The sequence below is a fragment of the Drosophila busckii genome, unplaced genomic scaffold (genome assembly GCF_011750605.1).
Source record: "Drosophila busckii strain San Diego stock center, stock number 13000-0081.31 unplaced genomic scaffold, ASM1175060v1 hic_scaffold_35, whole genome shotgun sequence".
NCBI classification, from domain to species: domain Eukaryota; kingdom Metazoa; phylum Arthropoda; class Insecta; order Diptera; family Drosophilidae; genus Drosophila; species Drosophila busckii.
This window is the reverse complement of record NW_022872745.1, coordinates 1-275,782: the sequence shown is the minus strand read 5'-3', so window position 1 is coordinate 275,782 and position 275,782 is coordinate 1. Positions and strand designations below refer to the sequence as shown.

The following is a 275,782-nucleotide window of genomic DNA, read 5'->3' as shown; positions in this document are numbered from 1 at the left end:
GGACGACAAGAGCCGTGGACCGTCAGAGGAAGAATCTGCGGTCTGAACAACAAGAATATACAGGTAATAGCAGACTGTCGCGAGACAAAATCAAGAGCTTGCATCTTGATAAATAAAAACATAAGCTTCTTATGTCTCTCTGAATTCCTCAGTAAAGACCTGGTAGCAGTGCAACTCACTGTCGGGCCGAGTTTGAGAAAACTGGTGGTAGCATCAGCCTACTTCCCGGGAGAAGATGCGGAGGCACCACCACCTGAGGATCAGGCTCTGGTGGACCACTGCAGGAGAAGAAAACTGCCACTATTGCTGGGGTGCGATGCCAACGCACACAGCACAACGTGGGGCAGCATAGATGATAATATCAGGGGTGAGTACCTTCTCAATTATAGTCTGAACCGACGTTCGCTACTAAGAGCAGAGCAGAGGTCCTGGACCTAACGATAGGCAACAGTGGACTTTCCGGGCTTATTCAAAACTAGAGAGTATCCCAGGAGCCGTCAATGTCGGACCATAGAATTATTCTATTCGACATTGAGGAGGGCTTAGCCTTCAATAGTAAGATAAGGAACCCGAGAAGAACTTATTGGCTGGCGTTTCAGGAAACTCTCGATCTAAATTTGAAGAGGCTCAGAGTAAACTCTAGAGTGGGTTCAAACAGTGAGTTAGAAAGTCTAACAAACGATTTAAATGAGATAATAGCAGACGCATACCATGAAAGTTGTCCAGAGAGGGCAGTGACCTCAAGAAAGAACAACCCTTGGTGGAGTCAGGAACTTGAGAAGCTGAGAAAAGAAGTTAGGAAACTGTTTAACACAGCAAAGAAGAATGAGAGCAGCTGGGATCACTACACTACCAAGCTTACAGTTTACAATAAAGAAATAAGGAAGAGCAAGCGAGCCCACTTTCGCAAGTTCTGCACCGTGTAGTGCGCTGTCACAAAGAAAAGAAAAAAAAAATTTTTTTTAATTTCTTTTAGACCAAGGAAAGAGTCGAGCGCAGCTCCCAATTTATTAGGTATATACATACATAGAATTGTAAATATATAAAAGCTTTCATGCTTGTAAAGAGATGAGCTTTTAAGCTTGCGCATCGCTGAGCGTCGTTCTATCCGTCACTCGCGCACGAACTGCACTTAAGAGAAAGGTTCGCGTGCAGTGACCCCGACAAAGAAAGCGCGCGAAATTTTTCGAAGACTTTGGCGCTAAGCAGGCGTTACTTTGGTCTGTTGCTAGGCAGAGCCAGCGAAAGAAAAAGCTCTTGCCAAGAAGAAAGGAAGAAAGTATTAGGTGGACAGATCAGTATCTAATTGGAGTCAGTAAAAGTGAGTCGCGTTGCGCAAGTTCGCATTTGCGAACAAAACAGTGACTTACTCAAAATTTTATAAAAAAAAAAAACAAAAAAAAAATATATAATTTACACCAACGCGCAAGTACTATCGCTAAAGAATATGCGGTTCGTTAAAGTAAACGCGAGTGAAGCCGTAAAAATGTTATAGACCTTGGGCACTTTAGCCGTTTTTGTTTCGCTAAGCGCAAAGAAAAAAAAACAATTACGAGAAAATTAAGAACCGACTCCAGGCGGAGACTTGCGACCAACATCCAACATACGCTAAACTCACCGTAGCAGCCATACAACAATAGAAACAACGCCCGCAGATCTTCAAGTGCAGCATTTCTAAAGTACAACTATAACCGACTCACCTAACCCAGCCTTCACCCCGAACCAGCGCCGCAGGCAGATCAAAATGAACAATTAAATAATTTATTCGCCAACCGAAGCGAAAACTATGTAACCTATGAGCTATAAAAAACCAGACAAAAAAATGAAACTCCATAAGGCAAACGGCCAATAATCAAAGAAAAAAAAAAATTAAAATTTTTTAAGAAAAATAAAACTGTAACAAATCTAATATCCTAGTTCTAATTAATTATAGTTCTTAATAATTTAAGAGAAAAAAAAAAAAAGAAAAAAATTATTTAACAATGTAAAATAACTAATAAATTTCCTTTTTTTTTTTGGCATGCAAAAGGAATAGCCATACATAGATATAGGATTATTATAAATTTTTTTCACAGCTAGATCTCATCCATTCCTCGCATCGCTGAGCTCAACGACCGCCTGGAGGAATTCAAAGAAAATGCTGTAAAAAAAATGTTCAAAAAAATTAATAACTTAATCTAAGGCCTTAAGCCTATATCTTATCCTGAATACACTATCTATATATGCGTGTGTGCAAAAGCCAAACCTTTATAATATTGACAACAGAACACATGCCTCTCTTTTTAATTTCATAAATTTTTGTCCATACTTAATAATGTTAAATTTTACTAAATTTTATAAATGCCAATATATTTTTTTTGTTAAAAATGAAATTATTAAATTTAAGTGTGAAATCTAAGGCCATGAATTAATTGTCTAATTATTGTTGGAGTCATGTTGTCCGCGGATGGTCAATTGTCAGTTGTGAATAGTTGCATATGTCCGTTTGCGTTGCCCAAGTCCGCACGCGAAATTTTAATAAGATATTAATTACAAGTCAGAGTAAGCGTCTCAGTGGCATTGAATTTGTTCCCACCCCATATTGCCGACCACTTTTGAGCCGGAGCTACCGCGTGCGCCTTTGACCGACGCAACCCAGAGCAGCTCGCAAGACTAAAACGTAAGAGGCATTCAAGAACTCTGCCTAAAGAAATCAGACGGTACATTCACGGAGAATGAGGTAGAGAAGGCTAGACTTCTACTCCTTACACATTTTCCCATGAGCATAGTACTGAATGAGAGGGGGAACCAGACTGGACTGCAGCCAGAAGGCCAAACTGGAAAATAGCCTCAGAAATAGTAAAAGATCATAGGATACGGTGGGGAATTGGCACCTTCATGCCATATAAGGTTCCGGGCGTAGACGGGATATCACCGATACATCTACAAAAAGGACTGGAGCTGCTAATGCCGTATCTTATTAGATTATTTAGGGGCAGTATAGCACTAGGGCATATACCTAGTGCCTGGAGAGTAGCCAGAGTTATCTTCCTTCCAAAGGTTGGGAAGAAAGACCCCTTTCAACCCAAATCCTTTCGGCCAATAAGTCTGACCTCTTTCCTACTTAAAACCCTTGAGAATGTGGTGGACAACTACATGAGGCTTACGTACTTAGTAGACTGTCCATTACATAAGAGCCAACATGCATACAGAGCAGGCAGATCTACTGAATCAGCGCTAGTAGAGCTCACGAGCTCTCTCAATAGGTCAGTGAAGGCTAAAGAGATTGCTTTCGGTGCCTTCATGGACATAGAGGGGGCTTTCGACAACACGGCTCATGACGTAGTAGTGAGAGCACTGACCAAAAGAAAGGTAGATAAAAGACTTGTGATGTAGCTAGAACGCTTACTAGACTCCAGGATAGCAGAGGTAACACTGGGTACTTTAACAGTCAGAGCCCAAACTACAAGGGGATGCCCACAAGGAGCTGTTCTATCACCACTCATGTGGAGCATAGTAGTTGACGAGCTTCTTGAAACTCTTACAGACAAAGGGTTTGAATGCCAAGGCTATGCCGACGACATTACCTTTGTCTGCAAGGGCAAATATGAGCACACGTTATGTGAAAGGGTCATGCTGGGACTAAAACTAAGCGTGGGATGGTGCAAAAGCGTGGGGCCGAACATAAACTCAGCGAAAACCACTATAGTTGCTTTCACCAATAGATATAAACTAGAATCCCTGAAACCAATTAAAATCGGAGATGCGACAATACAGCTTTCAAACGAGGTCAAGTATCTAGGGGTAATACTAGATAGTAGGCTAAAGTGGAAACGCCAATTAGAAAATTCTACCAGGAAGGCAACCATGGCTCAAATGAGCTGTAGAGCTCCTTCTGGCAAGAACTGGGGTCTCTCCCCTAAGATACTCATGTGGATGTATGTACGTCCAATTATTAGCTACGGTGCTGTAGTATGGGCTGAGCAAACAAAACAGGTATGTGCGAAAAGGTCTCTGAGCAAACTTCAGAGACTGGCCTGCACGTGCATATCGGGCGCAATGCGCACATGCCCGTCCACAGCATTGGACGTGATACTTGGGTTGCCACCACTGCACATCTACATAAAGCAGTGTGCGAAAAGAGCAAGCTTTAGAATCTAGGGAAGTGTGCAAGTATGGGAGGAGGGGAACACCTCTACTCTCATAGCACAACTCCCTCAAGACGTAACAGATACCAAATATAGTTTCACTAGATTCTTTAACACTGAAATAAGTAATAAGACAGAGTAGAAAGGCCTATCTAACACCTATAATGTGAAAACACATGCCATTAGGTGGTAAACAGATGGGTCACTCACGGGAAATGGGGCAGGAGCAGGAGTTTGCGGACCCAAATACAAGTATTACGAGCCGCTAGGAAAATATACAGGCATTTTCCAGCGGAAGTACACGCTATAGACAGATGTACAGCTTTCAACATGGAAAGAGGCTACTTTAACAGGGACATTGCCATCTTCTCGGACAGCAGCAATTAAATCACTGATTGCTCACAAGGTAGTCTCAGGACTAGTATGGCAATGTATAGACTCACTCAACAATTTGGGTAGTACCAACAGGATGACTGTTTACTGGGTCCCTTGCCACGCCGGAATTCCGGGAAATGAAATTGCTGACGTACTAGCCAGGAAGGGAGCAAGCTCTGCTTTCTGGGGACCGGAGCCTTTTTGTGTGCTTGGGACAAGTTATGTCAACAGAAGCATAACTCTAGAAACTCAGCGGGAGAGCGCCAGACACAGTAAAAGACTGTTGGGCGGCTATGACACGAAACGTACCATCGAGTGTCTAAATTTGAGGCCAAAAACCTCTGCTTAGGTATAGTTACAGGGCTTCCTAACGGGACATTGCAGACTGCGCAAGCACCTACACAAGCTAAAAATTGTGGACGATGCCCTTTGCAGACTATGTCTAGAACAGGACGAAAGCTCCTGAGTACCTACTGGAGGAATGTCCGGCGCTCTGCAGAGTCAGATTTAATCAGTTGGCGATCCTTACCCTAGATACAAGACAGATGAGGAACTTGAAACCAGGACAAATTTTGGCATTTCTAATAAAACGGTATTGTTAGAGACATTTAAAAATTTACTTGACCCAAAATCTAACGATTTTTTCTGTCGCGCCCCTGACTGCTATCTCTCGCTGATGAAAATGCATCTTTGCAACATTTGAACTATTTCCCACATTTTAAATTTTTCGGCCATTTTAACATTTTTTTTATAATGATGGAAATTTTGATTACTTCTGGATTTGTCGTTATTTTTTTGCGTTTTTGATACCTTTTTAAATTGTCTTAAATTATTGAAAATTTGTGAAAATTTAAAATGTTTATCTGTTGTAGTTCTTGCAAACCAGACTTACTGGCAGCATATTCCACATCTGAACTGCCAAGCATTGTTGCCGTTTTGGGGTTTTATACCCTAGATTTGGGGTTTTTATTGATTGGTCTGGGGTGAAAATTTTAGAATCTAGGGGGAACAAGCTAATTCAGATTTATTTGAAATTCTTCAGGGTTTTCTAATTATTTCCATATTTTCACGATATTTGCGTCAAAACTCACTTGATGAGCAGACCTGTGAAAAACAAAAAAAAAAAGGGCTGCAGCTATAAATTTGTAAATATTATTTTTTGGGGTTTTTCCTCAAAAAAAAACCCTAAATCTAGGGTTTTTTGTCTAAAAATTTTCGGCAACACTACTGCCAACCACATAATGTATTTTTCATCGTTTTATTAAAATTTCAGATTTTTATTTCTTCTAGTTCGTGAAAGCAAAGGCTAAAATATATAATAGTCTTTGGTGAAAGTAATTTTTATCGAGAGAAAATTCAATTTTCCCGAATTTCCCGACGGAAATTAAAAAATTTGATCCTAGAATAGAAGCAACTTAAATATTTTTGATTGACTTTTGATGAGTATTTCAGCTTTTTAGCTCTTATGAGTTCGGCTGTAGAGCGATCACCCGTCAGTACAAGCTCTTATATATATAGAGATTAAAGAATAACACTAGAATGCGTAACGTTGTTATTAAATGCACCTTTAAATTGTAATACAAAGTTGAAATAATTTGATAGTCACAAATGTAAACTGCGTAAAAAAAATAAAAAAGTTTTCGCTTCAGTTATAAAGTGCTTTAAGGTCCTAAAATCTTATTAGTTTATTTTTTGGCTTTTGTTTATGTGTTCTATCTGGTTTTAAATGAGAAATCGGTGTTAGACACTGTATCTATCTAAGTCGATTAATTTTGATTAATCGATAAAGTAATGTGAATCAAGCAATCTCTAATTTTCTTGGATTGTGACCAAAAACAGTTGTCAAATCAAACGCATAAGATAACACTAAAGCGATTATAAACATGACTGACGTTGCAGAACCACTTACGCTGTCAAGAGGTAAAATGAATACGGATATGTTCTCTGTGCTTTATGTATGTACATAAATTTTATGTGTGTACATATATACATACTCTTACAAATTTACATGTAAGATTACATACATTTTCTTTTCAGATGTAAAACGGTCAATTGAGTTGTTAGAAAAACTCCAGGCTAGCGGCGATTTTCCTACAACTAAACTTGCCGCGTTACAAAAGGTCTTAAATTCGGACTTTTTAAACTCAGTCCGTGAAGTTTATGAACATGTTTACGAAACGGTTGACATTCAAGGATCCCAAGATGTACGTGCATCTGCAACAGCTAAAGCAACCGTTGCAGCCTTTGCAGCCAGTGAGGGGCATGCCCATCCCAGAGTCGTAGAGTTGCCTAAAACAGAAGAAGGCAAGTAGAAAAATACAAATATAAAAAGTTTCAACATTTTTATATATAATTGAAAATAAAACCCACTGCAGGATTGGGCTTTAATGTTATGGGAGGCAAAGAACAAAATTCTCCAATTTATATATCTCGAATAATCCCTGGTGGAGTCGCTGATAGACATGGCGGGTTAAAGAGAGGCGATCAGTTGCTTTCAGTTAATGGCGTCGTATGTTATTTATATGGATTTTCTAGTTCACAATATTCATATATAATATTTATCGATTGTAATACATTATGAAGTCATACTAATTACATTTTCTTTTAGTCTGTCGAGGGGGAGAATCACGAGAGAGCTGTTGAATTACTGAAGCAATCTGTTGGCTCTGTTAAGCTTGTAGTACGCTATACTCCCAAAGTTCTTGAGGAAATGGAAATGCGATTCGACAAACAGCGTACTACTCGTCGACGACAGTAAAACGATCTGAAATAAAGAATAATTAAATGTTCAACAGTAGGAAGAACCCATCATAAGTTCACAATGTAGTTTTTAAAATGTCTAGGAAACTAGTGCTTAAAATATGTTAAATTGTTTCATATACATACATTTCACTATGTAATATTGAACAATTGTTCAAAAATGAAATAGCTACTGAATTTAAATTCGATATATATTTTAATTGTATTTAAAAACGATTTATAGGACAAGAGTGTTTCCTCATTTAAAATACTCGTTTAACTTAGAAAAACACAAAAATCTTGTTATTTAGAACTGTGTATTTATTGAATCCTAAAATGCTAAATAATAAATTCAATCCCCGCATTTATTAACAATCATATTATGTTGTGGGCTGTATATTGTTGCGAAAGAATATCACAACTTTCACACATCATTTTTGTTTATACAAAAAAGCGTATGACGGATATTTTTATAAAAAGTTGAAATTGTATCATTAATAGGGAGGCGAACAGACCCCATGAACATCAAGAAACTGGGTCTATTGAGCCCTGTCCATCTGAATAACCAAAAAAAACACACAACCTTGTAGGGTAAGTTTAGCTTAGTTAAAGACAATAAATTTAGAATTCAAAATGAATTAATGCACCAGTAACCCCCTAAGATACACCAACACAATTAATTCTGTCGTTAAATTCTGGGGAACCATGGTATTTGGAAATATGGTATTACGATTTGCTATGTATACCCTTTTGTAATTTTATGTTCGTCTATCAAATCGACCAGTCCTAATATATGTACTCCTATTTCCAAAGCAAAAGAGTTATGTTTTGCGAATATAAAATCACCGATAATATAAAAATAATTACCAAGAGAAGGTTATAGAAACCCTCCTGAAGTTTTTGTGCTGCGTACCATCCACATACAATTGCACATTCGATATTTTACTCAAGCGATGTGAAACTATCGGATATACAACCGTGTTTATAGAGTAAAACATAAATGCGAAGCAAGACCAAATGTAATTTATGATCATTGTTTCCTTTTGAGAGTTGCTTATAATAACATTTTAAAATTGAAAAAAATAAAAATAATTATAAGTGAATATAAACACATTCAATTTTAAATGAAAGTGGTGTATTTTGAAACATTCATCTTTTGAAGAAAGCTACACAAAAGACATTTGTGCACATACACTTACGTAGTACTTGTCGTCATGGGAAGTATTGAGAAGGCCTGCATTTCTGGATTTCTGTGTCGCTTATGCTCTGAAATGCATAGAACAGTCATTCACATTTATGGAGACCATGGTCAGCGTTTATGCCTAGTGGAAAAAATCAACGGTTACTTACCAATCACAGTAAGTAAATACATACATATGTTTATATGTATGTATAATGTTTAATTATACGTACATATACATGTACATGAATGATTGTGTCCACTCAAAGCTGGTATATTAACACCAACTGCTTTTGTTTTAAGATATCTCCAACAGATCCATTGCCAAAAACCATTTGTAAAACTTGCTTACATCGTGTTGAACAGCATTATATACTATTGATGAGACTCGCACGATTAAGGGAAGAGCGCAAATATAATATGTTAGCGTACAAAAAACGGGACGAAGCGGTAATAAAATAACATATTCTACCTTTAAAGGTTTTGTTTTTTTAATTTTACATCTCTAGGAAAATTCACCGATATCCAGCGTGGAATGCTCCGATGAAGAAGACACAGACTCAACTGGAAACGTTGCACAGACTTTGAATGCAGCGAGAAGGAAATCTACGCGTAATAACTTAAAAAAGGAAACATCTACAGTTAGCAATAGAAATAATTTAGACCAGACAGATACACGTAATAGTCAGAATATTAATAATATATCTAATACCCAAAGCTCTACTGGACAGGCGTCAGAGGAATACTCGCAAATGGCATAAGACGTACAATTAAGATAGTCTATGCTTAATTAATGAAACGCCGATTTCGTACGTATTGATAACATAATATACTTATACTTTACGGTAACTTTAAAATCCAATTGTTAATGGATAGTAAATTCTTAGATGGTACATTCAAATATAATTTTGAGATTATGTGTAGGTTGGGCATATGAATTTTATTGTGGCAATCATAGTTTTATTTTTATTTCTTTGGTTGACTCCGTCGTGGTATGGGGCTTATAGTATTCTCTATGACTACACACTTGATCATTAAGATTGCTTGGTTCGAAATTTTTTTATAGAATAGAAGTAGTATTTGTTGCTATATAGTCATTGTATTGTTTTTAAAATTTGTTGATTTTGTTCAGATTTAGAATTCAAGAAACCTTCCGATAAAAACAGTGTCTTTCCTCATCTTTTGAAGATTTTAATTTTTTCATAGTAAGTTATTTATTGTTGTTATCGTTGGTCTCACAAACATACGTAGTTTGCGAAAATTAAATTAAACTGGTGGTGTTGAGCCAAAAGGTTTCGACTCTGTCACTCATTTGGAAATAGTACCAAGTGAAAAAAACAAGTTTTCGAGATGTGATTTAGAGTATATATGTCTATTAATTCAATTATTCATTTTAATGTATCAAACTTTTAATATAAATATACAAATATAGAGCAAATCCGACTTCTACGAACACTCCTCTTGGCTTTTTCGAACACAACGTGCGACTTTGCGCTTAAAATCAGTGTAGGACTCCCTCCATTCCTTTGCTGCATCTACATTTGCTGGAGACTCATCGTTAGGATCTGCTAGCATTGATATCACAGATATCAAAATAGTTTCCACCGTGTGAACCGGCAACCAACGCTCTGATGCTTTCTCATAGCCCCACTTATCATCTCCTGGTTCATGCAGAATAGAAATGCACACATCACCATTCTTTTCAATATTTGGATGCCAAATTTCTGTAACGAACTTCATCCGAGGGGGACGCAACGGGTACTCTTTGGGAAAATATAAATGCGCTTTGAAGAAACCGCCTTCACTGTAAATATTTATAATTATAATTTTAAACATACATTAGTATAACATTTAATAAAGTATGATCTCTAATGTATAAGTAAAAGCGTCTTTATAAATCAATTATGTATTAATATCTTATTATCCGAGAAGACATGTTAACTTATTTAAATTTGAATTTTTCCTGATTAATGGCATAATTTAATGCATATAAAATGATGAAAACAAAAGTTTAAGGTTAATTTTTTGGATATTACCATGAGAAAACAAAATAATATGTATTTAATTTATATCTGGAATACAATCCTAAATAATTCGATTTTATATCTTTGGATTTACACTTTAATTGCAAGTGTGTTTCATATAAAAGGCAAATCCTACATACAAATATGAAGTATACATAGGAACAATTAACGATTTATACTTATAAACAAGAATTTAAGATGTAGAAAACCTACTAAAGTGTATCTGGCGGTCCAATTATTAGCACTTCCCAACGAAAAATATCATTTTCGTCGATTAATCCAGCGGAGAATCCTTCTACTGGGTTCTTATTAAGTTCTGAAATAAAGAAATCAATTTTATTAAAACATTTTAAATTTTGTAATAATAATAAATAATTAATAGACAATCGACCAACACCTCCAAATTTTATGTATATTGAATCTTTAATAATATGGTTTATGGCACTTGATTTCACATAATTCAGATCAAGACAAATTAGACCGATCTGATCAAATGAAAACCAAACATATCCTTAAATATATAACATTAGAGTGAAACTTGCATAGATTTGTTTCTTATTTTTTTGAATTACAAAATTAAAAATCAAAGTATTCCTGAAAGAGAACTGAATGTTTCTAATATTTCATATATCTGAATACATAACGCTCATTTACTGGAATTGTGACATAAGTCACGATTTTTGAATTAATGATTCAGAAATATGAGTTATATATTATATATATATTTTTGAGTTAATAATTCAGAAATATGCGTTATATTATATATATATGTATGTTTTATATGTTCTGCAAAAATTTCATCAACCTATCTTCAATAAACAAAGCATGAGAAGAGTTTGAATTTCATTGCTTTCCTGAATGACAAGCGCCACTTAAAAACGTTATAGCAACATGCCATTACATATATGTACATATACATACATATCTATTTTGTAGTAGATATGAACATATTTTATAAATATTATACATATCAGCGCCCATTGATATCTAATGCTTACAATTTAAGTTAAACTCAAATTTGATTACTTTCAGAGCATTGGCTATGACTCATGAGGGGACAAAACGCATTTATCACAGACGAAAACCAAAAACGTCAATTACTTTAAAACATAATCTCAGTGATACATATGAATGTATATACATACATACATCCATATGCACATACAGAAAAATGCTTACAGAGTGCATATATTTATGTTTTTATTTAAACTTAATTTGCAGCGAATCAAATAAATAAATTCTTATATATATATAGAATATTTAGTATATATCTGTATGCATACAAATATATTGAACCATATTTCATAAATTTCGTGTCATCGACATGTGGTTTATCACATGCATACATTCATATGTACATATGTATGTACAACTTACATATGTATACCCATTATAAATATGTTTTTCTAATCGTAAATAAGTACATAAAATAGACATGTTGATGCGTACATAATATTGTCTGCTAATCATATACATGTACATATAAATTTTCATATTATAAGTACACTTTCTTATGTACATATCTACATGCATACATATGTACATGCAGTGTACATGTGGAACATCCATACATACCTGCTAATTGTTTCTTCAATAGCAATGAAGATTGTAGCTCGGACATTTCAAGTAGATTTCTATATTTTATTTAAATAATGCACTCCTAGATTACACAAATTAACAAATTTAACTCTTTAGCTCTGCCTCTTATGAAGATTTATATATGTATATATTAGCTAGTATGAAAGCCGACAATATACTTTTTTCATTCTTTACAGAGCGCTTTACACTATACAACACTAATAGTGCTGCCAGATTAGCTTATTTCAGGCTAGATCTAGCATATTTACAAATGGAATAGCTTTGATCATATGCATATGTATATAGCGTGTAGCCAGTTTAGCAATTAAATTTCTATATCGCAAATTTTCATAAAAATCTTCAGAAATCTTTTTAATAGTCTTTTAGCAAGTTTTAGCATTTGTAAATGTACTCATATTAACTCATTTTATAAGGAAAACAAGGTCGCAGACAACTTAAGCCGTATACATTGATTTTCATTTTTTCTGACAACTTTTAAAACATTTTAAGCATTTTTTTTCTCAATATTTAGCAATTTTTGGTTAGGAGATTCTGGCAGGACTGGTTCATTCGACGAAATATTTTATAGGTGTGTAATAGCTGAAAAAAAATTATTATCAATTATTTCGCAATGATTGGCTAAAAAGTATTAAGTTTATGGAACATTATTTTAGTTTATTACTACTCAGAACTTACAATTTACAATACACCAAACAATACAATAAAACATTATACCAAATTCCCATTCAACAAGGATTGCTCTCAGTCTGTTGAGTTTACAACACTTCACAAGCATTTCACCATATTCAACAAATACCCCATCGAGAGAAGGTTGCTCTAAAACTGTAGAGAAGTTGCTTTTAAACTGTCAGGGTCTTTAGAGATCCAGTGCTCCTATTTCTTATCAGATTTGCAAACTGTAATAGATATTTAAAATAAATCGTTTTCCGCATTTATTTTCAAACATCTCTTTTTTCTATATATAAATGCATACAATGAATCCAATTTTAAAGCTACTAATCTTAATTTGTGAAACCTAATTACAAAATCAAAAAAAATTATAAAATATTGTTAATGTGTAAACACAATTCTTCAAGATATACAGACATTGTATTACGAAGGTATTATTTTCGTTTCTTTATAGTTTAGACTGTAATAACAATAAATTCGGTGATATGCATTTATTAATAAAACGTTTTATTTCTTAAAATATCAACATTGGTGGTAGGAGAGATTTGGCAACTGTACAGATTTAAAAAGGCGATTATAGTCACAATACAAAAAATTATACATGTTCTTGCTTTTGGAATATGAATTTAGAAAAACTGTAATTTTATTTTATAGGAGATTATTAAATTTTTAATGAAAATACCATACTCAAAAATTGCTCATAGTGAATTGTAATAACTCCATCCATGTCTGTATCGTGTTGCCTGAAGGCCGTGGTTAGGGTCTGTAATTACACAGAGTCAAAATTAATTTATTTATGAATTTCCTATTAACGGACGTTCTTAGTTCTTAACTATTGCCTAAATGAGATACATATGTATACTCACATAAAGAACAATACAGCATTGTATGAAATCATCGAAGAGAATCGTGCCTCTACCAAAACGGTCAAATTTTCTCAGTAGGACCTCTACCAGATGGTCCGACAAACGATAACCAAACGATGATAGAGCGGTTTTCAGTTCTTGCTTGTCTATATTGCCGGAATTGTCTCGATCGAATGAACGAAAACAATTTTGCCAATCTGTTACATATTTCCATAACGCTCCAAAGTCTTGGAATGAAACTGTTCCCCTATTTTCGCGATCAAACATTCCAATCATTAATCTGACTGTCTCGGGATTGAAAGCCGACCATGTGCCATTGGAAAGGGCCACTTGAAGTTCATCTGCAGAAATATGTCCGCTTCTATCCTTATCAACCCTAAAAAAAAAAATTAAATTTTTAATATCTGTAAATGATTTACATTAATATGAGTTGTGTATATAAAGTAAACATACCTTTGAAACACGTCCCACAAAAATTGCTGGTCTGGCATTCCACTTTGTTGATATGCCATTAAATAGAATTATTACTAGGAAAAACTTATAGAAACAACTTTGTCGTAAACAATTGATTAAACAAACAATCAGCAAATAGTCATTACAACTTGTGACTCATTAATTGTATTAGAGATGACTATTGTTCTTATCGACTTTTCGATAAAGTAAGCCTGTAGTTTAGAATGTATTTGTGAGTGGAAATAAAAAAATAATTGAATGTTGCTATTTAATGTTATTATTTTGTATAATAACACCTTTGCGTAAAAATCTCAATATTGTTAATAAGTAAAAATAGGATACTCAATAAAACCAATTCTTTGAACTAGCTCATAATAGTTAGCCCATAGAGATGGAACATTAGATGTAAAAAAAAAAATTGTAAATAGATAAGCCCATACAATTGACAACATAACAAAATTATTCGACGATAGTTTGAAGATTTTCTTTAATTATATTTTTACTATTAACGTGAAAATACTATATGTATTTAAATGTATATGTTTATAAATTTTTTTCAAAATTTCAAGCCTTGCACATTCGATTTAAGAAAGTTTTCAATTATAATAATTGATTATTTTTCATAACGGTCAAAGCATCGATGATGGCCCAGAAAACATCGATGGTTCCTATATTTTGTAATAGAGCTGGAAAATCATCGATGTTTACATACATCGATGATTCGATGTTTTTCAGAAAAACATAGATGTATCGATACGTCGATTTTTTAGGGTGTATTTTTGAAAAATGCATTTTACTCCATATCATAATAATATGATATATAAATATCAATACCACAAATAAATCAAATGTGTAAAAGTTCTTTATAAAAAATTAACTTTATTTGAGATCCATAGTTTTGTTTTTATTTCTTGAAAATTCGAAAACTACTCTGTCGTTCAGCATAAAATAATACCATTAAATCACAATTAGGTTAGGTTAAACCTGTAGGCCACCTTACAGTGGTGACCAATTTTGGTCCTTAGTGTCGCCAGAGACTGTCACGGAGCGTTTAGGTGTTGCTCAGTTCGTTTAATATGTTGACGCTTTATGCAAACTTAAGCAGCGAGCAAACTTAATGCAAACTCTATTACTTAATACGAATAAATCACATTAATAATAACAATAAGAGCGGCAAGAAACTAAATATTTGTACAAAACCTAGATATATTTAAAAGAAATCAATGCTTTGTATAGATTTTATGGAAAATGAATAGCAGCCTATATTAGTTTGAAATCTTAATTTAATTTATAATTTACTTTTAAGTGCTGTAACTAAATGCTTGCAATTTTATTTAGCTTTTCTGGCTTAATTTTTTCTGTTTTTATATATTAATTTTCCAACTCACCAGCATAGCAATATTAAGCATAACAACTTCATCATCCTCCCGACGACCCTCGGACATATGCTCCTGCCAAACCAATGGATGACTTGGCGTTGTAGACACTGTATTATTATCGTTGACGCTTTTTGCAAACCTAAGCAGCGAGCACGGTTGCTGCTTTTAGGTTGGGGATCTCGTATTTGTTTAAGTATTTTATGCGCGTTCTTGCAAGTGCCGGACACTTGCACAGCAGGTGCTCTAGGGTTTCCCTGATCCCTGGCTCATTACATTTTCTGCAGCTGTCCTCTTCTATCAGGCCCAGTTTCTTCGCGTGAGACGGAGACGCTGATAGACAATGTCCCGTTAGTATCCCCATCAGAAGCCTACACTCTTTTCGTTGAAGTTGTATTAGGAATCTGGTGAATTTATCATTCCCAGAGTAGCACATTATTCTTGCCGTCTTACAGTTAGTTGTGCTGTTCCACCTTAGTTCTGTTTCGGTTGTTGCTTTACTCTCCATATCGCTATATATAGATCTTAGCAGCGGTCTGATTTGGTCCTCAATATTTCTTTGTCTTGTTCCGCTTTTGGCAAGAGCATCAACCGTCTCGTTGCCTTCTATGCCTTGATGGCTTGGTATCCAGTAGATACACACTTTCTTTGATACATTTAGTTTGTCTATCGCTTCCTTGCAAGCCATGACATTTCGGGATGAGATGTGTGCTGCTTGGAGTGATTTAATAGCAGCTTGGCTGTCTACAAAGAAGTTTATTAAACCTCGTGTTGACCTTAGCTGCTGTTGAATCGCTTCTGCGGCTTTCCTTATAGCGAATATCCGCCTGAAATATGCCACAGTAATCAGGTAGTTTGTGCGAGAGCTTAATCTCCGGTTCGCGACAGTAACTCCAGCTGACAACTGATACCACTTGGAGCGTGTGTAAAGCGTTGGTGCGAGTATTGGGTGAGACCATCAGCACCTCATTAGTCCAGCATACGTAGGGATACTTTTAAGTTGACGCGGGAGTTATATAATGTGTTATCTTTCGGAGCCATTGCCCGATTGAGCTGTGCCCGAAGGGCTGTATTTTTATGTTACCCGTCGCATTTAGGCGTTGCGCTGCCCTTTTTGATGTTAGGCGGCCCCGCTATGCAGACTAATACCTGCCGCTTTACGTTCTCCATTGTTTTTAGAAATGTTTAATTTTGGGTGGCTTCCACCAGACTAGTATGCCATGGAGCAGAATCGGCCTCACTACAGAGATGTAGATCCAGTGTGTAAGTCGGGATGATAGGCCCCATGTGCTACCTAACATCCTTTGTGATGTATAGAGCGCCACAGTAGCCTTTTTCACAATGTCTTCCACATTAGACCTCCATGTAAGTTTCGATTCCAATATTACTCCTAGGTATTTTACCTGTTTGTACGGTATTAGTTGTATGTTTTTTATTTTTGGCGGAATCCATCTGGGAACTTTATACTTCTTAGTGAAAAGAACCAGTTCAGATTTGACAGCATTGATGTCAAGGTCAGCTCATGTCATCCGTATAGGCAGTTATCTTGGGTGCTTTCCTGTCAAAGTTGTTTATTATTTCGTCCACTACCATGTTCCATAATAGGGGCGACAGGACACCCCCTTGTGGTGTTCCTCTGTGCGCCTTCTTGGTCATGATTGCTGGACCCCATTCCGCTTGAATTCTTCTGCAGCTCAACAGGTTTTTGATCCACGAGTTCACCGCTGGGTTTACCGAGTTGGCCTCTGGGCCTCTCATTATGGCTTCTGTTGAATGCGCCCGATATGTCCATAAACGCGCCCATCGCATAATCCTTGTGGTACAGTGCTTTCTCAATGGTACTGACCACTGAGTGCAGCACCGTGTCCACTGATTTCCCTTTGGTGTAAGCGTGTTGGTTTGGGTAAAGTTTGAACCTTTCCGAATTCTTAATGTGAATCTCAATGAGTTTCTCGAGTATTTTTAACATGAACGAGGTGAGGCTAATTGGCCTGAAGCCCTTCGGTTGCCCGTGGTTACATTTGCCTGCTTTTGGCAGAATATAACTCGTCCATATGCCGTCACTTGTTTTAAGTTGCCATTGGATTGCCGGTTGCTTCGATAAGAGCTTTCTGAGCCTTGCTGTCTCTGAGACCTTCTCTATGCTTGCACAGAAGGTTCTCCAGCAGCTTCTATTTGCTTTCGTTACTTCTTTTTTGAATTGTCGTACTCTATTTTTGTATTCGTCCCAAACTCTTTCTTCGTCTGCCTGTTTGGCGAGATTGAAGAGACCATGGTGGTTTACCATTTCGTTTATGCCTCGATGGTCTGCATGCGGCCTTATATGCCTCCAGTATTTTGCCCCCTAGAGTCTCCACCGTCCTCTCCAGGCAGCTTACCGATGCAATTTTTGGGCACTCTGCTAGACTAATTTTAATTTTTATTCTGAATTTTTCCCAATCGGTATTCCGAGGGTTTCTGTATAGAGCTTAAGGCTTGTTGTCATTCTATTTGAATGCGAATTGTATGTATTTATGGTCAGAGAATTAGGGTCTTTGGAGTACTCTCCATTCTGTGACTTTTACTTTCTTACCTGAGCTTACTGTTAAGTCTAGTACGTTAGAGGATGTTGGGCCCACATACGTAGGTTCATCCCCTACGTTCTCTATACCTACATTAGTCTCTAGTAAGAATTCTAATAGCGACTCGCCTCTCACGTTGGTGTCACTACTTACCCAGATGCCATGGTGTGCATGTGCCCACGATGAGCACTTGTTCTTTCTCTTTGTCTCGTGTACCAGCCGCCAAAGTTCATCCGTTGATGCTGGTTTGTCGTGTGCTAGATAGCCCGGGGCCAGCACCAAATGCTTGTCCTTGTCACCCTCTAGCGCCACGACCGTTAGATCGGCAGTGCTTTAATTGGACATAAGGTAAGCGTAGATACCCTTCCTAACAAGGATGGCTGTTCTAGTTCTGCTTACCGTTGTCGGGTAGTACGTATTAAAGTTACTAAAGCTTAGCCCGGAGTCTACATCTGCGGACTCTTCCTCCAAGGTGAGTAGGAGCTCCGCCGATGCCAGCTTACTTTTATGTAGGTTTAGCTAGATTACCTTCATTTTCTAAAGGTATATCCAGCTCGGATGTGACCTCACCCACGGTATGGTCAGCATCCTCATCGTCTTCCTCGTCTTGCTCCGACTCTGCACTGGATGATGCATTGTCGTGCATGTCTAGGTTGTCGATTGACTCGATCGTTAGACCGAAGTCTTGCTTAACCTCCTCTTTTTCGAGCGTGTTTTTGTTATTGTCCTTCGGATGACGCTTCTTTAGGCGAAGGTACACGCTACCAACGTCCCAAGCCATCTTGCCAAACCTTGGATAGAGAATGTCATCCGCAGCCTTGTTGATCTGGATGATCATCTGCTGTCCCTCGCTTGTTGGCTTGGGCATATGCAGGACCTTCCAATCAGCCGTAGGCACATCAGGATTCTGCCATCTTAGTAGTTTGAGCGTCTGTTCCGTCGGCATCACCCTCGGGAACAGTACTTTTGCCTTCGGCACGGATGGAATATCAGGCCTATCCACGACCTCCAGCTTGGCACCTTCCCATGTGGCTGCCATCTTCGATACCGCCTCGGTGACCCACTTCAAAGTGTGGTCATCCTTAACTCCATGGTAACAGCCAGCCCCATCAAAGGGTGAGGCGGTACCCTGCTCCATTGTCGCCAGCAGAGCGTCCAGAAGGCCTGACTCGACCCTCTGCCACTGTTCTGCTGACATCTTGCCTTCTGGCTCACTCCTATCAATGAGTGCCACGATCAGATGTCGTTTGGCCACCTCACTGGCGGTTGGCTTCCTCTTCTTCGTCGGTAGTTTCTGGCGTTTGCCCAAGGGCGCACCCGCCTTCTCCGACTCAGTAGAGTGTTACCGTTTACCGGCTAACTCGTCCACATTCTGTGAGCTACCGCCTTCTGCGGGTCGTTGCCATGGTATTGCTGCGCTATCTTTCTGGCTCTCGGCAATTATGGACTCGGCCCAGGCCAGTTGGCTCTTCTCTGCTGGGGAGATGATACCACTGTTCTTGAGCCGGTCCCTAATCTTGAGAGCTGTTCGGTATTTAGCTTTGGCCTTTAGGCCGTCTTTAGTCTTTATGGGCCTGTCCTTGCAAGAGGAAACAGAACCCGTTGAGCAGCCTGAGTCTGTATCGACGGCAGCGCTACGTTGTAGTTTGGCATAGCTGTACAACTATCAAGGCCTGCTCCAACCATGGTAGAGGTGTGGCCGCTGGCGACACGCAGAGAGGATTGCTCCTCCCCGTGCCTGCCGGTGGTAGCAGCCACTGCTTCCACCGACTTTTGAACTGACATCCCAGTTCGAGTTTCTTCCTTCTGTACGTACATGTTGATTGTTTGTTTGTCAGGGAATCACCCATAGCGTTTTAGGCTTACCGCCAGGCACCTCCAACCATGGTCTAGTCTCAGCGCCCCTAATGTACCCGAAGGCCATTAGGGTACGCTGTTACTAAACCTCAGCTAGACACCGCAGTGTCCGGGTGCATCGCGAAGGTTGCTAAGTTGCCCTTTGCTATAGGGCACTACGGTGCCCATTGCCCAGCCGGCACCCTCGTGGAGGGTTCTGTTGGAAATTGAAACAAAAATAAATAACAACATCGAGTTATATTACAAAAAAGAAAAGAAAAAAAGCGACATACCCAAAGGGAAAATATCCAATCATTTATGATTAGAAATAATAGCATGACATTTTTTGGTTTTAGCGAGCTTCGCTTTTCGCTAACAACAAGTCCTGCTTTGCTAAACATCCTCTCACTTTCAGTAGAGGTGGTCGGTACCAGAGAACGGCACACCCCTATAAACACAAGCGTACTACCATGGTAGTACTGCCACACAAGAGCGAAATTGTGGCTGAGAGTCTCAACTTGAGACCACAAGACTTGTGCGTAGAAGTAAATCACACAAAAAAGGTCCAAAAGTTTCTTGTATGTTTTCTGCGTGCTTCTGTTTCGCTACCTGCTGTCGCGTCGGCGTCACTGCCAATGCAGACAGAGCGAGAAAGCAAGTGATATTGTTTATGCCAGCCGATCGCATCGCGGACATTTCCTTTGCGCTTGCTTCGTTGTGGCTGAAAGCACAATGGACCTTTTCTTGGGTGTCTCTGTGTGTTTTGTGCGTCGCTTGTGCGCCGCACACACAATTTTTTGTTGTGTCTGTGTGCGTATAATTTGTCCCGTGTTTGTCTGTGTGCGCGTATTGGTCTCGCACTTGTTTTTTTGTGTGTGATACCATTGTGCTTAAAAAGTGCCACAATTGCCGTTCTCTGGTCGGTACGCAAAAGTATGTATTTCAAAATGCATGTTTTGAATTCCAATATAATTAGGTTAGGTTGCCACACAGGTAACAGCATACTAATTTAACAAGAAATACATATCTGTATAAATTGGAATTTTATAATTTTATAAAAAAAATCTATTGAATGTGGTGTCATTTGATATAAAAATTTGATAGAAAAAAATTTGTTTAGCTTACCAAGATTTTCGATACATCGCCGATATTTTTTCGAGCTCTATTTTGTAAGCATCGATGTCTTACTAGATGATTACCCACCTCTAACAACTACCGCCTTTTTTTAATGGTATTTGATTATATTTGGTAGAGCTGCAAAACCATCGATAGTGGGAACATCGATGTTTTCAATTTCGATGTTTTAAAACCTTGATACATCGCTGAAACATCGAAAAAAAATAGTACACTTTCAATCTGATATTAAAGCTGCATTTTTTAACAATAAAAAATATATAACAAAAAAAGTTTACATTTTAGATCGATTCTAAATTTGTCCATTTTTCCAAATTTCTTGGATGCAAAGAGTGATACAAAGTGATGGAGTAATTTTAAAAAAAATTCGCGCGCGCTATTTGCCTTAAAATTAAAACCATGATGTTTTGTTTGAATGTAATTTATATGTTTGATGCGCTTTTCTTGCGTTTGCCAATAGGAATCGTAATCTTAATCGTTACCTGATATGCATGATATATCATCATCAGCGGCAGCAGGTACAGAAGCAGACGAGGACGCGGAAGCTAAAGATGAGGCAGCAGCAGAAGTCGAAAATGATGCAGACACGTTCGGTCACACTGCACCGAAACATCGATGTTGAAAACAAAACATCGATGTATCGGAAAAATCTGAAAACATCGATACTATCGAAATCACCATCGATGTTTTTGCAGCTCTAATATTTGGTATTCATAGCAAATACATTGCTTCAGATAAGTGCAAAATGGGTTGTTTTGGATAAGTAAAACATGATTCGTTATAAATACGACTTTAACTTCTACCCATTGAGCTGCGAGCTCTTTAACCCGGAAAGAAATGGCTTTACTACAAAAAAAAATGGTAAATACAACAAGAAGAGTTTTTAATATTTAAATAAATAATATGAGCCTTATAGCGGCATTTTCATATATGTCTCCTCGGCCTAGTGGCACTCACAACAATTTTTTACATATTGCATTCTCGTTCACTATTGAAGATGGATAATAGACATAACATGTAAGCATTAAAAATATAAAATTATAGTACCCCGAAATAAAATTTACATTTATCTAGGGAGTATCGTAAAACCCCGATACATATGGTTGTGGTCGCCTGTGGTCAACGAGTCCAGGAGACTTTAGTTATGATTAAATCTGCTATTCTCTTCAATTATTATCAAGAATATTTGAAGTTTTCAGTATTTACCGAGGAGCACTTAATGGACGAATTCAGCGAAAAATTATCGGACTGGCGTGACCTTTTTCCGCAAATGTTTGAGTTCGAACTCTTACGTCTAAGATTTCCCAATCAAAGTGAGGCGGAATGGAGAAATCTTTTCAAACCATGTGCAGCACAACGATTATTTTTACCGGTAAGCAATATTTTTGAATATATATTTAACCCTTGGATGAGCGGTAAGGTCCCTGAGGATTTCGATTTTCAAATAAAGATTACTCCTAGTTCGGCCAAGAAAAGGTATATTTCAATTAAAGTTTTGCGCATCTTTTAATACTATGAAAATCGGTGCATTAATTGCGCTATAACTACTAATTTTTTTCTCGTATATCAGTGGGAACGGCTCTGGGTGCCTTTTCGATTTTCAAATGACGATAACTGCTAGTTCTACCAAGAAAAGCTACCAATGGCTGAACATCTATTCCATAATTATAGGCTTGTTCGTCTTTTAAGATAAATACGAAGAAAATCAGTGCACTGGTCTAGAAACTTTCCTTTATATTACCAAAAAAAAAACCCCACCGGACGACATCAACAGTTACAAGTTTGCTCCCTAAAAAAAATTATTTATGTAATAAACAGGTTGTTTTCCCTTCGTTTTGCGTAGAATGCTTTGAGTAAAATTAATTTTTAATTTGTCAATTTTTTTTTAAATGCACGTAAAGGTCACTAGAGACCTTACCGCTGAAATAAGGGGTAACATGTTACTGCTAACACGAGGGTCAATTGAGTTAATTCTATTAAATGCAAATCCTCATTTTTAAAGTCGTTGCTGACAAATGTGGATTCATTGCTTTATGTTGATACGGACATTTTATTTTTATCTCCAATTACTGATGTGTGGCAGTTCTTAAACAAATTTAATGAGAGTCAAATTGCTGCACTTGCGCCGGAGCATGAAAGCGAAAACATTGGATGGTATAATCGCTTTGCACGCCATCCGTTTTATGGTCCACTTGGAGTTAATTCTGGAGTAATGCTTATGAATCTTACTCGAATGAGACAATTTAATTGGGAGCAACATATATTGCCTATATATAAAGAGTACAAGCTACGTATTACCTGGGGTGACCAGGATATTATAAATATACTTTTCTATTACCATCCTGACAAGTTATATTTAATGCCATGCGAATATAATTATCGTCCTGATCACTGCATGTACATGAGTATTTGCAATATATCTCATTCTGGGGTAAAATTAATTCATGGTAACAGAGGATATTTCCATTCTAATAAGCAACCTCTTTTTAGGGAATTATATAAAGCTATAGAAACTTATCAATTCGGCTCAAGTATTTACGAAAATTTTTTATTGCCCTTACGCTTGGCATTAAGTGATAAATTAGTAAATGATTCTAGTTGCGGTAAGATATCTAAAGATGTTATTATTATAGCAAACCGTATTTTTGGTAATAAATTTTAAAGTTTTAAGACAAAAGTTTTTACTATTTTATTCTACCATTGCAAATTTTATTGGAGGACAGTTGAAAAAACTGCAAATGGTGCAGAATAATCGGCATCACACCATGGTTCCCTGGATCGGCCTTATATGGCTTATGGACAAGGATCTAAGGTAAAAAGGGTTTGTGGACTGACATTTTGCAGGCTGTGGGTTAGTCCGTAACCTGTATCAGAAATTTGACGGTATCACTATGCAAGCGGAGGAATGGGCCCACTCAACCCTGTCATCCGCAAATCTCAACTATGAATAAAAAGCTCCACCATCTAAACACTTATTTAGCAGACGCCCCTCGATGCCTTCATCGAGGTTATCCTAGTTTATGGAAGTACTGTCATAAGTAAAAAGGGGAATTGCTGATTGGATTCGTTAAACTTAAAAAGCTTATTCTGTGTAACACATTTTACACAACATTCATTAACATCAACCTGTAATTCTTTTATTGTAGAAAACTTGAATGTATCCACATTCTGCTTCTTCTAGGACGATAGGATAGTATTCGAAGTAAGATTGTAAGTAAGATCTAATGAGAATGAAGTGGGTTGAGAAATCAACCCAAAAAGTCATTAATGTGCTGTGTAGAGCCTTCTCAAAACCTGTCCTATAAACTGACCCTCAAAGCTAAGGCGAATCGTGACTTACCTTTTGCGAATATCTGACCACCATGAAGCGTACCGGCGAAGATCCGACCAAAACTTTCAATTCAAATTCACAGTGTTGATGCTGATAAAGGTTGTACTACCATCTTCACCATTAGTGGCGAATTCAAGGGTGGGATGTATAGGGCGAGCAGAGGCCTTACCGATAAAATAGTAACTACAGAGAAAATAATCTTTGTTATAAAGTAACTGTACCCCTACAAATTTCTAGACCGGATGGCATAACTGTCGACCGTTTTTCTTCTTGCGCTCTCGTTGCGAGCACAACCGAAAAAGGTCATACTCTCCCGCTCTGAACAAGAGACTCTTGCTGTCTTCATTTATGTTTTCTGTTGAGCTCTTTTCGTTGTTTTTAAAAAACAGCAAAAACATACATATATATTATGTGTTAAGCTTTATAACTAGTAAGGCGTTCAGATTTTCTGCACTAATCGAACTTCTTCGTTCACTTAATATAAAGTGTAGGGCTGAGAATGCCCGTTCGACGGAAACTTGCGTTGCAGGTGTGGCCAGGACAACCTGCGCTAGTACACTTATATTAGGAAACTTAAGCTGCAAGTCATTAAAAAATTCCAATATATTTGAATTTAATGGCAGGCGACCAAATGTAACGTCGTTTTCGATGTCAGCATAAATTTTTACAAGTTTTGCAGAAATAAGATATTTTTTGCTTTCTGACACTGTCTGAAAATCGTCCAAAAATGCCGAGAGCAGCGACTTCTCTTCAGATATGGATGTGACGAGAATGAAGAGTCAAACATCTCTTCACGCACAGGAGTTTCGACCTATGGAACATTTCGTTTTTGTGCCTTAAATAATAAAACAATAATAAGTATAAAATATTTTATGAGTTTTAGTTTAGTACAAGTATTAGTTTTTGACGAAGACAATTTTAATTATTAACATAGTTTCTCAAAATTACAACATAAACAAAACAGGACCCAATTTTCAAACATTCTACGACATACAGCTTACTTGTTTTAACTCAAATAAACGAAAAGCTATTTTTTTTAAATTAGCCTTTGCTATCGATTTCTGAATGTTCGTCAGCATACAATTTACCCGAGGATCCATGTAAATCGCTGCCAACATTGCTTAATTTTCTAACAATTTGCTTTCTCTTATTTGTCAATGTGCCCATAGTTTTTTTTAATCAAATTGTGGCTATTCTCGCATTTCAATTTTAGTTGCATCCATTCTACAAAGAACTCACTATAAACTAAATTTTTGTCTTGTACCTTTAGGGTTGCCTGGTATGTATAACTGAAAGCGTCAATGTACATTTCGATCCAATCACAATCGACATCTACACAAATAAGACTGCGTAGCCAGGAAATCCTTTAAGTCCATTAATTTTTTAGCCTTAAATAGGTTGAATTCCACCAAGTAGCAACGTCGAGCAATGGTATGTTTCTTTGGTTCTCAATTAAAATACGTCTGCATAGATTTTATAAATAGTATGTATATATATCAGAAAACGGCATGACTGTATCCACCCCTTAAATTACCATGTTACTTACATAGTACTACCCACACAAGCAGCCGAAATTGCGACTGTTTCTGTTTTTCATAAGCCTAAGGGCTGTCTGCAGTGGCAGCCGCACCAACGCGACAGCAGGTAGCGAAAGTTATATAATGCTGCTGTCGCGTCGGCGCGGCTGCCAGTGCAGACAGCCCTATGTAAATTAAATTTTTACCTGTAGATTTGATCTAGTGATATTCCATAATCATCTAAGATTTCTAGAATTTTCTTCTTCATTTATATTCCAGTGTGAGATTCCCAGAGCTCAATCATGCCTAAAGTCTTTACAATAATCTCGGTTTTAACCAAGGTTGAGTGGATCTTTTGCAAATATATTCCTAGAATGGCTTTATCCATTCTCGTGGCAACATCGATTTTCAGCGACACCTGCGTTGCCTTCACAAGAGCCCTTATGTTTTCTTTGACAGACTGCTCTTTGACTGATATAAAATTCATAATATTTCGAGATGTTACAGGGTTCATGCCAAGTGCATTGTATATTGGATCCATTATTTCTTTGAACCCTTCACTGTCTAGAAATATAAATGGTTTGCCGTCCGTGGTTACTATTCTAATCAAAGAAGAAACAATTGCTTCTTCGCTTGTTTGATACGATATTCTTCGTTTTTCTCCACATTTAGTTAATGTTGAATATCCAGCATTGTTCCACTCATTAAAAATATCCATATGTTTAGTAGTTAAATGCCGTCTTAAGTTTGTTAAATGATTGCCGGACAATTTAATACCGCAAATACTACAAACTGATTTATTCTCTTCCAAATTAAATTTGAAGAATTGGTGCACTTTTTTATTTAAATCTCTTCCTATTTTGCACAACAAATATTTTTTACAACTTCACACGCTCAATTCACGATCGCAATTAATATTGTATTTCGACTGCAAAACAGGCGTTTAAGGATTTGCTTGCCTATGCGTGTGAATGTATGTATACCAATACATACGCAAAAGACCTTTTGCTTCACTGAACTGAAAAAAACGGTTTCGCTCTCAGCGCGAGCGTGCTCATTCAAAAATCCATAAATCGGTTGCTCTTTGAGTCTTTTCGTAAAGAGTCAGGAAAATACAGTTATTTGCAGACAACGAGAAACGGTCGACAGTTATTTGCGAGCTCTGCATATGACCGATAACCGTATGCAAATACCTCGTTTTATAAATCTTATGGGATTGTCTGGCTCACTTTGTTTTGCAGATCAAGAATATAATTTATGAAGTCTGCCACGTATTTTCTGCCTGTTACATACATTGCTCAATTTTATCTTACTATTCCATTTTTCATAAAATATGTCGAAGTGTATAAAAGGCACACTCATGATGTCCTCGACGTATGCTGATTCAGAGCTATCGAATAAAGAGTTATTTACATTTCAAGTTTCCATATATAAGGTGCTGCTGACTCAGCGGGTTGCGCTTGCTGACCATGCAAACGTGGCTGCTGACGCTACAGCGAAAACGTACTGTTTTGTTTGTTTGTGAGTGCGTGAATGCATGCTCAAGTAACTTAAAACGGTACTACCTAGGCAATTGGCGTAAGTCTTACGCCGTAAGAACAAACAAACCTTTGAAACACCCTGTATACATTAACAATGATTTAAGGATTATCTACTTTAACAATCAGTCGATGAACCGACATGGTTAGGAATATTATCGATACATCGATTACGCAATTATTGTATGTATATCGATACATTGCAAAACTTTTAAAGTTAATTTATATTTGAGCTTTCAATTTAAAACTTGATAATTAAAATAATTTGTATACCACAATTATATTTCATTTAGAAGGATATATGCATATTTATGCATGTTTACAGTGAAATCCAAATATATTTACAAATATGTACTCGACTATGGTTGGCTCCAAATTATTTCTAGGAATTAGAGCTTTAAAGCTAAAATTGTTAGCTTTGCATTTACTTATGGTATAAAGCTTAACTAGCATATGAGATTCCTTTTAGTCTGTGTTTAGATTGACTCGTGCAGCTTGTTTTGTAGTATATGCTATTTCATAAAATATAAAGAGCATACCGAACATGTACATGTATGTATTTAGTTAGAGTAAAGACATAAACACAATGTAAATAAATAAAAACACTATTAAGCGGCTTTTAGTATTATGTTTGTACACACGTACTGTGCACTTGAACGTGTGTTTGTTTGTATACATACATACATATATATTTGTGATTACAAACGAGTTTTCATATACACATGTACATGCATACATTTGTATGTATGTATGTAGTTATTACAAGAAATGCTCTTTGTGTGCTTTAATACAATATCCTTGTTATTGACATGTAGGAGTTATGCTTAAAATCAAAAGTCTTGTTATAGAGTTTAATTTTCAAACATAATCTTGGGTCAGTTTGGACATACTATGTAGTATGTAAATATGTATGTATGCCATATGTTTGTATTTACATGCATACATAAATACCTTAATGTGTGTTAAAATATCTGGTACATATATACATACATATGTGAGCTTATGAGTGCGCGTGTGTGCATTCTCCAACATCTATGTATGTATGTACATATGTACATATGTAAATGCAAAAAATCTGATATGTAGGTTTTTCTGTATTAAAAATAGACAAAACAATTACTTTGCTGTATTAATGGTGACCAAGGTTTGGAGTGTCAGATGGTCATTATACACATAAATACATACATATTTATTTATTTTGAAACATATTATTTTCTGATAATTTTGCATTTCCTAATGAAAAACTTTCCAATTTCTTTTGGTAGTTAGCTGAATTATAAATAAAATAAATTAAAATTAGAAAATCTGCACCCTGTCTGAATAAAATATAAAGAAAGTTATATTTTTCAATAAGAGTAGGGTGCCATAAAAATGTGTATGCCAAAAGTTTTTAATTTTGTTAAGTAAATATGAAATTATTTTTGCAAAATGAAATATTAAATATTAGGATAACTAGGTTTAGTTAACTACGGTTAGTTTTTAAACATTTTCCTCCAAATTTTAAATGGTTTGTTGATAATTACAGAAATACACGACAATTATTTAACTAGCAGTAAATATACTACTGGTCACAAAAACCGACCAATTTAGATATATTTTTTTTTAATTTGTCTTAACATATTCATCTTTAATTTAATTTAACATTCATCTTTAAGATGAATATAGTTTTAACTTTAGTTATACAAAATTTCATATGTATGTTTTTTTTTTCTAACAAAAAAAGAGATAGGAGGATAATATCATAATTGATAAAGTGCTCACCGGAATTTTTATACACTTTGACATTTTTGTAAAAAATGGAAAAGGGTATTAAGTTGCTCAAATGTAATTAACAGGGAGAAGGAGGCGTGGCAAACCCCATAAAGTATATATATTGTTGATCGCCTCGACGAGCTGAGTCGATATACGCGCATGCCCGCCTGTCCGCGTCTGTATGAGTGCGTCCTCAGCAACTAAAAGAGCAGAGCACCAAATTTGTATGTAGGTGCTCCTATATCCCAGCTAAATCGCTGTTATGTGTGTATGTGGTCGCCTCCCTCTCCCCGAAAAATCGAAAAAACGAATACATATAAGGCAGTACAAAAATCTTAAAAATCTTAAATAAATTGCACAATTGCCTAGTCATGTTTTCGACCGACTTGTAAAATTTCAGTACGATCGGATAAATAACTTAGCAATTATTTACATTTCATTATTTAAAATAGACAGCGGGGTGCACGTGCTGACGCGCCATTCAAGCGTCGCTGCCGACGCAGAGGCGCCGTCGCTGCTGACGCTACAGCGAAAACGAGCTGTGACGCGTTAGCTGTTTTGTGTGTGTGTTTGTGAGTGCTTGCGTGTGTTTGCTGCGATACCCTAGTCAAAGTGTATTTAAATGTTGGTGGCGCCCAACTTTGTCCACTTGTTTTAAATTCTAATTAATAATATTAAAAAAATATTACTTAATTCAATTCTGATTAATATTTTTAAAACATTACTTAATTCAATTCATTTTCATTTGAAATAAATGCATTCGCTTAAGAGACAGTAATAAAAAATATTCTACTTTATGGAAATTACTATTTAAAAAAATGAAGCAAGCTGCTTGTAAAAATGATTCTGCCAACTCTACAAATACGCAATTTGAAATTTCTATGGAATAATATCAAATTAATCAGACCTTATTTTTGAGACTTTGCAACTAGAACTAATCACCATAAAATAATTTTAATATACATATGTATGTATGTACATATGTATAATTTGGAATTTTTCGTTGAAGAAGCAGAAAGATACAAAAGGAAACGGTGAACCACACTGTTGCCAAAATAATTAAATATGTGCATTATGTTGTTGCATACTAGTATACATAGTATACATATGAACAATGTACAATATGAATGCATACTTTTTATTGCATTTATGACTTTAAGTGAACATACATACATACATATAATATTGTGTGCGCTATAATAATAATAATATGTATGTATGTATATACATAGTATATAAATATAAATACATCAGTGAATAATGTGACTGAGATTGTAAATCTGACAGTGAATGCATGCGATAATATAAGTTTGCTTAAAGTTGCCTGCTAATCAATATTTGTATCAACCGCTAAAGTTACCCACATTTGAGTATTTTTGTATACACTTTAATTTTTTTTAAGTTAGTCGATATAGCAATGTCCGAATGTCTGTCTGGACGTATAAGCAACAGGATCTGAGCAACTACAAGAGATAGAGCAACTAAATTTGGTATGCAACTGCTTCTATACCCGATGCAAAATGATTTTAGTTTACTTTTTTATTTCCTCCCTCCTAAAGATCTACGCTCACAATATTATACGAAAAAATCTGAAAAAAAGTCTAACGATGGTGATAGATCGAATAAATAATATAGACATACATATTAACATTTATATTTTTTATTTAGACAATGAGGTGCGCTTGCTGACGCGCCATACAAACGAAAATGAGCTGTGATGCGTTATCTGTTTTCTGTGTACATGTGTTTGGGAGTACGTGTGTGTGTTTGCTGCGACAAACTTTAATGCGCTTATGTACTTGTTTTTTTTTTTTTTTTTTTTGAGGTGGGTGTTTTTGGAATCTAATATATACATATATGTATGTACATATGTATATACTATGTTCTCAAAACAAAAACAAAAAAAGTTGAAAAATACACGTTTTTACGTCGAGCGTTGGACTAATTCAATATCAAATTTACTGTTATTAAACTTTAACATATACATATGCATACATACATATGTCTTTTGGGTTGCGTGACTTTTAAAACGTTTAGTCACTGAATGACAAACGAAAATAATACAAAAGCTACATTTGTGTTTATAAGGGTGTTTATGGTAAGTACTTCTGAAGAAAGGAATATGGTAAAAAATGTCTATAAAATTAGGATGAAAAGATTTTAAAGTTAAAGTAACAGTCCATTTTTGTTATCTTCTCTGTTTCACAAGATCATAGGTATTACATACATATGAATACATGTATATGTACGTACATGTATATTCATGAAATAATAAGTGATTCCTTTTGGCATTTTGATAACGTATTGTATATAGTAAAATTACATACATATGTATAATATTGAAGTACCTTCCCGACGCACAGTGTTGCTAATGTCTAATACATCTTACAAAAATAAGCTCCATACCACAAACAAATTTTTTTTGTGCTTAATATCCATAATAGCTATGATTTTTATATAAAAAACTTTTTTTTTAATATAAAAAGCAGCCGGAATAATACAACGCGTTTTTAATTTTTCGAAAAGAGATGCACTGTGCGTCGAGCAAACGGTGGAAGGAATAGTTGATAATACCCATACATATACATACATACATACATAAGTACGAAGGTATTGTTTTTTTTTTTTATTGTATATGTACATATTGAAACTGTTCTTGAAGCTTAGTGATTTACAAACAAAATTTAGTTGACGTCAATAGTTTATAGACGACAATTTTACACAGACAGTTGCTCAGATTAATCTATAGCGATGAGAACTATATCGCGTACTGTGTTTGTAATATTACTTTCAGTATGCCTAGCATCTGTAGGAAATACCCTGCACAAGGAAAATTTTCGAATTCTGACTGAATCGGAACAGCGTCTACCCAGCGAACTGATGACAGAAATAATAAAACTTGTTACTGGCGATGGTTTTCTGACTCGGTTCTTCAATTTACTAAGTGATATAACATACGCGGTAGCTCGCATTGACCAGGTCAATGCTGTATATTCGATCCATAGCATAGCTGTAGAGCAGATGGAACTTGTAAATAAAAGAATTTCCGATATTAATAATAGTGTTGAAGGTGCTTTGGAGTATATTGATAAAAGTCTCACGGACTACTTGATAGACAAGAGCATTTTGAAATCAATATTAAAAAATAACAGCCCGGCTATAAAGACTGGAACACTAAATGGTGCGTGTCATGTTGTGGATAGCCTTATCAAAATATGTATTATAGAATTGCAGAATTGCTGTAACATTACCTTGAAACCAAACTTATCTTTATGCGAAAGTATACGACCCTTAATAGCTACTGGTATTCAGTATATATTCAATATTTCACAAACTCTTAATCGATTAAAGTTGTGTTTAAAGAGCAATAGACATGGTACGGGTTGTGTTCAAACCGCCTACAATGACTTTCTCAATCTGCTTAAGGGCTTGGATCAGATAATGAGTAAAATTACACGGTTGATGCACTTAAGAATCCTATATTCGAGATGCTGCATTTCCTTGGCATTAGTGGAAATAAATTAAGGTGTTAATATTTAATCACGAAGTAAAATTATAGAGCGTCTTGTATATGATCCGATTTTATTTAAATAAATAGCAATTGTTTTCAACACTTGCATCTTTAATCCTTAATACAAAACAATGTTGTTGAAACATGACTTTAAACTTGATTGCATTTGATTGTGTGGAAAATTATCTGGTAAACATTTGGGTTCATTTGTTACATCATCAAAAGCTTCTGTATAAATTTGAGTGCCACGCCGAGTGAGCCTGTAAGCCGATACACGCCCATGCTTAATTCTAATGTCATAAAATATTTTTAACTCATCAATCTTGTTAAGCAACGGCTGGAAGTCTTGTTCAGCATCCTTTAAAAATGTACACCGTATTTCGTAATTACCAAAAAGAAGACAGTTAAAAATCCGTTGGATCCTAAACTCAAGCTGCTGAATAATATATTTTCCAGTCATCTCAGTCATAGCAAATACGTCGTACGCGGTCGTAAGCTCACTTCCGGCTGCGCACTTAAAAATTTGTGCAGAATAAAACTGCAAGAATTCCATATACTCTTTACAGCAGGTAGCATCTCCTTTGAAATTCCATTTGTCCAGCACAAATTGTTGAACGTCGGCATATTGTACAAAAGCCTTCTGAGTGGCGATGAAAGCATTTTGCGTGTACTCTAAGGCTTCGTCCAAAATCTCTGAGAATGTTATGTGAAAAAATTCCATTTCCTCAAAATAATTTGTTAACAATAACTTAACTGAAGTGGGCAGTGATGATGGAATCTGACGAAGCTTTAGCAAAAGCGTGCTACTGCAATTTTTCGATACTTCAAAATATTGCTCGGAGTCACGGGCTAATGCATTTGCTATATCCGCTGTCGCATAGAAGAACTCTGGCAGTTCGTATAGTTTTTTCATTTGACTTAGCGTACTCTTATAGTTTCCATCAACATCGCCAAGAACTTTAGATGTTGTGAGATTTTTCTGAAGATTTTCAAGAAAACTTCTAAGTTGATTATGCAACGATTGTTTCGACTGATCTGCCAATCTCATAGCATTGTAAAAGTCTGATGGTATATATTCGCTGCTAGTTGAACGACTTTGATGCCATTTATCGAGGCCAGTAAAGTGTCTGCTAACATATTCATAAGACGGTAAACATTGAAGAGTCAAAAGAGCAGCAATCAACGAAAATGTATTTTGTCTCCAGAGCCACATGATTTATATTTTTTATGCCAACTAAATTCGAATAGTCAATTAACACATCTTTAGGAAGCTTGGTAAAGTATTTGACACAGTCGAATATGCAAAGTAATACAGAATGACAGAACACAGATGTGGTTGTCTTTTTGTTGCTCAAATACAAAAATCGAAAGATCTAAAATTAGCACAACAATTTTTTTTTCTCAAATTTGTATATTCCCTCCGATACCCAATAAAATAAAAAAAGCCGTTGGAAAGTATTATTAAATAAAGTCTTTGATTTTTAAAGTAAATTCTCAAATTTTTAGATACAGTTAGTTTAGTTCTATAAAATATTTTAACTATTCTCAGCTTGTTTAGGGTATAATTTTATAAACTGTTCTCAGTTTATTTTTGTTTCTTAAATCTATATATGAATGGTACAGAAAACAAGTGGACAAACTTAAGTTGGGCGCCACCAACTTTTAGATACACTTTGACTAGGGCATCGCAGCAAACACACGCATCCACTCATGAACACATACACACAAATCAGCGGACGCGTCACAGCTGGTCGCAACGACGGCGCCGCTGCATCGGCAGTGACGTTTGTATGGCGCGTCAGCACGTGCACCCCGGTGTCTACATTGAAAATTTAAATGTAAATAATTCCTAAGTTATTTATCCGATCGTTCTGAAATTTTTACAATCGGTCGAAACTTTTTTACTGCCTTATATCGTTTTTTTTTTCGAAATGCGGGGAGGGGCAGGAAATTAAAGAAAGAAAAGATAAAAGCGTAGTGTCCTGGATATAGGAGCACCTACATACATACCACATTTGGTTGCTCTAGCTCTAGCTTATAGTTGCACTCATACAGACGGACGTACAAACAGACGGACATGGCTATATCGACTCAGTTTGTCAAGAAATGCCCTGTTACATACATTTGCACAACTTCATGATGCCCTTTTTTCATTTTTTTCAAAAATGCCAAAGTGTATAAAAATATATACATATAACATAAATGGTGCAGTGTGAGAGTATAAAATTAATTTTCCAATATTGAGTACAATGCTTATTTTTTCTCTATACACTAGAAAAAAAAGATATAAGTACTACTCAAACAGACGGTAATTCGGCTTTAAATGTTGGTAGCAGCTTCTAAAAATGTTCAAGCTACCAAAGAAACATCGAAATACTTATACATATATTTCTTTAATATTTTTAGAAAGCATTTTAACGACAACTATGAGTTTATTGGATGTTTATCACAATGTCGGAATTGAATATATTATCAACACCCACAAGCAAAGATGCATGCAATGGGAAAGTTTTAGAGAATGCAGATGAAGATGCATATAAGGAACATAAACTTAAAGTCAATAAGGGAAACCCTTATCAAATAAGCTGTGATGATGATAACGATGTTATCGTTGTTGAAATAATAAGTGGTTGTGAAGGGATTGATGCGAATAATTCAATTTCAATATTGGATAGTAATTTAGGAAAATTGCATATAGACACGATCCATTCTGACGACACATGTAAATCCAAATACAATGGTAGTCTACAGAGTAATGAATGCATTCTGGACGGCTTTCAAAAATCATTTTTAAACCAACATTCACACAATTTTCAAAAATCACAATCACTAGATTTATATGATGAAGGCGGTGCAGTCTTTAACTTAGATCAGCATGTACATGATCGGTTACCAAGTATAAATGAGCAACGCATTGCGGATTGTAAATTAAATGCAGATAACTATGTAGTTTCCGAGCCAATTAAACAATCTGACTACGTTCATAAGCCAAACGGAAAAGTTATCCAACGTTCAATGACTCGTCCAAATATACCATCTACAATATTCCAAGCTCCTGACGCCCGGCCCATTTATCCAAATGTGCCTTATAGCCCATATGGTAGTCCATATAGCAGTCCTCAATTTAATCGACGTCGAGCTCCACTACGTGAATCTCGTCGAATTTCTATTGATAAATCAGGAAGCTTTCTTCAACTCAACCAGTACAAGTTGATGGATAAAATAGGACAAGTATATAAACCATTCCACATATTTCAATGGTAAATTCATATATATTTATTTGTAAAAATAGGGCTCTTATGGACTTGTGAAGCTGGCCTATTCTGAAGAAGATTCTACACATTATGCTATGAAAATTCTATCCAAAAAGCGATTGATAAGACAAGCTGCTCTAATGAGACGTGGACCCAAACAGACAACGTCTCCCTTAGATCGTGTTTATAGGGAAATTGCCGTTTTAAAAAAGCTCGATCACCCTAATGTTGTGAAACTTGTTGAAGTATTAGATGATCCACAAGAAGATTCGCTTTATATGGTATTTGAATTGGTTAAAAAAGGGGAAGTACTTAGTATACCAACTGATAAACCTTTGTCAGAAGAACGAGCATGGAATGTTTTTCGGGATTGTCTGCTGGGACTTGAATATTGTAAGACCTAACAATCCACTATTTGGGAACATAGCTTAGTTTTATTTTCTTAAAACAGTGCACTATCAAAAAATAATACATGCTGACCTGAAACCTGGCAATTTGTTATTGACCGAGTGTGGACGTGTAAAAATTGCAGATTTGGGAGTTTGCAATGAGTTCCTTGGAGAAGATGCAATGATGAGCAATGGGTCAACCGCTGGGACTCCTGCATTTCGAGCACCTGAAACACTTGTTTTGGGAAAGGTAAAAGTATCAGTGAAACAATTTTATCTATAGGTCATGGTCGTAATGTGACTTTTCTAAACATTTTTTCCCCCATAAACGTATTAACCACTAGCTGGATTACCAAGTAATGCTTTTATAAAAAAAAAAAACTGAAAAATAACATTAAAATCTCATTTTCATTTAAAAAATACAAAATAAGACTTATTAAGCTAGAACTATATATTCGAAAATATTGTCTGATTAAAATTTATCCATCAAGCCTGTATAAAATATTGGTAAACACAGCCCTCTATACAACTATTTGCTTCCGTAGAACTGTTTGCCTACTATTAAGCATAAAGCAGATGTCAAAAGTTTACATTATATTTGAAAAAATATTTTTAAAAGTTTTAGGGATAAGTAATATGAACGGAAAAAATTATGAAATTTTCTATTTCCTTTAAATATTTGTAGAATGTATATTGTGGTCGAGCAGCTGATATCTGGGCATTGGGAGCAACATTGTACTCTTTGATTTACGGAAATGTACCATTCGTTGCCAATTCGATACCTTTGCTATATGAAAAAATCCAAAACGAACCAGTCGTCTTTCCAGCTACACATGAAATTAGCGAGGAATTGAGATACTGTGTACTTCAAATGCTAGAAAAGGATGCATCCCGTCGAATAACATTGCCACAACTAAAGGTAAATTGAATGAAAATGTGTTACGAGCATAACAAAACATGCCATTTTTCGTAATTATAGATGAACAAGTGGGTTATTGGGAATGGAAGTTATCCTCTGCCAAATGTAGATGAGAATTGTTGCTTAGTACAAGTTGACGATGATGACATAAATTCGGTTGTACGTAGCATACCGAAGCTCGATACGCTGATACTGATTAAAACGATGTTGAAAAACCATTCGTTTGGAAACCCTTTTCTTAGAGCCATTTCTGGAAAAGTGCCGCAGCCTGGTGGCTCGCGGTTGGAGAAATTTGTTAAGGCCGGAAGGTCAAATTCAGCGCCTGGATCATATCATGTTCCTTTAAATAGGTATAGGTATATACATTGAAGCTCTGAAGCAAAAATACTTTCAACCCTATTTACTTGCAGGCAGTCATCTATAGACATTGGACTCCCGTCGTTAACTGAACATTGTGCAAATCAGAATAATGAAGATGTATAATTATATAGTATGAGTAAAAAAATGTAACTTTCTAACAAGTTACCGGCAAAACAAGTTAATTCTAATAATAGTAATCAGCTAGTGTTTTAAATAAGAATATATCCAAAAATAAATACATACTAATTTGCTTTGTTATTGCTTCAAAAAAACTCTTGATACAAATATGTGGATCCTCCAAATAAATAATGTCGGAATTAATTTGCGTAATTTTATTTTATTTCATATACATATGTTAAGACAGATGTTTGTATTCTATACATAGATATTCAAAGAAGTCCCATAATATTTATAATATAGTTTTATTTTAACATATTCTTATTATACATACATAATCAAGAGGTTAGTTTATTTCTTCATATGCAAATTTCAAATAATTCTTATAAATAAAAAAAAATAAGTGCAATTCTATTACATATTGAATATTATATTTATTTAAGGAACGGCAGATATTTTGTTAATAATGCTTATTAATTTAGTTTAAGATTTAGAATGATATTCATTTTTGCATATTATTATTAAGAATACAAATTTTCTTATTCAAAAAGGCTAGTAAAATTTATCTTGTCAAATGGCCGTATAATGCCCTACGTGGTCATTCGACAAAATGGCACATCTTAAATACAAATATTATAGAAAAGAAAAAGAAACAACATTTGTAAATGTTGACCTTAATTAATTAATTAATATTGTAATGTAGTATTCCATACATTTTTTACGCCTGGATTCTTTACTATAGACGCTGCAGGTTTTTGGTTACGCCAATTTTAAGAAAATCTACCTATATATTGAATTTTATTTTACTATCAGAGAGCTAAAAAAAAAAAATTAGAATGTTTTTTTTTTATTTGGATATTTTAGATAAATTTATCTTGAGTTGTTTTGTGTAATCTATATAAAAAGAAAATGTTTCATATTAAATAAATAAATAAATGGACCAATCAATAAATTTGATATAGTTTTTATACAAGTACGTTGTGCAGGATAATTAGTTTTAGTTGTTTTTTTCTGGAACTTAACAATTTAACCTCTAAAGGCAAAAAAAACTTAGAACAAGTTTATAAGATACCATAGGTATGACATTACTTTTTTGTGATAAAAAAAAAAATTAATTACTTAGTTAAGCTCATGCCTTTTCTATTATATCTTAATACACGTAGTTTAGATAACTTAAAGTCAAAAGCAAGTAAACATTGTTATTATATTATCTATAGTAAATATATAATGTATTGTAAAAGTACAAGATTTATCTACAAACAAATGATTAAATGGCTTCAATTAAATGGTAATTAATAAGTTGTCATCATGCAGTTAAATGATAAGTTATGTGCCAAGTAATACACGAAAAAACAAAGACTTAAGGTGCAAATGAAAAGTACATTATATAAGATAATTATTGGATTCACTTATGACGAGATGTTTACTTTTAGATAATTTAATTCAACATTCTAGTACTACTCGTTGTATACTATTTATAAATTTGATTTGGGACCACTTTAAATTATTTTAAGTTTCTAGTGGCAATATCATTTAAGGAAGTAAGTTATGGGATATTAGATATAAATCTAAAATTACAGCACATGCAATCATGTATTTTACTAAATGTATTTAAATCCGTTCATTGCATTGGCGGTACACCATTTTGTAACCATCTATTTATGTCACAATATTGGCACAAATTAATTTAAATAAAAATTTCCATTTAAAAGCATTTATAACAGATAATTAATATTTCATTACAAAAAGTGTATATTAGGGCGGGTCGATTTGTTCGGGTGAGAATGAAGGTAAGAAAAAATTGTACCAACATTGCACCAAAAAACATGCTTAAAGGGTTTTCATTTTAATGTTATAAATGTTTTAATTCATGATTTTCAATTAAACAAAATCTCTAAGTTAAATCTATTACACTTTGCCATATTGTCATGTGAAGAAATAAAATCAATAAGGGTATTCACGAAGTGTTGTATCGTTGCAAAATACATACATATATTGTTTGCCACACTGTTGATGTGAGCACCAGAGAACGGCAAGAGTGCACACACCCCTAAAAACACAACGGGTACACCATGGTAGTACTGCCACACACAAGCGAAATTGTAGATGAGACCACAATGCAACTAATGCAATGCAGAAAAAATTATCTGAGCAGCTTTTTGTGCGCAGGCAATTCTTTCCCGAAGCGAAACACAAGAAAAAGTTCAAAATATTTTTTGTATGTTTTCTGCGTGCTTCTGTTTCGCTACCTGCTGTCGCGTCGGCGTCGCTGTGTGATATTGTTTCTCGCTTATGCTTTCATGCCAGCCGAACGGGTGTTTTGTGCGCTGCTTGTGCGCCGCACACACAATTTTTTGTTGTGTCTGTGTGCGTATATTGTTTCGTGTTGTCATTGTGCTTAAAAAGTGCCCACAAATTTGCGCTCTCTGGTGAAACACCTGAGAACGCTATGAGTGTACCCAACCCCTAAAATCACCATGTTACTTACATGGTAGTTACCCACCACAGCAGCCGAATTTGCGTTGTTGCTGACCAACATATTTCGTAAGCCTTACAAGCCTTTTGATGTGACGAAACACAAAAAAAAAAGTCAATAAGAATTTTTTGGGCTTGCCTAATATGCGCGACTCTTTCTTTCTCTTTCGCTACCTGCTGTTGCGTTCTCTGTATGTAAAGCAGACAGAGCGAGACAGCAAGCGAGATTTTTTTCTCGCTTATTCTTATATTTCTGCCGATCGTATTTTGTGAGCGCGCACATTTTCTTTTGCCCTTATTTTTCGGCACTGCAAGTACCCAGGCTTGTCTTGTGTATATGAGTAAAAAGCTTATGCATCTGTTTTGCTTGCGCGTGTATTTACCCACACCCATGATTTCCCAATGCCACCATAGTGTCAAAAAAGTGCCACCCCTGCCGTTCTCTGGTGAGCACCCCATTTTGTAAGATGTAGACGAAAAATTGTTGGGAAGTTAAACTTGACAGCTACTACTTTGAGTTTGTTATTGTGAGATTAAAGATGCCCTGTAATAGTGTGAAAGCGTCCATTTTTGAATGGCGAGCAGTTCATGATATTAATTTAATAATTGAATGCAAAAGGCAGTCTTTTTATGATGTAAACTTTGCAACTCATAAATACAATTTTAACTTATTTTATTTTATAAATTTCAATTTTAATCTTTTGTACCTATGGTAATCACAGAAGTTGAAACAGCTCATACCCTAATAAGGCTATCATCACTAAGCAAGAAATATATAGAGGCGTCAAACAGCAAAAAAAGTGCTATCAACCAAACGACTGAGCCTGGAACCCCAGAGCAGCCGAACGGAATGTCTAGAACCCCAGAGTGCGTTCGGCTGTTTCGAGTTCGAAGCGTTCGTTCGAAAGCAAGCACAACAATAAAGCTAAGTACCCAAACACTCAAAAAGAAGAGCGCAGTCCGCTACCTTGTATTATTCTACCATGCTCTGGGGTTTCAGGCTCAGTCGTTTGGTTGATAGCACTTTTTTGCTGTTTGACGCCTCTATATATTTCTTGCTTAGTGCTTCCATGCTGCCGGAAAATATATACATAGCTAGTTGGCTTTGATTTAACGTTCGAATTATTCTCTTTAAAGCACTAAATAACAGAAAAATACCAACAATTTTAGTATTTTTTTTTTACTTTTACAAAGCTGAGCGTTAACAATGACTTTAGTAGTCAAGGTCTGGGGTCTTGTTTGCTTTGCAAGTCACATTTCCATACAAATGTTGTTCGAGTAGGCTTACACTTTTACAACCATACAACACTTTCGTTAATACACTAAATTTAAATTTCTGTATCAATGGTGCAATTCTTTATTGCCATTCCAAATGTAGCCGAGTTAAGCTCTTAAACTTGACTTCAGCCAATATCCGTGGCACTCCCTAATACTTAAGTCTTTCATTCAGAGCTGGAACGCAACTAATTAGGCAAATTATTCAGGTATTATAAGCAGTTGCTGGCCTTGGAGACCTGGTAGGGATCGGTACATCTACATTAATTCAATAACGATTAGATTAATTGATTCGAAACTTTAATAAGTTAAAAACCTAATTGTATCGAATCGTTCAGAAAAAGTAGGATTGAGCTATTCATTTAAGTGAACGCACGATTTATATATGTACGTCCAAGGTTATTGTAGTATTCAGTTATTAATTGTTCAGTCTCATTATCGTTTCTCATATAATTTTTTATTTAAATCACTGCTTATTTTTTTATTTTTCAAATATGAATTTTCGAATAAATGAATGAACAATAATGAAACTGAACAATTAACGAAAATACTGCACTTAATTCTTCAATTTATATACGATGAACAACTTTATTAGATTTATTCTGCCAAGACTACTATCGATAGCTATCCACTTCTAATTTATCAGATATCCATCCCTTCGATACCACATGAAAAGTAAAATGTAGAAATTGCCGCAGACAAATAAAATCTTATTTATCGATTTGTTTGTACAATTAGTATATTTTGAGTTCTTTAACACTAGTTGGTAGTACTGATAAGAAGAACCGATAAATTAAAATTAGCGACGTTGGGCTTTGGATTATCGGGCAGCGGCTCTATCCCCCTTCTAACGGGGTTTTGTTTGTTGCAAGGTGCCGAATTGGTCATTCAGAAAAGGAATTGTTTAATAATATTGATTCTAGAGTATCTTAGACAATAAGTATGGGTAAGTTTGCTTTATTTGGCGCACATAAAAGTATCACATATTTGAAAATTTGTTATCATGGGCGTGCTTTATTAAATGCGCACAATAAATGTTAATGTACATATGTTCTTAAATATGGGGATACCAACTACAAACGGAGGGCGTAATTTATTTTTATAATAAAAATGATTATGTATTTAAAGGAGGCAATGATGGTGGTTCCATAAAAAAGTTAGAAAAGCATTTGGAGCTTTTAAAGGCGGAATACATAAAACTACAGCGAAGTTATGTTGACCTGGAACGCAAGTATGACGAGGCAACTGCATCATCAGGTGATATCGAAGCATCTGGAGAAAATAGAAGTTTCGTGTCACGACTTGCATTAACTGCAGCAACGCTATATGGCCGCTCAATATATTCAGATCTTAACATACGCACCACCGCCAACGGGAAAACATTGCCGGCACACAAATTTGTATTACATGCTCGTTCTGAGAAATGGAGAGACGTCGAGTTAAAAAGCTCAGATGAATTAGATTGGAGTGATTTAGACGAAGATATTGCCACAGCTTTATTACGCTGGATATACACAGATATAGTTGATTTGCAGCACGATAAGCTAACGTTAGAGTTGCTGCGAGTGGCTCATCGTTTCAACTTACCTGCCCTTCTCGGTCTTTGTGAGAGAGCGCTTGTGACTTCAGTTGGTGTGCGATCAAGCGTAAGATTCTACTGTGTTGCCGAAGAGGTCGGAGCGGCTACACTTCTTGAATATTGCTCTGGCCTAATATCTATGCATTGGGATGAATTGACGGCTCAAGACTTTGAGCACATGTCCGGCCCGCTGCTGTTTAAAATGCTTAAGAATAAAACAAAATATCCACTGCATGAGGCTGTCCGACTGTTGCGGGAAGATGTCGTATTCTTGTGCCTTGTTGAAAACGACACAATGGTGAGTACCCAACATTTATATAATTTAAGTACGTATACCTAATAGCTATTTTATATTACAAATGAAACTAGCATTCAACACGATTAACGCCTCACATATTAAAACATATCTTAAATAATTAATTTGTTTATATTTTAAATATCACAAAATTGGTTTGCAATATTGAAGCTAATTGATATTAAGATCAAAGTAGCTTTTTTTTTAAATTACCATAATGCTATCAAAAATTAACATAAATGAATGACGTATAAAATTAGTATCATTATTAACATGTATTTGTTTAGATGCGATAGGTTTGATGAATTGCATAAATCACCACGACAGTAGCAATGCACATTTGTTGAACCTGCCAGGTTGTTCACTTTAATTTCATTACAACCTTCACTATAAACCTCCTGAACAAGATGTTCTTGTTCCCATTGTCTATTACGAAATACCTGAAAATTGTATAGTATTATGCATTGTCAAGTCAGATAAATCTTTTAGATATTAGTTTTATGTTACCTGAGTAGTGTTCTTCTGCTGTGCACAACCTCTTGTAATGGCTTCTTGTTTTTGTCCATTCTGAAGATGTAAGGTAGAAATGGTTTTCAAACACATTGTTGAGTATGGACACTCCACCATATAGAGAGATGATTCCTGATCGAATTTGGAGCATAATGGCGTAACGATTGTTGTATTAATAACAAAATATTTTTCCACAGTAACCGAGCATTTGTAACATCTTAAAACGTCTGCACAATTACCTGATAACTCAAATAAAATAGTAGACCACCATTAATAATTTGAAGCCAAAATCAAAATTAAATAATGGCTTTACAGAACGCACGCATAGATACATGCATATGTAATTACAACATACATAACTTATGCATGTAGCGAAAGCTTGACTTTAATATTTATATAATGTTATGTTATATATAAATGTTCTTATGTACCATCTCATTTAAAATTGGATTCTTTAACTAAAAAGGAAACAATTATGTGAAGTGAGATTATTGAATTTACAACGAATATTAATTATTATTATTATAGTTTCATTATATTGTTTGGCTTAACTTAACGCTTAAAACACGCTATACAATATGTATGTATGCTTTTTATCAGCAAAACATGCATTCGTAAGATTTATGAACATTAATATCAACAATAAAATTTTCTTCAAAATTTGATTTTGACAAACCTAATATAATGCTAAAAGCAAAGAATATGGTACTCTGTATCAAGTAATAAAAGCTTCCAGGTTTCTTTCGCCAGTCCATCTTTATAAATTCTTTTGTAGTATACGTTAAATGATTTCTTCTTACATTATATTCAGCACATATGGATGCAATATCTCATCAGAAGTCTATAAATAAAAGCAAAAATTCTTTAGAAACACCTATAATATATAATAATATAATATAGAATATATCATATGAATGAATTTTTATATTTATAAAATAAAAATAAACAAAATGAGACAAACAAGAAAACATACAATCGCCGCTAATGGAGAAAGTTCTCATTTTTGTTCATTATGGGTGCATGTATCTATGTACATACACATACATTCGTACATACGGATATGTACAAACATACATACATATGTATATTGGAGAATATTTAACCACATTTATATTTACATGTACATAAAACACAACATACGCCCATATGCACAGATGTATGTATACATACTAATGTTTAAATTATCAGCTTGCATATGTAAAAACTTATAGTCAATATACAATCTATGTATGTACGTTTTTTTTAATGTATGTATATGTGTATCTATGTATGCTAAGCATGCATACATATGTACAAAGATGTATTCAGGCTAATTTATTATTTCACCCTTAAATTGTTGCAAATTCAAACTGTACAAATTTGGTGCCTTAAGTGATTTCAAAAGGTAGCAAGTATAATAGGCAATAAATATTTTTAAAGCACGCAGCAAGTGTTTGCTCGCACCGTAAAAGACGAACTGGCAATCAAAAACGAGAAAGTCATTCTACAGGGTCCGCAACAAAAAATAAATAAATCTCACATCCAGGGCTGCACAATCGATTGTTGTACTACATATGTATGTATATGTATGTGGGTGACTAATCTTAACGTTAAAATTTAAAACTGTTAAATAATAAAATTAAAAATTACTATTATTACGATTCCTAAAAAATAACTAGATGAATATTTAGTACAATTTTCACTAGTTTTTTCATTAGGGCAAAACCATTAAAACATTACTACGACAATTTAGGTGTCTCTACAATTTTGCTAATGTGACATTTTCAATTTCTTAAAGTTACCCGATTTGGTTGATAGCTTGTCGGAGTGTGGACATCTGCCTTTGCAAATAGCATTATCGGCGAAACATATACAGATTGCCCAAACCCTTGTGAAAAACGGATGTGCTAACATAAACGCATATGACGCCGATGTAAGTATCAGGACCGGATTAAGGTTCAATTGATGGTATAATTTACTTAATTTTAAATAGGGATCAACGCTTCTAATAGATGCCGTTAGAAGAAATGATCATTTTGCTGCAGATTTTTTATTAAATCACAACTGTTTGGTTGATCTACTATCCAGGTATGAAAAATGTATACTTTACATTGTACATATCGTTTATATAAAGATATTAGTACGAATTTAAAGTGGCAAAAAACATATGCCAAAATATTAATTCATTTTGATAAAATGTGAAACTTTTATCTCTTCATTAGCACTATAATTGGTGCTAAGGTTGATTTTGAACCTTTGCCGTTTTCTAGGTAACTGATCAATATCTTTTTAATTTAATTTGCAAATAACTTGAACTCAATAATAGCATTTTTTCACTGTTGCAAAGCTATAATTTACCGTAATTTGCAATTAAATCGCCCCTTTTGCATTTTTCTTATACGGGAATTACCATACAAATCTCAGTAGATTTTAACAAAACCGTAGATGAAACCGAACTTATAAAGATTTATTTTGTTGGTGTATTTAGTCCGAGTAAACGCACAAAACGAGATTGACAAAAAAGAGTTGTTACAAAAAGATGTCCTTAAATGTATTTATTCTGTTTCTTTAGATGATTCTGTATTGTTTTTTATATTTCATCGATCGGAATTTAAAAATAATTTTTTATCGTTTCTAATTTGAATGCAATAAATTTAAATTTTGTGCGACCAAAAAACAATTAAATTGCATGGCAACCCCGTTACGGTATCAGCTGTTTAAAACATTTGATCTTGTGGCTGTGAATATCAAACATCAATTATTTGTATATGTAAAAAAAAAAATAGGAATACAAATTTCTGACATTGATAGATAGATAGTTTTTTCTTTTTATCAGAAAGTACACGAAAAATTGTGATTTGCAAAAGCACAAAAGTTAAATAGGCTGATACCGTAACAGGGCCACTTAAATGATTTTGGCTACAATATTTAAATTTTTTGCATTCAAATTAGAAGCGATAAATTTAAAAAATATTATAAAATTTGCATGCATGCATTAAAAAAAGCGATATATAATTTAACAAAGTAACACGATACCTATTATTTTAACCAGCACTGTGTATTTAATGATTAATGTTGCTAATTCATAAAGGCCATCATCCGATACTGCACTGCATATTGTGTGCAATTATGGAAAGGAAGAGCGGAATAAGGATGCACTGAATAATATGATCGAAATTGGCCGTAAAATATTAGATCGTAATCCCGATGTAAACATTCAAAATTTGCAAGGTCAGACACCTCTGCACATTGCAATAATGTCTCAAAACGCAACTATGGTCAATTTGTTGCTAGATCTGAAAAATATTAATATTAATCTCCGCACAACAAGTGAGAAATGTCCGCTGGAGTTGAGCCTAACCATAGTTGGGGAACATAATTTTCAATTGGCGTCAAAGCTCTTGAAACTAGGATCGAACCCTAATCCTTTAAAGAACGACACAAACAATAATCTGTTGCAGGTCCTTGCTTTGGCAGGCACAGATTTTGAAGATGCTGCAATATTTTTAGCTGATTTTGCTAACGTGGACCATCTAAACAATAGTGGGTTAACCGCCCTGCATATCGCTGCTCGGAAGAATATGCCAAACTTAGTGGCTAAGCTACTTAAAGTCGGCGCATCGTCCAGTATACAGACGAATGTAGCTGACCTTAAGTCACCACTACACATGGCGGTCGAGACGAATGCCTTGGAAGCAATTCAAACATTTGCCAACTTTTGCAAGGAAAATATTGAGTCGGTAGATTTTAACAGCAAGGATATTAACGGAAATTCACCACTTAGCCTTTGCTTAGCCTTGAATAATGTTGAACTGGCGCCCATACTAATCGCAGGAGGAGCGGATGTTAACGACAGAAACGGCCAGGATCTGACTTTGCTGCACCAGGCCATATTGAATGGAGACAATAAAACGGCTGTATTTTTGTTGGATCACGGAGCCGAGATAAACGCAGTGACAGGTAAGAAGTGATTAAGGCAGGAGTCCTAATTAGAAAGTTGAAAAAATCGGTTTGTTTTTATACACTTTGACATTTTTGTAAAAAATGGAAAAATGGTATTATGAAGTTGCTCAAATGTATGTAACAGGGAGAAGGAGGCGTGGCAGACCCCATAAAGTATATATATTTTTGATCAGCTCGACGAGCTGAGTCGATATAGCCATGTCCGTCCGTCCGTCTGTATGAGTGCGTGTTTCTCAGCAACTATAAGAGCTAGAGCAACCAAATTTGGTATGTAGGTGCTTCTATATCCAGGACACTACGCTTTTATTTTTATTTTTTTTATTTCCTCCCCCCTCCCCCGCAAATCGAAAAAAACGATATAAGGCAGTACAAAAAATCTTTAAAAATCTTGAAATAAATCACAAAATTGCCTAAGTCATGTTTTCCTACCGATTGGTTATGTTTTCAGCACGATCGGATAAATAACTTAGGAATTATTATATAATTAGCAATTTTGCACGTGTTAGACAGCGCCAAACAAACGTTCGCTGCTGACGCTACAGCGAAAACCGAGCTGTGACGCGTTAGCTGTTTTGTGAGAATGTGGTTGTGAGTGCATGCATGTGTCTGCTGGGATGCCCTAGTCAAAGTGTAGCTAAAAGTTGGTGGCGCCCAACTTTAACCTGTCCACTTGTTTTGCTTTAAATTGTTGCTGAAATAATTAAGAATGCCCACAAAAAGTTTCACTGTAAAGTAAATAATTCCTATGTTACTTGCCCGATCGTTCTGAAATTAGCATCTGTCAAAAACATGACAAGGCGTATTTGTAATTTATTTCAGATTTTTTTTACTTTTTTATTGCTTAATATTGTGGGTGTAATATATTTTTTTTCGATTTGTGGGGGAGGGGAAATAAAAAAAATAAAATAAAAGCGTTTGGGCTAAGGTATAGGAGTTGCTGAGAAACAGTCGCTTATACATAGACAGACGAACGGAGTGACGGACATGGCTACATCGACTCAGTGTGTCTTGCTGATGAAGAATATATATACTTTACGGGGTCTGCCACATCTCCTTCTTCCTGTTACATACATTTGCACAACTTCAAGATACCCTTTTCCATTTTTTTACAAAAATGTTTGAGGCGCACTTTCTCCGCTTTAATTTTTAACATTTTTACTGAAACTGCGTTAAAAAAACTACTAACTTTTGGAAATTTATTTTAGCTCATATTGCTGGAAATTATTTAATCTTCTATATGCACCTAAAAAATTTCAAAAATTATAATTTTAATAAAATTAAATTGTTGGTTCAAAAACAACATTTCCAACATTTTCCAATTTTAAAAATTTTGAAATTTTTTAGGTTTATATTGAAGAATATAATAATATATAAGAAACGCTAATTTTTAATAATAATAATCCAGTACCAAGTTTTGATTTTGGATAAGAATTGCGACCTGTATCGTGTACGCAAAAGGGCAACCTCGGCGACGTGTCCCTCTGCAAGTGTGCGTGTGCATTCAATACAATCTGATACGATTGGAAAAATAACTTAGGAATTATTCAGATTCTAATTTGCAATATAGACAGTGGGTGCGCTTGCTGACGCGCCATACAAACGTTTCGCTGCGGACGCTATAGCGAAAGCGATCTGTGACGCGTCCGCTGCTATCTTCGTGCGTGTGTTTGTTACAATGCGCCCAACTTTAATTTGTCCGCTCGTTAGGCTTTCTAATTGGGTCTCCCCCCTAAAACACTTTGATTTAAATAATATGCACATCATTACAAAAACCATATTTATATACAATTTGATTGAGAATAAAATGGACGTTACACAAATTTTAGTTTAAATAAACAATTTAATGTTTCTTTTAAATGATTATAAGTACAAATGAATTAATTGCCAATCAATACATTTCATAACTAATACACTTATTTAATCAAAAGATTGGAAAATTTTGAATTAAATCCAAAATGTAAATTAAAATCTAAATTTTGTTTAACTGAAATACGCAAATGTTATTGACGGCTGACAGAATAAATTTGTATTGATGCTTGGTTTTGTTTTACAGGCAAACAAAAGTCTGCCTTGCAACTGGCTATAGACTGTCATCTCCCTAAGGTCGTAGATGCGCTGTGTATCAAAGGAGTATCTTTTAGTGTGCTCGATAATAACGGGGAACCCCCATTGTGGTTGGCCTTAGAGCTGGGGTTCGAGGATGTGGCACAGATTCTAGTTCGCCATGGGGTTGACGCCGATTGCTGGGGCCCAGGTCCTGAGGGTTGTCAACAAACCATATTGCACCGAGCAATTGATGAAAACAAAGAGTTAACAGCCATGTTTCTCGTTCGCAACCAATGTGATTTGGACACACCCAGACAACCAGGACCAAATGGAGAGGGAGGCGATGAGTCACGCGATAAGGCTTCCCCACTACATCTATGCTGTCAGTGGGGACTTACCAAAGTTGTGCAAGCTCTTATTGATCATGGCGCCAATGTAAACGCTTTGGACGCAGATAACAAAACACCCGTGCATATTGCTATTGAAAATCAACACGAAGATATTATAAACATTCTGCTTTGCCATCCTGGCATTAATTTAAAATTGCGCGACAAATCTGGTCAGACGCCTTTTGCCACTTCATTGGCCATACGAAATCACAAATCTGCCGAGCGTATATTGGAAAGATTACCGAATGCAGCCGAGCTAATGGATCAGCGTGGGCGCAACTTTCTCCACGTTGCAATCATGAAAGATGATCTAGAAAGTGTGCTTTTCTTGTTAGCCATACAAGTGGATGTTAATTCACGTGTTCATGACGCGTATCAATCAACGCCGTTGCACCTGGCAGCTTCGTCCAAAACTGAAATGATCATACGTAATTTGATTTTAGCTGGTGCCCGAGTTAATGAAAGAGACGCTGTGCAAAAAATGCCCCTGCACATGGCTATTGAGCGGGGAAATCTTGCAGCTGTCTCTGCCTTGATCCAAAATCATGCCGATTTTGATGCATCAGATGCCGATGGAAATAACGCTTTACATCTTGCCGTCCATGTCGGTCAGTTGGCGATTGTACGAGAGCTCTTGACCGAATCGCGTGTAAATGCTGAAGCTACAAACAATAAAGGTCGTAATCCTTTGCACGAGCTGTGTCGTCTTGCAGATGATAACACTGGTGCTGCAATTTGTGAGCTCTTCCTTGAATGCATGCCAAAGTATCCCATCAATTTCACCGACATGGACGGTAACACGCCTCTATTACTTTCATTTATGCGAGGACAGGCTCCACTCTGCAAGGTTTTGCTGAAAGCCGGAGCTTGTCTTGGTTCTCAGAACCGCGATGGCATAACTATTTTTAATTATAAACTGGCTACGAATCAGTTGCTTAACAATTTGTTAGATCAGTTACCAAAGGAGTCCCCATGGGCGGAAGCGGAATTGTGCCAAGAGTGTAACTCGAAATTTTCGCTGACCATGCGAAAACACCATTGGTGAGCTATACAGATAACGGTACAAAATATTTTCATATACACAAATCTATTTTTATCCCCATTAGTCGGCATTGCGGTCGTGCTCTATGCTCTAAGTGTTCAAGTAATGAGATGCCAATAATAAAATTCGGCATTAATAAACCAGTGCGAGTTTGTAAAGTCTGCTTCGATGTTCTTCTTGGAGGAAATGAAAACGGTTCTTTAACATAATGGTCGCCATCGCAATCGTTTAATTTTATTTAGTTAATGCATTATATCTAATATATATATATGCATGTTCAATCCAATCCAATGGTTAAATTTTTCAGATTTCCAAATATTATAATATACACGATTCCATATAACAGTGTAAAGTGAATTGTATATATATGTATATCAATCTTCTTATTTAATACCGTGATTAAGGAATGTTTTTTTCGTATGCCTTATAACATTAATTATAATGCCTATAAGCGGTAACTCAAGGGCAAAAATTGCCTTTATCGAACACAACCAATCCATTGTATATTACTAAAAAGAATATAGCTAGCTAAATCTTGTAATAAATGACGTTTTTGAGTTAGCTAAATTGCTCGTAAATTAAATTTTTAAAAATTGTGGAAATTGACCACCTTTAAAAATGTGTTTTATTTGCAAGTTATCATATTATAATAATGCAAAATCGCTTAGTCTTTTTATGCTAAAATTGTAAATTTATCATTTTTTTTAGACAAATTTTCTAGTAACGTCATAAATAAAAGCTCGTTTTTAAAATTGTATAGTAAGTTACAAGTAAGAAGAATTTTTTTTTAATTTCTAATCAATGTTTACTCAAACCGTTGCGGTATTTTACATGTGTTACGAATATAATTCTAAACTACTTGAGTTTGGGGAAAAGGCTGTGGGCCACACAGTGATCCAATTCGGCAACATAGTCGAATAGCTCCTCCATACAATTTTCAGTTGTCTTGGAGCGACTATTAACACGATCGTTACATTCTTGGTATTTATTATACAAGGATTCTATATGGCCCTTAGTTTGGCATTTCTCCTAAAAATACAAACACAATCCATATGCATTATTTGATAAAATACACATTATAAAATGATTTTGAATTTTGACCTACCCTTAGAGCAGTCTGGGGATCAACAAGCTCAGCTTCCTCATCATCGGCCCTAACTACGGGAAAGTGAAGTGACGACCAGAATGGCATTTTAATGTCTAAAAATTCAAAGAAAACGAGAATTTTCCTGGTTGTTATGTACATATGAAAAAATGATAGCAGGCTACCAAAGTTTTATACGGTAGCTTTGATGGTAGACTTAAAATTAAATTAAATAAGAAAAATAAGTTTTCAATTACAGTTGTTGCGGTAATACACTATCGAGAAACAACAAATTAAAATTTACTTCTAAATAAAACCTCTCGTGGATTTCAGCTGTGATGCAACACCGATAGACAAAATATAGAGTAACCATACAGAAATCGATATAGCGTTGCCATACTGATGTATTCTATCAACATTGATGACAATTATTATTTTCTCAAAGAGGGGCGCAAATAAAATCGCAATACATCGATACATCTATCTTGCATCTCTAATTTGTTGCTGATGATACTTTGCAAAGTTGCGAGGCCTCGTTTTTCTGTGTATTTTTTTATTGGCCTGCTGCGTTTCTAACTGATGTGTTATTATTACTTTATACTTTAAATAGCATCTAATGGCTCATAAATATTATGAAATTACTATCAATTCCATGAGGATCACAGAATCCATTTCCGTACGAAGAAAGTCAAAATAGAATTGTTTTTATTCGGTCTTCATTGTTGTGTGCCCGCCGTGACAGTCAGCCGCCGTCTTTAACTACCACAAATTGCATATGTATGTAAGTATGTCTGTGTCCAAGTAATCAAAGCTAGTTAAGATGTGCTTTTGTTTAAAAATATGTGTTCGTGCCTAAAATTTTTTTGGTTTTGTGTAACAAAATATAAACAAACACAATTGAACTTGGAATTATCGTTGCTTAAATAATCGTTTCTTATTATTAACAGACACTACACTAAACGTAGTTAACACAAGGCTTATGGATAATAACAGTAGCAGCTACTTTAACGGCAATGATATGTCGGAAGATCAGGCACAAATCACGATGCAGGGTTTTCGTGACGGAAATGTGTCTCATTCGTTAACACAAGCAAAAATACGAAACTTTAAATTATTAGCGGATCCCCAGCTTTTAAAATGTGGCTCAAAACTGTATCGTTACGATGGTGTTGTTACCGGAGATTCCACCTATCCCATGATTACTCCTAGAGATCCACGTAACCCCCTAATTCGTATTCGGGCTAAACCTGTTGAACCCCTGTTGTTGGTTGTACCTCGGTAAGAAATATTAATAATATTCAACTACATATGCACTTACTAAAGAAATTTTAAATAGATTTGTGATTGATTCCGACTATGTGGGTCAGCCACCGGCCATCGAAGTAACTGTGGTAAATCTCAACGACAACATCGATAAGCAGTTCCTCACCAGCCTATTGGACAAATGTGGACCCACCGATGAAATAAATATTTATCATCACCCCTTGACAAATAAACATTTAGGAGTAGCTCGTATTGTCTTTGAGAGCACCAAGGGGGCGCGACAATTTGTGGAAAAATATAATCAAAAATCAGTGATGGGAAAGGTATGCTAATCCACACTAAAGCTTAGATCTATACATAATTTAACTTTGTTCAATTTAATATATAGATTTTAAATGTGTTTTGCGACCCTTTTGGTACCGTTCTAAAAAAAACAATTGAAAACCTTACAAATCCTGCTCAGCCAAGGCTTACTATCGCATCTGCATCGGTTTCAACACCAACGCTAGCTCCAACAAATGAATATATGCTTGAGTATGTGGAAAAAGGTGACATGAATCGATCATCTATTGCTGGATACAATTCATATCAAACAAGTGCCATATATGGGGAAATTGATTGCGATCGAAATAGAGATCGCGAACGAGAGAGAAATGGCGATCGCGATCGTGGGCGGAACTCTATGGAAAGAGGCTATGAACGAGATCGTGGAGTACGTAACAAATACTCTTTATCTCGTCATGGACGTCATTACTACTCGTCACGTGAAAAAAGCTTAGAATCTAACAGAGATCGATTGTATTCAAAAGAAAGGGAGCGAGCGCCGAGGTCGTACGATTACTCACGTACTAAAGGACGGGATAAATTTCATGAGCGGAATAGATCGAAGGATGGCTCAAGAGATCGCGTGAGAGATAGGAGAGACCATCGATTGACTTCTCCAAAAGAACGTGACTTTCGAGAGCGAGATCGTGATCGATCGATTGAAACTGAACGAAAAGAACGTGGTAAGCACGAGAAGCGTTATATGAGTAAAGAATGCTCCGACTCTGAAGCTTTTAAGAGCCAACAATATTATGCTGGATCCGGATCTTCGGATAATTATGGCTACAATCACTATAAGAGCTATAGCATGCCTGACAACATTCAGCCATGGCCAAGCTCACATAGACGCTGGCCGGGACCACAGCAATCAGAAACACATCCCGCACTGCCACCACTTCCGCCTCCTGAAGAGGAAGAAAATTGGGATGATCCTCAGCCACCAGTGCCAATATTTAATGCAACAGATAAGTCATATGTTACTGATAACTTAAAGCCCCCGTCCCCAAAGTTATCTATGAATAGTAACAATAACGTTGAAACTAATGTCGAAGATAATACAGAAAATGTTGATTTAGATACGCGTATTGCCTTGATATTTAAGGGAAAGACATTCGGCAACGCTCCGCCATTTCTTCAAATGGAAAGCAGTGATTCTGAAACTGAGAAGCCAAAGGGCGAGGACGTAAGGGAGACTGTTGAGGTACAGATTGATTCCAATAGCTCGTCAAACAACAAGCAAACAACTATTTCTGCTTTCAAGCAACATGGCACAAGTGATATATCCAGTGATGATGATATATTAGAGAAAAAGGAAACTGAGAAAACGGAAGCAAATGATAACGATGATAATATGTCCTTGTCTAGTTTATCGTCACATGAAGAATCAACGAAAGTACCAGCACCAAGTCTGTCAGATCAACTTGCACCAAAAATTATGTTTACCGGTTATACGGATCCGCAATCTTTGCAGCAAAGCAACTATTATTATCAGCACTCCTATGGCTACGGCCACTATCCTACGGCAATAGGACCGGATTCTAGTTTAACCGCATATATGCAATCGTCATATTTGTCGGGTGTTGTAACTACCGATTTTAATCAGTATGCCCAAACCTATGGTTACCAGAATACGCAATCCGACCAAAATGATGAAATTAAACAGAATGTAAAAAAAGTGATGAATTTTATTGTGGAAGAGCTGAAGCAAATATTGAAACGGGATGTCAACAAGCGTATGATTGAAATGACTGCGTTTAAAAACTTCGAGGCCTGGTGGGATGAGCAATCAAATAAGGCGCGATCTAAGCAATTATCTTCCACAATAGATAATATTGCTGTAAACAACAATGCGTCTGTTGACAAACGTGTTGTCAGTCAAGAAAAGCCTCCTGATATAAATACGCCTGTTAATATACAAAGAGAGATTTCCGATTTTTCCGGATTCTCCAGTATAGGAATAAGAAATGCAATGCCCAAATTGCCATCATTTCGACGGGTACCCAAGCATCCTAGTCCCATTCCCAATAAACTGGAGAGGGATCTTAGCGATCAAGAAGAAATGGTACAGCGATCTGATTCCGAAAAGGAAGATTCCAATCTGGACGGTAATGATGATCAAAGCTCAAAGCGCGCCACTTTGCAAAGGGAATCGGATAAGATTCGAATTGCAACAAATAATGTTCGTATGAAAAGAAAAGGAAGTGCTTCAAGTTTCTTTTCATCCTCATCATCATCCGGTTCTACAAGTAGTGAAGGTGAAAATGAAACCGAGGAGGTTGCCGAAGGAGATGGTGATGAAAATGAGCGAAGTAGTGACGATGAAAGCTTTGCTGAAGATATGCAATTAAATGAACGAAATATATTATCTAAAAAGCGTAAGCGTGGCTCAAAAATTACTGAACGTCACGTATATTCCGACTCTGAGGATGACACTAAATCGGTAAATCAAATATCCGTGTGCAAGCGCAGTCGAATGAAGAAAATTGATATATACTCAGATACAGACGAAGATGATAATCGCAAACCAATAGCGAAGTCATTAATGAGACTTGAGCAAAACGTTAAGAACGTTAGCGTTAACCTAATTTCGTCTATACCTTCTGACCTCGAAGACATTAGCAAAGACAGTTGTTTTGATATTGATGACGCCGATGTACACTCTAAGCTCGTGTCCTTATCAAAGATGGATAAAAAAATGGAGATTGAGTCACGCAGATCACGTACACCAATTCCTCCTCCAGATTACCATGAAGAAACTTTGCAGAAAATCGACAATGAAAACACAAAAAAATCGCACTTTGAGTATGATCGCATTTATAGCGATTCTGAGGAAGAGCGAGAATATCAAGAGAAGAGGCGCAGAAACACCGAGTATATGGCTCAGATAGAGCGCGAGTTTTTAGAAGAGCAACAGAAAAACGCAGAGCAGCAAGATGGCACTTCCAAAATAAATCTCAAATTTGAGATAGAAAAAATATCCAGTTTCGAAATGCCCGATACACCCGACACTTCCAAGCTACCACTAACACCAGGGGTTCGTCTTTTGAGCGACTGTGTGGATGAGCTGAAATTTTCAAAACAGCATGTTCACGATTCAGATGTTTCAAGTAGTAGGCACACAATAAAAAACGAAGGAACTGAAAGTTTTTCATATAATACTACGACATTGATTGTTCAGTCGGAAGCGGGAAAAAATTCGGAAGCATCTAAAACCACTGAGTCTAAGATATATCAAAAAATTGACGCATGTGTCAGCAGTTTAGCCCAAACCAGTGCTCAATTAAATAATAATAGAGCTGTTAATGGAAAGCAGTCACCTGCTTCCTCTGACAGCTCATCTAGTCAAGCCTCCCAAGCTAGTCAAGTGGCACTTGAGCATTGTTATTCATTGCCGCCTCAAGCGCAGGGATCTGGTAATGCTCCAACGGAGTCGAAAATTAACATTGATTGTACACAGATCGCAAGGCCAGGCCCAGGCAGGCCTCGCAAGGACTCTGTGCGCGCTCAAAGGAAGAAGAAGGACTTTGCTGGGCAACAGTCGAATAAAAAAATAAAAATAGAATCATTGAAAGATTCCCTGGCCTTACTAGCTCGCGAAACTTGCAACTTTGTTCCATGTGAGATGTTCAATGCGAGAGATCAAAGTGAAGAAATGGTTATTTTGTACACATTCCTCACTAAGGGCATTGATCTGGAAGACATCAAGTATATAAAAGCAAGCTATACAGAGCATTTGCAAAAGGAGCCTTATGCGTAAGTTTCTTTAATTTATTGATTTTCTCATATAAAAAATACAAAAATACAAAATTCTTGTTTCAGTATGTTTTTAAACAATACTCATTGGGTAAATCACTGTACGACGGACAGAGCCTTTTGGCCAACGCCACCTAAAAAGCGGCGCAGGGATGACGAGCTTATGCGCCATAAAACTGGCTGCGCTCGTACGGAAGGCTTTTACAAGTTGGATGTACGGGAAAAGGCAAAACATAAATATCACCATACTAAAGTTAACTCGGATGATGCTCAAAACGCAGACCGCTGCGAGGAACCCACTGCGTTAACAAATCATCACCACAATAAGCTTATATCCAAAATGCAAGGCATTTCTCGTGAGGCACGCTCGAATCAGCGTCGCTTGCTGACGGCCTTTGGGTCAATGGGTGAGTCGGAGCTTTTAAAATTCAATCAACTCAAGTTTCGCAAGAAGCAATTGAAGTTTGCAAAGTCGGCCATACACGATTGGGGACTATTTGCCATGGAGCCAATCGCAGCAGATGAAATGGTTATTGAGTATGTTGGTCAAATGATTCGGCCTGTTGTTGCCGATTTAAGAGAAACAAAATATGAAGCAATTGGAATCGGTAGCTCATACTTATTTCGTATTGATATGGAAACAATTATCGACGCTACGAAATGTGGAAATTTGGCAAGATTTATTAATCATAGCTGCAATGTAAGTAACTCTTTTAAGTAATTCACAACCCTCAACTAAATTATTAATTTACCAATTTTTTACAGCCTAATTGTTATGCCAAAGTCATTACCATAGAGTCCGAGAAGAAAATCGTTATATATTCAAAACAACCCATTGGAGTTAATGAAGAAATAACATATGACTATAAATTTCCTTTAGAAGACGAAAAGATACCATGTCTTTGTGGAGCTCAAGGGTGTAGGGGTACACTTAATTAAAACTAATAGGATATTGCTAATAATAAGTTAGTTTAAAGATTAATGATCACTCTTTACTTACACTATATGAAATAAGAATACACGCTTATATAAAAAATATTTAGTTCTGCTCTTATATCTAATTAGAACATTTTTAGTGTTAAGTAATAATAACTAAGTTTATAGCGTATCTACAAATAACAAACTTGTATTAGAGTATTCATTTCAACATTATTTTTATATTTTATATCCAAATTTTTGAAAGGAATACATAAAAATTAACTTAAAATGTAAATTTATTCTTCCATTTTACTTTTTTTGATTTTCACATTTATATCATTTCGGATATTGTATTATTGGCTTACTAATTATTTAGACCTATAGTCTATAAATAAATATGGATTGTGTAAAATAAAGAAGATTGTTATAGTATGAAATAAAATGCTTTTTTTTATACATGTTTTCTAGATATTTTGATTTTCTTCAATATATCTAGAAAACTACTTAGTCAATCTTGATAAAATTTTACACATATCATCAAGATATCCTAATCACATGGTTCATTATGAAGTTGTGGAAATGTATGTAACATGGAGGTGGCGTGGCAGTCCCCATAAAGTATATATATTCTTGATCAGCAAGACTGAGGCAATATAGTCCTCTCTGTCTGTATGAGTACTTGTTTCTCAGCAACTATAAGAGCTAGATCAACCAAATTTTGTCTATAGGTGCTCCTATACCCGTGCTAAATCGCTTTAATTTTACTTTATTTCCTCCCTCCCTCAGAAATTGAAAAAAACGATATTAAGCAATTAAAAACTATTTAAAAATCTGAAAAAAAAAAATCATAAAACCTCTTTTGAACGATGCCGAAAATTTCAAAAAGTTTTAATTTTTCAATATAGACAGCGGGGTGCGATGGCTGACGCGCCATAGAAACGTCGCTGTCGATGCAGTCGACGGCGTTGGTGCTGACGCTACAGCGAAAACGAGCTGTGGCGCGTTAGCTGCTTTGTGTAAATGTATTTGTGAGTGTGCTTGGTGCGATGCCCGAGTCAAACTGTATATAAAAGTTGATTGCGCCCAACTTCAATGCATCCAATTGTTTAAGATTAAGGTATGATTTAAATTACATATTTGATTTTTACTTGGGCGTATATTAATTTTTGAATAGTATAATTATGTTTTTTTATTCCTTAAATATTTAAAGGAAACGCGTTTATGCTTATAATGCGTAATAATATATATTCATATATGTACATATACAAAGATATTTTATATTAATTTAAGACCATGGATGCCGGTTTCGTACTTAAAATTATTTAATATTTTTTGTAAGCATTGTGATCTAATCTATTATTTATCAGCATTGTTCATGTCCAATTGTGCTTGAGCAATGTCACCCAGAGCATTTTGTATCTTTTCCAGCAACAGCTCTCCTCTTTGAACCACATGTTCAAGTTGTTCGGCTGTTTCCTGGTTTTCAATTTCTAGCCGCTTAAGGCTCGAATTCTGCAGCTCTATGGAGCTGTCTTCATTTGGTAATGATTCGATTAATGTTTCAATATCCTTGGCACAGCGTGCAATGAGTTGTGCAAAAAGTTGAGCATAGTCCTCTTGAGGCGGGTTTTGAACTGGTGTTTGAGAACCTGTTCTGTCAAAGTTTGGAAACTTACTTGGGTAGGAGGTTTGCTGAATCACACCAATTGCATTGCAAAAGTGCTCCGCTTGCTAATCATATTGAATAAAAACCATTAAAAGTAATATTAGTTTTTAGACTAGATTTATGTTTTTTATACATACCTGATTTACAGTATCCTGTAGTTGAGTTAACCTATCGGCCATTGTTTACTGTATGTTAAATATTGTTCATAAACTCACCCTATGCTGCGCTTATGAATTTAATTTGTAGAAATGTGTTTCTTGACTTGGGAAACTTATTTACCTTGCCTGGTTATTAACAAATGTCATCCTGTATATTATCGGTACGTGGGCTCGATATGTTACGGTACATGTCGAACTTAAATATCGATAAGTTTAAATTTGAATTACTTTGTGTCACATTATATATTGTGAATATATTTTGATATTTTTAATATTTATTATTTATTTATCATTTTATATATGTTTTTATATTTTCATGAAAATCATGTAAATAAAGAAAGTACTAAATTTCTTAAGACTGCGTTCCATGACCATTCTCAACATACAATACGATTTAAAATGTTAATGAAGTTTACCGACCAGTCTCAGTCAACCGATGTCGCTCTTCAGCGAAATTTCTCCAAACCTGTTGACCAACTTAAAAGCCGAAAAAAATATTTGTAGCTGGATTACTCCAATGTTTTGGTTTCGACTATCTTCAGTAATCATTTGAGACTGGTGAGAAGAACGTGTAATTAAATTTTTTGGAGAAAAGTGACAATTTAGTTAGAGCAAAATTAACTCTGGTGAAAGGCTTATTTCTTACTCACAGCTTAACATAAAGCCACCTAATTTTAATTTAAGATTTATTTTTTCGGAACTAAGGAATGCCACACTTTACATAGACGAGTAAAGAAGTTAAGAGATCATATTATCTAATTTATATGGAAGGCTATGGGTGTATGTACATACACACGTACATCGCTTGCAACAGTTTGTATATTGTATTTAATAATGTAATACTAAATTTAAGCAATACCTTTACTGTACTCTATGTGTGTAGGTATTTGCAACAAAAAAGTAAATTTTAAATACTGAATAAATATGGAAATGCTGAATATATAATTTAAGTACATAAGTACATATATACATAAATGTATATGTTCACACATGTACATAGGTACATACATACGTATGTACATACACCTCAACAGTTTTTTACGAATGCGTAGGGGAAAGTTTAGCTTAGAAACCGTTTTATCTAATGTATTGGTGTTTTATTTAAAAAAAAATGTACATTAATTTGCATTTTATTCGATCGGATATTTTAATTGTGTTGAGTCAAACAACTTCCATAAAAAGGATTTATTATCTCACCTCTTCCCTTAAACAAAATTGAAATCATTTGGACTGGTTCCTGAGTTTCAAAATAAACCAGTTTTGTTCATGTGCCTTATGTCCAAAAAAAAAAAAAATATGTACATACATATATACATACATACATACATACGTACCATGGGGGATCACACAGAATTATTAACTAGAAGAGGTAGGGATGGGTTGATTGTTTGTATGTCTTTCATAAAAATAAGATTTCAATCTAATACCTAAACTTTCCCAAATGATATTCGTTGATAAAGCTTTTGAGTGTAATAAACATAAAAACAAACAAGACTTATCCATTCTTGAAAAGCATGTACATATGTACGTATATGTGTATGTATGTACATAAATGTATGTGTATGGATAATCTTAAGATTTTTGCACAAAAATTTGTATTTGTCTTGTATTAGACATTTTTTGTAATTTGCTATAAATTTCAGGTGATGAATCGCCGAAATTTTATTTATAGATCATATTCATGCCTACTTTTGGTTATCTGCGTATTGAATTTTATTTATAACTGTGAGGCACATGGAAGACTTATAGAACCTCCGAGCAGAGCGTCGGCTTGGAGATATGGTTTTCAAACTCCGCCGGACTATAATGACCACGAGCTTTATTGTGGTGGATTCACGCGACAATGGAAAAAAAATGGTGGCAAATGTGGAGAGTGTGGTGATGCCTGGGATTTACCTGCGCCGCGACCACATGAAAATGGTGGGCAATGGGGTCAAGGAGTTGTAGTCCGCACTTATTTGCCTGGGACTGAAATGACAATTCGCGTGGAGCTGACTGCCAGTCACATGGGGTAATGTGATAATCTTAATAATCGCTTACGATGTAATGCAATTTTTTCTTTAAAGATATTTTGAATTTAGACTATGCCCAACTCCAAGTGGTAAACAAGCATGCCTTGACGAACACGTTTTACCTATAATGAGCGGCTCTCCCTCGCAACCAGGTGCAAATGATTTAGATACTCGATTCTACCCACGCAATGGCAGTCGGATTTATGAAATGAAAGCTCGTTTACCAGGTACAGATAAGACCAAGCACAGACCATTGAGTTTTTGCTACAATTACTAAAACATTAAACTGCTCATGTATGTATGTATTTTCCTTCCCTTGTTAGATATGTTATGCAACCAATGTGTGCTTCAGTGGCGTTATGTAGCTGGTAATAATTGGGGCATGTGCGATGACGGTAACGGCGCTGTTGGCTGCGGACCCCAAGAGGAGTTCCGGTCGTGTTCGGATATCGCCTTAACAACCGAAGCTCGTCTGCCTATTCGCCCTATGCGGCCCACTCAACGCATTTCTACCACAACTATAAGTACAAGTACCAAGTCTGATTACGTGGAAGTTAATGAGAATATTGAAGATATGAGCTTGATAATTTGCTTGATTAGCCTACTGTTATTACTACTGTTCGCTGGTATTGGATTATTACTTTACGTTAAATCAAACCCTGCTAAGCTCAGCGCCTTAAGGATCTTAGTGTTGCAGAAATGTCGTAAAAAGACACTTAATTCGCCTTTAGTAAATACAGCACATAATAATAAATCTTTTAAGCCTTTTGTTACCATTTATGATATTGAAAAAAGTACTGTCGATAATGTTAGTCCGTTGACTGATTTTCCCACAGTCCCACCCGTTCCTCCTCCCAGAACTAAGCGCGATTCTCGTACTAGGGAAGTGTCTAAACTAGATCGTTGAAATTCTTAGTATTCTTTCTTTCAACGAAAGCTGAAAATAATTGTAAGGCGTTTTTACTCGAACAAATTTTTTTTATGTTACTTTACGCATATATTATACAAAAGTTAAAATAATGATTATGAAAGTGTTCATTTACAACTGTATTGCTTAGAATAGAGGAGGGCAAGCCCTTGCTCTAATCCGACCTCTGGTTTAGAAATAAGTAAAATATATATTTATCTATGTGATATCAATACACAAATATTTATTCTATCCAAGATTTGTCATTACTTTGTATTTCCAAATAAAAAGATACATACCTGGAATTTTAAATTGTCTTGCATCATCTAGGCTGGACGTATGTAGACAGACTTTTTTAATGGGTGGAGTGGGCTGACACCGACAAAACCAAAATCAAATCATAATACACACAGCAAATACTGTGAGATCTCAAGTTACTGTGCCTTTTTCAGCGGATCACTTTTTGTAACCATTGATATTTTTATAAAAAAAAGTTAAGTATATCATGAAGTTGAGGAAGTGTATATTATTAATTATATTATATGTCAGCAAGACAAACTCAGTCGATATAGCCATGTCCGTCCGTCTGTCTAAATGTTTGAGCGACTGTTTCTCAGCAACTATAAGAGCTAGAGCAAGCAAAAATTAATGTAGGTGCTCCTATACTCAAACCCAAGCTCTTTTAATTTCATTTTTTTATTTCTTACCCCCCAAATCGAAAAAAAACTGTGTACACACACAATATTAAGCCATGTGTTAAAAAATGTGAAATAAATCACAAATACGCTTTGTAATGTTTGCGACCGATGCCGATTTCATAACGATTTGATAAATAACTTAGGAATTATTTACTTTTCAAGAAAGACAGCGGGGTGCACTTGCAACGCGTCATACAATCGTCGCTGCCGACACATTCACAATTGCTGTTGACGCTACACCGAAAACGAGCTGTGACGCGTAGGCTGTTTTATATGTATGTGTTTTTGAGTGCATGCGTGTGATTGCTGCGATGTTCTAGTCATAGTGTATATAAAAGTTGGTTGCGTCCAACTTTAATTTTTCCAGTTGTTCTGTGTTCGTTCACATACTGTGACATACATATGTATAGACAAACAGCCGGACAGGTCTAAATCGACTCAATTTGTGTTCCTGCTGCACAGCTTTATATGTTATATAAATGATAAGGTTAACAACAAGTTACTTTAATAATACAGAAACAAATTGTGTACATATATGTATGTATATTTTTTATTAAAAATCATAAGGGTACCTAAAATTTTTAAAAAATGATTTTTGTAAATAAGAGTTTTATTCCATTTTGCAATGTGATTTGTTCAAAGAAAGTACTTTATGGGCAAATGATATGATTGCCGATGCCGGTTGCATAGAAGATAGATCGCAAAAGATGTGGCACTGGTTATCCTTCGACCCCGAAAGTGGTCGTGCAATAAAGGCAAATATTGATTTTTTGACAGCGCGCTGCAGTCCTTCATCAGTGGCATTCACACTCCAAAGATTGTTGTTGGGGTCTATACCAAAGTGGGAGATATTAATAGCTGGATAGTGGCGTCGAAAAAATCTCGTGCGGGTATTATCGGTTAAGGTGATTCCCTCTCTCGATATTTTTAAATGCACTTCCAATGGCACCAGTCGCTTGGGGTCTAAATACATTTCTAAAACCGCTTTACGCACTGCATTGTTGCCAGTGAGCGACTCCATATCGCACTGATACAGGTAGAGAACATTGCAGGCAGCACCCTGGACAAGCAACTGCCGCTGCTTGGAGAGTAATTCTTGATTATGTCTTGAACATACAAGATCTTGAGTAGGCAATTTAAGAGTACATGGTAGAGCCATTTCATTAATTGAATGCTCATATACAAAAGCGGAGAGGGAAGTGAAAATGGGCTCATTCGTGCACCCTTTAAGGCGAACGCCTTGTGTTGTTGGCTCTAAGAGAAAATGTCGCACCAACTGATCTCCATAACCAGCTCCGGAAACCATGTTTGGTGGAGCCTTAGCCACGCGCAAGACCAAGCCAAACGCATCTCGATAAGTGGTTGAGCTTCGAATTAGAAATGTACCAGGTTCCATATGGCGTAATAGGCAAACCGCTTCCTCCCGCGACATATTAGGCTTGTACCAAAGATCCAGAGAGTCGTTTGCAAATTTCTCTAAATGAGGGTCAACATCCACTGTACCATTGCTGAGCTCATTAGCTAAGGTATTCAAAGGACTTTGAACTGGATACGGGCTAAAGCACCGTTCTGAGTCAATAGCCTTTTGTTGAAAAGGGAAAGTGGGCGTTTTTGAACGTGTTTTTTTCTCTACAATAATATCTTGACTTGCAATTCTGTCTGGGGAGTATACCTGTATAATGGGTGCGTCGTGCACTCTTAAATTTTCTACACCCGTATCAGCGAAGTCAATAGAATCAATGTGCTTAACATTCTCAATACCAAAAAGTGCAGGGTCTAGTATTCTGTGAAGCTCATCCAAATCTTGTTGAATTGCCTCGTTCTGTGCCATCTTCCTTGTGATGTCATTTCTTTCCTCCAAGGCCTGTTCCCTACGCTCCATAAGCATGTCCTCAAATTCTTGACGAGTGGGAGTTTTCCGCAGTACCGGACACGGGGCTGACACAATGGGCCGCGTTTTTTTAGAAATCAAATTATTAATCGCCTGAATATTTTGGATAGTATTTTCGACTGCTGTTTCTATTCGTCCATTAACTGGATTTAATTTACTAGTGGGCAAGCCAGCAGGAATATTTCCATACGTGAATGGGAGTGCATTTTCACGTGCATGATATGGAATATTCTCTGCATCTGAGTCTGAACTTCCAAGTTGATCAACACATACATCCCCATTCATTGGGATAGATGGAGCCACCGCGTCCATTGAAAACCAACTTTTTCAAATTAGAAGATTCTATTTATAATTTGCTGTAGCGTCTTTCTATCTATTCTATACGTATGTAGATGTGTACATACATATTTAAATATATATATAGAATATTGCTAAATAATGCGCCTGTTCCGTCGAGAAGAGAATACGTGTGATATGAACAAAAACTAACTCGTGACTAACGACAAGAACTACAAGTTTGACATTTTGGTTCATTTTTATACACTTTGACATTTTTATACAAAATTTAAAAGGGTATCATGAAGTTTGCAGATGTATGTAACAGGGAGAAAAAGCTGTGGTACACTCCATAAAGTATATGTATTGTTGATCAGCAAGAAGAACTGAATCGATAGGTCTTGTCCGTCTTGTCAGATAGACATTTGCCCATCTGTATGAGAAATATTAACTCAGTGACTATTACAGCTAGAGCAAGCAGAATTGCTATTATGGTTCTCCTACAGCAACCAACGTTTATATATATATACCCAAACGCTTTTATTTTATTTTTTTTATTTCCTGCCCTCCTTCCCAGCAATTCGAAAACTAAACGGATTACACCCACAATATTAAGCAATTAAAAAAATATTTAAAAGTCTGAATCTAATATCACAAATACGCTTTGTCATGATTTTGATCGATGTCGAAAATTTCAGAACGATCGGATAAATAACTTTGGAATTATTAACATTAACTATTTTCAATGTAGACAGCAAGGTGCACGTGCTGACGCTACAGCGAAAACGAGCTGTGACGCGTTGGCTGTTTGTGCATGTGTTTGCTGCGATACCCCAGTCAAAGTGTATCAAAAAGTTGGCTTCGGCCAACTTTAATGGTTCTTGTTTATTTAAATTACAGTAGCTATAGAACATATGTAGATATGAACATATGGTATGTACATATGAACATATGTATGTAGTACATACAGATATACATATGAAGTTGTACACCATTTAAACCCATTAAAGCGCTTCAATTTTCTTAATACACTATGTTTATACATGTACATATGTACATGTATGTATGTATGTCTAAATGCGAATTGGATATGCTAAATTACGATTATATTGAAGTACTTTTTTGTAATCAGTCTTACAGTCTTTTTTACAGTAAATGTAAATGTTTCAGACAAAAGCATAAGTGTAAATTAAAGTTTGTAAATTGTTGCGCATACTCTTATGAAATATTTGTATTTATGTAGTATGTATATATTTTGCAAAGATCTTTCCAAATATTAAAAAGTGGACAAATTAATTGGGCGCAACTAACTTCTACTATATAAACTTTGACTGGACACATACACACAAAACAGCCAACAGATCGTTTTCGGTGTAGCGTTAACAGCATCTGTAGCTGTGTCGGCAGCGAAGTTTGTATGGCGCGTCGAAAGTGCACCCCGCTGTCTATATTAAAAATTGAAATGTAAATAATTCCTACTTTTCAACATCGGTCAAAAGCACGACAAGCGTATTTTTTTATGATTTATTTCAGATTTCGAAATATTTTTAATTGCTTAATATTGTGTGTGTTATGTTTTTTCGATTTGCGGGGGATAGGCGAGGAGATAAAAAATAAATAAAATAAAAGCGTTTGAGTTTGGGTATATGACCACATACAAAATTTGGTGACTCCAGCTCTTATAGTTCCTGAGAAACAGTTGTTCAAAAATTCAGAGAGACGGGCGGACAGACGGACATGGGCATATGGATTCAGTTTGTCTAGCTGATCAAGAATATATATACTGAGTTGGGTTTGCCACACCTCCTTCTCTCTGTTACATACATTTTCACAGCTTCATGGTACCCTTTTCTATTTTTTACAAAAATGTCAATGCGCATAAAAAAATTACGATTTATTTGCTTCGCCTTTGCAGTCATGCAGCGTCATGCAGATATCGAAATAAATGAAAAAAGACAAGGCTCACAACAAATTTGATGTTCTTTTTTCGTGTATGCTCACATATCCGTCTTATTCTTAAAGGATATTTCGCACGAGGCACCAAAATGACTAGCAAGCAACCTTGACATTTACAAATCAGAGCACACAAACGTCAATTTTAGATTGGTAACATTAAAAAAATTTAACAATGTAAAATGAAGATAAAGGTATGTATGTATTATCCATTTTGAATAGTATTGTTCTAGTTCTAGTTTTTTAGTTGTGTATGCGTGTATTGCTTATGTGGATTTGTGTAAAAAAATTTTTATTCGTTCTCTTACTTTTCGTAGAGTGTAACTAACAAGCTGAGGTCTTTACTGAGAAAATATAATAACGTACGTTTGTTCCTATAAGTATCGTAATTGACCGTGCAGTAATAGTCTGTCCCTGTCTTTCCCCCTTTTCGAGAAAAACTCACATGTTGCTGGCGAATTTTTTATCGAAAATTGTTGAAAATTTGTACTATGTGAGCGGTGACTTGGCCTTTTCCAACAATAAAAATTATAAAAATTGAAATTGGAAAAAAAAAAATACAAAATTCTAAAATATTCAAAATAAACTTCATGCAAAATTTTAAGTCCCTAGCTTTATTAGTAGACTTTATGCCAAATAAATCGACTTTGGGACTTTGGGTTGAAAACATCTGTGTGATTTTTTTGATTTTCAAACCAACGTAAAATGCTTTATGTATGCATTTTGATATTTTTCAAATTTAATTTTAATATTATAAAAGTTTATTGAATCTGTCAGTCAATGTCAAAATCATGTCGATTCAAACAGATATCACCCATATATACAGTTGTGTATTTTATATGTAAAATTTATGAGCACAGCTTATTTCAACTTGGGAGTTGGCCCCAAGTTTTATGTGCTTGTTTTAAGTTTAAACGATTTACCATTTTCTCGATCGCGCCGAAAATATTACCCGGTTGGATAAACCTTGGTATCGGTAATTATCTTTCTATGGTCTCAATTGTGAGGTGATTGTGCAATTCGAGCTTCGGACATGCCAACCAGATCCGATTCGGCGCAAGGGGAATTTCTGGAACTGCTGACCAAATGCCAAATTTAGTCAATTAAAATGAAATTGTTCACAGAATATATGTAAGTCAAAAAAATTTCAATACCCAACCTATTTAATTATTATATGTTTACCACATGCGTAGTGTGTTTTCGATTTTAACAATATATTGCAAAATTTATATTTGTATTAACATACAAAGCAGAGAACGGCAAGGTTGGCACTTTTTTGACACCATGGTGGCATACACAAATCATGGGTGTGGATAAATACGCGCGCAAGCAAAACAGAGGCATAAACCTTTACTCATATACACAAGACAAGTCTGGGTACTTGCAAGTGCCGAAAAATAAGGGAAAAAGAAAACACGCAAAATGCGATCGGCAGGCATATAAGCATAAGCGAGAAAAAAAATCTCGCTTGCTGTCTCGCTCTGTCTCCACTGGCAGCCGCGCCGACGCAACAGCAGGTAGCGAAAGAGACGCACACATTAGGCGAGCAAAAAATTGAATGACCTTTTTTTTGTGTTTCCTCACATTCATTTTCGGGCCTTTTGGTTTACCCACGCAAAAGGCTTGTAAAGGCTTATGAAAATATTGTCGGGCAGCAACAGCCGCAAATTCGGCTGCTTGTACGGGTAGTACCATGTAACATGGTGATTTTAGGGGTGGGTACACTTATGCCGTTCTCTGATACAAAGCTCTTTTATTATTCTTTTTTTGTCAGGTCAGGTTTACGCAATTGTTATATTTTACGCATGTATATACATACGGATATCGGTCATTATATTCCAAACCCAATCAGCAATATATAATACAATTGAGATAACATATATGTATTGCTATTTGACAGGTTCATTTGACGATCCTGTTATTCCAGATATTAGCTTTTTGGTGAATTTACGGAGCTCTAGTGGATCCTCATTATTGAAATCATCCATAACTGCTTGCATTTGCTCCTTAAGTCCATCCGCTATCAAGGTTGTTATTCGATCCTTGAATAAATTGGTAATTGGGCTTAAAATAAGGCCAGTCAATTCTCGAATTACTCTAGCTTGATCCAATTGCACCTGAATATGGCTGTTATCCGAGAGAACTAATTTATATATTGTTGTTTACAATAAGTCAATATAAAATCACCTGAATTCAATTATTCGAAAATCGTGTAGATGTAGCCTTGAATTAATTACGTTAACTGCTAGCTCAGCATAAACGATTGTGTCCTCTAAGGACCCAATTACTTTTCCAAATCCTTCGATTGCCATTAGCTTCAGCATGAAATTGTACTCAAACTACAAAGAAAAATATTTAGCCCATGAATCAATCAAAGGAATACCATACTCACTTGAAGTTTGTTGATATTTAAATAGAATCGACTTAAAAATGATTTTCCCACATATGTCATAAAGGCATCGTTGTACCGTTGTATACCCGATAAATTGTACACAATACCATTTTTCAGATATAGGCCGGCCTCATAGGAAATAAACAATGGCCTCTACGAAACAAATATGTTATATAATGCTTTGTAATGAAAAACAAGCTTACAATAGAAATGCTCTCTTTCATATCTGGAAGATCCATTTGCCCAACACCTAATTTTTGAAGATGTAAAAGCACCATGGGAGTTACCACATCAACTTCTGCATTTATATTCGTCCATCCAACTTCCTCCTCTTCAAAGCCACTTGAATTATCGGTACTATTACTTACATCGCGTTGAATTCTTTTAATAATAAGTTTTGTATCTTAGTAATTATTAATGCTATTAATCACTTATTTACCTTATGAATATAAAATTCTACCGTCTTGTTCATAATTTTTCGAACACAACCAAGTTACAAAAAGAAAGTTTTTAATACATTTTGACATGCTTATACAAAAATGGAAAAGGATATCATGAAGGCATGCAAATGTAACAGTATGAGCAAATATTACTCAGAAACTGTAAGACTAGGTTACCAAATTCCAAATTAGATCGCCTTCGCCCCATATTTGCATGCTATAGCTTTTATAGTTGTTGAGATTCTGTTGGTCAGACATCCAGATGGACGTGGCTATATCGACTCAGTTTGTCTTGATGATCAAGAAAATACATATATACTGTAGGGAGTCTGCCACGTCTTGTACTCCCTATTGAAATTACATTTGCACAACTTCATAATACGAACACATTCTGTGACGTGTAAATGAGAATTCGTTTTAAGATTGTGTCAAATTGTCGTTTACTTATTGATTAAATACACGTAATAAACGCTTTATTCTTTTATACAGCAAATATTATTTTGTTTTTCTCAGGATACAATACTTATATGAGATATTTTAAATTTCGAAATTAAATTTAATAATAAATATAAATAATTAATTACTGCATTCACTCTGCCGCTACTAGTTGTTTCTGTTGCCGCAAATACGTAAATGCAATTGGCGTAAACCTCTAGTAGGTATGTATGTACTGTATTGTTATGAACATTTATGAATTACTCACATTGTTTAAAATGGACTTTAAGCTTTAACAATAGAACGCTTTTAATAAGCATCCAGTACAATTAGCGATGAATAGAATTACTGTTTATTAACTTTGTAACTAAGATGGATACGTAAATATCTTAAAAAGAGGTCCTTGGACATACATACTTGCTTCTTAAATACCTGTGGGATAATTCCTGTTTAGCTCCGATGATTTCACCTGATACGATTAATAATATGGCTATAAAGCTACACAATTTAACACACTTGTTTAAAAACATTTTTCATGGTTTGTATCAACGATAATTTTTAATAATTGGCTTCAAAGTGTATTCACTGTTTAGATGCAATTATAATATCGAAAGTAAATTGGCATATTTTCAGTTTGATCAAAGGGTGCCGTAATATTTACATTGGTATGTCATTATAACATCTATGTTTGTTTATACATGTATACAATCTACACATCTCCTGTATTCAAAGGCACACACGAAATATACATACATACATATACAATTATTTAGGTGTCTCTGAAAATATATGAAGATAGACGCTTTAATCATTCAATTTGATTTCATGACACGATTTGCGATTATTTGTAAACCAAATAATTGCTCATATTATATTTGTATATATGAATTTTAAATTATATATGCGAGATATGTAGCTTAAATATTTATAATTCGGCTTAAAAGCCGGGACTATTCTACTCATAAATTCACATCGCGATCACAAAATTGCAATTCAATTATACATAAGCTGGAGAGTGATAGCTTCCTATTAAGCTATTACGTCAAATGTGCCTCTTAAACAATTGAGCTTTTATAAACCCGCGATATAACAACCTGAGACGTATTCGTGGGAGCGGTTGAAATCCAACTAATTACGACTATTGCGACACAAACAGCCACCAGACTAAGTCTCGATAAATACTTCTCGCATTACAGCCTTGATCTTGTTAAGCTTTTGTGGGGTGCAATATTAAGCAAAGCTAACACATAGTCAATTGCTCTAACTTTGTTTAAATACCTTTTAATTTTGTTGTGCTATACGACAATTTTATAATTTTTTTTTTTAAATAATAGAAATATAATGAATATCTTTAACAAAAATGCTTAAAACTCGTTCGTGATATATTAATTACAATAGAAGCTATAAATGAGTTCATGCACTCGGTAAAGTATATTTTAATAATGAGAGATGTCGTGTACAACTTTACAACGAAGATGTATTTGCACTTGTAATAAAACTAAATTTAGATGTTACAGAAGTTTTGTATGTGTTGACTTAGATAAAAGTAAGCAATTTGGAAAAAAAAATATTTTTCATATTCATGAATACTAACAATTTTGCAGCGTGCATTTTTATTACCGTCCTGAATTTTAGTGATACGCCTTTAACTTCTGTATATACAATTTTCTTTTCCGACAAAGAGCAGATCAGTGCAATAGTATAGAAAAATTTTAATTTAATGAATAACTATAAAATTCAAATATTTAACTTAACACATGCTTGCGAGCTTGGAGATATCGATTACCTATCATAATCTTTGAAAAAGGTGTGATCGCAATTTAACAGCTATGATTCTAAGTCAATCAAATATACAATATAAAAACTATTATGCTATTTTATTTGATTAAACTTCGCTAGTTATTGCATTGTTCATTGCGTTTTAAATAAGTATGATTCAATTTACAAATTGCTCCAATAATTGAAACTAAATTAATTTGCACTGCATAAGTGGGATGTTTTTACAAGGTATTAACAAAATTCGGCTGGTTTTAGTTTTCATGTTTTATTTCATGTTGCTATGAACTAGAACTAGAACCTAAAAAATTAACGTTGTTGTAGTTGCTGTTTAGTTGGCCCCCTGCGATATGGGATCGATCTTGACATCGGGGAACTTGAACTCAGGAAATTTCAGCATGTCTGTCTTGCCATCGCTTCCGAATTGTTTGGCTACACGCTCTAGCTCGTTTTTCATCTCACGTTCGATTTCTGGATTAGAGTCAACAAGCTTGCCACCGCTGCGGGACAAAAAGTTTAGGATTGAATAGCTCGAATAAGAGTTTATTTGTAACTTACGTGCTTTTCTGTTTATACTCGCGTACCTTGTCTAAGAAAAGTTGCTGGATGGGATCTGAAGCCTTGTTCAGTGTTGGCGAAACAATAGCAATATTACGACGGGCCTCAGTGCGAAGCACACGCACACCAGATAAAATAGACTGTGACAGCATCTGAATTATAAATACATTAACATTAGTTAAGAGTTCTGAATTAGATTTGGTAACCTTAAAAAGGTTATGTAACACTCGTTTAGAAACTTGAGAAACTCATATGCAATGAAAAACATTGATATGATTACCGAGCTCTGCTCAAAATGAAGTATTTTTTTCGGTTTAACAATTAGATTTACCTTGTTTTCTTTTCAAAGTACCCAAAATAAAGGCTACTTGCTTGTGTGGAAAATTGTCAAGATTTCAACTAGTGATGTGAAAAACTATCGATGCATCGAACATCGATGTGTTTTTTGCGATTTTTTCCCGATGTTTTCCGATGTTTTTATTGATATCGATGTTAAGCGATGCATCGATGTTTTGCAAAAAATCGACTGTTGAATTTCACTATTATCGTGTAGCAGCATGGTGTCACGACAACCTTCAATATTTCAAAGCTTTCAAAATCTAACGGATTTCGGACCAGACGGCCAAAGAACCAAAAAAAATTAATGAAGCTATCATATATGTGATAGCAAAAGATGTGCAGCCATTTTCAGTGGTTGATATTTATGTTATGTTAGTTATGTTGATACACAAATATGGTTTGAAAATAATACTAATTTTATTTTAAAATAAAAAGTAAACTTTTGCAAAACCAAATAAAAAAAAACTAATTTTATTAAACTAACAAACAAAAATTTAAAAAAAAAACGGTAGGGTTTTAAAACATGTGACATACATCGATGCATCGAAGTTTTGGTCCGATGCATCAACCCAACATCGATGTTTAATTTTTAAATTTCGATGCTCATAGACATCGATGTTTCTACTAAAATTTACATCACTAATTTCAACAATGTGACCGTGTACCTAAAATAAATATACCGCAATAAACTACTGCTGCAAATATATTAACCCACTATCACTTAGGTTTTTAGAAACATCGATAATTTTTTTTATATATTAAAATTATCGGAGCTGCTAAAGGAATCTCGAAAGATTTTGGATCAAACAGATTTCAGATATCTATAATAGAGCCGTAATTGACACAGAACGCTAGTATGGAGACTTGTCAGCTTATTGCTTAAAGAGTTGCTACCACACAAAAATATGTCCTTAAATGTATTTCTTATTTAAGTAATATTTTCAAAGTTAGTTAACCGCATAAGCGGTTTCAACTAAATTAACTTAATTTATCTAGAGGGCCTGCTGACAAAACGATTGACGATTAAACTCAAAGCAAGCACCAATTTAAAAAGAGTTGTGCTAATTAATTTTAATGTTCATGGGAGCCTTTGTTTTCTGCATCGAGATGATTTTAAACTCTGACAGATACAAAGTGTAGTCGATTTAAATTAGAGGTTTGTTTAATTAAAATCATGAATTGCAGCATTCTTAATTCTCTGACTAAGGGTTGGAGATTTTAAAATCATATCGAACAGGGCTAAAAGTATTATTATTATTTTGTGCTTTGTTTGCAGATTTATTTAATCATCACCAATTAAGATAGACCTTAGTATAGAAATTAGACCTACATTTATAATTTTTTTCTAACCACGTTTGCAATGCACCACAATGCTTGATCATCAACATCCAGATTTATTGCAAATGTTTTAAGTTTGTTTTATAGCTTAAAATGTATCGAAATTGTTGGTCTTAATTCAATAATAATTAGATTGAAACTCAATAAACAATTTTTTTTTAAATATTTTTTGATATTATTGAAGTTTTTTCTTGAAAACATCGAAAACTTCGATAATCTGAAACATCGATGCTATTGCAGAATTACTACATACATTAAATATAGTATTATGTTGATATAAGAGAAGCAATGATAAATATCTTAAAATACTGTTATCCAAAAGTATTCATTGATTTCATCTTATTATAATACTTAATTTTAGTTATTAATTTTTAGTATTTATTGTATAAAGAAATCATTCAACGATACGTTATTTCGATATGTCTTTCGATATCACCGCTTATTCCACGTCAAACGTATGCTAGCTGAAAATATAATTTAATTTTAAAACAAAAGTAAAAGAGCTATTTACAGTCAAAATGGTAAGTTTGCTACAAGAAATTGATACAGAGCATGAGGATATGGTGCACCATGCTGCACTGGACTTTTATGGGCTGTTATTGGCCACTTGCTCCTCTGATGGGAGCGTCCGTATTTTTCACTCGCGTAAAAACAATAATAAGGCGCTCGCGGAGCTAAAAGGGCACCAGGGGCCGGTATGGCAAGTAGCATGGGCACATCCGAAGTTTGGGAACATATTGGCTTCGTGCTCGTATGATCGCAAAGTAATTATTTGGAAATCAACTTCACCCAGAGATTGGACTAAATTGTGAGTGTCATGTTTATGCTTGTGTGTGTTTTCTTACACATGTGTATGTCTAAGCTGCCGCATTCGTTATCTGTAGCTAAAGCGGCAACTTTGGTACATAGCATAATTCAAATAATTGTTGGACCTCTTCATTTTTAGATATGAATACAGTAATCATGATTCCTCAGTAAACTCAGTGGGGTTTGCTCCCGCAGATTATGGACTTGTGCTCGCATGCGCCAGTTCAGATGGTTCCGTTTCGGTGCTAACTTGCAACACTGAGTATGGGGTTTGGGATGCTAAGAAAATACCAAATGCACATACCATTGGTGTGAATGCAATTTCTTGGTGTCCGGCACAGGCTCCGGATGCAGCTTTTGATCAGCGTACCAGTATACGAAATGTGGCTGTGAAACGCTTGGTAAGCGGAGGTTGCGATAATCTTGTTAAGATTTGGCGTGAAGATAATGATCGCTGGGTTGAGGAACAACGACTCGAAGCACATTCCGATTGGGTGCGGGATGTAGCTTGGGCACCATCAATTGGTCTGCCACGTTTGCAGATTGCTACAGCGTCACAGGATCGTCATGTAATCATTTGGAGCAGCAATTCTGACTTGTCGCAATGGAAACCGATTATATTGCACACGTTCGATGATGCTGTGTGGAGTATTTCCTGGTCAACTACAGGAAATATATTGGCTGTTACTGGGGGAGATAACAATGTAACCCTATGGAAAGAGAACAGCGAGAGTCAATGGATCCGCATAAATTACGAGTCAGGTACTGCTCTTCAAGTTAAACAGCTTCATCATTTACATCCACAACACCAGCAACAACAACCGCCACACCCGACTCAGTCATCGGACTCTGAGCAAAGCTCGAACCTATCGAATTCGAACTTATCAAACTCTCAACTTTCAAACTAAATTAATTGATATAAAAATGTATGTAAAAATTGTTCAAATATTTAAAAAAAAATATATTCCGTACATTTTATAGGAATTATACAAAAATAAACAAACAATTCTTAAATTTAAATTATTGCTTATTGCAATAATATTCTTGAGTCCGCAAACCTCGAAGGCTTACGGAAATTTAATGTTATGCTAATTATCAAGGAATCGTTTTCAAACCTGGTACATAGTTAGTAAAAAACGTTGATATCTACTTCTTGAGTGACAAGCTCAATTGTAATAAAAGCAAAAAGCCCTCTACGAGCAATAATTGGATTTACATATTACATTTGGCCCACGTAATTGAAAGTTTTCCAATCTAAATTCACTTCAATTTATAAAATGTCACTCAATTGTCAGACCTAATCAGTTCACTACACTTGAACACTTTAACTAATTAGAATAAACACTAATTATATGTGTACGGTACATACATATACATATAGTATTTAATATTTGTAAAAAGCCGTTAGTTTTTGGCTGGGCGTATTTAATTAATGCGGTTACGATGGGTTAGGTTGACATTAAACCTCATACAATTGGTCGTCTGCACGTCACTTACCTAAAAAAGTTATCGTTCAGAACCTACATAGGCATACCATTTTCAAGAATTGGAAGCATGCTGGGTCTTGTGCAAAGCAATAAGCAACGGTGATGTCATGGATTGCGTGCATGTACACCGTCATAAACTCAATGAAACCCACCAAAACAAAAATCAAGTTGTTTTTTTTTAGTCAATATATACATTCTAAACGTACTCGTGACCCGTAATCATCGCAGCTTAATCGTGTTCTGGACTCTCCCGTACACCACCTGCTGTGAGTTTTCCTGACCATTTTGTATACTGACCGCATTGTTTTGAATTGTTGCGAAAGTTTTCTTGGTATGTAACGTTGATTTTTTTATTTGTTGCCGAATTTCTGTTTTAGATTTTGATATGTATGCATAAAGCTTTTGCTCTCGATTATGCGTAAATTTGCATACTCGTGGACATCAAGGAGGCCTATGACGACCCTATGTGTAGTTCGGTGAAAGGTCAAGTCGTGTTATTCATGACGTGAATATATATATATATATATAGTTTTTATTATATCATTATAATCTATACTTAATAATTTAATGCGTTCTTCAATTTCCTTTTCTAGCGTTAAAGATTTTGAATTGAAGTATTTTTGAATTTCTTTACAATATTGGAAAATTATAAGTTTATTCTTTATTCAGGGTTTCCAATATGATGTGTTATTTTAAATAGCCCACTATTTCGGTAGATGTCTTTTTTAAAGCTGTAGCTTTCTTTGCATTTAGCAACTAGAAACTGGCGTAGGTATTGAAATTATACAAATCTATCTATCTTTCATATAAATAATATAAAATAAAACAGTTTGTCTTGACGGGCCTTACAGAGGAACCCATAAAAGCTAAAGAGCTGAAATTATCACCGAAATTGTTCCAACGGGAAATCCTTAATTAGAAAAATTGAGTTATTTGTCTCTCAAACAAATTATAATTACGAACGCCAAGAAATAAAAATCTGAATTGTTTATTAAATTTCTATGAAAATGTATCTATTCAGTTCAAAATACCGCCGGTATTGAGTTCTGTTAAAAAAATGTGTTAAAAACATCCCCATTTATAAATAAATAGACATCCAATTCACTATCTTAAATGAATCTTGTTTAGGTAGCAAACAAATATTTATTTGAACTGTAAATATTTATTTCAACTATGTACCACAGTGAAAACTGGGTTCCATAAACACCACAATTGTGCGAAAATATATTATATGGAAAACAGCCATGGATAGCTTTATGCCATTGGCCAAATGGCCAAGAGACAAGGATATGTCGTAATGCATGCAATTGTTGCTTTGGCTCTGGTCTTGCGATGGCAATACTAGAAGCCACGACAATAAGCTTGCATGTTAAAGTCAAGTGAAGGCAATTATGGCAGACGATAATATGAAATTAAAGGACGTAAATTGGCATTCACTCAAAGTTTAATGGACACTGGTGCATGGGTTACAAATCCTAAATCCGCAATCCGCATGCCCACCTTTTCCAGAGATTTCGTTATAAAAGATATTACTTATGTATAAGTTATAAGCAAAATAAAGAAGCATATTCTAGAAAAGTTATAAGTTAAAGCTTTGAGTACAGTTGTGCTGCGATACAAATCATCAGTTAAGAATGTATGTATACACAAGCATATATATGCTTATCATGGCGGACAAAGTGTGGATGAAGAAATTGCTATTTAATTACTGGGCGTAATTTCAGAAGCCCGTCACATTTGCAAAGTTCGTGATTTTTCTATATAATTTTCTTAGTATTTGGCCTACAACATTTATCAATAATGTCAAAATGGAAATGTGTTTATACTATGTATAATGTAAATATGTTTTTATTTACAGACCGAAATGTACAATTTATTCGGTTCATGAAGCTTTACTTGGCTATAGTGTATCCAGGTAGTTAATAAAGAATGCCATGCAAGCGTTTATACCTTTTTGGAGATTTTAATTTGACAGTGCTCAATATACAGTTGCACAATATAGTTAACAAACATTTCTATATTTTGTTCATCTTTACAGAGTAAAGCTTTATTTCATAATATAATAATTTCTAATCACTGGTATTCTACATACCATATTTGTAAGAATGTTGCATATTTTTAGAATTAGTCATTTATGTATTTTGATTCGTGTGTGTGCAAAATTAATTACACTGGGCACAGAAATAAATACAAGAGAAAATGGAATTTAAATAAATATTTTACTATACGTTTTGTTAGGGATAAATACTTAATGATCAAAACGATTGCTTATATCAAATTCATGCAATGATATGGGGAGCGTAGGTTGAATTGTTTATAATAATTTATCAGAAATTAAGTACCAATTTGTTTAGTAATATTATTTTCATGCTTGACCATCAAATTATAAGTATACTGTTAATGTTACTGGGTGAATTCTTTATTCTAAGCGAAAACGTTCGTTAGCCATTGCTCGATATGCAAATGGTCTTTTACAAAATTGGCAATTTTAACTGGGCGTGTAATGCAACCTTCAAGCAGAGCTGCCGCTACAAAAGCAACAAGCGCCCACTCAAGTCAAACGTAATAAGGAGTACCCGAAAAACAACAAGCGCAAAACACTTTTCGTCTGTACAAACACATACATGTATATACGTATATATGTAGTACACCCATACTTACGCGAATAAATATTACATATGTATGTACATACATACATATGTATGAATGTGCCCGGTCGTTCTTTCAGAAAATGTTGTGTTTGCTCATGTTGTAGTGCGTGCTAATACTACACTTTATTGTTGTGCTTCTTGCTTTAGAAAAGGTGATGGTTTGGTATGTGATATGGGGTAGTTTGTGTGGTGCGAGTTGCATTCGTATTAGTCAGAAGTTCCAAAACTAGGCTATGCTATGGGTTCTAATGAGCTTACTATTATTGTTATACACACAGGGCTTTTAGTAGAAAGACGAGGACGCGACGAGGACGCCACGACTGGAACGCCAAAACAATAAAAATTTGCACGAAGGTAAAGGTGAAACCTAAAGAAAAGCAAAGCAAAAAATTCATCTTTTAAAAAAAGTTACGCGAATTCACTAAAAGTGCGTTTTTAGATTAATATACTCACCTAATTATAATTCTGAGAATAACAAATTTACTTTTGTAAATTTATAAAGCCTAACGTATTTACACTTTCAAAGACTTAGCAATACTCGAATTTAATTTACAAATAAAACCTTTGCGGAAAGAAAGAGTATTCAAAGATCATACTAATGGTTTTCGCTTGTCTTACTGAATAAGAGGGAGCGGCTCTTTCCCATAGGCCTGGAGACTTTTGTGAGCTAGGCTGTAAGTAGCCTAGCATGCCGTTGAAAACTTAAGCTACGTGTTCGCCAGTAAATTCATCATTTGCATTCTGAACGTTGTAGTGAATGGTTCGTTGTTAGATTGGCTCAAAGCCAAGACCTAGACATTATACACGATTGGCATCCAAATCTAAAAAGTGTATTCAAAAGTTTATAATTAAATTTAGCTTAGAAGGGTTCTAAATTAATTTACTGCAGAGTAGTTTTCGTCGCGTTCTTATTATTTTTCGCATAAGACTTTACCCGTTGGGTAAATTCAAAAACAGTGCGTGAGAGTGTACGGGATATATATATCGTATAATTAGCACAAGCAGCTTATATAACTCTCGATTTCACACTCCCAAAGAAAGCTCACGAAATGCAGCCCTTGAAGCGATTCACACAATGTGGCAGCCTGACCATGCTCTTTGGGGTTTTTATAATACTCTTTGGTGTTAGCTCGACGGCATTGACCACATTTGGCAAGACCAATAATCAGCCACCACCCACACAGGGACCTATCAGTAAGTGAATATAGAGTTTGCTCTATATCTAGAAAATAATGCCTTTCTATAAAAAAAAACTACTAACTTTAACCAAATAAAATTAATCAACAAAAATTTCAAAAGAAGGAGATAGAGAAGCTAACTCGATAATCTACGCAACAAAAAGTTTAGTTTATTCATAACCAAGCTGAGGCTATTGGCTCAAACAAATGGTAAATCAAAAATTGATCAAACAAGTCAGTCAAATACAATGACAACAATACTAATGTGCAATAAAGTTGGTAAGCATATAAAACGATAAAATGAAATTATCTGCAAATCACGTGCATTATCAGCTATTTAGATATTCAGAGTGGGCGGTACTATGGATATACTAAGCATGAATTGATTACTGGTGGTGTCTTAACGAAAGATGGTTTCAGAATACTAATTACAGCTAATCAGATAAACAATAAGAGATTATGTATATATGTACATACCTTTTTAGCTATATTTTTTATTTCCGTTTAACTTACAGTCAAGGGTCGTGAATGCAACACCCATGACGATTGCTCGGCAATAGACCGCACCAGTTGTGTAAAAGATCCCAACGACTATAAATTGCGTTGTCTATGCGGAGATGACTCGCCTCCCTCCAATGGACTCTGCCCAGATGTGCTGAAAGGTAAGGCCAAGCATAATTTCGTAAAAGAGCTTTTTAGTGGAACAGAGCATCTAGAAATAGAACAGTCTTGGCTGCAAGCTGTAAGCTAATTGCAAGACGGACAATCTAATACATTTATTATTTAAAAGTGCTGCTTTCTTGGCACCTTTTTGCTTGACAGTGTCCCTTAAGCGCTCAGCGCCTCAAATGAGAATTAAACAAAGCATGCATACATGCCAATATGTATATACACAGGTATAAATATTCACATGTATATTTTATGCATACATAATATGCATATGTATACATACATATGTATGTAGCGTTATTATCAGCATATTTTTGTATTTATTTAGTTTCTGCACTCATTTAAGATTCTCACCTTCATGCACAATATGCTGGGTTTAATAGTAGTTTGGGGTTTTTGTAGGAGCCTGACATTATTGAGTACTAGATGCGGTGGGAAAGGCAACTTAAGACCACATTTGTTCTTTATTCGTAGTAGCGTAATGTTAAATTTATTGCCAATGTCGTGACTGGAACAGGCAACGCTAAGAATCGCCGCAGTGCCCCTTTCTGACATGCACAACACATGGTCGTATTTCTTTCATACATTCCTACTTTTACATTATATGTACTTTGCGTCATAGCTTCTGAAACAGAAGATAAATCTTTTTAATGAATTGTAATCCTAAGTCTTGTTTTTCCTGAAAGGTCTGCGCCACAAGTGCAACAGCAACAACGATTGCGAAGATGGTATGGTCTGTCAATTCGAGAGTAATAATCGTACAACTGGCGTATCTAAATTTATGTCGAGTAAAACTAAATTGTGTCTCTGTGACAATGATAATGGATATGTTGAGGACATTCTGCACGATATATGCAGTGGGGGTAAGTTGAGCCAAATTCAATAAAAGACAATTACAAAAGAATTTTTTTATTACAGCAAATCAGCTAATGTTGGTGAATATTTTCATTTCTGTAAGCTCACTGCTGGCTCCATTCATTTATTCTGTCCTGATGAGTATGCGGAAAATTTTCTAATTTTTTCTGGCCGCCATTATGATCAATTCAATCACTTTAACGTATAATCAATATATGGATTAATTCTAAACTCTTAACTCCTTCTAATCCATCCAACGTGCCTCAATAAAGCTTAAAATATTTTTAAAGTGATTATATTTTACTATCAAAAATACTTTATTAATACAATATTTTATCGCTATTAAAATACAAGTACATAAAATGACCGTTGCAAACGTATTTAGTGCAAATACCATTGAAATGAATATACATATGTATATATGTATGTATTTACATATAAGTTTCACCAATACCACCGTCAAATTTATTCGCTTCTCACACAAAGTCGCGTTATAATAGTAAATTACCTAAATGGGTTTTAAATGATTCACTAAAGTTAGTATGTAATCTCAAAAATAAAGTAAGCAATTGTTTCTTCGAATGCAACTTGATTAAATTAGGCACATAATTTAAAATTTTTAGTAGTCCATCCATGACACTCACATTAGCAAAACTTACTCTGTTTTATTCTTAAATAAAATACTCTTATAATGTTAGTTAAACAATATTAATATTTTACCATTAATTACATTTTATTAAATAAATGTTTAAATAAGAAAATGACTTTTAATACGTTGCATTGCGGTGAAAAGCAAGCTCATGTACATATATTTCGATTGTGTGTGGCAGTACTACCATGGTATAATCTTTCTTTATTTACGATCTGTCCCGTTGGACAATTATTAAATTTTTATAACAATCTTGGCTGTTTAATTATTGCATGTCTGATTTTGTTTATGTGTTGGTTGGGCGTTGAGGTTATGGGTTGATAGGTTAGTTGGGTGGAGTGGCGGTGGTTGTGGGAGGAGGTGGTGGTGGGTGGGCTGAACCAGCATCCTCGTTCCTATTGCAGATCCAGTGGGTGGACCCTCTTTAGCCGTCAGGTTGTGAGACTGTTGTCCAGTAAGCTGAGCGCCAGTGTGTTGGGGTGGTTGTGAAGCCTGGAGGTGTAACTTGTGCTTGCCTTGCTGATCTCCTCATGGACCCAGGCGACTCCAAGCCGCTTGTGAATTTCGGCATCGGTGATAACTCGCAGCGCTTTGTATTGAAATGTTTGTATTACGCTTTGATTTTCGTTGCAGGCGGTACCCCATAGCTGTATGCCATATGTCCAGTTTAATGTACATATATGCAGTTGGCTATGATGATACGGTAATGGTCGTTGTCATATTTCAGGAAAAATTGCTCTATTTTTTTATTAGGGGAAAGAAAAATTTTAAATAAAAATAATAATCCGCCCAACGTGGGGCTCGAACCCACGACCCTGAGATTAAGAGTCTCATGCTCTACCGACTAGAGCAGCCGGGCAATTGATTTCGTTTGCAAAATACCAGCAGAAACTGAACGTCGGAAAATGTCAATAATGACATTGCTTTAATACTGTTGTTAATTTTATCATATCAATACATTTGAATACATTTGTTACTACACTACTGTACAATTCTGTAAAGCCAGATTTGAGTGCATTCATGCAGATGTCTAATTTGTAATGACAAGGAGAATAGCATTAAATAAAAAACTGGCTGCTTGCTTTTATTAACTGTAAAAGATGTGTTTGCGTGTAAGATAACAACTTTCGCAAAACCTTTTTTATTTAGAGAGCGGGAGAGGAAGCTACCAAAGCTTCTGCCCACAACGATAGACTTTAAAAAAGCTCAGCTCTATTCAACTCAAGCTCTACTAACTGTGTTGAATCAATCGCTCAACTGTGCCGTTGACATAAAACAAATTTCTATAATTGTGTATTTACCCCCTAACCTTCATTGCAAGTGCAAGTAAGTAGCGCACAAACCGTGAGTATGTTTAAAAGCCGATAAAAAATTTATACGAAACATATTAACAATAATAAACATTTATATAAATTATGTTTACTTTGCGCGTCCAATAAAGCAAACAATAGATAAACAATAAAGTTCCGCGAATACTCATCAAAAATTTTGCACATTTAGATTCTACTAACAATAAGTAGCTCAAACAAAGTTATAACAAGTGGACAGGTTAAAGTTGGGCGCCACCAACATTTAAATACATTTTGACTAGGGTATCGCAACAACACACGCATGCACTCACAAACCCATACACACAAAACAGCTAACGCGTCACAGCTCGTTTTCGCTGTAGCGTCAGCAGCGACGCCACCGCTACGTCGGCAGCGACGTTTCTATGGCGCGTCAGCACGTGCACCCCGCTGTCTATATTGAAAATTGAAATGTGAATAATTCCAAGTTAAGTTATTTCTCCGATCGTTTTGAAACATGACTAGGTTAATCGGTCGAAAAGCATGACTAGGCAATTTTTGTGATTTATTTCAGATTTTTAAAGATTTTTGTACTGCCTTATATATTTTTTTTTCGATTTGCGGGGGAGGAAATAAAAAAAAATAAAATAAAAGCGTTCGGGTTTGGATATAGGAGCACCTATATAACCAATTTGGTTTGCTCAGCTTATAGTTGCTGAGAAACAGTTGCTCAAAAATTCAGACGGACAGACGTGACATGGCTATATCGACTCAGTCGTCGAGCTGATCAAGAATATATATACTTTATGGGGTCTGCCACGCCTCCTTCTCCCCTGTTACATACATTTAGAACTTCATGATATCTTTTTCCATTTTTTACAAAAATGTCAAAGTGTATAAAAACACGAAACATACTTATGAATGTATGTAGATATGTATATACATATAAACTTCCGGTTTGAACGACACAGTATAAAATGAAAGTCGGATCCAGGCTTACATTAGTAGGTAAAATATTTCATATAAACTGTGTACAAAGCAAAAAAGAGCATTGGAACTTTTGGCCCATGAGATCATTTACAATGACAATTGTCACAACAAAGTAGTAGTAGTCATAAAATGTATTATATGGAAACGTGCAAACAAGTTAGTTGTATATTAAATTAAAATGGTTGGGGGAAAAAATACCACAACCATTTTTCCCCCCGGGGAAATTTAACAAAACCCTTATGGTTTTTTTTTTTATTGGTTTTTAAAATTTTAAACGGCCCCCTGCGCCATAGTTTATGCGTGCAATGTTTAAATGTAAGCATGTATTATATATATATATATAATATAATATATATAATATATATTTATATCATATATATATATAATATATATATATATATCTTTATAATATTTAATTACCAGTAGATAATGAAAATGAAAGTAAAAATTAAATTGTTGAAAACCAAGGCATTTGTTATTCGGCTTAATTGTTCTTCTAACATTATTTTCTTCACTTTGAGATCTCAAATTGCAACTGTTTATTTGGAAGGGCACTCTGACGGTTTTGACAAAAACAAAACCTTAGTTTCAATATGCAAAATATTAGCTTACTTTTTATATATTATAAGGACTCAATTTAGGTGCCGGTGGTAAATAAATGTTTTTTTTTGTGAAAAAAAAAGAAGATGCATAAAATTGTAAAGATTGTTAGTTGTATTGATATTGATAGTTAAATTAAAAGTAATAACAGTGAAATAAATCATTTACTTTTACTTAGTGTCTTGCACAATGAAGAAAAAACCAGCATTGGATCATGTTTATTTAAATGATGCCTTTCAGTGTTCAACGATAAACATCAATTTAAATCTTCCAGAAGAAGAAAGTGTGGAAGGATGTTCAAAAGGATCCAAGGAGTTTATATGTAAGTTTCGGAATATTAACAATTTAATGAATTAACAGTGCTATTTTATTATTGCTGGTGGAATTGTGTCCCAAAATTATATTGTATATATATAATTTTAATTTTAATTAATTACAATCAGGTATTAAAGAAAATGAAATGATAAAATAAAAATAAACTATAGTATGATATTTAAATATTATTGCAATAAAATTATTAAAAATAATTTAAGATAATTGGTATTATAATTATTGTTTTTAAATTATTATATTATATACTATAACGTCATCTGTATTTACATTTAGATTTATATTTTCACTGTATGTACATATATTGTGATACTATGACTTCAAATCGACTCCAAAATCACTACATGCATAAATACATATGTTATGAAATGACTTCCTTGGAAGTAATTTTATTTGGACATGTACATACATACATATGTACATAAGATCCTTAAAAATTAATGTATTTTTTCTCAGCTCTTTTGCCAAATTTTTTGAATCAGCAACATTTCGGCTGAGTGCTTGAAGAACATTTAATTTGCATAATTTGTTGGTATATTTGTGTATATTTTCACATTGAAATATATTATATTTAAAAGATAAAACGACCAATACTAATTTTGGTACCTATCTGATAAATATGGTGAAATTAACAATATCCGAGGACGCACGTGTTAGATTTTATATTAAAATTGATAGAGATATTTCCCAAACGATTACACCAATCTTGACAATTAAATATGTAATCGTTACAAAGGTAAATAATTGTAGTTTCGACAACAATACTAGGTAATGATTACATGCAAGTAGCAAAAGCGTGTGTGGGAGTAGCAAAAACGTGTGTAGTACAGAGAACGGCAAGAGTGCACACCCCCCTAAAAACACAACGCGTACACCATGGTAGTACTGTCACACACAATCGAAATTGTGGATGAGACCACAATGCAATTACTTGTGCGTAGAAAAAATGATCTGAGCAGCATTTTGTGCGCAGGCAATTCTTTCCCGAAGCAAAACACAAGAAAAAGGTCAAAATATTTTTTGTATGTTTTCTGCTCGTTTCTGTTTCGCTACCTGCTGTCGAGTCGGCGTCGCTGTCAATGCAGACAGAGCGAGACAGCAAGCGAGATTATTTCTCTCTTATGCTTTTAACAGCCGATCGCATTTTGTGAGCGCGCACATTTTCCTTTAGCCTTGTCTTTCGGGACTTTGCTGGTACCCATGCCTTATCTTGTGTATGTGAGTATCAGAGAACGGCAATTGTGGCACTTTTTAAGCACATGGGCTACACACAAAAATCAAGTGCGAGACCATACGCGCACAATGACACTCGGGAAATATGCACAACGGAACACCCAAAAATTGATGGGCGGCGCCAAGCAGCGGGCACCAAAACACCGAGAGATCCGCGAAAGGTCGCTGTGTTTTTACCCAACAACGAAGCAATGCGCAAAGGAAATGTCCGCGAGTTCGATCGGCTAGCATATAAGCATAAGCACAATATCGCTTGCTGTCTCGCTCGGTCTGCATTGGCAGCGACGGCGACGCGACAGCAGGTAGCGAAACAGAAGCACGCAAAATATTTTGACACTTTTCTTGTGTTTTGCTTCGGGAAGAATTGCCTGCGCACAAAATGCTGCTGAAATTATTTTTTATACGCACAAGTAATTGCATTGTGGTCTGATCCACAAATTCGCTTGTGTGTGGCAGTACTACCATGGTGTACGCGTTGTGTTTTTAGTGGTGCGTGCACTCATGCCGTTCTCTGGTGAGTATGCGCTTTTGCCCCTGTGTTCTGTGAGCGCGTATGTATGTAAAAAAATGCCACCCCTACCATTCTCTGATATCGACTCTGCTTGTCTTGCTGATGCAGAATATACATACATGCATATGTATATGTATGTACACTTTCTGGGGCTTGACACGCTGATCTCTGCTTGTACATATGTACATACATACATTTACATATATGCATAACTTTATGATGTCCTTTTCCATATTTTATAAAAATGCCAAAGTGCATTAAAATTAGCATTAGTTTACAAATAATTGATTATATTTTTATTTACAATTTTACTTACATATACATAAGTGACGGAAGAGGGGAAAAAGATCAAACCAAAGCAGCAATTTACCCTTCCAGATTGTTCGAAAAATGTACTGCGGAGCGGTTACCGACGCATCTTCAATAGAAAGACACTTGAAAAAAGATTGCCCATCTTAACATGGCTGCCTAAATATAGTATTGAGGATGCAACGAGCGATCTGATAGCAGGAATCAGTGTTGGATTAACGGTTATACCGCAGGCATTAGCATATGCCGCAATTGCCGGACTGCCAGTGGCGGTAAATTTATCAAACGTGTATAGAAATTTATTGTACCATTTTCTTCATTACTTTAGTTTGGATTATATTCATCGTTTCTGGGGTGCTTTGTGTACATATTTCTGGGCAGCTGTAAGGACGTTTCGCTTGGTCCTTCAGCAATAATTGCGCTACTAACGTATCAGGTAACGCAGGGCTCCTGGCAAAAATCCGTTCTACTTTGTTTTCTCTGCGGGGTTGTAGAGTTGACTATGGGGCTTTTAGGTCTAGGATTTATTATTGAGTTTGTTTCGTGTCCGGTTGCCTCAGGATTTACCTCAGCCGTTTCGCTAATTATTCTCACCTCACAAATTCAGAGCGTGCTGGGCATAATAGCCAATGGCAATACATTTGTTGAGAGCTGGACGCAAATCATTAAAAACATACAGCATACCCAACTTTGTGATGCTGTGCTCGGCGTCACCTGCATTGCCCTATTACTGATAATGCGCATGTTGTCAAATTACTATATTGGAGTGGACCAAGCGGACCAAATGACAAGCCGTCGCCGTCTTGCTAATAAGGTTATTTGGACTGTTGGCACAGCACGTAATGCCATACTCGTCATTGGATGTTGCATAATGAGTTATTTGATGCATAGCGAGGAGCATGGCACTCCATTTCGCGTAGTTGGCGTTATTCCTCCTGGTCTGCCCAGCATACAATGGCCGCCTACATCGATAAGCATTGAGCAAGCCATCGACGGCAAGCCTCATGGATTTATAGACATTGTTTGCAGCATGGTGTCTGCACTGTTTGTTATACCGTTGATATCGCTTATGGAAAGTATTGCCATTGCCAAGGCTTTTGGTGAGTTTTCTGCTATCCCTTTCCACAACAAAATTTTATCTTTTTTTAAATTGGACAGCTAGTGGCAGACCAATCGATGCCTCGCAAGAGCTTATTGCCTTGGGCACAGCCAATATCGCTAATTCATTTGTGCAGGGATTTCCAGGTACCGGAGCGTTAAGTCGGGGTGCTGTGAATAACGCCAGCGGTGTACGCACTCCTCTCAGCAATATCTACTCGGGCACTCTAGTTATGATTGCCCTTTTGTTCCTCACACCTTATTTTTATTTTATACCACGAGCTACACTGGCGGCCGTCATTATATCGGCAGTAGTTTTCATGATTGAAATCAAAGTCATCAAGACCATCTGGAGAGCAAAAAGTAAGACTGCTTTTTATTTTTTTTACTATTTTTTTAATCGTTCTCGGGTCAGTACAACCGGACATATACATATTATTTAAAGACACTTTTTACAAGATGACTTATTACTAATACATATCTCAAACACAGCCGAAACAAGTCGACGCATTGAAGTTGGACGCAACCAACTTTTATATACACTTTGAAAAGAGCATCGCAGCAAACACACGCACTCACAAACACATTCACACAAAGATCCAACGCGTTACGCGTCGTTTTCGCTTTAGCGTCAGCAGCGACGTTGCCGCCTGCGTCGGCAGCCATGATTGTATGGCGCGTCAGCAAGCGCACCGTGCTGTGAAAATTAGAATGTGAATAATTCCTAAGTTATTTATCCGATCGTTCTGAAATTTGCGATCGGCCAAAAGCATATTTATATTTGTTAATTCAGATTTTTAAATATTTTATAATTGCTTAATATTGTGGCTGTAATCTTTTTTTTCGATTTGCCGGGGAGGGGGACGAAATAAAACAAAAGAATTAAAAGCGATATGTCCCGGGTAAAGGAGCACATACCAAGCTTGGTTGCTTTAGCTTTTATAGTTGCTGAGAAACACGCACTTATACAAACGGACATGGTTATATCCATTCAGTTTGTCTTGCTGATCAAGAATATATATAATTTGTGGGGTCTGACACGCCACCTTCTCCCTGTTACATACATTGGCACAACTTCATAATACCCTTATCCATTTTTGTTTACAAAAATGTCAAGGTGTATACAAACATATGGAAAAATGTATTTTAAACTAGTGTAATGAATAATTACACATGTTGATAATATGTATGTTTCAACTGTATTTTAGAAAGTGATCTTCTGCCCGGCATTGGCACATTTTTGGCTTGTCTGGTGCTACCACTGGAATTTGGAATCCTGATTGGAATCTGTATCAATGTTGTATTTATTCTTTACAATGTGGCACGCCCCAAACTTAGCACAGAACTTTTTACCACGCAGTCGGGAGTGAAGTATTTGATGATTACGCCTGATCGCTGTCTAATTTTTCCCTCAGTTGAATACGTACGGAACTTTGTAAACAAACTGTCCATTCGGCAAAATCTACCCGTTGTTATCGATGCGTCCCATGTGTACGGCGCAGATTTTACCACGGCCACTGTTATAAACTCTCTCATTCGTGATTTTAGTCAGCGAGAGCAGCTTTTGGTTTTCTACAATTTAAGACCGAGTATTTGTGCGCTCTTCGAGCATGTGTCGGTATCCCAGTTTACGGTATACTATCAGATAGAGCAGCTCGAAATTTTTCTAAAGAACGTTTAATGCACATTAAGATATATCGACAGATATTGTGTAGAAGCAAAGAGAATAGAACACCCACAGGTCAACGACTCCTAATTTATTTATATATTCAATACAATTATTTTCCGTTTAATAAGTTGAAACTAACTATGTATATCCCATGCTTACACCTGACTGCCTATTTTTCTCTTAGGCCTGTTTAATTTTTAGAGCATGTAACTTTAAGTCCTTGTCAATGTTTTAATCATTTAATGAGGCTTAGTTGAAATAAAGTTGTTGTTTATTTAATGTTATTAACCAGGCATACACAATAATTACGAAAGGCTTTAATAGTTTTGAGGAATTGTCGACAATAGGTAGAAGGCGGCATGGAAACCAGAGTGCCCACACCCCTAAAAACATAAGCGTACCACCACATACAAGCGAAATTGTGGTTGAGACCACAAGACAATTACTTGTGCGTAAAAAAAAATCCTGAGCAGCTTATTGTGCGTAGCAATACTTTCCCGAAGCAAGCACACGAAAAGGTCCAAAACATTTCGTGTAGTTTTCTGCGTGCTTCGGTTTCCACTACCTGCTGTCGCGTCGGCGTGCTGTCAATGCAGACAAGATTTTTTCTCGCTTATGCTTATGCCAGCCGATCGCAATTTGGGTTTGCGAACATTTGCATCGTTGTGGTTGAAAGCACAACAGACATTTTTTTGTGTCTCTCTGGGTGTTTTTTCCGTTGCGCCGCACACACAATGTTTTGTTGTGTCTGTGGGCGTATATTGCCCCGTGTTTTCTGTGTGCGCGTATGGTCTCGCACTTGTTTTTTGTGTGTGCTTAAAAAGTGCCACAAGTCTATTGGAAACTTCAACAAGTATATGCATATATTTAAGAGTACCCTTAGAGTAGCTCATAATAATACAAAATTTTAAACACATATTATACTAATTAGGGGTGCCACTAAAATCTTAAGAGATTTTTAAATTTATAAAATAAAAAACGCAGGTGACACACAACGAACAGAGATTTAAATCTCACCCAGTGAATAATTAAATAAGCAACATTAAGATATGAAACAACAATATAATATATAACACCAAAAAATATCGACAAATCTAACAGCTATTTATAAATACAAAAATTATCTAAAATTTCAAAAGGTAAGTATTAAAAGCACACCTTAAAAATGTCAAAGTGTATAAAAAGTAACAGTTGTCGTAAATATTGATGCATTTTTAACAAAATTTAACTAGAATGCAACAAGAGTATTAATCTGTAATTTCGACCATTGCCACTGAAAAGAATTCGCTATACCAAAATTTCCCACTAAATTAAAAAGTGCTTGCAATATAAATTGTAAGTTTGTATGCATACAAATGCATTCTATAAACACGTGCACAATTACTAAAATTGATTTATGGTTTATAACAGTCAATATTTTGAAATTTATTTAATGCAATAACTCAAACTGATATAGAACGCAAAGACTTTTTATTTAGAGATAGATTTCAAAGCGGACTGAGTTTTTAATGCAAAAAAACTGGGGGTAAGAAATATGTATGGGTATGTAATGTGTGCATTGCTTTTATTATATGAACAAGTAAATACATTCAGTTGACATAAGTATATGTAGCTCACAATACATCGGTTTAGGTGTCTTGCAGTGGAGTTATGTAGTTTTCTAGTTTAACCAAACACTGCGCCGTCTGTAGAACGTCTTCAATTTTACCTACTCCCAAGTCTTTTTCTATATACCAAGGACCAGCACATATATGCAAGTTTGATGGTTTTGACTTGCAAGATGCGGAATTTTGCATGGAATGTTTTAGGCGTTATCTCATATCACTAAGCATACAACACATGCTTTATTATATTATTTTATTATCTAGGAAAGAAATATTTAAATAGCAATAAATAATTAATTATCATAAAATAATGTTTGCAACGAGTATACATCAACATGCACATGCGCTTCACTTGCATTTTTTTTTTATTAAAAAGTGTAAAATATATTTCAATATATTTAATTTGACCTGCTCAAGTAATAAAATATTGCGCTGACCTGTTGCTGAACTTAGAAAAATTCAATATACCCTACATACCCTAGAAGCGGTCAGCGGCAGAAAATATAAAAATTGAATTTTTGAAGTTCTTGGGCTTGCAAACAGAAGCACACACATACGGACGCATACATACAAATGGGTTCTTATTGCAACTGGCCACTCTCACACACGATCGCTTATGAGTGCGCTGGCAGCTGTTGCTTCACACACATGCTCTAAGGCATGCACGCATACATAGAAAGAATATGAGCGCGCTGCGCAGCGCACCCACCCTCATGCGTTGAAAGCCTCTTAGGCAATGAACTGTGCAACACTGCATTGATTTCGGCAAAGAGTGTTCGGGTCGCGAACTCAGCACGAAAGTTCACGAAGTTTGCCTGGGGCTCAATCGTCGAGAAATTTTATGCAGCCACTTTTTAGTCGATTTGACGCCTCTATGTGTTGTATGCTTAGTGCTCATATACTTTTAAACCATATCGCCATAAAAGAGCAATGAATGTCTTATAAAGTATTACTTTATGGTCCTGGGACAGCTTTTTGCTTGCTAGGAGTCATCTTATTTTGCTGATCCAGGTTTTGAGGGTGGCTATAATATTGAACACATAGTTAGCAAAAGTAAGACGCTTGTCCAAGAGTATTCCCAGGTACTTAAAGCTGAAGTGACTCTTGAAAAGGTGACTTTGCAAAAAGACATCTGGACAGAGGCTCACTCGCAGATCATAGGAAAGGAGATCCTTTGGTTATTCGATGGGTATCGTAGATCCAGTGGGGATATCATGCGTAGAGTGGGCCCTAGCACACTGCCCTTTGGTACACCAACTTGTATAGTCTTCACATTGGAGTCCGCACCACCGTAAACAAACGGTATGGGAATACCCAAAGTAGTTGGGGCGGCAGAAGTGGCGTAATCTTAACTTAACCAAAATCTATTGAATGCCAGTCTTATATCCAAATACTTCCAAAATTCAATTTACAAACCTATTAAGCTGCTCGAATGTTCCGTAAAACTTACGAAATCCAATTTTGTCGTTAATATTTTCCAGCCGAAGTAGGCGGACTTAAAAGGCAACGCTCGAAAAGTTTGTCTGATTGGTCTATATGAGTCAAGTGATGATGGACTTTTGCTAGACTTATGTATCAAACTCATTCTTGCTTTTTTCCAAGGTTTCAGGACATAGCGCAATCTAAGAACAGCGTTAAACATTAGGACAAGATACATTAAAGGTTTAACTGGCATAGTTTTGAGTGTGAATTTATCTAAGACGTCTTTGACCGAAGCTATTCTAGCTTTAAGCTGTTTAATGTGGGTGTTAACTTCCACAATTGTAATGGGTTCTACCGGGGGCTTAATATATTCTCTAGCTCCTCCGTAAATGCCTCGGTTCTTTCTTTTGGGGATCTGGGCCACGGTCCATTAGGCTTTCTAATTTGGAATTTCGGGCTTATATTTTTTAAACAGATTCCACAATGACGTCAATTTCCTTCCGTCTGTGTGACATCTTGTGACTTGATAACAGGAACGGAATGGTGATCAAAGAAAAGCTTATTCTTTGTCGTTATGTTGAGATGTTGTGGACACAGTCCATTATAAATATATATATATATTTATATATATAATATAAATATATATATGTGTCCACAACATCTCAACATAACGACAAAGTATAAGCTTTTCTGCAGGAAGTGTGATGCATGACCTGTTGCAAGAATTTAAACAGAGGAGCCTTGCACGGTATCCTGTAGGCAGCTGCCCCTCGCGCCGCTTCAAAAACTTCCCAAACGTCCGTTTTTAACATTAAAATCGCCGCCAATAATGAATTTGTTTGCCAGATTGGGGCACATTTGCTTGAGAAATTGATTCGTCTCCTGCATCTCCTTAGACATGCATTGTAGAATATCAACTTTTTCTGTTAGGGCTTCAATCGCCAACCCAATCCTTGACCGTTTGGCTTCTGGAAATTGCTCTTCTTGGGTCGAGGTCATTAAGATACTTGTAGCTGAAAAGCATTTGCTCTGATTTGGACTGGTGTTCCGAGCCGAATAATTTTCTCCATAAAATATGTTTCTTTGTACCAAGGTTGCTGGTACAAAGTCTTGCTTTTTCGAAGATTTACTAATGTGTTTTGTAACGTGGATTTTTGGACTTCGTTCATCAGTTTTGGGTTTACATATATATGCGACAATCCTTGGACCAAGCTGCACGTATACGTATTTGTAGTATGACCGAAACTTTGTGACAGAAGATTGCAGCAAGATTTTTCTAGGGTATCTACTGAAACTCTTTGGCGCCTAATTACGCTGACTTTGAGTGCCTTCTTGTTATGAGAATCCAAGGCCACCTTAATGAAGTAGAAATTGTTGGGTCTCAGTTCATCCACATCTTTTCCTAATTCTTTCCGTGTTATCTTTTTGGCAGGAGGTTTAAGCAAATGGTTGCGGACATTGCAAATGATTGCCAGATTGCGGACATTGTTCACGTCCTCAATAGTCATAGGGGCGTTTTTTGCCATTTGCTCGGTCTGCGTCAGGTCAGCCAACTCCTCAGCGTGTGATATTTCAGCATCAGTTGGGTCATACTCTTCCAGTATTCTCTCCAGTATTTCTCTGAGGACAGATCATTAACTGTGGCTTCTCCAAGAGATGACTTGTTCTTGGTATAAGGGTGCTTTTGATGTCTCACTACTTCTTTTAGTCTTCATTATTGGAAGTTTACTATTCAGATAGAGGTCATAGCGATGGCGATCACCCATCTTAGGGAAAGATGTTACACTATATTATTGTAAAAATACAAAAATTCAAGTATGTTAAATATTACAGTTAATATATGCCTTGAAATAAAATGAATTGCGATGATAGTTTATATGTATATGGCATGAGATATGTACACTGTACATATAATTTCTGTCCGTTATTTTTTTTTCCATTTTCGTGAGACCGTTCAGATATTAATAAATTGTTAACCGACTAGTCTATCTAACGGGGACGCAGCCGCCTCTCGATAAGTCGATAGACAGACTTTCTCATACAAAATAGATGATTTAACATGCATAAAACTTCATTAATATCGATATTGCAAAGTATTTAAATCTGGCAATTGTTTCGTGGAAAGCTATCGATAGTTCCAGCCATATGCATATACCTCTTTATGCCACAGGTATTTGTGAAAACATCGTTCACAGAACTGAATCGTTGTTCTTATTCGCAAACTTTTTTTTATTTTGTTCTTAGTTCAATCGTATATAAATATATATTGTACATACGTAATTATAAGGCACAAAAGACGTTTAAAGGAACATAAGAAATAGTTGGCATTCGGTACTAAAAACAAGGATATAGAACGCTTTAGTTCAATTACTTATGTGAGTAGTTCAAGCTTATTCCTTCGTTCATTCGTGAATTACGACCTACTTATCAATGCTGGGCCAGCTCTATTTTAGTGATGTAAGTTTGGGTCGAAACTTCGATGTCGATGTTCATCGATGTTTGCAAAATGATAAATCGATGTTGTGTGAAACATTGGCTAGAAACTTCGATGCATCGATGTTTTCAACTAATTGTTATATTTCGTTAATTCAATTTTTAGAATTTTAATTTTGTTATTGAGATATATGGATAAATTAAATAAAAACTTATTAAGACTACAAGAATAAATGCTTTCTTAGTATTTTCTTTTTGATTTTTTTATTGAGTGGTTAAACTATATCAACTCATGATTTTTTCCATAGTCTTGTGGTCAGTGAGTTAATAATTAAATAATAATCAGAGCTCCCAAAATATGCTCAACCAAAATTTCACAAGCTGTCTGCTCACTGAAATAACAGGGAAATATTATACAGACTCGCTCACTCTCTGAACAGAACACTTCAAACTGATTTCACTCGTGTTTTATGTTGATCAGTGAGAGAACACACGAAGCGCTCTTGCGACAACAGTTTGAAAGGGAAATTTTTGCTCGGCGCTCTTCAACTGAGCCTCGGCAAGTGAGCAAAAACGACTTGCGTTCAAGCACAAAGTGTCTTTTCTGTTGTTGCTTCATTAGTGCTTTGTTGTTGCTTTATTTCATGATAGGCAATGCGTGAAAGGGTGAGAGAGATAGAAATGGTCACTTGCTGGGACGTTAATGCGTAGGAATATACATATCAGAGAACGGCAGTGTGAGTGTGCCCACCCCCCGACAATTTTGCATAAGCCTTTACAAGCCTTTTGCTTGGATAAACACAAAGTCCCAAAAATGTATGTGAAAAAACGCAAAATAAGGGCTGTCTGTACTGGCACCCGCGCTGACGCGACAGCGGGTAGCGAAAATTATATAATTTTTTATACTAATGCAAGCGCGCAACACACATAAATGCGCAAAAGGACACCTCACGATTAAAAAGTGTCTAAGTGATGCGCGTACATTATAGAGAGCGACAAGACACTCTCACTGATTGAGCAAAGAGCACGCTGAGTAAAAACAGGGTTGAAGAGTCTTTTTGATCCCGTTTTCAATTCTGTCTGCGAGCAACAGTTCTTTTTGGGACTTTTTGCAAAAAGCGACCACTTCTTGCGAGCTCTGATAATAATAGAACAATAAATGCTTAGCAGTCTGTTTCATTAAATACCACAGTCCGCTATATTTCTAAAGCTTTAAGCAATAGAAATTTGTGTCGCAACGCTAGAATTATGTACCGCAGGCCCTTCAACATGTTTATCCATTTTATGAAGAGACCACAGGTGCTCCTTCATGTGGGTGGTGTTTCCCGCAGTCTTCAAAATTTTGGCGCAGATGTTGCATTTTGCTGTATTACCGTTAACTTTTGTGAAGTGCTTCCAGCAAAAGCTTGTCTTTGTTGTTATTCTGGAATAAATACATTTGTAATTGCAAATAACTATAGTTATATATATGGTTTTCACATTATACTTACTTTGTCATTGCAAACACATGGTAAATTAAAGCAAAACCGGGAATTGTCAGTGTGGCACATTGTGAAATTCGACGCCTGATGTTGTGTCAAACATTGATGTATCGGCAAGCATCGGTATGACACACAACATCGAAAAGCATTGCTCAAAAATTTTCGATGATCGATGCATCGATGTTTTTTTACATCACTACTCATTTTTCGACAGTGTGCCTCTGAATTGTGGAGGCAGGTATATTGCACGTTTTTTTTTTTAGTTTGTACCGCGTTTATTCAGCAGCAATAGTTAAATGAAACGATTATCTGAGGAACGTACCAAAATTCTCTTTGAGAAGCTGGCCAAATAGTAAGCATAACAATAACCATCTTGTATCATTTAAGAACAAAAATAATTTTAGCATCGGTACAAATGTGCAACAGTTGATTGACAGACCTGATGGAACATATTGCTTTCGAGAGCATCGGGATAGGATTTATTATGTTTCTGAGCGCATATTAAAGCTGAGCGAGTGCTTTGGTTACAAGCAACTTGTCTGTGTGGGCACATGCTTTGGCAAGTTCTCTAAGACCGACAAACTTAAGTTCCACATTACGGCGCTTTACTACTTAGCACCCTATGCCCAATACAAGGTTTGGGTGAAGCCGTCCTTTGAACAACAGTATCTGTATGGTAATCACATACCGAAGTCTGGATTGGGTCGTATCACGGAGAATGCAGGGCAATATCAGGGCGTTGTGGTATTCTCCATGAATGATTTGGCGTTAGGCTTTGGTGTGCTCGCACGTTCCACGACAGAGTGCAAGTCGGCGGATCCTCTAAGCACAGTTTGCTTTCACCAGTCTGACATTGGAGAGTATATTCGCGCAGAGGATACGCTATTTTAGTTTTTATATATACATATTTTGTAGCTTTTATTCATTTATAAATAAGGCATTAATAATAAAAGCATTCTTATCGGTTTGTGTGTTTCCGATAAAAAGCTTAATCGTGAATCGAACTAGCTATCGACCAATAATATTGCATTGTTAGGGCTACATTAATTTTATCGCTGCCTTGGAAAAAAGCGATACTACAATTCTAATACAATAGAGGCGGCTTATAAAGGCCCTTAAAATGACAAAGTTGGGGCAGATTGAAGCGGCAATGATTGTAGTCCTTTTGTGGCTGACCGGACATCTCTTAGGTTAGTAGTAAGCGATGCCAACAACGTGTTCAATTTACATCTGACACCCGTAAAAATTGTAACGCTGACTCATTTCAACTCTAACTTTAAAGTTCTTAGTGAGCGGACACGGGATAAGATGTATCAGCCCATTTTGGGTGCAAGTTGTTTTAGAAGACTGAACGGCACACACCAAACTGGATGCTCATGTAAGTGAATAATTAAGCAAAAGTTCGAAAATACAAAAATTATTTGTCGTCTACAGCAACATATTCCGGGTCTGTTGGAGTGCTGCATTTGATCAATGTTCAATCAGATTTAGAATTTCTATTGAGTAACCCCCCAGCACCACCGTATGCACCACTCATACCGCCACATTTGTTCACAAGAGCGAATATGTTACGTTTAAAGGCAGTTGGACCAAGCAATATTTCTGTGGTGCTGCTGATTAATAAACCCGAAAAGATGACTTCATTTTCACATGAGCTCAAATGTCCCAATCAATATAGCGGACTCAAATTGGCTGACAACATTGAGACTTGTGGTGCTAAAAATGAGGCAAATACGTGGAATCGCTGGGGCACGGGCCTTTTGCACGAAGATTTTCCGTTCCCCATATACTATATAGCTGATGGCGAAGAGATTGCCAAGTTGGTTAATTGCTTCGAAAAGTTTAACAATTTTGATTACGAATCCCATGTGTTGCGCAGCTTATGTGCCGTGGAGGTTAAGTCCTTTATGTCAGCGGCTGTTAACACTGAGGTCTGTATGCGCCGTACCAATTTTATCAACAATCTCGGTGGGACTAAGTACTGTGACCCGTTGGAAGGCCGGAATGTGTATGCAACGTTGTATCCACGCAACCCATCGGATCAACTAAATGCAGACGCAGCACGTACAATAAATGCCAATGAGAAGTTTATAATTGTATCTTGCCATCTAGATACCACGAGCATGTTCGATGGTGTGGGTATGTAAAGAGATTATTATATTTAAAATATGGTTATGCATTGGAATGTTTACAGGTCTAGGAGCAGTAGACTCTTTATTGAGCCTGGCCACACTGATTCAAGTGGCTCACATGTTGCACCTGCTGCTGGTTAGAAAAAACAAGCCTGCCATTTCCCAGCGTAATGTGCTCTTTGTTGTATTCAACGGTGAGTCCTATGACTATATTGGCTCTCAGCGGCTTGTTTACGATATGGACCATTTGGATTTTCCCAGTCGGGCCGCTCAAAGCAAACCCATTTCTTTTGAGAATATTGAGTTTCTTTTGGATATTGGCACATTGGATGATGTAGCCAACATTAAGCTACATACGCTAAATACAACACCATTGGCTCAGAAATTGCTGCAACAGCTGAACAGCTATGCCCAAGCTCCACGTTATGGTTTTAATCTAAACATTCAATCAAACGTAGGCTATTCAATACCACCAACATCAGCCCAATCATTCTTGCGCCGGGATGATAAGTTCCCGGCGCTTATCTTGAATGGTGTACCCAGCAATAAATTTTATCACTCAATCTACGATGATCTCTATAATGTGGGCTTTTCGTATGTCAATACAAGTCAGGATTACATGTCGCTCACAGATGTTAATGATATGAAAAGTTTTGCGACGGACTCACTGCAAATGAAGGTGCGCAATATTTCTTCAATTGTCTCCATGGCACTTTACGAAACATTAACGGGTGACCAGTACAAAGATATGATGGTGGCCAATCCGATTTTAACGGACGAGTTCTTTTACTGTTTCCTGCAATCATCTGACTGTCCATTATTTAGGGCAGCATCCCATCCAAAAAGTCCACGTGGCATACCATTGCCACCCATGCGGTAAGAATAAGGATTATAATTAATTTTCTATTGACAAGTTTACATTGAAAATAGATATATAAGTGTGCTGGGCGGCTCACAGGAGTCCTCAGGCTGGACATATCGTCTGCTGGGTTACCTATTATCTTTGCCGCAAAAGACTATTGCCATTGAGAATTGCACACAATTGCCACTTTACTATTTTGCCGGCGTTAATGGATCTGGTGAATGTCGTCTCACCACTCAAAATTATACTACTGCTTTGAGTCCGGCGTTCATTATAGAAGGTGTGTAATGTTTTATATTATAATATATTTATATTTTCATAATCAAATTACAGACTATGATTGGCGATCGGGCCAGTATTCAACGTGGACTGAATCAACATGGTCGCAATTCAGTGCACGAATATTTTTGCGCCCGTCCAATATGCATGAAATTACCACCCTTAGCATCGGCATTGTGGTATTCATCATATCATTTTGTGCGATATACATTATAAGCTCGCGATGGGAGGCGCTCTTTGAGGATGTGCCGGCAAGCAATGCGGCGTAAGTTAATCGTCTAGAATCATGTGCATTTAAGTACTCACATGCATATAGACAATAGACAGCAATATTACGGATTCTCACGTTGTTTTTCTAATAGAACTATCTCTTTTTAGTTTGTTGTATTTCTTTTTTAATTTGTGTTTTTTAATATGTTTTAGATTATTTAATTGATGGTATTAATGCTGGTGCTGTAGCAACATCCACAATAACTTCAACATCATAAACTGTGCATGTCAAATCATTTATTATGTAAATACGAGAAATATTTCACTAGACGAAACAAATTACTAATTGCCAAAATCTTGTGAAACTCTAGAAATTTTAGATTGCCACCTCCAGCTGCCTGCTAGCGCGAAGAAGAAGAGCGTATTCAAAGCAAACTGTTGTATCTAATCTTATAAGTCTAATAAAAGACAATTAATACAAAGATACAACCGCGCGAAAAAAAAAACATTGAAATTGTAGTAACCCCATGATACTCTCTTTTATAACGATTCGCAAATAAATAGTTCATTTTATGTTTAACTCTTAGTATGTAATTAGGCTTTTGTTGTAATACTATAATAAAATAAAAATATGATTGCTCCGAATTGAATTATTGGGCTCTGCTTATAGAATTAATATACATTTACTTTATATTGTACGTACTTATAAATCATACTTTTGAAAATAAAATCTAATAAAATCTATTGTAATTGTTGTCATTCATAAAGATTCAATTAATTCTGTATATGTAGTAAATATTTATAATAGGATGGGTCAATTTGTTCGCGTGAGATACGAGGTAAGAAGCATACCCTAAATTTGTAATCTAAAATAAATTTTAAGATTCTATTTACTAAGAAAGTTTAGGACTATATCAATGAAGTTTTTAAAGCGTATCTTAAATATTTTAGGGTGGTAGTTAGGGGTTATAGCGGTAGTTACCTATCGAAGCTCTGGTCCTTGTATCTCTTGATCGACACTCTCATTGAAGAAGCGGACATAACTTGTATAAGCCACAAATATCTACTTATAAATTAAAACAATTTAAAAGGCCTGTTATAATTAAAAGCTTTTGTTTTTATGTAATGTGAAACAGTTTGCTATTAGGCTTCTCTAAGACTTACTTTTAGACCCATAGTTAAGAAACTCTCCAAGAGGAGAGGTATTCTTAGAAAGCTAGATTCTGAATTTGAAGAATGTTTCTTCGATAAGAAAATCAACAGCCCATTATTATTTAAAGTACTTCCAATTCCTAAATTTTCCTCGGACTCTTTGTAGTAATCATTTTAAAGATTCGAATTTTTAGGGCATTTAGCTCCTAGCCAGCCTTGTCGCTGCAAATTGACGATTGAGTCGGCAATGACGCGACTTGAGGATTTCATATAACCACCGCTGAGGAGCATTACTACAGGAATGCCTAGTGAACGAAACGTGCTAAAGACCAAGCAATCGCGTTCTAATACACCTTCAGGCGTAAGGGATAAGTTGCCTAGCGGATCGCCTGCAAGCACATCCGTACCAGCATTATAAATAATTATATTAGGCTTGAATTCGCTTAGGGCTCTCATCAGGGAACGTTTTAGTTGCTTGAGATAGTAGACGTCTTTGGTAAGGTGATTCAATTCCACAGCACAGCGTATGGTTAGTTTGGCATCGTGATCTCGTGGGTATATGAACGCGTTGTACATATCCAAAATGTATACGTCCTCAACGTTTTTGAAATCCCGCTCGTGCCCATTTCCTTGGTGGGCATCCAGGTCGACAATCATAGCACGCTGAACCTTAGATTGCTCCGCCTCGAATAGGCGCAATATTAATAGGCTGATGTCTGCATAAGGTGAAAAGCCGCCTCCTTTGTAAGAGCAGCAATGATGAAATCCACCGCCTAAGTTTATTGCCCAACCGTACTCCATAGCCAGCTTGCCGGCTAATATTGACCCGGCGGCTTGGTAGCGCATGGGACGCAAATATTTTTTCTGCAGTGTAAAATTAGGAACAAAAACCAAGGCCGGAATCTCCGCAATGGATGCAACATTTATGCTCCACCTGAGCGACTTTAAATACTTGTGAGTGTGCACTTGCAGCAATTGCTCTTTGGTAATCTCAGTAGTCTCGTAGAAATCGCCATTCTCCAGCGATAGCTCTGCACACAATAGCTAAATATAATAACATATTAGCGCAGCTGAAATCTGAATTAATGACAATCACCTGTTGTATATGTTTTCCCTTAGATGAGTCAAATGGATGCAATTTCTCCAGACCAGCAAAGTGTACTGCATAACGCTTAGAGTATACAATGGGCAACTTATTGTCTGCAAAATGATTCTCGTTTTCCATTATCGACCATTTATAACTACTTTTTACGTTTAAAATAACAATTTTAAGTAACTGCAACGTTAATTGTAAAACTCAGCGGTTTTAAAAGTATGTTATTGAAGTTTGAGAGTATCATTCCAGCACATTGACTTTTACATTTTTCAAATTTAAATTTACTGGCGCGTAAAAGGAATGCGCAGAAAAACTTTTCGATTATGAAGCGAATGTAGTTTACGGTAATTATTCAATAAAGGTTTGCCACGACTGTCCTTCAATTGCCAGAAGTTTTGCAACTTGTATGTATGTATTAAGATTTTATCAGCTAAAAGTAAAAGCTATTGATTGTAAACTTACATGTTTTGCAGACATATCAATAGGGGTTTGAAAAACAAACCACTTCACTGATTCAGTGCACGGTGGTGTAGTTAACGAACCTAAGAAAAAAAAAAAAATTACATCTTTCAAAAATTAAAAATAAATCACATTTGTATTACCAACCGTCGTAAGTAAAGAACTCTCGCCGGTCGATGCCAGCCAATATGTCTCTTAACCGAAAGTCGCCTTTCAATGCTGTAGCTTTACCAGCCTCTATTATTGAACTTACCTTACTACATACTTTGTTAAGCGCATGTCCATTGATTTTAAGACTCTTGACGAGCAACAAGTTTAAATTTAGAACTCTGTATATATAGCCCTTACTCACCGACGTTGACCTAAGCTGTATGCCCAATACTACAAACCCATCTGGAGATTTTAAAGCAGCCTTTTGATTTTCATACGCAGCATTCTGATGCAGAATGTGTAATTCGCAGTCTTGCCGGAGTGAGTTAACAACATGTTCGGAGCCTTTATAGCCACTAGAACCCCAATGAAAATGAAGCTGCACAGCCTTATAGACGCATTCCAGCTTGCAGCCACAAACAGCAGGTTGAGTTCCATCGACAGTAGTTGGAATAGGCATAGTTACAGTATGTCCATTGTTCCTCAAAATCAAGGGACCAGATAGTATCTTGTTATAGTTGAGGAAGCTTAGTTTAGGCGCGTCCGACATGATAGCCTATCAAACCTTTAATAAATACATTGAATATGAATCAGTTTATAGAGATTACTCTGTCTTTGTCTAATAGAACTGGCGACTGCTGCTTGCCGTCACGAACACGCCAGTCCTTGCCTTGCTGATCATAGTTGAAGCTCGATATTTTTGTTAATTTTGTCAGCACAAATTTCATTTGTGAATTTTGAGTGAAATATGAAATTTATTTACAAAGCTTTAGATGTTGTTTCTGTGAAGATGAAAGAACAAATGAAACTAACAAGTATTTTAGTTGCCTATGTGAATTTTATTTATCTTTTCAAATAGCTGAAATTCAACTAATTGACGGATCGGTAGTAGACGGTCCTGTTATATACATCCTGCAGACTTCGGTAGTTGTTTATCAAAGGTTGCTGACGAGAGTCTTTCAAGCTCCATAGTTTTTGGATTTGACGATCGCTATAATTGATTGTATCTTTGAATACAGTCCATGTTACGGATTCAGCACAGTCAGGTGTAGTTAATGAACCTGGGGTATTAAATTTCTAAATGAATTTTCCCTATATGTCATCCAAGCTATACTTACCGTTATATGAATAAAATTCTCCTGTAACAATGTTGCCCAGCAGCTGTCCGACAGTCAGAACTCCTTGAATGGTTGCATTCGATTGATATTGGGTAATACGCGGTAATTGATTAAATATCTTGTTCAGTCCGTATTGTGTTGAGAGCGGTCTTCTTGTTGATCTAAACATAACTCCTAGCACTGCCAGACCATCCCAATTCTCACTAGCCTCACTGATACTTCCGTATTTTCTATTTTTATGAACAATATGCATTTCAATATCGTACCGTTCAAAGTTTATGGCATGCTCCGATCCTTTACTCAAGGCAGAGCCCCAATGTAAATGTACACTCTGTGCCTCGAACATACCGGGCAACAATCCTCCAGAAATGGATGCACGCTGCCCACCAATGGTTGCTGGCAATACCAGATTGGCTGATCGTACTCAATATGTTAAATCTATAAGACATTCATATAAAATTCAATAAGTTACCAGTGTGTCCATTATTAACCAGTACTAGAGGCGTCTGAAGTGATCGATCGTAGTTCTTGAATCGAATGCGTGGTATTGAGCTAACAACAGCCTTCAAGTAAATAGGATTAGAAGGAAAGTCTAATGCAATAATTTTTGGTTACTCACATCATCGTAAATAAGATCAATTGGGGATTGTCGATTGCCATCTTTGCATGTACCCTGCCAGTCATCGCCCTGGTGATCATAATTATATTCCCCAGCTTTTACTTCAGCCTTTTCGTCAGCTTTAATATCGTTAAGGTACTCCTCGGTCAATTCTATATGTAATTAAATAGATAATTTTGTGTTTATGTATATTTTATATTTATGATGAGTATTTAAACTAACCAATATACGCGTGCGAACAAGCGCAACCCAGGATTGCCAGCAATAGCAACCTGAACGGAATCGCATCATTGCAATGGTTTAAAAATAACATATTGTGGTGTATTATTTCTGTTTTTGCTTGCGATATGCACCAGGTGGCGTTTGCAGCAAGACTGCATATGCTTAGCGCGATTCGCATTTTATAGATGCATCCAACCTAGAACTCATTAGCCTCCGGGTTGATAAGAGTAACTGGCCTTTCTGCCTCAATTCTCCAGCCAGTTCGCCGGCTTGGCTAAGATTAAAATTTGCATAGTAATTACAAAGAATCTTACAGTTCTTATTGCCTAAACCAGCTCATTTTTCCATCGTAACCAATGTTTTTTTTATTACACGTAGCTGTTATTTCTGGTTTTTCAATAGGCTTTCGCTGTCCAGCGTAACGTATAATTTTAACAAAGTAGACTGGAAGTACTTCGATTGAACAAGAGATTTATTGGTAGCAACAAGTTTCTCCCTTCTTTACTCGAAAATTATCGCACCAAAAGAATTCATAAGTTAAATGTCGAATGTATAAAATAAGCAATATTCAAAATATCAATAAAAAATTTATTATGGTCTCCCATGATCTTTTGTCAAAATGATTTCACGAGATTTTAGCCACACTGTATTATTTTATATGAATTTACCAATTAGCAATTTTTTTTTCAAAAAGGTAAAAGTTGGTCCTGCTGACCGAGAATAAAAGGATTAAACTTCATATAACATATACACACCTACAGCATCTATAGGTACTATAAGGGACAATCACAATTCTAATTATTTTTGTCATGTTTGTATAAGGAACCTTAAGTAACAGTTATGAGTTTGAAAAAATTGTAGCTCAAAAAAGCAGTTTCCCAGCGTAATCGAAAGCAAGCCTAACCTTTTTATCCAGTATAAAAAGAATTTTTTTTTTAATTATCATATTTATATAAACTTTGAAAATAGGTATTAGTTTTTTGATTTTTTTTATAAAAGCTATGCCATAACTATTATATTCAACCTATATTATACAAATTAAAAATAAAAGTTACTCGTGGGCGCTACCATCTTTTATATACACTTTGACTAAGGTATCGCAGCAACCACACGAAATAGCTATGGTTTCACAGCTCGTTGTAACTGAAGCGCCCGCATCGACGCTGCCGTTTACATGGCGAGTGAGCAATAGCACCCGCTGTCTATATAGAAAATTAAAATGTGAATATTTCCTAATCGATCAAAAATCATGACAAAGTTATTGTGTGATTTATTTCAGATATTTTCCGATTTTTCTTGTGGGCTTAAATATTTTTTTTTTAATTTGTGGTGGTGTTGGAATCATATACATAAAATATACGTAGCGAATTGCTTTGAAAATAGGAGACCTTACATTCCAAATTTAGTTTCTCTTATAGTCTCTGAATTGTCGTTTATTTTACAGGCGGACAGGTTGACATGGCTATATCGTCTCAGTTACATATACTCTATACGCCTCCTTCTGCCAGTTACATACATTTGGACAACTTCTTGATACCCTCTTCCAATTTTATATGTCAAAGGTTATATTCATTACGGTATGTTAATGTATTTTACTTTAAGGTGATTTTCAAAATGTAGAAAACAAAAACCATTTAAAAAGTAATTTGTACCAGTAATTTGTGCTGGTATATTCTGATAGCAAATGTAAGAGCCCATTATAAAGTATTTTTCACAATGTTAATTATGATTATTACTATATTTCACAATGGTAATTATGAACCAGTCCCGAAACAAGAAACTTAGATGCAAAGTTCGAGTTTTGATTTTAATTTAAAAAATATAAAATCGCGTTATTTTAAAAAGATACAAACGTACAGGGAATAGTATTGATTTTTTGCGCTATTCTTCTGCTAAATCTAATTTTAACTTGTTAAATTCTCAACTTTACAACTTTTTGAAAAAATTCTTACTTCTCAATTAATGCATTTCAGCAGCTTAATTGTTTCACCTTACCAACATGGTTTTGTGAAACATAAGTCTACTACCACCCATCTACTTGAGTTTTCGTCAATGGTAATCAAAGGTTTTCACAACAAAATGCAGACTGCTGTTATTTATACTGACTTTAGTAAAGCATTTGACTCTGTTAATCACCGTCTTCTAGTTAATAAATTAAGCTTGATTGGACTTCCAAACAATTGTCTGAAATGGATTTCCAATTACTTAACTAACAGAACTCAGAGGGTGATTTTCAAGTCGGCTGTTTCCAAGCCAGTATTCGTAACGTCTGGTGTCCCTCAAGGTAGTCATCTTGGTCCTTTGCTCTTTAACCTATTTATTAACGATCTTCCCTCAGTCATTATGCATTCCAATATTTTGATGTATGCTGATGATTTGAAGCTGTGTCTATCATTTAGAGACATGTCATGCAGTACTTTTTTGCAGACCGATCTTGATTGCTTTTTTAATTGGTGCAAAAATAATTTATTAAAACTTAATTGCTCTAAATGTAAAGTTATTCCATAGACACTCGCCTCACATATCGTGAACTACTACATGGATCAATTGCCTCTCAACAGATTATCGGAGGTTAATGACCTGGGTATTCTCCTTGATAGTAAGCTGAAAGTTTGAAAAACATGTTTCCTTAACTGTCAGTAAGGCAATTCAAGTTCTCGGCTTTATCAAACGATGGGCTAAAGAATTTAATGACCCTTACACAACTAAACTACTTTATATATCTCTTGTTCGACCGATTCTGGAATATGGATCTTGTATTTGGTCTCCACAATTCTCGAACCACCAGATTAGTATTGAATCTGTTCAAAAAAATTTTGTATTATTTGCTTTCGGCTTTAACTGGGTTCCAGGTGTTGATCTACCATCTTACTCTAGTAGACTACTTTTAATTAATCTTCCATCTTTAACTAATCGACGAATCATGCTTGGTGTCATGTTCATGATTAAATTAATTAAAGGGGAATTGATTCTTCATATTTGTGGGTCAACTTAATTTCTCGGTTCCTGTTAGGTATACTCGAATTTTTGTTCTCCTTAACTCTTAACTTTTGCACAACAACTATTTACTGCATGAGCCTCTTCGAGTTCTCTGTGCTGATATAATAAACTTTATTCTGTTATCAACACAAGACCTCAGAGTTTTAATTACTAAGTCGTGTAAACTTAACTACTTAAATGATAACAATTAACTATCAGATCTGATGGGTTTTCCTTTGGGTTTTTCCCCCAATCCTTGCCAAACAAATGTTGGGTCTGTTTAACACTCCCAATATTTAAGGTTTTTAAAAATAAAGATATAATTATAAATTACCTTTATTTTTACCTATTTTGTATATAAATACTCTATAATGTAATTTTTTCTTTTGCTGGTGACTGCTCCTACAAAAATTAAATAAATAAATAAATAAAAAATTTTCTATAAATAAATTTACATGGTTTCAGTAATAGTATTTGAGATCATAACTATATCCCAGTTATCAAAACAAAAAAATTAAAATAATTGAATATAATCTAATGTCGTCAAAAAACTCGGCTACTTTTAAAAAATTGTGGTGATTTCGGATTATATCTGATTTTCGGATTATATCTGATTTTTTGTAATCGTAATATTAAAATAAATTTCACCACTATGAATTTTTTTTTTTTTAAATATATTTAGTGGATTTTTTGTGAATTCTCTCGTAACTTGTCAATTATGCAGTAGCAAGAACGGCTTGTGCCATCGAGGCATCTTTTAAAGACACAGCCCAACAACTTTGTGAACTTTGGTCCAGTACAAGGATTGCCACAAACAAAGGTTCCTGAGCGAACGGCCATTGAGGCATAAGATCCACCTGCAATGATGGCGGATAGAATCATACATTAAGAACCAGAATGAGGACTGTCAGACAGAGGACTTGACCATCACGAGAGGACTGGTCCGCTACAAAGAAAATGGAAAAGATTGGATCAGAATTGGTAATTAATCCAAGAGTAACCTCCTGTGTAAGCGAGGCCAGCTAAATATGGGAATGGGTTAGGGCGATTATTCCCAGAGGGACGGAGGAAGGAGATGCTAGGCCGATCGAAGAAGCTCAAAGTGGTGCAGATTGATTAATTATCACTCCAGACTTCATTCGATCCACATACTGTGGCTTATGAACATGAGAATATAATTACACTGCTCGCAAATCTCTTCCGCAATAAGAACCAAGCAGAGGTTATAGATTTATGAACAACGATTCTTTCACTGTAGATAATTGGCACGTATCCAGCGAAAGCGAAGCAAGTCAATCTGCCTTCCAAGAACACAAAGAGAACGCCTCAGATAAAGTATTTGTAAAACAAATTGTAGAAGGGCCTAAAAGGGCTGGGCAGCATTTTGCGCAGATCTAACCAGTGTCTGGGAAGCGTCCAGACTTCGAGTCAAGAGTGTCTGCAGCTACTCATAAACACAGTTGCTCAAACATGCAGACAGGCAGGCTATATCGACTCAGTTTGTCTTGCTGATCAAGAATATATATACTTTATAGAGTCTACCACGCCCTTCTTCTCCCTGTTACATACACTTGCACAACTTCATAATACCCTTTTCCATTTTTTACAAAAATGTCAAAGTGTATAAATATAAAAGAATTGTCGATGAGTTTCGAACCCGGTCATAAAACAGCCGCACACCTGTCCATCTACGCGAAATTTACTTGATACCGACGTTCAAAACGCGTTTTGTTTTTTGCGGAGAATCTACTGGTAGACCGCAACTCAACTTTTTATTTTGTATATTTTGCTTTATCTTTGGTTAAACTAATGTTTTCTTGTAATTTATTGATTTTTATACACTGTTTTGTGTGTATGTGTTTGTGAGTGCGTGCGTGTGTTTGCTGCGATGCTCGAGTCAAAGTGTATATAAAAGTTGGTTGCACCCAACTATAATTTGTCCACTTGTTTTATTTTATTGTTTTTTTTTTTTGCTTTTATTGCATTAAAAGAAAAATATTTACTTAATGTGCCTTTTAAGAATTTAGATACGTTTCGATAGAAATATAACTGTGCTTATAAAATAATTTGATTTAAGAGTTCGAAAGCAGTATGTATGCTAACATAAATATGTTTTATTTTGCAACAAATAAACATTCATAAATAATAATTTAAAATGAGAGCTTGTTTTTTCTAACCGTAGATATAGTTTTTACTGGTGCGATAAAACACAGGACGATTGTTACGGCGTTGAACTTCACGGTAGTTGTTGCCTATAAAGTTTCCATTGGAATCCAGTAGCTGCCACAACTTGGATGCATCTGCGTAGGATATGGGGAGGGGGTTTGAAAACACTGTCCACGTAACAGCCTCGTTACACTGCGGCGTTGTCAATGATCCTTTATAGGTGTAATATTCTCGTGTGTTTAAATCCCCGAGCAATTGGCCCAGCGTGATTGAGCCCGGTAGCTCCGATGCGGAATTGTAATCAACAACATTTGGAAGCACACCAAAAAGTTTTTTCAATCCAGGAAAAATTCGATTTGGACGCTAAAATTAGGTAATAAATTTATATAATTTTCATCGTAACTATTAATACATAAAATATTCGGTTACCTCTTTGACCTTAAACATTACACCAAGTACGGCAATACCATCAGGATGGTTTAAGGCTTCTGTTACATCGCTGTAACGCCTATTACGATGTACAATATGCATCTCAATGTCAAAACGTCTTCTATTTATTGTATGCTCTGCTCCTGTTGACACGGGGGAACCCCAATGGAAATGTATACCTTCAGCTACATATTCACCTTTAAGAAGACCCCCAGTAATAAAAGGTTTCTGACCGTTTACAGTTTCCGGTATAACCATGTCAGCTGAAGTACATAAATTATATGAGCACTCATAAAAAATAAAAGGCTCAAGCATAAAGTTAAACTTACCAGTGTATCCTTTGTTAACTAAAGTTAATGGTCGTTCTAGTTTGACGTCATAATTCCCAAAAAATATTCGAGGCAGCGGCATAATAAGTGACTTAATAAAAAATAATTAAATATTTAAATTCAAATATGTTAATAGAGAAAGTTTATGATTAGGTTTAAAATGGCGCAGGTCATAATCTAGTTTAGTAGTTTAGTATAATATGTATCATATATGTACATATCATATTAATAATTTAAGATAATCCACAGATGCGTGAAAATTGAAAAGCAGCGCCTGCCTTGATTGTAACGCAAATTGGGCTAGCAACTGAAAGCAATAAAAGTAGAAAAATTATGTAATGTAAATTGGAGCGGTAGGAAGTAATTTCATGTACTATTTCCATCAAGTAGCGTTTATCAAATTAACTGTCAACTCCAGCAGCGGAAACTAAAGCTTATGTCTGCGGCTTTTACGAGACATACATGTATTTATGAAAAGACATGTTGCAATTTTGATTTACTACTAAATGTTTACCTCACAGATCATTGATGTGGGTACTACAGTAGTTTTACTCATGTTATAGAAATTCTTGAAATTCTTATGCACTCGAAAATTATTTGTAATAAGTGCATTTATTTTTTCTTTCTTACACTTTCAACGGACAGTCTAATTGGGCTTTGTCGGAGACCAGTAGCGCATGTTCCTTCCCAGTCTGCTCCATTTTGCTCAAAGTTCCAATCTGAATTCACGCTGCCATCAACATCTGAAATATCATTAAAATGAAGGCTTTAAATTCGTTTATAGAAAATATAATTAAGTTCTTCACCTTTCTTCATTCAATTATATTTTTCTTATTGGCATGTTCAAATACTTATTTTTAATTACCATTAATTTCTGGTTTTTGGTACGCAAGCGGCAATAAAAGAAAGAGTTTTTGAAAAAGATCCGCATGCACCATCTTAACAAGTGTTTAAACCAAACTAATTGAATCAAAAAAATAGTAGTCGCCTGAACTGCTTCGAACACAGCTTTAACCCGACTGAGTGGGCTCAGAAGTCACAGTAAGGTTTTTATAACACTGCTCAGCGGGAATTATTGCGTTGAAGACGAGATCGCTGTTGCTGTATCTGTCTCATGCTGCCAACAAAGCTTCATAATGCCTTTTTCTAATTAGGACATCTGCATTTTTTAACTATCGAAAATACTACAAGATAGATATGAGATCATAGGCTACAAGGGCTTGACAAAAGTTTATTCAACACCCTGTATGTATGGAAATTCTATTATGAATTATATTATTGACATACATACATACTAACTCCAGTTCTAAATTTTATTTGGTTGAATACACAAGGCGTTCCATTGTACGTGCTCTTGGTAATACTATTTAGTAATAAATTACATTTTGTTGGGTACCTATGTTTTTAATATTTTTCTTTTCTCCACATTTGCATATGAGAATCGTTTTTATTCTGCCCCATTCTTATTCTTATGCTAATTTAGACTTACGCTAAGGTAAAACTTTTGGTTTTTTGTGGACTCTTATTATTAATTTTTATTAAATTATTCATACAACTTGTCACTAGCATCGGTTAAGATTAAAGTTAACCGATATTTTTTATAAGCTTCGGTTTTACTTTCTCTAAATGCCTCTCTCATTCTGTTATTAATTATGCTAAATAAGTTAGCGTTACAAGTTACCTTGCCCAAACGATTATAAAAGAATTCTATAATCTTTGCGTACACACAGCATAAGATCAAAGTCAAAATGCTTTGTGTGTTATCTAAACTAGGATGTAGCTCTTAATTGCTTATATTCTCTGAAGATTTGTTATAGCAGAATATTACACCATGATTGATTTATATAAAAGTAGAAAGCCACTGTAAGTTATACTGTAATAAAACATATGTTTATTGCCAATTTTATATGTAAAATTAAGTTGTTCTTTGAACTCTATTCAGTTTCTTTCATTACGGTATATCTCCAATTCTTATGGAAATTTTTGGCATTGACGAAAGCTTTTTACTTTTGATTTTAGGTCCGTAGAAAGTTCAAAGATGAGGGTACCAATACTTGTATATCTAAATATGCATAATTCATCAATTACTGTTGATGTAGTTGATTTGGCTCAACATTTTTTTTCTTATTTCCTAACGGTTCTTATTAATAATTTTATATTAAGATACAACTTTCTTACATATCATACATCTATTCATCTTAGCCGAGTAGATCAAATATCGGCATAATTTGTCAAAAATCACCAACGGCATGTGAAATGAATTCGAATTGGCGATCTATGCTCGCTTCCGCTTCCAACGGCTCATCAATAAAGTGCATCTCCACATGTTCTTGGAAAGCCTTAAAAGAAACTTGGCTAGAGTACAGCTTTCCGCACATAGGGCATGTTTTATCGATAGAATCAGCATTCATTTTATCTTGTATTATACTAAGCCGATGGTCTGGCAGAACAGTTTCTGTTGACAGCCGATCATTTAATATTTCGTGCTCGATGTTAATATTGCTCACGCTGTGATATTTTTTGGGTTCGTTGCTCAGGCTCTCCTCGGTCTCTAAGCTCTTATCAGCCATTTCTGGCTTGTTCGCCGTTTTCTGTGCACAATCAGGACAGGGCTGAAGGACTACAATATAAAAATTTGTTGAATACCATTCAATATAACTCTTTTTTTTTTACCAATGCGCGCCCCAATCTTTGTAATCGCCGAGTTTAATTCCTGTTGCTGTTTCATCGCCTCACGGCGCAGATCCTGCAAACCTTCCATGCAGTGCTTGGCATCAAAGTTGTTATCCGTCTCGCTTACGTTACTTGCGTCGTATACGTTTAGCTCACAGGGATAGCCAATTTTCGCTTTGTTCGTCTCAAAGTCAGCTAGTACTATCTCTTCAAAACTTACGTCTGTAATTACCTTTTGACGCAAGTGTGGATTTGGCGAGTGCTGTGTAAATGTCTTAGAGCGGATTAGGTTCTGATTGGTAGCAATTAAGGGACTGGCGGTACTATTTATTGTATAAACATCTTCTGTTGCATGTGGCTGATCTTTAGATATTTTCGAAAGACTCGACCAAAGTCTACGGTTCTCATCAGACACCATACTGATCTGCTCCAACAGCTGCTCTTTTTGCCGTTGCAGTTCGTCTACTTGTGATTGCAATAATAACACATTATTACTGCCAACAATTGGAACCTGTTTTATATGAGATTCATCTCGCAGTCGTTGGTTCTCCTCTTCCATACTCGACACACGCTGTTGCAGCTGTATACAACGCTCTTTCATTGTTTGCAAAGCTACTTGCAGTGCGTAATTCATCTTGTCACTGGAAGACGCACTCGAGCTGCAGCTGGATGTTGATCTAATAATGGCAGTCTGTGGTTCCATAACGAGCAGCTAAGCACCGAAACAGAAATATGTTAATTGTTCAGATTTGAATAGATTCCTTTTGGACAGCGTAAAAGTTTTTATTTTTCCCAATGACGAATATATATCGATATAGTCAAGAGCGTATATACATACATACATTTTTCGATATACTCTGTTAACGTTGAACGTAGCCTTTTTAAATTTATTTATTAATTTATATTTGGGATTGGTTTTACAGCAAACAGAATACATTTCCTGCAGAATATCCTCAAAGACCTGCGAAATTTGACCAGAGCTTGAATATATTATTAACAGTCGATCAATTTTATCGCTTGTTGATAAACATGGTTGCCTATTATAAAATTTAACAGCTGTGGTAATGCTGCACTTCAGTCTTTTATTTAATTTTTTTTTTAGACGTAAAAGAAAATTACTGCAACATGTATGCACGAATAGTATGAGATGTTATGCAATAAAGCAATCAACGGCTCCCAAAGTATTGTTTTTCGGAACCGACAACTTTTCCCTGCCTAGTTTACAAATGTTACAAAAACAAAATTTGGAAATCGGCGTTGTCACCTCCTTCAAGAGCCCGGCCAACTGTGTGCGAAGCTATGCGGAACATCAAAGACTTCCCCTTTATCGCTGGCCGGTTACAGTGGAACAATGTTTAACGTATGACCTGGGTGTGGTGGTATCCTTTGGTCATATGATACCCTCGTATCTCATAAGTGCTTTTCCAAGCGGTATGATAAATGCCCATGCTAGTCTTTTGCCCCGCTGGCGTGGAGCCGCACCCATAATTTACGCTATTATGGAAGGTGATACGAAAACGGGTGTTTCAATAATGCAGATTCATCCACATCATTTTGATGTTGGTCCCGTAAGTAGAATGCAACCTATTTTAACTAAAATTCCAACCATTTTTTAGTTATTAGCCCAGAGAGAGTTTTCCATTAAACCTGATGTTTATATGCCAGAGCTCCATACAGCACTTTCTCATTTAGGAGCCGATCTGCTTGTGGATACAATAAAGAACTTGTCTGAAAAACTTTTAAATGCTCAACCGCAAGACGACAAGATTGCTACCTACGGTAAATAAAATACGTAAATAATTTTGTATGCAATAACGTTTCCTTTGAATAGCACCCAAAATATCCCCGCATATTGCAGAAATCATCTGGTCAAAACATAGTGCAACGGAGCTGTATGCCCGGCATCGAGCACTATATGGATTTAAGAGCTTAACTACAAGATTTCTTGACAAGCAAGTACAAGTCTTGGATGTAAAACTGCCTGAGCGACCACTTTGTTTATCTATGGAGCCCGGTTGTTTTAGCTATCAGCGCATACGTAAGGCATTAATTATTGGCTGTGCCAAAGACTCACAATTAGAGGTTTCGCGCATTCGTATGGAAGGGAAACGCCCAATGAGTGCGCAAGACTTCAGTAACGGATTTTTTAAACGAACACATATGTTGCAGTTCACGGAAAATAAAAAAGTTGCATGTTGTTGACAAAATAAGTTTATTGGATATAATTGCGATGTTGCCTTAGCCCAAATCGGATGGCTTGACCTCCCTGGCTTCAGATAATTGCTGTGTGGATTTTTGCAACAGGTTCTTTGTAAACCACATTGGGCGCGGCTTTTTCATTTCCACTATGCGTTTTCCTTTAAGTTCGTCAGCAGTTTGGGTTGATTTTTCGCCCTCGTACAACACAACAACATCTTGCTCGGTGGGTTCCAGACTAAGCTGTTCTTGTATTTTCTCCTGCATAAGCTGAGTTTCTTGACGAACTTTCTCGTAGCAGTGAGCTAATAGCAGAAATAATTAGTTATAAAACAATTTTTTTGTAGTATTCCTAGACACAACTTACGACACAATAGTCCCAGCTCGTGGTTATGTCCACAATGCTGGCAGGAACGCAGGTTTGCCTTTATTCTAAGCGGCTTCCAGACATACTCGAGATATCCAAACTTGCGTTTTAAACGCTTTTCCACGCTTCGTCGATGCTTGGGAACAGCCCATAGTATGCCATCATCTACCAAATCCTTTAGACGGAATTTTAAAGAGTCGTGGTTGTTGTGTTGAATTGAAGCATGAGCCAAAGCCGGTGTATGTGCACAATGTGATACAAACAATGTTTCCAGGTGCTTTATAAAGTTTGTAATTGACAGAAACAAATTTCTTGACATTTTTAGCTGAGCACGCACTGTTTACGTAAATGAATGTAGCAAAAAATATCGATATTCCGAGCCCCGTTTAGCAATCGAATCCTATTTAATATCGAAAAATTCATTCAAGTGAAGTTCACAAAAATAATTATATTTTCTGCATGGACTAAATATAAATTTATAATTGAACCAAATTTCAATTATTGCTGTCTGTTCTTAAATTTTTCATTCAGAGATTTCATGGTTTCGATCCGATAACACGATATCTTGGTCAGCTGTAAGCATTGTGAACACTGGATTTTTTTTACTGCCTGGGCATGCACAGCTGTTTGCGCATTATTACGTCAAAACAAAAATTCGTATATTAGGTTGAAATTAAATTAATATTCGCACAAGTTGCAAGACAGCAACAACGATTGATTAACTTTTGAGGATCAATAGAGTGATTTGATAAACGTTGGTGTGTTGGGACTGCCAACGATGCAACAATTGTTTTAACAAGTCGCGACCGACAAGGAAGATTAGAATATCCACAGGTAAGGCTACGTACAGGACATGCCAAGCTGTGCAACAAGTGAATAATAATAGCAAATAAGAGTAATAGCAGACTAATTTTTAACAGTATTCAAAATTTTCAGTCCAACAGCAACGTCAAGTTCAAACTGCATGCTCTCGGATATTTTTGTATTCGGCTGGATTTCGCATTCCAACACGCGAGCAACAACTCACCACAGTGTCGGTTGCGCATACGCATAGAGCTACTTGCGCGGACAGTGGTAATATCGTTTAACACTTTGATAAAGTTGCTGGAGTCGGACACAAGCTGCGCGCTCTGCGATTAGCTAATTGCTGCTTTACGTCTTGTCGTCGTTGTTGCTTCATCAATTCGCGTGCAAGTAATCTTTTATTGAAACAAACTAAGGTTTGATCTTGGCGCGCGCGCTTGTTGTTAAATGTGTGTATTGTCGCCTTAGCAAGCCAAGCAAAATCCTGTGCATAATAAAAATAATAATGCCGGTTTGCGAGACTTAAAAATTTTTCTGAATATAAACAAACTCATCAGGCTTAAAAGAGCTCTGAGGGTAAACTGAAATCACATCCAATTGTTAACAACAATAATAAATTGTAATAAAAATTTAAACACTTAAACAAAACTAAATATAAACTAAATAATACTATAAAATGGCCTGCTTGAGCACTTCCGGTCGAGTCGTGTGCGCTACGCGTCGTCAACAAGCTCACAAGTTTATCTGTCGACTGTTCCTGAATCATAGTTTGAGACGGCAGAGCAGCATCTTTGCGGGAATAATAGCTCCAGTGCAAGGAGTCAAGGAGGCGAAGCTGCCACAGGAAGCTCAACAACGTCGCTTTCATGGATTGAGCTTCAGCATCGCCCAGGATTACCTTAGCTTGACGGTAAGTGCAACAACATGAAAACAATCAACGTAACAAAATTAAAGTTAAAGTCAACGTAAAAGAGCGACCATTGTGAATAGTAAGTTTTCCGTGTATATTCGCGGTGAACCCGTTGTGCAGGCATTTAACCAGAGTGCATTGGCTATTGCAATTGCGCATGCGCAAAATGTTTGCCGCTAATGCGTTTGCGTGACTTTAGCTTTTGATGTTGCAGTTATTGCCTTTGCCTTGTTTGCTTTATATATGGCTGTCAAAGCCAAAGCCAAAGCCAAAACCAAAAGAAAATGAAAGTGAAATTGTTGGCAGTGGCTTCAACTGCGACTGCATCTGCGGTTTTGCTGGTGTCTTTGGCTTTTGTGCAAGTAGCGTTAAAGAAACCCACAAGAAAACAACAACAGCTGTAAAGCAACATTGTTGTTATTATTATTACTGTCGTTGCTTGGTGTTGTTTTTGCTACAGTGGGCGATACAGCTGAAACTGTTGGCATTAATATTATTATTGGCGGAAACTTCCATACTCATGCATTTATTTATTTATTCATTATTGCTGTTACTTTTTATTTCGATTTTTATCCTATATGTTAATACTGTCCGTGTGTGTGTGTAGCTTGCGCGATTGTGGGGTGTTTGTGTAAAGCAAGGTAAAATAGTTTTTATTTCGTAGCGTACAGAGGCACAATAATTTTGATATAATAACCCATTAAGTCCCCATTAAAAAATTGTATCTTTTGTAAAATACAGGTTTTTGAAATTTTTTCTAGACATTTAAAAAAATATTGGGATGCAAAAAGTTGCCCCTAGTGACTACGGAAATTTTTTTCAAAAATCTTATTGCTTATATTTTTTATGATTTTTTGAAAATCATTATTTTGTATGAGAATTGACTAATTTTTCCTTCTTCTCATACAAAATAATAATTTTCAAAAAATTATAAAAAAATATAAGCAATAAGATTTTTGAAAAAACATTCACTATTAATATAGATAGGGGCAACTTTTTGATCCCAATATTTTTTAAGAATGCCTAGAAAGAAATTTCAAAAACCTGTATTTTACAAAAGATAATTTTGTATTATTCAAAAGGGATCTTGAAGTCTTTTCCATTGATACTAATATGTCAATAACAAAATGCTCAATTGGTGAGTACCTTCAACTTTAGTTTCGTCAAAATATTTATGCCCACTAGTGTACTTTGTAAAATTTTCTTTTGGTTTTCTTCATCTGTATCTTAATTTTTAACATGTTTTGCATAGGGATTTTCTATTGTTTTTTTTTATTATTAGTATTAGCTGATTGGCATGTCTGGCATGTCATAATTTTAGATTCTAATGAGCCATTGTTTATATTTATTTCGTTCTATTAGCTATTATACTACATATTTAAGTTAATATACTACAATACATTATATATATATAAAAGGTTCTTACAAATTAATTGTTGAGAATGTAAGGTTCGATCGTCGACGTCGTTTACAAATAACAATAGTATTTTTATCGTTGCAGCTTATCCTTGAATTTGTGAAAGCATCAATGCCTTAACACTAACCAATTAGCGCATAATAGTTGTTATTTTCCGTTTATTGTTTTATTGCACGTTGCTTTTGACGCTTGCCAATGGCCCTGATGTAGAGGGAACTTGATGTTTTGCGCTTTAATTGCTTTAGCATTGCAATTACACTGAGCACGGACACAAACCAAATCCCATTGAATTCAGGCTGCTTTAAGGCAATTTTTTTCAAAACTATATGAATTAACAAAAAGATTAAATTTAAATGCGTTATTAACTGCGCTTTTTCAAGGTCTTGATATACGCTATAGTTTGCAACACTTTAATGTGTGGCATATATATTAAGATTTATAGGTTTGCTAAGGGTCGCTGATCGGTCAAGTGGTAAGGGTAAAAAGGTCAAGAACTCATTAAAACTCATTTTAATTGACTTTTTGAACTACAGAGAGTATAACCAACAAGTGGACGCACTAAGTTGGGCGCAACCAACTTTTATATACACTTTGACTAGATCAGCGCAGCAAATACACGCATCACTCATAAACACATACACACAAATCGTTTTCGCTGTAGCGTCAGCAGCGACGCCGCCGCCTGCGTCGGCAGTGACGTTTGTATGGCGCGTCAGCAAGCGCACCCCGCTATATATATTAAAAATGCAAATGTAGATAATTCCTAAGGTATTTATCCGATCGTTCTGAAATTTTCGACATCGGTTAAAAACATTATTAAGCGTATTTGTGATTTATTTCAGATTCTTAAATATTTTTTAATTGCCTAATAATGTGGGTGTAATTCTTTTTTTTTTATACTTTGTGGGGTCTGTCACGCCTCCTTCTCCCTGTTACATACATTTGCACAACTTCATAATACCGTTTGCCATTTTTCACAAAAATGTCAAAGTGTATAAAAATGAAATAAAATGGACGACAAATTTTTTATGTAGCTACCGTTGATATACTAATACATACTTATTATCATTTATGTATGTTTGTTTGAAGTTTGTATAATGGCTAACCAAAGAAATATAAATATGTAAATCTCATACACTATATGTGTATGTACCCATATATCTCTATCATAGTCAAGTACAAATAGAAAGCGTCGCAGAAGCTCTGGCTCACTAAAAAATAAAACTAAAAAAAACAACTCGCCAATTAATAATAGTCTGAAACACAACATTAACAGCAGCATTTAAGCAAAACAGAATTGGACTTTCTTCTTAATCATTGTAGCTGCTTTTGGCCAAAAATTATTTAAATGATAAAATACATGCATAAATGTATCTTTAGTATGCGCTACACGATCAAAAGACGTGCAGACTGCAATAATTGATTGGCTTGCATTAGACTTTTGTTATTCGCTAGTTATCATGATCAACAAGTTATAACAAACAATATAAATAAGTGAGAATTACGTGCTTTTTTTTTCAAATTATATGACCGTTGAAATATTTATCCGGCTATAATTAAGTAGTTTAACCAAAGTTTAACTTTTATAAATACATACATATACATGCATATGTATCTACATATTTTCACTTTCGTTGCCGACGCGTAAAATTTCTATGAATTTGTTGGTCGCTCTCACCGAGTCAAGAGTATTTGGTCTTATTAAATATAGATTCGAATTGGGACCTATTAAATTAGTTGCTGTGCGCTTTATCACAATTTATGGACACGCAAAAGTGAAACTAATTCAAATTGTTTGCGCTTAGACCTGTTTTTCATTTTACGGTATTGTTTTTGGCCCTTTGGTCTGTTGATAAATTTATAATTTTAAATATTTTATTAGGCTGTTTAAATAGAATAACATCTAAACATTTAAATGCACTATAATATTTATTGTAGAAGTTGATTTATGCATTGTTAAATGCTTAAAAATTTAATTGCGATAAATTCAAAGTTTTTTAATTTGTATATAGTAAGTAGTATATGTTATGTTTACTATACATATGTATGTATGTGCATATGACAGCATTTGATAATTTGTCTAAATGCTAAGGCGACAACAATAGTATTGCCATATCATATATCTTTGTCTTTGCTACTGTGTCTTCAATTTGACGGCATTGTTGTTGTTGTTGTTGCTGCTATTTTTTATTTTATTTTTCGCTTACTCTTTTTTTTCTTGCTGCGCTGGACACTTTCACTAGCGAATGGGATTGCGAAACGGCGAACAAAAGTGCAAATTGAAGAGCAAATTATCTTCACCTCATGCCCATCCGTGAAGGGGTATACCTACATATGCATGTGTTTATAGAATGTAGATACTCTGTCCTTTGTAAATGTTCTGCAAACTCAATAAAAATTATTATTTAAAGTAAATTACTCACGTGCTGCATTCTGAGGGCCACATGTTGTTCCAATCCAGTTGAAAGCCGTTCCCAAATATGCTCAAGACTTTCATTCAACGGGCTTACACCTGTTTTTTATTTTTTCGCTGTTTGCAGTTGTTGCTTGTCTGCTTTGGGCTTGTATTGGGCTTTCAGTTTCTGTTTTATTTATTTATTTTTTTTTTTTTGGTTGGCTGTTGGTTTGCTTCATTTCTTTGACTTGTACTTGCTGACCTAATTCGAAAGACGCATGCGTTTGTTTTGTTTGCCGTTGTTGTTGTCCTAAACTGGTTTTGGAGTTCCGGACTTCATTGATTGGCGGCCAGCAACATAACAGTTAACTGTTAATGATTTCGGCGTTGCTTCTCTTACGCCTTTGGGCCATATTTTCGAATTTCAATTTGAAAGCCAAAGATGCGACGCCTTCACCAACACTAACACAACGAATATGCCGAACAGGCATATTGCCTTGCAGGTTGTTTCTTTTTCTTTTGATTGCATAACAGCTTGGTTCCCAGACCCCTCACATACCTTACATGCCATACATACCATTTGATTTGGAGGCTGTCCCGTGGGCCGATACCAGCTGTCGGCCCACATTCCATCAATGTCGGTCAGCGCTCGTTTTCAGTTTTGTTTAACCATTGATGCTTTATAAATGAAAAAACGATGTGTTAAATGACAACAACAAAATTAGTCAGCTGGTTGCCACATTCTGTTGTTGTTGTTATTATTATTTTTATTATTGGACCTCTAGCCTTGCACGGCCCTGAGGAGGGCAGAAATTTCAAATCGTCGCGTTTTGTTTGATCAACATTCCGAGGCCCTTTAATTAGGCACATTTTGAATTTAAATTTGAATTAGCTTCTGTTGTTCATACTTTTCACTTCGATTGGCGCAATTTAATTAAATGATTTCACTTCATTTGAATTTATCGTTTGCCATGAATTGATGAATGGCATTTCAACATTATGCATTGATTTCCGGTCCATACAACAGCATCAATAGCAACATCAACAACAACAGCATCAGCAGCAGCAACAAGGTGAACTTATTTGTGGCACGCACCAAATTTTTTTCGGAGTTTACCGTTTGTCATTTGGTTTCAACACTGATTTTTCGACAATGCAATGCTGGATAAACTTGAATTTTAACTTGTTTCGCGTGTGCACGAAACTTTGGCGAACAGTTCAGACTCGGAAATGCAGGTATTTTCCAGCCCACGATATTTTAAACACATTACATAAGTATCCAGTTTATAGATTTAAAAGAAACGTGGATTTTTGAATACAAGTGAGATGCAGAAGCACCAAATGCCAAATTTCCCTTTTGCTTTACTACTGTAATACAGTCAAAAAAATTAGTAAAGCAAAAAGGAAATTATAAATTTGGCAGAACAGTAGTAATTCTAGTAGAAGCAGTGAATTGTAATATCTAGGCTCAAACTATATCAATTATTGACTCGAAGCTTTATAACTTCAAACTGGTTGGAACGGCCTTTGACAAAAGTATGCGCATATTAACGTAAGATGTCGCTGATCTATCTGATGTGATGTCTACTAAGTACTTACAGGAGGAAACCATTTTCAGTGGGAATGAAACAGTGACTTTATTGCAGCACAGCAGCCACAAGCAAGCAACTTGAATAGAGTCTATATGCAATGTGTTACGACTACGGATAAAGAAGTAATCTTAGTGCCTTGCTTGCCGATCATGTCGATGGCTATTTATATACAGTTAAGACCAATAGTTGCAAATACGCATGGGACACACTCATTACACACTCAACGTTCAACACTAACACACTGAGCTCAGTGCTTAGCATTTGTAATGCGTGCGCTGTCGCCGAATATGTTAACACCCAAGCATCTGCTGTTCGCAAATAGTCTTGAAGAGCACAGGTAAAAGAGAGATAGAAAATGACATTTAGTGGTCGGGTAGGGCGTCGATGTCGATGTCTTGCCACGCCGGCTGCACAACTCAAACAGCATTTTGATTATGTCAGCAACGTTCACAATGCCGATGACGACAAAAAAAGGGAAAGTTCAAAGCATCGCGGGGTTGAATACTACTGTACACTGTGTGTGTGGGTCTTTGACTTTGTATTCCCTTTCCGATAATTTTGTAGCTTTCCTATTTCTTTTTAAGCGCAATGTCATTTCTTAGGCCAAAGTGATTTTAATTTTTTTTTTTTCAACCGACCTTCAACTCTAAAATGCTCTATAAGTTTCTCCATGCATATCCATGCAAGTATAACTCACTGCAGACTAAATTACTTCTCTGAATGGCTCTCTAAGCTGTTGCCAATCGATTAATGTGCAGTTAGTTCTCCAAGGCAATGCTAACATAAACTTTAACAGAAAATATTGTCATGAGGCAATGACAATTGAGAATTTTCGCCGATGTTGTTGCTTTCCTTGCAACTTTGGTATGCAAAAATGCTTTAAATAATAAACAAACTTAATCAATTTTAAAAATGCAATCAATAACGAATAGAATGTATCGTAAACGTTCGTCAAACTTGCAATCTAACGCACGTTTAATTAAAATTAATCAATTACCAGTCGGCGGCGGAAACAAGCGCTTGCAATTATTATCATTTTGTTTTCATTTTATTTTTATTATTTATTTATTTTATTTTTATTTGTTGTTTATATTTGTCTACAACTGTTAGTTGCTTGTAGTACTGTTCGCTGGAATTCACATTTGAACTATGTACGCTTGGGTGTGTGCAAATATTTACGGCAACAATTTCTTGTACATTTTTTAAAAACATACCAACTTTTTTTTTTTTTTTATCATTTTGAAAGTGAATAATCGAAAAGTTAACTAAGCTCAACTTAAAATAAATAAAATAATTTGATTTCTCCCTCACTTGAAAAAAGCTTTTAAATTTGTTTTTTTTTTTTTTGACACAATGCTTGCCAATCATCATTAGAAGCAGCAGCAGCCAAGTGCAACGAATGCTTTGCTTCCCCACACAAAGATTCGAATATAAAAATTTATAGCCATACAGAATAAACTACATTAAAGTTGAAGACAAACCACGCGGATCGCGACTGTTGGTCAAATGCTTGACTTTGGCTGCTTGGGCCATTAAGTTAAAGCTTTATACATACATATTTAAAAATCATTCAACGTATTTTGCAAACGTATAAAAGTAGACGCAATTAATTGAATTTTTGCACGTTGCGTTTAGGCAAACAAAAGACTGACAACGAAGAAAAAAAATGTTTGCTTTCGGTTGCTTCGTTGTTGTTATTTTTTTTCTCATACTAATTTTAATTTAACACACATATTGAAAATGAAAGTTTTTCACGAGCTGAATTTAATTGGCCTTTTTTTTTTTAAATGATGATTTTGTAATACACAAAACTTTTGGCTGTCACTTTCTACGTCAAAGACGCCAAGTCTTGTTAATCAAGTATGACACATACATATGAATGTATGGACGTGTACAAACGCCATATACATATACGTACGTGGGTTTGTGTGCGTATATTTTTATTTATTTAAAATGAAACTGGGTCATTACAAGCTCCGAAGTGAGCAAGATCTTATGAATGACCACAAAGGCGAGCGATGGTCAACAATTTTTTATTTATTTATGGTTTTTTTTTTAAATGCTTTTATTTGATATTGCTAATTTAGTATTACCAAAGAATACTCTTTGGTATTACGCATAATATCAATGAAAAGCTACTAGCTGCATGCCAGTTAGGGGGTCGTGCTGGTCCACACATGCGCTGCAGAGTGATGATGATCTTACTCAGCGTTGTTAAGCCCGTGAGGAGATTGTTGCTTAAGGGCATTTAGCGTTATTGACGGTTGATTGTACACATGATTGTTTCGCCAGGAGCTGCTTGCAATTGGGTCAACAGTTTTATGTATCAATATATAATAGACACGCCCTGCTTGATCAGACATCATCGCCTAACATCACATTGCAGCGCATCGCATCTCATCGAATCACATCACATAACTCAACACAAATATTTGCAGCTATTTTTGAATTGACTACGGCCGTAAAAGTGTTTGCCTCCGTTCGGCAGCATCCTTAACTTTGGCTGCTTTGGAATTCTCTGTTGACAGTTGGCAACATAAAATTTACATGTATCGTGTTTACATGCCCACAAGTTTTATTGACAGACTGACAACCAGAAGAAGCCCGCGTGCACACACGCACACATAGGCATGTGTAAGTCGTATACAGATGTCAAATAGCTAAACTGTTGCATAAGCTGTTGCTGCATTACAATTAACAAAGGCAGTGAACAAAATAAAATGATTGAACGTTTATCTATTGATAGTGAAATAAAATACAATAACCTCTTTAAGTTACTCTGCTTTGTTTTGCTGATATCAAATTCAGTCCCTCATTGTTAGTTTACACCATTTCTTGCATTTCCACCCAAAAAATAATTTGATTGTAGCAAAAGAAGGAGTTATGGGCGTGCCAAGGTCAAGAGTCGCAACGCGTTCTCAAAATAATAATTTGAAATTGTTAACGAATTGCGGCAGCAATTTTCCAGTTATTAATCTTGCTCACGCCTTTTAAAGTCACACATATGTATGTATGTATATATACATTATTACTACGCACTGCTCAAGAAAAATAGAGTTGCGATTGCTGCCTGCCACTTGTTGCTTGGGGAGCAGACAGAAACTCGTTGTTGCCAGCAATTGAAAGTTGTTAAGTGACTCAAAAGCGTTGCTTTTATTTTATGCACTTGTGTCGATCTGCTGGCCATTATGATAGTGTATTTAAGCACTTGTTTGCTCTTGTAATTTTCACACTTACTATTAATTGCAGCATTTAATGCCACTATATTCTTATGATTATGTTTTACGTTTGCAGCAAAGCCCACATAGCTGCAGACAGAATTCGCGTTACACACATAGTAAGATAAATGTCCGGAAGCATAGCTCGGTGCACACACAACAACCAGCTGGACCCGTCAGAGAAATACAGATTGATCCATATATAATACTTGACGATGAGCTCAAGTATTTCTATGACGATGTCAGAGACGTAAGTACAGCAAAATATTGCGATATTTAAAGCCTATTATTTAGTCTTTAAAACTAACTTGACTATTTTTAGCAGTACAGTTTTTTTCATCATGTATCACTGGGTCTTTCTAGTCTGTAAAAAATTTATTTCGTATTTAAGTTTTCCATGCTATATGAACTTATTTAATTATGCCCTAAGTAAGAGACACATTTTGTTTTGGGTTCGCTTGCAGCTGCTTCAATCGGGAACGTCACAGCCAGAACTGGACACAATTGCGTGCTATTACTTTGATGGGCAGGGCAAGGCATTACGTCCCATGGTGACCATGCTGATGGCCAAGGCGTTAAACTATCATCTGAACAACGAGTCGCAGTGAGTATCACGTAGTGGCACACTTTTTATATTTTGTTGTGTAGTGTAGTGTTGTTATGATTAGCGTGCTTCTGCGAATTGTGCGCATTCGCTTTTGGCATCTATGAATAACAATTGAAGCCAAATTATAACAACATACAATATACTGATGAAAGCTTACATTTATCGTTAATCGCTCATCGAATATCGCCTTGACAGCCAATTAGTACACAAACAACGTCAGATCGCCCTGTTCTCCGAGATGGTGCACTCGGCCAGTTTGGTGCACGACGATGTTATCGATCAGTCGGACTTTCGGCGTGGCAAGCCAAGTGTGAATGCACTCTGGAATCACAAAAAGGTAATTGAGAGCAGGGAGTTCATTGTTTAAGTCATATATATCAACTGAAGCAAACCAAAATCCGGAAGATCAATATTAAATAGGTTTATAATGATTTTAGTGTTTCTGGAACCAATATATTATTTGGGTGTATGTCATAACGCCCAGTGTCATAGCGCCCACGGGCACAAAAAATTGTGTCGTAGCGCCCGCGGGCGTTGTGTCACATTGAAAAGTGTCATTGCGCCCGTGGGCGCTATGACACTGGGCGTTATGCCATGCACCCATATTATATAGGGATATATTGATTTTAGTTTTGCTGAAACTAAAGCACATTTTAAATATTTTTGATATCGTCTCCATCCTCAGCTAAAATCGGATTTTCACTTCACTTTATTTTTTTTTAATATGATTCGTAAACATAAAGAAAACTACCGTTTAAATATTATATTTTTTTACAGGAAATCCCTTACTATATACACAGTGAAAAAACTAATTTATACATATGTCAGAATAAAAAATTACATTTGCCGATTAATAGGTTTAGCCTCTACGCCTTGAAATAACTCGTCAACATTTTCTAGAGTGTTTTGGATTGTGTTGGAAGACTTGTCAATTATTGCTTTTTAAAATCGGCCACCCTTTTTTTTTTTACTAAATATGTTCGAAAGTAATCCCCAAAAGCGGTCTTATACACTAGTCGGTATATGTCTTGTCATACAATTTTTTCTATGCATCTTTTTATTTCTTCAATTAAAAGTTCCAAATTAATTATGGCTCAATCTATAAGCTTTTAAAGATTTATGGATAAAGTCAGGATTATATGATATTTTTCCATAGTAAATTCAAAAAGCTATAAGTCCCGCGGCATAAGTATTTTGTCATAAAGATTTATTTAATTTTTTTTAACGTAAATAGTAGTTTTTACCAAGTGGAATATTTTTTTTATATACAATTCTTGCGCTCATAAATAGTTTCGTGCTAATTTCAAAAATGTATATCAGTATGTATTTACAGACTTATAAAATGAATTTACTATGACATTTTGAAGCAAAACAACAATTGACCTTCATCTTCACGCATAAAAAAAAATATTAGTTTAAATGCCCAAAAAATCAATAATTTTAATACAAAATAAATTTCTGATCTATGAAGAACCCGATTGAAGAAATCTGGTTTACTTTGAAAGTTATTAGTAAAAACCTGTCATTGATAAAGCTTATAATATAATTTTCTTTCATAAAGCTATTTGGAATAAAATGTTCACCTTAGTAAATAATATATAAATAATATAATATATATAAATAATATAATATTATCATGATATTTCAGACTGCCGATATTCAAGGCATTCACAAATAATTGTTAATAATTTTTAATTGTTTTGCAAATAAGACACATTTCATGAAAATGCATCAAAAATCGGAAGCTCAGTTTTAAAAACATTATATCGAGCCCTTTTTGCGACAATAACGTATGTGCCATTTTCCGAAATTTTGTTTTTTTATGGAAATATATCGCATATGCACCCAAAATATTAGATAGTAAGTGTAAATATTTAAGGAGATATTAGCCAGTTAATTGAAACGTAAGCGACAAAAGTACTTTGTTGGCGACAATGGAATCTAATAATATTAATATGCGTATGGTATCATACAAATCGTCTTTATATTAAAGTTTTATGAAAACAAGTACTCCAAGCCAATTTCATCCGGCATAAGATATCAAAAAAGTCAAACATAGTTTGAAAGAAAATGACGAAGATGATATAATTATTGATTAAAACAAATTTAAAAATGTAAGGTTTATGTTCGCATATATGGCAGTGTATCTTTATTTATATTCGTGTCGAAAGTTATAGGTGTAAACTAATTTAGCGAACACATTTTTTGCATTTGCAACAGGTCACAATGGCTGGTGACTACATCTTATCGATTGCCTCGATTATGATAGCGCGTCTGCGCAGCGATGATGTGACGATCGTATTGAGCCAGGTGAGAATTAAATACATTTATTTGCAAAACGATTTAACTGAATCTTTTACATAACTTTATTGACCTTATTTACTAAATTAAGGAACTCTTACATATTAAAAAGGAAGCAGCCGCAAGACTTTTTTAAACAATTTGACTAAAGAATCGCAACAAATAAACAAAAAAATATATTGTGTTAATTGTCTATTGTCAACATTGACTTTGTGAGTCGTTATTTTCCGTTTTATGAAATATAAACAAAAGTTATTAGAGAATTTTATAAAAATAATACAAAATACAATTTTAGACATTTTTGTTATGCATTTGGTTGGAAATCAGTTTGGGCTGAAGTCTGTGGATATATCTGTAGCACTCCCTATATGTTAAGCATCGATAACGGTAGCTATCAGTGACTGATATAACTATATCACGTATATATATATATATATATATATATATATATATATATATATTATATGTATATCCATACTCCTTATGCATGCAAAATCATTAAGGATGTTATTTCATATACAATACTATTGATAATATTATATATAATATTTGGCTGCTGTTAAGTAGGCTAAAACCACGCTTAACCAAACAAAGAAATTTGCTCTAAGCTAAGTTGCAGATCAAAATTATTTTAAAGGCTTAGTAAACACTACAAGTGCCTAGTGCTGATTGTTTGCCTAGCTTATACAATAAAAAAAAATCCCAGATTAGTTGGATTTTAAAATTCTGTGTTAAATTGCACACGTGCGATTTGCAACACACTGCGTTGAATCATAAACGGTTTTTAATTAAAAAAGTTACAAGCGACAACATTGTTTTTGTCCAATGGAAAACCCGTTCGATTAAGGGACACGAATTGGCAAGACGAGTCAAGTCAGTTTTACTTCCTGCAACCCTGGGATTGCCCAAGGCAAAGGTAAAGTTGAAGGGCAACCAATTACGAGCTTCATGAATGTCTCCCTTCACTTTTCTGCTGTAAATAGAAGGATTTACTCCAATGGTCATTAATTAACACTAATTGGGATATTTGTTTATAACAAATTCCCGTGTGAATTGGCTTCTATATTCTAAGTAATTTTAAATTACACAACATATGTAAACTCAAGTGTTAATGTCCACGGCAGTCTCTGAAATGTTTTATTGTATTTGCAAATGCTTTAAAACGATAATATACTGGAGGCAGAGTGTCTGATTTGTTGGCAAATATATGCATAGGTGTGCCAAAAATACATAATATATGTACATATGGTATATAAAACTGTTTGTATATTAAGTGGCTCGCTTAGATAATCGCACAACCTTCCTTTAGGTTTCTATTAACTTAAGATTTAAGTTTAATGAAACCGGCATGACAGCATAGTCCAGAGTCAAAATAAACAAATAAATCACTGAAATAATTTCAATGCAAAAATTAGTTTTAATTTTATGTTTGAAGATATGCAAATCTTTCTCGGATAGAAACTGGTAATATTCAAATAGCACTATGTATATATACATACATGCATATGCTTATGATTTTTTTTAGCTAACATTATGGGTTTTATTTTACAGTTTTGTAAGTTCCAGAGGCAACGTTTAACTCTGCCTTATATTCAACTGTTTCACATTTTCTTTTCATCTACAATGACGCTGATTCGCTTGATTATCATGCAAGCCACGTGCCTGTCTGACTGATAGCATTAAAATATCAATAGAACGTCCGCACTAAACGAGAATTTAAGTCAATTTACATACATATGTATAATATGTATGTGTTATATGGCGTGTTTATAATAGTGGGTGTAACTAGAAGGTAAGCGTTGCCCACTGGTCAACTTATCAGCAGTCCATACATAATCAAGCTATGTATATCTTGCTATATTCGTAAAAATCTGTTGTGACATCATACGCATGTTTCGGTTTATTATTTCGCCAAACAAAGAATACCAACGAGAACGCAACGCATTTGGCCGAAATAATCAAACAATTGTCAAACTTTTAACACTTGTCGACAACTCACCATCAATGATAAAAAATGTCTGGCGTAGCCGACATTACGAGACCCGATGAAGTTGTATTAACACTTGAGGTATTAAAAAAAAAAAAAAATCCAAGAATGCAAAATTAAGTCCAGAAATTTTTTTTGATACACTTTGACTTTCACTGCAGCGGCCTGGGTCGGCGAAATGTTTGGCACGTATGATGCCTCAAGAAGCGAACCCCGCTGTCTATATTGAAAATTGAAGTGTGAATAACGCCTAAGTTATTTATCCGATGGTTTTGAAATTTTCGGCATCGCAAATTTTTTCGATAATTATTGTGGGCGTAAATTGTTTTGTTTTCGATTTTCGTGGGAGGGGAGAGGAAATATCTAACAGTTGCTGAGATAGAGTTGCTAATACATCCAGATGAACAGAAGAACATGGCTCAGTTTGTCTTGCAGATCAAGAATATATATACTTTAAGGGTCTGCCACATACGTACATACCTGCATTCATATGTACATACATATATAGACAGCTTCATAATTTTCTTTTCCATTTTTTATAAAAATGTCAAAGTGTATAAAAACAAGAGTTCGGCGTGAGTTAGTATCGATGCAGTCACTTTAGAACATCCAACACAAAGTATTCGACAAAAAAAAATGTTAAGAACAAGTTCCAAGATTCAACAACTGCAAAAAAACTTGTTTCCCCCTATTCCATCAGAAACTGTTTTTTGAAAGCTGTCGTCAGACTATCTCTTTTTGTTAATAAGTCGTCAGAAAACTTTATAAGCTTCGTTCAAAAAGCGATGGTGAGCGATGGAAATATAATTGCGTACATATGCATGTATAAGCACTTAAAGTTATACTATTTTGGTTGAACACGCTGCGGCGAATAGTGTGAATGCCATTAAAATGTGACACTTTAAAATTGATCGTCTGCCGGTAGATTTAATAAGTTCTGTGTTTCTTATCCGATCGAGACAAGATTGTTAGCGTAGCATATATGAAATTGCAGCTGATATATTAAAAGCAGTGCCTGCTAAATTCTAATATGAACTGGATTGTTTTAGGATACAGACGGACGTACGTAAATCTCCTATAGGCAGACTTATAGACAAACAGACTAATAGACACATGTCTATATCGATTAAGTTCGTCCTAATGATTACCTGATTAAGAATATATACTTTCTGGAGTGCACCAAGACTCCATTTGCCTGTTACGCATAAAGTTCATGTGACGAACTTATAAGACCCTCTGTAATTTTTGTTATTTACAATGACAGCATCAAATTTTAATTAAGCAGTCGACCTGATTTGACGTTATATGACCCTAGTCCTTGGTTAATTGCAATTTGTAGTTTTTAATGAGGCTGTAGCTGTGTCAATTAATATTGAGAGCCAGCCAGCACAAAGTATTTACTTCTAGGTGAACAAAAATTAAAAAACAATCAAAGTAGGCAAAACTCGAAGCCAAAAATATACTTATAACCGTATCGGACTCTGTTTTGTGGGGCTTGGGGGACGCTCCACTTGGACTCCTTCGCTGCCACTAATTTAAGCCACGAGCGACAAGTGGCATACGTTACCTAATACAAAATTTTTCCAGTATATAAAGCGCCCCACCAAGTATACATGAAGTATATATACATATATACATATGCACATAAGCAGTATCGATGGCAAAACACTACTACAACAACTCTCTCGGTCGTTTCTATTTGCCCAACAATTTGACGAGCGCCTGTGAATTCGTCAATGCGAATGAAGGAGTGAATGAATATGCTTATATCGAATTGAGCATAAAGCAAACAAAGCGAAGGGCAAGCAAACATATATTACGCGCATTGCTGGAGCTGTTTAATAACTACATTCTGCTAAAGGACGTATTAAATATGAATTTCTAGATATCAGGCTATTATTAATTTGAACTTCATTTTAAAAACTCAATCACAAGAAGATGTCTAATTTTTGTTTCAACTATGGCAGTGTTTTAAATTTAAATTTATATAATCTAATCCAAGTTTGCACTGAACGAATCAGCGCTAAGTCTGCTGTTGTCCGGAGCTAACACCTAGTCCTATCTCATAGGCGATCCGCATTTTTAGACTTAGCGAGTAACTTTAAATGAGAAAATGAAAAACATATTATTTTACAATGGTAAACTTAAAAAACTAAACAATATTTTGTGTAATTTTAATCTAGGAAGGTGACAACCTTTAAAAACCAAGTTTGAAAATGTTGAAATTTCAGCGCCGAAATTTATTCAGCTAAATTTAATTTCACTAGTGATTCATAGCCCTTATAGACTAAGTGTACCATTGAATATTTTAAGTTTTCATGATTGCAAAATTCACAAAATGACTCTTGTAAATTTACTTTTTATCTCGTAATTTGTGAATATTTGAGTAAAGTAATGCCTGTTAAAGCTCAGCCCGCGATGAACCAATATTTGCCCTATAAATTTGGACCATTTATTTACCAATCGTATTATTATAGGTATCCATACGGAAGACACAATTACACACCCACACAGTGGAACATCCTCTTATAAGTCTTTCAATTTTATATTGGGTTAAAAGGAAATACTAAAAAATTATTATTATTAAGTTTTTCTATGTTAACAGCAAGCGTCAGAAAAGTTGTAACGTTTTACCACCTGTTCTTAATTACATATACACCACGTTGACTTAATTTAAAATTGACGCAATTTATTTTCTCTGCAGATCTTGACGGATTTGGTTCAGGGCGAGTTTATGCAACTCGGCTCAAGAGAAACTGAGAACGAGCGATTTGCACATTATTTGACCAAGACGTACAGGAAGACAGCTTCGCTAATTGCCAATGCATTAAAAGCGGTAGGTACTACAGACTCAACTGAGCATTAAAATTTAGTTGCAACTGCGGCGTTCCATGTTTAATGCTGTATTGCAATACTATTGTTAAATTGCCCATTGAATTGCACGCATGTGCGATTGTCATTGTGCCCATTCGAAAAGTTGATTGGCCAGCAATTGACTTTGAAAATAACATATTTGTATAATTTTATTGCAGACCGCCGTCATCGCGCAGGCCGATGATAATTTGGCCGAGGTGGCCTTCCAATATGGACGTAATATTGGCCTAGCCTTTCAACTGGTGGATGATATGCTAGACTTTGTCTCGTCCACAGAGCAAATGGGCAAACCAACTGCAGCGGACTTAAAACTGGGCCTAGCCACAGCGCCTGTACTCTTTGCATGCGAAAAGGTGAGCCACACTTGACTTCCTCATTACTATGACAACATGCGGATATTAAAATACATCAAATAGCCGAGACCTGTGATGAGTTGCTCGTAAAAAAGTAAATAAAGGTCTGTCTCTGAATAGATTGGTGTTTGCATTGATAACTAAGTGCATTTCCCTCTATGTTGATGACGTTCGTAATGTCGATGATGATATCATGCCTTGTCACTGGTGGGTGAATGTGGATGCATCGAGTACCATGAAATGCATTTGCTCGGCGCTTTCAACTTCGTATTAAAATCGCATAGAATTTTATTATGTGATGCGCATTTAAATGGCGCGTGTATTGCTTGCTTTGTTTATTAAGACAAGTTTATCAGTTAGTCAGCTAAATAATTAATATCATTTTCTTTTTGTAAATAACATTATTACATTTTATATGCCTTTGCAGTACCCTGAGCTGAATCCCATGGTTATGCGTCGCTTCAGTGAGCCTGGTGATGTGGAGCGGGCATTTGAACTGGTACACAAGTCTCATGGATTGGAGCAAACCCGCTTTCTGGCAAAGAAGCATTGCAACGAAGCCATACGATTAGCACAAGAGCTGACGGAGTCACCTTATCAGAAGGGTCTGCAGATTGTTGCTGATTTGGTCATAAATCGCATGAAATAGACGCAAACCATATACAAATTATATATAACATAAAACATATATATATATATATATATATATATATATATGTATATATGTAAGTTAGATGCAGGCAACAATTGAAGCTAGCAAAAGCGAGAGAAAATTGTAAAAAAGCAATTACTAGCACATCGTATAACATGGATTATTATTTAGTTTTTAAGCTTTGTTGTTGACACTGTAAATAGTTGCAAAACAGGTAGATAAGAGCTACAATAACATTTTTTTGAAAATTATATATACATACAACCATTGTACATAATTGTAAAATGTTGACAGAAATAATAATTTTTATATAACTTTTATGCAATTTACTCTTAAATAAGAATGCATTAAAGTTGGGCACATCCCACTTTATGATATACTTTGACTAGGCCAACGCTGGCAAATACACGTACGCACTTACATACGCACACACCCTTAATAGCTTATGCATTACAGCACGTGTCGAGCCTGCTATACTCTATGCTCTCTATTTGAAAATTATTAAATTATAAATATTTCTGAGGTCATTTATCTCGAGGTGAAATTTTGGTTGGAAACTTGTGTGTACTTTGAAGCAAGTGCGTTTTTCGATTTGCAGGGGGGTAGAAGGAAATTAAAAAAAAAACTAAAGCAATCTGCTCCTACAGTTTCTGAGAGATTGAGGCTCATACAGATAGGTAGATGAACAGCTCTATCGACTCAATGGTCTTTCAGATAACCAATATATATACGACGTCGGTCCATACTATTTTTACGCCTGCTTTTCCCTCTAACACATATTTTCACAACTTCATTTTAGTTCAATATATTTTTTGGAAATTAAGTAGTACATAATTTTCATAAAATATAACAAACAATAAATTGTTAAATTTAAACTGAGTTTTTATTAATGTTACGAAACAAAAAAAACTAAAAATAAAACGTCTGTTAGTCAATAAAACAATCAGCAGACAAAATAATTTAGTCTTTACTTTTATTATTCTTAAGTTATTCATGCTTAATTTTCAACATGTTTCATTTATCAGTAATGCTAGCATAATAAATGTCAAAGTGTATAAAAAGTTGAACAAATAATGTTGACACACAAGAGTTGTTAGTTTGAAATCTTAACCACATTGTATATCAAATATACAATATTGATATGAAAAATTGTGCCCAATGCTTATTAAATTAACTTTGTTGTTTCTTAACACCTGATATAAAAAAAACCTTCAGTTCACATTGGCAATAAATGTAAATAAACTAAAGATATAATAAAGCTTATCTTAAGTAGAGGGGACAATGAATACCCTTTACAACTTACATCAAAGCCATGTTAACAGCTGAGTCGTCTTATAACCAGTTAAGGTTCAAATGGGTGCCTAACTCTACTTCAAACAACCGTGGCATAGTTTTATACAAAGCACACAAACTAAATAAATCCATATATTTTATGTCCAAGCCATTATAGGCCTTCAATTACGGGCAAACAAACGAGGCAGCGTGTCGAAACTGGCAGAATATTTTAATATTAAAAGCCAAGTTACGCAAATAAATTGGAGTTCTGGCCTAACTTAACAAACAACTTCAAGGACGGAAGAGTGCGCTCTTCCTCCCGAACTCTCTCACATGTGCTCTGTACAACACCCTAACCTAGACTATAAATAACTGACTGACTGGCGACGCTGCCTAGACAACCAAATGTGCTTCGCCATGAAACGTACCAGGTACAGATCCGCACGGCCAACTCGACAATGCGATTATATTTGATAGGTTTGGGTCCTCGTTTGGCGAAAGGCTCAATTCAGTAGAGAGCTATCAGCTGAACGTGGCGCTACTTCCGTTTTCTCTTTCTCCGCTTGCTTGTTTAACTGCCTAACTTACTAACTGTTTGTAGTGTAAAAATGACAACAAGCGATGAGATAGGCACTTTCTGCCACGACCACATCCAACATCCGCTAATGTGGTGCGATGAGAAGAAGCGTTTAGTTGAGCGCAAGAATGCCGAGGAGAGTCTCCGTATGTGGCGACGACGCAAGGCCGAGGAATGTGCCCGAAAGGAGAAGGATAAACAAGAGGTATACATCATATATTAAGACACTCATTATTTAAATTCAGTGAAATTTGCTTGAGTTTTCAGAATCTAGTGCTCTCATAAACACTAAAATCAAATTTGCAAATTGCCAAATTATTTAGGTCCATTTATAAGACTATTTCTTGACTACTTTGCTTAGATCACTATTTTGCACCCTCACTATTTCGGAGTTCAAAGACCTATCGCAAGCTAAATGCAATATACTGTCAAGAAGTGGTTCAACAAACCGTTTGACAAGCTTTATATTACCATAAAGAAATCAGCTTTGGACGGTCGCGTGACATTAACTGGGAGCGAGTAATGTAGCTCCGTAATATTCGTGCAATAAAAGAAAAAAATAGGTGAATGTAAAGCAAATCGCAACTATAACAACAACCTACAAATGATAAACAAAGGGCGCAACGAGCCTCGGTGGCAATTTCCGCAAACAAACCGGAAAGAATTCGCCTACTTTTGTTGCCTGCTAGAGAATCAATAAACCATAAGCTGATATCTTACTCGGTTAGTAGTGAAAGTGCTAAATTCCTTTATCTTTTTTTGCGCATGTTAACCATCTTTACAGTACTACGACTTGTTCCTGCAGCATTGTCCTTGGGGCAGGCCAGGGGGTGGTGCGCCCAATGTTGAGGTGCGACGTAAAGACATCACGGCCGTAGGCCTGCATTCAACCCCAAAAATAGTGAGTGTTTTATTAACATAAACACATCCGAATATTTTATTTTTTTGTTTGTGAGCAGTCTACCGCACATCGCATTAATTCACTTCAACCTTGTTGCTACAACGACCTCATCTCCATGCAAAAGAAGTGCCCTAAGAATCCGCTGGCCGCCTATCATCACCATCATCATCATCATCCTCTACCACATCCTCCGCCGCTAGCTGCAGGAAGACGACTGGCTCACGCCCACTCCATTCACAACTTGCAGGAGAGTGGGCCACGCAGCAGCACTGTGACCATTTGCGAACGAGAGCTACCTCCCAAGCCCAGTGTCGCGATGTCCCAGAACGCAAACGGTGAGAGACTACAAATCGAGCTTAAAGAGCATCCCTCAATGTCGTTTCGAAATAAAAGCCATGTGGATATCGAGCTGCGTTACAGGCCCTCGCCGAAATGTGACGGTCAGTCACTACTCGATAAGATCGTCGTTCAGAGCGAGAGTGATGGCCAGATGCACGAAAAGCTCGGCTCACAAAAGAAGAAGCTGCAGTGTAAGCTAGAAAAGCCGGTGAGCAGAAGCTATTACTCACTGGGAACCTGATCTTACTAACATTACTGTTTATTATGTATGCGTACAGTCTTGCAAGGAGCCTTGGGGTAAGGCTGGTCCCGGAGGCAAGCCCTGGCGCAGTCCTAAAGAAGTCGGCAACAAATTTATGAAATCATTGGTAAGCTGCTCGCTGTTAATAGACCCTTTACATAAAAATGCATTAAAAGTTCTTATAAAAGTATTTGAGGCTTGCCACTTATAGGGATTATCTATATCGCAGGGTTGGACCAACAAGGAAATGCTTAAGGAACTCGACCAGGACAATCCCGTTACGCCCGCAGAGAAAAATACGTTCCGAAAATCGCGAGCCATCAGGGGTCCCAAAGTAGCCAAACCGCAACGGTGCTGCGAGCTTTGCACCTGTAACTGCTCCGCTATGAACTCGTCGAGTCCTTTGAAACAGTCTAGAAAACCTCTGCAGCTGCAGCTGAAACCGCCGCCATCTTGGGCCAACTCCCGATCACCGCCCAAGGAAAGCAACCCTACCAAACTCTGCCCGCGACTGACTCGAGGCCACTGCTCAGGCAGCACTGGAAATAGTGCGTAAGTGTACATAGCAAGTGCAGTCCGTATTTCCGTAAAAAGTAAACAAAAATATGGCGATCACTTACAGTTTCACTGCTACGCCGGATACTATCCCTGCTAATGAAGGTGGCGTAGAGTTGGTCCCACTGTTGGCACGCCGAAGAGGCTTGCATCGACCAATCAGCCTGTCAAGCACGGATGTGACAAAGAGAACACTTTCTCATGATAGGTACGCACCACCAACCCAGTACAAGATCATGACCAAACCCAACAACAGCAATGAACCAAGCATCAACAAAATCATCAAGAGCATTAGTCACATGAAGCGGCTCCCCAAGAACTTGAATTGCAAGTTACAGTGCTGTAGTTGCAAGTGCATCACAGCCACTGCCACTGCCGTCAGCACAACAGCAAGCTTTCCGCCCACCTGCTGCCTCAAGCGGCTCACCCTGCACATACGCTAGTTTAGTCCCAAAACTGCAATATCCAGAGCAAGATTCTATGTTTGTGTATAATTCTATATTTCTATTAAGCTCTCATTGTACCAAAGGATCTACATAGAAATAGTAAGATGAGTAACGCCCATACAAACACGCGTGAAGCAAAAATGTTTAACGCTCGGGAATTATAAAATTCAAATTTATAAAATTCAATTCAATTTTATTGTTTGGATTTTTCGAAAATTCAAGTATATTGATTTGTACTGTCACTGTATTCGAATTTCTGAAAATCTAAACCTTATCAGATGATCTGCTGGTCGAAAATATATACTCTTAATTAACTTGCTAGTCAAAATATATACTCTTTATGGGATCTGCTATGTCTCCTTATTCCTGTTATTTCAATACTTATATTCCATATTTCATTAAAATATCAAAGTGTGTCTTTATATGGGCGCTATGCATCTTATATTTATAGTCTTTGCTTGTTGACACTTTCATTTAATTCTTTGCGTAACTAACGTTTCTCATTTGCTTGCTCTGCTTGACAAACTCAATCTGAGCTCAGCTTCAATTTAAATTAATAACCTCCGTTAGCGTGTTTATGTATCTTGTGATATTAATTGTATTTCTATCACTTCTTCCGGTGCATTCAGCAAAAAAATATCCATTGTTATAAAAGTGAAAGTATAGCAACCAAAAGAGCAAACCCCAAAAACACCATACTAATTGTAACCGAAAACAAAAGGCATAAAGCAATACAAATCATAATACCAATCTTCTATATATTCCCGTGCGCAAAATCGAATACCAATATCAAATCAAACCAAACCAAACATCTATTAATAAACGACTAATTCAATTAACAACTAACCAACCAACCAATCAACAATATAATGAATACTGTCATTGCCAATGACACCCATGACCATCGACCATCATCAATAATTCGAATGCAAAACAAACTTCCTCTGGGCATAACATGAAGGATAAAGACGGCCGCCGATATACGATATCTACACGAATTAAAAGTGCAGATTTCCCAAAAGCGACGCTCGATAAGCGTCTCCAAGCAAATGGATCGAGATCTTTGCAATCAGCACTTTGGTACATTCGAGACCTTTTGGGGTCGGCCAGGACATGGAGCTCGGGATGGCGACAAGATTAACAAATTGAAATTGGACAATTTGCTTTATGGTGCACCTGAAACATAGTAAGCTCGAAAGGCTTAACCCCAAATTATTTGCAACGAATTAAATCGATGCTCTAAGCACTGAGCGGCTTTAATAGGACTTTGCCGACTTGCCTCGCCTGTAAGTTGTCCAAAGTTTTCAAGCTGTTACCCTTTGACAAGCCACAAAGATTCTTAGATATTGTAATCAAGTTAGACTGTATATTTAAGAGAAAATTAGAAGTGCTTGTAATAAAATTTTCGGATAATAAAGATATTTATCATAATTTAAGACTTAAAATAAATATTATCAAGCTAATAATTGTTAAAGATGTTTAAATAACAAGTGGACAAAATAAAGTTGGGCGCCACCAACTTTTAGCTACACTTTGACTAAGGGCATCGCAGCAAACACACACGCACTCACAAACACATTCACACAAAACAGCTAACGCGTCACAGCTCGTTTCGCTGTAGCGTCAACAAGCGACGTTGTATGGCGGCGCAGCACGTGCACGCGCTGTCTATATGAAAATGAAATCTAAATAATTCCTAAGTTATTTATCCGATTGTTTTGCGCAATCGGTCGAAAACCTGACTAGGCAATTTCGTGATTTATTTCAGATTTTTAAAGATTTTTGTTTTGCCTTATATATAGGTTTTTTTCGATTTGTGGGGGAGGGGGAGGAAATAAAAAAAATAATCCTTCTCCCTGTTACATACATTTGCACACTTCATGATACCCTTTTTCCATTTTTTTAAAAATTAAAACAAAAAATGTCAAAGTGTATTAAAAAGTTGGGGCGCCCAACTTTAATTTGTCCACTTGTTTTTTTTTTCAAATTTGGACATTTAAAAATCATATCGAACTGGGCTCGAGGGCATATATGATTTGAGGAAGCTTTGTGACTGTTGTAAAATTCTGTGCCACCCTTGTACATATATTTGTTTTTTTTTATTCCTAACCATTTAGATTTAAAGTCTTGAATATAAATAATTACCTCGAATACTAAGACTTGGTTCAATTCAAAGATTTACAGATTGCCCTTTTAAAGCGTACATTGTGGCCCATTGCTTTTTTTGAAAAATTACTTTAGTACCAGAAAGTGGATGCTTCAGCCGCAGATGAAATACGGTGTGATGAATGGGGATTAATTTAGTACGTAGGCACTAGCGGAGTCAGTGAATCGGGCCAATAGTATCTTATCAATTCAAAAACAAAAAACACAACACTCTACGCCATAGAGCACTTTTTGCAACAGCGCCAGCAACGACCCTTGTTTGCTGTGGCGGCCATGATGATTGTCCAGATACTTCGTCACAAGGTCTGAAAGGAAAATTAAAATATGATTTGCCGAAATTATTTAACCGTTCGTTGTGGGGAAGAAGAAGAGGAAGGAAGTAAAATTTACAATAATACAACCGTAATGCTCTTTTCAGAAAATAGGAGTAAATATGTACATATCTAATTTAGTATATTCATCCCTGTTATGGTTCTTGTTGGTCATACAAAAAGACGAACGGATTGAGGCCAATCAACAAGCATTCTTGTCCCTCCTACATACATATGTACATTTGCACAACTTCATAATAGACTTTTTAATTTTTGATAAATAGGTTAAAGTATAAAAAAAATATAAGATGCAATTAATACACCACGATTAGTAAATAATTTACGTTGGATTATTTTATGATTTTATGTATAATAACTTTATTATGTTGTGGTTTGAATAAATGTAATAATTAGTCTTAACCTTTTAATGTTATAGTATTATGTGTCCAAGAATCCAGATAATTCAAATTCCTTAACAGTTCGTTGTAAAAACGCGCGGTATTTGGGATTTTCTACATTTTCTCGTCGAAAGCGATCACCAGTTTCAGTACGCGAATTTAAATCTTCTAGATTATCAAAGCCAGCGCCTTCCCTAAATATTAATGGCGTTAAGCAAGTTGCGGCAATTACACTAATAAGACTGTTGTTAATCAGATCAATATGTAGCTCCTTAAGTGTGGGAATGTGACCTTGATATTTTAGCTTCTCAAGCGTTTGTTGCAGCACCCGGTGATACTCTCGAATTACGTATTTATAGTGCACCTTCCGCACATTTTCATTAAAGGAGCCAAACAGAAAATAGTTTAGATCGACTGCAGGCGAACCGACATAGGCCAACTGAAAATCCAGCTGTGCATATAAAAGTGGTTAGTATAAGTCAGGAGAATAGTGAAAAAAGGACTCACAGCAACTACATTATCAGGTTCTTTTGATTCATTGTTAATATGGAACATAAGATTGTTGATCCAAATATCAGCCATGTTGAAAACCTTGAAACCCTTTTGCTGTTCATCATACATGTTGACTGCACTTTGAAGTACATTTTCCGCTATCTTAAACATTTTTTCGGTGATGTCTTCGAAGCCTTTCCAATGCGTCATCTCCTCGGCCACGCAGCGAATATTGACAGGAAAGAAACTAAGAAAATCGCGACGATCTGGATTGCGAGAAATGGGTGCCTCATCAAAAAACTCAAGCACTTCGGGACTGACCTGAGCGATAACAGCACTGCAAGCATGAAGTTTGGCTAGTTTCTCAACGGCTAGCAGAACGTAATCCAGATTTAACAGACGACCTTGCTCAAAGTTCTCAAACCCGCTCATCTGCATATCTTCCAGTATGAGGAAAGGCTCTGGCGTCTCTGTTGTGTAGTAGCAGGTGGGCGTGATTTGTGTCGTCTCACCAATTGATTCCAGCAGCTTTTGTACCCTGGGCAGTACATTTTTGTATGCCAAAATCTCGCGCTTAAAAAGCTTACTGCGTTGAGCTACGGCACCCGTCTGTCCCTTCGGATGGTCCTTGATTATTACTGAAAATTTGCTTTTCACATCTCCACGTTGTAGATTAAAGCAGGCACGATGCATTTCGCTTGCAAAGCCGGAAGTTTTATCGCCCACAGTTGTGCTCTTCACCAATAAATCGCTCACCGACAATGCCTCCTCCTTGAAATGCTCTTTGAGTACATCTTGTAAAAATTCAGTGGTCAGCCATTCGGGAGCCTGATAGTTTCTCTTTCCAGTGCCCATTTTTCAAAAACAATTTTTTTAAGTTTTTCTGGTCACCTGACTCTAAAATAAGCCAATTAAACACTAATTGTTGGTATTGCGCTAAGCTGTTGAATGGAGAGTGCGGTGACTACATAAAAAGCTATAAGCTCACGTGCCTAGAAAGCTCACTCTCAGTCTAGACTAAGTGCTCAGCTGATTGTTGATTCAAATCATATGAGATATGAAAGCTTCATAAAGCACAGAAAGCTCGATGAGCAGCTGAGGAAGCGAGACAGAAAATAAGCAAATCGGAGCATAACATATGAGTAAACAAAATTGTTGATACGGATTGACAGAGGCAATTTTTGTATAAAATGGAAAAGGGTATTTTGAAGTTGTGCAAATTGTAACAGGAGGCGTGGCAGACCCCACAAAGTATATATATTCTTTATCAGCAAGACAAACTGAGTCGATATAGCCATATCCGTCTGTCCGTCTGTATGAGTGCGTGTTTCTCAGCATCTATAAGTGATAAAGCAATCAAACTTTGTATGTACAGTTGCAGGCAGTACGTGCTCCTATACCCAGAACATAACACTTTTATTTTATTTTATTTTATTTCATCCCCTCTCCCCAGAAAATCGAAAAAAAAGATTATACCCACAATATAAAACAATAAAAAATTATTTAAAAATCATAATCAAATCAATCACAAATACGCTTTGTCATGTTTTTAACAAATTTTCACTGTTTCAGAACGATTGGATAATTAACATGGGAATTATTTCTCATTCTAATTTTCAATACAGTGGCGTTTTTACAGACGCGCCATGAAAACGTCGCTGTCGACTCAGTCGTCGGCGTCGCTGCTGACGCTACAGCCAAAACGAGCTGTGACGCGTTAGCTGTCTTATGTGTATGTGTTTGTAAGTGCATGCGTGTGTTTGCTGCGATGCTCTAGTCCAAGTGTATATAAAAGTTGGTTGTGCCCAACTTGAATGCGTCTACTTGTTTTTTATACACTTTGACATTTTTGTAAAAAATGGAAGGGTAGTTATGAAGGTTGCTCAAAATGTATTAAAACAGGAGAGGGAGGGTGGCAGACCCAGAAAGTAATATATATGGGCTGATCAGCTCGACGAGCTGAGTCGCTATAGCCATGTCCGTCTGTCACGTCCGTCCGTCTGCATGAGTGCGTGTTCCGCAGCAACTATTTAAGAGCTAGAGCAACAAAATGGGTATGTAGGTGCTCTAAATCCAGGACACTACGCTTTTAGTTTATTTTTTTATTCCTCCCCCCTCCCCCGCAATCAAAAAAAACGATATATAAGACAGTACAAAATCTTTTAAAATCTGAAATTAATCACAAAATTGCCAGTCAGTTGTGACCGATTTGTGAAAATCGAGCGGATATAACTTTAGGAATAATTCACATTTCAATGTTCAATATAGACAGCGGGGTGCACGTGGTGACGCGCATTCAAACGTCGCTGCCGACGCCAGCGGCGGCGTCGCTGCTGACGCTACAGCGGAAACCGAGCTGTGACGCGTTAGCTGTTGTGTGTGTATTGTGTTTGTGAAGTGCTGCGTGTGTTTGCTGCGATACACTAGTCAAAGTGTATTTAAGTGTTGGTGGCGCCTAACTTTAACCTGTCCATTTGTTTATTTAGTTGTTGTAGACACAATCTTTTTTCGTTTCGCAAAAACATTTTATGTACAGAACAAATATAGAAATATATGTAAGTCAAGGCAAATTCGTCTATGATAAATATCTTTTTACTTAGATTCAATACATTTTTAAAAGTCAAGAATACCACGCCTCTGCAGGAACGGAAATATGCTTAAGGCTGCTTGCACGTAGAGAGGATTTGTGTAAATTTTGAAACGAAATAGATCGCCATCCTCAGTTGGCTGCATAAGCTTGGGAAGGCTCGCTTCTTCATCCACGGGGAATAAAATAAGTACCAAATGGGTAAATGTAGTAGAATAGCCTGTAATCGTTTGAAATAAAATACATTACAGTGTAGAAAGGTCGTTCTACAATATGTAGACGGTAATTACCCCAGAATCCATATTTGATCATGCACATATGCAGATCCTTGAGTAAGGGTAGTGGCTTCGCATAGCTAAGAAGCTTTAGGCACTGTACGAGATGTGTGTGGTATATTCGCACAAAGTAATCAAACTGTTTGATGCGTATGCTATAATGAGCGGAGCATATGATAAGCTCCCAGAGATCTTGAGCCGGACTGCCCCATTTACACATCTGAAAGTCCACAAATTGAAGCTCATTTATATCACAGGCTAAAGTGTTATTGAGCAGTATATTTCCAGACCAAAAATCACCATGATTAAGAACTTTGAATTCCTGCGGATCGTTGTTAAAGCAACGTGCTGCTGCTTGCACAAACTGATCCGCTGTGGGCTGAAATTAAATAAATGTATTCATATACTGGACATTAATCTAGACATTTGCTTACAATACAGCGTACGTATGACTCGGAATCGCTGAAACCCCAAGTTGTCATGGCTCTCTTGAAGCTTTGTACACGCGCTTGATAGGACTTGGATCTATGATAGTTCGCTGGTAAGTAGGTGCGCTTAAAATCATCCGGATAGGGGCCGTTTAGCTGATGCCAAACGGCAGTGCTCGCATGGAACTGCGCCAATTTCTCGAGGACGCGTTGCATCTGTTTCATATTGAATCCCTTAAGGCGATTAATATTGGAAAACTTCTTTGTTTTCAGATCCTCCAGCACGAGCGAGATGCGTCCATTTACATTTTCTGCCCAGTTACATTTGGGTGCAAACTTGATATTCATGCCTATTTGCATATATATCTGCTCCAGTTCTGGTATAATCTGTTGGTACATTTGCTTCTCCTTTGGGAATATGTTCAGAGTATTGATGAAGCCAATTCCCTCGGCATCTGCCAGCATCGTTTTCATAATGTACGATTTCTGCTGTGTAAAACCATCTAATACAATTGAAGCCAGTCTTAGTGGGTTACTGATTGCTAAAGCTTAATTATTTTTGTTACCTTTCATTTCAATGTCAATGATAATGCGCATTAGCAATGAGGTGTAGCTTTCGCCAGGGGATGTGGCTGGTATAATTGTGAGATGTAGTATTTTTCGAAAATTTCTGTGTTGTTGCTTGAGTATCTTCTTGAAGTATGTCTCATTCACCCAAGCGGGTATCTGCACATCATTTGATGCGCAAAATTTGTTGTTGTTATCGGGCATTCTGCTTAACTGATATGCGATACTTAGCGCTATTATTGCTTTGCCTGCAACTTGGGACAAGCCTCTCGTATTACGTCTAGTGTGTAGGAACGCTGTGTGCCAAGCGAACAGCTAGACTCAACTGTTTGCTGTCTTATCAAGAGCTTTCTCAGATCGTCCGCTGCATTCTTAGCTCTGCTATAGGCATTATCAGTGAGTAGGAGTATGCCGGCACATGGTTGCTGCTTGATGTTGAACAGATGAGTGAGGAAAGTAAGGCAGGGCCAAAGTGACCGGTTGTTTGGAGAGAGCTCAGCGTGTTAACAAACAGAGCGAGCTTTTCATAGCTGAGATGGTGAAACGATTTTTTTATAGACTTTGACATTTTTGTAAAAAATGGAAAAAGGGTATTATGAAGTTGCTCAAATGTATGTAACAGGGAGAAGAGGCGTGGCAGACCCCATAAGTTATTATATTCTTTGATCAGCTCGACGAGTGAGTCGATTAGCCATGTCGTCTGTCCGTCCGTCCGTCTGTCCGTCTGTATGAGTTGGCGTGTTCCTTCAGCAACTAGTAAGAGCATAGGAGCAACTACTTTGCAGCGCGGGTGATTAAAATCGCTACTTTTTTTTATTTTATTTAATGGAAATAAATCACAAAATCTGCTTTTGCATGTTTTCGACCGATTTGTGAAAAATTTCTAACGATCGGATAAATACCATAGGAATTATTCACATTTCAATTTTCAATATAGACACGTATACACGTGCTGACGCGCCATAGAAACGTCGCTGCCGACGCAGCGGCGGCGTCGCTGCTGACGCTACAGCGAAAACGAGCTGTGACGCGTTAGCTGTTTTGTGTGTATGTGTTTGTGAGTGCATGCGTGTGTTGCTGCGATACCCTAGTCACAAGTGGATTAAATGTGGTGGCGCCCCAACTTTAACCTGTCCACTTGTTTAGTATACATTTCATAGATAGTAAGCTAGCTGTTTCTATAAGTTTAATAATTTGTAACACAACAGAGACACAATTAGATTATTTTTTATTTTATAAAGCCATACTGCACTTCACTTGGAATTAGTACCTCTTAAATTTTTCCAAAGTGGCTCGAGCTAGCTTAAATATTATTATTTAGTATTATATTTAATCTTTAAAAAGGCAACACATTTATCTGAAAAAAATTATACATTTTTACTAACAAAAATATGCACATTTATTTGCAAGCAGATAAGACACAAATACAAACTGATAACTGAGGCTTTATGGTTCTTTTTCATAATCTTCAAAATTAAAGAGCCCTCGATTGTAAAAGAAGGGATATGTGTCTTTTAAAACATCACATAAGGCAGGATTGGACGCAATACGTTGTCTAAGCCTTTCAGCTTCCTCACTATCACCCATAAGCTCATGTAAATTACTATTCTTTTCGCTTGGAAATAGAATTAGGGGCAGATGATTAAACAAAGCAAAAAATGCTGCAAGGAAAAAAAGTTGTTGGATAGTTATAAGGCCTAAAATATTAGTATCTGTTTAGTCTTACCATAAAATGAATTATTCTTTTTGTACATCGAGCCATGAATATCGCGTAACTTTGGTAGTTTTTTTTTGTACTTAAGTAGTTTCAGACATTCTATAAGGCGATCCCAGTAAATACGTACAAAGTAGTCAAATTTTTTTATGCGTATGTCATTGGCAGCAGACAAGGATAAAAAGAAAAGTAAGTCAATTGCGGGACTACCCCATTTGCAAATTTGAAAGTCTACTAAAATAAGTTGATTAATGCTTCCACTTGGTTTATAATTGCACATGAGGTTGCTTGACCAAAAATCTCCATGTGTTAAAGTATTAAATTCTTCAGGATCCACTTCCATTGAACTTAAGCACTGTGCCCAATACTGTTCAACGGATGGCTAAAAAAATCTTTTTAAGCACTCAGTTGACTGTTGCAATTTTAGTACTTACAAAATTTTTTATATACTCATCGGTGTCTGGCAGGCCCCATGTGGCTATCGAGTTTTTGAAGGACTTCTCTTTTTTTGCATATCCTTCAAAGTGAAACTTTTTGCCTCTATGTGTTACAAATCCTTCATCAAATTCACTTGGAAATGAGAAATTATGATCCAGATAAGTTGAGCCAGCGGCATGAAATTCGGCCAACTTTTGTAGGGCACATATCATATGCTCCAAATCTAAGCCTTTAGTTCGATCCACGTTCCTGAATTTTTTTATCGCCAAATCTTCAAAAATGAAGTTAATGCAGCCGTCGCTCTCATCTGTATGAAGACACTTTGGTGCTAATTTTATATCCTCTCCTGCCTCCTTATAAAGAGTTTCAAAGGCGGGCAAAAATGTGTTGTACATCATCATCTCCTTCGGAAAAAGACCAAACTCGGCTATTTCATCTCCACCCTTATCTTTGGGTAGCATAGTCTTAAGGATATAAGTTGTTGTTTTAATTGAACCATCTAATAAAATTATTAAACATTACTTTCACTTTGATTATTATATGTTCTACAGATATGTATAATACCATTCATTTCCAATTCAAAGTAAACGCGCAGCATTGCAGAGGTAAAGTTTTCGCCAGGCGGTATGGCGGCAACAGGGCAGAAGCTAAGCACTTTTACATAATTCGGTTCGTCTTTAGCGAGAACATGTTCAAAATAAGTTTCATTTATCCATTCAGGTATGATAAGATTTTCGTTTGGATTTATAATGTCCTGCATTATCCTTCAAAGTCTCGCTTTTGCCGAAAAAGAAAAGAACGTGTGATCCGTTAACTGTCTAATTTAAAACTATTTCAAAATAGCTAGCAGTGCTAAAGCTTTTTTGAAAGCTTATCATAAATTGTATAAATTGTGCTTCGGAGTACTTTTTAATTGCATAATTGTCTATCCATACACTTAAAGCTTTTATTCATATTTACTGAGGTACACAATTTTTATAATGCAATGCAAAATATGCAATTCACTTTTGAAGACATTTACATAATATTTAAATTAAGATAAGCAACGCAGCAAAGACACGCACGGACTCAGATACACACACTGACACTAGCTTACTCGTCACTTTAAATCAATTTCGATCTGCTTCGGGTATAGGAGTGTCTACATGCCAAATTTGGTGTCTTTAACTCTGATAGTCGTGGAGACTGTTGGACATTGTCCAATCGACTTAAGTTATATCGCTGATCAAGAATTAATGCAAGTTTTGGTGACTGCAATGTCTCCTTCTGAATGTTACATACATTTGCACAACTTTATGATTCCCTTTATGTACATAGATACTTATGTATATAAAGTTTATTATTCTTTAATATATACTGAATAAACAGTAAGTACAATAAATATTTATATTCATAATTAAACTTCATAACTACAATTAATTTTTACACCAAATTACTTAAAATGATTTAATCTCAAGTCATGATAATGATATTTTATGTTATACATAGATACAGTAAGCTCTGACTGGTTATCAGCTTTGTGGCTTTTAGTATTTGTTGTCTAATCACCAAACGCTCTCTAAATATAAAAATAAATACATATGTACATAGTTTTAACAAGAACCTTTCGATACACTTTGATGCACGGTTTTCGTCATAGCGTCAGTAGCGACATAATGGTGGCTAAGGTATCCGTTTCATTTGTCTTTATTCACACGATTGTCTTATTACCAGAAAATGTAAATTTCCGTTGCACACCAGTCTTTCTTATATTACTCTCCATTAGAAGATTGAAGACAGCGAGTTACCTTGTCTGAGACTACACTTGGTATGAAAAGTTTTGGATTGGTCATTTCCTACCTGGACAGAGCTGATGGTGTTGTTCAATGTCATTCTGCAAAGCCGTATCAGCATTGCTGGTAAACCAAGTGCAGACCGACTTAAAAGGGAAAGCAAGTACACAGTAGAAAAATATGAATGAATATTCAAAATAAATATATTGAAATATATTTTATTACTCTAACAGAATGCTTCTAACGTTTCCGAACTGGTTCAAGAAACAAGCCAGCGGTCGGTCGTTAACAGCAGTTAATCAATCGCCAAAGATTACAGAATATTTCGTTTGCCTTCTGATTTTTTCAGCTCTATCTTGAAGATCTGACAATGGCCCATTTTTAATGACTTGCCAATATTACTTCTTTCACATTTCACCAAGTGTTACAAACATATTACGGTTGCTTTCTTTATAAATTGCTTCCAAAAATATCGGACTGTAAGATTTTTTTCATAGATAGCTGACATTGAATTCAGCCAATTTATGTAATACGTAAATCGTAAAAAAAATTAAATTTATTTTACACAAATTAACACAAAATACAACAAAAAACGCACCAAGATCGAGTATAGTTTCACCTGGCTGTGGTGCAGAAATGGATAGAAATCTTTTGATTTTTCTATGTACATAAAGCCATGTCCGTCTGTATGAGTGCGGGTTTCTCAGCAACTATAAGAGCTAGACCAACCAAATTTGGTATGTAGGTGTTCCTAAACACAGGACATGTCGCTTTTATTTTATTTTTTTAATAACCTTCCCCGTCCTTCGCAAATCGAAAAAAACGATATTAAGCAATTAAAAAATATTTAAAATTAAGAAAATCACAAAAACGCCTAGTCATTAATTAATTTTCAATATAGACAGCGGGGTGTACTTGCTGACGCGCAGCTGACGCTAAAGCGAAAACGAGTTGTGACGCGTTAGCTGCTTTGTGTGCCTATGATTGTGAGTGCATGCGTGTATTTGCTGCGATGATCTAGTCAAAGCGTATATAAAAGTTGATTGCGCCCAACTTTAATGCGGTCACTTGTTTTAAGTTGAAAGGATGCTTTAACTGATATAAAGTTATCTATAACCAAAGAGGCATCAAAGATTTATTTCACATCAAGTACATACGAGTACCAAGTTCCGTTGCTTTGGCCATTACAGTCACCGAGTTTGTCTACATTTGCACAACTTCATGATAATCTATTATAATTATTATAAAAACTTATAAGTATATAAAACGTTGACTACATCCTATATTTTGCTTTCGCGTATAGTTTGTGAGGCACAAAAAATCTTGTGTTTACTTCATGATTTCTTCAATACTGTACTTTAAGATAATTTAACTATTGCCAATCTAGAAGACCACGATTGTCCATCCAAGGGAGTATTTCGGTCATAGCCTGCACATATTTTGGATTGGTGTACATGGCGGCCTTTATTTTGGCGTCATCATTCTGGTAAAGCTCCGCGTTAGCCCCATTTTCAGGCTTGTCCAGCATTACAACTGGTAGGACTTTGGAGACAACCATAAATGCTGTTAATAGAAAAACACAATAGGTAAAAATAGCTTACACAGCTTGAGTAATGAATACACACCAGCCAGTCCGTTACGGAATAGCGATGCATGAAGGCTTCTCAACTTTGGCAAAGGCCGATGATATTGTAAAAGCTTTAAATTCTCAATCAAGTGATCAAAATAGTAGCGCACCAGATAATCAAACTTTGCTATTCTAATATCTGGGGCTGCCGACGACAGAATCAAATAGTATAAGTCATTTGCCGGAGAGCCATATTTGCCAACCTGAAAGTCAACAAATAATGTCTCCTTAATCTTCCCAAAGGCGTCATATAGAAACATCAAATTTGAGTTCCAACAGTCTCCATGATTAAGCACATTGAACTCCTTCATGGAAACCTGTTGATCCTGTAGAAGACGATCAACCAAAACGTCGTCGCTTTTAGCCTTAAATAAAATATATATCTTAGAAGCGATTTTGGCAAAAAATCAATAAAACCTACCAGCTTCTCATAGATCTTTTGTACGCTCTTCCATTTTTTTAGCTGTGTTAGAAATGCCCCACATGCGTTGAATTCCTGTAGTAGCTGACGATTACTTTCACTGAAGACGCCAACAGTAAAATGTTCGCTGAACATCCCATAATGCTCCACATAGCATGCGGAGGCTGCATGAAAGGCAGCCAATTTCTGCAACACTTGTTGCAAATGGTCGAAGTCGAGACCCATCAAACGATTTGAGTTCTTAAAGCCTTTTGTGAGCAGATCTTCGAGGAGTATGTAATCGACACCTAAATCTCTATCAATTTTATAGGCTTTCGGTGCAAACTGTATGGGTTTGCCAACATCAGAATAGAGCTGCTCAAACTTGGGCAGGATGCAATGATACATTTGCTCCTCCTTATGGAAAAGCTCGAGCTTGCTCAGAATGGCAGCCATCATTTCATTGCAATGCTGAGCCTTCAACACAAACGATACGCTTTTTTTTATATGATCTTAAAGAATATTTCACATTCAATACATAAGCGATATTGTTAATTATTAAGTCTATGACTAACCTAACTGCTCAACCTCTACCTGAAGACGCACCATTGACGTGGAATAATTATCACCTGCACTAGAACAATGAGACGTCACAGCAACAATTTTTTCAAAATCTCCAATTTGGGATCGTACGGCGTTTTCCATCGTGATTCTTGGCAGCCAAGGCGGCAAATTAGATGCCTTCGTATCGACATGTCCATTTGTTGCAGATTGCTCCGACATTGTTGATCTGCAAAGAGAATCATACAAGTTGGTAGTTGAAACACTTGTTGGTAATCAAACATATTTTTTTTAATGTAGTTCTCTAAATACAAGAATTCAAGAATTATGTTACTACAAGAATTATAAAAATGCGTTAAACTGACCAACAAGCTTTGTAAGTAACACCAAACTATTATGCCGACAATATTAATTTTGAAATTTATTTTAGCATTTTCATATTTTAAGTTTTGTCCACTAAAATTAATAAATCTTATCAATGTTATCCGACTACTTTTTAATGATCCTTGTTTGATAGGCTAACGGCTCTACAGAAATATAAGGGGTTAATATGTTATAATTGTGACTGAGCCTTAAACGCAGTGAACTGGTAGTTGAACTATCGACTTTAGCAGCACAAGGTGATTATAATATTTTATTTCTGAAATGCCGGGTCTTATCTATATAAATTTTATTTAATTTTTATACACTTTGGTATTTTTATAAAAATGTGAAGATGTGCAAATGTATGTACATATCATTGAGGCTTATCGTATTGTTTTTCTGTTATTTTATATTTAATTATTTATATTTATATTTAAGTGCTTAAACAATATATTAGAGTTTTGGACATAATTATATTTTTAAATTAAAAATATGAAGTAAAATTTTTTTCTTTTTTATTTATATTTAATGTCGTGCGTGTGAGTGCGGGTTGGCTGTTAGCATTTCGTGTTAGTGTTGTGTCGTGTTAGGAAAAACCGACACGCGCCCATCTCTAACAAGAACTCAGAGACAACAAGAACTCTATGCCACATTTGGTAAATATGTATGCACTTCTAATTCAAAAGTAGTACGCTTTTATTTTTTGTTACCTTGAAAACCCCTTGAAAATCGCACAAAAATTGAAGCTCGACTTACGTTTGCAATATTAATCGGATTTGTTTCAAATTCGACTCACACAATCTTTATCATGTTCTCGATGATGGATTTCAGAACGACAGATAATAAACATCGGAAATATTTATATTTCAATTATCCATTTGACAGAATGTTACTAATGAGCCTAGAGTAAAAAAGTGCTTTGATGCATAAGCTGTTATATGTATATATGTTTGGTCTTTTAAAAATCTTTTTTCTACTTATTAACTAAATTAATTTAATTTAATTTAACTAATATAGCTTGCATAGCTTATAGATTAGAAAATTATCCGGCTAGAATTCTTTTAACAAGAGTCGGTTTAAATCAGAGTACATGTCAGTTATTACATCCTTCTTAATAGTTTAAACCTTGTTGGGACCTTTACAAATAAGATTTCTTAATGCCTTATCACTTCTTTAAATGTTTTCTGCTGTATAGCATGACATGGTAGTATAACTTTATTGTAAATTGTATGCGAATAGTGGAAGTGCTTAAATTTTTCACGTGAATGTTTTTGTGTAACAAACCTTCAATTTTAATTGATAAAAAATACTTTGGTTGAGGAAAATTATAATTGATAAAGTGTTAGCTTGATGAAATGCACCCCGGTCAACGTTCACTCTTTGAATGAGACTTTAGCATTAGGCAAGGAAACTACTTATCGCTAGTTTTCAATTAGAATTAACATTATAATTATATTCGCAAAAATAAAAAAAGGCAAAACGGGCGCGCTCACAAGCTCTATGAGAGTGATTTCGAAATGAACATCAGATATGGGGCGTTGACAATTGTTTTTTTTATTGATAAGGTCTGTATTTGTATGTGTACCACAATGTATGCAAGTATATACCTGAATGAATACATATATATTTATATATATTCTATATGTATCAGCACTGTTTGTGGCCCAATTATGTGGTGATTAATTGTTTCTGCTCGTGCTTCAACTGTGATTCAGCTTGGACATGTGATAGAAAACAATCTATCACTCTCATGGGTAACGCATAGTTAAAATTTGAAGGCGCTTAGTAAATATTTGAGATATAGTATAAAACGTTTAGTGAGGAGTCGTTAAGACTATTAGGGGCGGTGCCAAAAATTCCAATATTGCAAAGTGTATATAGTACTGACGCTCCCTTTTTCGTTCTCACAACCGACGTTATAAGACTCTGCAAGTACTATGTATGACCCTGCAATAGGGCTTACATAATAAGAACAAAATTTTTGGCTTTTTCATTTTCATTTTCATTCATATTCTTCTTGCAGACATTAGACCTGTGCTCGCCTCCGCAATTAACGGATCTTTCCTGTAATTTGCAGTATCGTAGGGTGTGTCCAAAACCTTGGCAGCGGAGGCACTGTAGCACGTCATTGAACTTTAGTGGCAGTTCAATTGTGACGTTCACAACCCACAGTTGCCGATTTGGCTTAAATAGCTTAAGAAATGGAATCTTAAAAAAATAACGATAATTATTCAGTTTGAAAATTTTTTGACATGTTCATCCAAAAAGAAATTAAATTTAGCAATTTTATTTTTTAATTTAAAATGTATTTTTTGTTTTGTTTTTGAAGACGGTTTTTAAAAAAATAAACCAATTTTAAGTGTCTGAGTCTAAATTAAAATTTTCTTGGGCATTGTAGTTAAAAGTAGATTTTTGGCGTTCAATGTCAAATAAAACTGCTTTGCTCAAGTTATTGGCTGAACTTTTCCATAAACTTGTTATTATTGTATCCGACGATACTAACAATAAAGTGCAAAAGAATCTCCATTGTGATAATCCGCGAGTTTTTGGGAGTATGGTTCAAGCGAAAATTTCTTGAATCTTTGTTTCGGGCTTCTAAGGCTTCTTCCCAAAATATCTTAAACCTTAGCAAGAGCACGCTGATCCTGAATAATTTACACACTAGATGAACCATGGTTAGGTTAGGTTGTACAGCTTTCCCAAAAACGGGAGCACCCAGAGGTCATATGGGCCATTGTGATGCCTGTTTGGTCTGTCGGAATAAGTGGGGGTATGTGGTGGTTAATGAGGTGTATGGAGAGCTGGGTTAGCTGCCTATGTTGGGTCTCCGTGGTTGCTTCCTGTGGGCTGGTGTGCACTTGGAACCATTCCGTGGAGTCCAAAAACCTTGTCAGATTTTCCAACCTTACCTCTGCAAGGTTGCTTAGCCCCTCACAGAAGGCTTCTCCGAGGAATCGGAGTCGCCTTCGCCGGGCATTCGCAGAGGATATGTTGGAGTCTTTCTTCTCTTTGATGTTCATGCAGCTGCGACAGAAGTCGTGTTATGAACCGCCATACCTTTGTGCCATGTGGCCAATATGCTAATGGCCCGTTAAGACTCCCGTCAGCATCCCAATCCTTCTCTTGCTAAGATGAAGGAGTTCGAATGTTCTCTTTGGGTTGTATATTGGCCAAAGAGTCTTTGTGATCTCGCAGCCCAGCACTGCTGACCATTGTCTGTATGCCATGCTCCTTTCAGATCTTGTGAGTTCTGAAATAGAAATAGACCGCCAGGCTCTTCGACGTGTCTGTCATGTTGTCTGTTATCGCTTGCCGGACAGGGTATATCTCCGCCTGGAATACCGTGCACCAGTCTGGAAGTCGGTAAGAGGAGTAGAATCCAGATACAGTGCCTTCCTCCATCTTCGACCCGTCCGTATAGATTGACAGTTCATCAGTCGTCGTGAGGTATTTTTGCTGCCACTCTGTTCTCTGTTTATCCTACCGTGAGCAGGACTGTACTGTGGCTGGTACTGCGCAGCTTGAAGAGTCTTTGGGCTCGCAGCCTGACCGCACTTCTCGCCGCTGTGCACCTGAGGAAAATTCCTATCGGGCTTAGGTCTAATATTGTGTCTAGGGCTGCTTGAGGTTTCAAGTAGGTTTCCAAGTTTCACTGCCAAGATAGTTTAGAGTTCAGATTTACTCCAAGATACTTCGCCTCTCTTGATAGGCAGAGCTGCGTTCCTCCAAGTGTTGAAAGTTTGAAGCTCGGAATCTTGTTTTTTCGTGTGAACAGTACGAGTTCGGTCCTCTGTGGATTGGCCCCAAGTCCGTTTCGCTCTTCCCAGCGCAGAGTCTGGCCAAGTGCGTTTTCCATGAGTTCGCTGATTGTAGGCAAGAGCTTGCCTGTTACCAGTAGAACTATGTCATCCGCGTAGGCCGTGACTCTGCATCTTTTGGGCGTTGATCATTCTTCAGCTAAGCATGTTGCTTAGCCATTGATTGATATCAGGTGTGAGCCAATGTTGACTAATCCTGTCGTTATTGACTCGATCCTGACATTGTTGAAAGCGCCTTCTATATCTAGAAAGGCTGCCAACGCAAACTTCTTTCTCTACAGAGTGTCTTCTATTATTTCTAATACTGGATGTACTGCGGTTTCAACTGATCTACCTTTAAGGTAGGCGTGTTGATCTGCGCTGAAAGTTCGAGGTGTCAGCAATTTTCTTATGTACAGATCTAATAGTCGTTCCAGTGTTTTCAATAAAAACGATTAAAGACTGATTGACCTGTAGTCTTTTAGTGAGCAGTGGCTTATCTTTCCAGCCATGGGAATGAATCACTTCTCTATTTTTCTGGAATGTACCCTGTTGCTAGGCATCCTCTGAAGAGTTCTAAGAGCCATGGCACAAGGTAATTGCTTACCGCTTGTAGCATGGCAGGTCTTATGTCATCCGGTCCTGAAGATTTGTAGGGGTGGAACGTCTTGACGCCCAGATTATTTTCTCTTCGGATATTATTTCATCTATTAGGCTATAACTATCCGTATTCAACTCATTCATAGGTTGCCTGCTGGTGGTGACGATATCGGTTGAAACCGATACCAACCTCTAGGCAGCCTGGGAGGTGAGTGTTTATCAGTAGCTGCAGAGACTCCTGGTCCCTTGCAAAGTTGCCATCAAGATCACAGAGTAAACCTGGTTTGACGCTAGTTAGATCCTCGCAGAACGCAGCCCATAAGTCTCTTTTGGCCTTTCTACATTCCATTTTGAAAATCTTGAAGCTGAGGCGATAGGGTTCCCAGTCCGCCGGACAGTTTCCGGCTCTAGCTCTATTGTAGAGTCTTCTCATTCCCTTCCTGATTTGCCCGACTCCGGTGTCCACCACTTGTTGCGGTTCGACCTTGGTGCTCGGGCAAGATTTGACAAAGGCTTTACTTAGAGTGTCTGTGATAACGTGGTTCGCTTTCTCGAGGGTGCAGGGATTGTCTAATCGTCCCGCAGGCCTTCTGCTAGGGTATCCAGGACACACTGCGAGAATCTGATCTAGTCATTTCTTTTTGGGTTCCTTCAGGGCAACTTGAGCTCTGGAGACGAGTCGATTTCAAATACTATCCTATAATGGCCAAAAAATGACTATTCAGTGGATACGTGCCAATTTTCAACAGTTTGACAGTTACTATTCGATGCTAAGTTTATATCAGAGCAGAGGTTAGCTCGGTTCTTTTTGCGGAAAGTGGGGTGGATGCCCCTGTTACATTAAGATTTGTGAGCAGTGCGAATTCGAGCAACTGTTCCCCTCTTGATGCGCATTGGCATCACACCCATGGAAAACATCGATGCCTTCACTTTGCGCATGCTGAACAAAGGCTTTGATGTTTTCTGATGGTGGATTCAGTTCTTCAAATAATAGGTATGCTGACGCCAGGTACAGGTAAGGCACGTTCCTTCGTTCGCATAGTGCTACCGGTAGGTCTCCGTTACTGAAACGAGAAGAGAAAAGAACATTGAATCCTGCAATCCTGATACAGGTTCTTCACTTACCCGCAGCTGGCGAGACAACGAGATAATATGCGCGGGATCCCAATCCACAAACTCTTTCACCCACGATCCAGGGCTCCTGGATTAAAGCCACGTCTACCATCTCCTTGTCCATAAGCCACAGTAGGTCAACCGAAGGAACCCTAGAGTGAAGCAGATTAATCTGCACTACTTTGAGCTTCCTCAGTTGACCTAGGAGGTGGCACTTAGATTCGTGACCAATGTTGATCCATAAATCCTTGTTCTTCGTTCGCCTAGGAACCTGGTCAGTGCGTACTACGTCGAAACTTGCCCCCGGCCACAGTTCCCCAAGGTTTCGTACTGTGTCTCTGAGGAATTGTAGAGATTCCTCGTTGGCACAGGCCACCGCCTTTGCGCCCTTATACCACTAGATGCGGTCGAAAACAGGCAGGAGCTGGTTCTCAGTCCGGTACATCGCCTCATGTACTGCCATGTTAATGGTTTCTTCAAGTATAAGCCAGTTATCGGATGAAAATTTTCCTTCCGGAACTTTTCTGTCGATAATGACACCCTGAAGTTCAAGCTTCGAGCCTAAGCTAGCCAGGATTTCTCCCGGACATTGCTCTCAGACCCATTAGCAGATTCATCGGATCTCTACCTTTTATTGGCAGAGGCAGAAGTATTCTGCTTCCCGTTGTCCCTATCTTACTTAGTATGTTTGTCCGGTTTTTGGGAGGTTGTCGCTCGCACTTCCACCATCTTTGATGTTGAAGGACTAGCCTGCAGCATGTGCTGCATTCCCTATAACCCCCGCATCAGTACCCTGCGCAACTGCCTGAGTTTCTACCCCATCGATAGTGCCCTCAAATTGTCGCATGATATACTTTTGCTTCTTCTTCCTTCTCTGTCAGTGATTTAGCATCACATCAGCTAATTTGGTGTTCTGTGGCTCATAGGTCCGAGCCCGTGATCACGTCTTTAGCTGTTGAGTTCAGCAGTTCTGAAACCATCCCGTCGTAATAGGAACCAGGGTCACTTCAGCTGTCAACGGCATCCGAGCATCATCACGTCTTTAGCTTCCGTGTCTAGCGGTTCTTTATCCATCCCGTCTTGTCTTGTCATGTTCTTGTGACCACTGGCGACACGCAATGAGGATTGCTGCTCCCCGTGCCCGCCAGTGGTAACAGGCACGCCTTCCACCGACGTTTGAGCAGATATCCCAGCTCGGTTCAAATCTTTTACCTCCATATATTAGTTGTGGTAAGATAAACCATAGTTTACCACAGATATAAAATTTTTGCGAGCCGGGACGGGCTTCTTTTTTTTCTTTACCACATACCTTGAACTTTAATAAAATGGGGAACTTGTTTCAAAACAAATCCAAAAAAATGTCACAAATATAAAAACAAGTGCATCATCCAGATGAATCGAACTTATCGGCTTAAGTATTTTTTTTTTTTTTTTTGAGATAAATGATTATTTGACTATTGGTAGAAAACAAAACTTTTATTAATATTAATAGTTTAAAATTTGCTTAATCTTAAGCTAGAATAGCCAAATCGGCCACTGTGCAGGCCCTTAATTAGATTTGCCTCTTTGTTGTTGCTAGCCATCTCAAAGTTAACAAAAAGGACCCATAACGGGGTCTTTTTCTTGGTCGTTATGCGTACTTGTTCGTCTCTTTCAAGCCTGAGTAGGACAACTTGTCGGGCAACCAGAACTATTTTCCCTAGATACCATATAAGATAAGTCCTTACCTATGAAATCCGATACCGAGGAGATTAGAGCCAAAGTATTACTGACACCTGGGATGAAGTTTTCGACTCTTTGGCACAGAATGGCGTTATTATTATTGCACTTAATTCTTTAAGATCAAAAATAATATTTGGTAAAACCTATTTGATGTTTTAAGTAAATGTGTACCTGTATGTACATATATGTAACAACTATCTGTAATTATCAAAAATAACAATTATTTTTTGATTTTTTTAATAAAAAACCAAAAATAACTATTATTTATTGATTTTTCTTTTGTGCTCACAAAAATCAAAAAATAACGGTTATGTTTAATGTATAAAAAAGTTATTATTAAAAAATCGTTTCTTTCTTATTTTCTATTTCTTAGCGCTCGTGCAAACAACCATTTAGGTGTAAAATTCAGTATTTTCGATTTCCGAATAAATTTTCCAAATCAAATATTTTAAATAATTTTTCAAATATTTTAAATAATTTTTCCTAGGAGTTCATGAGATCAACTGACCACGCAACTGGCCTGGGTTGTAGCACTAAGGCTTAGTGACTAAGCATATGTATGCTTAGTGGTTGTAGTGAACGATATGAGTCAGCGCCGATATCATCATTTCATTGTGAAGTAAGCCTTTATCCCCGATGTCTAGGCAAAATACAAGTATTTTGCTCGCGGAACACGTGATAGCCTTTATTTCCAACTACAATTTATAGAAATCAGAAAAATATAATTGCTCTTCCTGTAATTTTTTTAGTTGCTATGTGCACAGCTTGACATTTTTGTAAAAAATGGAAAAAGGGTATCGTGAATGTATGTAACAGGGAGAAGGAGGCGTGGCAGACCCCATAAAGTTATATATTGTTATATCTTGATCAGCAAGACAAACTTAGTCGATATAGACATGTCCGTTTGTCCGTCCGTCCGTCAGTCCGTCTGTATGAGTGCGTGTTTCTCAGCAACTATAAGAGCTAGGCAACCAAGCTTGGTATGTATGTACTCCTAAATCCAGGACACTACTCTTTTTTTTTTTTAAATTTCCTCCCCTCTCCTCAGCAAATCGAAAAAAAGTAAAAAATCTTAAAAAATCTGAAATAAATCATAAAGATGCTTTCGATTGTGCTAATTTCAGAACGATCGGATACATAACTTGGGAATTATTTACATTTCAATTTTCAATATAGACAGCGGGGTGCTCGTGCTGACGCGCCATACAAGCGTCGCTGCCGACGCAGCGGTGTCGTCGCTACAGCGAAAACGAACTGTGACGCGTCCGCTGTTTTGTGTGTATGTGTTCATGAGTGCATGTGTGTGTTTGCTGCGATGCCCTTGTCAAAGTGTATCTAAATGTTGGTGGCGCCCAACTTTAATCTGCCACGCCTCCTTTTCTCTGTTACATACATTTGTAAACTTCATAATACCCTTTTCGATTTTTTACAAAAATGTCAAAGTGTATAAAAATTATGAAAACAATGCTAAATGTGCTCGTAACGACCTACCAACCAGCGATAGAATCTAGGAACGGTTGGCCCCCAATCCTAAAAACAGTTTAGAAGAAAACTGTTAGATAATGTTTAGTTATAAGATTTGTATACCTTATTGTTAGTCTCAATTTTAAGAGAAGATTCAATAAAAACAGCAAAGTTTTAAAAAAAAAAAAAATGTGCTTAATACGAGTAAACAGTAATATTAGATGTAATCTTAAATGGTTTTCCAATCTTATGCATACTTTTGTAAAGAATCTTCGAAGTGCGAGTATTTTTGAAGTGAACACAAATGAATACGATAAAATTGTTCCCTTATGTTTTTGTATTTGCTGAAATTTTATTTTATTTTAGTCATCTGAGACTAAATTATCCAATTTTTGACGAACACTGACAAGTATTGAACCTATTATATAGAATAATAATTTGATTATATTTCTAAAACTGTAAACTACTTTGCTTACTACAAATATAACAAAAATTTCGTCATATATGTACTTAAAGGTAATAATATAGTCACTCGTATAGATTTCATAAAGACACTTTAATTCACGAAGCAAAACCAAACGTACACAATAACAAGTTATTTGATGTTCTTTTGTTTTGTATTTTTGATAAGAAAATGAGTCACATTATAAAAAATATAAGCATTACTCGAAACCATGTTTATCAATAATTTGTTGAAGTACTCCCATATATGTATGTATGTATGTATATACTTGGTATACTATTCCATTAAGCTTGATTATATTTCAAAACAGCCTCGGTTTAATAACCAGGGTAATATTGTTTGTATATGTTTCTTATAACGTGGATTTGAGTAGAGTAGGTTCTTGAAATGATTTCCCTCTGTAGAATCGCTTAAGAAGTTCTCAAAACTAGCTTCCTCTGTGGGATCCACTAACACTGCACTCATAACTCCAGTCGCAGCTAAATACCCTAAAAAAAAGAAAAGAATTCAAAAAAAAAAAAAAAACAAAAAGCTAATTTAATAGAAAAATACCCCAGAATCCATAGCTCACAAGGGTTTTGTGAAGTTCGCGCAAAGTTGGAATAGCTTTAAAATATTTTAAAAGCTTAAGATTCGCCACAAGATTATCATGATAAAATTTGATGTAGTAATCAAATTTGGCAACTTTATCCTCCAGTTTTGTTGATGAAAATATAAAATAGTACAAATCTTGAGCAACAGAACCATACTTTAACATTTGGAAATCTACTAAATAAACTTCATCAATTTCACCACTAGTGTCATATGAGAACATTATATTGTTGCTCCAGAAGTCCCCATGGTTCAATACATTAAACTCTAGTGGATTAACTTTAGCCATTTTAATTATTTGGTCGGTAATCTTACGCTCAACTGATTTCTGTTCAGAAAGTCAATAATAATTTAATGATTAAATACTATATATTTTATCAGGCTTACCACATGGTCTATATACAGTTCATTACCCTCGTAGGTATTTAGACACTTAAGAAAGTTTTGTGATATGCTCTTATTGAACTCATCCATTAATGCCCTGGTCTCTTCCCTATAAAACCCGACCTCCAGCTTTTCTGGATAAGCGCCCTTTGTGGCAACGCGTACTGCAGATGCTGCATGCCATTGTGCCAACTTTCGAAGAGCTGCTTCAGTGTGAGCTTGATCAAGTCCTTTTATACGATTACTGTTCTTGAATCCTTTTGGTGCCAGATCCTCAAGAAGTATGTTATCAGTTTTAGCTCCATTTAATTCATACGCTACAGCACCAAATTTAACATCAACACCGACATCGCGGTATAATTGCTCTAACTCGGGAACTACTTCTTTGTACGAATAGTTTTCCGTTTCAAAAATATTATTCAGTTTCATCATCTGTTGATACATCTCTAACTGATGGGGCAGCTTTAGCATGTAAGATACAGACATATCTTTGCCATCTAACAAAAAAAAATACATGAAAATGGTATTAGGAATAATTTGCATAAGATTCATTTACCTTTCAGTTCTATGTCTATATTAATTCGGAGCATTATTGTTGCGTAGTTTTCTCCTGCTGCAGTGCCAGCGTTGGCCTTGAAGCTCTTTACTTTTGAGAAACCCTTAACGGATTTTTTCAAAACATCTACAAATAGTTCACCTTGCACCCAGTCAGGAACCTTATTTACTGGTGGCTCAGTTTTTGCTTCCGCTGCCATTATCTATGTATATTCCAATCACAAACAAGTTTGGTGAACGATGTTATTTGGCCGTGCACTTCAACCAATTTCTATCGACCTTATAGTTTTTAAAGCGCTATTTATGTACTCTATCAGACTGGTAATTATCAAAGCTATTTTTCTCTTTTAAGCATACTAGTAGAACAAGCTTAAAAAGCACCAAAAGCTTTCTTACTCTGTAAGTTCCTCCATTATTATTTAAATAATATTAACGTAATAGATTCTTACTTACCTACGTACTTAGAACAGGTTTGGCTAAATATACAATAATAAAGAGTTAAAAAAAAGTTTCTTTTGCGCTGTTCACTGACATTAAATGTCAGAGCTTTTATATTATAAATGTGTGAGTGCTTTATGTGTTTCACTCACAGCGTGAGAGCTTTATTTCTATTAGTTTTTCGACATCTTTGCCTCTCTTTTTAATACACTTCGTTATTTTGTACAAATTTGATAAGGGGATATGAAACTTTCTGCAACAATGACGCTATCACTCTTAAGTATAAATATTATGCTTATTAGTTTTTTATTAAAATTAATTTGTAGTATAAAATTCAGCTAAATTTTTCTAAAATGATTTAAATAATTTAATTTACTTTCTGAATACGTTCATCTTTCACATTTTATGTGTATGTATGTATGTATGTACATGTGTAGACATATATAGACAGTGTAATGCTCTTGCAGACACGCCATGCAACCGTCGATGCTCACGCTACACATATCATACATATGTGCTCTAATTATATCTGCAGCGCCAAAACTTAATGCGTTTTTGTGTTAAATATAAATCCATGATTAAGTTTTTAAATTAGTCTTAAAATCACACAATAAGCATAAATTACAAGTTAATGTCAAAATTTTAAAAAATAACTCGACTGTACCTGTATGAGCAGTTTAGTGGTTTTGTGGTTGTATACTCGACGGTCAATAAGTCAATAAGCTTAAGTGTACTTATATAATATTAACTCTAAAAGTAAATCCATATTCTATATAGATATTATATATACATACATATTCCATATAGTCAAAGTTTCGGGGTCAGGTAATTCCAGTTGGGATTGAATTTGAGTATACTCGGAATTAAAAAGTTAAGTATTTTACCTTTAATATGACAAAGTTTGATCCTTTCAGACATTTTTGTATATATATATATACTTGATCAGCAAGACAAACTGAGTCGATATAGCCATGTCCGTCTGTCCGTCTGTATGAGTGCGTGTTTCTCAGCAACTATAAGAGCTAGAGCAACCAAACTTGGTATATATGAAATTTTTCTTAAAAAATGGAAAAGGGTATCATGAAGTTGTGCAAATGTATGTAACAGGCAGAAGGAGGCGTGGCAGATCCCATAAAGTATATATATTCTTGATCAGCAAGACAAACTGAGTAGATATAACCATGTCTGTCTGTCCGTCAATCCATCCGTCTGTATAATCAACGAGAACACAGATAGAGGTGGAACAACCAAATTTTGTTTGTAAGTTATATATTAGTTATATGGTAAATGTTTGCGCAAAACTGAAGAGAAAATATACTCCCCGTCCATATCTAACAGTGGACGAGTAGCTGTTAGCACTATGAGGGAAATGCAGTTCGCGCATATACATATGTATATCAGTATAGCTATCAATCTTAAAGCAAACACATAAAAAGTTTCTACAAAGTTATCTCTCCGAATCGAGATGATCCTGAACTCCAACAATGGCAAATGCAGTAGATTTTTTCTTAGCGATTTTATTTAATTGAAAGTTAAATATATTATTATTTATAATATTGAAATGTATTAATAAGGCATATTACTTGTAATGTATTACGGGCTTTATGTGGCTGTGCTTTGACAAATCTCTAGCCATAGGAAAACATATCGAACAGGGCTGTGTCTCACCTAAAATAATCTCGACTTAGTTTTAAAATATGTGTCATCCCCGTTATTGATAAATAATAAAATATTAATAACAATAATAATAAATAATATAATAAAATGCATTCAAGTGATCTAAAATAAGGCGTAGTTGTAACCGGTAACAAACGTTTATTGCAAAATTAAAACTTTGTTTCCATATGTTAATTAATAAGTTTTTTATCAATGAGCCAAGGTAAAATCAAATTAATTTGCTTAACATAACTAGGATACAAGAGCATTTTACGTTTAAAATCCATTGCTATTTCTGAATCTCCCATAAAGTTTTCCACATTGGAAGCGTCGCAAGAAGGATATAGCGCAACAGGGAGCATTCGTTGTGCACAAACAAATGCTACAAATTAAAATATTGGAATCAAAGTAAATTTGGAATACAACATTTGTCTTACCCCACAGTCCATTTATACGTAGATTCGATTGTAATTCCGACAAACTGGGAATTTTTCCATTATACTTAAGAGCTTTTAGACACATTACTAGCTTTTGATGATAATATTCGACAAAATAGTCAAATTTACTCAGTTTTATGTGAAGGTTTGGTGTTGTCATCAGCAGTCCGAAAAGGTCTTGAGCTGGCGTACCATATTTGGGCAATTGAAAGTCAACAAAACAAACATCTTCGATTTCATTTTCATTAAATTTCAAGAGAAAATTGTTACACCAGAAGTCTCCATGATTTAAGACACAAAATTGATTCTGATTAATGCGACCAAAATTCATATACATATCTGTCATGCGAGCCGTGTATTTTGTCTAAAAAGAAAAGGATATATAGTTTATGAATTAAAGATTGATAATTTTTTACAATCAGTAATTGCTGTTTTGGATCCAACTTATATTGCTGCATGCACTCTAAAAATGGCATATTAAATGTCATATTTGCATGCTCTATCCATTTAACGTGCTCAGGAGAAAAGTAACTTTTCTGGTATTTTTCTTCGTAGTCCCCCATCTCAGATACTCTTTGAGCGGAAGCGGCATGCCACTGTGCCAATTTCATAAGTACAGCTTCCATTGATTTCTGGTCCAATCCCACCGCACGCTCAATATTCTTAAAGCCCTTTGAACGCAGATCTTCCATCAATATGTAGTCACAGTTTGGTGCAGGCTCTAAGAATCTTAGATGATCTGGCTTAAATTTCACAGAAAACTGTGTATACTTGGCATAGAGCGCTTCTAGCTCCGGTACTAGGCGATCATACATATCTGCCTCTGTGACAAATAAATCGTGAAAGTCATGCCCGTTCCCTCGATCATTAATCAGCGGTATTTTCAATATATAGCTTGTCTCCTTTTTTCCAATATCTGAGAATAAACGCAAATGAAAAATGTAGAAGAGTCACTTATTGTATGTACATACATAATATGTATATACATCTGTACATACACACAAAAAGTGCTTTATTGCGGTCAATAACCTACGTATTTATGTACCTTTGAGTTGTATTTCAAGGAGAATTCGTAAAACTATAGTAAGATAGTTTTCACCGCAACTGACTGCCGGCTTACACTGAAACCGGTTTATTGTTTCAAACTCTTTACAATTCTGCTTAAGCAAGCAATAAAACCTTTGCTCAGTAATCCACTCCGGAATTTTTGGGATTGACATTTTCGGCTTTGTGTTTACGATGCACACGTGTGACGCAAGCAAAGCTCAGTTTCTGACTGAGTGACAGTGAGAGTGAGTACCTGCATATGAAGCTTTTAAAGAAACACGATTAATTTGCATTCAGATTGAAAGCTTTGCTGGAGACTTGGTATTTATATGTATAATATATATTATATAATATTATAAAAGTTTTCATTTTGACTATGGGCCAATTCAGAAAACGGACCAGCACGACGAAATAATAAAAAGTTTATTTACAGATGTTTTTCATTTATATTGTTAGAGAAATGTTTGAATTAAAATTTGATTTTTGGCGATTTGTATTGTTTTCATTTATGATATGTTCGTCTTATGGTTGCAAAATTCACCCAAGAACTTTATATAACAACTAATACCAAAATAGAAGCAAATATAAGGCAAGGATCAACCAGTTGAAGCAAGTTATTGATTATTAATATACATCCAAAGAAATTATTTATTTATTTACAAACTTAATTATTATACAAACTAATATAATAACTAAAAGTGGTGAGTGCTAGCTACTAAGGCCATCGACTCGCACATCCAAAGAAAGTTTATTGTGTTTTAGGGAAAAATCTCGCCTGAGGCCGCAAAAATAAAAAGAGAACAAGTAGGCGCCTTAAAGTTGGGCGTGACTAAATTTTATGTACACTTTGACTGGAGCATCGCAGCAAATACACCCAAAACAGCTAATGCATCACAGTTCTATAATGCAAACATTAATAAAATTGTAAACATAAACATAATTAAGCAAAGATCCATTGATCATCAATTATTAGTTTCTCAAGCTTAGTTTAAGTTCACATAAACATATCCACAGATAAGATAAACATATTCAAGATTGGACCAAAGTAATGAAAACATAAACAACGACATCCGCAAAGAACGTAAACATAATCAAGAGTGGACCGACGAAGATTGGCTCTATACAGTCATTATTGTAAACAAAGCTCGATATAAGAATCAACTATGTACAATTGAGTTTCTCAGTTTTAATTCGACACTCAAACTGAACATTCCTAAATAAAGGTTAGAGTTCTACAAGTGGTATAGTGTTTTAACTCAAGTGTAGGTTCAACTTAACATACATAATTCGCGTCAGCAAACATACCCGCTGTCCATATTGAAAATTTGAAAATTGAGAAAGCTCTTATGATTTATTTGATTGTTAGATTTCTCCAATTTATATTGTGGATATTAATCGTTGTTTTTTTCGATTTTCGGACATGTTACATACACTTGCACAGATTAATAATGCCCTTTTCCATTAAAAAAATTTCAAAATTTGTTAATGACGCTGCTTAGAAGTTTAACTGTCAACAGATGCTCGCGAAAGTGTTAAGAAAGGTCCTTACCTAATGCGCTAAATTAAAAAATTGAAATTTTAAAGCGCTCTTACAAAAACTTTTTCCGCAAGAAAAGCCGGTAAGAAATCTAAAATTAAAGAAAATCTTCAGCCAGTAAACAGTTTCATTTACATATGTAGATATAAGCGTCCGTCTGTATACGTATATACTTTTATTTGTAACGGATGTTAAATTCAAAGTGTTTTATAATAATGATCGTAAAAGAAGAAGACGATGTTTAACTGCTTAACTAAAAAGAAATTAGCAATGGTACAAAGCAGTCAAATCACACAACATGTGCGTATTTATAAATCGGGAACATTTTTTGTTATTTATTAGAGAAATCGTGTAAACTTTCAAGATATGTACTGTCGCGTGGCTTAATTAGGGCTTAGTATCGAACATGTTAAATAGCCGGTTTGGAATAAAGCAGATAATATAATCTCCTTGGGAAATACTATTTGTACATTGTAAGCTTAAAAATCCTATTTTTTTTAAGCGAGCTCAGCAACGTGAGGCCTGGAGAGCTCGTATTGCAGATAGACTATATTGAAAGTTGAAATGTAAATAATTCCTAAGTTATTTATCCCTGAAATCGCTCGAATGCATGACAAGGCAATTTTGTGATTTATTTCAGATTTTTAAAGTTTTTTGATTTTTGTTTTTTTTTTTATTTGCGGGGAAGGGGGAGGAATAGGAGCAGCTACATGCCAAGTTTGGTTGCTCTAGCTCTTAAAGCTCTTATATACGGACATAGCTATATCGACTAAGCTCGTCGAGCTGATCAAAAATATATATACTTTGTGATCTGCCACGCCTCCTTCTCCCTGTTGCATACATTTGCACAACTTCATGAATCCATTCTGTTTACAAGTATCTACAGAGAGAGAGATTCCTCTTTACAATTAGAGAACGTGTTGTGAAGACATGTGCTCTGAAAGAACTACTATCTATTATCATAGTTCTAGCATTGGACATGCGAGAACTCTCCGCGTGTACACACTTAAATACTAGTTGCTTGACAGTAACCACCAGTTTCTGAATTAAACTCTCCTAAGATTGCTCATTGTGCCCTGAATTTTAAGCAATTTCGTTAGAGTCCACCGCGCGAGAGGTACTAAGGGGAACGGCATCCTCTTGTTACGATTCAATTTATGCAAATAGTTGACCTTACAAAACAATTTGAACTTATCCTCTTTAGCGATTACAAAATGTAGCAATTTTCCACGCGCTCACTTCAGGTAAGTGACGCAAACAGCTGATATTGAAAAGCTAATCATAGAACGGTCGTGTCACCTTTAGACGACGACTTGTGGCAGAGCCTATCCTCACAATTTCTTGTCTAAAGTGTCATTACTTTCTTGCGTAGTGGTGAGTCGAACTAAGCTATAATGACATTAGCTAGAGCAGTCCATCTACCCACACAATCTAACTAACCTAGTCAAACAACTAACGCGGCTCAGGCCGCATCTCGTTTCGACTCAGCTCTCGCGCTAGATTCAAGTAATCAGGTTATTTTATAAAATATGAGCAATCGCTAATAGTTATCTTCAGTGGACCATTTATAATCACAGCTAATTTAGAGAAACCCATCCCATTATTTTGTGGTGACAGTCGAAGGAATCGCTAGTATATATGAGAAATAACCAATATATATGGCATAGCACGTATGATATCGGAATCCTCACTACGGTCTGGGCTCGGCTCAGAAATCTCACGAGGTCTACATACGTTCTTTTTCGTTTTATAATCATTTTTTGTAATACTATGTGTATCCAGACCTATATGGTAACATTTTACTCTCTGCTAAAATAAAAATGCAACTACTCCAATGCGGCGAACCTAGGTCATCCGTCTCTCTGGAGATATTGGTTGCTGGCAATAGATAGTGGAAAACAGGGAGATGGTCAGGCCGTGCGCAGCACGCATATTTAGTGACCGATATATGATTATATGTACTTAGATTCTACAAGGGTGCGTACGAGTCATATGAGTAGGCTGACAGAGTCAAAGCGTGTCCGTTCTGAATGTTGAGCCAACTGTTTCTCAGCAACTATTAAGTCTAGAGCAACTAAATTTTGTATATAGCTGCTATATCTATGCTAGAGGTCAAATACATAATAAAGTTTAAGTGTGCTTTATTTTTAATTTTTTTTTATTTCCTCCCCCTCCCCCGCAAATCGAAAAAAAAACGATATATAAGGCAGTACAAAACTTTTTTAACATCTGAAATAAATCACAAAATTGCATAGTCATGTCATGTAGACCGATTGTGAATATTTTAGAACGATCGGATAAATAAATTAGGAATTATTCACATTTCAATTTCAATATAGACAGCGGGTGTGCACGTTGGCTGACGCGCCATACAAACGTCGCGCCGACGCAGCGGCGGCGTCGCTGCTGACGTTACAGCGAAAACGAGCTGTGACGCGTTAACTGTTTTGTGTGTCATTATTTACGATCACACATGCGTGTGTTTGCTGCGATACCCAGTCAAAGTCTGTTATTTAAATGTTGGTGGCGCCCAACTTTAACCTGTCCACTTGTTTTTGTTTTGAAAATATAAATCTATATAACATATAATAAAATACAATAAACAGGTAACAAAATGTTTGCCATTTTTATTTTTTTTTTTTGTATTTAAGGACGTGCAAATGTCCCATATATGTATGTATATTCATATTCAATCATATAACTTTTAATAAACGGAAATCACAATGGGCTTAACGCTTAACGCTATGCATGTAAACATGTCGTTTTAACTTGTCGGGTCTGGTGAAGTCCTTCGCACAGAATGTGCACTGATATGGTCTCTCGCCTGTGTGTTTGCGACGATGAACTTTTAACTCGTAATAAACGGTAAATGACATATCACAAAGGTCACATTTAAATGGTTTCTCGCCATTATGCCGTTGCATATGTATTTTAAGCTTATTGGGTGTGATTGACTCCAGACCGCAAAGTGAACATAAATACTTCTTTCCAGGATTCTTTTTAGCGACATGCATGTCACGTACGTGCTTGTCAAGGCTGGGCTGCACAACAAACGAGCGCCAGCAATGCGGACATTGGTATCTAAATCGCCTGCGCTTAGTCGGCATACACGTCAAGTTGGATGACTTGTCATGCTGTTTGCTCATATGCAGCTCCAGATTCTCTTGCCACATAAATTTGTAGCCACAGCGAGAGCATTTGAATTTCTTCTCCACATTTGCACATTGTGTTCGCAAATGATACTCTAACATGTTCTAAAAAAAAGTTTTGCAATATATTGACAGACTTTAATCAATTTGCAGAAAATACACACCTTATCGACAGACCTGAAAATGCAATGGGGACATGAATAAGGGAGCTTGTGGAAGCTATGCAATGAATACTGATGCTCGTTCATGTCACGGCGATGTTGAAATGTCAATTGGCAGAGATCACATCTGTAGGAGTTGCAAGTGAAACCGGTGGTGGTTTCATCATCACTATCATCAGTTTCATCCAGTTGTAGCTCGAATCCTTCCTCGGTGCCTATCATATAGTTTTGGGCGAGCAGACTATGGCCCTGCATAGACATATGACGCCGCAGATCCGCAATGCTGATAAACTGCATGTCACAAAGTTTGCAAATGATGGTCTTCGGTCCTGCTGACTTGGCCGCATCTGCAAGCAGTGTTTCTGCCAGGGGTATATCCTCGCCACTGAAGCCATGCCGCTCTACATGTTTATGCAAAAGAGCAGGTCGATAAAATGTACGTGTGCACCAACGGCAAGGCAGCAGCTTGTTGGTGCTGTCATGATGCATTAGCTTGTGCTTTGTTACTGCGCTCTTATCTTGAAAGCTTCGCGAGCACTGATTACACGGATAATTATCTTGCTGCAATGCAATGCGTATTACAATTATGATGATAAGCACATAGAAAAACCAAACAGTACCTTGTTCTTGTGGTCGATAAGGTGAGCGCGTAGATTGGGACGCCAAAAAAAGCGCTGTGGACACTTGTCGCACATGAAACGCTTGAGCGTGTTTTGGCATAGCTTGTGGATATGGTGGTCCAGTAGCTGGACGCTGAGAAAACGTGAGTCACAACGCTGACAAACATGCGGAGCTGACAGCCAAGTGTGTTGCTGTCGATGATGTTCATGTAGCTGATATTTTCGGGGCCAAACTGCGATTGATGAATTGCACAGTTCACAAGCATAACTACGTCGCTCGACAACGTCTCCTTCACCATCACTATCCGTGTCAGAGCTATCCAGATTCATTTCGTAGTTCGCCTCGTTTGTAATAGAATAGTAACGGACGTATATTCCTGCCTTGAGATCATTTAGTATACGTTTCTTAAGCCCTGCAGCTGTTGTTTCTACAGCGGTTTTGAAGAAGCCCTCCGAAATGCGTTCAATGGGCTCGCCATGAGTGTCGAATGTAAAGTTCTTCGGATGGGCTTTTAGATGATCGCGCAGTTCACCCATTTTAATAAAGCGACGCAGACAGATCATGCATTGAATCTCCTTGGATCCATTGGGCTTGCATCGATTTAAGTCAAAGGTCTTTATACGTCGACTTATGCGCGGTGTCCTTGTTAATAGATCTGTGTATCTAGAAGAGGTGGCTTCGTCCTTGATTTCCTCTATATCTTTGCATTTAATGTGTTCATCATGTTTGTGCTTTATAAGACTTACAATGTATTTATACGAATTGTCGCATTGGTCACATTCGTAGTAGTTGCCTGCACCGCAACTGTCAGGATCATCTTCATCCGATATGCTAATCAATTCATATAATTTACAAATAATCTACTATCTAATGAAGCCTGAAAAAAACACTTACGTTACTTCCTTTATTATACTATGTACTAGAGAATCTGTGGTTATAGGTCTAAAGTGAGCTCGCTCAGCAGACTTTCTTGAGGCATGACTGACTGGGAGATTGTAAACTCCGTGAACCTTATGCTTGTGTTTGATCAAAAGTATTATATACTTGTAGGACTTATCGCATTCATCACACTTGTAATAATTCTCTTCTGCATAATCTGTACTAAAAATAAATTCATAATTATTAAGATTCACAAATATATAAATTGTGTAATACTCGGAACTATCTCGGCTACTCAAAAGGTTCACGCGAAGTTTCCTTTGTGTTTCTTCGGCTGAGGTACTTTGTATATTGGTCTGCTCTGGTCCATGAATAATTTGTTTATGCCTGAAGAGATTCCTTACGTGTTTAAACGACTTTTTGCATTTCTTACATTGATGGTGATTTCCCAAAACTGACTGGGAAGTTTTGCGTTGTTTTAATGGTAAATTATCATCTTCATCACTAGTGATATAGACAATAGATTTTCTAACCAGGGGATCCACACTGAAGCTTGGCACAGCTTCAGAAATCACGGGTTCTGATGGTTCTTCTGTCTTTATAGTTATGCCTTCGATATCTAATAGTTGTATGGGCGTTTCCCGCAAGCATTCCAAGGTGGCTGTTTCCATATGTTTTGTGTGTGCTTGGACCCCATTAAGCAAAAGTTCATGTGTTTGACGTGCCTGCTGCACGAAATCATATAACTCCTCCAATTTCTGAACACAGCTGTTGCATATCCAAGGCGGCAACTTATCCGCTTGTTCAGCAGCAATCTAAAAGCAAGAATTAATTTTAAACTATTGTCTATTCTTATTCTTTTGTGCTCACTTCAATTCTGGCAAGCTCAAACAGTATTTGACTGAATGTCTTTTTTGCGAATTTATCCACTGGTGTCTCAATCCAATAACGTCCATCATGTCCACCACATATTCTACATGTTCTGGTCATTGTTAGACTGTTAAATTTTTTGTTTAATGTTTAGTGATTTCACTTGACATATACACATGTTTGTGTACATAAATAACTGGCTGTTAACTTTACCGTGGTCTAGGGTTGTCAAAATCTCCTATATATATTGAATATATGAGATTCTCTTTTGATAACGTTAAAATGACTATGAAAACTAAATTTTACTTAAAGACCATATTATTTACTGCGTCTGCTAATAAAATATAAATGCGTTCAGGCTTAAACCACACATTTAAAAAGTTGCCACTTAATTAAATATAGTTGTCCACAATTATATTAATTTAACTCGACATTTCTTGAAGCTGTCTGGAAGTCAACTGAATTTACTTACTTGTCAGGTTTATATGAAATTAGCAAAGCGCAAATTAGCAAAGAGTCCGAATAAAATAAAATAATATGAAAACTGGGTGGCATCTCTATGAATCGAGATGATTTTGAAATACATTTTATTTAATGTTAAAATTATAAATTAAAACATTTATAACATTGAAATGTATTTATACAGACATATTAAAAATGTAATGACCTGTCAAAAACACTAATATATTTTATGTAGGCTTTCTATGGCTGGACACGGAATTTCTGCATTTAAGCTAAATGTAATTATAACAATTTTTTCCAGCTGCTAACTGATCGAAAGAACTATCTATCTTTTCCATACACTTTGATATATTTATATAAAACCCACCCTCTCCAATGATTATTAAAAAAAACTATATACTATTATTTAATAGAAAATTTTAAAATAAATCTCAAAAATACTTTGTCATGCTTTCGACTGAATTAAAACATGCAATTTATTTTTGCGGGCACAAAATTTACAATTTTTGCATTAAAACTGTAAACGATATTTCACGAAAAGTCAATTTTATTTATGAATATATAAATTATTACAGAATCATCTATGAAAACATAACAAGAATAATTAAGGATATTCGTCTTGATTGAAGTTTAGCAACTGTTTATTGCGAATATTTTTTTTTTGCCATTACTCACAGTAAATACACAGTAAATAAAATTAAATCTTTTAAATCCTATATACTCGTTAACGGATTTGTAGTAGAGATTTCAAAATCTCTGAAGATTTATGTATTATATCGATATAATTCGATTTGCATCAGCTGTTTCAACACACTGTTTCACCCATAGTTTATTATCAGCAGTTCTACAAAGATTATTTTTCCATGTTTTGTAGTGGACATTAAATATTTGCAAGCATGTTACCGGCCAACTTATGTCTCGCATGTGGGAAACAAGATGACAACGTGCATCCGTTATCCAGAAGAGCAACAAAATATACAAGCAAATGTTTTAAGGATATGCTGCTTGAATTAACCCAAATACAAACAGATGTACACACATAAGCATACATAAATACATTATAATTTTAATATATTTCAGTTATTAATTTTCGCATTTTTAGCCACTTTTGGAGCAACTTGACGACAAGCTGCCCCAGGGTATATGCAGCGACTGTCTTTGCAAATTGGATGATTCATACAAATTTGTAAGTCGGGCGCGACAAGTGTATGATGAGCTACTTACCAAGCTACGTAATGGATTGCAAAAAGATTGTCTTGACGAAACTCTGATTGATATGGAAATTCATCACATTAAAAGAGAAACGGACGTTAATCCAAGTCACGCCTGTGGTGAGAATGCAACACATATCAATGATAGTAATGGTGAAGCGATTGCTGCATACAAGTGGCATGCAGAGATTGATATGGAGAGCACTTATGAAGATGTTAACAGGTAGTCGAGTTATTTCGTAAATAAGCTTTATGGTGCATACATTTTGTGGTTTCAGGGAAGACTTCGACGGTAATCCAGCTAATGAAAAACAAAGCCTTCGGAAGCAACTTAAAGAAAATGAAAAAACGTAATCAATAAAACGTTCTACAATAATTGCCCTTAGTGAATTTGTCTTTTAAATTTTATAGCGCAGGTAATGTCACCAGGCAGGGACGTCAACGTTCAAAGCAGCAGACCAAAATGGAGTTCGGAACACTGGAGGGACGTCATGCCTGCGAGGTGTGTGGAAAAACCTTCTCGTGGCTCCGTGGAATGCAGCGTCACGCACGAATTCATCTCGAGGCGCCCTCTCACGTATGCGATACCTGCGGCAAGAGTTTTCTGCGTAAAGACATGTACACGTTGCATTTGCGTTCACACACAGATTCGAGATGTCAGGCACCTGATCTTGGCAATGAATGGCTCTTTGCCCAACGTCTGTACAGCTCTACTCCCCTCACATGTATTAAGTGCAAATTGTGCGGCTTGAAGTGTGACCGAATTAAACAGCTTCGAGTGCACTTGGCAGAGCATATTAGCCCAGAGACCCTGTGCAATCTTAGGTTAGACAGCGATCTTGTGAAAGAGCAATTTGGCCTACAACACACACAAGTAAATATGACCGATATCAAAAGGCAGGTGTGTTCTGATATTGCTAAAGGTGACCAACTGGACAGGTATTGTGAGGTGGTTAATGCGCATGGCTATGAGATAAGTCTCAGCGATTCTGATGAAGAAGTAGAGGACCTGACAGCTCCATACCAATGTCTTAGCTGTAACACTTTCTATACGCGCAAGTTTATGATAATTCGTCATACTCTGGAGCAGCACCCCGAAAGTTGCCAACGATGTGACATTTGTCAAATTGGTTTTGTTTGCGATAAGCTACTGGATCAGCACAGGCGCACACAGTGCCACAGTCCCCTAAAGCGTTACAATTGTCGTGATTGTCCTGGCAAGTTTATTTGGAAGCAGAATTGCGATAGGCATGCTTGTATCCAGAATAAGTTGCAGTCAGACACAGTTGACGTTAAACCGCGCCATACTAGGCTGGGTAGAAAACGAAGCCCAACTTCCAGTAAGCTGCAGTGCCCTGAGTGCGACAAGGTGCGCTTTTTAACAACTAAAATATGTTTAAGGATTTTAATAACCTTTTAATTTAAGGTCTTCATTTGGCCAAAGGATTTAACGCGTCACAAACGCATGCATCAGCCACAGACTTGTGCACAATATGAATGCACTCACTGTGAACGAAAATTCTATCGCAAGGATGGTCTCAAATCCCATTTGCGCGTGCACGGCGAGCATCTTGACACAGCTTTAGTATTAAGCACTTCGACCAGCGAGCAGCAAACGGCAACGCCAATAATGCTTCAGCAACTGAGCCAAGCCAATGGCTGCAAGTTGATTCAGTGCATGATTTGTTTCTCACGACACGCAAGAATCTCGGATCTACGGCATCATTTGTCCATCCATCAGTCTGGAGTTAAATTTGAGAACATCGAGAACATTGCTGACATCTCTCGTGCTCTATATCCAGAAATTAGCGTGCCTTTTGAAAAGTATCAGCTTATTCAACGAATCCAAAGTGATGTGACAAATGGCGTGGAGCTGGATAGATTTATATCCATTACGAATGAGATCGGCATTGAATTAAGCTTGGAAAGTAGTGAAACTGACTCTGACTTGGAAAGTGAAGTTGCAGCTGTTATTAAAGATCGGATATACAGTTGTGATCTTTGTCAGTTCAAGGTAGGGCGAAAACATCAACTTTACGCCCATCAGCTGAAACAACATGAGTGGTCACATGCCCCACGCAAGTGCGTCCTATGTCAGGCAAGATTTGTCAATAACCAGCTCCTGCAACACCATTATCGCTCGTTCTGTCGGAATGCGCAAAAGCCATTCTTCTGCCATAAGTGTCCGTTACGATTTCGTTGGCGTGATAATCTAAAGTTGCATATCGCATTAACACATCAGGAAGTAGCTGATAGTGGTGAACAGTCGCAGGATAAGCTTCCAATGAGTGCGACTGTTGACAGTTATGAGTGCGTTGAGTGCAAGCGCACCTTTAAAATCCAAAAGGATCTGACGCGGCACATGCTGATACATGCCCATGAATCAAGCAAGTATCGTTGCCGCTGGTGTGCACGCCGTTTTTATCACAAGCTAAATCTCTTGCAGCACCTTAAACGACATGGCATCAATGCTGCCCAACTGCCTTACGCCGAGGCATTGTTGAATGCCACATGTCAGCCACACGGACGTAAGTGTATCGAGTGCAAGGTTTGCGAGCAGAGTTTTGGCAGCATTGCTGCACTTCGACAGCATCTATTGACATCTGCGCCAGGCACACACCACGCAATCGACTCCATGCTTAACTACTCGATCACCAATCAGCTTGGCTATGAGCTGCAGCTCGAAGATTCTGAAACGGATGATGAGACTAATTCGCTCGGCACTTTGCGCCAGTACACCTGCAGCATTTGCCATCTGCGTTGCTCACGCAAGTATGAGTTGCATCAGCATCAACAAGCCATGCACCGATTGGAACGCATCAGTGATGGTTGCAATCTGTGTATCTACAAGAGCGTCTCCTTGGAGCTTATAAAATACCACCAACGTCTGTTGTGTGAAAATTTGGAAAAACAGTTCAAGTGCTTAAAGTGCGAATACAAGTTTATGTGGGAGTCGAATCTTTTGCGGCACTTGCAGCTACAGCATCCTAGCACTGACGACAATTCAAAGGATGCGCCAGCAAAATCCACCCAAAACGAATCAAAAGCCGAGTGTCAAATCTTTCAGTGCGGCCAGTGTACCCGTAAATACAACCGTAAGGATCGCTTGGCGGCGCACGTGAAGAAATGCCATGCACCTGGTGCATTATTTAACTCAACTAAAGCTGCAGCATCATCTCAGAACACTAAGCATCAGAAAAGCTTTCTCTGCGCTTTCTGCGGGAAAGCAGTAAGTTCGTCCTCTAATCTTATTATACACATACGTCGTCACACCGGCGAAAAACCGTTCAAGTGCGACTTTTGTGATATGGCATTTCCGCGTTCCTCCGACCTCCAGGTTCATAGACGCACCCACACTGGTGAGCGGCCTCACATTTGCACTGTATGTCAAAAGGGATTCGCACGCTCTTACAAACTTCAGCAGCATATGCGTATCCACAGCGGTGAGCGTCCATATAAGTGCACCTATTGCGACAAAAGCTTCACACAATCCAATGATTTGACGCTACACATCAGACGCCATACGGGTGAACGCCCATATGAGTGCGATACCTGCGGTGATCGTTTCATTCAAGGAACTGCACTTAAAAATCATCGTATGCAGCATGGTCACAATCAGGTCGATAAATAGTAAGAAAGTAAAAAACTAATATTAAAACTGAGATATATACATATATATTAAAAAAAGATAATATTGATATTGACCAATGCACTTTGAGGGGAAAAACGGTTATTCTTGCATAAACTCTAAATTAAGATGTTTACTTAAGATTTTTATTTAAAATTAAATAAAATTTTTAGGTTAAAAGTTCATTTTTATATTAGTAATTGTCGACAATTTTCATTTAAGGATTAAAAAGGGAAAGTCAGTTACAGACTGTCTTTTGTATATAGACGCTCTCGTTAACAAGGCGCTCTCTGCAAAAAGACACCTCTCAATTATATCTCTCGATTTTGCGAAAGCTTTCGAAAAAGTAGGCCTACACACCAAATGTTGAAATGGGGATGCGGCCCAAAAATACTGAGATACACCACAAACTTCATGACAGATAGAAAAATTAGAGTAAAAACAAACGGCAAATATTCAAATATATATCCGCTACACAACGGAATCCCTCAAGGATCGCCACTTTCAGTAATCTTATTTTAAACAGCCTTGCAGGCAAAATAGAAACACACAAAAAATTAAAGTTTATAGCCTACGCAGACGATTTTAATATTATCATCGACCTCCAAAAGAACAAAAACATACAAATAAACCTAGATAGACAATTTATTGACATAGATACATGGTGCAAGACCTCAGGTGCATCACTATCTATCCCCAAATGCAAACACCTACACATATGCCGGAAATTCAACTGCCGCTGCAAAGTTTCAACAAACACAACAGTGATAAACGAAGTTGAAGAACTGAAGATACTAGGATAACAGTCAGCTCCAAATACAAATGGTCACAACACATCAAAAAACTTCTACCATCCCTTAACAAATCAATAAATATCATAAGATGTCTATCAAATACAAAATACAATTGCCCACCATTTACACTAGTACAAATAGTCAAGAGTATAATCGTATCAAAAATAGACTTTGGCCTCCCAATATTTGGGAACGCACCCAAATCCACCATAAAACCAATAAGAACAGCTCTTAATACAGCTATTCGAACAGCACTTGGAGCATTTTACTCAACACCAACATACAATCTCTACTTCGAGGCCAACATATCGCCCATAGAAATTAGAACTAAACAACTACAAGCAAATATGTTCAAAATAATAACACAATCACAAGACACCCCTTTAAAAACAATATTAAATAACCTAGTAAAAAACAAACACATCAGACCATACAGAAACTCAGCAATCATTAAATGCCTTAACATTAGCTCTAACTTGGATATAACACTTAAGCCAGTCAAAACAACAACTAAACCAACCACTCCATGGAAATTTAAAACAGACTCAATTAACACACAACTTAAAAACCATACCAAATCGCAAACCAACAAAACCATATACAACCGACTATTCAACGAAATCAAACACACACTGATAGACCACAAATTTATATACACTGACGGATCACTAAACCAAAAAGTACCAGGCTACGCAATAACTACTGACCGCGACGTCATTAAACTAGCCATACTACCATATTACTCCTCGATATACACTGCCGAAATCATTGCAATACTTGAAGCAACAGAAATGGCAACCACACACACACACAAAACATGTATCTGCACCGACTCCCTGTCAGCTATTAATTCAATACAAAATATAAACAACAACTCAATATACGCCACCAAAATCCGCGAGCTACTCACTAAATTCTATCCAAAGATCAAAATTCTTTGGATACCAAGCCACACTGGTATAAAAGGAAACGAGCAAGCAGACGAAGCAGCTAAAAGAGCAACATCACCCCTCATAACAACATCAAACCTTAACCAAACCGATATAAAAAACACATTAAACAATCACTAGCCAACATAAACCAAAATACATTTTCCAACACATCAATTTGGTACTAATCCATCAATCATAACAAACAATTTATTGACCAATACCTAAACACACCGAATCTAAATAACTTAACTAGGAAAGAAATAACAAACTTTCTTAGACTGCGACTCGGACATACTAAACTCACCCACCAACACAGATTCCTACAAAACAGTGAAACAACCTATTATAATAATTAACGACTTTCTTAAGAAAGCCAAACTAGAAAGAGTACTATGAAAAATTAAACAGAAACAAATGAAACATATATGTATAAGCAAACAAATCAGAATGTAAATATGTTAAAATGTAAATATATAAAGTAGAATAAGTCACGCAAAAAATAAATAATTATAAGCAAAACACCCTCACATCCTAGCACCGAAAAGCCCCAGCAGCTAGGCCGCCTTCCCCTGAAGCTTAAGTTTAAACTTTAAGCCTACAATTATATAAATAAATAGATTTTCATTTAATTATACATGCCAAAAAATAATGAAAATCGTATTTTTATTCATTCAAATTCCATTATAAAGAAGTTTATCATTTAGAAAAAATGAGAGTTAAACATAATAGGATGACTTTTTTCTTTCTTGCATTATTTTAGTTTGCAATGTCGTCTGGTACCTCCTCCTCTAAATCAATTTCATATGTGAACTTCCATCATAGTCATCATATCATATATGTATATCATTTTTGGTATTGTTTAATAAGTTATGCTTAAAAACCTTTGGCTTAATTTTCGGTACATGCATTCCAGAATGCCTACATTTTAATTTTATCCTTAGCTATTAAAAAAACGATCGCCTTCTGAAATAATTTGACTTTCAATAAGATGGAGAAGCACAACCACAACGGCAAGAACAATGTGCTCATGGAATGATAGACTCTCCAAATTCCTAATACAATTTCAAAGAAAGGAGTGTAGGCTTTTGGTAGGTATACCAACGGGACCCGCCTACCAGCGTCTCATGCGAAGAAACTGGGCCTAACAGAAGACGGCTGCAGGAAATGCATTGAACTAGGGGTCAAAGAAACCCAAGAACACGTACACTTCAACAAGTGCGAAATACCCGTACTAAAAGCAGCGGCGTGAGGTTTGCTAAAAGCTGCACCATACTAAATGAATTAGACAACCTCTGAAAGTTCTGTGACAGATTCTGGCAACACTATGGCCACCATACGGTGAGCTACGGCCTAACCTAATTTCCATTTGATTTTCATCTTTTTTCGCACATCAAATATATAACAGTTTACAAATTTTTCCCGCTAATTTAACCACACTGCAAAATCTCTCAAAGCACTACAGGGTTGCCACCAACAATTTTTAAAAGGCTAGTTTTTCAAATGAAAGTATCTATATTCGATTAAAATTAATTTAAAAATAAATGGGTTTATTCACCAAAGTCGGGCATTTTAATTAATTTAATGACCAATTAGGTCGATCACAATAGCTCAATAGAGATGGCAGACTATCGCCACTATTTATGGTTTTCCACCATCGATTTCCCATCTATAACATGTAGATTTCCATTTCATGAAATATATTCATACACGTAAAAATTCAAAAAAAGGATGGAATTTCTGTGAGGCAAGGTATTTAGATTTTAAGAAATAATTTCTTTATTTTTGTTAAATATATTAATTAAGTTAATTGAATTCATATTGAACGATCACAAAGGATATGAAATCTTTATGTTACATATTGTACAAATATCGAGGTTTTTGCTTGCATCGATAAACTGATGGCCTACCACCCTTAAAACATTGGAATCACGTTTCGAAACATCACTGTTGACAGATTTTAAAAGGCAACATAGGGAAGATCAAGAAAAAATAGGCTAAAATAAGCAAGACCCTAAATGTGCGTGAAAACTCCTGTGAAGACCAAAACATTCAATTATGAAGTCAATTTGCCATATAAGTGACCAAAATTTAAATAACCTAAATTTCAAGCTATAAGCTATTTGCAAATTCTATAATTTAGTTCATTTTCAAAAATGCTAGATCTAGCTTGTAATAAGCTAATATGGCAACACTGCGATACATAACTTCAAAAAGATTTTTAAAGAGATCGCGGTTAGTATAACTTTTTTGATTACATTATTTTCCCAGCCGATATATATAAATATTAATTTGTTCATATTCAAATTATAAATTAAGATTAATGTTGGTCGTTTTAATTGAATATTCATGAAGCGTCGAAATATTTTTCTGATCGAAACATTTATCAGAAGCCGCCTAAGCTGGTTGCCATGACTAACATTCAAAACCAAAACAGTTGGCCAAGAACTTACATTCGTCAAAACAGTAAACAAATAGAAATATTAAGAACTTAATTATTTAAAATTACTGATCAGAACTCAGATAAATATATGTACTTAGTATAAATTCTAATCGAGGTGAGCGTGAGGCAAAAGTTTTGTTTTTGTTTTGGTTTGAAATTAACGTTCATAACGTTTGTTAGAAAATGGGTAAGCCAAAAGCACAGGGCTCTTTGCCTGTCACACAGCGCAGCAGCATTAGCGCCAGCAGCAGTACCAACGGGAGCTATGGGGAATCTGACCATGTTTACTGCGTTGTGTTGCACGTTGTAGAAGGTAAGTGTGGCATTATTACGAGAAAGACAAAAAATAACCAACTATTGGCAGCAATCAACTTTCATAATCGCGAGACTCGAGATGGGGAACGGGAACAGATTGTGATGAACGCGGCACTTAACTCGGTAGATTTTGAAGTTGAGGGCACACCAAGCGTTACAGCCGAAACTATTGTGTTCAACAGCAACTGTATTTGGGAATGCGACATGGCGGGTATTAAGCGCATTAAGACGGATCATCGCCCGGTCAAGGTAACCTTCTACGCATGCAGCATTGGTGCTGAGCGACAGACCATTGGCTCACTCTTACTGCCAGTGCGGGGTTTGCCCGTGCTAGGCTCTGGTGGTAACAACAATCCCTTGCAGCTGAAAATGTTTTGGCACAAGTTAATCTGTATCAGCAACGAGTTTCGCTCGCATAAGCCAGAGGTGCTTCTGATGCTAGCCATTATTAAAAAGTCGCTTCTAGGTACCAAAGACTTTAAGCACTTAATGGCTTTCAGTTGTTCTGTAAGTTGTAAAACTTCACATTATAATAGTTACTCAATGTGAAATTGCAGGAGAAATCAACACGTACACCACCGCTTCAACCTCCCGGCCATTCGATCACTGCCAACATGTTGCAGTCGCAGGCGAGTTAACCGAAAGTGAAAAGTAAAAGTAGTAGTATCAAATAATTCTCTATTCATTGCAGGCCAATGTATATGTGCAATCATTGGTGCAGTTGGGCTTGCTACAAGTGGGTAATGATCCTCTGGTTGATTGTGATATCATTGAGGTGGTGTTGCAGTTAAAGCAACTGAAAAATGTTAACAAGTTTGTTAAGTCTCTGAACCTCGCGAAGGACACGGAAACTGTGATGCTGATGTTTGACTTCGTTGGAAATATCACACACATTGAGCTGAAGCTAATTAATACAGATTCATATACACTCAATGATGTTCTGGGATTGCGCTTCAAGTCCTCGTTACGCAGTATGCGCCTGTATTTCCAGCGTATATTCTATCTACCAATAAATATGTACATCAATGGCATCTCTGTTGGTAAGAAATTAACTTCAGTTCTTTTCTTCAACATTGAAAATTTATTATGCTTTTGTAAATAATTAAGCCAACTATCGTATGGACTTTGGCAAGATTTTACCGTCGGATAGTTACTTTGTTGACTCTCGCAAGTACGAAACTAATGGCTGCTTTGCTTTTGAACGCTTTGGACGCAATGCAAGCGCTCGCGAACTTAAGCCCATCATGGATTATACTTTCACAGTCGAAATAAAGGAAGTTTATTGGCATCAGGATAAAGCGACGACGCAACAGGAGCGGCAACATAAACAGAATCAACTTGACGAGGATTCAGTAGCTGGAAAAGGCATTGAAAGTGAATTGTCCGAGCTCCAATGCTATAATAATTGTGAATGTCAAAATGTTAAGACAAAAGATGGGAGCTTGAATGTTAGTTGTGGGCTGTTTGAATCAATTGCTGAGGATACAACATCGGAAGCATCTCTGAGTGATGTGAAGGTGCATGTGACTAAAGCAGTCGGTCATAGCAAGAAATTTACTGAGCTTTTTTCAAAACGTTCAAATCATGATAGCGAAGATGAAGAAAGCAACATATACAATGTGAATTCCGAGTCAAATATATCAGCTAATTTTGGAAACAACAATTCTGAGCAACATATAAACGATAATAATAGCATACAAGAAAATGGCAAAGACGTGCCTATTAAGGAGGCTAGGGAGATTAAGATGGCATCTACATCAGCTAATATTGGAAAAAATTGCGGTGATCTGCAACAAGATTCAGCTTCGAGATCTCCAAGCAATTCAATCAAGATGCATTTTTTTACAAATATGAATACGAGAAAGGTTGAACAACAGTTGAATAATATCAGAAAATCTAAAAAAATATCAAAGAATATAGAGTCTCTGCAGGCTGAGCATGAAAGTGAAAATTTCAAATTTGAGAAAAAAAATGTACGTTTACTTAAGTCTAAAATAATTAAAGAAGGAATACAGAAAGATTTATCTATAATTAACAAATCCCAGGTGAAGTCTAAAACTGGTGGAATTTATGAAATAAAGCTGGAGTTGAACGATAAGCCAAAAAAAATACGAAAAAAAAATTTTTTCCAACAACAACAAAAAGTTGATGAGATACTAAAGGTAAAGCCCACTGACAAAGCGTATCATGATAAATACTTAGATGGGGACAAAAACACAAGTGCGCTCGAAGACGATATCAAATACTTTTGTTTAGAGCGGAAGTGCGAGTTAAAAGATGGGGAGAGAGAAAAGTCTAGCACACAAATTATGGATAATAATACGTCAGATATAGATAGTGCCACTGACACAGACAGTGTGGAGATGTTTGTTCAAGAGAGTGTTCGCAAGCAGGTGTCGACGCCAATGATATCTGAAGAGTATGAGAGAAGCATTAACAGAAAAACAAAAAATCCGGATAATTTTCTGGGTGCCCGTTGGGTAGAGGTGAATAAACATCAGACAAAAGCTTTAGAAAACACTGAACTGTTTATAAAACAAACGTGTGAAATGAATACAAAAGATATTTGCCACGCAAAACGTATGTTATACAATAGAGATCAGGCTTCAAGAGTAGGCAACGTAAAAGTATATCCACTAGATCAAGCATGTGCTAATAGAGCATTTAATAATGATGACGTTGAAGAATCAAATATGCAACACAGGCAAACCAAAAGAATGATTGGAAAAAGAAGACATATACAGTTGGTAAGCAAAGAGACCGAAGTGAGATCTATGAGGAATAGATCAGACGTTAAATATTCTATTCCTCTGGATACTTCTCAAGCTGATAATAATTATCAAAATTGTATCAAATCAAATTCTAATTCGAAAGCTGCTGGCTTATTGAAGATCAATACATCTCCGAGACGTAAGAATAGTAATGAAGCAGATCTCAATGTATCTGAAGATCAGAAAGTCATAATGCAAGAACCTTCTAGGGTTAGTGAATCTGATAAAGGGACTGAACTCAGTGCTCACATGCACGATATAGGCAAGTTATCTCTTGAAGAAACCATAAGTAGTCGTGTGCTCGTAGCAAAATACACCGACCAGAGCGTCAATACCGATACAAATATAATGAGCGAAAGTCTCTTGCAAATTTTGAACACTAGTAATCAGCTGCCAGATGAGATGCAACAAACAACTCTTAAATACTTGCTGAAACTAAGCGATAGCATTGCTGAGCAAAAGTTTGAGACTAGTAGAAATAATGACAGCTCGATTGATGTGGATTACAAATTGAAACTGAATACTCTGGAGCAACAATTAGTTGCGCTACAGGCGGAGATGCTTAACCACCTACAACAATTTGAAAGTCGCTCTGAGATAATGCAATTGGAGAACTTAAGGTTAGCGAAGGAGAAGTCGGAACTTAAGCAACGTATTAACCAAATGGAACAGCAAATCGCAGAGCTTTGTAAACCTACGGTGAAGACGCCAGAATTGGATCAAATTTTAAATGAAGCGCGAACACAAAGCAATCGCATTCTTGAAATGACAAAGGCTAAAGATCACTACAGGAAGCAATGGCGTCGTTGTGCCAAACGTGTACATACACTTAAGTTGACCATCTATGAAAATAATTTAAAAAACGAGTTGCAGAGCAACCAAGTACAGTAAGTTTTAGCAAAGATTAAAATTATCCTATAATCCTTGACGTAAGCTAATTTTATAAATGACATTTGTATTTTGACTAATAAGATAAACTTATTTTAGCGTGTTAAATCTGAAAAGCATTCTCACTAAGGATGCCCAAGAGTTCGAGCGTGAGTACGGACAATTCCGTAGACAAAGTGCTGATGGTGTTAGCTTCAGCGCATCTTCCGATTCGCCGGAGACCGTGTTCAAGGACTGCCTACAAAGACTCTCCTCACAAACATTGAACAATCTTATTCCCACAGATCGAGATGACAGCACCCGAATGCATTAATTCTGTTAATAAGTAACAAAATTCTCCATTTAAAAATTATTTTTAATTTTAACACTACATTTTGTGTGATTAAAATTTATGTTCACAATTAATTGGAATTCAGTGTTCTTATGTTAATTTGTATAGGTGAATCATTCCATCTTAAAGCCAACACGCACAAAGTAGGGCAATGTGTTGAGCGGCGCTGAATAGTCCATTAGCCAAATTGGTCCCTTATAGACGTCAGCTGTGTTTCCATCCGTCCAATGGCCTACCGGCAGATAAATATCTCGCTTGGTGGCGCCTTCAACGACGACCGGAGCTGCGATGATGTCATCGCCCAATAGGAATTCTGAAGGAATGTAAAAATAACAAGTGGACAAATTAACGTTGGGCGCCACCAACTTTTAGATACAATTTGACTAGGGCATCGCAGCAAAAACATGCATGCACTCATGAACACATACACACAAAACAGCGGACGCGTCACAGCTGGTCGGTGAGCGTCAGCAGCGACGGCCGCCGCTGCGGTCGGCAAGCGACGTTTGTATGGCGCGTCTGCACGTGCACTCGCTGTCTATCATATTAAAATGAAATGTAAATATTCCTAATCTATTTTCTGCGATCGTTCTGAAATTTTCACAATCGTCGAAGAGCATGACCTAACAATTTATGATTTATTTCAAAGACATTTTAAAGATTTTCGTACTGCCTTATTATTCGTTTTTTTTTTTTTTCGATTTGCGGGGGATGGGGAAGGAAATAAAAAAAAAGCGGAGTGTCCTGGATATAGGAGCACCTACATATTTGGATGCTCTAGCTCTTTATAGTTGCTGAGAAACACGCACTCATACAGACGGACGGACGGGCGGCAGACAGTCATGGCTATATCGAATAGTCGTCCGGAGTGATTCAAATAATATACTTATGGGGTCTAACAAACGCCTCCTTCCTCCCTGTTACATACATTTGGCACAACTTCATGATACCCTTTCATTTTTTACAAAATGTCAAAGTGTATAAAATCGTAAGGACCAGTTCTAATGTTGTTCTTACCACAGGACGGTAAATAATAATTATGTTATATTTTTCAATCAAAAAAATCACTCACTTCTAGTAACTTTGAGAAATCAAGAACTATACCAAAATTGTTCTCAAAGGTCGATCTATGCATTTTTACAATTATTATAAATTTTTAATTTTTATTAATAATCTCACAAAATAATGATTAATATTAAGTTATATTTCAAAACTCAACCCATAATCATTATGTGGGCTGAAGCAAAAAAAAAAAAAATAAAAAAAAAAAAAAAAAAAAAAAAAATATAATTAAAAAAAATAATATTATTTTGTGGAGTTTTTATTTTTCGCTCAAATAAAACTAAGAGTTACTCTACAACATTTCTATTGGGATTATTACCAAATTCAAGTATAATATTCTTGTCCTAGGCCCAAAACCACATTTTTTTAGAACAAAAAAAAATAATTTTTTTTAAAATTAAAAAAATTTGTATTCAAGTCACTTAATGTTGAATTTAATTGTTTAATTTCCAAAAAGCAATTTTTGCAAAAGGTTTTGGGGGGGGGGGGGGGGGGGGGGGGGGGGGGGGGGGGGGAGCGGAAGAGTCAGAAAAAATTCACAGTTTTGCGAGAGGTTGCACCACAGATCGGACAATATTAATCTGAGGGCAGAAAATGCCCTTTCAACACTAACTTGCGTCGCCGGGAACGCAGTGTACAACTCTGGCAAGTTGATATAAATTTGGGTATTCATACTTTTTATTTTCCCAATACTGCATAATATCAGTATTTATATCAATTGGCTTTGGGTTATAATTATCTATTTCAAGATAAGCCATTTTTAATTTATTTTGTTGAGCGTCATCTTCCTCTTCGTCACCTGAAGCTACCTCAATCGAATTTAGGAAGTCATTCAGTATTATGCAGTATTGGGAAAATAAAAAGTATGAATACCCAAATTTATATCAACTTGCCAGAGTTGTACACTGCGTTCCGGCGACACAAGTTATTGTTGAAAGGGCATTTTCTGCTCTCAGATTAATATTGTCCGATTTGAGGTGCAACCTCTCGCAAAACTCTTTGCAAAAATTGCTTTTTGTGAAATTAAACAAATAAATTCAAAACTAAGCGACGTTTTGATCTAATATTTTATTAATTAATTTTTTGGTCTATAAAATGTGGTCTTGGCCCTAAGGAAAAGAATTATATTGAATTTTCTATATTCTATAAAAATAAGTTGTAAGTGTACTGAGTTTTTTGGGCGGAAAATTATACGTCAAAAATAATCATTATTTTTTGAATTATATTTTTTTGCTCAGCCATAATAATTACTGGTTGAGTTTTAAAATATAACTTAATATTAATCATATCTGTGAGATTTAAATTAAAAATAATCATTAAGTTGTAATTTTTTTTAAAAAAACTTATAATGATTACAGTCCCTGGTTCTTACTTACCATCGTATATGATTTGCGCAACTGCATCATTTGGCGCTATCCACCAGAGCGGAGCATTTACAGGCTCTCCAGATTCTGTGGATCGCTTGAACAATTTCATAATGTATGGTGTATAGTCTGCATGTAGCTCAGTGAAGGTCTTGCTAATCTGAATGGTCTCATTGTCAAAATTCCAAGGTACAAATGAGAATTGCAGGCTAGGCATGAAGACATTAGCCTGCAACCAGCGCAAGAAGAGCTCTTTGGTGGGCGGCCTCTCGTTGTAACCATTGCCTCCAATCATGTCCGGCAGCACAAACGGATAACCATTTAAATTCATTTGCAGCAGCGAAGTGATAAGTGTAACAAGGCCGTTATTCCAACCCCACTCTGAATCCTTGTCAACAATTCGCACAAAAATGGGTAAATCCTGTGTACTTTGAGCAGAGCGTACCTCTACCATATCACCCAAGGTGGCTACAGTGCGCAAATAATCTGTAGTGATCTGTAATGGCAATTCGTGGGCATCGCCTTGAAGCACTGGGTCCTTGGGCACCCAACTGCTTTCACCAGCATCAAACTTGAAGCTATCAATGCCGTCCTCTGTCTGTAGTCGCTTTAGTCTTTTGGTAAACCACTCTTGGACCGTGCGCTTTGTGAAGTCCAGGTAGGCGGCATCGTTTGGCTTGCTGTTCCACCACTGAGTGTGAGCACTGCCTTCATGGTCCAGCACCAGGAAACCGGAGCTTTTGGCTGTTTCGTATATTGTAGTGCAATTGTTGTTAATAAAGGGATGAATCCAAAGTGTGACGCGAAAGCCGAGCAACTTGAGGTCGTCGGTCAGCTTTTTTGCATCTGGGAACTTATTTTTGCGGAATGTGAGTGCCCCATAGCAGTCCTCCCAGTCATCATCAATCTCCAGTTGACTATTTTTAAAGCCATTATCAAGGATTTGCTTGGCAAAGTCGCGTACAACTTCGTCGGTCACCTCCGCCTTGTACAGTGCCCAAGTGGACCAGACGGGGTACTGCACCATGCGCTCATCCGGGTAACCGGTTGGCTTTCCTAACAGCGTCTTGACCGCATACATATGCGCCGCCTTCGCGTCCTTGGCAATGCCCAGCTGGTAGCTAAAATTTGCAGTCTCCAGGCGCTGATCATACGGCAAGGAGATAAGCGCACTGATACATATCTGGTCCTCATAACCTACTGCATGTTGATCAATAAACAACGGTGTAGTTTTATCCACATACAGAAAGAATCCCTCGCTGTTCAGCCAGTAGCGCTCAGCTACACCCATATTCCCTAGCTCCTTAGGCACATATGAAAAGTTTGTGTATTTTTGGCGCTCAACGGGCCAATAGTGCTCCTTTTGCTCTGCGCCGCCATACCAGTGTATGTAACCAGTTGCGAGCGCGAAGCAATCCCTGGGTTGTGTGGCCCTCAGCACCTGATTGCGAGACACACGCAAGTGCGTTATTCCATTTGTGGCCATAATCAGGCTAAACTCTATAGTAGTGGTGCCATCGCTGAGCTTAAAGTTGCCCGTTGAGGTCGCCTCCAGATTGCTGCTTGTTATAAAATTATCCAAGGTTACCCTCTGCAGTGATTTGCTGCCTTTCATCAGCTCATACTGTAACTTACTGCCGCGATGCAGACGAATGTAAACATCGCTGTTAGGAAACTTAAAGCGTTGATCTATGCTCTGGCAGCCCTGAGCTGCCTCCCAAATAAAGCAGGCGCTTAAGTAAACTACAATTATTGCACAGAACTTCATGTCGGTCAACTGTTCCACTAATAAAGCACTGTATTTATATGCGCTGAGCTCCACTCAACAAGCTTAAATGAACCCCTTGATTGTTGTAACTAATCTTAACAAGAAATGCACTTCATTCATTGAATGCTGATAGTCCAACTGATTAGGATTCGTTCTTGGTTTAGATCACTACACTCAACTAAGAAAAATAGGGTGTACCCAATTTTTTGATGCACTTTGAATGGGGGATCACAGCAAGCACACGCACATACTCATATACACTACAATAAAATTAAAAGTGTGAAATTATTAATTCAATTGTAATAAAATTTTAAAAACCTAAATGTTGTAGAGAAGTGGTTTCAACTGGCTTTTCTTACTATGAATACCTCTTTAAGGAGTTTATTTAACGACATTATTCTGGGAAGTTCATAGTATAACTCCCTTCAACTCTTCAGAGTTTTTCTTTTAATGTTTACTAGAAATTTTTTGAATTTCTATAGTTACTTGTTTGATATAGACGGAAGTACTTTTATCAAATATCAAAAATTGCCAGGGGCTCAGGAGCATTATTTAAATTTGTTCAAAGTTATAAAATACATAAAATACATTCACGTTGATACATTCATAGAATGTGTATCTAGCATGTGTATATGTACATATGTATGTGTGATATGTACCAGAAATGCACTCTATGATTCAACAGGCTTTAAGTGCTTACTTTGCTGCCATATGATTGACATTCGTATTTATTAATATGGCTTTGAAGTGGATTGTTTACCGGTTTTTTTACATTGCCTGCTTGTTTTGATTTATCAGTTACACCAGGGATTCAAAGCAGAATTTCTAATCGCTGTAAAATCTAACATCAGCAATCGGCCAGCTTTATTTAAAACAAATGAAAATATAAGGTTTCGAATTAATTTGAAATCCATGCATCAGAACAAAAAAATATGCTGAAACATACATATGTTGTCCGTTATAAAAATTTGCTACCACTCATACGAAAATACGTCCTTAAATGAATTTCATTTTGTTTAAATTTTTTTTCAAAGATTATTTTCTATTTTTTACACTTTGGCATTTTTATAAAAAATGGAAAAGGCATTATGAAGTTGTGGAAATGTATGCAACTTGGAGAAGGTGTGACAGACCCCATAAAATTCTTCTCCATAATTCTCAATGAGCTTCCAATCTGCGACCCTTCGATCAACAGTCCCACACACAAATATGTTAGCAAATATGGGAAGCTTAAACACTTTAGAGAAAGAGAGCTGAAATGCTCAGCAAAACTCTTTCAAAAATGTTTAGGGTGCTTTATAAGAGAAAAATTCACAAAACTGTTTTTATGAATGGCAGGTTTAAGAATCTAAAATATTCACTAAAATCTATGAATTATAATTAAAGTGCTTGGGATGTTTATATTTCGAAAATGCTGCTAGGAAAACTCAATTTCTTTTCCTTAATATATGAAAAATTTCCGAACTGCAAGAGATGATAGGTCACTAATTATCGAGAAATTCAAAAATCAATTTTTAATATAAAAAAAAATGTTTAAAAGTGATACAAATTCCAATTTATTGAAAATTAAAAATATCGAAAATTTCAAAATTAATCGAAACTAAATATAAATGATTAAAGCGTAACGAAAAATGTAAAGGTTTTTAGATAATTTTAAAGTGAATAGGTCAAAATGTTCAGTAATTTCGATAATTTTGAAAAAATTATGAAATTTCGATAGCTATGTCAAAATGTTCGGAAATCGTTAAATTATTTACGAGTGTATAGCTTGGTATCGTTTCTACACAATTTCTATAAAATACATTTAAATGTACATGTATGTATGTATCCTAAATAAGTTAAATTGTGGGTAACATATACTATATTTTAACTTAAAGGGCTTTAATAACAATAACTTAAACTGATATAAGACCAAAAAAAATTTATTTTGAGAAGGCATACTTGCGGAGTAACTAGTATATGTATTTTCTAAAATTTGAACCTTAAACTTAACATTAAACTTTCCTATATATGCTATCACGTTTCATTTCAACATAATTGAAATCTGTGTGAATTCATGCAACATTTCGTACATCATCCATCAAAAATTCAGGGATGCCACAGAAATCACTTCAGAAATCGCTAAGGCATCTTGGCTCTTTCCTGAAATCAAATCGATCATGTTGTGCAAGGCATTCATCTAACGAAATCGATGTGCGATGCTGTCGGGGTCCCAGACTCCGACCATTATCTAGTTGCAGCTAAGATTCGGACATGGCTATGTGTTGCGAAGGTTGCACGTCGATGACGTTTCACAACAAACAAGGGATGTGTTCTAACGTTTTATATAAAGTGTGGTCTCAGACAAGGTAACTCGCTGTCTTGTATGTTCATTAATATTCTAATGGAGAGTATTATAAGGAAGGCTGGTGTGCATCGGAATGGCACGATTCCGACGATCAGATTTGTCCAACTCCTTGGCTACACTGATAGTATTGATATCTTTGGCCAAATCAATCGTGATGCTACTGCAGCCTTTGGAGCTATTCAAAAAAAGAGTCAGCTTAAGTAGAACCAGCAGTTAATACGGACAAGACAAAGTTTATGGTGCTCTAGTAGAGAATCGCGTTGTCTGACTGCAGACTACTATAGCTTTGAGTCCATGAAGGAATAGAGTCTATCAAGTAATTTATCTACCTCTACTATAACTAGTAGAGCTGGGAAACTATCGATAGTGGCACATTCGATATTTTCGATGTTTTGAGAGCAAAGATTCGATACTATCGAAAGTATCGTTTTTTTGTACGGCACTTTAAAAAAAATTAAAAATATATGAAATATTTTAAATATTTAATGATATAAAAGTATAACTTAACATATTAGTGATCAAACTTATGACTTCAGTGTGATGTACAAAGAATTTTTACCTAACATAACTAGAAACTTATGGAATCAACCTCTAACAAAAAGAAAAAAACAAATTCAAGTGTACAAAATAAGACAACTTATGGGAGTGTGCGATAAAAAAGATAAAGTTCAAATTATTTGTTTGACAAAGAACATTAAATTAAATATTATCAATCATGAATTTCTTTGCAAAAATAGAAGTATGTCATCATTAATAATTTTTCACAGCACCATCGATTGCGACAAAAAACTATCGATGGTGCCTCAGAAAGGTAAAAATTCGATACCTCGATAGTTTCCCAGATCTAATAACTAGTACGAATGATGTCAGCCTGGAAACACCACGCTACAATACGCTCATTCTTCCAATTCTCCATTTTTATACACTTTGACATTTTTGTAAAAAATGGAAAGAGGGTATTATGAAGTTGCTCAAATGTATATAACAGGGAGAAGGAGGCGTGACAGACCCCTTTGTACATATGTATGTAGCTCGTGGGCAACTGTTAGTTGGCTTACAACAAATGTGAAAAATCATAAAGCAGGACAGAACAGCAAAGGAGCCTTCAATTCGCTGGCTGTTAGAGACTGCCACTCGCTTTTATTTTATTTTTTTTATTTCCTCCCCCGCAATTAAAAAAATATATAAAGCAGTACAAAAATCTTTAAAAACTCTGAAATAAATCAAAAAATTGCCTAGTCATTTTTCGACCGATTCAATTTCAAAACGATCGGATAAAACAATTATCAATTTCATTTCAATATAGACAGCGGTGCGTCTTGACTCCGCCATACAAACGTCGCTGCCGACGCAGCGGCTGCGTCGCTGCTGACGCTTTAGCGAAAACGAGCTGTGACGCGTTAGATGTTTTGTGTGTATGTGTTCATGAGGTCATGCGTGTGTTTACTGCGATACCCTAGTCAAAGTGTATTTAAGCACCAACATAACCTGTCCACTTGTTAATGAGTGTAAAATTCTGATTTCGCGAGTTTTCTCGCAGGAATTTTAATATTTTAATTAGAGATTTCTGATAGTTTTGGTGAAAATTTCACCTCGCAAGATCTAATGGCTTTTGGTGTTCAGCAATCACCTGACATCTATCAATCAGGATAAACTCTTTTACAATATATATTGTATATAAAAGAAGATGCCATGGAAACGTTGCTGTCAACGCAGAAGGCAGAGTCGCTGCTAATGTGTAAGCTGTGCTTACGCTAATGCGTAAGCTGTGATATGTGTTTGTGAGTTATAGTGCACCAAAAATTAGGCTGCGCCCAAACTTTAATGCGTTATTGTTATTTATAAATGTAGATTTATTTGATTCGTGTTTGCTTAATACATGTTTTTTTCTTTTGTAAAGATTAACAGTTATAAATTTGAATAATTTAAATGCATATTATAAATAAACCGTTGTTGACTTGGGCTAATCTAATTGAATTTGTATAATAAATGCTGAGATGAAACTAATTGCAATGGATTAAATCACTAATTGGCTGTTTGCTCTTTTCATCAGGAAGCAATCCGATTGGCTCTATTTCTGAACTATTGCCACCATCAGGCAACTCATCGTGATACACGACATAATTACTTGGCGGGGCATCGAAGCGCGGTGTAAGCACTTCCCTCTCATCAGTGTCATGATCGCTGTCGTCTTCGGTCATAAGTGCCACTCGTGTGTAAATCTTTTGTTTAGCCGTACGTTGACCGTAAATTATAGTGCCGGCTACGCCCAAGCTTACCATTAACACAGTTGCAGCAAGTATCAACAGCGCTGGCAGCCATCGCATGTACCATGGCGGGGATATGCTGTTCCGCTCATCCATTCCGCTACTGGACACATCCATAACGGTACTACGCACAACATACGCATAGCAGTAGGTTTCATTGGTCTGAGCCAGCATACGCAGTTGGTTGCCTGGGTAGCATGTGATACACTGCGACGGCTGAGGGCCCTGGCAGCTCAGACAGCTCTTGTCGCAGTTGACGCAGATCCGATTGTGACGCAGTGAGAGGACCATAGGTGGATTGAAATTTGCGTGACGTCGACGGTCTACTGCTTGCAGTGGATCGCTTGAATCGCTTTGAGTGTTACCATGCAACACTCTGCTCGAACTTGGAGAAGAACTGTGAACAGTTGCATCGGTTTCAAATTCACTCTGTCCTAAGACCTCAGAATTGGCGTTTTCGTTTGGGTAACTATGCTCAGGACACTCGTCGTAGCAAAGATGATTGTAGAAGTAACTCTGTTTCTGGCATTCTGTGAAAAGGTAAGTTAAAGAATATCGTTAGATTGACACACTCATGTCAGGATTGGTTGCCTTGAGTTGTAACCAATTCGTACCTCCAGCCAATTTGATTGAATGATTGTAACCATCGATTTTGTTTGTTTAGTAATAAGAAAAGTATTCATAATTTTAAAATATTTAGTAAAGTAGGTTAAACAATACAGATTTGTTACAAAAAGTTTTTGACAAAAACATAGGCAACAATAAAATTCTTCCGATTTTATTTTATTATACTAATACTAATTTAATCAAACAAAAACATATTTATAAAATTAATACAAGCACAGTAGTCCAAAAAAACATGCTCGTAAAACAAAAAGTGCTCAGAGTAAAAAATAATTTTTTTATTTGAAACTTAGAAGGTATACACCCATAACCAGTGTCGGAAAGCGGTAGATCAGGTGACGTCAATAAGAATGTATGCGGTTTTAATTGTATTAATAGGAGTTACAAACTACAAACTAAATAATTTGTTAATCATCAGAAAGCCACAGAATTGCAACCATTAATATTTTGGCTCTACTGCAAAATGCTTTTATCCCACTTGCAAAAAGAAAAAAACAATAATGTTACCTACAAATTCCAAAAATTGTTTTTGCGAAACTCACCTTGTATTTATACATAATAGCATTTTTAGTAGAAAAGGCTTTGATCATTTGTTACCGTCCCTAAAATGTATTTTTTAACCACGGATCACTTGCTGATAGAAAATACTTCAACTAAATAAAGTTTCAGTTTCACTTAAACTCCAATTGGTTTTATTCGTTTTCAATGCATTTATTAATTTACTTTTCCGTAGGTATAGTTATATATTGATAGATATTAAATTTATATACACAAAACATACATAAAAAAATTGATTTTCATAAGCGTTTTTATCATAATAATCATACCTAATACGCTACAATTACAAAATTTTTCTGTTGCTGTGTTTTCTCTTCAGTTTGTTTTTACATCTTAAAAGTTGTTTGCTTCATCAATTGCATGAACAAATATAGTTTTATTACATTTTATTTCGAATTGCCACTCTAGTAGCACTTTATTTGTTTGTAATTGGTTTTTATATATTATGAATATATTAATTTGGCTTTATTCTTTATTTAGCTGAGAACTAAGGATTTAAAGACACGTTATAAGTACCGAAGCCAGCACTAAAAGTTGTAAAAACTATAAAAAGACAAAAGCGAGGTTTTTTTTTTAAATAAAACCTATTTTTACTTATCTTTTTAAACAATTTCAGTGTTAATCGTTATTAAGCTGTTGTATACAGACAATTCGAGACCCTGGAGTTATAAGAAAAATTTTGATGTTGGTATTAATTTAAAGGTCGTTTAGTTTTATTCAGGACTATAGGATATTTAATAAAATTCCAGAATCTTTTATTTCATGTTGTCTATATATGCGTACTATGTACAACAACAAACAGAAAATTCAAAAATATAAAATGTTTTTATTAGGTATATGTGTATGAATGTATATGTATAATATATACATATATGACAAAGGAAATTTTATTAAAGGCTTGCACCGCATAAAAAAACGTTTGTTTGCTTAAAAGGAGGATTTAAAAATAGTTATTGCACTGTCGATCGATATTTCATTTGTGTTTACATTTCATCAAAAAAAATAATTCTTCACATAATGATTTTGAAACAAATATTTAGTAACAAAGATATGTATGCTTGTAAAAGAATCAAACACTCCATTTTACTGATATGGAAATAAATTTGTATATTATTATTTGTACACAACATTGATGTTTTATTTCAAGCATTACTGTTGGCTTTTTAAAATAACACGCACAAAAACTGATGACTAGAAGTTGGTTACTTACTTCGATTTTCTTTATCTGTGCGCGACATTTTCAAATTAGTCACATATACATACATACATTCTATGCTATGTTTCTTGAAGAATTTATCTAATATTGTTTTCTTTGCTTAATATTGACTTTATCAAGTGTTTTTGTTATATGCAACTTTTTTAAAAACTGCAGGAACTTTTCGCATAACTTGTTTTTTTTTCATGCTTTTTTATCCTATTGTTTTTATTATTTTATTGCTGCTTATATTACATGTACCGTACACCCTATATATATGCATATGTATGTATATATATTTTTGACTTTATTTTGTTGCTGGAATTCGCACTCATTCTATCTCATCTTAATAGCTAATTATTATTTCTGTTATTTGCTATAAAAAGTTCATATTATGAATAGCTTTTATGCCTTTAGTATAGGTATATGATGCCTTGCTACGCATTTAATTTGTTGTCATTTTAATTAGGATGTAAGGGTAAATTTCAGAATCTTTAGAAACAGTCTTTTACTATGAACTCTAAAACTGTTGTGTGAAGAACATACAAATGTACTATGATTATACATATACATATGTATATATGTATATTTTTATTGCGGCAATCTGGTAATAAGTTATACATTAACATATGGAAGAAATCTGTGCTGATTAAAATGTATGTAGCTATTTGGCTGGTCTGGCCATATCTGAAATGCAGAGCAGAAACGTTGGAAATTGAAACAGAAACTGCTTACTATGATTACTCAATGCATTCAAAACTTTAACTTTATGCAAGTACATCCAAGGAACTTATCAAGGGTCAATTCATTTAAAAATTGCAAAACGACTTTGGCACAGTCAGAAAAACTTAAACGAAACATTCGAGAACAAAATGCAAATGATAACGTAAAGGTTACAACAAAATAAAAACAACGTTTTTTTGTTTTGTTAAACAAATTCAACTAACCGCTTATAACTAACAAATGTTAAAATTTAACTAAATATTTGTGCTGTGCGTAAATCAGACAGAAAATTCTTTGTGAGTAAATAGTATTCCTTACAAAATACCCTTGCCGCGTCTAGAATTACATATGTTGTATGCAAGTATATTTTGCATAAGTGTTAGTGTATAAACATACATATCTGTATATAACTATATGTATGTATAAATGTAACTATAAATTGCTTATAGTATATACATACATATATGTATGTATATATATATTTTTTTGGACTTGTAGTGTTCATGATTATAATTTTTTTGTTTTTGTATGTTGCTGTTGTTTTCTACCATATTAATGGTTTTTCGTTTTATTATTGATATTTTTGGGCTTAAATTTCTACTATTCAATATTTGTTGTCAGCTTAGAAAAGATGCTTAAAAAAGCATGAAATGCTTTTGTTTATCTTCTTATCGCTTGTACGTTATTCAAACATTCAATTAAAATGTTAGGAATTGAATTTTTACAGTTATCCTTGTTGTTTTCATTCTAGTTGAATTATCTAATGCTTATGTTGTTGTTGCCATTGTTGTTGTTCTTGTTGTGGTTGTTGGTGATGGCAGTATTAAAGTTTAGATAGAAGATGTGTATTATGAGTAGAAAAATATAGGACAAACCTAAACATTTCTGATCACTCCACTTAAGGCAAGCTGCAGCATTGCTGCGATCCTGTGACATGCCCACTTCGCCTACCTGAAAATAAAATCGAAAAAATACGATGGATTAACAGTTTTTTTTTTTTTAGCAAAGAATCAAATGTCAAAATAAATATTAGGAATAAATATTAAGCTATACATATTAAGTATTTATTGCATTTAATAATAGCATACAAGTAGCTAGAATGCCTGTAAAGTATTAATTGAGAAAAAGCCGAAACATTCGCCAACTTCTATGTACATATATAATATATAACAAAGCCTGTACAAAATTGTCTCTAATCTAGGCCTATTAATTATATTTCAAACGTAAAATAAATGAGACCAAACTCTTTTACAACTTAGTTATTTCTAAAGTGTCGCCCATTTCTATTTTTAGACTGGGTAACGAGTGTATTTCACCACTACCATTTTGCTCTTCTAGTAGTATTTTGTTCATGACTTTTGCTTGCCTGCATTTCGGCTCGGATCGGTTGTAAAGGAATTGCATTTGGTCGTGCTGTCTGGCATTTAAAGCGTTCTTAGTACGAGCAGAGAAACACACACTAATGTACTAATATATATTTAGACTGTTATGCTAGCATGTGTTCATTTATAGTTATCCTAACCAAAAAGTTTCTAGCCACACATACATGTAATTACATGTATGTATGTATGCCTATTTAAGAAAGTCTCTTTTGATCCCACTGTACTTTTACCCTACATATATGCGATGAGCTTGCATGTTGGCAGCGTCGAGGAGAAATAACAAAAGCAACAATAACTAAAGGAAAAAAATGTTTGTTACATATGGTAAAAGTTTGTTGCCAGCAACGCGACGTTAAAAGCATACATATAAAAACGAAGGTCACTGCACTTTTAGTTTATTACAGCTAGGCCAAACACACAAACATGAAGTCACATGCAACTAAGCCTGCCAAAAACAAAGTGGAAAAGGAACACAACATTTTGGCAGAGCTCTTAAAGCGACAATAGATGCCAAAAAGTTGAGGCTGACCAGTGTATAGTCGATGTTGGACTGAGGTCACATTCTCTCTGGCAAGAGTGCACTTGAAAAAACCAAAGATAGATAGAAAGGAAAGAGGATGCAAATGGTTCTCAAACTGTGCATGCTAAATAGTTTGTTAGGGGAGTGACTGCCAAAGGCCAACACCAGCCAAGCTTGGCATACAGCTTGCTTGGCTATATTTTAAATAGGCTGACAAAAAAAATGAGTGCCAAAATTCAATTAAGATGCAGGGAGCAAGTCAAGCTCAAATAGTCTGTATGTTGTAAGTTTAAGTAGTATAAGATGTATGATTGCCACACAGAAAATGTTCACAGCAGTGCAAGGTCTGCTGAGCCCATTCAAGTAAGTATTGCTGTGTGTGCATTAAACTGAAGTGAAGGCATGCCGAACAGTTATTCAAAATGTGAAGCTACGTACGCACAGACCTCAAATGTTTACAAAGTGTTGCCGACAAAGTGTTCAGTCTATGATGTGAATTACAAATTGTCTAAATATGAAAACGAGATATCGGATGTTCAAGCGAGCCACATGCAAGCATGTGATGTTGAGCTGCCATTTTGGCGTAGACGCAAACGGACATGGACACTGCTAATGTCCTCGTCCTCGCTGTCGCCTTCGCTCTCTGGCAAGCCGCTTGCAAAGCACTGCAAAAACAAAGATTCAAATAAACGCCCGGCCAAAACAAAACTAAAACAAATAAACTTAAGTGAGCGGTTAATTTCTGTATATGCATATAATTCATAATAGTTTCTCTATAAGCATGGGAATATTAATAGAGAAAACAATTTAATTTGTTAAAAACCAACTTACTTGTTGCATATTGCGCCATTGACCGCTGGAATCGTGTTCGATATCATTATGGGCCATTTCATTGCCGTACAAGCTGAACTGGCCTTGCTGGTTTGCTTGGGGATGGTCATCGGGCTGGGCAGGTGTCTCAGTGCCATATAATATCATATCCCATTGTGTAATTTGCGCTGCAAAAAACAAAATCTAATTAATCTCCAGTACGTATTCGTATTGCGAGGCTAAATGAAGAAGAAACGAAACTTAAAGAGAATGTGGAAAAATTCAACGGAAAATGATAGCATTTGATAGACATATCTATATATATATATATGCATATTTGTAAATGTTTTAATGCATGTATGCAGCACGCCCATAAATCTGCCGAATGAAGTAAATAAAAAAAATAATGTGATAAAAGCGAAACCAATTTTCAAGCTGAGGCAACTTTTACAAGCTACAAGTTACACGCACACGCTCAAAAATATAAGAAAGTAAACAGTAAACAAGTGGACAAATTAAAGTGGGGCGCCACCAACTTTTAGATACACTTTGACTAGGGACTATATACACTTTGACACGCATGCACTCATTAACACATACACACAAAACAGCGGACGCGTCACAGCTGGTCGCTGTATCGTCAACAGTGTCGCCGGCGCCTGCGTCGGCAGCGACGTTTGTATGGCGCGTCAACACGTGCACCCCGCTGTCTAAATTGAAAATTGAAATGGAAATATTTCCTATGTTATGTATCCGATCGTTCTAAAACTTGTACAAGTGGTCGAACGCACGATAAAGCAATAAAAACAAAATTAAAAGCGATTTCGAACGAATAAATAACTTTGGATCTATTCAAATTTTCATTTTTATTATATATCGGGGTGCACAGGAATTTCTGGAGATTTCAGCCAGAAATCTCTCAAACCAAATCGTATTTAGTTACCATTACTAACAAATGCCATCAAAGGAAGATTCTGAATCCTCTAAATTATCTCGAAGTTAATCTTTGGTTGGTTTAAGGTTGCTTTAAACTTCTATAAAATGCCTGGTAGAGAGCAGGGACAGCTGCTAAGTGAGTATGTGCATGCTTGTGTGGGAGTGTACTTGCTGCGATTCCTTGGTCAAAGTGTGTTAAAAAGTTATTTTGCTTTTTGAAATACTGTCAGAAAAAAATACAAATTAGCTCACATTTGCACTCTTTACTTTGATTATTTTTTGTTACATGAATATAAAATTGACAGAACAGAACGATAAGGAAAAATACATCGGACTTTACGGTGCTACAACTACAGCCGGCACTGAATTTCAATTAATGAGCAGTGAGAGTCAGCATCAAATCGAAAGAGCATTCATTCTACTGATTCGTTTCTTATTCAATTGAAATTGTGTCTCTAACGGCAGTATCATAGAGCCTCTGGAATTTTGTTTGGCAATAAAAATTAAAAACCATTAAAATCGCAAATTTGTGGCTACCATTAGTCCGCTTCTGTTCATTCTCTTTTTCGCCCGCATCCTCGTTGGGCGTCAGAACACCTGCGGCAGCCATCAGTAGCTGTTGCTTTTTGAGTATTCGCTGATCAGGTAGGAAACTGCTGCCGCCAGCGGGCATCACTGGGGGTAGTGACTGCGATGGTGGCGGTGGTGCTGAGGGCGATTTTTTAGTATTGCCTTGCTTGCTGTTGCTATTGGTCGAGGTGGGTACAAACAGTTCCACCTCGAATTGCTTGCCTAGCTTACGTGCTGCTTGCTGAGTGCTCGTGGACTTGGCTCTGGACTGACTACTGCTCTCGTAGGGCTCTAGTTCGGGAAATATGGCTTGGATCTTCTCATAGTGCTCAAACAGCTTAGGTATGCGTGAGTCTGCGATGCTCTCCTTTACTTGCTTGGCAGCCTTGACAGGCAGACGATGACCAGCTGAATTGTTGCTCCGATTGTTGACAATATTGCCAATTAGCTTGCGCGTCTTGTCCTCATAGATTTTCTCACTAGAGGTGGTTTTGGGTCGTGGTGATTGCAATTTGTTTAACTTGCCACCTTGCTGCTGCGATATGCGATAGTATTTGTTTTTGCTGCTATTGTTGTTGTTCGCTGTGAGGAAGCTGCTGCCTGTAGCGCTTTGTGCAGCTTGTTCTTTTCTTTCCTTAGCCTTTTTATTAATATTTTCGCTAGATTTGTTGGCTTTTTCTGTCTTATTGTTGTTGCCTTTGTTATTCGACCTATTGCTGCTATTACTGCTATTTCCCTTGCCCAGTATAACACCATAGGTGGCTGAGATCTGTTGGTAGCCTTGCTTAGCAGGTGACTGCAATAGCGGATTGTTGGTAACTAAACTTGATTTGTTGAGTGGCGACTTGCCTAGTGGCAGTTTAGCGCCGCCCGCCGGTGTATTGGCAAAATTATTTGGCGATATGCGCGGATATTGCGGCGAATATATTTGATGCAAGCTGCTGGTGCTCGTACTGCCGCCGCTGCTTGAATATGGCGTGGTTGCCTCGGCACTGCTAGAACGCGGAATCGAAACCGGATCATTAGGATCTATGCTAAGTGTGGTGCCATAAAATATCAGCGACCACTCGCGCAATAAGGCGTGTCCTTAATCGCGATAAGTTAAATGTTTGTGGGGGTTAGTAACAATTGTGGGTGAGTTTATGTACATTGAGGTGAATGTTAGTCGATTAGTCGATATTCCACAAAGGCGCAGCGTGTTAAATGTAAATTAAATAGTTGAAATTTATTGTTGGTTGCTTCAAGTATACATTAAAAATATGTTGACCACTTACCCATGTAACGACCCTCGTTGTGTATTTCCAACTGCCAATTTCCATGCGGTGATTCGCCCCAGGTGTGCACAGACATGAAGGGCCATTGATTGAAGCCCGAGCGTGAATTGTCATGAACACTGTGGGCAGTACATAATAATATATAAATATGAGAAATGTACAAAATTGTCTATTACCAGGCACTACTTTTTTGCTATTTCCGGCACAATTCTGAGATCAATAAATATAATTATTATGAAACAAAACTTAAAGTGCTCTAAAGATCTATAAAGATAATTTATCGCATAACAGTCAAAAGAAATCTACACTATTCCTCTTTCAATATATGTAGGTGGTAGGTGTGTAGAATGCATACAAAATAGTTATCAAAATCGTTGCCATGCCACACCTGATGCGCGATTCTACTGGCTGATACTGGCGGTTCTAAACTTATCGAATGAGTCGGAGTCGACATATATTTTTCTAAGCTAGGGAAAAAGAAGAGTTTTCGCACCGATCATTGTAAAGTAGATCAGCAATTTATAGGAGCTTTTCGAAAAGTATGTTAAATGGGTTAATCGAGGTCAAACAATTGTTTAAAAATTGTATCCAGTAACATAATGGATGACATCTGGCTTAACTGATCAATCCTTCCAAACACTCCTAACTTAACCTCGTCCAAATTATAAATTACGTTTTAAAAAAAAATGTTTTTCAAACTTTTTTTAAAACTTAAGTCCCTGAACATTTCTGTTTTATATATGTATCGTATATACATATACATATACATATACATATACATATGCATATACATATACATAACAATACATAACAAATAATAACATAACATATACATAACATATACATAATCATATACATTATACATATACAGTAACATATACATATAGCATATAACATTATATATAATACAATATACAATAACAACACATGACGTTGCCCTGGGCACTTGAGCGTCCAATTATTTGTTGTCCATTTGTTGTTGGTGTCGCCCACTTTCGCTTTTCGATCGATCTAACAATAATTTAGCTGCAATTCAAAACAAATTTCCTTTTCTATAGACGTACCATATATATGTATGTATATATATGAGCATATGTTTGTACATATATGTGTTTTGTTTGTTTTTTATCAGCTGCACATGCTTGAGCTTTGATTTGCAATATACATATACATATACATATACATATACATATACATATACATATACATATACATATACATATACATATACATATACATATACATATACATATACATATACATATACATATACATATACATATACATATATATATACATATAAAGTTAAGCTTTATGTGAACTTACCGGGATGTAAGTAACGTTACTTTGGTATTTGCCGGTGATTTTAGGTAGAGCTGAATATCTCCGCGACGCTGAGAGGTGAGCGTTATCTTCGCCTGCACATGCTCTAGATAATTAACGGAGAGGCAATGATTGACGGACAGTTGCAGCGTAATGTGAGTGCGCGGCGGAATGACTCTATAAATGAAAAGGGAAAAGGATAAGACACTAGATTAGTTTAATGAAACTTATGGCCCACTTACTTATCCACATGTGGAGCATTTATTTCACAGCGCTGTTGCTCGGGTACCGTTTTCCAGGTGCGGGCGACGCGCACCATTTCGGCAGCGTCCATGAGACCATAGCCAAAGGAGTGACTCACACGTCGGCCCACACCGTTGCGCGACCAGCTGGAATCCTTGAGATTGGCCGGCTTGGCGGTGCGCACCACAATGTGCTGCAGATCGCGCCAGGTGAGATTCTGGTTCGACTGCAGCACTAGAGCTGCAATGCCTGCGGCGAGCGGTGCCGAGGCTGAGGTGCCCGTATGCGATACGGTGCATGAATGATGCAAATCTGTGGTGACCACCTGCTTCTCGCTCTGCCCGCCGCTGCTGTAGGTGGTGGCCAGCGTGGAGCTGCATTTCTCCGAGTACCAGGGCACATGACCCTCCTCAGTGGCGCTCGATATGGACAACGTCCATATCGAATTCGTGTATCCATCGCAATTGCAATTGTCCATTTCACGACCTCCATTACCCGATGCCCAGATAAAAATGCTACCCTTGCCACCCCGTCCCTTTGTCGTGCCCTCGATAAACGCACGAGACGCCAGCTCACCGGGTCCGTCAACTGTTTTGCCGTCGTCGTCGGGTCCCCACGATGCGCTGTAGATATCGATGTGCTGCGGATTGAGCGAGAGCGAACGCGCCTCCACAGCATCAGTCACATCACCATCTAGCATCCGTACACCGCCCACACTTGCCCCATACGCAATGCCCACAGCACAGAATGTGTTGTTGGCCGTTGCAGCCACTTCGCCCGCACATCGTGTACCATGACGATTAGAGTCCGTCATATCGTAATGCGGCATCGGGTTATCGTCGTGGCTGTTCACGTCGTACGATGCTTTTGGATCCTGTTGTTAAAAGCATTCAAATAAATTGTAATATCAATTTGCTTACTCGCACTTACATAGTTCTCTTCAATATCTGGATGATCCGATTCCAGTCCATCATCTAGTATGGTGACTACTACGCCTTTGCCTGTTATGCCCTGCTTCCAGGCAGGTATCACATTCATGTCCAGCCCACCTCCCCGATTCTATAAAATGAATTAATCATATTTTCAATTCAATTATATAATGATTTGTACTCACCAGATACCACATTTGTGGCCATTTTGGATCGTTAAATGGTACCGCATCCACTAACGAAGTGGCACGCGATGAAGTGCGCGATGGACGCATGCGTATAAAGTCACGCTTGGAACGTGATTTCGCTCGCTGCTGCTTAGCCCAGTGAACGCGATCATCCAAGTCTAGATGCGTCTGATGATGTGAGGCGGGTGTTAGTGAACGCTTCGACACCTTGTGATGGGCAAAGTGATAGTGATCATCAAAGATCTGTAAAACATAAATAAAGACAGCTTGTTTGAATCAGAGGTTCACCAACCGTAAAATATACATACATTTCACGTTTAAAAAGAATGTCGCTAGACTGTAAAACCTTTTGAAGGGAAGTGTTTCGCACTGTGTCGCTGTGCACGAAATTGATTACAAAATCACTTATTTTTTAAAGCAGAAATGGACGCCTAGAGATTAAATTACAAGAGATAAGCTGTTAATTTCATATAACAGAGCGTTAGGCGTTCCTCAGCAGCTATAAGAGATCAGCAAGATAAACTTAGTCGATGTAGCCATATCCGACTGTCTCGACTGTTCTACCAGGAAAATCGAAAAAAAAAACTATATAAAACAGTAAAAAATTTTAAAAATCTGAAATAAATCACAAAATTGCCCTGTCATTTCGATTGTGAAACGATCAGAACGATCGGATAAATATTAGGAATTATTTACATTTTCAATATAGACAGCGGGTGCACGTGCTGACGCGCCATATAAACCGACCGCTGCCGACGCGCGGCGCCGTCGCTGCTGACGCACGAGCGAAAAGACAGCTGTGACGCTTAGCTGTTTGTGTTATGTGTTTTGTAGCATCGTGTTTGCTGCGATGCCCTAGTCAAAGTGTATTTAAAAGCGCCCAACTTTAATTTGTCCACTTGTTTTTTATAAAAATTGGTTGAGCATTTTTTCTTTTGGATCAGGAAGACAAATTGATTCGAATTAGCCATGCTCGTCTATCTGTCTGTCTGGATAAACGAGTACCCTGCGGGGTGCGCTTAGGCATAAAAAAAGTTTCTATTGTTGTTTTTTATATTATATTAATGGACTGAGTAGGCGAAGGTGAAAACTTCAGAGCTAAAGACAGTTTCACTATCCCAATATATTTAATTTGTTACATATTTAACTCTCGATTTTATGAAAGAATGTCATCACGTATGCAAAAAGTTCGCCAGTTAGCCGAGAAGCTTTTTACTCCAACCGAAATCAATCGCTTTCGCAACTATCGTAATAATTTCAATAAAAAGTATTTGAATTTGAGCGCGTACAGTTTAAAGGTGCCGTTCCAACGACACACTTTTGCCAAATGGATAGATACGCGCTATTTTTCAGCTCGCAATGAAGGTATGCAAACTATATTATAATGAAGCAAGCTGATCTTAAATGTCCCATAGCCGGTAGTATCGAGTGCCAGGAGGAACAGGCATATAATATGCAGAACAACTGTGATCAGCAGTGGGATGAGCTGTACCCACGTGGTCCACCATATGAGGCACGCGACACACACTACTGGTATCCAGATCCAGAGTACTTGAAGCAATATGAAGCTAAGGTCATGTACCCGATGGGAGATGAGTGGAAGCAGCGCCCTAATCCGAACGGCATGGATCGCGTGCCCACCGATCGCACATTCCGCACCAAGTTCATCAACTTTGGACCCGCCCATCCAGCGGCACACGGCGTGCTGCGCATGATACTTGAGTTGGACAGTGAAACGGTGCTGTCGGCCGATCCCCACATCGGTCTGCTACATCGCGGCACCGAGAAGCTCATTGAGTACAAAACATATCTACAGGCTTTACCATACATGGATCGTCTAGACTATGTATCCTGCATGGTTAACGAGCAGGCTTACGCCTTGGCTGTGGAGAAGTTACTTAACATCGAAGTGCCGCCTCGTGCCAAGTACATACGTACCTTATGCGCAGAGCTGATGCGGCTGACAAATCATACTATGGCCATAAGCTCAATGGTGCTTGACTGTGGCGCCATAACGCCGCTCTTCTGGCTTTTCGAGGAGCGTGAGAAGCAGTACGAGTTTTCAGAGCGTCTATCGGGGGCACGACTGCATGCGGCGTATATACGACCAGGTGGCGTTTCTCTGGACATGCCCATAGGCTTCTCTGATGATTTGTACAAATATCTTAACCAGTTCGCCGATCGTCTGGACGAGGTGGAGGATGTGGTCACAGACAATCGCATTTTTCGCATGCGGAACATTGGCATTGGGCGCATCACTGCCCACGATGCACTTAACTGCGGCTGTACCGGACCAGTGTTGCGTGCCACAGGTGTCAAGTGGGATCTCCGCAAGCAGCAGCCCTATGATGCATACGGTGACATGAAATTCGATGTGGTTGTTGGGTCCAATGGCGATTGCTACGATCGATATCTGGTTCGCATGCGCGAGATGCGCGAATCCATTAATATTATGCAACAGTGCTTGTCCTGCATGCCACCTGGTCAGGTGAGGGTGGATGATCGGAAGATAACGCCACCACGGCGAGCGAAGATGAAAACTGGCATGGAAGATCTCATACACCACTTCAAGTACTATTCACAAGGTGTGGCGGTGCCACCTGGACAGACCTATGCAGCCGTGGAGTCCCCCAAGGGCGAGTTTGGCATATTCTTGGTCTCAGATGGTAGCTCACGCCCCTATCGCTGCAAAATACGCCCTGCTTCCTATGCACATCTAGCACTAATGTCCAAAATGGCACCTGCACATTATCTAGCTGATATTGTAGCAATCGTTGGTTCTTTGGATATTGTATTTGGTGAGATTGATCGTTAAGATAGAATTGGAATAAGCTTACTAGGAAAGCCAATTTTATATTTGAGATCTCAGATCCTTGGTATTGTATTCTATCAATTGTAAAAATTGCATTAATTACTTAAGCAATAAATTTAATGGCAACCATAATACCTGTATATATAGATTATATAGTTTTTTTCGATTTGCGGGGAGGGGGGAGGAAATAAACAAGTGGACAGGTTAAAGTTGGGCGCCACCAACATTTAAAACACTTTGACTAGGTATCAAGTCTGAGCAGGCAGAAATGTATTTAGTAATTTCACGTTTAGAGAAAGGAAAATAATTATATATCTTTAAAAACAAGAGCTGATACACTTGAAACACATACGACGCTTGCCTGCTGCTCTTACCCCGCTGTCTATATGAAAAATGTAATAATTTGTAGTTACCGATCGTTCTAAAAATTGGTATCATCGCTCAGAAATATTATTTAATTTGTGATTATTCATCTTTTTAAAGATTTGTACGGCCTTAATATATATATTTCGATTGCGGGGAGGGGGAGGAATAAAAAAAATAAAATAACAGCGTAGTGTCCTGGATATAGGAGCACCTACAACCAATTGTTGCCAGCTCATAGCTGAAAACCACGCACTCATACAGACGGACGGACGACGGACAGACCGACAGACGGACAGACAGCATTGCTATATCGACTCAGCTCGTCGACGATCAAGAAATAATACTTAGCGCCACGCCTCCTCTCCGTTACATACATTTGACAACTTCAAAATACCTTTCCATTTTTTACAAAAATGTCAAACGTGAAACAACAATAAAATAACAAGCGATGCCTGATATAGGACACGACATACCAAATTGTTGCTCTCTATAGTTGCTGAAGGCACACCACATCATGACAGACCGGACAACGGACAGCATAATCGACTCAGCTCGTCGACGATCAAGAATATATAAACTTATGGGTCCCCACCCCTTCCCCGTACATACCTCGAGCAACTTCATAATACCCTTTTTCCATTTTTTACCAAAATGTCAAAGTGTATAAAAACAGCTAAAGCGTCAGTCAGCAGCGACGCTGCCGGGGAGGAAATAAAAACAAAAAAGTAAAAGCGATTTGTTTTGGGTATAGGAGCACCGACATTGCTCTAGCTCTATTAGTTGATGAGAAACAGTTGCTCATATATCCAGACGGACGGGAGGACAGACGGTCATGGCTATATCGAAATTTTAAAAAAGGGTATCATGAAGTTGTTCTCTAAGTTGTTGTTTTAAGCAATTAAAAAATATTTAAAATTCTAAAATCAGAACATTCGGATAAATAACTTAGGAATTATTCATATTTTAATTTTCAATATTGACAGCGGGGTGCGCTTGCTGACGCGCCATACAAACGTAGCTGCCGACGCAGGCGTCGCTGCTGACGCTACAGCGAAAACGAGCTGTGACGCGTAACACGTTGGCTGTTTGTGTGTATGTGTTTGTACGTGCGTGCGTGTTTGCTGCTATGCTTTGTCAAAGTGTATATAAAAGTTGGTTGCTCCCAACTTTGATGCGTCCACTTGTTTTTTAAGCGCGTGTGCGTGCTTGCTGTGATGTCCTTGTCAAAGTTAGCTGCGCCCAACTTTAATACATTCGTGTATAGTTTTTTTTTTTTTTTAGTAAAATGTGGCACTCAGAAAAATTTTTTGTGTCTTTAATACTTTTTATGTTTTGAGTACTGATTTTATTCAACATAAAAATTTTATATTTGAGCAAATTTAAATTATCTAATAATACTTTAAGTGCAATTTTAATAAAAACGATTAAGTTTCCTGCTTAAAGGCTAAAAGAGCTAAAATGTGGGCTAGGTTTAAGCTTAGCTTCGAGACTCTGGCTAGCCGCTATTGTACGGAACGTTTGTTGACATATTCAAAAAATCTGTCTTTGTATGTGTGTCAAAAAGTTGGCTGCCAAACAGTTGGGTAAAACTATAGCATACACACACGCATCATTAGGCTCTTTTCAAATGTGGAAGCTGGCCGATAACACACATACATACGTGCATACGAACACAAAATGGTGTTACATACTAGCAGGTACAAGCACAGGCCACTATGGGGAACATTTCCATTTTTCAGATAGTCATTTTTTCAAAGTCTTGAAATTTGTTTTTTTTTTTTGCTATCATCTTTAGAATTCTTCAAACTGTAAAGCTGCATACCAAAAAAGTTTCTATAACCGACCACTGTTAACCCTTACAACTGTTAAGTAAGCTGTTAATGTCGAAATTTTAGCAGCTAATATTCGAATTGATATTGTAACAACTTAAAACATTTTTAATACAACATTTTTCAGGGATATTTATTGTACGGGCTTGTACTATGTGTTTGTAGTAGTAATATTTTGTATCTGTACTTTTAAACGTAATTTTTTGGAAAAAATATCAACTTTGCGTAGACATACAAAGCGTCAATAAAGCCCAATTAATGTGCGTCCAACTGCATGTCGTAGAGCTTTTAATTGTGCTTTAAGGGTCTTAGTCTCAATGTGCACAAATCCGCAAAACCTGCGCAATTTACATTTTTGCAGAGAAAATCCAGCTAACTTTGTATTTTAGTGACTGAATTTGATCAAAATAGTATTATTATTAGTATTTTTTAAAGTAAAACTTTATTTTTATGTATTTAAATGTATTGTAGTCAATAAATATAGATAATCAATTTCTAAATTTAAAAAAAAATAATTTTAACACAATAGTCCGTACCAGGTGACCAGGTGTTAAAGTTTGATCTTGATTTTTGAATCTTTTTTTTGGCCAATATGTCAGAAGCGTTTGGTACGGATATCTCAAGAAACAAAAAAGTTGTTCATACAAGAACATGTATTTTAATCAGTTGTTCCTATGGGAGCTATATGACATAGTTGTTTGATATGAAATGTTTTTGACAAAGTATTAATAGGATAATTAAACAATACTTGTAAGTTTTCGTCCGGATCGCATGAAAAACAACGAACTTACATACCCTAAAAAATTAAAAAAGGCACGGTTTCCTATTGATCTTAGATGACTAATGTAAAAAACAAGACCAAAATATCTTATTCGGTTTTTAGGTTATTATTTTATATTCGAAAAATTGAAATGTTCCCCATAGTGCAGGCTCATGAAGACGCGCCCAGTGTGGTATAAAAGTATGCAACACAATTTATATATGACCACAGCAGGATGTCGCTTTCGATTTGGAACAGCGGAAGAGGTTTCAGCAAGTGTGTCCGTGTGTGTTTCTGTGTGTTTAGCTGACGGCGTGTGTTTGTGCTGATACTTGAGCATTCGAAAACGGACGTAGTCACCAATGTTACGCCTACAATATCCTGACGGTGCAATTCACGTTTACCCCCTCAGTGAGCACTAAAATTTTAATTGCAGCTACTTGCTGTGTACGTGTCAGTCACCGCTGAAAGCTTGTTTCATTTTTAATTTCTTTTTGTGTGGTCTTGTTTTTGTTTCGTCGACTGCTCTCAATCTAGTTTATTAATTTATACTGCACAGCAGCAGAGATAGTTAACAACTCAAACAATTTGATATTCATATCAACTTACAACCTTTTTCAGTATGATGTTAAGTTTATACGCAGCGAAGAAGTTTATTTGACACTTTTTAATATTTTGGGAATAATATTTAACTGCGTAACTGAAAATGGGTTTAAAATTGTACTTATTTATTGAGTGACTGATTTCCATGTCAGTTCGAACTCCTTATTCATCATTGATATCACATGCCTAAACAAGAAAGCGCGTTAAAGTTGGGGCGAATCCCACTCTTATAAACATACTAAGACATCGCAGTAAACACAACGCATCTACAAACACATACACACAAAACAGCTAATGCGTCATAGCTCCTGTTCACTGTAGCGTCAGTAGCGACGCTGTTTATATTGGAAATTGAAATGTGAATATACAATGCCTATGTATAATTTATTTCAGATTTTTCAATTTTTTTTTTGAGTTGTAAAATGTTTTTTTTTAATTTGAGGGGAATGGAAAATTTTTTTTTTTCCCTAAAAATTTAAGCGAATTGATTTGGAAATAGGAGAATTGACTGGTGGCGGGTAAATACGATTATGATTGGGGGTAACGAAGGCTAGGAAGCTAAAATTTGGAAAATTTATTCGTGTATTCGGTAAATTGGCAAGAGATAAAATAGTGAAAATCTATGCATTGTATTTTAAATGCTGAGCAAGTTCATATTCGATTATGCCGCCGATAAATTCGAAAATCCGAATTTTTCAATCCGTTAAAATTAAACGGTATACACAAGATACATTTTTGTGTATGCGGCTTATGTCGCGAAGGGGGAAGGTGAAATGGAAATAGAAAAGAATTGAAAAAATAACTGTTTTTTTTTACTTCAAATATCTAAGTTATCTCTTGAATGCATTATCTATGAAGCAATCGCAGCCCCATACTTATTATTAATTTGATATGCTGATAGACGGGCATAGTATGGACCCAGTTTGTCTTGCTGATCAAGAATATATTTACTTTATGGGGTTTGACAGGCCTCTTAATAAATTAAAGTTATTCCGGGTATTTTCAAATAAACAGTTAGAGCTCGTTTTCTATATAGAAATTTGTAATGTCAATGTTTTACATATATTATTTATGTTAGTGCATGTGTGTGCTGAACAATTCCGATAGAAATGATCAAAATAAATGGATTTATTTTTAATTTACAGGCCGATATTATATTATCAAATTTAAAACGCATTCGATCTCGTACTTCTGCATGTGTCAGACGCGTTTCAAGTGCACTTAGTGTTTTCTATACAAAAGCTTATGGACAAGCCCACATTAGTGGCAAAAACCTTAAAGGTTAAATAAAGAAGGCAGACGCAAACGTATAAAGCGAATCCTGCAGTGATTTAATTAAAAGTGACAATTTTTCACATATTGGACCGCAGCTGCTTGCTGTCGGTCCACTGCCAAAACACCTGACGATCAGCTGTTAACTTCTTGGGATATTACTATCAACAACTCAAACGCAATTTATTTAAGCACAAGCGTTTAGCTCTCGCCCTGCGCTTTGCGCTAGCGAGAGGTTGGTACAGTTTCGCCAATCAATCTGGTGTTGTTTACATTGACTTATTTTCTGTAAATAAGAACAATTGTAATCATGGATAGACTCTCATCGTCGCAGTCGTTGCCTAGCAATAGGCAAGCTAAACTGGAAGAGATGAGAAGAATCGCTGGCGTAAGCCCAGGATCCTTACGCACCCAAATTTACACTGATTACCATAGCGAATTGGCAGCTTCAAAAACTTCATCGATGGTAACAACTAATCGATGGTAACAACTAAATACAAGCGTGACCTGCACGATATCTGTATCTCAAAATAGTTTGATATCCACTGCCACTTATACTGTGGCTTCTACTGTGTGCCCCAATGTTTTGGCTTTGGCTACATCGTCTGCCAACACACCGTTTAACGACCTTTTCTCAACAATGACTCGTAAGAAAAAATGTTCGTTTCAATCCCAGCAGCATACTACCAAGAAGCTAAAAGTCTCGTCAAGTCCACCCAAAAATATGGCCAAAACTAAGCTGAAGGCTACTAAAAGTCCAAGGGATGCACTTGATTATTCGGCATCCACCTCTAAGGCAGCGGCACTGAGCAGTAATCGCTTTGCAGCTCTGGACGAAGAAGCTAGCAATGTAATGCAGTTGGACTTGTCCGAAATTGGCTCTGATGACGAGCAAGAAACAAATGTGGATGGAAATGATATTGGGCAACCCCAAAAAACGCTCGCTAAGCCTCCGGCTATATGCGTGCCTAATGTTGATAACCTCATAAGTATGGAGATGGCATTGGACTCAAGCGTTGGTGCCAACAATTATAGTATTCGCACCTCAAAGTTCGGTGTGTCGAGAATATATACGGCCAACTCTGATGCCTTTCGAACGACGGTTAAGCAATTAAAAACGCTTAATTGTCAGTACTGGCACCACCAACTTAAGGAAGACAAGCCTTATAGGGTTGTCATGAAAGGAATCAATGCCAGCGTGCCCACAACCAATATCAAAACCGCATTGGAACAACTTGGTTTTGAAGCCCTCAATATTTACTGTCCAAGAAAGGCAGATTGGCGCAATATTGAAATTAACGCAGAAGATGATGAAGCGACGACTAATTTCAAGACACGCCAAAATCTATTTTTCGTCAACTTAAAGCAAGGACCACAAGCGTCAGAGGCCTTAAAACTAAACAAACTTGGCAAGTATAGGATTTCTGTTGAGCGCGCTTCTCGCAGAAACGAAGTTTTGCAATGCATGAAATGTCATATGTTCGGTCATTCCAAAAGCTACTGCTTTCAAGAGCCTATTTGTGGCAAGTGCGCTGGCTCGCATGCGACTGGCTCCGCACTATGCTCCAGTGACAATTATTTGTGCATCAACTGTGGGGGTGATCATGCTTCTACAGACAAGAAATGTCCAGTCAGGGCAGAAAAAAGCAGAATGCTTAGACCAAAGCCAAGGCTCCCAGCCTCTAGCAACATTTCGCGATCGAAACACAGCCAGGACATCTCACGGAGTTTCATCCCTGCTAAGATTGTTAGCAGCAACATTATCCTACGCTGACGTAGCTCGCCCCAACCGGGACTCAACCTGGGCCAAGCACTATGAAACATACCCAACGAGAACCAAACGTGCCGCCATGACAATAAATTCCAGGCACTGGAGAACTCCATAAGGGAGATCAACTCAAGAATGGACCAATTATTTAAGTTGGTCCAAGAAACCTTGGAGGCAAACAATGCATTTCGAGAACTGGTCCAGGTTCTGATTTCCCGCATGTCAAAATGATGCAACCCACTATAAAAATCGGATTGTGGAACGCACGGGGACTAGCTAAGGGCTCTGAAGAGCTCCGCCTATTCCTCAGTGCACATAATATAGATGTAATGCTTTCCACAGAAACACACTTGAAAGAAGGACAGCGTATATTTCTGCCAGGATATTCTTCCATCCACACCTTCCATCCCAGTGGTAACGCCAAAGGTGGCGCCTCAGTCATTGTACGCTCCACATTAAGCTACACTCCCCAGCCTTCTATCACTACTATGGACAGACAAATAGCGAGAGTGAATCTACTAACATCGGTGGGACTCGTGGAAATTGCGGCAGTGTATCTCCCACAAAATGAACCCTGGACCAGGACGGGTTTTGAATCCCTGTTCGCCGAGCTGGGAAACAAATTCATTGCTGGAGGTGACTACAATGCCAAACATGCATGGTGGGGCCCCAGGAGTGGAAACCCAAGTGCCTACTCCAGAGGCAAACTGCTGCAAGAAGTCATAGCGAATAGCAGGTACCAAATTGTTGCAACGGGAGAGCCTACCTTCTATTATACAACCCCCAAATTACACCATCAGCAATAGATTTTTTTTGTAACCAATGGCATTAATAACAATAGGATACAAGTCCGAACGCTCCACGAACTTTCTTCGGATCACACTCCCCTACTGGCTGAAGTGTTTGCTACGCCGTCAAGGAAGCCTGTACGCGATCGTATACTCGCTCGTGGTGCTGATATACGAATCTTCAAGGCGTATCTGGAGGAGCAGTTGGACATCAACATGGATATCCAAGGGGAAGAAGATATTGACAACGCCATCAATATTTTCATGAATCAGCTCACACAAGCAGCAACAAGAGCTGGTCCGAGAAACCGACAATATGTGGATGAGCAAAGACAGCTTCAGCTTCCTCCTGTTGTCATCGCACTCCTCCGTTTGAAACGCAAAGTTAGAAGAAAGTACGCTAGAACTGGAGATGCTCGAATCCAGCAGATCCACAATATCGTCTACACAAAGTACTCGCCCTCAGGAAACAAATGCAAATTGGGAACTTGCTCGACAGCTTAGGGACAGATGCCTCAACCAATTACTCCCTGTGGCAAATAACTAAAAGGTACAAGACGCTACCCACTACAAAGTCAGCTTTTCGGGATCCTGCAGGAGGCTGGTGCCGCACTAGTCGTGAAAAGGCAGAAGTATTTGCGAACAATTTAGAGCAGCGTTTTAGGCCACACGACTTTGCGCCAGAGAGCAATCGCCGAATGATTGCTGAATCACTGGAAACGCCGTTCCAAATGGCTTTGCCTGCAGATTCTGTCACGTTGAACGAAGTGAAACATATTGTATCGAAGTTAAAAACTAAGAAAGCTCCAGGCGAGGACTTGCTGGACAACCGGACCATCAGGCTACTTCCAGACCAAGCTCTGCTGTTCTTGGTCCACATCTTCAACAGCATTTTGCGCGTGGGATACTTTCCGAGAGCTTGGAAGTCGGCGAGCATTATCATGATACTAAAGCCAGGAAAGCAACCATCAAATGTGGACTCATAGCGGCCTATCAGTCTTCTTCCTGCTTTAGGTAAAATAATGGAGAGGCTGATCCTGAACAGAATGCTGAGCGTTGAGGCTGTTACCAGTGCGATGCCCAAGTTCCAGTTTGGCTTTCGAAGACAGCATGGCACCCCAGAGCAACTACACAGAGTTGTCAACTTTGCGCTGGAGGCCTTGGAGGAGAAAGAGTACGCGGTGGCTGCTTTCTTAGACATCCAACAAGCGTTTGACAGAGTGTGGCATCCTGGACTTCTCCACAAAGCCAAGAAATTGTTAACACCACAGCTGTTTTTGCTAATAAGGAGCTTTCTAGAAGGACGCTCTTTTCATGTGGCGATCGAGGGTTATAAGTCGTCGACCAAATCAATAGAAGCCGGTGTTCCACAAGGTAGTGTGCTTGGCCCTACATTGTATACAATGTTCTCTGCCGACATGCCAACTCACTCATCAATCACATCACTTGCACAAGGGGATACACTGGTAGCAACCTATGCTGACGACACCGCAGTGCTCACCAAAAACAGTTCCATATATCTGGCCAAAACTGGTTTACAAGAATATCTGGATGCTTTTCAGGAATGGACCAGAAATTGGAACGTGAGCATCAGAGAAATGCACCAATATGACCTTTGCAAATCGGGTACAGAGCTGCCCGATTGTCACGCTTAATGGTAGTGAGTTAACCCACTCTTCGTCTCACAAATACCTAGGAGTCACTTTAGACAGAAGGCTTAAATTCGATAGACATGTCAAGTCGCTAGTGCATGCCTATAAAAACAAAATAAATCGAATGTCCTGGCTCCTCTCTGCTAAAAACAAACTGTCGCTGGATAATAAGGTGCGAATTTACAAGTGCATCTTAGCTCCGAGCTTATTTTACGCAATACAGGTGTACGGTATCGCAGCGAAAACACACCTCAACAAAATACGAGTTCTGCAAGCCAAGACGTTGAGGAGGATCACAGGAGCTCCATGGTACATGAGAACCGCGGACATCGAGCGCGACCCCAAAGTACCAAAAATTGGCGACAGAATCCAAGCAATTGCCAAAAAATATACGGAGCGACTTGGAGCTCATCCGAACAGCCTAGCTAGACGCCTAACGCCGAGTCATCGCACAACAGTCAGGAGAAGATTAAAACGACACCACCCTCAAGACCTGCTGGCTCGGGTCTTGACCTGATAATCTTATATCCGCTTATATCCTAGGCACTAATATCCTCAATTTATATTCAATTTATATCTATTATGTTTGTTCATAATTATTCCTTTGTTATTATTATTATTATTCTGATTTGTTTAAGTTGCCCAATTAGGTAACAGTGCACATATCCTTGATATAATTTCTTAATATAAAAAAAAAAAAAAAAAAAAAAAAAAAAAATTTATAACGGCGCGGGGGCTTTATAGACTTTCAATTTGTCTTGCTGATTAAGAATATATATCCTTTATAGTGCGCTTTTAATTTTTCTATACTTTTGAAAATCTCAAATGGTAAGAAAACCTTTGCTATGAGACAGAAACTAAAAAATAAAATTTTCTCCTTTATTGTTGCAACTCCTCTCCCTCATGCTGCCTGTCACGCACAAATCTTGTCTGCCTAAATAATAAGACCCTTTTCTAAAGAAAATATGTAAAATATTTGATTTATCCGTTTTTTTCGATGAGATCTTGTTAACAGCAAACAATAAGTTGAGTTTATTTGTGTTTTGCCATGTCCACTGTTTGCACATATATTATATTAGATTAGATTATTGGCAGGGTTATAGCTAGCCAATATGTAAGCTTACCAGAAGACTTAGTTGCCCGAGGGGTAATTGCGATAAGGAAATCTACCCTCAGTCACAAATAGACTTTACGATGGAGATTCTTTAGGAATGAGTTTTCTTTTTGCAACCAGGTAGGCCGGCTCACCCTCAAGACTCAAGTACAACCCTCGCACAAATGCATTTCAAGATGTCCCGTGTGGGTAGAGAACAAGGGTTGCGGGAACAGAAACACTCTTTGCTAAAGCAAGAGATCAGCTGCTTGTACGTTTGTTCCGACTTGGGTGCTGTTCTTGTGGCAATTTGGGAGCAATATCTTTTCGCAAAGGTATATCGCTTACACTCACAAGGGTTGCTTGTCGATAAGATAAGAAAGCTGTTATGTTGCGTAGCTTTTTTATACTATGTCGTAAATACCCAAAGAAAGAAATACTTAGAATTCACGCTTCTAGCGGTTAAAAACTGTGAAATGATATGAAAAGCGTAAGTTATATACAAGTGGGACATTCTTTCAAAATTAATAATAAATATGATTGACGTTAAATTTAAATCAATCAATGAATATGCACAATATCCATTTATATATTTGGATACTCTTAACCACAGACACACAAACACAGTGAAAATGAACCGATAGTATTTGCATTTGTATATATATGTATATTTATATATAAAAATAATATGCACGTATGAAATTTCATGTTCTGCTGCATTTTAATTGATGCTATTGAGTGTGGCAACATTAACTTAAATTGAAATCGCATAATTTCGCAATTTTCTGGGCATTTAAATCATTTATGTATAAACGAATGTAAGATATTGACAATTACAGATGTTCAGGAATTTACACACTTTTGTAATGTAAGTGAATTCTGAAATTAAATATGGATAATTTTTCATGGCACAGTTGATTGCAATTGCATGTGGTGTATATGTATATATGCATGTATGCATATAAATATTTTTTTCATTAATTAAACACAAATTAAGTGTATTCCATGTTATTATTTCAAACAGTACCAGCAGGTGCTCAATACATATGTAAGTGTTGTTTAACTGCAAGAACTGTCACCGAATTCTGAAAAAAACCAATTAAATTGAAGTCGCAGTTAATTTTTGAAACGAGTCGAAGCTTTTATCCAGTCTGAGCCAACAGTTCCGTTTTCACAACAGGCAACTCCTTCCATATATGCGTGTCCTGTACGCTTGGGGCTTATTGACTTTTGAAAGGCCTTTATTCTTCAAAAGATGCTTACGCTGTATACGGTAGAGGAGTTTCTTAAACACGTTTTAGTTCCCAAAAGAATTTGCATATCTATCTCATATTTAGTTTACTGCTTATATTGACTGCACAATAATTTACTAAACAATTGCATGCTTTTATGAAGAATTTGCATGCATTGTGCACACAACATGTGTGGTAGTACAATGCGGATGAATTGGATGCCTTGAGAGATATTGCAGCTCCATTGAAATTGCTCGACGCATTCAAGTGGATAGAAAAACAATGAAGCCAAGCGAGCTAACGAAACCTAGCCAAGACAAGCCATAGCAAACCGAATATGCGAGACCTCTTGACTGGAACAGCAAAACCACTTTCTTTCTGGTATGCAAACTATCTACTCAGATGCTGAGAATTTAATGGGTATGCATATAAATGCACGAGCATATGTACATGTTAAGCATAATCTGCAAGTTTCGCTACCGTCATATTTAGTAATAATATATGTACATTATAAGTGTATTTTGTTTTATAGCTTTACTTCACTCATGGTTATCATAATTAAGAGCCAAAAGTTATGAGTTCTTGGTTTGGTGTTGGTGTTGAACCCTCAATATTATCATCGCTGAACAACAAATATTGTTGACGTTGGTTAAATGCCAACGCATCGACTTCAATTCATTGATGACTAGTGCGCGCTACGTAGCTTCCATGCAAGTTTCCAAATATTTTTGCATTTCAATTACCAGCATCAGCATTGGGCATCAGCCACGTAATTTGCACCCACAATGCAGTACTGTGCGGAAAAAAGAGATATAGAGAGAAAGACGGTAGCTTCGCTTGTGGCCCCTCCAAATTGATTGCACTTGTTGTCTGCTTCAAGCTTCCGTAAGGACAGCAGCTTTTCAGTTCGAAGTAAGAGGCAAGAAGATGCTTCGAGCCAAATGAAAGGGGCATTCGACTGATGATGACCCCATTTGCCCCAGTAATGATGCCACTTTCTGGCTCTGGACTTTAGTCGCTAGTCAGGGCGCTTAACGCCTGAAAATCGATATAATGCTATCACAAGTCTAAATCACTCTGTCTGTCTGTATTCTACCGTTCGTTCTCTCTTTATATGCAAAGGGCTTTGCGCCTCTACCAAAACTTTCAAATTGTCCGACGTACTTGGGTGATTTTTAGCATACCATGAAATGCGAAATTTCTTGCTGGTTGCCATTTGCCAAAGCAATTGCTATTGGTATTGAATGTTTGGCGTCTCTGGGTATTCGGTGTACGGTAATCAGTAATAAGTTGTTGTTGTTGTTACATGCTTTGATGTATTTTAAACGAATTCGCTTGTTGTCTCTGTTGGCAACAAAATAGATTCGTTAGGTTTTGTAATCTGTTGCTCGTTAGCAAAAATTGATTGAAATTAGGTTGGGTTTCTTTTGTTATCTCATTTGATTTGTCTGGTGAATAAGTAAAGTGCATGCGGGTCCTAAGAAAAACGACCATATTAATACGAATAAATCAAGTAGGTCGACTTAGCCTATCTATGATATTTTAAAAGCCCTAAATGAATGTTCGTGCACGTCAACAAAACTAAGACATGTTGCATACTTCAAGGCGCACGCATGCCAGCCCAGGTATGTGAATATGAACATTGCACCTCAAAGACACAAATACCTTGGAGCAAGCATATATAAAAGCGAGTTGGAGAGTTGGAGCAAGAACATGAGGGAAATGCTATTCATAATAAAAAAATGTGTAAATGTAAAGGTGGAAATGTCATGATTGAAATTTTCAAATAATTTCCGTAAAAAATTTAAGCAATTTTGCAAACTGGCTCTTTACCTCTGTGTGTGTATGGCAAAAGTATTTGCAAGCACCGGAAACTTGACTCGGATGTTGGCTAAGCCACATCCCAATGCGTTTTCAATTTCCGGTGTGAGCTGCGGCTGCCATGTAATTGCCAGGACGTGTGAAACACGCGAAAATGAAAAATTCGTCTTTACACACACACGCGCGCGCGCGCTCACACAATCAAACAGAAACACTTAGATTGTTGCATTGCATGATGGCACAATGGCAACATAAGTTGACTGCGACATAAAAAGAAAGCGGCAGCAGTGAAGTTGGAAAATTAAATGGATACCAAGGTGTGTTAATGCCTACATAGCACTATGGGAAAAATTACCAGTTTATGAGGTCAAAATTAATAACACAAAAACGGAGCAAGATATTTCAGTTTGGTTTTTTGCATTAGGCTTATGTGACCGTAAGCTATTATACTTTAAAAAATTGTTGGCGTGGCACCGCCCCTTTGGGTAAAAAAAACAAAATTTTTTTTTAATTTTAACAACAATATATTAAATCAATATAGCACATGCTAAAATAATTTTTTAGGTTATTTTTTTGACGACAGTGGGCGTGGCATGCATTAAAAATACTTAAAATTGGATTTACAATGCTTTCGCACTGTGCTCAAGCGGTAGCAAAAATTTTTTGATTTCATCCATTAAAGCTTTTATTTGAGTTTCTAATTGTGTCTCAGGTATGGTAGCTGTGAAAAATTAAAAAAAAAGCCCTCCCTTTTGTTTTTCTGAACCGCTTAATGCCATTTTCCACACAAATCTCCATTTTCAAATCTGAGGTTATGTCCTAAAAACTTAAATATCTCGGAAAGTGGTTAAAAGTGGCTTTTCTAACTATATCCATTTAAAAGAGAATTAAAAAATCTACAAAACCGAATATATTTCATTGATGGACTCCTCTGGACTCATTTTGAATATCTATTAATTTCTTTATTTGTAAGACTGCCTACACATTTCTCATTATTCTGGGAACAGCAAGAGTGATTTTAACATTTGAAATTCGCAAATACATAATAAAAGCCTCACTTCATCGAATGCATTTCAAAAATTGTACTTTTATCGCTTATTTGTTAGTTTTTGATGATTTTATAAATTGCATACAAAACTTAGCAAGTTCAAACGCACGTGCTTTGCTATTGCAACAGCTGTGTTTGACAGCTGATATCTTTGTAGTGGCGCCATCTATTGAAATTTCTGGTACGCAACATTAATAATAAATCTTTCTAGAATTCTAAAGATGTTCGCAAAAAAAAATGACTTTATATACTTTATATATATGGAAATTACTGAATTGAGATTACTGAGGCTTTCAATCCAACTGTTGATTGAGTATTTTAAATTATTTTGCAGCTGCTGGAAACACTGGAAAAGAACCTACGACAGTCATTAAAGATAAATAACCTGCTAGCCACTTCACAAGTGAAGGCCTACATAAAGTTTTTATGCAACAACTGGGTTTAGAAATTCTCTAAAAAGTTTTAAAGATCGTTAGCTTTTTGTTATTTGTAACTCCACATAATTTCTTTTTTTAATTTTTATTTTTATTAACCAGGTACTGTAAGAAAGAATTGAAATGATTAAGCTCACTTAATTTTATTTATTTATTTCTTTTTGTGTTTCATTACTTATGAGCATTACAACTTGTAACTTATCAATGCAAGCAAGTCATTATGAATTTTTGGACAAACAAATTTAACAAATTGATGCTCACACCCTTAAAGCAATCCTCACCAATCCGCGTTGTTCTTTGCAAAACAACAAATGTAAAACGAATTGTAAATTGCGGACTGCAAAATGAAATGCAAGAGCCCACGGGATAATATTAGTGTAATCAAAATTGGAGAATTTGTATTGCAATACATAAATCAATACATATGTCTATATAACTCACATACATATGTGTATACGAAGGGTAGTTTGAACCTAAATAATTTATACATACAAAAAAGAATAATGAAAATTGCAAATTTGTATTTGGATTGCAATGAAAATATTATTTGCTGACAGTTGTGGTTGGTGGGAAATATGCACTTAGCGGCTGATTTTCTTTATGGAAAATTGAATTGAACATGAATTTCTTTTATAGCATCGCTAAAACTAATTACATAATTATTTCAATTAATTAATTGCAAGCACTAAACATTCTGTGTGACTTAATACATACCTAATTGAAATGCTACCTTAGCACAAACTGTTTGATTCATTTCAAACTCATTACTTTCCATTACTTATGTTTGTAAATTAATTATTACCAGTAGCTCAATAATTCGTAATAAATTTAAATACTAATCATTAGTTAACTGATATGTTTTGGGTTAGTCCATATTGCTCATTCAGCATTAAATATGGTGTTTGGTACATATGTGCGAGTAAGATGAATGAATTTCTTAAGCCGGAACATTAGCTGCTAGCAACGCACATACACGTGCATGTATAACTTTTCTGTCTGAATTGTTTATAGATAATTTATGTTTATGGCAGAAGCTCGTGGCGATGACAGAACAGCGGAGGTGGATTCTCTTTTAATTTCCTAAAATAATAAAAAATTAAAATGCCTGAAAATTAAATTAGGAAAATGGAAATTGGATTCATAAATTTATATGTTAATACAAATTAATCCATACATGAGAATTTACCCAAACTGTAAACGCATATAAGATGCTAAGAATTTTGTATTGTTCCATGCCAATTTGCTTATATTACATATTACATCACACAAATGTAATCAAGCAGTAATATCAAAGTTAATTTTAAGTGATTTTAGCATCTCTGTAGCGCACGATCCGACATCTGTGGCACCCTGGTACAGAACTATTTCTGAAACAACGTAGTAAAATCTCAGCTGCATGTAAGGCCAAGTGTCAAAAGGGTACAAAGCAGTGTAGACAAACCAAAAGCATAAAAATTAAGCTCTTGCATATTGGCAAGTGCGCAGCTGGCTGACTAACACTATCAGTTACACAAGTTGAAGTTGTGCGTGCTCAGTGAGTGTCAGTGAATTATTTTACGAAAAATGAGAAAACAGAGCTGATGTGAGAGATGCAACTTCAACAAGGACATTTCCACTACAGTCAGTGTCAGTGAACGCTATCGCTCTATCTCTTTTATATCAAGTGCCAACTTTCTGCCCAATGTATTTGAAACTTTGTTTAGTTGTTAGTGACAGTTCATATAGAACGCAGCTGTCAAATGATTTCTTATTTTTTTTTGATCAGAATATGAGAAGAATTTTATTTTAGCAATTAAATATCTTTGGATTTTGAAAAAGCTAAATATAATATTGATATTCTATTAGGTAAAAATAATATATATATATAATGAAAAATATAACATTTGATGAAAGTTTATTTGGTACTGAACTGAAGTAAGACTTTTGTAAGCTTTAAGGCATTCATAAATTTTTAAATTAGTTGAATCAACTTCTCCGAAGTTATCCAAATGTGGATACAGTCATTTTTTTAGTAGACGGAATTAAAAACTTGGTAGAGCTACATATTCGGTCTGTTATAAAAGGTTGCCTAAAATAAACAAAGGAATGTATTCGCAGAATCTGCACAAAGCGCACCCACAGTCTATTTTGAAAATTTAAATGCGAAGAATTCCAAAAATATTTATCCGATTGTTTTGAAATTTGGATTGCTCTAACTCATATAGTTGCTGAGAAACAGGTACTCATACAGATAGACAGGTAGACATGGCCATATTGACTCAGTTTGTCTTTGCTGATTAAGAATATATATACTTTATGGGGCTGACACGACTCCTTCACCCTGTTACAAAGAAATTTTATCACCTTCATAATGTCCGTTTCCATTTTTATACACTCTGACATTTTTGAAAAAAATGGAAAAGGGTATTATGAAGTTTATATATATATATGTATATATATATACATATATATCCATATGTGGAATTTTCAGTTTGCCCGTGCAGCGATCACCGTTATTATAATTATCACGCGTCACGACAAGCTCTTATATATACATATATCTATATACACTGAAAATTCCACATATGGATACATGTCAATAATTATCGATACATTAAAAAGGAATCTAAGCTCCAACATTGATGGACATGTTCAAAAGATTTAGAAATATCGATGATTTAAAAAATGTTAGAAAAATGTATGTAAACAAATGGTCAAAATTTATCGGATATTGTAAAATTATTCGTATATGTATGAAATACACATTTCTTTAAAAGCTTAAAAGAAGTTCAGCAATTATTATTACTTTCTAAACGCTTTTATACACTTTGAGCCTTTTATAAAAAATGGATAATCGTATGTAATAGGGAGAACGAGGCGTGACAGACCACATTAAGTACTTATATTCCTGATCAGCAGAAAATCTAGTTCATGTCAGTCTGTAGAGTGTCTGTTTCTCACAGACAGAACAACCCAAATTTGGTTATGTACTATGTGCTCCTTGTACAGTACGAATCGCTTCAATTTCTCCCCGGAAAATTGAATTAAGTGTAATTAAATAAACTAAAATTAATCACAAAATCCATTTGTCATGTTCTTGTCCGATGTTTCTAAATACGATCGGAACATTTTTTATGAGATAATTCAAATTTTCAATTTTCCATATACACAGGGAGATACACTTGTACGCGACATCAGCGTCGCTACTGACGCTCGTCGAAAGCGAAAAGGACGTGTGTTTATGTTCAACATGCCCAAGTGAGTCTAGAGTTGCGTGGCCTAGTCAAAGTGTTAATATAAAAATTGGTTGCCCAACTTTATGCGTCCTTACAATTCGAATTATTGCATGAAAATTAAAAAAAAGCCTATAGCTTCACTGCGGAAAGAGGCTAAGGTCACGATACACATGCTCTGACATATTCATGTACACAATACGTACATAATTGGACGTGCTGATTGCTACACATTTTGCGAAACATTTCAATGGCATGCGCCTGATGCATGATACTCTGATGAGGCTTTAGGAAAAAATTATAAACATTTCCAGTTTACGCACCATTTTTAAACACTTTGACATTTTTGTAAAAATGGAAAAAGGGTATCATGATGTTGTGCAAATGTATGTAAAAGGGAGAAGGAGGCGTGGCAGAGCCCATAAAGTATATATATTCTTGATCAGCTCGACGAGCTCAGTCGATATAGCCATGTCCGTCTGTCCGTCTGTTTGAGTGCGTGTATCTCAGCAACTATAAGAGCTAGAGCAACCAAATTTGGTATGTAGGTGCTCCTATATCCAGGACACTACGCTTTAATTTTTTTAATTTCCTCCCCTCCTCCCCCCAAATCGAAAAAAACGATATATAAGGCAGTAAACAAAAATCTTTAAAAATCTGAAATAAATCATAAAATTGCCTAGTCATCGGATAAATAACTTAGGAACTATTTACATTTCAATTTTCAATATAGACAGCGGGGCGCACGTGCACTGACGCGCCATACAAACGTCGCAGCCTCGGCGTCGCTGCTTAGCTGTGACGCGTTAGTTGTTTTGTGTGTATGTGTTTGTGAGTGCATGCATGTATTTGCTGCGATGACCTAGTCAAAGTGTATTTAAAAGTTGGTGGCGCCCAACTTTAATATGTCCACTTGTTTTGATACGTCGATGTTAAAAAAATAGGAAAATAGATAGAAAATGCACGTCAGGTCCCATAGTGCAACTTAAGCATAACACACACCCGGTGTGCACCCAGTTGGTTGCACAAATATAGCGTTTGCATATTTTGAGGCGCCGGACCAAAATTTTATATGCTTTTCATAAACATTTTTTATTCAACCTTTTCGAAGTACATAGCATGCACGGCATATAACTGTACAGACTATACACCACATATATACTTTAAGTCTTTTTTGACTGTAGCGTTAAATAGTTAGACATGATTGCCCGTAGTGCAACAAGCCTTATGTTGAGTAAGAGAAATAGTGTGCATATAATTAGAATGCTATAGTGAAAAGCGAAATTTTTCTAACAACCTTTTTCAGTTAAATTTACATGCTATATTTTGTGGTTCGTTGCAACTGTGTTTTTTGGGTCATTTTATGATAAAGCGTGAAGGAATTTAAGAATTAAAAATAATAATTAGGATTCATATCTAAATCAAATAAAGTCCTTTATTGAACACTGGGCATATTTTATCATATCTAAGCGTTATTATAAAAATATCCTACTATATACACGTTGAGAGTTTAAGAAAAGCGAAAAAAACGATTTCCTTCACAATATTAAACGGGAAAATCCTAAATAAATCACAAATCAGCTTCGTCATATTCATGACCGATGCCAAAAATAACGATAGGATAAATAACTTAGGTACTATTCACATCTTAGTTTTCATAACTATAACTACTGACGCACCCAACTTAAATGCACTGACTCGTTTTAAAATAATTTTTTTTAATATTCCCATAAACTTAAAATATTTAGATTTGGAAATTGGTCTTAGATAAATGTATATTCAAATTGACTCTCAAGCAGTTTGTTTTTGCGTACAAATTTCAGAACATTTTTAGAAAATAAAATCAGAACGATAAGTTTAACCTTAAATTTGTCTGTTAATACCCCAAGCTTCGCTTTAAGTTTTAAAATTAAAAGGCAATCTCGTTTAGTTTAGTTCAGTGCCTGTTTAACTTCACTTCTTATGGCCTAGAAGGACTTGCAGATAATTTAAACTAAGCTAACAGAGCCCGCAACCGTTTGCGTTAGTTTGCTTCATGCCTGGGGACAGTGGGTGAGTGGGTTAGCCTTGGTCCATTTAGTGCTTTGATTAAATAAAATTTACGTGCTTCTCGCGCTCTCGCTTTCAAATTTTTCGCTGTCATATTTGAATGTTGGCCATGAAATGATTTGGTTTGTGGGCGAGCAGCACATTATTTGCTTTGCATTAAGAATATTTTATAACGATGACATTCATTGCCTTTAGCCACCATATCATATAAATTAGCGACAATGAAGAAGTTTTGCAATTTATATGTCCGCAAGGAGCTTGCTACGCTAAATGTGTGTTGACATTTCACTTCCACATTGTCTGTGTTTTTAAAAGTGCCTGCGGGGAACGGAAAAAACAAAGTACAAAATAATGTTTACATTTATCACAGTATATATGAGATGAGTTTATTCGCTTGTTTTGAGTGTGAAGTGTAGGAGTTCAATATTCACACATCCAAGATTCTAGGACATTTTGAAATGCAGAAGCTATTTTCCAATTGTAAAGTAGTTGGCCTACGAGACTGCCTGGTTGGCTGCACTTTTCCGAGCTCTCAGCTTCCAGAATAAATTACCCTAATGCTACCCATATTCGAAAAGCTTATGACGCTTTCATTTTATGAGCAATCGACCCGAAACTGGAAAGAAAGCTGCTTTTAGTCTTAGCACACTTGACAGCTTTAAGAAGCATATACACAAATGCATACACATAAGTGGTCGCCTAGGAAATCTAATTAAGGAGCCATGGATGTGACTTACGATAGGCCTCTGGCGTTAATGTCTTGGCCATAAAAAAGCCGGCCCAAAGTTTGCTGAGTGAACGCGTTGGTTTAATTGGCTTTGCTTCATTATGGTTGAAGAGCTGAGCGGGTTTTTACGGAAGCCTATACACTGTGCAGTTAATGCTTCAGTTTAATACCAAAAATTTTGCAAGTAGGCATATTATGTATACCACATGTTGTGCCCGCATTGCTAAATTTAAAATTCATAGAGCATTTGCTTGAGCAGTGCGATTTTTTGGTCATTTTTTTATTATTCTTAGCTACACGCTAAATGCAAAACGGAAGCAACAAATTTTAATTGGATTTCCGCTTTTCTTGCCAGTGCTAAACTGATCCTATTATACATTATACGGTGCACTGCATGTGTCTTCTAATTAGAAAATAGGGCTGCATATAAAAGCAACAGCAAAACTGAGCTGCGTTAAATGTTTCTTTCTTTCATTAAAAAGTTTAAATTGTTTTTGCTTTTTCTATCCTATACATCTAAGCTAACAAAAAAAATGTAGTGCTTGTGTACTAAAGTAAAAACATAAACTAGTAAACTTTTGACATTTTCTTAAAGTTATTAAAGCAACTGGGTATAAAATATGCCAAATATATGCAAACACTATGCATATTATATACAGTAATTCGATTAGCATTTGTCAGCCGAACTGAAAATCCCTGCCCTCCACATCAACGGACTGGTAAGACTATGTAGCCTTAAAAAGGAACGCAACATAATTCAATTTATTTCAACAAATTGACTGTCAGAGCCGGACCAAAAAGCCAGAAAGTTGAATCCCAATAGTATGGGGCTACTGGAGCAAATGAGAATAAATGGATATATACATAAGGGTGAATCTGCTTGATACGTGAAAAAGTTTACAAAATGCCAAAATTGTAATCCATCGAAAATTCATTGAATATTTCTCATGGTTCTAAGATTTTAAGATAATATAATTATAATTTTTTTTGTGGAAATCATCTGATTTTTCAGCTCGTCTTGATTCGAAGTGAAAAGTTTTAATTTTCATTAAAATTAGGTATTTTTAACCTTGTAATAGGTAGAGTTTTCTGTATATTATGATTTGCAAATCGATCCACCCTAATATATGGTACGTACCTTCATATTCGCTAGTGTGTATGTGTATGCATTATATATACGTGTGTGTCTGGGTTTAACATATGCAAATTGAGAAATCGCTTAGGAAAGTACTTTTTTGTGTGTGCCAGAAACTGGCTTCAAATAATTGCAACAGCATAGGAGGGAGGAAGTCAGTAAATCATGTGAAATTTCAAATTTATGAAACTGACACGCAAAGAACTTTTTAGAAAAAGAATACGTTCCTATGTGATATAGAAATGTATGTATGCATGGGCAAAAAATTCAAAAAGAATTTTATATTATAGGTCTCAACTAAAAAACTAGTACATTGTGAACACTCTCACAAAAAAAATTTTTGGACTGGGTCAGCGGCAGCGACGCAACGGCGCAACGGCGCACCGGCTGTTTATATTGAAAATTGTACAATAATTTCTAAGTTATTTATCTGATCGCTCTGAAATGACATCGTTTTTAAGTATTCTTTTAGATTTTTCCATTATTTACAATCTTTTTAATTAGATGTTCTGATCCGCATAGCTAAGTAAAGACTTCTTTACAGAGCACACACGCGCAGGCTATCATATGTATGTATGTGGGTGGAGCCCACACATATTCACAGACATTCACTAACACATACAACAGCGCAGACAACCATAATGGCCACATGGCGCGATTCCAACAAAAGCCATTTCGTTTTTGACTTTTGCCGGGCGTATTTTGTTTTGGTTTCTTTTTGTGTTTTTCTTATTACTGTTCACCCCTTTCATTTTCGTGTGCCTTTCGGTGCTTAGACGCCACGCTGTCTGTCTCAGACTGCGTCTGGGCTTTTGGCTCTGGCATTTTGGAATGTCTTATAAATTTACCAAAGTTTTCGGTATGATTTTGACTGTGCACTCTGTCCCGTTTTCTTTGCGTGTGTGCGTGCGTGCATAATTGTGTACATATGTATGTATGTAAATGCTGTTGTTGCTGTAAATATTAAATGATGTTGCTCAATACAAGTGTTGTGGCAGGTCTAAGGCCAAATGCTAAATGAAAGATATTTTGAAGTGAACTGCATTCAGTTCTCTGCGTCTCCCGACATAATTTAGTGTTCTCCTGCAATGGGCAATAGCCACGGTAATGGAAACGGCAACGAATTTAAATTCAGTAGCAGCAACTCACCTGCAATGAAATGGAAAATTAACTAACATTAATATCAATTTTAAATTGGCGAGTGACTTGCTCAATAGAATTTATTTTGAGTGAATACTCAAGGTCTTTAACGTCAGCAACTGTTTGGCTAAGATTGCCCACAGCCCACTCTCAAAACCTGATGCTTTCATCAGTGTCATTTACTGGAGCAGTAATTTCGAAAATAGGAATAGCTAAGTAAGTAAATTGAAAATAACAATAGATATTCTATTTCAAAATGGCAAAGGTCTTTGCTGCACTGAAAAAGCTCACAATTGCTTAAAAATCATTACAATATGCAAAGAGCTCGTACAAGGCTTAGTTAATATATTTATTTCATATGGAGTTCTGCTCATATTTTTACTAGACTCTGAAATTAAGTTCGTTAAAAAGTTTATAATATCTCTGCTATAAGAGTCTTGTCAGTATTGTCATAATTATATCATGAGCAGAATTAAATTGTTAGGTTATTTGTATAGGGCGGTCTCTTGTTTTGTCTCTGCCAAATCAACTTCCCTTCGCTTTCCTCATAAGTAGGCAAGGCTGTCAGCTTAAGCGATTCATTCAAAAAAGACTCCTTAAGCCTTTCCGTTGCACTATAATATGGATTATGTGTATTTCTTCTCAGTGTTTGCTCGTTTAATGGTTAATGGAATGTTCTGGAAGAGCGATTTTTATCATTAAATTCATTTTGCACTTTAACAGATTTGACGCAATTCCAAAGCCCCATTTTGATATGTACCCATATACGCATATGAGCGCCACTCAATGAGATGTGCTGGCAGTTAGATTTTGGGTTGGGAGAACGTATGGTCAGCTCCAGGGCTCAGGTAAATTAATGCGTTGATTTGTCTGACTTTAGCTGGCAATGAGTTTGTTAGGTACCCATCTGTAAATGATCTGCTTAAAAAATTTGCCGGCACATACATATGCAATAATAATGAAATATGTGACGCGCGTGCTAGCTCGGTCAAAATACTTGACAACATAATTACGGCAAAAAGCCAATTAATAACAAAATGAGAAAAGCAACGTGGCACGGAGTAAAATTGAATTTGCTCTTTGCAGTGGAAGTCACGAGCAATTTTAGTTTTATTTCATTTTTCATTTACCTTTTGTCCAATTAGAAGTCAACAAAAAATAAAAGCTACTTTCTATGTTACCAGACACGCACGCAGTCGCATGCACAAACATATATTATTAAATTACACGTTTACGCGTGGTAATTAGTCGCTCAATGGCAGTTGGGCTTGGGTATTGGTGGTGCGACTGGCCGCAGCTAATTAGTCGTAAATTTATGTATTCGTACGCATCTGCGTATACGCCTCGGTTTTTGCAAACTAGCGAAACTACAAGCAACATGCGCACCTATTTATTATTCATGATCCCTAATTTGGCGCCCGCACAAATGTTTGCCTACATGCATTTTTGCTCAACATTTGTGGATTCATTAACATAAATGTTATTAATATTTTACATAATTATTTTACATGAAGTAATTTAAACTAACCTAACGCATTACTTCCACTTGTGTCGGCTTGGCCATTAAGTTTTATTTATGTGCGCAATATGGTGCCCAAAAGCAGAATAACGTTTCTTACATTAGCCTAATTGAGCGAAGTATAGAGAATAACTTATCTCTATGATATTGCTAACAAATTTGTTTCATATGCCTGTGTAAATAAGTTGGCTACTTGGAATGAAAAAAAATATATTCACATAAATATACATATTGCTTTTCCATTTAACTTATTATATATTTTACAAATTGTGTGTTGACCTGCTAACTAATCATCTTCGTTTGTCAACATCTTTTAAATGGACCATTTATGCTTTTCAATTTATTAGAGAGTTTTATAGTAAATAAAATATAATCAACATATTCTAGAACATTTTTTGAAATCAATACACACTGAGGATGTTCTAAGGTTGATGTACATAAATGAACAATTATGACAACGACAGAGATCTCAAAACTGCCTTTTGTTCAAGATAAAATAGATAGATACAATTGCTTTTGGATACATAAACATGAGCATAACTTCTTAATAGAGCCATTTAGAAATGTAAACAGCATACAATTGATCAAATTTAACGAAAAATACAAATATCTTATTAACAATCAACTTATCTATGTATTTAGACTATTTATCGATGGAACGCATCGGCAAGCAATTATGAAATGTGATCTTTTGCTCTAACTACTTACGCTTAGGTCGTCTAAGCCATTGTGACTTGCTTCAAACCAGCTAAGCTACAAGTTTAACAAAAAATGAAATATAGCAACAGCTGTGGTTAGCTTGTAAAACAATATAATTAATAAAAAGGCGCAAAAGTTCAATGAAACGATGAGCATGGAGCCAAGTGAAAATGTTTGCAAGCAGGCTAAACGCACTTCTGAAAATTCTGAACTTACTTAATTACAGAAATAGCAATAAAAATAACAACAGCTTACAATAACCGAAAAATTAAAACTTTGCCCTGTAGCTTTTGTTCTCTTAATGAGCAGCAAGAGCAACACTAACAAAAACAAAAGCAATTTTCATAAACTTGCCGCAATGAATTTAGTTGGAGACGCAGCTACAAAGCTGTTGTGACAACAGGGGCTGTTTCTATGTATCTACAGTTGTTTTCAAGATGGCGGGAGAGGCAGTGCACAGTGGGGAATTCGACTCAAAAATTTTAAGACAATCCACTTTTCAAAAGTTTTTATACATATATATTATCTTCATTTTGGTGTCATTTGGAGATGGGAGTCCGTTATAACTATACATATATTGTTCAACTATAATTACGTTACTCATAATCAGAAAAGTTTTTTCAAAAATCTTATTGCTTATATTTTTTGAAATTTTTTTTGAAAATGAAAATTCCATTTTTATAAAATATAATAGATACAGATAAAATATGGAGATTTATGCTTTAGAAAGCAAGTTTTATTTGAAAATAAATTGAATGCATAATCTATTTTTTTTATGTGGAGAAAAAAATTTCTAGACCTTTTTTACAAAAGAGACATTTTTAATGATATGAATGGTTAAGATAAATTTTGTATATTTTTAAACGGGATTTTGAAGACCTTTCCATTGATACCAATATGTCCATAAAAGTAGGTCAAATTTTGAGAAGATTTAATTTTAAAGTATGACAAAATATATATGCCGACTAGTGTAGACAGCAGCGGGCGTTTGCTATCTACATATATCGAAAACAAGCTCGGACGCATTGCTAATGCGTGTGTTTGCTGATATGGTCTAGTCAAAGCGTATATAAAAGTTTTCTACGACAAATATTAAAGAGCTCACTTGTTATTTAATCAACGGTTATTTTTTTAACATAACGGGAATATCATGCACATCGTTGATTATTGAATAACTCCCGCGGAAAATGAAGTCGAAGAGAGCCGTACTCATCTCTATTGCCAGTACATGTAATGTTACATACCAGAACATTTAACAAAATTAAAGTATAGCAGTCAAAGTCATCTGGTAGCAATACATAAAACGAAAAATTTGTTACAATATTAAAAGCCGAAGATCGAATTTATTACCGGTTTTTAGTTTTATTGTAACATATGTTGCCCAACTATTGTTAAACTAATGTTAAAAGGCAATATAAGTTTCGTGATTGTTGGTAAAGAAAAAATTAAGCTGTACATTGTATAGCTTAATTTTGAATATTAGGAGTTATAAGATATAGTGGTTTGAGCAATAACAATTTAATACCATATCTTAAAATACCTTATATACCTTAAATGGTTTAAAAGCTTACAATGATATTATTATTAAAAACTCGGATAGTGAAGTGAACTTTTACATCTGTCCATGTCTCCTGATTGTTTATAATGTAGCAACTTAAATGTACAAACACTTATTGAGAAATTAACTGTATGATATATATTTTAAATTAACTGTATGATATATTGAAATGTTACATTCTGCTCATACATACTTGAATGATCGTATTTTTTTGGAGCCACGCCCATTTGCTTTTTCATTTTGAAATATAGCTACATTTTTAGATTTAATTTCCCACAGTGCAGTGGTTAAGTGTGGGGCATATGTTGCGTAACATAAGCACGTTAGCGCTGTTAAAGCTGCGTTGGTGGAAAAGCGAGCGAGGAGGGTGAACGGGGAAAGTGAAACCAGCTGTCGCAGTTGCAATAATGGCAAAATAAACGACAAGACGTCGGATAACGGAAACGGAACTTGCTTACAAGCTTACTAGAGCAGCCACGACTAGAGTAGTGAAAACAAGAAGAGAGAGCGCAGCTCTAAATATATCTAACTAGCAAAAGATTTAAGATGCGTTGCATGCTTAATAGCGTTCTAAGGGGAAACACACTAAAGCTTTGATTGTTCATTAGGCTTGTTTGCAATAGCACTATAAGCATAAGCCTTTATTATAAGCATAAAGCTTTATTCCTCGTAACACTTCATTGAGAAAGTAATTTTGACAAATTATTATTATTGCAAAGATTGTATTGGATTAATAAACAAGTGGGACAAATTAAAGTTGGGCGCCACCAACTTTTAAATACACTTGACTGGCCATGCGCAGCAACACATGCAATGGCCTCACAACATCACAACAAACAATAACGCGCACAGCTCGTTTTCGCTGTTAGCGCCAGCACCGACGCCGCCGCGCGTCGGCCAGCGTCGTTTGTAATGGCGCGTCAGCACGTGCACCCCGCTGCCTATATTGAAAATTGAAATGATAATTATTTTCCCAAGTTATTTATCGTCATTCTTCAATTTTCACAATCTGTAAAACATGGACTAGGCATTTACGTGATTTTTGCTGAAAAAATGACATTTTTGTAAAAAATGACATTTTTGTAAAAAATGGAAAAGGTTATTATGAAGTTGTGCATATGTATGTAACAGGGAGAAGGAGACCTAGCAGACCCCACAAAGTATATATATTCTTGGTCAGCTAAAATTCATTTCAAAAAGTTGTGTAGGTTTCTATAATCATGTACGCAAATTCAGTAAAATGTAAAACATGAAAGCGGAGAAAATGCGCTTTTTTTTATGGACGTGTTCACGTTTTGCCTAATATCTTCCGAAATATTGGAAATTCGACAATGAAACTTTTTGTGGACATTCTTAAATATTTAAGAAATAATATAAAGCAAGAATTTTTTTCAACTTTCTAATTAGGTCTCCCCCATAAGAGTTTCGATTATAGCAGGCTACATCCTTTGTCGTTTTGTTGTTTTTTCTGAATTTTTGTCTGCCGGAAAGGAAAATGTTGGTTAAACAGGGGCTCAAAAACTGATGGAAGCTTGAAGCCTGCATCGGCAACGATGTTTATATACGCTTCCGCATCCGCTGACTATATTGAAAACTGAAATGTAAATAATTCGTAAGTTATTTACTCGATCGTTTTCGGCATCGATCAAAAACATGACAATGAATTATTTCAGATTTTTTTTAATAATTTTAAAACCTAATATTGTGGGTGAAATCCGTTTTCTTCTATTTGCTGGGGAGGAAATAAAAAAAATTAATAAAATAAAAGCGTTTGGGTTTGAATACAGAAGCACCCAAATACAATATTTGGTTATTTTAGCTCTTATAGTTGCTGAGAAACAGTCGCTCATACATACAGACGGACGGACGAACAGGCGGACATAGCTATATCGACTCAGTTTGTCTGCCACGTCTCCTTCTCCCTGTATTTTACATTAATAATACCCTTTTCCATTTTTTACAAAAAAAATAATATTAGATTTTCTTAGCTTGTTTTCCAAAGAGTGCATTACGCTTTATTATAATCTGGTTATATAACTTAAATATTTAAACGTTGCTTGCTTGTGTCAATAGTTCTTACTTCGTACAATAATAGATTGCGATTAAGTATATGTTGATAAATACGGTCCTTTATATGCTGATTAATTGAATATGCGACGTAAATACGTCTTAGAATATTATAATGCTTGTTTATAGCTTTAGCTTCATTTCATCAAGCATGCGATAGACTTTAACAAACTTCTTCTCAATGAGTTCAGTGAAGCTTTTAATTTCGTTTCGCACTATGGATAATTCCATAGCGGCATCTGAACTGCCCGAGCTTCCGTCACATTTCTTGGATGCCCTATCGCTCTCATACCAGCAGGCAACACCATCCACATAATCATCAACCAACTCGGGTGCAGTGACATCCTCCATAAAGGATATGTCACGTCGCTTTACAAACGAGCTCATCAACAGCTGTAGAAAGTCACAGTTCCAATTGTTCTGCTGAAAGTAGAAATACTGCAATGACTTTAGGTTGTCGAAAAGCGTGATCTTCAGCGAGTAGATCGCATTGGATGAGATGTCCAGAATTTGCAGCTGTGTCTGCTTCTTGAACAGACCTTCCGGCAGTTCGTGAGTGTTGGTAGCCGACAGGTTGAGCCGCACCAATGCTGTGAAGCGTCTCAAAGGGTTACCCTGCAAATTGCCCAACGGATTCTGAGATAAATCCAAGCCGCTCACATTGCCTGCCTGCGGTATATGCGGCAGCTCTGTTAGCGAATTGTTATGCAAGTCCAACTCATTAACAACTCCATAGACCGTCAGACGGCGCAGATCGCAGCCGTGAGCCACGGCCAGATCAAGCTTCGAAAAGTTTAATGTCAACTCATGGAGTATGTTGCCGGAAATGTCGAGGATGGCTAGACGCATTTGCAGCTTCAGTAGCTCCGATTCAAATACCGTAAACCGATTGCGGGATAAATTGAGTCGCGTCAAGTTCAAATTTTTATCGAAAATTCCGCGTGGCAGCGTCTGGAGGCGATTGCCAGACAAACTCAATTCGATCAATTTGCGTAAGCCGGCAAATAAACCCAGTGGCAGCTGTTCCAACTGGTTGTCGGCAAGCGTTAGCTCCTTCAGCTCTTTAAGCGCATGGAAGCTGTGATTGTGCAGAACTTTGAGCTGATTGTGCTGCAATTGGAGAGTCGCCAAATTGTCAGCTCCTAAAAATATATTCTTGGGTATGTCCTTCAAGCGATTGTGGCCAAGAAATAGGCCCATTAAATTGCTTGCACCCTCGAACTGTGGCTTTTCAAAAGTCTCCAGAGAGCAGTTTTCCATGCGCAGCACCTGCAGATCGGGAAATGTGTCGAACATCAAATGTGGTATCTTGGCTATGCTTGAGTTAAGAAACGTCAGCATTAGTTGCTTGGCAATGGGCGCGTGTGATAGAATCACATAGTCATTGCGGCCAATCTCCACGTCCGTACAAATGCCCGCTGAACAATGATCCTGCAGCCAAATGCGACGCAACTGACCTCCATTGATGTTTCCAGATGCCGCTGTAGCTGAGACTAGTTGGCCAACGCTGGAAATGAGCTGCACTAGCAAAGGCAGAAGCAATGTCTGCCGCATATCGCACGAGGACACACGTACGGACACGAGTTTTTCTTTTTCTTTTTTGTAATAGCGGAGCGGCGACTAGCGCCTAGCGAAGCGCACGCCACGGCGCAACTTGCTCAACTGCTAGAATCCGTGAAATGTGCGCGTTTTAGTGCACACACTCTTTACATGTGGGCTGCTGCTGGCAGCACAATCAACTACGGGGTTGAGCCTGCTGCTACCCTCCGGTAGCGTTCATCAAAACTTGCACCACATTGTGCTAATTGTGCCAGTACATTGCTTTTGATTTAATTCAATTAAAATGCTTCTATCTGGCTGTCTTTGTGCCTGGGTATTTATTTATATAAGTACGCACGTAAATGGTTCAAAACTCTGTGTTGAACTTTTGTTTCGTTGTCTGATGATCGTCGGATTTGTTTTTTTTCTTTTTTTTGGCATTCTTTGTTATTGTTTTACTTTATATTTATCTTTTTTGCATGTCAGCTAATTTCAAAATTATCATATTCACAACCATTTTATATCGGACTTGTCTGACTAATGAAAATGAATGTATTTTAAAGTAGGAAATGCCAAAATGCTTAGAGGGGTGACCAATAAATATTATGAAATTCCATATGCATTTTAGCTATTTTTACAACTAAACATCCCTGCGTGCAGACAGAGTCGAAATTTAAATATAAATTTAAAATTTATGTCAACTCACTAGCAACTTTTTAAAATTATCAAAAATTTGGAAGAGTGGCAAGAAGTTAAGGAAATATAAGGTGGATTGACATACCTCGTAAAGTATATATATTCTTAAACAGTACGTACCAACATTAATGTATACATCCTACAAATTATGTTAGCTCTAACAAAGAACACCAATGAACTATGGGGTATTTGACCCGAAGCTGGGCCATAAAACCAGATAAAGTAAAACAGATAGTGGTGTAAAAGACTGTTCCTTTGTAATCTTATGAATCAAAACGTTATTTTAAAATTTTTTCAATATAAATAATTAAATTTATTTATTATACATGACTATCGGAATTAGATATGAAGCTATAATTTTTTTTTTTTTGGGTTTTTATGTTGTCAAATTTATTAAAGCTGCAATACAAACAATATGTCGAAAATAAAGATTCAGTATGAAAAAAATCCTAAGATGGATACCCGTTTTGCTAGTATGCGGTGGTATCCTTTGTAGCCTAACATGAGGACATATTTCACTAGTTTACGGTAATTACCCTTTGCACCCAGTCTAAAATAGGAACCCATTTCCCATTTCCGTTAAATGACGTGGTGGAGATAAACTACAATGCTAAGTTTCAAACAGTGATTTAACCAGTTATAAACTTCCAGGGAATAACAATTTATTTACATTAAATTCATGTTAATTTATTTGCTTTGAAATTATTAGTTATGACCACATTTTCAAGTTTAATTCCCTAATAGTGTATTGCTTGTAATGGTGCCACAGACTGAAATAAATCTCAATCCATTATACAATTGTGTCTTCTCCTTGGATATTTGCTGAAGTCTTGATTTGTGCGATTCTTAAGCGAAATTCGATTTTTCACTTGCCATATAATAGATTCATTTCAGCACAATTTCGCTCTATTTCTCAACTGTGTTCGAGCACACTTTTGTATATGCCAGTAGAAGTTCTTTCTCTTCATGCGTCAGCATTGACTTATTACTTTTCTTATTAACTACATTTAGATCACCTAATCGATAAGTATTCTCGTACTAAAAACCTGTTTGTGATTTATGTATGTGACGACCCAGTTATCAGCTAAACGTAGTAAATAGCTTAGTTAGGCAAATCTAATTAATTAGTATACAACACGCCTAAAGATTTCATATCTGACATGCCAATGAGTTGACTGAACTGAATCATTTCCAAGAACAATGAGATTATGTTGATTGTGCCCTGCTTACTATAAAAGGAAAGGCAAATAGCGAAATGCAAATAGTTTAAGCAGAATGCTGAAGAGCGTTCAAGTATTGTGTAAGTCCAGGAAAATCAAAGATTACCTTAAATCCTTTACTAATAAATCTCTAATTACCTTCAGTTGTGCTTTTGGCCAGTTGTGTCCTCATACAGGCGCGATTTATGCGTGTTCAGAGTCTGGCACGGAGCGCGGACGCGTCAGATGAGAATGGCGCGCAGATATTGTTATACACGCCCGCGACATCTGAACAGCTTCAGAAGGATAGCGAGAACGAGCCAAGTTTTCATGAGCCACAGATTGTAGAGCCAGAACCAGACAAGGATGGCCGAAAAGTGCCCGACTATCTGTATGCAAACACAATACCTATGCTAAACGATCAGAGTATCAAGTATAGGTTGCCACAGTTGGCAGCCTATCCGGTGGCCTACCGCCCACAAATTATTCCTAATATGCATAGAAATACGAACAACGTGGTTGGTGAGCTGCCCTACGTGTTGGTGCCGCGTGTTCAATTGGGCTTCAATGTGCAGGGCCAGACGGGTCTTAACTGGCCAAGTCTGAATTTGATTTCACCCAGTTTGCCAGAGGATGCGGTTGCCCACAAGGAAGAACAGCAGACTACAGCCTATATACCGGTGCCAGTACCAGGACCAGCAGGACCACCGGGGCCACCCGGACCACCAGGACCACGAGGACCGCCCGGACCGATAGGACCACGCGGCAGGGATGGTCCACGTGGCCCGCCTGCCAACTTGGCAGCAACAACACAAAGTCCACAAAGCATTTGGTATGGCCAGAGCAATAGTGTTAGCAATAGTAAGCCACAGTATGCCGAGCAACTCTCCAATAGTTATCAGAACTAATCAAAAATATATGAAAACTTGAAATAAGTTTGAAGCATTCATATACGAGGTAATAAAAATACAATAGCTATATAATTTTTCGACATTATAAAATGTAAAAAGGGTATTATCAGGTTGTGTTAATGTATTTAAAAGGGAGAAGAGCTATTTATTGAACAGACCTCGTATTCTTTGCACCTTCGGATTATAGCCACAAGTACATTGACACTGGCAATGCTAACGGTATGTCAAAGTCACACACTCACACAGACCGAGAGACAGACAGGCTTATACATGTACATCATATATTGAGTGTATGTACATTTTATGCCGCACAGAATAGTCAATAGTGAAGCCTATGATGATCATAGAAAACTTTATGACTATCGAAATAAATTGAAGAAAAAACTCCCGAAATGTGTCAAGAGTAGAGAAATTTAAATAACAATAGCTACACAAAATGTAATAAATAAAACATTTGTTAAGGCTCAAACTTATTTTGCATTTCGTTTAACTGCTAATGTGAAACGAGCAATACATATAGAAATATACGTAAGTGAATGGAAGAGGTAGTCAAGCTACAGTTGTAACAAGGGGGAAACAAATAAAAAATAAAGGGGGAATGAGCAAATTAAATGAAACATAAGTTATGAAAATCAAAGGCGCTGAACTTCTCAGTTATGAATTTTAGAATTAGGCGTCTTTACAAATGCGTGTGTTTCAAAATTGTCGTCTTTCGTTCAATGATAAAAAAAACTGCCTGTTCAGACTTCTACTATATATATATATATATATATTATATATATATATATATAAAGTATATATTTATATATATATACTTTATATGTCTATATATATATATTTACTGAACAGCAAAAATATTCTTGGTTTCATACAGGGCTTACTTTACGCACTCAGCCTAAAAATCTTCAAAGATTAGTTGAAATGACACAGAATTATTATTTATTTATTATGAGGCCACGCGGCATATGCAAACTGAGACACAGCCAAAATATGGTTTATCAAACGAGAAAGGGAAAGGGAGCTTTCGGGAATCAGATCCGGAAGGAATACCCTAATAGAACACATTTCAAATATTTTAAAAGTTTTGTGAAAAAAATGCATTGCGAAGAAAAATAAAAAAACCTAGAAATACACACGTAGGCAAAAGTAATTTCACAAAACTAAAGTTGAAGGTACTCGCCAATTGAACATTATTGACATATTGGTATCAATGGAAAGGTCTTCAATCCCTTTTTAATGATACAAAATTTGTCTTAACCCATTAAGTACCCATTAAAAATTGTATCTATTGTAGATTTTAAAAAATAAATATTGGGATATATTAATAGTGACTAATAGTGACTTTGTATGAGAAGTGACTTATTTTTCCTTCTTCTCATACAAAATAATAATTTTCAAAAAATCAAAAAAAATATAAGCAAATAGATTTTTGAAACTTTTTTTTTTGCAGTTACTATTAATATTCATTGCAGCAACTTTTTGCATCCTAAACTTTCTGGTAACATTTTCGACTTTTTATATAATATTTGACATTTTTATAAAAATGGAAAAGGCGGGTATTATGAAGTTGTGCACATGTATGTAATAACAGGGAGAAGGAGGCGTGGCAGACCCCATAAAGTATATATTCTTGATCAGCTCCACGAGCTAATTCGATATAGTCATGTCCGTCCGTCCGTCTATATGAGTGCGTGTTTCACAGCAACTATAAAACCTAGAGCAACCAAATTTGGTATGTAGGTGCTTCTATATCCAGGACACTACGCTTTTACTTTATTTTTTTTTATTTATTCCCCCCTCCCCCGCAAATCGAAAAAAACGATATATATGGAAGTACAAAAATCTGAAATAAATCCACAAAATTGCCTAGGTCATGTTTTCGACCGATTAGAACATCGATAATAACTTAGAATTATTTACATTTCAATTTTCCAAATAGACGATCAGCACGTGTGACGCGCCATACAAACGTCGCTGTCAATTATAGCTTTTTGTGTGTATGTGTTTGTGAGTGCATGCATGTGTTTGCTGCGATGCCCTGTCAAAGCGTATTTAAAAGTTGGTGGCGCCCAACTTTAATTTGTCCACTTGTTTTAAATTAAAATTTTTCAATGTGTGTACAATGGGCTAAGACAAATTTTGTATCATTAAAAAGAAATTTTGAAGACATTACCATTGATACCAATATGCCAATAACAAAATGCTCAATTGGAGATTACCTTCAACTTTAGTTTTGTGAAATTACTTTTGACCAGGACCGTAAATAATGATCTACTGTCGCGAATTTCAAATGAAAAAATCATTCACTTGAAATCGACATAGAAAAAAACAGGATAACGTCAATATTATCCGTTTGTTAATCTACTGCATATTCACCAGATGCAACTGTTCTGAGTTTTATGATTTCCTCACCAATATAATATTAAATTTTGATTAATTTTAACAATAACTTATAAGTAATCTTACTTTTGAGCAAAAAAAATATAAATCATAACATTTATTTATGATTTTTATTTTTTTCGCTCAAAATAAAACTCACTGTTTAAGATTACAGCCTAATTATTAAAGCTTTTCCAATCTTTGTCACATGTCCTTTTATAACACATCTAAAGGATCAATTTTTTTATAATTTTGCCACGCCCACCTTCCGCCCCTCTGAAAATTAGAAAAAATCAATTATTAGGCGTTAATCTCAGGCTAGCGACTCAAATGCCCACATACAGGATGTATGTCCTTGTTTGCATGTGCCTTGCTAATCTTATCCCTTTCGGATGCAAAACCAGGAAGATATTCAAATAATACATTATGACTAACTGATACTTGTAATTCTCGCTTAAAAGGGTTGGCAACTAGCTACACTTGTATTTGCATACATAATGTATTCTTTGAATATATTCCTTGTTTTGCATCCGAAAGGGATAAAATTAGCAAGGCACATGCAAACAAGGACATACATCCTGTATGTGGGCATTTGAGTCGCTAGCCTGAGATTAACGCCTAATAATTGATTTTTTCTAATTTTCAGAGGGGCGGAAGGGTGCGTGCAAAATTATAAAAATTGATCCTTTAGATTGTTATAAAAAGGACATTGACAAAGATCTGGAAAAGCTTTAATATTAGGCTGTAATCAAACAGTGAGTTTTATTTTGAGCGAAAAAAATAAAAATCATAAATAATCATTATTATTGATTTATATTTTTTTTGCTGAAAAGTAATGATTATCTATAAGTTATTGTAAAATTAATCAAAATTAATCATTATCGGTGAGGAAAATCTTAAAAATCAACATATAATCAGTATAACGTAAATTTTTCACAACATAAATTACTATGATTACGGTCCTTGACTTTTGACTACGTGCGACAGCCAAATAAAGAGAGTGCAGGTGACCCAAAATCGGCTCCTAAGGCAGATCTCAGGATGCGAGTGGTACATCCGAAACACTCTCCTGCACAGGGACCTTAAGATGGTCACGGTCTTTGACCAAATAAACTTGCACTCCAGCCGGTACAATAGCAGGCTAGAGCGTCACAGGAACAGTCTGGCGACGAGCTTGGTCAGAGACCGCTCTCCAACGCGACTAAACAGACGCCAACCGAGGGACCTGATGGCAAGATCCCCGAGAAGATGAAGACTGAATGTTTGTTATTTGTAATTTATTTATTTATTTATTGTTTAATGTAAACTGATAACGCTAGTTGTTAATCTAGACGGCGCGCCCATCTGGGCTGAATCAACAGAGACCAAGGTCATAAAGCGGTACACGGAATACCCCGTATACCTTTTTAAAAAATTTATTAAAAAAAAAAAAAAAAAAAAAAAACTTTTGACTACGTGTGTATAGTAGCAGTAAATACGAGCAGCAGAGTCTGTGAACAAAAGTTGGCTCTAATTTGCAAGCCGGCCAAAAGAAGTTTGCTATGTCAGAGAAATGAACACGGTCCGGAACTGCGCCGCTTAGCCTGCAATACGAGCAACACCAAGCAACGTGGATTGAAAACAAAAATGTAAAATACAATAATTGTTCGCAAAATATAAAAGGCTCAAACAGCAGTCTGCTGAGCATTACAACGGAAACACTGTCAGCTCTTCGTCTTGCATATTTCATGACAAGTTAAAAATGGGGAAAACATGCATTTACACATATTTAAATGAAAGACAATATGAACGCAATTGAATTCAATCGAAATAAAAAGAGAGCCACCTTCAGGCTATTATTATTTATTAATTTTGCACGCTTTATACTTTTTGTTTGTAAGCGCGAGCTTAAGCTACACAAAATATATTAAAATTTGAACATTTTGCAACAGCAGCATACTTTAGGGCGCAACACAAAAGTCGTTTATACGTATGTTTCTCGTAAAAGTATGCTTACACTTTGCCATCATAACATAGCACTACACAGTGGGTCCCCCCATAGGTCAAAAATAAAAATTGCAAAGTCAAAATTTTGACTTTTTATGTATCAACACTTTTTCATAATTGGTCTAGCTATTTTTCTGTATACTTGCTTTTGTTTTGTTCTAACTGTCCTCTTCAAAAATAGCATCGAACGAGACAGCATGATAATAATTTTGTATTGTTGCGTGCAACTTGCAAGTAGAGCTCGCCAGAAAATAATTTAAAACAGCAAGTAAATCAAAGTTATTGGGCAATGGAAAGGGTTTAATATTATTAATAAAGGTATTTACTATATATGTACAACAAAAATTATATGTTCTTGTAGCTGTGTTTTGTGTAAACCGCTATTGTGTTTAGTACTTAAATGTGGACTTTCTGTGTTTGTCTTTGCTGTGTTTCGATAGAGTTTTAGTTTTGAAGGCCACCTTAGAACTCAACCAATTTTTTCTACGTTATTTATTAGCATCTTAAGATTATATATCTGTTTAGTTCAGCTGCCCGGAGGTGCCCGTTCTCTTGCTATATGCAAAAATGTAACATAACCTCAAATTTTAAAAAATCACATTTTGCAATGTTTTATTTTATATTTGTTAATTATAACCATGATAATATATTTTCTAATTATTATAAAATTATAATATTAAATATTTGGGTGGTTGGTGTTACATTTTTGCTGGATTGTCAACCAAAATTCTATTTCAAACCGATCGTTCTTATGGCATATAATTTTTTCTCCCGATTTTGACCAAACTTGCTCTGGTTATATAAAGTTGCTTTAATTGAACAAATCTACAGTTTTTTTTTGCAATGCAATGTAAAAGAAAAAAGTTGTTCATACAAAAACATTTTTCAATATGATTGTTTATATAGGAGCTATATAATATAGTAGTCCGATCCAGCTAATTTTTACACAACATTTTACTAGAATTTAATAAAAAATTTGTGCCAAGTTTCAAGCCCCTACTCTACTAAATATTTTTGGCGCTCTCCCCATACAACTGGACCCAGTGTGCACTATGGGGAATTTTTTCCATATTTCGTATATAAAGTCATTTCTTCAAAGTATTCAGTTTAGAATTTTTTTTTGATAACATATTTAAAAATCTTCAAACTGTAAAGATCTAAGCTAAACATTGTTCTATAATAGACCACGTTAGAGCTTAAAAATTTCACTTTTTGGCAGCTAATATTTGAATGGATATTGCAACAACCTAACACATTTTTAATACAACAATTTTTAAAGTAGTTCGTACCTTGACCCTGGTCAAAGTGGGGACACCTGTGTCCCCATAGCTGATGAATGTTAAAGTGGTCCGATCTGTATTTTTGATGCTTTATATTTTTTTTGTTTACCAATATGTCAGAAGCGTCATATAACGCACAACAGGATAGTTTTGTAAGAAAATAATAAAAAGATTTTAATACAAGAACATGCCAATTGTTCTTATGGCAGGTATACATTTGATTTAGTTGTTTGATTTGAATAAGTATTAATTGGATGATTACACACAAAACTTGTAGGTTTGGTCCGCATCGCGTGGAAAACAATAGCTTCCTATTGATCTTAGGAGACTATGGCAAACAACTAGACTAAAATATCTCAGTTCATTCTTGTGTTATTAACTAATTTTCGAACAATTTTAAAAATTTCCCATAGTGCATGCTTTTGTGCCTTCTAGTTGACACAGTTCATTAAGTGGATTTATGGCCAAATCAGGTTTCAGTTACATCAGTTATATATGTAACAAAGTAATTTGCAAAAAGTAAATTTGCATATAAGTTAAAGTAAGTTTACTTACGAACATAATGATTTTGACGTTGCTTGAAGGAAGTTTGTTCTTACCTGTAAAGAAAAGTAGAAAATAGATGGAATTTTTAAATTAAAGCAGGCAAACACTTTAAGCTGTATAAATGAAAGCACATTTCGGTACTTGTGTCTGTGGATAATGTATATTAGTTTAGTGTAGGTCAAGTAACTTAATTCATATCGGTTTAGCTGCAATTATAGCGCACACTAATGACTTGTAATTAACTCTGAGATTTGTGTACTAAGCGCATGTAGAAACCTTACCAGCATTTGTGCTGTTCTTATCTCAAGTCTCATGTTTCTGACACTACAAGCTGGCCCTAATGTCTGCTCACCTGTTCGTGAGCACATGTGTTATTGTGTATGTGTATTTGATTGCGTTTAGAAACATTTGGTGATACGTAAAGGCGTTGCTGCTTCATTGCACAGCATTGGCCATAAAAATAGAGCTAAGTTGAGCGTCACTTGCGTTTGCCAAAGACCAAGAGCTTAATTGCTTTTGCACAGACTCACCAACACACACGCACACACATGCTTATATATATATACAAACTTGGATTACGTGGCATTATTGCTACTGTAATTATTCATAACATGCCATATAGTCACTTTTATTTACGTAGCCATTTACACAACTACCGCAGCTTGACTTTAGCAACTTTTGCTACGTGTTCCGCTCTAATAGGTGTTAATGCTATGAATCGAATGCTAGAGACAACCCACAGGAATAGATAGGGCAGACCGTAATGGGCCAGGAGTCTAATCGATTCTATTTGTGGCAGACTTATGAGCAGTCTTACCACAGCAAGCGAAAGATTAAATCATCTCAATATTGAAATAACTGGGTAGTGTTTAAGAAGTTTATATTTGAATTCATTATTTTCTTACTAGTTCTGCCTTAATCTGTTATGAATGAGCACTAAAACTAACCACTATTTTCTCCGTCTTGTGCACATATCGTGGGCAGATGTGTGAGTGTGCCTCTGCAAGTGGTTTCAAATGCTTTCATTACGGTTCAAGTGCAACACCGAGTGGGCCACTTCGTGCTGACGTTCAATGCCGTTCTACGACAACAACGGCCATGAACGATGCTTCCACACACACACACACACACACACACACACACACACACACACTTATACTTGACCAGCCTAAAACTATGCAACATTGTTCATACAGCAATTCTGACTGTAACCACTGCACTTTAGGTTTTTTTCGCCTCTTTTCTGGTATCTTATGATTATGGATATATTACGTGTTAATATATGAGCTTTTCCTTTAAATTCAGAGAAAACAACTTTTTTGTATCAATCGTAGCTTAACGCATTTGGTATTAGTTTCATAACACTTACATCTCCACCTGCAATTTCCTTAGAAATACGAGAAAACAAAGTTCATTTAACATTATTTTATACAGTTGACTTTAACGGCTATACGGCTAACGGTATACATACAACATTTAGTTTAGATTCAACATTGGTTGAACCTGTTACAATTTCAAGAATACATACAACATTTAGTTTAGATGTATTTCCTATGATATTCATTAACACAATTTATATACTTTCTAACCGCTTTTATACACTTTGAGCCTTTTATAAAAAATGGATGGAAATGTAATAGTGAGAACGAGGCGTGACAGACCACATTAAGTACTTATATTCCTGATCAGCAAGAAAATCTAGGCATGTCCGTCTGTCTGTCTGTATGAGTGTCTGTTTCTCAGCTAGAGCTAGAACTACCAAATTTGATATGTACATATGTGCTCCTGTACCCGGTACGAATCGCTTTCATTTTTTATTTTCATTTTCTCCCGGAAAAATCTAAAATAAGTGTAAATTATATAAACATAAAATAAATCACAAAAATCCTTTGACATGTTCTTGACCGATGTCTTAAAAACGATCGGAAACATTTTTTATGAGTAATTCACATTTCAATTTTCAATATACACAGCGGGAATACACTTGATACGCGACATAGAAGCGTCGCTACTGACGCTACCGTCGAAAAGTGAAATTGGGCACATGTGTTTGTTGCGATGGCCTAGTCAAGAGTGTATATAAAAATTGGTTGTCCAACCTTTATGCGTCCTTGAAATTCGATTATTGGCATGAAAAATTTGAAAAAAAAAAACCTATAGCTCACTGCGGAAATCAGGCTAAGGCCACGACTACACATACTCTGACATATTCATGTACACAATACGTACATAATTGGACGTGCTGATTGCTACACATTTTGCGAAACATTTTAATGACATGCGCCTGATGCATGATACTCTGATAAGGCTTTAGGAAAAAATTATAATACATTTCCAGTTTACGTATCATTTTTAAACACTTTAACATTTTTGTAAAAAATGGAAAAGGTATTATGAAGTTGTGCAAATGTATGTAACAGGGAGAAGGAGGCATGGCAGACTCCACAAAGTATATATATTCTTGATCAACAAGACAAACTGAGTCGATATATCCATGTCCGTCTGTCCGTCCGTCCGTCTTAATGTTTGAGCAACTGTTTCTCAGTAACTATAAGAACTAGAGCAATCAAATTTTGTATATAGGTGCTCCTATATCCAAACCCGAACGCTTTTATTAAATTTTTTTTATTTCCTTCCCCTCCCTCGCAAATCGACAAAAACGATATTAGGCAACAAAAAAAATATTTAAAAATCTGAAATAAAAAACGCTTGGTTATGGTTTTGACCGATGCCGAAAATGTTAGAAAGTTCGGGTTAATAACTTAGGAGTTTTTCAAATTCTAATTTTCAATATAGACAGCGGGGTGCGCTTGCTGACGCAGGCGGCGTTGCGCCCAACTTTAATTTGTCCACTTGTTAGTTTTCAGGTTACTGTTTTTAATCAACAATGTACACATTAAAATGCAATTTAAAATTAGAATCAAAATTCGAAAAGGGTGAGAAATGAAAGCAGGACATACACAATTTTCCTTGGGGGTAAGCAAGAAAAATAAATTAAACCGTTCTGCCAAGCAAATAGGAGCTCCTAATAATTATAAAGCAAATGGACATATTTAAGTTTAGCGCAACCAACTGTTACACATATTTAGACAGGTTCATAATACCCATTTCAAATTTTTTATATAAATGTCAAAGTGTATGAAAATAATGCTGGATTATTTAAGATTATTCAAAGTTTTTTTTATTACTATCTGTACGATATCAGGTAAATTTAAAATCTATTTAATTTTTTTAAATTTATTATTTTAATAGTCTCAAAAATTCTTCATCATTTGTTCATTATTTGTAATCTAAATGATTAGTATCTAAAATATTTCAAAGAAGCATTACGATTTTTTTTCATACCTATTTAATCAATAATAATGTTATTTATTTTTCGTTGCATGTAATTCATATTCCAAGGTATGTGAAAATACCTTCTTAATCACTATTAGTCAAAGCGAAAAAGATAATAAAATGAGAATTACATATTCGGCATATATAAACAACCAATAAATTCCAAAAATTCACAATTAAATTTTACAGAGCTTGCTGACGCATCAAGCAAACGTAGTATCCAGTCGTTGCAGTTGAACTTAGGTCAAAGTGTATCGAAAAATTGACATCGCCCAACCTTAAAGCTTTTATTCCGCTCTTCCACTAAATGATTCAGCTCCTAATCCACTGACGTCTGATGCTGCCCTGTATAAAATCATACGTATCTTTGTGGCACCCGCGTTCAAATGCATCCCTGTTTATTTGGTTATTCTGATTATCAGGGGACTTGATGGCTTAATACATAAAATACCATGTCAAACGAAGTGTTTAACTAAGAGCAAAAATGAATAACGAATGTTAAATGCCTTCAAGACAGAAAAAATAAACAAAATAGCAATCAGGTTCAATGTTTATGCAGTAAAAATATTTGCCGCTAATTTCAAATTTTTGTTTTGACTTGTTTGCAATAAAGCTGCTTCGCTTAATTGAGCATTGTGTAAATAAAAAAAATTTCTTTGTTATTGTTATTTCATTCCATTGTTGTTGCTGGTTCAGACATTCTCCCATTTGGTCAATTAAAGCAGCCCTCAAATCAAGTCAACTTTGACTTTGGCAAATTGTGCGACATTTTGTGCACTCACTGTAACTGTGACTGTGACTATAACTGTGTGCGACCCTAGGCTTTTAATTAAAAATCAGTGCGGCAATTTACGGGCAGTCAACGTTCTATAGAGCGGACAAAGCGGACGAGTCCGGAGCTTTGGTGAGAGAAGTAGCCGCTTGGTGACCATTAGCAATTTTCCACTTGAGTAAAACGACGCCCAACAACGAATAGGAGGAGCACATCAGTAAAAAAAAATGGCAAACAGCGGCTAGTAAAAGCCAGTGGGCGGTTACAAAAGTACAAAGCCAACAACACAAAGAAAGATTTTTCATATTCGAAAAGGAAACCATAGAAGTACTGCATATAAATGAAACTAGTGAGCTAAAAATATTAATTTATGGATAAATAAAATGTAGTTCGCGAATGTGAAAGGACCGCTCCTGGGCGTAGCATTCAAAGTTTAAGCGAATTTAGGAGATGAAACGAATATGTAAATGCGCAGCGATTGGGCGTTAACAAGAACAAGCAAACACAACAACAATAGATTTTACTGGTATTGTTAGACAGCATTTTTCAAAGTCGTGGTTCTTGTTCTTTTGCCGATTTCTTGGAATCGCTAACAACACACAGAAAACAGTAGGAAGCATTATAAGCATAGTGATGAATAAAAAGTTGTCGACAAAGCTCAATGGCTTTTACAATTAAAAGTGTAAAAGAATTTTTAGCATTCTATTCATAGAAAGGAGCATTCAAATAACAGGTATGCAATTGAAGCAACAACTGCGTAAAATATATTTGGGAAAAAAATTTTCGTTTGATAAATATGTACCACCAAATACACAAAAGTAACACAAAAGCATTTTTTGTCTGTATTAAACTTTTTCAAATCTCTAAAAGCTTCATTAATTAGGTATTCGGCAGAAAAGTTTTGAGATCTTTAAATGTTGTAGGAAATTCAATATTTAGTTAAAGTTGTTTAGAAAGCAGAGCCTGCAAATTGTATCGATGGACTAATTGCAGCATATTTACTTTAGGTAATTTCAATTCTATTTGGCAGCCAAACTAAGAATGCAGTGATTCTTTTGACAATACACTCACCACGACCTAAGGTAGATTCACTCATTCATTTACGGACACAAGGACCAAGGTAACGGAAAAAATGTCTTCAGCTGTTCAATTGAATTCGTTTGTGAACTGGCGCAAAACTTTTACTGTACAAGATTTCAGTTGCACGCTTTTGTGCAGAATATGCCTATGTGTATGCCTGGATTTCAGACTCATTCGTTTCACTTACATATTCAATTAGGTTGCTAAGGTGGCAGCAAATTTCTGCAGAAACTTTTGCTCAGTCGTGGATCTATGACAAACAAATATTTAAACTTCTGATATTTCTTTATGTCATGTCATGTGAATAAAGTTTTACATTCTCCATGCCATTGAAGGAAAAGCAGCGCTAGCAAAATGCTGCTGAATCCTTTGCTACTTGCTATAAGCTATTTGCATAAGCGAATGAGTCAGCGAGCACCCAAGTTTGCTACAATTGTATAAAATAGACCCTAGCACAAAAGTCATGCCAGAGAATCTACAGATAGCTAGCAGAGTAACACCCCTATTTATATACAAATACATGTGTATGTGTGTTGCTTTGTTACTAAACAAAAGTTAAGCCATAAATATTTTCCGAGTTCTAGACATGGAATTTATCAATGATATCCACTATGGTCCATACGAGAAGCTACGATATATGAACTTATGTACTCACGTACAAGACCGTACGGCTATGTGATTTACATACATACATATGTATGTATGTTTGCAAAGCTCATATTTAAAGTTTGCATTGCGTCGCCAGACACGCCTATATGACGCGTCAGCAAGCGCGAATAATTCTTAAGTTATAAATCCGCTTTTTCCAGATTTTTCTGTGACAGTAAATTCTCTTTTTTTAGATTTGCGGGGGAGGAGGATGAAATAGAAAATAAATAAAAACATAAGCGATATGTTCTGGCTCTTAGGAGCACCTACATACCTACATACCAAAGTTGCTCTAGCTCTTATAGTTGCTGAGAAATACGCAATCGAGCAACTACATCGCGTCGTCGAGCAAATATTGGTTGCTTTCGACAAGAAGGAGTACTGCAACGCCATCTTGCTGGACATCAGAGAGGCATTCGATCGAGTCTGGCGCACTGGACTGTTGGCAAAAATCAAGGGCACATTGCCTGCGCCATACTATGGACTGCTGAGATCCTACCTGAAGAGAAGGCGCTTCGCAGTGCGCTTCCACTCAGCAATCTCCACGGAGCAAGACGGGCCGCAGGCGTCCCACAGGGTAGTGTCCTGGGGCCCCTGCTCTACAGCCTGTTCAGCCACGATCTGCCGCAGCCGGATGCCAGCCTGCATGGAGCATCAATTCTGGCTACATTTGCTGACGACGTCTGCGTCAATACAGCAGGTTCGCTGAGTGGGCGAGACGCTGGAACATTGGCATCAACAGCGATAAGTCGGTGAATGTCTGACGTTCGCGAAACACGTCACAGTGACGAGAACCCGCATTCGTGCAGCGGTGTCAAAGCACTACTGGCTACTCTGTTCGCGTAGTAAATTGTCGCTCGCCAACAAACTGACGATTTACAAGCAGATCATTGCGCCAATCTGGAGATATGGATGCCAGATCTGGGGGATGACATGTGATAGTCAGATCAGGAGAATACAGGCTGCTCAGAACAGAGTAGTCAGAATTATCAGCGGATGCGAATGGTACGTCCGCAACTCCATCCTGCACAACGACTTGAAACTTGCCACAGTGTTCGACGAAATTAACCAGCACTCAAGTCGCTACCACGACAGACTGGCGCTACACATCAATAGCCTGGCCAACAGGCTCTCTAGAGACCCAACGCCCATGAGGCTAAGGAGGAGGAATCCCAGAGACCTCATCCTTCGGTCGCCTGTAGCAAGAAGAAGACGACCTACAATGGCCATACTGTGATGTCTACACTTATTGTAATATTGTTATTGTGATGTAATTGCTATTATTGTAAATCTTGATGAAGCTAACCGCTAAGGCTAGCCGGAGCGCCCGATTGCGGGCTGAATGAACAGCAACAAAGGTCACTAAGGGGTTCCTGGTATTCCCCGTATGCTTTAATAAAGAAAAAATAAAAAAAAAAAGAGTGTATAAAAATTACAGTTGCACAGACATATGCTAACACTGCCCTTGGTGCATGCGTGGAGATTGAAAGGGGTTACAAATAAAAAAAATCTATTATTAATAGTTATTTCTGAACTTTTTTAATAAAAGTAAAAAATAATAATTATATAATAAGGATATATTTAAAAATTATAAATAACTGTTACTTATAATCTATAAGTTAGTTTAATATAAAAGTTAAAAAATAACTATTAAATATTGAATTTTATAATAAAATAATAACCGTTACGGTCCCTGATTACAACGTTCCCAAGCATAGATGTGTATTAAGTCAGTAAGCGCTGATAATTCTAGGAGTAGTAGTTCTGAGTACTACTACTCCTAGAATTACCAGTGCTCAGTTCTATGGTCAATAACTTTAATTTGACATTTTAAGTCGATATCTTACAATTAGAAATATCGACAAGCAGAATGAAGAAGTGCTAGTTGTGGCGAATCTCGTGAGTTACACACGTACACTTATTTCAATTTCTTGTAAGCCTAGATTTTTTTTTTGAATTTAAGGCAAATATCATATCAATAAACATGTAACAATTGTGTCTTGGATGATAGGGCCACAAAGGCCACAGACGGCTCAGAGCCAAACCAAGAAAGAGATGACACAGATTTGGAAATTTTCACTGTGGATTCGGAAAACTGTGATTTCGTGTCAATTAAAATGGGCAAGCGATAAAATAGTGAAATTCACTATTTTACTAGTCAAAAGTATTTACACAAGGTAAATTTTTGTGCATGTGGCTTATGCTGCGAGGGAGGGCAGATGAAATAGTTTTCCATTGGCTATTTTGTTAAAGCTGACACACGCAAAGCCAGATAAGAGAAGAATTGAAAAATTTAACTGTTCTTTTGCTAAAAATAAGTAAGTCCATACACTAGTGGGCATAAATATTTTGACGAAACTAAAGTTGAGCAATTAAGCATTTGTTATTGACATATAGGTATCAATGGAAAGGTCTTTAAAATCCCCTTTGAATGATACAAAATTTGTCTTAACTCATTAAAGATAAATTGTATCTTTTGTAAAATACAGGTTTTTGAAATTTTTTTTCTAAACATTTCAAAAATATTGGGATGCAAAAAGGTGCCCCTATCTATATTAATAGTGACTACAAAAAAGTTTTCAAAATCTATTGCTTATAATTTTTATGATTTTTTGAAAAATATTATTGTGTTTGAGAAGTGACTAATTTTTCCTTCTTCTCATACAGAATAAAAAACACACACACACATATATATTTGAATTTGTTTGTGTGTGCTGCTTAATCTAGGAAAAAAGTTTCAAAAACAAATTTTCAATTGGCGAGTACCTTCAACTTTAGTTTTGTGAAAATAGTTTTGACTACCCTTGTATAAACAAAATTCGGTGTCTCTAGACAGACAGATGGACTGGACTCAGTCTACTCAGTTTATCTGGGGGTCTGTCATGCATCCTTCCTGTTAAATACTTTCGTTTGCGCTATTTTATGATACCCTTTTTACATATATATGTCAAAAGCATAAAAAGTAGTAATTAAATTTATGGTGTAGTCAAGTGTACCAGCAAAACGAAGAAAATAAAAAATGGAAGAACGGAAAGGCAATTGTTGCGCTTACCACATCATTGACTACGATCACGGATTTTAATTATATGATGGCCTTAAAAATGATTGCAAGCTGCAATGCATCAATACATCAATACGACAATCAATAATCGAAGCAGCTGTGTAATAGCTTAAAAGGAGCCACAAAGGCAGAAGAAAAAAGAAAGCAAAAGATTAATTAAGAAGGAAAAACAGATAAAAGCCAAAAGGCAAATAACAAAGTGAGGTTGGCCAGTCGTCTTTTTATACGCTTTACCATTTTTATAAATCCATGGAATATGGTACTACGAATTTGTTCAAATGTATGCAACATGGAACGTGGCGTGGAGACTATAAGAGCTAGATACACCAAATTTATTCTATAGGATTACTACTATTTTCGAAACGATTTATTTTTCTGCTTGCCTAGCAAATCGAAAACAAAAAAACATTTGTGTCCAATTTAGCACACAAAAGCTTTAGCAAGTTCTCCACCGATAGGATAAATAAATATTCACATTTCAATTATCAATGAAGACAGCAGAGTGCGCTTGCTGACGCTTAACGCAAGCGTCGCTGTATGTGATTAACTGTGTGTGTTTGGCGTAATGCCCTTTTCAAAGCGTATCAAAAAGTTGCTTGAGACCAATATTAAAATTTTTTTTTCCAATTAAATTGATGAGTGGAGCTGGGAGCTGACAATCTTGGAAGGTTTCCAAGACATGCAAAGATAATATTTATCACGGCTTCTCCTATATAACAAAAGATAGCCCAACAAATGGAATGGCGGCAGTGTTATGTAAATAAAAAAGCAGAAAAAAGGGAATGGAAATGGAAAGCTCTCGCCCGGGCAAGCGCAGCAGACAATGCCCGAAAATGGCGTTATTCGTGCCTCCTGCCTCGACTGTTGCCGCCCGATAAACAATGACAAACAGTAGCTGTCAGGACGTGGAGCTTGAAGTAGCAGCCGCTGCAACTGACAGCAGACGACTTAAACTGTGCTGTACGTACATAAGGACTGGCGCGCATCTATTTTGCGAGTTGTATTCGCAAATTGATGCCTCGCATAAATTGCTCTTTTCTTATCTGCAAAAAATCAACTTGCGCGCCAAAAGCTAAACTCATTAGTAGTTAGTTAAGGAGAAAAGAAAATTATACATAGAAATTTTACAATTAATTAACAAAGTTAAGAGTCCGAGAGCAGCGCCCATTGAACTTCTGAAACTATGTTTTTTTCTATGTGAAGAAGCAAATGCTTTCTCAAAATTGAAACTGAATATTTTGTAGACTTTCTATTCATTGCATTTAAGGCATATCAGAAATATTTGTTAGGAAACTTTAATTAATAATCACAAATTTCAAAAACAAAGTTTTGAACGCCAAAATATATACAAAGTTCCTAGCTTACATAATTAGAAGCGTCTCTTTTCTGTAAGATTTGTGCTACTCCATGCAAATAAAACTTAAGCGAATATAAAATTAACTTTGCGTTCGTTAGTGTTTCCCTAAACGAGCTCGACGTTGATTCCTCATTTAGCTGCAAGAAGCAGCAACCTCAAACCAGCTCAAATTCTGCATTCCTAATTTTTAATGTATATAAAACAGCCCCTAGTCGCCATAACTAAATATGCATGCTTGATTTTAATCTAAAAACTTCAGATATATCTGTGACACATCTGAGTAGGAATTTTGAAATATATGTACTATTATGAAAAGTTTACTGAATTTAGATAATGAACAGAATGAAGCTTAAGCTTCAAATTCAAGGTTCAAATTGTTTCACATCAAATGTAATTTGGCACTTGTCTAAGTATGTAAATCTGTAGTTCAGCGCGCTGGCGATTTATTTCAACAATGCAGCTTGCATAATAAACTCGCCTAATCATGGAAGAGAGTTTGGAAATGTTACAAACGACAGAATAAGTCTAACATTTTTTTCCAGGCTGAAAGTTTAGAGTTAGCATAATAAATTGAGCTTGACTTTTATGTCTGCTGCCAATTAGTGGAATGGAGCTACTGTTGTTATTTAATTTGAGTTTGCCCTGCGTGCTATTCAATTGAAAACTTTAATGTCAAGTTATAGAACACCTTAACCCTTGATAGCCGCAAAAAGTAACTGCCACAAAGAATTTAACTTTCAAATGCTGGTCTATAACCCACTCCAACTATGGTACTTAGAACATATAAACTTATGCTTATACATAAGTGTCCGTGTAAATGTAAGTATGGTTGTCTGCGAATTTGCTGTGAGCTAACATTACAAGCGATTTGTGCGCCACTTTGTTGTAACTTAGCAGTCACTTAGTGCATCGCATCTGCTGCTCGTTGTGCTTCAATTGTGGCCAAGAGAGTATCAGCTGCGGCCGGGCTTTTGGCCAAATCGCAATTCGCTGTCGGTTGACTGAAATCAGATTAAAGTTTGCAAGCTGAGCATTCCAACGGTCGGTGTACGTTCCCAATGGCAAAACACCTGCACTGTAACTGTAACTGTAACTGTTGACTTACCGCTTGCCAAATTCAGTGCTAGATTTCTATGTACATACCTATGTTCATATGAGTATATCAACTTTTTCTATGTGAAGGCATATGCCGCACTGGCTGGGCTACCGAGGTCTAGTGAAATGTTATTCAAATAGATGTGTACACAAAGTTTTAATAGTCTCACATTTAAGTGCTCTAATGATATGCTAAACTGCTAAACGAGAGATCGTGGCCTGCACTCCACAATCTCTTCTATGTTGTCATTTTACTTTATAGATGCAGTCCAAAACTGTTGCGATTTCAAAAGTGCGGCATGTGCAACTTGCAGTTTGCCTCAATGCGACACAGCTCGTACGAACGCACACACACAAACACACCAACATAAATAGAACTAACTTGTGGCCAAGCTCGAAATAAGTTAATATGATATGAGTATTTAGTCTACTGACTTTAAGTCCATCACAACGTTTTATTTATATGTAATACGCTTTACTTTGAGCACAATATAAGCAGCTTTACCAGGCGTTGACTTTAGCAGAGGGCATAAAGTGTATGTAAGCACTAGAAAATGTGATTGTTTTTCAGATTTTTGTAAGTAAGCATAACTGCATATTTGAACTTCAATAAAATAAGAGCCTAAGCCTCTCTTATGTAGATCGCTTTACATTATATTAAATTAGCTTTTAAATGCAATTAGTCAAAGCGATGACAAGTAATTTTCACTTACCTTGCCCAAGTTGACGAAACCATGTTCTTTGGCAACAGCATCGGCAATGCCGTTTTTATCGCCGTTTGGTATATGCACCGCCCAGGTATGGGTGAAGTGGCCAGCATCTTGGCCTGGTGAACGACTGGGAGATGATTTCAACTGGGCGCTGTTGGCGTTATTGGCTGTGCCCGTTTCATAGTCGAGTACGTAGGGCAGCAATGGCGATTGGCCATGGCTGGGGTCCACTTTGGGTGCCACACTAGCAGACGCGAAACCGACATTAAAATTACATAAAAAAGCTACAATACTAAATTGCAAAAGCAGCAACAATGTAGTCGATGCCGATGAGGACGTTGGCGAAAGTGAAAGCGACGCTGAGGGCGTCTTTAAATTTCGGCTGCGATTAGGTTTCTTTTTGTATTGCGTTAAAAAACTAGCTTTAAATAAATTGCAATTGAAATTGTCATTTGCTATATCACATTCAATGATTGTTTGTTGCTGTCGTTGCTCCGCCCCTTTCCACAGGCAAATTGTTCTGACAACATTCTTTTGTTGACAAGTTTCTTTCCTAGCAATATGTTGGCCAGACTTTGCGCTACTTTTGCTTTTACATAAGCTTGAGCAACGTGCTTCTTGCTGTGTCTTGTTGCATGCACTGCCGCCATTCTGAAACCTGTTGTTGTTTTTGTTCTTGCTGATACTTGGCTGCTTGCTGCTCCATCGCACGACGTCGTTTTTCATTGTGCGTTCGATTTGTGTTATTGTTTGGAAGTCGTGGCTCTGTTTAGCTGCTGTCTGTATATGTGTGGGCGTGCTTTAATAGTTGGCAGTGCCGTCTGACAGTTGTCTCTCCTTTAACTTGACGTTAAGTAGTTGTTGTAATCGATTTACTGTTGTATTTGTGTGCTGCAAGTAGAGAAAACGGTTGAAAATTTACATTTTATACATAAAGCACAAATTGGTTTAATTTTAAAAACCACAGATACAAGCAATTAACAAGATCTCAATCCTTGTTATGTATTGAATCAGAAAAAAATTGGTTTTTAAAAAACTGTCACGAAACTTCTGAATTGCCAAGCAAGTCATGTCAAAAAGCTAAACACATTTCCATCAGATTAATTGATATACTTATAACATAAATTGCTTCCAAATGACACATCCAATTTGTTCTTTTCCAAGAAATCTGCACTGGACAATCGCCTTAGCAGCTACTGCCAAACTCTACTCATTATCAGCTCTCAGGAAAATAAATCAACCAAAGCCTTGTGAACACAGCAATTAATGTGAATAAATAAGAATACAGTGTTTATATTTGGCTTGCAGGCTTAACCAAATTGGAATCCCAGCTCTGTATGTGTCCTTCCCAGATTTTTGGTTTTGACAAGCATTTGGCTGCCGGCGCCAAATCGCACTGCTTGTCACCCAGTAAACAAGTTACCATTGCAAATGAGGCTAAGCGAATGCCTGAACTAGATTACGACTAATGCCATTGTCAAAATACGCCCATGACTGATGATGGCCTGTCCCCTACCAATGTCAGTCAGGCATAATACTTCCCGGCTATTGATTGAGGACTTTCACTTGTACTTGTACGGACATCACAGCATCGGTACTGGAGTGTAATGTTGCTCAGCGATAATTGCGGGTTGGAAATTGCATTTTTTTTTTTGTACTCAGTTTGTATAAAAGTGTAAAAATAATTGGAACAAGCTCTGACAATAATTCCTAGAATCGGGGTCCGGTAATACATATTAAAAAAAAAAAAATGAAAAATATATTGGTTTGAAGATTATTATTACTGAATCAGAGTGAGCACATTTCCTAATCCTTGCGTGTCTTTAACGTACGCTTTGTTATCTTATCAAATTCCACAACATAAACCGTGGCACCCCAGCCACAGAGTGCGTCACGATCGAAGGCATTTAATATAGTCTGCGCAATGACTTCAAACAGCTGATCTGGCTGAAGATTAGGGCGCCACAATGTCTCACCCATACCCATCAATTGACAAGCACAGGAGCCAGCTGCCACAAAGTCATCCACTTTAGTCGGACAGCCGTATAGATCCATTGTGCATAGAAATGGTTCCAGTGTGTGCGAGTTCAAGCCGGCAATCACCGGTTCAACATAGTAGGGTCCAAAACGATGCTCGTATAGAAATGTTGAAAGCAAAGACGTAAAACTCTTTGCTGAAACCTCGTGGTTTTCCATCTCATAAAGATTCTTGCGCAGTGTAATACGATCCAGAACCGTTAGAATGTCACTCTGCAGTCCAACCAATCCAAGCAGTAAGCGTGGTGCGACAGTATAAACTTTCTTAAAATCTGTAGACAATGTTTGGGACAAAACACCAAAGCGATGGTCTGTGGCAATGGCCACACAGTCTTTACCACGCATAGCAACCACACAACCCCCATTGTGGTAAATTTTCTCCGCCATTTTATTTAGTATAAAAATTGTAAAGCTGTTTTCTTTAAAAGAGCTGTAAGTGACAAAAAAAAAATAGAGAACTGGATCCCCAATGTAAATATATTTATAATCACGTTTATTTTCAGAAAAGTTATTCAAATTATGGCCCTTTACGCAAATTATATCCACAGGGCATAAACTTAGGATCGAAATTGTGCCGAGTTCGATAAATGCCTGTTAACGAAAAATAAAAGTTGTTCCTCTCCTCTGAGGTGCTTTAAAAAGTCATTAAAAACTTACGGTAAAAGTTTTTGGGGGCCAGAGAACAAGATGCAGTCAGTGTGCAATTCAAGTGACTTCTTATCGACAGTAATGCACATGAGTGCACACGCACACACACACACACAGACACCATTCGGCTGAGTTTCATGCGTCTTTTGTATGTGACTTCCGGCATTGAAGTCAACGTCATTGGCATTACCATCCGCGATAGACTTTGCTCCCTTGTATGTCCCTTCCAGTTACTTTTTGCCCCTCGCTTGGAAAACTTTCAACTTTGACTGACGGCATTTGTCAGCACCAGACACAAAGTAATCATTACTTGGTTCGCAAACCGTCTGCACGCCTTGCCAGCTGACTTTCAGAGAAGGGAACAGGGGCACTCTAAGCGCATACTTAATAATAAGAAAATAAGTGCCTGTCAAAGCAGATGGCGTCCAACGTGAGCTACACTGACATGTTCTTACATGCCAACGAAAAGTGCAAAATGGTGTCAAAGTCAACAACAACGATGACGACGACGACAACAACAATAGTAACAGCGCCCTGCCTAGAGACTTCGCTTTGATGCTAAATGTAGATTGTTGCCACGATGCGGAAGCTTAATGCACAAGAATGCAGTATTCTGATGGCGATGACGCAGTCCCGTTTGCAACACTCCAAGCGAAAAGTGTTGCAACGTTAACTTGACAACATGAGACAAATTGAGACGTTGTTTTCATTCATTCTTTTCTTTTTGTTTTGCTCTTGACGTACGCATAACAAATTGATGCGGTCTTGCAGACGTCACAGCACTGCTGAAATTATGAACAGCCAACTTCTTAATACACTTTGACAAGAGTACCGCAACAAACACACAGCTAACAAATCACAATACGTTGTCGAATACGTAAACACATTATCTAATCGGGCACCGGTCAAGAGTGTATCAAAGCATGTCTGTGTCGAATTAAAGTCAACTAAGTTGGTCTTGACGACTTGGTTACGTGTTCTTCTTGGAGCTACAGATGTCTCTTTCTCCTGATACATACGGTATGTACAATTTTAATATTAACTTTTAAATAGGTACAAAAAATTAAATTACAATTTCCTTGTATAACAATCTTAAAAATTTTCGGTATTTCTCTGCTGCCAGTATCGATGGAGGATTTATCAATGTACAATCCCCACACAAGCTCAAAGTATCACTCAAAGCTTAGCAAAAGCACATCAAATTCCAAATTGTGGAAAAAACTAAACACAAATCTCCGTAAATATGCTATACTTAAAAAAAAACAATAACGAGAGGAAAGAGCAAAACAAGCCAGGGTAAGACCCGATAACGTTGAGGATCCGCATAAATGTTGCAAAAATAAAAAGCAGTTGACTTGACTTGCCCTGCAGGCAGTTTTGGTAAACAGTCTGACACTTTGCTGCCTGAGCTTTGTGGCTGTTGAAGCAAAAGAGAGCAGACATAGAGAGAATGGTCCAAAAAAATTAGTATTGAGACCATGCAAAATGTAATGTCAAATCCAGGACGAAAGCCACGTTTGGAACACTGGCCCTGCCTGCAATATTGCAAGCCGATGCCAAAACACATTAAGCTTATGCCATTGAAGGCGCCTGCAGCAGCAGTTAACAGCTTAAAAGGGCTACACGAGTCAAAAGCCAGCAGTCGCATCCTGAATAACAGACTTCTCAAAGGCGTAAGAGCAGCGACAGAGTGCAAAGCGTCGGCTTTTGTTCACATTTGTTGAGTGCATGAGTATGAGGCCAGGAGGCGGCTGTTCCTGTTGCTTGCTGTGGTCGCCTTACTTGCTTAATGATAGTTTCCACAAAGCCAAATATGGAAGCTCTAACACCAACAGCTTAACTTGCTGTTGGCTAAGGTTTTCTTTTTCTCATTTTGCTTAGCGCAAGTCCGCATTCGCGGTTGCAACTGGAGCACAAAGTCAACAACAAACGGCCCGGAAAACGCCCGCATTAGAGCCGTAGTAGTTTTTCTCTAAGTAAACCGCCCGAAAGAAAACTTTCGCGGAGCGACTGATAAAACAAGCTTTAAATACGTCAACAGAACTAAAGCTTCTGCCTATGTATGGGACATATAAACATACAAACATGGGTTAGGAAGTAATTATATGAACATTTTAATTAAGTTATTTTTTCAAGCTAATGACGTAAAATTCGTCCCTTCATATAATCGTACCTCTTTTGCCCATAACCTTGCCATACATGTGTATTAAATTTGCCTAAGCTAAATTCATTCCAATCAATATTGGGTTCAGACAATACAGCATAAAATTATTATTTCTGCACGCGATGATGAGCTCCTTGTGATGCTTGATAGACGCCTCAGCTTCGGTCTGCACACGACAATGATCCAAAAAGCCGTGATGACAAAGGCTGCTAAGATGTCGTGGCTACTATCGCCAAGAAACAAGCTGTCACTGGACAACAAAGTGGCAATCAGCCCGATCTGGAGATACGGAATCCAAGTTTATGGTGTCGCGGAGAAAAAGCACTTGAACAAGATTCGGGTTGCGCAAAGCAAGATGTTGAGAAAAATGTGTAATGCACCATGGTACATGCGGACCCGGGACATAGAAAGAGACCTACAGGTTCCAATGGTTGGCGACATGCTGCAACTACAGGCCAAAAATTATTATTATAGATTGGCCCTGGACCCCAATGCACTTGCACAACGTCTCACATGCTACGTGGGTTGTAGACGACTTAAGAGACAACACCCCCAAGGCCTGTCAACTAGGTTTATAACCTAGCCATTCTCATATCCTATTATAGTATATTATTATTATTATTATTATTATAGTATTATGTATAGTTTAGTATAATTTAGAAAAATATAGTTCGGTAAAGTTGCCACATAGGTAATAGCAAACTAATTTAACAACAAATTACAGATCTAAATAAATTGGAAAATTTAATAAAAAAAAATAAATAAATAAATAAAAAAAAATGTTTTCAATGGAGACTTGTGCATGGTATAAAAGAATATTTTTTTCTCGCATGGCTTTTAAGAACTTTTATGTTGCGTCTGTGCATTCATCTGCGAAATTAACTGTTTACAGGTGGTGGGGATTTGACAACTTTATGCAGTGCGCCATTGAGGGTCGTTTAAGGTACAAAATAAAAGCGCACGCCTAAAAGTATGCAGGGCTTTAGAAATATTTACGAAACAAAGACAGCACCTACCATTGAAGTTGCAGATGCACCTGCAAAGGCAACCCAACAACAACAATATCTAACTGAAGTGCAACATACAAAGAGCCTCTGAACACTCACTATGCAACGCAGCTCAACTCCGCTGCTCATATTTAAGGCAGCATAATTACTTCGTTCTTCTGACGTATATCAACGTGTTAAAAAAGATACCGAAAACAACTGCACAGTACTAACTGATGCCGAAATATATACCTTCTTGTTAGTTTATGTTGCATAAACTCATGATAATTCTGATAAAGTTGCAAGCTTCAATAACAGCAAGAAGACTTATACAAAGGCTGTTAATAATAATAATATTGAGTAGAATGTTAAGGCACTTTATCAACGATTATGACTCTGTTCTTTTACGCTTAAGTAACACAGACAATAGAAAGTTAAATGCTTGTGCCTGTCCAGCTATATTTCCTATTCTCTTAGATTTAAATTGTTCGCTCTTTTGCGTTCATTTGTGGCAGCGCTGTGTATTTGTTTTTCAGTTGAAGCTGCAGTCAGCTGGAAATCGAAATGCTCGGCAATGCTCATTGATTCATTGATGCTCTATATTTCGTTTTATGCGATATGCTTTTCGCATTTACTTTTGGATTTCTGCTGGCTGTAAACTTGTACACTGTGGCATTTGTGTCTGCTAGTTTGCTGATTTCTACTGATTAATATTACATTATTATGCCAAACAGCCTAATTTGTTGGCGAAGAGACAACTGCTAAGCGCTTCTTCAATTATATAAAATATATACACCAAGGTTTATTTGTAAATGATGGTCAATATCTTTACTCAGTCAACATTATGTCCAGGTAAAGATTCGATTACTCAAATGAAGCGGCAATTAGTGCCAAGTACTTATGTAGATATTTTTTATGTTGATTGAATGTGAAGTTATATCAATAAGCATTATAACAAATGCAAATTATGAGTCCTGCTAAATAAAATTTAGAATAAAATACGGCTACTTCTCTGATCCACATGTTTGGAATTTGCTTTGTCAAATAAAAAAATGAAATGAGAAAGCTAAAAAGTTCATACATACAATGCCTATACACACAAACACAGATACCCGCCTACCCGCAGACTAGGTATATATGTATTTGGGTGTGTTATTTAGACAATTAAAAAGTTTATGCTTGGCAAACCATTTGTTTCATACTTCAGATTGTTGCTCTTGCTAGTGCGTAAAACTTTTCATGTTGCTTGTATTATTTGCATGACAAATTGTTTGCTGCCACTGTTGCCATTGCTGGTGATGAAAGTTGCAACCTGTTTGGTAACACTGCTGTGACAACTATTGAAAAAGTTACTCATGTTGACTGTTTGGCCATGTCGCGATGTAAAGTTTTGTGCAATGTTTTCAGCTGTTAATGAGTAGCATTTATTCCTATGAAACACTCTCACGTCACGTCACGTCTCTCTCTCTCTCTCTCTTTCTCTTAAGCCCTACCAGCTTCCGCACTCGCTCAATCTGTTCATATTTGCACAAACGCTCATAAGCTGCTACACTCTGTATTGCTGAAGCAGCACAATATGCAACATGACTCTTGAAATCGCTCGAGTATAAAGCTTAGCGTCGCCATGTTCCATTTTGCCTCAGCGTGCTGCTCTCACCAGCACATGCACTGGTCTCAACCTAACATATCCCGTTTCACTCAGCGTATGCTCACATGGATGTGCATTAAAAAATGTGCTTGTTGCTTGCTTTAAGCTACTAAAGTGCAATTTTTAACAACAGTTTTTATTTGCATCGTACAAATTTCAACGCTTTCTGTAACTAACGCTATAGCTAGAGCATACAGCATTCAAATAAATATTGCGTCAGTACGCAGACAAAAACTGCAACAGTTAAATTTGTGCTCGTATTTAGAAACTTGTGTTATTTTAATCCTTATCTACGAATTTGTGCAATTGCAATACACCTTACCAAATAATAAAAATGCAAAATGGTATCACAAAGTTGTGCAAATGTATGTAACAGGCAAAAGTTGGGGTAAAGTAAAGTTAAAGTATTTATATTCTTGATCACGAAGACAAGCTGAATCGAGTCGGCCATTACTGTATATTTCTATTTTTGAGCAACACCAAATTTGGTATGTAGATACGCCGATTTCCGAAACAGGTGGCTTCCTTTATGAAAATTGTATCTCCCCAAATCGTAAAGCTGTTTACCCCCACAATTTTTACCGATTGATTTCAAAATGGAATGGATAAATTTGGAAATAGTCACATTTATAAAACTTAACTTTTCATACATTTTGACCTTTTATGGTCAAAGTGATCTATTTTTTTATTGCTTTTCTTAACTTTTCTTAACTAGAAAGAACAGAAAGCTTGTTTAAATAATAATAACAAGTGAACAAATTAAAGTTGGGCGCCACCAACATTTAAATACACTTTGACTAAGGGCATCGCAGCAAACAACGCAATGCACTCACAAAACACATACACCACAAAACAGCTAACGAGTCACAGCTCGTTTCGCTGTAGCGTCAGCAGCGACGCCGCCGCTGCGTCGGCACGAGGTTTGTATGGCGCGTCAGCACGTGCACCACCCTGTCTATATTGAAAATTGAAATGTAAATAATTACTAAGTTATTTATCCGATCGTTCTGAAATGACTAGGCAATTTTGTGATTTATTTCAGATTTTTAAAGATTTTTGTACTGCCTAATATTTATCGTTTTTTTCGATTTGGGGGGAGGGAGGGGAGGAAATTAAAAAAATTAAAGCGTAGTGTCTGATATAGGAGCACCTTAACTGACCAAATTTGTTTGCTCTACCTCTTATAGTTTGCTGAGAAACACGCACTCATACAGACGGACGGACAGACGGACAGTTGATCAAGAATATACATACTTTATGGGGTCTGCCATGCCTCCTTCTCCCTGTTACATACATTTGAGCAACTTCATAATACCCTTTTTCCGTTTTTACAAAAATGTCAAAGTGTATAAAAAGAAATAGTATATATTAATATTAATATTGATAAGGAAATGGAAGTATAAGAACAAAATGAAATGTAATAATAAAATAGTAAAAGGTGCATAAGAAGTAACTGAGTAAGTATGGAAGAGGGTCGCTGCGGGTGGAAAATCTTAACTGAAACTTTTGTTAGCCAAAGCCTCAATACAGCTGCAACAGTCGATAGCAGATTTATCAGATCCACAGAAAACAATTATCAATAATAAAAAAGAACACTTTGACTAGCGGACCGCATCAAACACATACACAGATGCCACACCTACATCTGCCACTCAGATTTGCATTTGCATAATGTATAAAATGTGTAAAAAGAGAAAATAAGCAAAATGAAAATAAGCAGATATTCTATACAATACCAAAATGTTCGCTTTTTTCTCTTTGGTAAACGTAGTGCAAGAAATAAAAAGTTTCTTCACGGAAATTTAAATTTGGATGGTTTTTTCCATTATCAGTTTTGGAAGCGCTAATACATGGCAGAAAGTTTTCAACTCTGATGGTTCCGATAATCAAATTTAGATATGTTAAATCAAGTTCTGTTTACTTTTGCCAACCAAATGAACTTTTTAACATTTATAAAAACTATTTTCGAATGAAAAATATTACTGTCTCCTACCATTTTCTTTTGCTATTGGATTTTATTGTTTAATAATTAAATTTATTCTAAATTAAATTAGGCCATGTATTTTGATTGGATAATGATAATGCTATGTCAATCTATTGAGGGCAAGCTAGCAAAATATAACTGCCCATCAAATGCGAAAAATTACACACCACGCACCCTTACAAAACAAGTTAAGGCTAAGCTTTAATGGCTGTAGAATCGCACTCATCAGCAAGAAAACACGCAGAACTTGACAGGCCTGATAAACTTGGTTCAATCGTTTAATAACGATGCTCATTTCGTTTTGAATTTCCTGCCTGCCATTCGGGGTTATGACTTAATAAATACGTGGATAGCTGGTAAACAGATTTTAGTATGCTACAGCCCGAGCCAAAATCATTTGCACTTGATTGCCCACGAAAACGGCAAAAATGAAGCTGAAAATCGATGGGCCTAGGCGTTGGCCGAAGCCCTTTGTTCGCTTCGAACTCTGATTGGTGCTGATGATTGAAAGAATTCATCTTTGGACCCGGGCATAGACAAAAGCCTAAAGCGGAAAGGATCGGAAGGGACTGTCAGCTGAGCAGCAGACAACAATCGTTAAAATAAAAGTTATGCCATCATATGTATTCACAGTGCTTCCCTTTACATAAGCTATTTTCCGACTCTATTTTTTCAGTTCGCCTTTCTGTTTGTTTGTTTTTCAGACTCGTTTTATGCCGTTAGTTTGGATGCACAAACATATCTGCGGCGAGGCTATTTTTATTTGGCATTAACAACATCGTCTACTGCCACTCAGACAACAATGATAAAATATGTCTTTATATATTTATGCACAAAATATGTTTCTAATTGATCAACATGAAAAGATTCTAAAAAAACGGATTTTTAGGCCCATATGGAAGATGTACATATACTAGTGGATGATTGGAATAAGTTGATAGGATATACATATGTACATATTAAATTATATTTAGGTAAACGAGGTCCTTATGAACATTATGGTACAATCTAGACCTGACCACAGTAGTTCATTCTAACAAATCAAATCAAAATAAATACTTCTCTGCGATATTTCAAAGCTTATGCAGGGGCTGTAGCCAAATAATAAAATTGTTCAAATTCAATAATTCACATAAATTGATAAATGGGGATATTTTCATGGGAAAATCTATTGCTACATTAAACAAAGC

At 36.3% G+C, this 275,782-nt stretch overlaps 44 protein-coding genes, 1 long non-coding RNA gene and 1 other non-coding gene across 74 annotated transcripts; 20 read left to right on the top strand and 26 right to left on the bottom strand.

Moving 5' to 3' along the window:
- Positions 1–6,312: 6,312 nt before the first annotated feature.
- LOC108602259 (protein lin-7 homolog C) lies at positions 6,313–7,445 on the top strand. The gene is made up of 4 exons (XM_017990314.2): positions 6,313–6,422; positions 6,540–6,806; positions 6,878–7,011; positions 7,111–7,445. Exons 1-4 carry the CDS (start codon positions 6,386–6,388, stop codon positions 7,258–7,260), a joined length of 588 nt encoding a protein of 195 aa, XP_017845803.1. The 5' UTR covers positions 6,313–6,385; the 3' UTR covers positions 7,261–7,445.
- Positions 7,446–8,321: 876 nt separating this feature from the next.
- LOC108601702 lies at positions 8,322–9,531 on the top strand. The gene is made up of 3 exons (XM_017989615.2): positions 8,322–8,599; positions 8,725–8,871; positions 8,931–9,531. Exons 1-3 carry the CDS (start codon positions 8,456–8,458, stop codon positions 9,180–9,182), a joined length of 543 nt encoding a protein of 180 aa, XP_017845104.1. The 5' UTR covers positions 8,322–8,455; the 3' UTR covers positions 9,183–9,531.
- A 245-nt stretch (positions 9,532–9,776) lies between these two features.
- LOC108601703 (ubiquitin-conjugating enzyme E2 G1) lies at positions 9,777–12,210 on the bottom strand. The gene is made up of 3 exons (XM_017989616.2): positions 12,021–12,210; positions 10,659–10,761; positions 9,777–10,225 (listed from the first exon to the last, which is right to left on the bottom strand). The coding sequence occupies exons 1-3, from the start codon at positions 12,064–12,066 to the stop codon at positions 9,868–9,870; spliced, it is 507 nt and encodes a 168-aa protein (XP_017845105.1). The 5' UTR covers positions 12,067–12,210; the 3' UTR covers positions 9,777–9,867.
- Positions 12,211–13,189: 979 nt separating this feature from the next.
- Positions 13,190–14,214, bottom strand: LOC108602398 (programmed cell death protein 6). Its single transcript, XM_017990509.2, has 3 exons — positions 14,033–14,214; positions 13,580–13,955; positions 13,190–13,476 (listed from the first exon to the last, which is right to left on the bottom strand). Exons 1-3 carry the CDS (start codon positions 14,089–14,091, stop codon positions 13,375–13,377), a joined length of 537 nt encoding a protein of 178 aa, XP_017845998.1. The 5' UTR covers positions 14,092–14,214; the 3' UTR covers positions 13,190–13,374.
- Positions 14,215–21,565: 7,351 nt separating this feature from the next.
- On the top strand, positions 21,566–23,603 carry LOC108602184 (glucoside xylosyltransferase 2). 5 transcript variants are annotated; one of them, XM_017990226.2, is made up of 5 exons: positions 21,634–21,800; positions 21,856–21,956; positions 22,014–22,311; positions 22,942–23,370; positions 23,430–23,517. In XM_017990226.2, exons 1-5 carry the CDS (start codon positions 21,777–21,779, stop codon positions 23,439–23,441), a joined length of 864 nt encoding a protein of 287 aa, XP_017845715.1. In that variant the 5' UTR covers positions 21,634–21,776; the 3' UTR covers positions 23,442–23,517. The 5 variants fall into 5 exon arrangements, with proteins under 5 accessions (XP_017845714.1, XP_017845716.1, XP_017845717.1 ...); XM_017990225.2 differs by having other exon boundaries at positions 21,566–21,800; positions 23,023–23,603; XM_017990228.2 differs by lacking the exons at positions 22,942–23,370; positions 23,430–23,517 and adding an exon at positions 22,510–22,708 and having other exon boundaries at positions 21,570–21,800.
- A 4,186-nt stretch (positions 23,604–27,789) lies between these two features.
- Positions 27,790–37,893, top strand: LOC108604224 (calcium/calmodulin-dependent protein kinase kinase 1). The gene is made up of 7 exons (XM_017993588.1): positions 27,790–27,877; positions 34,995–35,819; positions 35,881–36,235; positions 36,294–36,481; positions 36,917–37,150; positions 37,211–37,500; positions 37,561–37,893. Exons 2-7 carry the CDS (start codon positions 35,028–35,030, stop codon positions 37,631–37,633), a joined length of 1,932 nt encoding a protein of 643 aa, XP_017849077.1. The 5' UTR covers positions 27,790–27,877; positions 34,995–35,027; the 3' UTR covers positions 37,634–37,893.
- LOC108604225 lies at positions 31,714–33,949 on the bottom strand. The gene has a single exon (XM_017993590.2). It carries the CDS (start codon positions 33,799–33,801, stop codon positions 32,707–32,709), a length of 1,095 nt encoding a protein of 364 aa, XP_017849079.1. The 5' UTR covers positions 33,802–33,949; the 3' UTR covers positions 31,714–32,706.
- Positions 37,894–42,202: 4,309 nt separating the features above from the next.
- LOC108604042 (rabankyrin-5) lies at positions 42,203–51,783 on the top strand. Its single transcript, XM_017993305.2, has 7 exons — positions 42,203–42,323; positions 42,506–43,254; positions 45,539–45,673; positions 45,734–45,828; positions 46,832–47,700; positions 49,757–51,179; positions 51,245–51,783. Exons 1-7 carry the CDS (start codon positions 42,320–42,322, stop codon positions 51,387–51,389), a joined length of 3,420 nt encoding a protein of 1,139 aa, XP_017848794.1. The 5' UTR covers positions 42,203–42,319; the 3' UTR covers positions 51,390–51,783.
- LOC108604044 lies at positions 43,913–45,232 on the bottom strand. Its single transcript, XR_001915337.2, has 3 exons — positions 45,088–45,232; positions 44,562–44,602; positions 43,913–44,000 (listed from the first exon to the last, which is right to left on the bottom strand). It is a non-coding gene; the product is annotated as an uncharacterized LOC108604044 (long non-coding RNA).
- Positions 51,784–51,970: 187 nt separating the features above from the next.
- On the bottom strand, positions 51,971–52,650 carry LOC108603978 (cytochrome b-c1 complex subunit 6, mitochondrial). Of its 2 annotated transcripts, none has more exons than XM_017993205.2 (3): positions 52,569–52,650; positions 52,286–52,380; positions 51,971–52,209 (listed from the first exon to the last, which is right to left on the bottom strand). In XM_017993205.2, the coding sequence occupies exons 2-3, from the start codon at positions 52,370–52,372 to the stop codon at positions 52,036–52,038; spliced, it is 261 nt and encodes an 86-aa protein (XP_017848694.1). In that variant the 5' UTR covers positions 52,373–52,380; positions 52,569–52,650; the 3' UTR covers positions 51,971–52,035. The 2 variants fall into 2 exon arrangements, with proteins under 2 accessions (XP_017848694.1, XP_017848693.1); XM_017993204.1 differs by having other exon boundaries at positions 52,522–52,611.
- An 88-nt stretch (positions 52,651–52,738) lies between these two features.
- On the top strand, positions 52,739–58,623 carry LOC108603977 (histone-lysine N-methyltransferase SETD1). Its single transcript, XM_017993203.2, has 6 exons — positions 52,739–53,045; positions 53,212–53,542; positions 53,601–53,850; positions 53,916–57,604; positions 57,671–58,304; positions 58,370–58,623. Exons 2-6 carry the CDS (start codon positions 53,244–53,246, stop codon positions 58,541–58,543), a joined length of 5,046 nt encoding a protein of 1,681 aa, XP_017848692.1. The 5' UTR covers positions 52,739–53,045; positions 53,212–53,243; the 3' UTR covers positions 58,544–58,623.
- Positions 58,624–59,798: 1,175 nt separating this feature from the next.
- LOC108602449 (mediator of RNA polymerase II transcription subunit 21) lies at positions 59,799–60,496 on the bottom strand. Of its 2 annotated transcripts, XM_017990571.2 has the most exons (3): positions 60,468–60,486; positions 60,326–60,409; positions 59,799–60,253 (listed from the first exon to the last, which is right to left on the bottom strand). In XM_017990571.2, the coding sequence occupies exons 2-3, from the start codon at positions 60,365–60,367 to the stop codon at positions 59,879–59,881; spliced, it is 417 nt and encodes a 138-aa protein (XP_017846060.1). In that variant the 5' UTR covers positions 60,368–60,409; positions 60,468–60,486; the 3' UTR covers positions 59,799–59,878. The 2 variants fall into 2 exon arrangements, with proteins under 2 accessions (XP_017846060.1, XP_017846059.1); XM_017990570.2 differs by having other exon boundaries at positions 60,326–60,496.
- Positions 60,497–60,836: 340 nt separating this feature from the next.
- On the top strand, positions 60,837–63,490 carry LOC108602518 (CG42598). Of its 2 annotated transcripts, none has more exons than XM_017990652.1 (4): positions 60,837–60,904; positions 61,990–62,357; positions 62,413–62,585; positions 62,682–63,490. In XM_017990652.1, the coding sequence occupies exons 2-4, from the start codon at positions 61,993–61,995 to the stop codon at positions 63,263–63,265; spliced, it is 1,122 nt and encodes a 373-aa protein (XP_017846141.1). In that variant the 5' UTR covers positions 60,837–60,904; positions 61,990–61,992; the 3' UTR covers positions 63,266–63,490. The 2 variants fall into 2 exon arrangements, with proteins under 2 accessions (XP_017846141.1, XP_017846140.1); XM_017990651.1 differs by lacking the exon at positions 60,837–60,904 and adding an exon at positions 61,057–61,159.
- Positions 63,491–69,816: 6,326 nt separating this feature from the next.
- Positions 69,817–72,479, bottom strand: LOC108601869. Of its 4 annotated transcripts, none has more exons than XM_017989829.2 (6): positions 72,445–72,479; positions 71,768–72,129; positions 70,679–70,817; positions 70,476–70,628; positions 70,271–70,422; positions 69,817–70,210 (listed from the first exon to the last, which is right to left on the bottom strand). In XM_017989829.2, exons 2-6 carry the CDS (start codon positions 71,878–71,880, stop codon positions 69,973–69,975), a joined length of 795 nt encoding a protein of 264 aa, XP_017845318.1. In that variant the 5' UTR covers positions 71,881–72,129; positions 72,445–72,479; the 3' UTR covers positions 69,817–69,972. The 4 variants fall into 4 exon arrangements, with proteins under 4 accessions (XP_017845318.1, XP_017845319.1, XP_017845317.1 ...); XM_017989830.2 differs by having other exon boundaries at positions 71,783–72,129; XM_017989828.2 differs by having other exon boundaries at positions 69,820–70,210; positions 70,679–70,856; positions 71,783–72,129.
- Positions 72,480–73,375: 896 nt separating this feature from the next.
- Positions 73,376–74,121, bottom strand: LOC108602183 (ATP synthase-coupling factor 6, mitochondrial). Its single transcript, XM_017990222.1, has 3 exons — positions 74,016–74,121; positions 73,685–73,836; positions 73,376–73,626 (listed from the first exon to the last, which is right to left on the bottom strand). Exons 2-3 carry the CDS (start codon positions 73,834–73,836, stop codon positions 73,458–73,460), a joined length of 321 nt encoding a protein of 106 aa, XP_017845711.1. The 5' UTR covers positions 74,016–74,121; the 3' UTR covers positions 73,376–73,457.
- Positions 74,122–75,799: 1,678 nt separating this feature from the next.
- On the top strand, positions 75,800–77,104 carry LOC108602085 (protein SEC13 homolog). Its single transcript, XM_017990108.2, has 2 exons — positions 75,800–76,169; positions 76,308–77,104. The coding sequence occupies exons 1-2, from the start codon at positions 75,880–75,882 to the stop codon at positions 77,074–77,076; spliced, it is 1,059 nt and encodes a 352-aa protein (XP_017845597.1). The 5' UTR covers positions 75,800–75,879; the 3' UTR covers positions 77,077–77,104.
- A 3,925-nt stretch (positions 77,105–81,029) lies between these two features.
- Positions 81,030–83,294, top strand: LOC108602113. The gene is made up of 4 exons (XM_017990138.2): positions 81,030–81,500; positions 82,000–82,146; positions 82,840–83,016; positions 83,072–83,294. The coding sequence occupies exons 1-4, from the start codon at positions 81,356–81,358 to the stop codon at positions 83,167–83,169; spliced, it is 567 nt and encodes a 188-aa protein (XP_017845627.1). The 5' UTR covers positions 81,030–81,355; the 3' UTR covers positions 83,170–83,294.
- A 1,149-nt stretch (positions 83,295–84,443) lies between these two features.
- On the bottom strand, positions 84,444–84,516 carry Trnak-cuu. The gene has a single exon. It is a non-coding gene; the product is annotated as a tRNA-Lys (tRNA).
- Positions 84,517–84,961: 445 nt separating this feature from the next.
- Positions 84,962–91,814, top strand: LOC108602147 (sodium-independent sulfate anion transporter). Its single transcript, XM_017990179.1, has 6 exons — positions 84,962–84,983; positions 86,715–86,858; positions 88,938–89,191; positions 89,248–90,019; positions 90,078–90,380; positions 91,226–91,814. Coding segments are annotated over exons 1-6 (1,947 nt in total). The 5' UTR covers positions 84,962–84,982; the 3' UTR covers positions 91,699–91,814.
- A 7,019-nt stretch (positions 91,815–98,833) lies between these two features.
- LOC108602199 (60S ribosome subunit biogenesis protein NIP7 homolog) lies at positions 98,834–99,580 on the top strand. Its single transcript, XM_017990248.1, has 2 exons — positions 98,834–98,978; positions 99,031–99,580. The coding sequence occupies exons 1-2, from the start codon at positions 98,923–98,925 to the stop codon at positions 99,515–99,517; spliced, it is 543 nt and encodes a 180-aa protein (XP_017845737.1). The 5' UTR covers positions 98,834–98,922; the 3' UTR covers positions 99,518–99,580.
- A 77-nt stretch (positions 99,581–99,657) lies between these two features.
- LOC108603995 (nicastrin) lies at positions 99,658–102,763 on the top strand. Of its 4 annotated transcripts, XR_001915333.2 has the most exons (8): positions 99,662–99,816; positions 99,909–100,004; positions 100,061–100,765; positions 100,821–101,634; positions 101,689–101,900; positions 101,954–102,164; positions 102,323–102,413; positions 102,481–102,762. XR_001915333.2 is itself a non-coding variant. In XM_017993228.2 (7 exons), exons 1-7 carry the CDS (start codon positions 99,747–99,749, stop codon positions 102,512–102,514), a joined length of 2,142 nt encoding a protein of 713 aa, XP_017848717.1. In that variant the 5' UTR covers positions 99,661–99,746; the 3' UTR covers positions 102,515–102,763. The 4 variants fall into 4 exon arrangements, 3 of the variants coding, with proteins under 3 accessions (XP_017848719.1, XP_017848717.1, XP_017848718.1); XM_017993228.2 differs by lacking the exon at positions 102,323–102,413 and having other exon boundaries at positions 99,661–99,816; positions 102,481–102,763; XM_017993229.2 differs by lacking the exon at positions 102,481–102,762 and having other exon boundaries at positions 102,323–102,462.
- Positions 102,764–102,999: 236 nt separating this feature from the next.
- Positions 103,000–104,595, bottom strand: LOC108603997 (histone deacetylase 11). The gene is made up of 2 exons (XM_017993231.2): positions 104,358–104,595; positions 103,000–104,305 (listed from the first exon to the last, which is right to left on the bottom strand). The coding sequence occupies exons 1-2, from the start codon at positions 104,484–104,486 to the stop codon at positions 103,436–103,438; spliced, it is 999 nt and encodes a 332-aa protein (XP_017848720.1). The 5' UTR covers positions 104,487–104,595; the 3' UTR covers positions 103,000–103,435.
- Positions 104,550–105,741, bottom strand: LOC108603999 (putative carbonic anhydrase 3). Of its 2 annotated transcripts, XM_017993234.2 has the most exons (5): positions 105,575–105,740; positions 105,169–105,522; positions 104,964–105,114; positions 104,820–104,899; positions 104,550–104,758 (listed from the first exon to the last, which is right to left on the bottom strand). In XM_017993234.2, the coding sequence occupies exons 1-5, from the start codon at positions 105,692–105,694 to the stop codon at positions 104,639–104,641; spliced, it is 825 nt and encodes a 274-aa protein (XP_017848723.1). In that variant the 5' UTR covers positions 105,695–105,740; the 3' UTR covers positions 104,550–104,638. The 2 variants fall into 2 exon arrangements, with proteins under 2 accessions (XP_017848723.1, XP_017848724.1); XM_017993235.2 differs by lacking the exon at positions 104,550–104,758 and having other exon boundaries at positions 104,840–104,899; positions 104,960–105,114; positions 105,575–105,741.
- A 16-nt stretch (positions 105,742–105,757) lies between these two features.
- Positions 105,758–107,059, bottom strand: LOC108603998 (carbonic anhydrase 2). The gene is made up of 5 exons (XM_017993232.1): positions 106,926–107,059; positions 106,704–106,855; positions 106,557–106,647; positions 106,085–106,498; positions 105,758–106,027 (listed from the first exon to the last, which is right to left on the bottom strand). The coding sequence occupies exons 1-5, from the start codon at positions 107,014–107,016 to the stop codon at positions 105,837–105,839; spliced, it is 939 nt and encodes a 312-aa protein (XP_017848721.1). The 5' UTR covers positions 107,017–107,059; the 3' UTR covers positions 105,758–105,836.
- A 4,959-nt stretch (positions 107,060–112,018) lies between these two features.
- On the bottom strand, positions 112,019–112,929 carry LOC108602578 (carbonic anhydrase 15). The gene is made up of 3 exons (XM_017990716.2): positions 112,829–112,929; positions 112,500–112,762; positions 112,019–112,433 (listed from the first exon to the last, which is right to left on the bottom strand). Exons 1-3 carry the CDS (start codon positions 112,908–112,910, stop codon positions 112,077–112,079), a joined length of 702 nt encoding a protein of 233 aa, XP_017846205.1. The 5' UTR covers positions 112,911–112,929; the 3' UTR covers positions 112,019–112,076.
- Positions 112,930–114,705: 1,776 nt separating this feature from the next.
- LOC108602167 (protein spindle-F) lies at positions 114,706–116,303 on the bottom strand. The gene is made up of 2 exons (XM_017990200.2): positions 115,502–116,303; positions 114,706–115,448 (listed from the first exon to the last, which is right to left on the bottom strand). Exons 1-2 carry the CDS (start codon positions 116,202–116,204, stop codon positions 115,060–115,062), a joined length of 1,092 nt encoding a protein of 363 aa, XP_017845689.1. The 5' UTR covers positions 116,205–116,303; the 3' UTR covers positions 114,706–115,059.
- Positions 116,304–116,558: 255 nt separating this feature from the next.
- Positions 116,559–117,705, top strand: LOC108601930 (methionyl-tRNA formyltransferase, mitochondrial). 2 transcript variants are annotated; one of them, XM_017989908.2, is made up of 3 exons: positions 116,559–117,069; positions 117,118–117,280; positions 117,360–117,705. In XM_017989908.2, exons 1-3 carry the CDS (start codon positions 116,566–116,568, stop codon positions 117,701–117,703), a joined length of 1,011 nt encoding a protein of 336 aa, XP_017845397.1. In that variant the 5' UTR covers positions 116,559–116,565; the 3' UTR covers positions 117,704–117,705. The 2 variants fall into 2 exon arrangements, with proteins under 2 accessions (XP_017845397.1, XP_017845396.1); XM_017989907.2 differs by having other exon boundaries at positions 116,560–117,069; positions 117,333–117,705.
- Positions 117,682–118,421, bottom strand: LOC108601931 (39S ribosomal protein L32, mitochondrial). The gene is made up of 2 exons (XM_017989909.1): positions 118,065–118,421; positions 117,682–118,002 (listed from the first exon to the last, which is right to left on the bottom strand). Exons 1-2 carry the CDS (start codon positions 118,381–118,383, stop codon positions 117,740–117,742), a joined length of 582 nt encoding a protein of 193 aa, XP_017845398.1. The 5' UTR covers positions 118,384–118,421; the 3' UTR covers positions 117,682–117,739.
- A 267-nt stretch (positions 118,422–118,688) lies between these two features.
- Positions 118,689–137,212, top strand: LOC108603914 (decaprenyl-diphosphate synthase subunit 1). 3 transcript variants are annotated; one of them, XM_017993096.2, is made up of 9 exons: positions 118,696–118,898; positions 119,001–119,778; positions 128,477–128,650; positions 128,865–129,004; positions 129,203–129,344; positions 131,228–131,317; positions 136,000–136,131; positions 136,328–136,522; positions 136,950–137,212. In XM_017993096.2, exons 2-9 carry the CDS (start codon positions 119,545–119,547, stop codon positions 137,169–137,171), a joined length of 1,329 nt encoding a protein of 442 aa, XP_017848585.1. In that variant the 5' UTR covers positions 118,696–118,898; positions 119,001–119,544; the 3' UTR covers positions 137,172–137,212. The 3 variants fall into 3 exon arrangements, with proteins under 3 accessions (XP_017848588.1, XP_017848585.1, XP_017848586.1); XM_017993097.2 differs by having other exon boundaries at positions 118,985–119,778; XM_017993099.2 differs by lacking the exons at positions 136,000–136,131; positions 136,328–136,522; positions 136,950–137,212 and adding an exon at positions 131,400–131,505 and having other exon boundaries at positions 118,689–118,898.
- Positions 137,213–138,988: 1,776 nt separating this feature from the next.
- On the top strand, positions 138,989–142,267 carry LOC108601946. Of its 4 annotated transcripts, XM_017989928.1 has the most exons (7): positions 138,989–139,231; positions 139,811–139,927; positions 139,986–140,474; positions 140,545–140,634; positions 140,719–141,059; positions 141,130–141,270; positions 142,138–142,267. In XM_017989928.1, exons 1-7 carry the CDS (start codon positions 139,058–139,060, stop codon positions 142,172–142,174), a joined length of 1,389 nt encoding a protein of 462 aa, XP_017845417.1. In that variant the 5' UTR covers positions 138,989–139,057; the 3' UTR covers positions 142,175–142,267. The 4 variants fall into 4 exon arrangements, with proteins under 4 accessions (XP_017845417.1, XP_017845416.1, XP_017845415.1 ...); XM_017989927.1 differs by lacking the exon at positions 142,138–142,267 and having other exon boundaries at positions 140,052–140,474; positions 141,130–141,658; XM_017989926.1 differs by lacking the exon at positions 142,138–142,267 and having other exon boundaries at positions 140,737–141,059; positions 141,130–141,658.
- Positions 142,266–142,913, top strand: LOC108601618 (the record flags this gene model as incomplete). The annotated part of the gene is made up of 2 exons (XM_017989517.2): positions 142,266–142,367; positions 142,468–142,913. Coding segments are annotated over 2 exons (330 nt in total), but the record flags the coding sequence as incomplete, so codon positions are not given.
- Positions 142,914–144,353: 1,440 nt separating this feature from the next.
- Positions 144,354–145,825, bottom strand: LOC108602077. Its single transcript, XM_017990096.1, has 2 exons — positions 144,891–145,825; positions 144,354–144,834 (listed from the first exon to the last, which is right to left on the bottom strand). The coding sequence occupies exons 1-2, from the start codon at positions 145,728–145,730 to the stop codon at positions 144,424–144,426; spliced, it is 1,251 nt and encodes a 416-aa protein (XP_017845585.1). The 5' UTR covers positions 145,731–145,825; the 3' UTR covers positions 144,354–144,423.
- Positions 145,826–147,426: 1,601 nt separating this feature from the next.
- LOC108602168 (CG31102) lies at positions 147,427–149,277 on the bottom strand. 2 transcript variants are annotated; one of them, XR_001915234.1, is made up of 5 exons: positions 148,732–149,277; positions 148,172–148,668; positions 147,954–148,116; positions 147,753–147,892; positions 147,593–147,682 (listed from the first exon to the last, which is right to left on the bottom strand). XR_001915234.1 is itself a non-coding variant. In XM_017990201.2 (4 exons), the coding sequence occupies exons 1-4, from the start codon at positions 148,934–148,936 to the stop codon at positions 147,489–147,491; spliced, it is 1,260 nt and encodes a 419-aa protein (XP_017845690.1). In that variant the 5' UTR covers positions 148,937–149,271; the 3' UTR covers positions 147,427–147,488. The 2 variants fall into 2 exon arrangements, 1 of the variants encoding a protein (XP_017845690.1); XM_017990201.2 differs by having other exon boundaries at positions 147,427–147,682; positions 147,753–148,116; positions 148,732–149,271.
- Positions 149,278–150,131: 854 nt separating this feature from the next.
- On the bottom strand, positions 150,132–151,693 carry LOC108602362 (CG31288). The gene is made up of 4 exons (XM_017990463.1): positions 151,449–151,693; positions 150,881–151,383; positions 150,459–150,828; positions 150,132–150,393 (listed from the first exon to the last, which is right to left on the bottom strand). The coding sequence occupies exons 1-4, from the start codon at positions 151,642–151,644 to the stop codon at positions 150,179–150,181; spliced, it is 1,284 nt and encodes a 427-aa protein (XP_017845952.1). The 5' UTR covers positions 151,645–151,693; the 3' UTR covers positions 150,132–150,178.
- Positions 151,694–153,537: 1,844 nt separating this feature from the next.
- Positions 153,538–157,003, bottom strand: LOC108602073. The gene is made up of 5 exons (XM_017990093.2): positions 156,892–157,003; positions 155,259–155,473; positions 154,705–155,195; positions 154,282–154,648; positions 153,538–154,219 (listed from the first exon to the last, which is right to left on the bottom strand). Exons 2-5 carry the CDS (start codon positions 155,464–155,466, stop codon positions 154,029–154,031), a joined length of 1,257 nt encoding a protein of 418 aa, XP_017845582.1. The 5' UTR covers positions 155,467–155,473; positions 156,892–157,003; the 3' UTR covers positions 153,538–154,028.
- Positions 157,004–164,899: 7,896 nt separating this feature from the next.
- LOC108601821 lies at positions 164,900–166,626 on the bottom strand. Its single transcript, XM_017989758.2, has 4 exons — positions 166,298–166,626; positions 165,745–166,238; positions 165,319–165,685; positions 164,900–165,254 (listed from the first exon to the last, which is right to left on the bottom strand). The coding sequence occupies exons 1-4, from the start codon at positions 166,494–166,496 to the stop codon at positions 165,061–165,063; spliced, it is 1,254 nt and encodes a 417-aa protein (XP_017845247.1). The 5' UTR covers positions 166,497–166,626; the 3' UTR covers positions 164,900–165,060.
- A 1,940-nt stretch (positions 166,627–168,566) lies between these two features.
- LOC108602276 lies at positions 168,567–170,090 on the bottom strand. Its single transcript, XM_017990333.1, has 4 exons — positions 169,873–170,090; positions 169,244–169,743; positions 168,828–169,191; positions 168,567–168,772 (listed from the first exon to the last, which is right to left on the bottom strand). The coding sequence occupies exons 1-4, from the start codon at positions 170,045–170,047 to the stop codon at positions 168,582–168,584; spliced, it is 1,230 nt and encodes a 409-aa protein (XP_017845822.1). The 5' UTR covers positions 170,048–170,090; the 3' UTR covers positions 168,567–168,581.
- Positions 170,091–174,073: 3,983 nt separating this feature from the next.
- On the bottom strand, positions 174,074–177,241 carry LOC108604771 (zinc finger protein 888). 3 transcript variants are annotated; one of them, XM_017994364.2, is made up of 6 exons: positions 177,092–177,241; positions 176,498–177,036; positions 176,237–176,443; positions 175,342–176,173; positions 174,725–175,282; positions 174,074–174,665 (listed from the first exon to the last, which is right to left on the bottom strand). In XM_017994364.2, the coding sequence occupies exons 1-6, from the start codon at positions 177,209–177,211 to the stop codon at positions 174,141–174,143; spliced, it is 2,781 nt and encodes a 926-aa protein (XP_017849853.1). In that variant the 5' UTR covers positions 177,212–177,241; the 3' UTR covers positions 174,074–174,140. The 3 variants fall into 3 exon arrangements, with proteins under 3 accessions (XP_017849853.1, XP_017849854.1, XP_017849852.1); XM_017994365.2 differs by having other exon boundaries at positions 176,237–176,438; positions 176,517–177,036; XM_017994363.2 differs by having other exon boundaries at positions 176,237–177,036.
- Positions 177,242–178,386: 1,145 nt separating this feature from the next.
- On the top strand, positions 178,387–182,499 carry LOC108604495 (zinc finger protein Xfin). The gene is made up of 5 exons (XM_033294805.1): positions 178,387–178,584; positions 178,656–178,987; positions 179,043–179,114; positions 179,176–180,133; positions 180,191–182,499. The coding sequence occupies exons 1-5, from the start codon at positions 178,450–178,452 to the stop codon at positions 182,393–182,395; spliced, it is 3,702 nt and encodes a 1,233-aa protein (XP_033150696.1). The 5' UTR covers positions 178,387–178,449; the 3' UTR covers positions 182,396–182,499.
- Positions 182,500–186,582: 4,083 nt separating this feature from the next.
- LOC108604427 lies at positions 186,583–190,873 on the top strand. Of its 4 annotated transcripts, none has more exons than XM_017993896.2 (7): positions 186,583–186,673; positions 186,739–186,871; positions 186,923–187,380; positions 187,431–187,502; positions 187,565–187,913; positions 187,981–190,531; positions 190,632–190,873. In XM_017993896.2, exons 2-7 carry the CDS (start codon positions 186,742–186,744, stop codon positions 190,843–190,845), a joined length of 3,774 nt encoding a protein of 1,257 aa, XP_017849385.1. In that variant the 5' UTR covers positions 186,583–186,673; positions 186,739–186,741; the 3' UTR covers positions 190,846–190,873. The 4 variants fall into 4 exon arrangements, with proteins under 4 accessions (XP_017849385.1, XP_017849387.1, XP_017849386.1 ...); XM_017993897.2 differs by having other exon boundaries at positions 186,648–186,871; positions 187,981–188,846; positions 188,919–190,531; XM_017993898.2 differs by having other exon boundaries at positions 186,647–186,871; positions 187,981–190,573; positions 190,632–190,720.
- A 14-nt stretch (positions 190,874–190,887) lies between these two features.
- Positions 190,888–195,075, bottom strand: LOC108601769 (myogenesis-regulating glycosidase). Its single transcript, XM_017989694.2, has 2 exons — positions 193,302–195,075; positions 190,888–191,176 (listed from the first exon to the last, which is right to left on the bottom strand). Exons 1-2 carry the CDS (start codon positions 195,055–195,057, stop codon positions 190,977–190,979), a joined length of 1,956 nt encoding a protein of 651 aa, XP_017845183.2. The 5' UTR covers positions 195,058–195,075; the 3' UTR covers positions 190,888–190,976.
- Positions 195,076–199,341: 4,266 nt separating this feature from the next.
- Positions 199,342–266,016, bottom strand: LOC108602846 (furin-like protease 1, isoforms 1/1-X/2). 3 transcript variants are annotated; one of them, XM_033294806.1, is made up of 10 exons: positions 265,129–266,016; positions 210,944–211,189; positions 210,760–210,888; positions 209,829–210,703; positions 209,590–209,763; positions 208,264–208,382; positions 206,957–208,075; positions 205,505–205,671; positions 203,647–203,722; positions 199,342–200,201 (listed from the first exon to the last, which is right to left on the bottom strand). In XM_033294806.1, the coding sequence occupies exons 1-10, from the start codon at positions 265,849–265,851 to the stop codon at positions 199,408–199,410; spliced, it is 4,422 nt and encodes a 1,473-aa protein (XP_033150697.1). In that variant the 5' UTR covers positions 265,852–266,016; the 3' UTR covers positions 199,342–199,407. The 3 variants fall into 3 exon arrangements, with proteins under 3 accessions (XP_033150697.1, XP_033150699.1, XP_033150698.1); XM_033294807.1 differs by lacking the exon at positions 199,342–200,201 and adding an exon at positions 201,832–202,735; XM_033294808.1 differs by lacking the exon at positions 206,957–208,075.
- LOC108602847 (NADH-quinone oxidoreductase subunit D) lies at positions 212,055–213,890 on the top strand. Its single transcript, XM_017991116.1, has 2 exons — positions 212,055–212,311; positions 212,362–213,890. Exons 1-2 carry the CDS (start codon positions 212,113–212,115, stop codon positions 213,759–213,761), a joined length of 1,599 nt encoding a protein of 532 aa, XP_017846605.1. The 5' UTR covers positions 212,055–212,112; the 3' UTR covers positions 213,762–213,890.
- LOC108602848 (insulin-like growth factor-binding protein complex acid labile subunit) lies at positions 242,442–244,508 on the bottom strand. Its single transcript, XM_017991118.2, has one exon. It carries the CDS (start codon positions 244,082–244,084, stop codon positions 242,654–242,656), a length of 1,431 nt encoding a protein of 476 aa, XP_017846607.1. The 5' UTR covers positions 244,085–244,508; the 3' UTR covers positions 242,442–242,653.
- Positions 245,152–246,913, top strand: LOC108602850 (SH3-containing GRB2-like protein 3-interacting protein 1). The gene is made up of 2 exons (XM_017991119.1): positions 245,152–246,065; positions 246,130–246,913. Exons 1-2 carry the CDS (start codon positions 246,041–246,043, stop codon positions 246,870–246,872), a joined length of 768 nt encoding a protein of 255 aa, XP_017846608.1. The 5' UTR covers positions 245,152–246,040; the 3' UTR covers positions 246,873–246,913.
- Positions 266,017–266,892: 876 nt separating the features above from the next.
- On the bottom strand, positions 266,893–267,596 carry LOC108602851 (proteasome subunit beta type-3). The gene has a single exon (XM_017991120.1). It carries the CDS (start codon positions 267,547–267,549, stop codon positions 266,932–266,934), a length of 618 nt encoding a protein of 205 aa, XP_017846609.1. The 5' UTR covers positions 267,550–267,596; the 3' UTR covers positions 266,893–266,931.
- Between the last annotated feature and the right edge of the window lie 8,186 nt (positions 267,597–275,782).

Bases quoted from the DNA above. Each gene is read 5' to 3' on its own strand.
- LOC108602259 (XM_017990314.2), top strand. From the start codon at position 6,386: ATGACTGACGTTGCAGAACCACTTACGCTGTCAAGAG. The intron at 6,423-6,539 runs GTAAAATGAATA...TTTTCTTTTCAG, and splicing joins ACCACTTACGCTGTCAAGAG to ATGTAAAACGGTCAATTGAG. The intron at 6,807-6,877 runs GCAAGTAGAAAA...AACCCACTGCAG, and splicing joins GTTGCCTAAAACAGAAGAAG to GATTGGGCTTTAATGTTATG.
- LOC108601702 (XM_017989615.2), top strand. From the start codon at position 8,456: ATGGGAAGTATTGAGAAGGCCTGCATTTCTGGATTTCTGTGTCGCTTA. The intron at 8,600-8,724 runs GTAAGTAAATAC...TTTTGTTTTAAG, and splicing joins ACGGTTACTTACCAATCACA to ATATCTCCAACAGATCCATT. The intron at 8,872-8,930 runs GTAATAAAATAA...TTACATCTCTAG, and splicing joins ACAAAAAACGGGACGAAGCG to GAAAATTCACCGATATCCAG.
- LOC108601703 (XM_017989616.2), bottom strand. From the start codon at position 12,066: ATGTCCGAGCTACAATCTTCATTGCTATTGAAGAAACAATTAGCAG. The intron at 10,762-12,020 runs GTATGTATGGAT...TCTTTATTTCAG, and splicing joins ATTGAAGAAACAATTAGCAG to AACTTAATAAGAACCCAGTA. The intron at 10,226-10,658 runs GTAGGTTTTCTA...AAATATTTACAG, and splicing joins GGACCGCCAGATACACTTTA to TGAAGGCGGTTTCTTCAAAG.
- LOC108602398 (XM_017990509.2), bottom strand. From the start codon at position 14,091: ATGGCATATCAACAAAGTGGAATGCCAGACCAGCAATTTTTGTGGGAC. The intron at 13,956-14,032 runs GTATGTTTACTT...TTTTTTTTTTAG, and splicing joins TTGTGGGACGTGTTTCAAAG to GGTTGATAAGGATAGAAGCG. The intron at 13,477-13,579 runs GTGAGTATACAT...GTGTAATTACAG, and splicing joins AATGCTGTATTGTTCTTTAT to ACCCTAACCACGGCCTTCAG.
- LOC108602184 (XM_017990224.2), top strand. From the start codon at position 21,777: ATGGCTTTACTACAAAAAAAAATG. The intron at 21,801-21,855 runs GTAAATACAACA...TGAGCCTTATAG, and splicing joins CTTTACTACAAAAAAAAATG to CGGCATTTTCATATATGTCT. The intron at 22,312-22,941 runs GTAAGCAATATT...TCATTTTTAAAG, and splicing joins CACAACGATTATTTTTACCG to TCGTTGCTGACAAATGTGGA.
- LOC108604225 (XM_017993590.2), bottom strand. From the start codon at position 33,801: ATGTGGCTCTGGAGACAAAATACATTTTCGTTGATTGCTGCTCTTTTG.
- LOC108604224 (XM_017993588.1), top strand. From the start codon at position 35,028: ATGTTTATCACAATGTCGGAATTGAATATATTATCAACACCCACAAGC. The intron at 35,820-35,880 runs GTATATAAACCA...TTGTAAAAATAG, and splicing joins TGATGGATAAAATAGGACAA to GGCTCTTATGGACTTGTGAA. The intron at 36,482-36,916 runs GTAAAAGTATCA...AAATATTTGTAG, and splicing joins AAACACTTGTTTTGGGAAAG to AATGTATATTGTGGTCGAGC.
- LOC108604042 (XM_017993305.2), top strand. The intron at 45,674-45,733 runs GTAAGTATCAGG...AATTTTAAATAG, and splicing joins TAAACGCATATGACGCCGAT to GGATCAACGCTTCTAATAGA. The intron at 45,829-46,831 runs GTATGAAAAATG...TAATTCATAAAG, and splicing joins TTGGTTGATCTACTATCCAG to GCCATCATCCGATACTGCAC.
- LOC108603978 (XM_017993205.2), bottom strand. From the start codon at position 52,372: ATGCCATTCTGGTCGTCACTTCACTTTCCCGTAGTTAGGGCCGATGAT. The intron at 52,210-52,285 runs GTAGGTCAAAAT...TTGTATTTTTAG, and splicing joins ATCCCCAGACTGCTCTAAGG to GAGAAATGCCAAACTAAGGG.
- LOC108603977 (XM_017993203.2), top strand. From the start codon at position 53,244: ATGGATAATAACAGTAGCAGCTACTTTAACGGCAATGATATGTCGGAA. The intron at 53,543-53,600 runs GTAAGAAATATT...AATTTTAAATAG, and splicing joins CTGTTGTTGGTTGTACCTCG to ATTTGTGATTGATTCCGACT. The intron at 57,605-57,670 runs GTAAGTTTCTTT...TTCTTGTTTCAG, and splicing joins TTGCAAAAGGAGCCTTATGC to TATGTTTTTAAACAATACTC.
- LOC108602449 (XM_017990570.2), bottom strand. From the start codon at position 60,367: ATGGCCGATAGGTTAACTCAACTACAGGATACTGTAAATCAG. The intron at 60,254-60,325 runs GTATGTATAAAA...CAATATGATTAG, and splicing joins TACAGGATACTGTAAATCAG to CAAGCGGAGCACTTTTGCAA.
- LOC108602518 (XM_017990651.1), top strand. From the start codon at position 61,121: ATGGGTGTATGTACATACACACGTACATCGCTTGCAACA. The intron at 61,160-61,989 runs GTTTGTATATTG...TATAAATTTCAG, and splicing joins CACGTACATCGCTTGCAACA to GTGATGAATCGCCGAAATTT. The intron at 62,586-62,681 runs GTACAGATAAGA...TTCCCTTGTTAG, and splicing joins AATGAAAGCTCGTTTACCAG to ATATGTTATGCAACCAATGT.
- LOC108601869 (XM_017989827.2), bottom strand. From the start codon at position 71,880: ATGTTTTTAAACAAGTGTGTTAAATTGTGTAGCTTTATAGCCATATTA. The intron at 70,857-71,767 runs GTATGTATGTCC...TATTATTAAAAG, and splicing joins CACAGGTATTTAAGAAGCAA to AATTCAACGCGATGTAAGTA. The intron at 70,211-70,270 runs GTGATTTTATAT...CTCGGATAACAG, and splicing joins TTTCGAATAATTGAATTCAG to CCATATTCAGGTGCAATTGG.
- LOC108602183 (XM_017990222.1), bottom strand. From the start codon at position 73,836: ATGCTGTCACAGTCTATTTTATCTGGTGTGCGTGTGCTTCGCACTGAG. The intron at 73,627-73,684 runs GTAAGTTACAAA...TTTGTCCCGCAG, and splicing joins GAGTATAAACAGAAAAGCAC to CGGTGGCAAGCTTGTTGACT.
- LOC108602085 (XM_017990108.2), top strand. From the start codon at position 75,880: ATGGTAAGTTTGCTACAAGAAATTGATACAGAGCATGAGGATATGGTG. The intron at 76,170-76,307 runs GTGAGTGTCATG...CTTCATTTTTAG, and splicing joins CCCAGAGATTGGACTAAATT to ATATGAATACAGTAATCATG.
- LOC108602113 (XM_017990138.2), top strand. From the start codon at position 81,356: ATGCAGCCCTTGAAGCGATTCACACAATGTGGCAGCCTGACCATGCTC. The intron at 81,501-81,999 runs GTAAGTGAATAT...TTTAACTTACAG, and splicing joins ACCCACACAGGGACCTATCA to TCAAGGGTCGTGAATGCAAC. The intron at 82,147-82,839 runs GTAAGGCCAAGC...TTTTCCTGAAAG, and splicing joins CTGCCCAGATGTGCTGAAAG to GTCTGCGCCACAAGTGCAAC.
- LOC108602147 (XM_017990179.1), top strand. The intron at 89,192-89,247 runs GTAAATTTATCA...TCATTACTTTAG, and splicing joins TTGCCGGACTGCCAGTGGCG to TTTGGATTATATTCATCGTT. The intron at 90,381-91,225 runs GTAAGACTGCTT...ACTGTATTTTAG, and splicing joins GACCATCTGGAGAGCAAAAA to AAAGTGATCTTCTGCCCGGC.
- LOC108602199 (XM_017990248.1), top strand. From the start codon at position 98,923: ATGAAACGATTATCTGAGGAACGTACCAAAATTCTCTTTGAGAAGCTG. The intron at 98,979-99,030 runs GTAAGCATAACA...AAATAATTTTAG, and splicing joins TTTGAGAAGCTGGCCAAATA to CATCGGTACAAATGTGCAAC.
- LOC108603995 (XM_017993228.2), top strand. From the start codon at position 99,747: ATGACAAAGTTGGGGCAGATTGAAGCGGCAATGATTGTAGTCCTTTTG. The intron at 99,817-99,908 runs GTTAGTAGTAAG...CTAACTTTAAAG, and splicing joins GCTGACCGGACATCTCTTAG to TTCTTAGTGAGCGGACACGG. The intron at 101,901-101,953 runs GTGTGTAATGTT...ATCAAATTACAG, and splicing joins TCCGGCGTTCATTATAGAAG to ACTATGATTGGCGATCGGGC.
- LOC108603997 (XM_017993231.2), bottom strand. From the start codon at position 104,486: ATGGAAAACGAGAATCATTTTGCAGACAATAAGTTGCCCATTGTATAC. The intron at 104,306-104,357 runs GTGATTGTCATT...TATTATATTTAG, and splicing joins AGGGAAAACATATACAACAG to CTATTGTGTGCAGAGCTATC.
- LOC108603999 (XM_017993234.2), bottom strand. From the start codon at position 105,694: ATGAAATTTGTGCTGACAAAATTAACAAAAATATCGAGCTTCAACTAT. The intron at 105,523-105,574 runs GTAATCTCTATA...AAGGTTTGATAG, and splicing joins TTCTATTAGACAAAGACAGA to GCTATCATGTCGGACGCGCC. The intron at 104,759-104,819 runs GTAAGTTTACAA...CATACATACAAG, and splicing joins TTGATATGTCTGCAAAACAT to TTGCAAAACTTCTGGCAATT.
- LOC108603998 (XM_017993232.1), bottom strand. From the start codon at position 107,016: ATGTTATTTTTAAACCATTGCAATGATGCGATTCCGTTCAGGTTGCTA. The intron at 106,856-106,925 runs GTTAGTTTAAAT...AATTACATATAG, and splicing joins TTGTTCGCACGCGTATATTG to AATTGACCGAGGAGTACCTT. The intron at 106,028-106,084 runs GTAAGTATAGCT...TTAATACCCCAG, and splicing joins AGAATTTTATTCATATAACG to GTTCATTAACTACACCTGAC.
- LOC108602578 (XM_017990716.2), bottom strand. From the start codon at position 112,910: ATGCCGCTGCCTCGAATATTTTTTGGGAATTATGACGTCAAACTAGAA. The intron at 112,763-112,828 runs GTAAGTTTAACT...TATGTACTTCAG, and splicing joins AGTTAACAAAGGATACACTG to CTGACATGGTTATACCGGAA. The intron at 112,434-112,499 runs GTAACCGAATAT...ACCTAATTTTAG, and splicing joins TAATGTTTAAGGTCAAAGAG to CGTCCAAATCGAATTTTTCC.
- LOC108602167 (XM_017990200.2), bottom strand. From the start codon at position 116,204: ATGGAACCACAGACTGCCATTATTAGATCAACATCCAGCTGCAGCTCG. The intron at 115,449-115,501 runs GTAAAAAAAAAA...TTTATATTGTAG, and splicing joins AAAGATTGGGGCGCGCATTG to TCCTTCAGCCCTGTCCTGAT.
- LOC108601930 (XM_017989907.2), top strand. From the start codon at position 116,566: ATGCTGCACTTCAGTCTTTTATTTAATTTTTTTTTTAGACGTAAAAGA. The intron at 117,070-117,117 runs GTAAGTAGAATG...ACCATTTTTTAG, and splicing joins ATCATTTTGATGTTGGTCCC to TTATTAGCCCAGAGAGAGTT. The intron at 117,281-117,332 runs GTAAATAAAATA...TCCTTTGAATAG, and splicing joins CGACAAGATTGCTACCTACG to CACCCAAAATATCCCCGCAT.
- LOC108601931 (XM_017989909.1), bottom strand. From the start codon at position 118,383: ATGTCAAGAAATTTGTTTCTGTCAATTACAAACTTTATAAAGCACCTG. The intron at 118,003-118,064 runs GTAAGTTGTGTC...TTCTGCTATTAG, and splicing joins CGAGCTGGGACTATTGTGTC to CTCACTGCTACGAGAAAGTT.
- LOC108603914 (XM_017993096.2), top strand. From the start codon at position 119,545: ATGGCCTGCTTGAGCACTTCCGGTCGAGTCGTGTGCGCTACGCGTCGT. The intron at 129,345-131,227 runs GTAATTGAGAGC...CATTTGCAACAG, and splicing joins CACTCTGGAATCACAAAAAG to GTCACAATGGCTGGTGACTA. The intron at 131,318-135,999 runs GTGAGAATTAAA...TTTTCTCTGCAG, and splicing joins TGACGATCGTATTGAGCCAG to ATCTTGACGGATTTGGTTCA.
- LOC108601946 (XM_017989925.1), top strand. From the start codon at position 139,058: ATGACAACAAGCGATGAGATAGGCACTTTCTGCCACGACCACATCCAA. The intron at 140,475-140,544 runs GTGAGCAGAAGC...GTATGCGTACAG, and splicing joins AGTGTAAGCTAGAAAAGCCG to TCTTGCAAGGAGCCTTGGGG. The intron at 140,635-140,718 runs GTAAGCTGCTCG...TGCCACTTATAG, and splicing joins ACAAATTTATGAAATCATTG to GGATTATCTATATCGCAGGG.
- LOC108602077 (XM_017990096.1), bottom strand. From the start codon at position 145,730: ATGGGCACTGGAAAGAGAAACTATCAGGCTCCCGAATGGCTGACCACT. The intron at 144,835-144,890 runs GTGAGTCCTTTT...TTATATGCACAG, and splicing joins AACCTGATAATGTAGTTGCT to CTGGATTTTCAGTTGGCCTA.
- LOC108602168 (XM_017990201.2), bottom strand. From the start codon at position 148,936: ATGCCCGATAACAACAACAAATTTTGCGCATCAAATGATGTGCAGATA. The intron at 148,669-148,731 runs GTAACAAAAATA...CAATTGTATTAG, and splicing joins CATTGACATTGAAATGAAAG to ATGGTTTTACACAGCAGAAA. The intron at 148,117-148,171 runs GTAAGCAAATGT...ATTTAATTTCAG, and splicing joins AGTCATACGTACGCTGTATT to CCCACAGCGGATCAGTTTGT.
- LOC108602362 (XM_017990463.1), bottom strand. From the start codon at position 151,644: ATGCAGGACATTATAAATCCAAACGAAAATCTTATCATACCTGAATGG. The intron at 150,829-150,880 runs GTAAGTACTAAA...AGATTTTTTTAG, and splicing joins ATGAGTATATAAAAAATTTT to CCATCCGTTGAACAGTATTG. The intron at 150,394-150,458 runs GTAAGACTAAAC...TTTTCCTTGCAG, and splicing joins AAAGAATAATTCATTTTATG to CATTTTTTGCTTTGTTTAAT.
- LOC108602073 (XM_017990093.2), bottom strand. From the start codon at position 155,466: ATGTCGGAGCAATCTGCAACAAATGGACATGTCGATACGAAGGCATCT. The intron at 155,196-155,258 runs GTTAGTCATAGA...ATATTCTTTAAG, and splicing joins GGTAGAGGTTGAGCAGTTAG to ATCATATAAAAAAAAGCGTA. The intron at 154,649-154,704 runs GTAGGTTTTATT...ATTTTATTTAAG, and splicing joins AAAAGATCTATGAGAAGCTG to GCTAAAAGCGACGACGTTTT.
- LOC108601821 (XM_017989758.2), bottom strand. From the start codon at position 166,496: ATGGCAGCGGAAGCAAAAACTGAGCCACCAGTAAATAAGGTTCCTGAC. The intron at 165,686-165,744 runs GTAAGCCTGATA...CTTTCTGAACAG, and splicing joins AACTGTATATAGACCATGTG to AAATCAGTTGAGCGTAAGAT. The intron at 165,255-165,318 runs GTATTTTTCTAT...TCTTTTTTTTAG, and splicing joins TGTGAGCTATGGATTCTGGG to GGTATTTAGCTGCGACTGGA.
- LOC108602276 (XM_017990333.1), bottom strand. From the start codon at position 170,047: ATGTCAATCCCAAAAATTCCGGAGTGGATTACTGAGCAAAGGTTTTAT. The intron at 169,192-169,243 runs GTAAAAAATTAT...TTTTCTTTTTAG, and splicing joins CAAAACAGCAATTACTGATT to ACAAAATACACGGCTCGCAT. The intron at 168,773-168,827 runs GTAAGACAAATG...TTTAATTTGTAG, and splicing joins ACGTATAAATGGACTGTGGG to CATTTGTTTGTGCACAACGA.
- LOC108604771 (XM_017994363.2), bottom strand. From the start codon at position 177,211: ATGACCAGAACATGTAGAATATGTGGTGGACATGATGGACGTTATTGG. The intron at 176,174-176,236 runs GTAAGTGTTTTT...TGAATTGATTAG, and splicing joins AGTATAATAAAGGAAGTAAC to CATATCGGATGAAGATGATC. The intron at 174,666-174,724 runs GTGTGTATTTTC...ACTTTTTTTTAG, and splicing joins TTTTCAGGTCTGTCGATAAG to AACATGTTAGAGTATCATTT.
- LOC108604495 (XM_033294805.1), top strand. From the start codon at position 178,450: ATGTTACCGGCCAACTTATGTCTCGCATGTGGGAAACAAGATGACAAC. The intron at 178,585-178,655 runs GTACACACATAA...TCGCATTTTTAG, and splicing joins TAACCCAAATACAAACAGAT to CCACTTTTGGAGCAACTTGA. The intron at 180,134-180,190 runs GTGCGCTTTTTA...TTTTAATTTAAG, and splicing joins AGTGCCCTGAGTGCGACAAG to GTCTTCATTTGGCCAAAGGA.
- LOC108604427 (XM_017993896.2), top strand. From the start codon at position 186,742: ATGGGTAAGCCAAAAGCACAGGGCTCTTTGCCTGTCACACAGCGCAGC. The intron at 186,872-186,922 runs GTAAGTGTGGCA...AACTATTGGCAG, and splicing joins TGTGTTGCACGTTGTAGAAG to CAATCAACTTTCATAATCGC. The intron at 190,532-190,631 runs GTAAGTTTTAGC...AACTTATTTTAG, and splicing joins TTGCAGAGCAACCAAGTACA to CGTGTTAAATCTGAAAAGCA.
- LOC108601769 (XM_017989694.2), bottom strand. From the start codon at position 195,057: ATGAAGTTCTGTGCAATAATTGTAGTTTACTTAAGCGCCTGCTTTATT. The intron at 191,177-193,301 runs GTAAGTAAGAAC...ACATTCCTTCAG, and splicing joins TGCGCAAATCATATACGATG to AATTCCTATTGGGCGATGAC.
- LOC108602847 (XM_017991116.1), top strand. From the start codon at position 212,113: ATGTCATCACGTATGCAAAAAGTTCGCCAGTTAGCCGAGAAGCTTTTT. The intron at 212,312-212,361 runs GTATGCAAACTA...AATGTCCCATAG, and splicing joins TTTTTCAGCTCGCAATGAAG to CCGGTAGTATCGAGTGCCAG.
- LOC108602848 (XM_017991118.2), bottom strand. From the start codon at position 244,084: ATGCGGCAGACATTGCTTCTGCCTTTGCTAGTGCAGCTCATTTCCAGC.
- LOC108602850 (XM_017991119.1), top strand. From the start codon at position 246,041: ATGCTGAAGAGCGTTCAAGTATTGT. The intron at 246,066-246,129 runs GTAAGTCCAGGA...AATTACCTTCAG, and splicing joins GAAGAGCGTTCAAGTATTGT to TTGTGCTTTTGGCCAGTTGT.
- LOC108602846 (XM_033294806.1), bottom strand. From the start codon at position 265,851: ATGAAAAACGACGTCGTGCGATGGAGCAGCAAGCAGCCAAGTATCAGC. The intron at 210,704-210,759 runs GTAAGTGCGAGT...TTTTAACAACAG, and splicing joins CAGATATTGAAGAGAACTAT to GATCCAAAAGCATCGTACGA. The intron at 209,764-209,828 runs GTAAGTGGGCCA...TTTCATTTATAG, and splicing joins AATGCTCCACATGTGGATAA to AGTCATTCCGCCGCGCACTC.
- LOC108602851 (XM_017991120.1), bottom strand. From the start codon at position 267,549: ATGGCGGAGAAAATTTACCACAATGGGGGTTGTGTGGTTGCTATGCGT.